The 288,358-nt window shown below is 43.6% G+C and overlaps 8 protein-coding genes and 1 pseudogene across 22 annotated transcripts; 2 read left to right on the top strand and 7 right to left on the bottom strand.

Annotated features, from left to right (window-relative positions):
- Positions 1-35,252: 35,252 nt before the first annotated feature.
- LOC139580936 (putative nuclease HARBI1) lies at positions 35,253-38,960 on the bottom strand. 6 transcript variants are annotated; one of them, XM_071410105.1, is made up of 11 exons: positions 38,580-38,960; positions 38,216-38,286; positions 37,952-38,128; positions 37,800-37,861; positions 37,631-37,717; positions 37,502-37,543; positions 37,260-37,433; positions 37,145-37,180; positions 36,492-37,046; positions 36,099-36,210; positions 35,253-36,004 (listed from the first exon to the last, which is right to left on the bottom strand). In XM_071410105.1, the coding sequence occupies exons 1-8, from the start codon at positions 38,735-38,737 to the stop codon at positions 37,145-37,147; spliced, it is 807 nt and encodes a 268-aa protein (XP_071266206.1). In that variant the 5' UTR covers positions 38,738-38,960; the 3' UTR covers positions 35,253-36,004; positions 36,099-36,210; positions 36,492-37,046. The 6 variants fall into 6 exon arrangements, with proteins under 6 accessions (XP_071266206.1, XP_071266204.1, XP_071266203.1 ...); XM_071410103.1 differs by adding an exon at positions 36,307-36,422 and having other exon boundaries at positions 37,631-37,861; positions 38,216-38,960; XM_071410102.1 differs by adding an exon at positions 36,307-36,422 and having other exon boundaries at positions 37,260-37,543; positions 38,216-38,960.
- Positions 38,961-77,422: 38,462 nt separating this feature from the next.
- On the bottom strand, positions 77,423-173,740 carry LOC139580935 (serine-rich coiled-coil domain-containing protein 2-like). 3 transcript variants are annotated; one of them, XM_071410098.1, is made up of 12 exons: positions 173,173-173,740; positions 144,082-145,611; positions 143,610-143,815; positions 129,289-129,391; positions 127,295-127,379; positions 126,465-126,627; positions 112,968-113,054; positions 111,353-111,439; positions 104,010-104,135; positions 92,896-92,983; positions 91,302-91,341; positions 83,247-83,453 (listed from the first exon to the last, which is right to left on the bottom strand). In XM_071410098.1, exons 2-12 carry the CDS (start codon positions 145,568-145,570, stop codon positions 83,384-83,386), a joined length of 2,544 nt encoding a protein of 847 aa, XP_071266199.1. In that variant the 5' UTR covers positions 145,571-145,611; positions 173,173-173,740; the 3' UTR covers positions 83,247-83,383. The 3 variants fall into 3 exon arrangements, with proteins under 3 accessions (XP_071266198.1, XP_071266200.1, XP_071266199.1); XM_071410099.1 differs by lacking the exon at positions 91,302-91,341 and having other exon boundaries at positions 83,207-83,453; XM_071410097.1 differs by lacking the exons at positions 91,302-91,341; positions 92,896-92,983 and having other exon boundaries at positions 77,423-83,453; positions 173,173-173,738.
- Positions 173,741-174,233: 493 nt separating this feature from the next.
- LOC139580934 (gastrula zinc finger protein XlCGF26.1-like) lies at positions 174,234-177,363 on the bottom strand. Of its 2 annotated transcripts, none has more exons than XM_071410094.1 (5): positions 176,985-177,363; positions 176,554-176,731; positions 176,392-176,450; positions 176,117-176,219; positions 174,234-176,032 (listed from the first exon to the last, which is right to left on the bottom strand). In XM_071410094.1, the coding sequence occupies exons 1-5, from the start codon at positions 177,174-177,176 to the stop codon at positions 174,984-174,986; spliced, it is 1,581 nt and encodes a 526-aa protein (XP_071266195.1). In that variant the 5' UTR covers positions 177,177-177,363; the 3' UTR covers positions 174,234-174,983. The 2 variants fall into 2 exon arrangements, with proteins under 2 accessions (XP_071266195.1, XP_071266196.1); XM_071410095.1 differs by having other exon boundaries at positions 176,392-176,447; positions 176,985-177,354.
- Positions 177,364-184,855: 7,492 nt separating this feature from the next.
- Positions 184,856-194,147, bottom strand: LOC139581872 (NAD(P)H pyrophosphatase NUDT13, mitochondrial-like; annotated as a pseudogene).
- Positions 194,148-198,584: 4,437 nt separating this feature from the next.
- LOC139580933 (myoferlin-like) lies at positions 198,585-221,586 on the bottom strand. The gene is made up of 53 exons (XM_071410093.1): positions 221,268-221,586; positions 220,813-220,868; positions 220,489-220,580; positions 217,376-217,484; positions 216,582-216,675; positions 216,083-216,249; positions 215,858-215,986; positions 215,654-215,716; positions 215,493-215,543; positions 215,331-215,361; positions 214,844-214,959; positions 214,490-214,616; positions 214,136-214,239; positions 213,973-214,041; positions 213,837-213,880; positions 213,208-213,290; positions 212,937-212,975; positions 212,066-212,190; positions 211,833-211,946; positions 211,458-211,635; positions 211,238-211,362; positions 210,936-211,045; positions 210,588-210,780; positions 209,724-210,011; positions 209,462-209,625; positions 209,026-209,140; positions 208,844-208,946; positions 208,572-208,708; positions 208,328-208,498; positions 208,099-208,192; positions 207,935-208,012; positions 207,648-207,829; positions 207,379-207,537; positions 207,181-207,282; positions 206,908-207,069; positions 206,613-206,775; positions 206,418-206,491; positions 205,675-205,686; positions 205,487-205,585; positions 205,241-205,369; positions 204,892-205,047; positions 203,476-203,567; positions 203,205-203,375; positions 202,906-203,054; positions 202,618-202,757; positions 202,443-202,531; positions 202,265-202,360; positions 200,206-200,347; positions 199,999-200,098; positions 199,668-199,861; positions 199,401-199,510; positions 199,135-199,282; positions 198,585-199,008 (listed from the first exon to the last, which is right to left on the bottom strand). Exons 1-53 carry the CDS (start codon positions 221,356-221,358, stop codon positions 198,970-198,972), a joined length of 6,168 nt encoding a protein of 2,055 aa, XP_071266194.1. The 5' UTR covers positions 221,359-221,586; the 3' UTR covers positions 198,585-198,969.
- A 993-nt stretch (positions 221,587-222,579) lies between these two features.
- On the top strand, positions 222,580-235,366 carry LOC139580931 (centrosomal protein of 55 kDa-like). Of its 3 annotated transcripts, none has more exons than XM_071410086.1 (9): positions 222,580-222,695; positions 223,257-223,456; positions 223,819-224,091; positions 229,300-229,353; positions 229,469-229,619; positions 230,340-230,662; positions 233,427-233,498; positions 233,629-233,760; positions 233,894-235,366. In XM_071410086.1, exons 2-9 carry the CDS (start codon positions 223,271-223,273, stop codon positions 234,095-234,097), a joined length of 1,395 nt encoding a protein of 464 aa, XP_071266187.1. In that variant the 5' UTR covers positions 222,580-222,695; positions 223,257-223,270; the 3' UTR covers positions 234,098-235,366. The 3 variants fall into 3 exon arrangements, with proteins under 3 accessions (XP_071266187.1, XP_071266190.1, XP_071266189.1); XM_071410089.1 differs by having other exon boundaries at positions 222,581-222,695; positions 230,346-230,662; positions 233,894-234,316; XM_071410088.1 differs by lacking the exon at positions 222,580-222,695 and adding an exon at positions 222,794-222,908.
- Positions 235,367-235,514: 148 nt separating this feature from the next.
- On the bottom strand, positions 235,515-237,875 carry LOC139580932 (retinol-binding protein 4-A). Of its 3 annotated transcripts, none has more exons than XM_071410091.1 (6): positions 237,552-237,875; positions 236,927-237,046; positions 236,626-236,762; positions 236,425-236,531; positions 236,004-236,216; positions 235,515-235,807 (listed from the first exon to the last, which is right to left on the bottom strand). In XM_071410091.1, the coding sequence occupies exons 2-6, from the start codon at positions 237,026-237,028 to the stop codon at positions 235,788-235,790; spliced, it is 579 nt and encodes a 192-aa protein (XP_071266192.1). In that variant the 5' UTR covers positions 237,029-237,046; positions 237,552-237,875; the 3' UTR covers positions 235,515-235,787. The 3 variants fall into 3 exon arrangements, with proteins under 3 accessions (XP_071266192.1, XP_071266193.1, XP_071266191.1); XM_071410092.1 differs by having other exon boundaries at positions 237,566-237,855; XM_071410090.1 differs by lacking the exon at positions 237,552-237,875 and adding an exon at positions 237,283-237,394.
- A 10,561-nt stretch (positions 237,876-248,436) lies between these two features.
- LOC139580929 (cone cGMP-specific 3',5'-cyclic phosphodiesterase subunit alpha'-like) lies at positions 248,437-269,094 on the top strand. Of its 2 annotated transcripts, none has more exons than XM_071410083.1 (22): positions 248,437-249,212; positions 250,601-250,753; positions 255,965-256,054; positions 256,291-256,431; positions 256,576-256,650; positions 256,763-256,830; positions 256,965-257,031; positions 257,157-257,204; positions 257,407-257,556; positions 257,656-257,799; positions 258,039-258,104; positions 258,225-258,371; positions 258,830-258,937; positions 261,451-261,560; positions 261,693-261,780; positions 262,561-262,661; positions 262,774-262,881; positions 263,032-263,095; positions 263,252-263,326; positions 263,449-263,532; positions 263,903-264,047; positions 267,089-269,094. In XM_071410083.1, the coding sequence occupies exons 1-22, from the start codon at positions 248,745-248,747 to the stop codon at positions 267,133-267,135; spliced, it is 2,547 nt and encodes an 848-aa protein (XP_071266184.1). In that variant the 5' UTR covers positions 248,437-248,744; the 3' UTR covers positions 267,136-269,094. The 2 variants fall into 2 exon arrangements, with proteins under 2 accessions (XP_071266184.1, XP_071266183.1); XM_071410082.1 differs by having other exon boundaries at positions 267,086-269,094.
- A 480-nt stretch (positions 269,095-269,574) lies between these two features.
- On the bottom strand, positions 269,575-284,369 carry fra10ac1 (FRA10A associated CGG repeat 1). 2 transcript variants are annotated; one of them, XM_071410084.1, is made up of 14 exons: positions 284,237-284,369; positions 283,242-283,321; positions 283,036-283,128; positions 282,896-282,941; positions 282,549-282,625; positions 282,347-282,430; positions 282,183-282,267; positions 281,120-281,165; positions 273,221-273,334; positions 272,899-272,941; positions 272,625-272,752; positions 271,026-271,076; positions 270,382-270,469; positions 269,575-270,274 (listed from the first exon to the last, which is right to left on the bottom strand). In XM_071410084.1, the coding sequence occupies exons 1-14, from the start codon at positions 284,252-284,254 to the stop codon at positions 270,232-270,234; spliced, it is 996 nt and encodes a 331-aa protein (XP_071266185.1). In that variant the 5' UTR covers positions 284,255-284,369; the 3' UTR covers positions 269,575-270,231. The 2 variants fall into 2 exon arrangements, with proteins under 2 accessions (XP_071266185.1, XP_071266186.1); XM_071410085.1 differs by lacking the exon at positions 273,221-273,334.
- Positions 284,370-288,358: the final 3,989 nt, after the last annotated feature.

Below are 288,358 nucleotides of genomic sequence, written 5' to 3'. Positions count from 1 at the left end.
TTTGGAGGAAAACAGGATTAATATTTTAGGATTTCATGTTTTTTGTATAACTTCCTGTCTTTGCACATGATGTACTGGCGGGCATCAGTGATTACCTTTGATTACAATGATAGTTTCTAAACTAAACCAAATTACTCAACTGAGGCTGTGAGACTGCTTGTATGGTGCTTTTATATTTTCAGTCCAGGGGGGGCAAGAAGAAAAACTGAATTTGTCCATTCGGGAGAAATATTTCACAATGTACAAACGCTCTCTCTGGACTGAATCCAATGTGTATTATCCCAATCCTTATGATCTAACTGCCAAGCCACTTTCTTTGGTAACCATTTGCCACTTTGTTGAGCAGTTTCTTTGGATGATAATGGCCTTTGTTGATAGCAGCGAATGTAAATGGTCAAAATCAGATTTCAAATGCTAGTTGGGAGGATCAGACTTATTGTTCCTGTTTTTCTCTGAGGACAAAGGTACATTCTGCACCTGTTTTCATCCATCATTAATAAACGTTCCGTAATAGTTAGCATTTTCATCTAATGGTAAGTTACATCTAGATTTTAAAGCGAAAAAAATGTCTGTCACTGATGAAGCCATCTCTCAGAGGTGGATAGGAGTTATTTAATCCTCCCTCCTTTCAGGCCTGCCATTATTCCAATTCCCTCTCTCTGGTCCTTCAACCCTCCTCTCCTGGGGACCCAGAAGGCGAGCAATCTCTAATCCATTTTGAAATGCTGTTTTTCTCCCTCCACGGCCAAATGAATGGTACAATGACGTACAAAAAGCGTTGTGACTAAGATTTGACTGCAGCGTTCTCAATTTGCAAATCTCAGTAGCATAATGACAATAGGGCTCTTGAAATCCCTCTTGCCTCCCTTGGGGAATCTAGCAGGCAAAAGCCAAAATACCCTATTCAGAGGCAGGTTGGCGTCTATGGTCCATATGAATCACCTCGAGGCCGATCTGAGCGATTTCCGCGAGATGGGCCAGCTGCAAAGTCAAAATTGTCTATATTGTAAAAATTAATGAAAACAAAAATGGCCTTTTTTTGTCTTAATTTAAGGCTATGGTTAGGCATTAGGGTTAGCAGTGGGGTTAAGGTTAGGTTTAAAATCAGATTGTATTACTTTGTGGCTGTGCCAGCTAGTGACCACTCTGCAGAGCTGCCTCCAGAACAAGATTCATGACAAAAAACATTAACCTGCTATTCAAGGGTAATACCTTACTTGTCAACAGGGCTTCTGTTTCTTGAAAGGGGTAGTGTTGCCGTCAATGCCCAAATCCAGTGACGTAATGCAGTCACAGTGTCACGCCCTGGCCATAGAGAGGTTTTTATTCTCTATTTTGGTTAGGCCAGGGTGTGATTCGGGTGGGCATTCTATGTGGTCTATTTCTTTGTTTTTGGCCGAGTGTGGTTCCCAATCAGAGGCAGCTGTCTATCGTTGTCTCTGATTGGGAATCATACTTAGGCAGCCTTTTTCCCACCTGTGTTTTGTAGGTAGTTAGTTTCTGTTTAGTGTCTGCACCTGACAGAACTGTTTCGGTTTTTCACTTTGTTATTTTGTTCGAGTGTTTTTTGAGAAATAAAATATCATGAACCCTTACCACGCTGCGCTTTGGTCCATGCCTTCCGAGAGAGACGTGCCTTCCGAGAGAGACGTTACACACAGGGAGCAGGGAGTGGAGCTGCCCGGTTTGAATTTGCATTATTGGACAGACTTCCTGCACTGTATCAGGCTACAATATAAACCACAATAGCAGGCTTGTCACACACATAAGCTTGGTAATAACAACATTTCCAATTTAATTGGGTATTTAACTGTATGATAAATGCGTAATAACTATATTACCACATTTGATGTGCGTGTTTAACCACTACATGCTTCTACATGGGGTAATTTCTAATAAAACAATCAAACCAGTCAGTTTTACATGAACGCACCATATTACACGACACCAGAAAAAAACTTTCCTTTCATGAAATAAGAACAAAGCGATGAACAGTAGTTGACGCCAGAGTACGTGCCTTGGTAGATCACTAAGATGTCAAAATACAATATTCGACGTTTTTTGTTGTTGTTGATGTGCCAGCTGTTTACATTTGAGAGAGAGTACAATTAATGAGGCCTATTTTAAGAACGTATTTAATATTTGTAACTTCATAAGCAGAGATATTTTAAGTATGCAGGGATAAAGGGATAAAAACACAAGGGTGCCCTATCACATTCATGATCATGGGACCTGCTTCCAGTAACTGCTCCATGGTACACTCAGACAGTTGGAGAGGTAAGTGGGACACAGACAGTAGGGGATGAGTAGAAAGATGCACAGCAGGTATTCCAACCCCCGTCGCAGAGGGTCATATGTGATCCAGAGGTGGCTGGGTAGAAAACAACACCAAACTCTGGCACAGATGTTGGTTATATATTTAAGCAATAAGGCCCGAGGGGGTGTGGTATATGGCCAATATACAACGGCTAAGGAATATTCTTTAGTACGATGCAACACCATAATACCACAAACACCCAAGGTGCCTTATTGCTATTATAAGCTGCTTACCAACGTAATTCGAGAAGTAAAAATAAATGTTTTGTCATACCCGTGGTATACGGTCTGATACACCACAGCTGTCAGCCAATCAGCATTCTGGGCTCGAACCACACAGTTTATAATAAAATATATATTATAGTCTAAATTTTCTCCAGGAACCTGAATTATTCAACCTATGGTGAATATATTGAAAATACAGAAAAATAACAATTCTCACACCCATAAACTTCAGCAAAATAACCCTGAAGTAACGCTTAGAGCCTTTGTTAAATGTCACTGGCGTCAGGAGTCTGAGTTATAGGCTCTCTGCTCGCCTCCCATCACCATCTGTTCCAGTTAACTCCTCCAACGCTGTCATGAATACAGGAGAGATTCAATTCTGGAAGTTTTTTGATAAACAGTAGTTAAAGTTCAGAGAAAATACAATAAAGACTAAAGTAAGGCTGTACAATTAGCCCACCTCAGATGAGGAAGTAGCTCTGCCCTGCACGGTTCTGTAACTGGGTGGGCGTCAGCAACTTGCATAAATCAATTTATGATTACGGTTTGGTAGTCATGGCTGCAACGAAATTGTAAAGTCTGTCCCCGACGGTGATGTGACTGCATAGTGCAAGCTTGAATGGACAGAGAAAGGCACAAGGATAAAATGTTTTTCATGACAACGATAGCACCCTGGATGAATACAGAAGCCGTGTCTGTGTGTCTCAAACAGTGTGTTGACTGTTTATCGGAACTGAACTCAAAATCCTTTGAAATGACCTTAGAGATGTGTATGTCTGATACAGATCACAAAGCCTGGCAGATCAAACCGAAGGATGTAGCTGAGATCTCTCCATTGCTTATGGCACCAACCCAACCACCTCAGGAATACTTATTCCAATAATAATTGACATTCAGGAATGGTGACACGTTAAGAAATGACAATGAACAGAGCGAGACATATTCATTGTGGGGGATCAGGGTCTCTGTCTAAAACTCGCTGGCAACACCAGGTATTTGCATGATGCCTCTCGGGGGATGTTTGTCAGATGTCTCTCTATTAGCTTACCCAACTCGCTCTGCATAATCAGGTTGTCACTTTGACTGCTTTTCAGTGTGTCCTATAAACATGATTTGGCACCGAACGGAGGTAGGCATCAGGAGTGAGCCAAACAGTCCTCAGGAACGGGCAGGCTGACAGACAGAGAGTAAGTGAGCACTTCATCCTAGGAGAAGAGCGCCACATGCTAATATGTCTTTCACCACCCGCATCCTGTCCAACATGGCAACATCTTGTAGAAGTGTTTTCCCGAAATTGTCCACATCATAGAGATACAATACACAAGTTCTGTAATTCTGTGGTCCATACAAAATTGTAATTATATAGCCATTTTTTTCTCTCCATTCTGTCCTCTAGGATCGAGTCAGTCACTGCACTCATAGATATTTCTAGGTTGTTAAAAGTTGTCCAAGAACTCAGATATTGGAAACTCAGTAGACCCCATTGGACGATAAAGAGAATTGAGTGTACCCTGGTCCTATCACAGGTCGTGTCACGTTGACCGCCTTTCTAATGTACTGAATGAGCAGAGAACACAACGGAAAAAGGTAATTGCACTGCAAATTAAAAGCAAGATCTACTGCCGCTAATGATGTTTGAAAAAAAAGGAGAAGGAAAAGGGCAAGGGGAGGAAAACCTGGTTCTGAATGCTCCTGGAACCACAGGACCGTGTTGTGAGTGTAGCGTAAATCAAACTTCAGCCTCCCAGATCAATGAAGAGCAAGCTACTCTAAAGCTTTTTGGCAGCAGGTCAACATTCGGGTCATAAACTCTGCAGGGTAGGTGGACAGAGAGATATTACCATTTCAGGAGTCATAAAGCCTTTGCAAACGGGCTCAGATCTATAACGCCATTTAAACAGGAAAATGTGTGCCACTTATTAGGCTGTTTAGAATTCTTCCTGTATGAGCTATTCATTTTGAAACAGTCTGTACATGACATAGATCTACAGGTGATTTGAAGTCTGTATTTCACTTGGCCAGTGAATGTTTTTACATGAATCATTTGTTTACGGTATTGTTTGGTGATACATTGATTATAGCTGATTAAAACAGAAATGCATAAATAATTGCTTAGCTCGTTTTCTTGCCAAATGATGGTTCTTTGTGCAAATATTTCAGTCTGAAACACTTTAATCTTTGTCTGTTTGTTCTATAAATATTGTGGATTAAAAATTAGCAGCATCCTGTTTCCAGGAGAAGGGACACATCACAGCTTGCTTTCACAGTAAATGGCATGAAGTTGCCGCAGATGGCGAGACAGACTTTCTTACATACTGAATTTACCTCAGAATGATCCATGACTCCTATTTTTAGTTATCCATTTCTAAACACAAGTTGTTTTGATCGATTGTTTATGTCCCATGGCGTGGAGAGACGAGGCAAAAAGAGACACCATTGGCTGCACTCATGATATAATTTTACATCCAAGTAAGTCACAACTGTGACAATCCCTCAACACGCCACAGCAGCTGCTGTCTTCTGTGCACTGCCATGATGCTGGTCTCTCTCTCGCTCTCTGCAGAAGGAGGCTTATACAGTAACATGCTAACTTTCAGGCCACTTCAGGATCCACAAAAATGAACCCGGGTGTAATGACCTGTACTTTTTAGTTAGCTGTGAATACAGTCTTCATTAACAACTTGGACATAGTCTGCCTTCTTTAAGATGGCTGCTTCCACAGGCACATTGACTAGCCTTCTAAAGCAATATACAGCACAGCTAAAGTGCTTGCCATGTCCCTCACCGGACAATACAAACTCCAAGTGTCAAGCAACAAATCTTTCAAAGAGGGTCTGAGTTTCAGCTCCATGCACTGTGGTTTTTTAGGTAGTGTTTCATTTTCAATGTTGCAGTGTTTTACAGGATTTTTGGTACATCTTGAACGGTAGAATTGGGGTTTTATCTTGTTTCAAAGAAGAGAGAGGGCTACCACTCAAGGCATCTAACGTTTCTCTGTTTAGATAACATTGGAGTTCTGTATGCCTCATAGGAAGAGAGAGATAGAGAGAGGAAAAAACCTAGGTAAAAAGCTCCAATAGTGGATTTGTCAATCCAGTTAGCTACTCAGGCCTGATTGGAATGGATATGAGCTTCACCAGCTCTGTATGGTCACTGAAGGCTGAACACTCAAGCTGAAATGGAGAAACCTAATGTAATATGGATTGTTTGCGCTCATTGAGGGAGAAAGGAACCGACCTTTAGCATGTAAAAAATGAGAGCTTAGTGACCTTGGTGAACTCAAACACCCAATGTTCTACTTGACACGCTGATGTGTGACCCTCGCAGCCAATTCAGAAAACTGTACACCTACAGTTGCTCAAAAGCATGATTTGAATGGCCTCTTTCCTTCTCTCTTAATAAGATTAAACCACACTATGATTCAAATTCCAGACAGTTATTCCACTTGAATGCCGTCTGTTTTTTCCACTGCAGTCTTTCTGACAGATTCGTGATGATCTGTGTGGAGGGATAAGAGAATGAAGCCAAAACCCTGATCAGGCAGGTTGCCCTGTGTAATTGCCATCTATCCCCTCAATGCACAGTGTCATCTGAGAAGTGTAGCCTCTGCACATTAGGTGCTGGATTTAATCGAGCCAGACAGACAGGGAGGCTAGCCACTAACACCCAGGGGCCTCCAGGGGCCATGTAGCGCTCCAGGGGGACAGCAGGTCAACAGGAAGGCTTGGACATGGAGCTGAGCTGACCTCCAGTAAGCAGTATGGACAGGGCCATTAATGAAGATGCGTTGGAGATATGCACCACTGTCACGCTGCTCTTGTTACCGTGTAAACCTGGGGAGACAGCTAGGGTCAGCATCAGGTACCCCTCGCGGTGACAGTTTGTCCCCGAGAACTGGCTGGACCTCATCTGTGTTTTACATTTTTGGGGTTAAGGTTTTTTCTCAAAATAGTAACAGTATATCAATGCTGTGGGTGTCAGGGGGGAGAACAGAACACAAAAAAGCAGAACTTCTTGTTTTCTCGTGACGGGTGGCTCCTGGTATGGCAACTGCTCAGCCTCTGACCGCAAGGCACTACAGAGGGTAGTGCGTACGGCCCAGTACATCACTGGGGCTAAGCTTCCTGCCAACCAGGACCTCTATATCAGGCGGTGTCAGAGGAAGGCCCTAAAAAGGTTCAAAGATTCCAGTCACCCTAGTTATAGACTGTTTTCTCTGCTACCGTACAGCATGCAGTACCGTAGTGCCAAGTCGAGGTCCAAAAGGCTTCTTAACAGCTTCTACCCCCAAGCCATAAGACTCCAGAACAGCTAATCAAAGGGCTACCCAGACCCCTCTTTTACGCTGCTGCTACTCTCTGTTTATAATCTGTGCATAGTCACTTTAACTCTACCTACATGTACATAATACCTCAACTGCCTCAACTAACGCACATTGACTCTGTACCGGTACCCCTTGTATATAGCCTTGCTTGTTACTTTACTGCTGCTGTTTAATTCTTTGCTTCTTTTACCTTACTTCTTAAAGCATTGTTGTATTCGGCACATGTGACAGATAAAATTAGATTCGATTTTTTTCAGACACTGTTTTGCTAGATTGCTCCCAGCACACATTCATTTAATCAAGGCTTTCCAGGCCAATTTCAATAGCATTCCCACTATTCCAAAGCTTGTACTCAGGCTCATCAAACCATCCTCCATTCCAGCTCTCCCTTTGATACTCTCTGCTGCTGACATTTAAACACATTCCTACATTCTCTGTTTCGCCATATCCAGCACCGATACAGAAGTTAAGATTTCACATCCTGAAGCAAAAAATTTATGACTTTTTTTTATTTTTTTAAACAACTTTTGGAACAGTGTGGAGAAAACTACAGACATGGTAGCTGTATAAGCAAGGGTTTTCCCTCTCTTGGTAAGTTGTGATCATTCGTTTGGCTTAAGCACAATATTGGACATTCATTCAACCAAAACCAATCTGAAATTATGCCTGGCGCACACAACTACTGTGTTACACCTCAAAAAGTTCAGCAATCACGAAGAAAGTGAAGGACATAGCAGCTGCAGTTGGATTGAATTTACAATTAATTTAAAGCCACTGCTACTTTTATTGTCAATCACACAACATAATTAGTTTTTCGCTGTGCCTTCCACTAATTGAAAATATGACAAAGACCAAATATGATCACTTACTCTAATTCATGAGCTGTGGTATTAGCCTCATAAATGCATTGACTTTCAAAAACGGAATTATTTCCTAGGTCTCATTTTTCAGATAATGGTGGAGAAAACATTAAAGGCCCCATGCAGTTAAATGTGGTTTTCCTGTGTTTTATATATATTTCCACACTATGAGGTTGGAATAATACTGTGAAATTGCGAAAATGATACTAATGCCCTTTTAGTGTAAGAACTTTTTGAAACAACTGACTGAAATTTCAACCTGTTTTGGTGGGATGGAGTTTTGGCCTACCTGGTGACTTCGCCAAGTGGTAAATTACTTAATAGACCAATAAGAAAAAGTTCCAGACCTTGATGCCAGTGCTCACCAAACTTTTTTGAGTCAAGATCACTTTCTGAGTCAAAATGCAAGCCGAGATCTACCGTTCAGCGCACAGGGGATTTGAATCGGGTGCAGCTATCGCTAACAGCTCGAGAATACATTTTTAAAATAGGATCGCAAAGGCTTATCGTGGGGTATTTTACAGAAATGTTCGGCAATCGACTAGGAATGCCTTGGAGATCAACCAGTCAATCGCAATCGACTGGTTGGTGACCACTGCTCTCGGTCTATGCCAATAACAGCAAATGTTTTGTTTTCCCTTCCCCACACAGACCACTCCCAGACAGTCGTAGCAAAATTCCTGCTTGAGAAAGAAGCTATTTTTGTTTCTTTTTGACCATTTTAATGGACCACAATCACTGTAAGGTACTTCATTGTTACCCAGAAATTGTTACCCATAAAAACAGCTATTTGGACCACACAATTCAATTGTTTGCAGAAACTAAATGAAAACACTGTGCATATCTAATTAAGAAGTTGTCGACCATTTGTCAACCCCACTGAAAACTATTTTTCTGTGCTATTTCAGCAAGAGCTTGCATAAACATTACTCTGAAGTCTTGTCAACTGCTGGCTTTCCTCTTTTGAGCATTATTTATGAAGCTGTTTTGAAGTATGTACAGTACCTGTAGAAGATGAATAGATACATGTCTGCAAGTGTATTCTGTTCTTTCTGAAATCGTATACATATGGTGTTCCTGCTTTAGTCAGCTTCCCTGAGCATTCATTTCTGAGTGAGCGTTTCTTCTCCTTCATCCTTTATGCATTACTAAACAGAACAGATAGGTATGAGTGGAAACCATAGCGAATGGGTGTTTTCTAACTATACCGTATGTGACTGTTATGTTAAGAAAGCACATATTTGCCCTTGGGAGGAAATGCTTGTGTTATAAAAAATTCATACCATGGGAAAGAAAGCAGAAAGTTCATGAATATCATTCTCACCACATTCTATTCTTCTCTTTTTTTATTAAACAGTATTTACTCACCGTTGTATGATAAACTAAATGACCACCGAATGTAGCATACAGTGAATTGCCTACCATTTTCTAACCTGAGCCGACCTCTGACCTATACCAGTTAAGTGTGGGAAAGTGATGACAGTCGATGCAACAGGAGAGAAATCACTGGGCTGATGGGTGCTGGCCGTGGTGCTGAATTAGACAAAGTACAGTTGGTGAAGGTTGTGAGTACCTGGCTTTAAAGTACGATTCCACAGAATCAAACCTGATTGGTGTGTTGCTGTTCCACTCCCAGACTTCTCATCCACATTAATTAGATAGTCCCTTGACTGGGGTTTAGGTGAAGAGTTAATCAGTGGGAAACTGAAGAGGTCTTAATCTGTGTGGGTATGTTCTGTGTGGAGGTCGGGTTGGGTGGGGCAGGGAGCAGGGTGTACAATTTGGTGCTCAAACCCATGGCTAAACTGGGATAAAATGATCCCGCTCTCATTGCTGCTCAAGGAGTACCTTTGAAGACATGCAGCTTGAGAGAGAGAGAAATAGAGAGGGGGGAACGAAAGAACAGAAAGAGAATGCTGCTTGCATTGTCAGTCTTTCAATTAAACAAACCATCTCAAGCGAAACAAAACTCAGATAATAGTAATGACTTCATTGGGAAAAAACGATTTCCTAAATTGACTCCTCTGTGGAGTTTTAAATCGAAGGCAAGTTAGCCAAAGCACTATCACCAGTGAGAAGGGTTCTTGTTTTTTTGCTATCCTTCAGCACATGGACATGATGAACCTCTGTTGCCACTCTTGCTGTTGCTGTTCTTTGCTTGGTGTGAATGTTTATTTTTTAAAATTTTATTTAACCTTTATTTAACTAGGCAATTCAGTTAAGAACAAATTCTTGTTTACAATGATGGCCTACCAAAAGGCAAAATGCCTTCTGCGGGGACGGGGGCTGGGACTAAAATAAAATAAAAAGCTAGGACAAAACACAAATCACGACAAAAGAGAGACCTAAGACAACAACACAGCATGGTAGCAACACCACATGACAACAACATGGTAGCAACACAACATGGCAACAGCACAACATGGTAGCAGCACAAAACATGGTACAAACATTATTGGGCACAGACAACAGCACAACAGGCAAGAAAGTAGAGACAACAATACATTACGCAAAGCAGCCACAACTGTCAGTAAGAGTGTCCATGATTGAGTCTTTGAATGAAGAGATTGAGATAAAACTGTCCAGTTTGAGTGTTTGTTGCTGCTCGTTCCAGTCGCTAGCTGCAGCGAACTGAAAAGACGAGCGACCAGGGATGTGTGTGCTTTGGGGACCTTTAACAGAATGTGACTGGCAGAAAGGGTGTTGTATGTGGAGGATGAGGGCTGCAGTAGATATCTCAGATAGGGGGGAGTGAGGCCTAAGAGGGTTTTATAAATAAGCATCAACCAGTGGGCCTTGCAACGTTTATACAGAGATGACCAGTTGACAGAGGAGTAGAGATTGCAGTGATGTGTCATATAAGGAGCATTGGTAGCAAATCTGATGGCCGAATGGTAAAGAACATTTAGCCGCTTGAGAGCACCCTTACCTGCCGTAATCTAGCATGGGTAGGATGGTCATCTGAATCAGGGTTAGTTTGGCAGTTGAAGTGAAAGAGGAGTGATTACGGTAGAGGAAACTAAGTCTAGATTTGACTTTAGCCTGCAGCTCAAATAAAATAAAATAACATGTTATTTGTCACATACACATGGTTAGCAGATGTTAATGCGAGTGTAGTGAAATGCTTGTGCTTCTAGTTCCGACAATGCAGTAATAACCAACGAGTAATCTAACCTAACAATTCCACAACTACTACCTTATACACACAAGTGTAAAGGGATAAAGAATATGTACATAAAGATATATGAATGAGTGATGGTACAGAATGGCATAGGCAAGATGCAGTAGATGGTATCGAGTACAGTATATACATATACATTATATTAAGTGGCATTTTTATCAATTTCCATTATTAAAGTGAGCTGGAGTTGAGTCAGTATGTTGGCAGCAGCCACTCAATGTTAGTGGTGGCTGTTTAACAGTCTGATGGCCTTGAGATAGAAGCTGTTTTTCAGTCTCTCGGTCCCTGCTTTGATGCACCTGTACTGACCTCGCCTTCTGGATGATAGCGGGGTGAACAGGCAGTGGCTCGGGTGGTTGTTGTCCTTGATTATCTTTATGGCCTTCCTGTGACATCGGGTGGTGTAGGTGTCCTGGAGGGCAGGTAGTTTGCCCCCAGTGATGCGTTGTGCAGACCTACCCTCTGGAGAGCCTTACGGTTGTGGGCGGAGCAGTTGCCGTACCAGGCGGCGATACAGCCCGACAGGATGCTCTCAATTGTGCATCTGTAGAAGTTTGTGAGTGCTTTTGGTGACAAGCCGAATTTCTTCAGCCTCCTGAGGTTCAAGAGGCGCTGCTGCGCCTTCTTCACAACGCTGTCTGTGTGGGTGGACCAATTCAGTTTGTCCGTGATGTGTACGCCGAGGAACTTAAAACTTACTACCCTCTCCACTACTGTCCCGTCGATGTGGATAGGGGGGGTGCTTCCAGCTTTGATATGTGCTGAGCGAAGGACAGTGTACCATCGAGCCATACTCCCAGGTACTTGTATGAGGTGACTACCTCAAGCTCTAAACCCTCAGAGGTAGTAATCAGACCTGTGGGGAGAGAGGCATTATGCTTACCAAACAACAATACCTTTGTTTTGGATGTGTTCAGAAATAGGTTAAGGGCAGAGACAGCTTGTTGGACACTAAGAAAGCTTTGTTGTAGAGCGTTTAACACAAAATCCATGGAGGGGCCAGCTAAGTATAAGACTGTATCATCTGCATATAAATGGATGAGAGAGCTTCCTACTGCCTGAGCTATGTTGTTGATGTAAATTGAGAAGAGCGTGGGGTCTACGATCAAGCCATGGGGTACTCCCTTGGTGACAGGCAGTGGCTGAAACAACAGATGTTCTGACTTTATACACTGCACTCTTTGAGAGAGGTAGTTAGCAAACCTCAGAGAGACCAATACTCCTTAGCCAGCCCAGCAGCACAACATTGCTTAGAATCAAGGGCAATGGTGACATCATTGAGGACCTTTAAGGTTGTAGTGACATATCCATAACCTAAGGGGAAACCAGATTGCATACCAGAGAGAATACTATAGACATCAAGAAAGCCAGTCAGTTGATTATTGACAAGTTTTTCCAACACTTTGGATAAACAGGGCAAAATAAAAATAGGCCTATAACAGTTAGGATCAGCTTGTTCTCCCCCTTTAAATAAAGGATGAACCGTGGCTGCCTTCCAAGCAATGGGAACCTCCCCCAGAGAGGAGACAGGTTAAAAAGGTCAGAGATAGGCTTGGCGATGATAAGGGCAGCAACCTTAAAGAAAGGGTCTAAACCATCTGACTAAGATGTTTTTTGGGGTCAAGTTTAAGGAGCTCTTTTAGCACCTCTGACTCAGTGACCACCTGCAGGGAGAAACTTTCTAGCGGAGCAGGGGACAAAGGTGGAGGAGCATCAGGGCTAGTTGCATTAGAAGGAGTAGGAGATGAGGAAATGTTGGACGAACAAGTAGGCATGGCTGAGTCAAATGGGAATTTAGTTCCCATGTTTCTGCACTCAAAGCAAGCAAATGTTTTTGGCATCATTAGCCAGATCAAAAGGATAGTTAAAGATGTGTGATATAGAGAATCAGAATGGCGTTGTTGGCACATCTTCAATGTAGGAAGCACATGAGGCCCAAGCACTGGGCAACACTGCTCTCATTCAAGCAGCGTGATCTCCTCTCTACAAACACAAATTAACCCGTCTGATTACATACAAATCCATACAAACTAAATAGGAAATAAATCTGATTAAAGTCACAGTTGAGGAAAACTGTTTATAGTAAACCTCAAGCTATGTGCTCTGTCTCCGCCTGTTCCAACATGTTCCTATATTCCTAAACACACAAAGTCGCAGACAGCCACTCATGAGTGTCTTGATTGCACTGAAGAATTCCAAAGTCATGGATGGGGCTAGGCTAGTTGTACTAAATCAGTGGTGAATGGTGACGACCAGCATCGTGATGAACAGAGCGCTGGGGAGACATATGAGAAATAATTTAGCATTTGTCACATTACCAAAACAGGAAGACCATGTTAATGACAGATCTATGGTATGTCACAGTATTGCGGACAGGATGTGTGCACAACCCTCATGTCTGAACATCAACGACATTAGCGGTCATATCTGAGCGATATCAAGTCTTAGAGCTGTCTCACATCATATCAACTTGGTAAATGTCGGACTGAAAATGTCCACTCTTCAGTGTGGCCCCAAATATTTTTCACGTGATGTTGTTTTAAACTCCTTCCTGATGTTGACGAGGTGACCCATTTATCAATAATCCTATGCAGATTTGTTCCCAAAACATAAAGTGCTCACTCATTATTAATTATGCCTATTGCTTTAATTGCAATGATTAAGCAATTGGTATAATCGAATCTCTCTCCAGACAATTAATATATCTTCCCACAACCCTTGTCTTGACTTGGGGCATATAGCATTGTGCTAGTACTTTCATCATAACACAATCAGGGAGTGTGTGATGATACACATTCAGTGGGATGATAGCCCTTACTTTGGCTCTGTGCCCATCCCATTCCAAACATCTCCTCTGGTGATGTGAGTTAGAGAGGCCCCCCTAGAACCAGAGATTTGGCGACTTTCCCCTATCTTTTCCTCTCTTCCCTCTCCTGTTGTAGCCAGATTCATTAGGCTACCTATTCTGTCTCATTAGTTCCTGATTAGCACTGGCTTATTGTCCTTTTATGTCCAGCAAGAGGCCTTGGGGGGGTGGGGGGGGGGGGGTGTATGGGCAGCACATTTGACAGTGGGCCATTGTAGTAAATGGAATAGACTGGCTGGAAACAACCTGATGATAAACAAATCTATGAAATGTATACTTCACTGTCAAAAAATGGCTGATGAAAAAGGTTATTCAGTAGCAACTGCTGCCATTTCCCCATCTGATTCCCTTTCTCTGAAACTGGCAATTATTTGACACACACATCCTATGTCATATCAATGACATTCTATGACTCATATTCTTTACCATTACGACCTGCGGTTCGGAACAAACAGTAGAACATACCTCTGCCGCCAGGACAACTTGTCTTCCTATTAGCTTTCCACCCTGATTCTTCCTTCTCTTCCTTTTGATCATAAGCTGGGTTCCAACATGACACTAAAATATAATTAGTGGGAGATCAACAGCTGTGAATCACTTCTGCACTCATCAACCGGCATAGGATTAGTAGAGGGAGTGGAGGGAGAGCCCAGCTTTAGGGCTACAGAGAAGGGGCTACAGCTTATTTATTACCACACAAATTATGCTTAACACTGACTGTGTCTGCTGTGTTTCTTTCTCAGAAAGTTCAGAGTCAATGGATTTAATACAGAAATCCCATTATAGGTTAACAGAGAGAGAGAAAACAGCAGATTAGCCTTATGCATGACAGCAGATTAGCCTTTTCCGTCACAAAGTAAACGATGCTGCTGATTAAGGAGAGGCCCTGCTGTTTAAATCACTCGTGGGGTAATACCATTTTTCACTTTAATATTACAGGATTTCCTATGGAATTGTACAGTTGGAATCTGATGACTATTATTTAATTCTATCAACTAACTATGTTTAATTGTTACTCAATTTAAATTAATCATGTAACGATTAACTCATTAGGAATTTGTGGCACCACGGGAAAAGTTGTTTAACGAGTTTAACATCTCCCGAAGTAAACTCGAAAAATATATACAGTGGGGAGAACAAGTATTTGATACACTGCCAATTTTGCAGGTTTTCCTACTTACAAAGCATGTAGAGGTCTGTCATTTGTATCATAGGTACACTTCAACTGTGAGAGACGGAATCTAAAACAAAAATCCAGAAAATCACATTGTATGATTTTTAAATAATTCATTTGCATTTTATTGCATGACATAAGTATTTGATCACCTACCAACCAGTAAGAATTCCGGCTCTCACAGACCTGTTAGTTTTTCTTTAAGAAGCCCTCCTGTTCTCCACTCATTACCTGTATTAACTGCACCTGTTTGAACTCGTTACCTGTATAAAAGACACCTGTCCACACACTCAATCAAACAGATTCCAACCTCTCCACAATGGCCAAGACCAGAGAGCTGTGTAAGGACATCAGGGATAAAATTGTAGACCTGCACAAGGCTGGGATGGGCTACAGGACAATAGGCAAGCAGCTTGGTGAGAAGGAAACAACTGTTGGCGCAATTATTAGAAAATGGAAGAAGTTCAAGATGACGGTCAATCACCCTCGGTCTGGGGCTCCATGCAAGATTTCACCTCGTGGGGCATCAATGATCATGAGGAAGGTGAGGGATCAGCCCAGAACTACACGGCAGGACCTGGTCAATGACCTGAAGAGAGCTGGGACCACAGTCTCAAAGAAAACCATTAGTAACACACTACGCCGTCATGGATTAAAATCCTGCAGCGCACGCAAGGTCCCCCTGCTTAAGCCAGTGCATGTCCAGGGCCGTCTGAAGTTTGCCAATGACCATCTGGATGATCCAGAGGAGGAATGGGAGAAGGTCATGTGGTCTGATGAGACAAAAATAGAGCTTTTTGGTCTAACTCCACTCGCCGTGTTTGGAGGAAGAAGAAGTATGAGTACAACCCCAAGAACACCATCCCAACCGTGAAGCATGGAGGTGGAAACATCATTCTTTGGGGATGCTTTTCTGCAAAGGGGACAGGACGACTGCACCGTATTGAGGGGAGGATGGATGGGGCCATGTATCGCGAGATCTTGGCCAACAACCTCCTTCCCTCAGTAAGAGCATTGAAGATGGGTCGTGGCTGGGTCTTCCAGCATGACAACGACACGAAGCACACAGCCATGGCAACTAAGGAGTGGCTCCGTAAGAAGCATCTCAAGGTCCTGGAGTGGCCTAGCCAGTCTCCAGACCTGAACCCAATAGAAAATCTTTGGAGGGAGCTGAAAGTCCGTATTGCCCAGCGACAGCCCCGAAACCTGAAGGATCTGGAGAAGATCTGTAGGGAGGAGTGGGCCAAAATCCCTGCTGCAGTGTGTGCAAACCTAGTCAAGAACTACAGGAAACGTATGATCTCTGTAATTGCAAACAAAGGTTTCTGTACCAAATATTAAGTTCTGCTTTTCTGATGTATAAAATACTTATGTCATGCAATAAAATGCAAATTAATTACTTAAAAATCATACAATGTGATTTTCTGGATTTTTGTTTTAGATTCCGTCTCTCATAGTTGAAGTGTACCTATGATAAAAATTACAGACCTCTACATGCTTTGTAAGTAGGAAAACCTGCAAAATCGGCAGTGTATCAAATACTTGTTCTCCCCACTGTAGATCTCTTACATCAATAACAGTCACTTATTAATCATTACCTCATATCAGTCTCATTATGAACGTTGTAGACATCTTGAAACCGCAAGAACCCTAACCTTACTTATGAATCAGCAATACACAAATTGTCTTAATTATTTACTAACTAACCAAATAATAACACAGAATACATGAACACACACACGGTATAGATGATTTATTAGAAACATTATATAATGAAACAGGTCCCTAGTGGACTAACAACTGCATGACTACTTGGTTATAAAAAGGGGAGGGGTCAGAAAGAGAAGGAAAGGGAGATAAAGAGATTCAAACTATCATTGTTATGTTTGGAAACTACGCTCACGGAAAGAGGAATACTTAGCATCAACAACACCGCTCATTCGGATAAGAAATCCAATGTATATATTTGCGCATAGCTGTCCTTGATTGTCGTCTCTCCACTTTCTCAAAAAGGGTTTGAGTGTCCTATCCCACTTTGGTGTGAGACTCGGCTGGTCTTGGAGTGTTCGTTAGAATAGATACTTCAGATGAACCAACGGTTGTCTGAGAGGGGATTCCTCTTCCCACCTAATGTTCTAGACTACTTTACATACCAGCTGCAGACTGATATGATAAGGTCTAGTGAGTTCATCTTCTTGTGTAGAGGTTGAGAGCTTCAGAGTTTCTAACCATTTCAACGTGTGGACCACTGTCTCACTTATTTTGGTCTCAATGGTTATTCAGGGTTCAGCCGTGTAGTAACCCGGCAATGTACTGGTCTCACCATTTTCAGCCGTGTAGCCACCGCTCCACTCTCTCTGGTCTTTAATTTCTCTAGGATAGGGGGCAGCATTTTCACGTTTGGATGAAAAGTGTGCCCAGAGTAAACTGCCTCCTACTCAGTCCCAGATGCTAATATATGCATACTATTATTAGTATTGGATAGAAAACACTGAAGTTTCTAAAACTGTTTGAATCATGTCTGTGACTATAACAGAACTTATTTGGCAGGCAAAACTCAGAGGACAAACCATTCAGATTTCTTTTTTTGAGGTCACTCTCTTTTCAATGGGTTTTCATTGGGAATCCAGATTTCTAAGGGACCTTCCTGCAGTTCCTATCGCTTCCACTGGATGTCAAAAGTCTTTAGAAATTGGTTGAGGTTTTTCCTTTGAGGAATGAAGAAGTAGCCATGTTCAGAATGAGGTTCCAGTGAAGTGTACTGTTTGTTAGAGGCGCGTGACCAGAAAGCATGCTACACATTGTTTTCCTCCGGTATTGAACACAGATCATTCCGTCTTCAATTTTATCGATTATTTACGTTAAAAAATACCTAAAGGTGTATTTCAAAAGTAGTTTGAAATGTTTGGACAAAGCTTACAGGTAACTTTTGAAATATTTTGTAGTCACGTTGTGCAAGTTGGAACCGGTGTTTTTCTGGATGAAACGCACCAAATAAATTGACATTTTGGATATATATCGACCGAATTAATCGAACAAAAGGACCATTTGTGATGTTTATGGGACATATTGGAGTGCCAACAGAAGAAGCTCGTCAAAGGTAAGGCATGAATTAGAACTTTATTTCTGTATTTTGTGTCGCGCCGGGAGGGTTGAAATATGATGGTCTGTGATTGTTAGCTGGGTGGCTATCCTCAGATAATAGCATTGTTTGCTTTCGCCGTAAAGCATTTTTGAAATCTGACATGTTGGCTGGATTCACAACAAGTGTAGCTTTAATTTGGTATATTGAATGTGTGATTTCATGAAAGTTACATTTTTATAGTAATTTATTTGAATTTGGCGCTCTGCATTTTCACTGGATGTTGGCCAGGTGGGACGCTACCGTCCCACATATCCCAGAGAGGTTAACCATTCGTAAAGTCCGGCTCATACCGTACGTCTGCTTGGTGTAATGTACATTTCGTTACCAAGACTTTTATCCTCGGGTAAAAAGAGGGCGTTCCATCACACCGACACAATGTATGTGCTCACTTGGGCACGATTACTTGGGCACAGTTATCTCATTTAGAAGGCTAAAATCCCGTTGCTAACTTCACAAAAATATTCTCATAAACTGACAACTATGTCTCATAAAAAGTTCTCTCACTGTTAACTGCGTTTATTTTCAGCAAACTTACAACAGGCCTACAAGCCCTCAGTCCATCCTCTCTCAGCCTATTGCGGACAGTCTGAGCACTGATGGAGGGATTGTGCATTCCTGGTGTAACTCGGGCAGTTGTTGTTGCCATCCTGTACCTGTCCCGCAGGTGTGATGTTCGGATGTACTAATCCTGTGCAGGTGTTGTTACACGTGGTCTGCCACTGTGAGGATGATCATCTGTCCGTCCTGTCTAACCTGTAGTGCTCTCTTAGAGGTCTCACAATACAGACATTGCAATATATTGCCCTGGCCACATCTGCAGTCCTCATGTCTCCTTGCAGCATGCCTAAGGCACATTCACGCAGATGGGCATCTTGCTTTTGGTGTTTTTCAGAGTCAGTAGAAAGGCCTCTTTCGTGTCCTATGTTTTCATAACTGTGACCTTAATTGCATGTAAGCTGTTAGTGTCTTAAAGACCGTTCCACAGGTGAATGTTCATTAATTGTTTATGGTTCATTGAACAAGCATGGGAAACAGTGTTAAAAACCTTTACAATGAACATCTGTGAAGTTATTTGGATTTTTACAAATTATCTTTGAAAGACAGGGTCCTGAAAAAGGGACGTTTCTTTTTTTGCTGAGTTTATTTAATCATATATTTTACACAACATTTAGATGTGAACCTGATACATAGAATACGTACACTTTCAGAGTTACAGTTACTTTGTTGTACCATCCTTAATGACATCACAAAATAATAAAAAATGACACGATTATTCTTTAGAACCCCACCAACCATTCCAAATAATGTTCCAATGTCTGCTCTTTTGACGTTAGAGTTTTTAGGTGGGCCACACTCGCTCTAGACAAAGGCATTCCTTTGGTGGATACTGAAAGGCAGAGAGGGAAAGTTCCCTCCTGCTTAAATATACAATCCAGTGTTAAGGTGTCTTCTGTGGGAGAGAGGGGGTCTGGCTATCTTCAAACCATTCACCTAGCTGATGGGTCCTTTCCTCCACAGTCATGACAAAGACAATTCTAGGAACAGCTGTCGTCATACTGACTTCTCATGTCTTAATGTCTTCCTCCATGAGAGGAGGAATGAATATAAGGCCAGCCAGTAAACTGGAACAGAGGATTCATAATTGACGTTGGTTATTCCAGGGAAACTTTTGAACAGGAAACAAATATAATCTTCCAATTCAGAGACCGATTGAGCGAAGCTCCTCATGCGACAGCGGCCCCTACACAGCTGCAGACTGGAGCGCCTGCAGAGGAATCCAAGACAAAAGGCTGTAAAATTGTCACTGCAAATCTCTTAAAAGTGTCAGCCCCCTTTATTGCCACCACAAATTTTATGATGACAGTGATGACAGCAGTGCAGCGGATTGAGATTCCCCTTCCGTTCTGCGTCCCACCCATGCCCCTTCTCTACTGCCTAGGCTGAGATCCCCATCCCCACCCCCTCTCCTTTGAAAGGCCTCATCATGTCATCCAACACTCTCGAGTGTCTCTCCATTTCCACCCTCTGCATTCTAATACGCTCGCCTGCGGCTGCTGCTACACTGCTCGGCTGGGGCCACGGCTATGCTGTAGATATACTGTAACTAGCCACCTCACAGCTCTCCACAAAGCCTGTTGTGACAGGAGAATCTGGTTGTATTTTCTCTCCCTGTCTGCCTGCCGCGGCACCCGGGGGGTGTGTGTAGAAGCCCTGTCTCCTTGGCTGGGACTGGGCACAATCGATACAGATGTCTTTAATCTACTATCAAGCTTGATTACTTTTGTTTTGGCATCTAAATTAACAACCCTGTGGAGTGTCCACTGTTTTCGTCCCCCTCCTCGGAATACTCATGCCAATGGGTAGCGCCTCTGAATATTAAACCGATTCTACCAGTCTGTTGCGTTTTAAGTCTTGCACACCATGACTCGGTCCCCTGTGGTTCTGTACATCTACAGTGACAGTGTGTCACATAGGGCATGACAATGCATCATGGTATGAAAGCCTGGCTAAATAGTGTCATTCATTAGAAAGAAAACAATGTTAAGTATGTCCTTACACTATGTATGCTAATACATTGTACAATGTGATGATTCAATCTTGATCTTAGGCATGCTGAAACAAAGAAAACATTATTGTGCAAAGGCAAACACACACACAAGAATGCATGCACAGACACACACACACCATCCTAGGAATCTCTTCATAAGAGCACGCTCCCTGTGCGTGAACAAACGGTGGCCATTTTTCTGACCATGCCCCTTGAGCTGCATCCCTAGCTCTCTCAGCGATGCAGCTCCGCCAGAGGGCCTCCTGTCTCCCAGTTAGAGCTGAGATCAATGGGAGACTCAGAGACACTGTCAGGATGATGGAACTACAGAGGCCCAAGCGGCCGCACTTATCGCCTTTTGACAAACTCACTCACTAGCCCCCCTAATCCCCCAGACTTCGCAGTGTCTGTGGGGAGAGTGGAGCGGGTGCCATGATCAGAGGTGCTGATGAACCCTTCTGAGGCTGTGCACCCGATGACATATTGGTTTAAAGGAAAAGGGAACTTGGAGCACCGTGCTTCACTTATTTCTTTGGTCGTCTTTTTTACAATGTGAGCTGGAATAACATGGGGATGTACAGCATGTTTTGAGTCAATGGAATAGGCTAGATGACGCAGCCTACACTAGATGAAGGAAGAACATGAAAGGTTTTCCATTATGTACGTTTCATGCATATACAGTACAAGTCAAAAGTTTGGACATTCCAGGGTTTAATTTATTTTTTAATATTTTCTACATTGTAGAATAATAGGGAAGACATCAAAACTATGAAAAAACACTTATGGAATCATGTAGTAACAAAAAAGTGTTAAATATATTATATATTTGAGATTCTTCAAAGTAGCCACCCTTTGTCTTGATGACAGCTTTGCACACTCTTGGCATTCTCTCAACCAGCTTCATGAGATAGTCACCTGGAATGCATTTCAATTAACAGGGGTGCCTTTTTAAATGTTAATTTGTGGAATTTCTTTCCTTAATGTGTTTGAGCCAATAAGTTGTGTTGTAACAAGGTAGGGGTGGTATACAGAAGATAGCCCTATTTGGTAAAATACCAAGTCCATATTATGGCAAGAACATCTCAAATAAGCAAAGAGAAACGACATTCTCACATTACTGTAAGACATAGTTGTCAATGCGGAAAATGTCAATACATTTGAATGTTTCTTCAAGTGCAGTCGCAAAAACCATCAAGCGCTATGATGAAACTGGCTCTCATGAGGACAGCCACAGGAAAGGAAGACCCAGAGTTACCTCTGCTGCAAAGGATACGTTCATTAGAGTTAACTGCACCTCAGATTGCAGCCCAAATAAATGATTTACAGAGTTCAAGTAACAGACACATCTCAACAACCACTGTTCAGAGGGGACTGCGTGAATCAGGCCTTCATGGTCGAATTGCTGCAAAGAAACCACTATTAAAAGGAAACCAATAATAAGAAGAGAATTGCTTGGGCCAAGAAACATGAGCAATGGACATTATACAGGTGGAAATCTGTCCTTTGGTCTGAGTCCAAATTTGAGAATTTTTGGTTCCAACCGCCGTGTCTTTGTAAGATGCAGAGTAGGTGAACGGATGATCTCTGCATGTGTGGTTCCCACCGTGAAGCATTTTCCAATGCTTTTCTATGGGGAAGCCGAATTATTAGGACCCAGATTGCAGTTCCAATGGCTTCCACTAGATGTCAACAGTCTTTAGAAATTGTTCAATGTTTTTATTTTTTTATTAAGAAGTAGTCGTATAGGGCCTCCCGGGTGGCGCAGTGGTCTAGAGCACTGCATCGCAGTGCTATGCTGCGCCACCAGAGTCTGGGTTCGCGCCCAGGCTCTGTCGCAGCCGGCCGCGACCGGGAGGTCCGTGGGGCGACGCACAATTGGCTTAGCGTCGTCCGGGCTAGGGAGGGTTTAGCCGGTAGGGATATCCTTGTCTCATCGCGCTCCAGCGACTCCTGTGGCGGGCCGGGCGCAGTGCGCGCTAACCGAGGGGGGCGGGTGCACGGTGTTTCCTCCGACACATTGGTGCGGCTGGCTTCCGGGTTGGAGGCGCGCTGTGTTAAGAAGCAGTGCGGCTTGGTTGGGTTGTGCTTCGGAGGACGCATGACTTTCGACCTTCGTCTCTCCCGAGCCCGTACGGGAGTTGTAGCGATGAGACAAGATAGTAATTACTAGCGATTGGATACCACGAAAATTGGGGAGAAAAGGGGATAAAAAAAAAAATAAAAAAAATTTACAATTTTTTTTTTTGAAAGAGCTGTTGCGCAGCAAATCACTCCCTTCCTGAAGACAAACAATGTATACGAAACGCTTCAGTCTGGTTTTAGACCCCATCATAGCACTGAGACTGCACTTGTGAAGGTGGTAAATTACCTTTTAATGGCGTCAGACCGAGGCTCTGCATCTGTCCTCGTGCTCCTAGACCTTAGTGCTGCTTTTGATACCATCGATCACCACATTCTTTTGGAGAGATTGGAAACCCAAATTGGTCTACACGGACAAGTTCTGGCCTGGTTTAGATCTTATCTGTCGGAAAGATATGTTTGTCTCTGTGGATGGTTTGTCCTCTGACAAATCAACTGTACATTTTGGTGTTCCTCAAGGTTCCGTTTTAGGACCACCAAAAAAATGGATCATATTACTCCAGTGCTAGCCTCTCTACAATGGCTTCCTGTTAAGGCAAGGGCTGATTTCAAGGTTTTACTGCTAACCTACAAAGCATTACATGGGCTTGCTCCTTCCTATCTTTCCAATTTGGTCCTGCCGTACATACCTACACATACGCTACGGTCACAAGACGCAGGCCTCCTTACTGTCCCTAGAATTTCTAAGCATTCAGCTGGAGGCAGGGCTTTCTCCTATAGAGCTCCATTTTTATGGAATGGTCTGTCTACCCATGTGAGAGACGCAGACTCGGTCTCAACCTTTAAGTCTTTATTGAAGACTCATCTCTTCAGTAGGTCCTATGATTGAGTGTAGTCTGGCCCAGGATTGTGAAGGTGAATGGAAAGGCACTGGAGCAACGAACTGTCCTTGCTGTCTCTGCTTGGCCGGTTCCCCTCTCTCCAGTGGAGAGACCCTATTACAGGGGCTGAGTCACTGGCTTACTGGTGCTCTTCCATGCCGTCCCTAGGAGGGGTGCATCACTTGAGGTGGTTGAGTCACTGACGTGATCTTCCTGTCCGGGTTGGCGCCCCCCCCCCCCCCCGGGTTGTGCCGTGGCAGAGATTTTGTGGGCTATACTCGGCCTTGTCTCAGGATGGTAAGTTGGTGGTTGAAGATATCCCTCTAGTGGTGTGTGCTTGGGCAAAGTGGGTGGGGTTATATCCTGCCTGTTTGGCCCTGTCCGGGGGTATCGTTCAGATGGGGCCACAGTGTCTCCCGACCCCTCCTGTTTCAGCCTCCAGTATTTATGCTGCAGTAGTTTGTGTCGGGGGGCTAGGGTCAGTCTGTTATATCTGGAGTACTTCTCCTGTCTTATCCGGTGTCCTTTGTGAATTTAAGTATGCTCTCTCTAATTCTCTCTCTCTTTCTCTCTCTCGGAGGACCTGAGCCCTAGGACTATGCCTCAGAACTACCTGGCCTGATGACTCCTTGCTGTCCCCAGTCCACCTGGTCGTGCTGTTGCTCCAGTTTCAACTGTTCTGCCTGCGGCTATGGAACCCTGACCTGTTCACCGGACATGCTACCTGTCCCAGACCTGCTGTTTTCAACTCTCTAGAGACAGCAGGAGGCGTAGAGATACTCTCAATGATCAGCTATGAAAAGCCACCTGACATTTGCTCCTGAGGTGCTGACTTGTTGCACCCTCGACAACTACTGTGATTATTATTACATTTGAACATCTTGGCCATGTTCTGTTATAATCTCCACCCGGCACAGCCAGAAGAGGACTGGCCAACCCTCATAGCCTGGTTCCTCTCTAGGTTTCTTCCTAGGTTCTGGCCTTTCTAGGGAGTTTTTCCTAGCCACCGTGCTTCTACACCTGCATTGCTTGATGTTTGGGGTTTTAGGCTAGGTTTCTGAACAGCACTTTGTGACATCAGCTGATGTAAGAAGGGCTTTATAAATCAATTTGATTGATGAAGGGTCGCATGCAGGAGTTCCCAATTGGAAAGAAGTCAAACATTGAACCCCTCTGCTTGCCCCTCCTATCTTCAATATCTAGGGTTAGTGTGTAGGGGTTACTGACCGACCATTATAAACAACATTGATGAATTCAGAGTCAAGGAATGAACGAAGGAGGCAGTGCGAGTAAGTGAAGGTAATATTGTCTAGGCTATTCAAATCAAATGTTATTTGTCACATGCACCGATTGCAACAAGTGTAGACCTTACTGTGAAATGCTTACTTACAAGCCCTTAACCAACAGTGTAGTTCAAGAAGAGTTAAGAAAATGTTTACCAAATAAACAAAAAATAATGAAAAGTAACAATAAAATCACAATAACGAGGCTATATACAGGGGGTACCGGTAACGAGTCAATGTGCGGGGGTACAGGTTAGTGGAGGTAATTTGTACATGTAGGTACAGTAGGGGTGAAGTGACTATGCATAGATAATAAACAGCGAGTAGCTGCAGTGTACAAAACAGATGGAGGGGTGTCAATGTAAATAGTCCGGTGGCCATTTGATTCATTGTTCAGCAGACTCATTGCATGAGGGTAGAAGCTGTTAAAACTTCTCTGAGCTACGGATCCCTTTTACGGGATCACTTTCCTAAACAACCGCTAGAATTGCAGGGCGCCAAATGCAAAAATATTACAAAAAATATTTATAATCATGCAATCACAAGTGAAATATACCAAAACACAGTTTAGCTTGTTGTTAATCCACCTATCGTGTCAGATTTTGAAAATATATTTTACAGCGAAAGAAATCCAAGCTTTTGTGAGTGTAGCTTTCAATGCTACAACAGCTAGCCCCAGATTAGCATGGTCACGAAAGTCAGAAAAGCAATCAAATTAATCGCTTACCTTAGATAATCTTCGGATGTTTGCACTCACGAGACTCCCAGTTACACAATAAATGTTATTTTTGTTCGATAAATATTACTTTTATAACAAAAAAACGCCATTTGGGTTGCGCGTTATGTTGAGAAAACTACAGCCTCGTTCCGGTCCTGAAAGGCAGAAGAAAATTCCCAAAAGTATCAGATTCAAAAATATTACTAAAAATATTTATAATCATGCAATCACAAGTGAAATATATCAAAACACATCTTAGCTTGTTGTTAATCCACCTATCGTGTCAGATTTTGAAAATATATTTTACAGCGAAAGAAATCCAAGCTTTTGTGAGTGTAGCTTTCAATGCTACAACAGCTAGCCCCAGATTAGCATGGTCACGAAAGTCAGAAAAGCAATCAAATTAATCGCTTACCTTAGATCATCTTTGGATGTTTGCACTCATGAGACTCCCAGTTACACAATAAATGTTATTTTTGTTCGATAAATATTACTTTTATTTAAAAAAAACGCCATTTGGGTTGCGCGTTATGTTGAGAAAACTACAGCCTCGTTCCGGTCCTGAAAGGCAGAAGAAAATTCCCAAAAGTATCAGATTCAAAAATATTACTAAAAATATTTATAATCATGCAATCACAAGTGAAATATACCAAAACACAGCTTAGCTTGTTGTTAATCCACCTATCGTGTCAGATTTTGAAAATATATTTTACAGCGAAAGAAATCCAAGCTTTTGTGAGTGTAGCTTTCAATGCTATAACAGCTTAGCCTTATTTTAGCTTGGTTAGCTTGGTCACGAAAGTAAGAAAAGCAATAAAATTAATCGCTTACTTTTGATAATCTTTGGGTGTTTCCACTCACGAGACTCCCAGTTACACAACAAATCTTCTTTTTGTTCGATAAATATTACTTTTATCATTTGGGTTGCGCATTATTTTGAGAAAACAAAAGCCGTGTTCCGTTCGACAAATCCCAAAAAGTATCCGAAATGGTCGTAGAAACATTTCAAATGTTTTTTATAATCAATCCTCAGGTTGTCTTTAACAAACATAATCGATAATATTTAAACCGGAGCATAACCTATTCATTAAGAGACAAAAGGAAAATGGGGTGCCCCTCTCTCGCGCGCAGGAAATATTCAGAGGACACCTGACCTCTTTTGAAACATCTCGCTCATTTTTCAAAATAAAAGCCTGAAACTATGTCTAAAGCCTGGTCACAGCCTGAGGAAGCCATTGGGAAAGGAATCTGGTTGATACCTCTTTAAATGGAGGTTAGTAGGGCCAGGAAACACAGATTAAAAAATATATATATCACTTCCAGGTTACTTTTTCTCAGGTTTTTGCTTGCAGAATAAGTATTATTTTTCTCACAGACAATATTTTGACAGTTTTGGAAACTTTGGAGTGTTTTCTATCCTAATCTGTAAATTATATGCATATTCTACGATCTGGGCCAGAGAAAATATCCGTTTACGTTGGGCACGTTATTAAAAAAATAATAATAATCTGACCCCTAGCGCTAAGAGGTTGGAGCCTTTTGGTCCTAGACTTGGCGCTCCGGTACCGCTTGCCGTGTGGTAGCAGAGAAAATGGTCTATAACTTGAGTGACTGGAATCTCTGACACCGCCTATTATATAATAGTCCTGGATGGAAGGAAGCTTGGCCCCAGGGATGTACTGGGCCACACACACTTTGCCAATTGGACTGGACCTTTTTTTGCCGACACAGAGCCCTGCCAATCCATCACAACTGGTCTAAATCAGCTACAAGCTAATTTAGCCATTTTTTGCCGCTGCTAGCAGCTTTTACCTTCTGCACAGACACCAGCCCTGTTATTAGCCTGGATATTACTCACCAATTTACCAGCATCGGACTGTCTCTCGACAACAACGCCGGATTCCTGCCGTAATCCCTGAGCCACTACTTCTGATCCTCACAGCTAGCTTGCAGCTAGCGCAGCTAGCGCAGCTAGCGCCACTGCCACGAAGCTAGCACCAGTTAGCAAACACAATTCTACAATTCACAACCTCTCTTTCGCCATCGCCATCCGGCTTGGATTCTCTGTCGACACGACCATGTCTGAGCAGACCCCCTCCGTCTGAGCAGACCACCCCCCGGGCTACTAACTTTAAACACCGCGTGCTAGCTTAGTGGAGGCCTCCCTGCTCCATCTACGGCTGCCCCCTGGACACTATGATCACTTGGCTACATAGCTGATGCCTGCTTGACTGTCCATTAATTCACGGTACTCCATTCTGTTTATTTGTGTTTTATCTGTCGGCTCTGTGCTTTAACTCAGGATCTGTGTGTAGTTAATCCGACCCTCTCTGCCTAGTCGTCGCCATTTTTACCTGTTGTTGCTCTGTTAGACTAGCACCCTGTTATTGCTGCTGTTATCTTACCTGTTGTTTTAGCTAGCTCTCCCAATCAAGACCTGCAATCACTTTATGCCTTATTGTATGTCTCTCTCAAATATCAATATGCCTTGCATACTGTTGTTCAGGCTAGTTATCATTATCATTGTTTTGGTTTGCAATGGACCCTGTAGTTCCACTCTCCGTACCTCTGATACCTCCTTTGTCCCACCCCCCACACATGCGGTGACCTCACCCATTGAGACCAGCATGTCCAGAGATACAACCTCTCTTATCATCACCCAGTGCCTGGGCTTGCCTCCGCTGTACCCGTGCCCCACCATACCCCTGTCTGCACATTATGCCCAGAATCTATTCTACCACGCCCATAAATCTGCTCCTTTTATTCTTTGTCCCCAACGCTCTAGGCGACCAGTTTTGATAGCCTTTAGCCGCATCCTCATCCTACTACTCCTCTGTTCCTCGGGTGATGTGGAGGTAAACCCAGGCCCTGCATGTCCCCAGTCACCCTCATTTGTTGACTTCTGTGATCGAAAAAGCCTTGGCCTCATGCATGTCAACATCAGAAGCCTCCTCCCTAAGTTTGCCTTACTCACCGCTTTAGCACACTCTGCCAACCCTGATGTCCTTGCCGTGTCCGAATCCTGGCTTAGGAAGGCCACCAAAAATTCTGGGATTTCCATACCCAACTATAACACTTTCCGTCAAGATAGAACTGCCAAAGGGGGAGGAGTTGCAATCTACTGCAGAGATAGCCTGCAAAGTTCTGTCATACTTTCCAGGTCTATGCCCAAACAGTTCGAACTTCTAATTTTAAAAATTAATCTCTCCAGAAATAAGTCTCTCACTGTTGCCGCCTGCTACCGACCCCCCTCAGCTCCCAGCTGTGCCCTGGACACCATCTGTGAATTGATCGCTCCCCATCTAGCTTCAGAGTTTGTTCTGTTAGGTGACCTAAACTGGGATATGCTTAACACCCCGGCAGTCCTACAATCCAAGCTTGATGCCCTCAATCTCACACAAATCATCAAGGAACCCACCAGGTACAACCCTAAATCCGTAAACATGGGCACCCTAATAGACATTATCCTGACCAACCTGCCCTCCAAATACACCTCTGCTGTCTTCAATCAAGATCTCAGCGATCACTGCCTCATTGCCTGTATCCGCCACGGGTCCGCGGTCAAACGACCACCCCTCATCACTGTCAAACGCTCCCTAAAACACTTCTGCGAGCAGGCCTTTCTAATCGACCTGGAATCACTTTATGTACCCTGGAAGGATATTGACCTCATCCCGTCAGTTGAGGATGCCTGGTCATTCTTTAAAAGTTACTTCCTCACCATATTAGACAAGCATGCTCCGTTCAAAAAATGCAGAACCAAGAACAGATATAGCCCTTGGTTCACTCCAGACCTGACTGCCCTCGACCAGCACAAAAACATCCTGTGGCGAACTGCAATAGCATCGAAGAGCCCCCGCGATATGCAACTGTTCAGGGAAGTCAGGAACCAATACACGCAGTCAGTCAGGAAAGCAAAGGCCAGCTTTTTCAAGCAGAAATTTGCATCCTGTAGCTCTAACTCCAAAAAGTTCTGGGATACTGTAAAGTCCATGGAAAACAAGAGCACCTCCTCCCAGCTGCCCACTCCACTGAGGCTAGGTAACACGGTCACCACTGATAAGTCAGTGATAATCGAAAACTTCAACAAACATTTCTCAATGGCTGGCCATGCCTTCCTCCTGGCGACTCCAACCTTGGCCAACAGCCCCGCCCCCCCCGCTGCTACTCGCCCAAGCCTCCCCAGCTTCTCCTTTACCCATATCCAGATAGCAGATGTTCTGAAAGAGCTGGAAAACCTGGACCCATACAAATCAGCTGGGCTTGACAATCTGGACCCCCTATTTCTGAAACTGTCCGCCGCCATTGTCGCACCCCCTATTACCAGCCTGTTCAACCTCTCCTTCGTATCATCTGAGATCCCCAAGGATTGGAAAGCTGCCGCGGTCATCCCCCTCTTCAAAGGGGGAGACACCCTGGACCCAAACTGTTACAGACCTATATCCATCCTGCCCTGCCTATCTAAGGTCTTCGAAAGCCAAGTCAACAAACAGATCACTGACCATCTCGAATCCCACCGTACCTTCTCCGCTGTGCAATCCGGTTTCCGAGCCGGTCACGGGTGCACCTCAGCCACGCTCAAGGTACTAAACGATATCATAACCGCCATCGATAAAAGACATTACTGTGCAGCCGTCTTCATCGACCTGGCCAAGGCTTTCGACTCTGTCAATCACCATATTCTTATCGGCAGACTCAGTAGCCTCGGTTTTTCTAATGACTGCCTTGCCTGGTTCACCAACTACTTTGCAGACAGAGTTCAGTGTGTCAAATCGGAGGGCATGTTGTCCGGTCCTCTGGCAGTCTCTATGGGGGTACCACAGGGTTCAATTCTCGGGCCGACTCTTTTCTCTGTATACATCAATGATGTTGCTCTTGCTGCGGGCGATTCCCTGATCCACCTCTACGCAGACGACACCATTCTATATACTTCCGGCCCTTCCTTGGACACTGTGCTATCTAACCTCCAAACGAGCTTCAATGCCATACAACACTCCTTCCGTGGCCTCCAACTGCTCTTAAACGCTAGTAAAACCAAATGCATGCTTTTCAACCGTTCGCTGCCTGCACCCGCACGCCCGACTAGCATCACCACCCTGGACGGTTCCGACCTAGAATATGTGGACATCTATAAGTACCTAGGTGTCTGGCTAGACTGCAAACTCTCCTTCCAGACTCATATCAAACATCTCCAATCCAAAATCAAATCAAGAATCGGCTTTCTATTCCGCAACAAAGCCTCCTTCACTCACGCCGCCAAACTTACCCTAGTAAAACTGACTATCCTACCGATCCTCGACTTCGGCGATGTCATCTACAAAATAGCTTCCAATACTCTACTCAGCAAACTGGATGCAGTTTATCACAGTGCCATTCGTTTTGTTACTAAAGCACCTTATACGACCCACCACTGCGACCTGTATGCCCTAGTCGGCTGGCCCTCGCTACATGTTCGTCGTCAGACCCACTGGCTCCAGGTCATCTACAAGGCTATGCTAGGTAAAGTGCCGCCTTATCTCAGTTCACTGGTCACGATGGCTACACCCACCCGCAGCACGCGCTCCAGCAGGTGTATCTCACTGATCATCCCTAAAGCCAAAACCTCATTTGGACGCCTTTCCTTCCAGTTCTCTGCTGCCTGCGACTGGAACGAATTGCAAAAATCTCTGAAGTTGGAGACTTTTATCTCCCTCAACAACTTTAAAAATCTGCTATCCGAGCAGCTAACCGATCGCTGCAGCTGTACATAGTCCATCTGTAAACTACCCACCCAATTTACCTACCTCACCCCCCATACTGCTTTTATTTATTTACTTTTCTGCTCTTTTGCACACCAGTATCTCTTCTTGCACATGATCATCTGATGATTTATCACTCCAGTGTTAATCTGCTAAATTGTAATTATTCGATTTATTGCCTACCTCATGCCTTTTGCACACATTGTATATAGATTCTCTTTTTTTTCTACCATGTTATTGACTTGTTTATTGTTTACTCCATGTGTAACTCTGTGTTGTCTGTTCACACTGCTATGCTTTATCTTGGCCAGGTCGCAGTTGCAAATGAGAACTTGTTCTCAACTAGCCTACCTGGTTAAATAAAGGTGAAATAAAAAATAAAAAATAAAAAATAAAAAAAACACTACCCTCTGTAGCGCCTTACGGATGCCGAGCAGTTGCCATACCAGGCGGTGATGCAACCGGTCAGGATGCCGAGCAGTTGCCATACCAGGCGGTGATGCAACCGGTCAGGATGCTCTCGATGGTGCAGCTGTAGAGCTTTTTGAGGATCTGGGGACACATGCCAAATCTTTTCAGTCTCCTGCAGGGGGAAAGGTGTTGTCGTGTCCTCTTCACGACTGTCTTGGTGTGTTTGGACCATGATAGTTCTTTGGCGATGTGGACACCAAGGAACTTGAAACTCTCGACCCGCTCCCCTACAGCCCCATCGATGTTAATGTGGGCCTGTTCGGCCCGCCTTTTCCTGTAGTCTACGATCATCTCCTTTGTCTTGCTCAAGAGAGGTTGTTGTACTGGCACCACACTGACAGGTCTCTGACCTACTCCCTATAGGCTGTCTCATCATTGTCGGTGATCAGGCCTACCGCTAGCGTTACACAGGGTGACTTTCTTGCAACTCAGTTGAAGGAAACTAAATTGCGTCTCAAGTCCTTTGTGTAACTAACACCCACAGCAACTAATGTTAGCAAGCAAATCAACAGCATCTAAGTTGCTCTGTGTTAACCTGTTATAAGCTAGCTTGATTCCACTTCAGATAGCTAGCTAACTAGTCAACTAGCTAATTATGCTGACACAGGTTTGTTTTGGCCTGCTGCAGCTAGCTAGCTGCCGTTAGCTGTCAAGAAGTTTTGCTAGCTAGCTAGCTACCTGGCTTTGTTAGCTCCACCTCAGATAGCTAGACTGAGGGTAACAATGTTTGCTGAAGGATAAATGTCGCTCCCTGTGTTTGCTCTGCTGTGAGGTGTGCGCGTAACACATTTGCAACCAAGTCAACGCCAACTGATATATTTGGGTTGACGTAACAAAACTTGTTTTCAGGATAACACCGTTATCACTGAAAAGATTTTCATCCTAGAGGAGACCATGGAGAATGTGCTGTAGGAGCCGAAGGTGGTACACGTAAACCCCATGTAAGTGTGAGGCTATATTTCATTTCAAGCCCCAATCTGTCATTCCTGAGGCCATTTTGAATATAAAATGTACACTATATATGCAGTGATTGTTGAAGAAAATAGCTATAGCCTAATATATAGATGCCTCATCGTGAGCTTAGTACTACTGCCTTCATTTGTTTTCTATCAGGAGGAAAAAAGGGTTAATACTGCCTGCCAAACTGACCCCTGTGTGCCAGTGTCCTTGTGCTTTAGTTGAGAAGAGGACCACCAGGACCATCACTAAAGAGCTGAAGGCCTAGCTAGACTGAGCTCACGTCCATCTGTAAACGACCAAGTCCGGCCCCTTTCCACCACAGATCATTGAGGAGCTGACTGAGAGCGAGAGTAAGGACCAGGACTCACAGTATGAGTCTGCGAGAAGCACACCATTGGGTTAGATATGCTTGATGCTGTGCCAGAATAAATAACCTGAAAGGCTCACTTTCCCGTTGAACTCATCTTTGTTCTCGAATCCGCAGGACATAAAACAATATAGAGGTAAGATAGATATCGATTTTTCAGAAACCATATGTAGTATTTTCAGATTTTAGTATACACTTTTCATTTTAATGCGAAATTCCTGTTCTTTTTTTGAAGATTTCTCACAAAAACAAGGGACTTTTATTTTGAAAGCCTCTCACAAAACACACATTCATCCTCCCTGGTCATTATCTGAGCTGTTACAGGCAGATCTATGTTTCTATTCTAGCCACAAACACAAACTCTTCAAAAAGGGGAAATGATCAGCTCAAACAAGAAAGGTTTATTGGCTCCTTAACTATTTCCTAACTATTAATACATTTTCAGAGCTACTGCTGCTCTCTGTAAATTCAGGAAATTTTGGGGAATTCCAATACTCTCTCATACCAATGACGCGACAATAGCAATATGGTGATTTAGTTACAGTTAGCTGGCTTTCTAAATAAAGCCTAGTGTTTCCCTTCCTCTTTAACATACCAGGTTGCTCAGGGAGGCTAAGGAGAAGCTAAGCAGAGTTGGACAGAAAATCTGGGGATTAGCGACAAAGCTAACATGAGGTAGAGTTATGGCTAGCTTCACACAGAGATGACTGAAAGTCTTCTGTGATTAGCTTGTTATGTCAACCAAATTTGAGATGCAAAAACTTTGTATTGATGTCAATTGGAGATTTGTGTTAAATCACAAGCTGATTTATGTGGAGTTATGCAGGCGAATGTCAGTAGAAACTCAATTGGATTTCCTTGATTCCTCACGTCTTCTTCTCTGTCCACCGTGCATTTGTTTAGAAGAAATGTGGAAACAAATGTGCTTGTATGAAATGACTAGCGCTCATCAGGAAAATGACTTTTACAGATGTGGAAACCCAAAATACATCTGTAAATTGGTCAAAATAAATGTAGCTAGTTGTGTTAGAAAAGTTATGGATAAGTAGCATATTGTTATATAAATGTGTACATGCTTTTCTTATCCCAAAATACAACAGCTGTTTCAAAGGGGGTGTGGCAGATTTCAAAACTCTTCCATGGTAGGATACACCTGAGCATCTTTCATTCGCCTATAAACAAATCGACACTCTCTGACATATGCGGGGTCATACTTGTGAACTTTTGTTTAAACCGTGGTTTATTGCTCATAGCATTGTGGCTAATTTGGCCAAGTTGGCCTGAGGACAACCAGCTGAACAGATAATCATATCTGGCAACAAATCAACCTATCAGTATGACGTGGTGAGGTTGGACCCAGGTGCAGAGAAGAGACCAGGGGCCTGTTGCACAAAACTAGGATAAGGGATTAAGCCAGGATATCTTGGTGATCCTGGCTCAATTGATCCGTAATCCGGTTGCACTAAAGATGGATAGGGGGCAGGAGGATATGTTATGGTATAAATTACCATGGAGATTTATTCTGTGGAGCTAGCCTGCTCCAGACCAGGCTAAATTCCAGGATCTATTTAATCTCATCCCTAATGTCAGTCAGCAGTCACCACAAATGGAAACCAATAGTTATTTCACTGCTCACTATACATTGTTATCACATATAACTAGACCCACTGTTATTATTTAAACGTTTGTGATCATTAATTTCAATGATTTTGGATAAAAAATGATTTTTAGATGATGTTGCTATCATTAGATAATTTACAGTTTCCCATAGACTATAAGGCTATATATAAAATGATAGAATATTAGGGCCACAGAGGGGAAAAAAACACAAGTCATAATATTGTAACCAGTTGTTTTAAAGGAGGACAGTTGTTAAAATGACAGATGTGGGGCATTTCGTGAAATTGTACTTCAGTATGGTTTCATAAACAAAGACATGCTGATGTGCCAGAATATTAAGTATCACATTGTCATAAGTATCAAAACAATATGTAGCTTTTCTGCAGAAAGAACCAGCCTCATAAATTTATGACTTTATCCTTTTTCTTCAGTGTGGCCCTAGTACTCTGTCATATAAACAAATACACATTCCATATGAATATAAAAACAGAATGTGTAACATTATGTTCCTTTATTGAATAAGGACAAAACAAAGCAGGTAAACCATCAGCTCCTTTCGAAACTGAAGTCACAGTGACTCTACAAGATGGAAAGCACAGAATCCAAGCATATTATACAAAATGATACATACACATTCAAAGGTCTGTATATAACACACCCTGCATGTCTGCACACTAAAATAAATGCAGGACAAATCCATACACATCAACTGAACAGACAAATGAATGGATGCAGTAGCCTCCCTGCAGCCTTGTATTACACACAGTATACCGCACAAACATCATAAGAGGCCAAATTCGTCAAAAAACGAACCCAAAAAAACCCAAATTCCTCTGCCACCGCAGGACATATTTAACCAAAATTGAAAGCACACATACTAACTAAAATAATTCAACACATATTGGTCCCTCAGCAGCCGACCACTGTCGTCATCAGGGAAGATTGCCGGATTGTCCCAGTCCATGGCTGGTGGCACTCTGGGGGCCCTCTCCTTCCTCAGGCAGGCCACATTGTGGAGGACAGCACAAGCCACAGTAATATCACATGCCCTAACAGGGCTGACCCTTAATTTGTGAAGGCAGTGAAAGCGTGCCTTCAGGAGGCCAAAGGTCATTTCAACTCTGGCCCTGGTCCTGGCATGGGCATGGTTGTAGGCCTGCTGTGCTTCCTGGGGGTCTGTGAAAGGTGTCAGGAGAAAAGGCTGGCAGCCATACCCCCTGTCTCCCAGCAACACACCAGAGAATTCACCTGTCAACACAAAATCTCATCATTACTACCTCATAAACACAGTGATATTCTTGACACAGCCATGATGGTTATAAATAGGGGTTGTGTGGCTTACCTTGTGATAGGCACTGATAGATTTCAGAGGCCCGAAAGATTCTGGAGTCATGGACTGAGCCAGGCCATTTTGCCACAACATTGCTGATCACACAGTCAGCATTGCAGACCATCTGAAATCATAAGATGAGGAATATTACACCAATCAATGCACATCACTGGCAATGCAGAGTGTTCGTCAATGGACAATATCAAAAAGTTATGTTCACCTGAACATTAATGCTGTGAAAGGATTTCCTATTCACAAAATCGACCTCATGGGCACCTGAGGGGGCTTTTATCCTTATGTGTGTGCAGTCCACTGCACCAATGACATTGGGGAAACCTGTCACACAAAGTAATGAGTATCCTACTATGTGTTAACAGTTGTCCTGTAATTTGTAGATCCTCTTACCTGCAATCCTATAGAACTCCTCTTTGATGTCACAGAGTCTTCTGTGGCCAGGGAAGGAGATGAAGACATCTGCTAATGCTTTGATAGCCAGACACACACTCCTTATTGTGCGGCAAATTGTGGCCTTGTTCAGCTGTTCTGCATCCCCCACTGAGTACAGGAAGGCTCCACTAGCAAAAAAGCACAAGGCCACACAAACCATTTGCTCCACACTCAGTGCATGGCTCCGTGCAGTGCGGTGCTTAATCCTGGGACCCAGTAGTCTGCATAGATACCTGATGCCATCTGCAGAAAACCTGTATCTTTCATATAGATGGTCATCAGGGAAGGCCAGTGGGTCCAACCGGTCCCTGAAGACCCTTTCTCGCCTGAAGGCTCTCCTCAGCACAAGTGCTTCTTCATCCACCACATCTCGCACGAATGGGCATGCCATTGTCAGAGCAGAAAGGAACACACAATTTTGGGCCTTCATATAGGCTAGTGGCCACACCTGGTGCTGGGGGGGTGGGCAAAAGAGGGCGATGCCTTATAACGATGACTTGGTTGTACTGATTGCTGGGAAAATAAAAAAAACCTTAGAAAGATGCCACCGTCCTGTGTGCTCACAATAAGAGCTCATATGTCATGGCTCACTTGACTTTACGAGAATATACCTAATTTTTATTTTGAGCTGTGTCATCTTCTTGGAGCTGGGGGAGGAAAGAAAAATAATGATTAATACATTTGTGTTACAGTTAGCATACAGTGTACATTGAAGGCATATCTCACCTCCCTTTCAAGTTTTTTTATTTCAAGGTCCAGTTTCCTAATTGTCCTCTTTTTTATTTCGGACTCCAGTGCAAGATTTTCCATCTTTTTCTTCTTGTACTGAATGTCTATGTCTGCCAGTTCTATTTGGCGCCGGAGGTGGTTGCCATACAACTTTCTGATAGCTTGTGAGCTCTGTGAACACAATACAATTAGCGCAGCTGGAATTTGGCAGGATGTGGTGTCCTTTTATTAATACGCACTATGTTGCCAGGCTGGTTTTCCCACTGTATAGCATCTGGGTCCTGTAAAAGAAATTAGATTTTTTGATTTTGATGAGGACTCCTCACCATTGTAGAGTAAATAGTACTTTCACAGTCTTAACATGATACCTCATGCCTTCTGGAATCCAGAGAGATGGTCTCCTCCTCATCATCGTCTCCATCATGTGCTGTTGATGCTGCACTGGGGCCTTCACCCTATCACATTTAATCGGATTCATATTGAAGCTAGTAGACAAGACATGCCAGGCCTACAGTATGCCTTTGATGGAGTACTCACTGGATCAGCATCGTCTGGTGCTTGTGCTGGTGGCTCTAACAGGAACACAGTGCTGCCAGACACTGCAAGGCAATAGGTAAACCAAAGTCAGACAGTCCAAATTGATTCAATATGAATGTGGTTGTATCCCATGTAGAGATGGAAGGACATACCTTGAATGAAGCGGGTGGCATCTTGGGAGGAACCTATGCTCGTCTCTTTCCCCCCAGGGATCCCCTCTAAGACGGGCCTGCCTTTATTTAGCTCCAAGGCCATGTCCTCTGCTGGGGTAAGGTCAGCCTTTGGTGACCCACCACCCGTGCCTTGTCTGTGGGTATTCTTTTTCACTGCTAAAACAGTACAGACAATGTGTGAGCAGGCACCTTCTGGGTACAATATATGCTTGTGCTTTGTTAAATATTAGTCAGGGACCATACCATTCTGCAGAATGTTCTTGTATTTGATTTTGACCTGCTGCCATGTCCGTTTTGGCCCGTTCATGTTTAATCTACACACACACACACACACACACACACACATTTAATGGAGTCACACTGCAAAAAATTACTTGGTATTTTTGTCTTGTTTTCAGTAAAAATATCAAAAAATTTATCATAGCTTTATACAGTGTGATGGAGTTACTTTACACAATTTCACTCATATCTGCAGTGCATTTCAATTAAAAATTTAACCGTTTCATAATTACAGTACAACTGCATTTTTGGAGATGTGAATTAAATATTTGAATTGTAATTGTGATGTTTCAGCGGAGCGGTGAGTGTGTAATTGTGCACTACTTACGCATTCAGGCGGTCTGCAATACTTTGCCACGCTTTTTCTCTTTGCTTTATCACTGTGGCGGTGTTGCCTTTCTTCTTAATTATATCTTTTACCTCCTCGTATGCCTCCATGAGGATTTGTGCTTCCGACGGGGAAAAGTACGCGGCTCTAGTTGCCATGGTAAATCAGTTAATCTGTGATCTGTGGCGGGGTCTATTTGAGTGAGCCGTGAGCGCGCACCTATCCAGGATTGGTTTCACCTGGCTTAATGAATCCGTGTCTGCTCATCCTGGCTTGGTCTTTGTGCAACCAATTAAGCCTGGACGCACATGTTTTGGCTTCATTGAGCTCAGCTGAGTCATTTATCCCGGATGTCTTAATTCTACTTTTGTGCAACAGGCCCCTGAAGAGGAATCAGTGGTTAAGGATAAACATAAATACTTTACTGAGAACCGGTAGCCGCAGGATCACAGTACACTAGAAAAATAACCACTAAGTCTCGAAAACTCAATCGGAAAACAACCGCGTGCACCATAAACAATTCAAGCTTCTGCAAAGGACAACAGAAAACACAGGGAAAATTATAACAGGTAAATAGGACACACCTGAGTGTCGTTAATGTCTCGAGGACAGTCTGTGCAGCCATCTGGTGAACCATGACAATCAGACCTTAAAGGTCAACTATCCCTTTAGAACCAACTTCTCTGGTTTTAAACGGCCTGTGTGGCATCGATATGAGTCAAAAAACATGTATTCCAATGTTAAAATTGACAACAAAGTATATCTAGGATAAAGTCTGTCTCGTCCAAAACACAGCTTGCCATGACTTAATGGAGGGTTGGGTATGGATTACTTACTTTTGCCAATGATTCCCAATTGCCCAGAGACACACGTTGTGGTACGCTTCCATGTGGACATTTGTTTTCAAGTCTGCATATGGATGCAACCAAAGCATGCACATTTCGCTCAGCAAATAGGAGTGAAAATGGGCTTCCATGAAGTTGGTGCAAACTCCCATTGCGTTTCAACAATATTGCCAGTTGGCCAGTAATAGATTACATCCAACACCCGTCAAACCACTGTTGTTGGTGAGTACGTTAGCTAAGTAGATAGCTGGTACTAGCTAGCAAGAAGCTACTTTTTGTTATAGAACATTATTTGATCATCCTAGCAGGCCAGGCTAGCTATGATACCACAGATGAAAGGGGAATGATACTGTAGCTAGATAAATACATCAATCTAATGTGTGATGTAGCATGTCAGTGAAAGATGTGCATAGCTCAACTTTTTAAACCAATGTTAGGCTATTGTGTCCAAAAATGGTGTTGATATACGCTAGCCCGGCTAATAACACATCCAACACAATGAAGATGGCTCTATTGTTGATCTGAATGTTTATTGGTTAGGCCAGTCAGTCAAAAGCATGTGTTACAAAATCGTCAGGAAACAGTTAGATTTAGTGTATTTTACTGCATCGGCTTAATAACTTGTGAAGCCAGGAGGAGGCTAGGCTTCACCTCAGTGGATTCCTGGAGTAGCTGCACCCTCTATTGGACAGTTGGTGAACCTAGCCTGACCAGTCAATTTAAACGTTGTTACACACGTGACAAGGTAGGCTAGACAATGATTATATGAAACTCTGTAGGCGTAAACTATATCTAGGCAAGCACACATCCAAGATATTATTAGGACCTAGCAGTTTATTTGTGAAGAAGGGTTAAGAAAGTCATAGGCCTATCTCCTTAGGAAATGCTTTCTTAATCTTCATTTTTAAAGGTGATGACTGCTCTTTCCCTCTCAACACAATGCCACAATGAAACGATGACCCTACCGGGATTCAAAGTTATGTTGCAAAGTGGTGAAGTGTCATGAACTAGGCATTGTATACTCTGAGCTAATTTTCCAGACACATTTTTGCATGTAATGCATTTAATTTAATTGTCAGAGTAAGGATGCTTTAAAAAAGTGTTGGATCACATCCAACTATGTGGACTATTTTAATAAGCTGAGATGGAATTTGTTAACAAATATAAGTATATGCTTAACTGCTCATCCTTGGCATCCTGGCTAATTTGGTCAGGTTGGCCTATGAGAAAAGCTAGCATCTAGCTATTTTAGACCAATGTTGTTGTTTTTTTAACCGTAAGTTTGGTCCCATTTAGACCACCTATCGGTTTCCGGAAGAGAGGAGAGGATGGACTCTCAAGTTAGGAGAGAATATCCCCTCAAGTTAGGATTTATCCCATAATGCCCATTCATTCTGCACATATTTTTGCACTACTCAAGTGTTGGATTGTATTTACAAATCTTTACAGAACCAGCCTTTTCTCCAGCATTGTTACATACGTTTGACAGCTCCAGCAGAAGGTCATGTGGGGGTGGATAAGTCTCCACATCGCAAACGCCTAATTTAGATATCTCTAAAGTCTTACATTTCCACTTTGCTTCCCTTGGCAGACCAGCCCTCAGACGTTAGCCACAGGGGTTGCCTGGCAACAGCACACAGCACTGGGGGAAAATAGCGGTTTGTGTGCCATGAGCCTCGGAGATCGAGTTAGAGAGTTAAACTTGAATCTCACTAACCCACCGTTGGCTCCACAGAGCTCCTATCCAATCAGTGACCACGGTGGGGACTTGGAACATCACCCCACTGACACTACCACTAACCCTGGTCTTCGGAGTGTATTGGCTTTAAAACAACCTTGTGCTAATGCACAATGAATTGATATTGCAGTAATGTGATACTGTTTGCTAATGTATTGCTACTGAAAGGGCAGTTCAAATACTGGTTGTACATCCCATCCCTGTTGTACTGTACAGCCCATCCTTATGACAAAATCCCAAGAAAGTCACATGCAGGCCAAGTTGCAATTTGAATATGTGTACATACTGAACGTGTGATTTCCTGACAGGACCACGTCAGCATTAAGAGGCTCAAAGTCATAATGCTCTCCCGTATCTTTGAAGCCTCCTATGGATCGCTGAGTACTGAGTGGCACTGTCACTGTATTTAAGACCTGTCTGTCTGTCTGTGTCCGTCAGCTGTACCTACCTCATTGCTATGGAGGACGCAGAGACAGTTATTCTGCCGGACAGTCGTATAATCACCTGTTGTTGATTGTCCCTCATGCTTCCCAACCCCACACACCAGGATGATCAAGCCACACAGTTCTTCTGTCACACTACATACAATTATTTGTCTTTAAAGCACAGAGCAAGGACATGACATTCCAAATAGTAAGGAGGGAAAGGAGGCACTGATGGGATGTCTGTGACACACTCCTGCTTAGAATACTGATACTGGCAAATAGTATTTTTACTCACGCAAATTAATAACTGATTAGCATTGTCTCTAATTTCTGAGCCCTCCTGAGATATGAGAACATTTTAGCTAGCTAGCATTATACATTAGTGGTGGCTAACTAGCCAACTGGTGAGAACACTTGCTAGCCAGCTTAGGTTAGTTTAGTCATCTAAATATCTAGCTAAAAACGTTGTGTGTAACCAAGTCAGGTCAAATGTGTTAAATCATTTATTCTTAAGTGAGTATGGCCGGGATTCAGTCCGATCGCACTTTGTCAGCTATGTGCCATTTTAAAGGTAATTTCTGATTGAGCCAATGTATGCAGCGTTTACCGTGAACGTAGTCTCAATGAACGCAGGAGCATTGTCAACAAAAGCACTAGCTAATTGAATCCCGACTTAAATCACCTTCACAAACAGGTTTCTACTTCTGGTTCCTCAGTTGACCAATCTATGGCGCCAAAATCTAAATGAGCTGCCAATGTTCCATTATTTGCCAGTTAGCGATATGTGATTTCGCTAAATTGCGCTAATTGTATTATTTTGTGACATTTGTAGGGTGTAGTTAACAAAAACTAAGAATTGCCTATGTCTGTTTCACAATATTTTGCAGTTTGACTTTATTATCAAGAGCTGGTTCCTTCTTCTTTCTCATTTTAGTCAAACTGTTACCATGCACCTGCAAAAAAGATAGCTCAGATGTGCGAGTGCCTTTTGAATTTTGAATTGCAGTTTGAATTTAAAAAATTACTTTGTTTATTCATCAACATTGTTCACAAAAGTTTGAATTTGAATGTCCACCATGCACTTCCTGTACATTTTAGCTTAGGAATGATGTGCTTTCTGTGTGCCAACCGTAAATGTACAGTTCAACGTTCCTCACCTTCAATGTAATTTAAATTCAAATAACGATACATCTGTTTTTATATTGACAATCTCTGTTATTGTTCTTTTACAAGGTAGGCTACATTTGAATGTGTAAGATTTAATGCATTGTTATGGGAGCTGTAACTATGGTGCCAATGTGATAGAGACCCAGTCCCAAGCTGCACAGCTGGCAGCTGAAACATCTAGCTCTAACCCGAACAGACACATCATTACAGAAACAGACAGGAGTGGAGAGCACATCAGTAGGGCAAAGGCTGACATTCTAGATAGAACCCTCCCTGGTCATCATGTCCAGGATTGTCAGGCTTTGGAAGAGCAACATTCTACAACTGGAACAGACATCTGTCCTCCTCCCTGACAATCACGCAGATGGCAGGGTCTCCATTGAAAACTCAGACTGGGGGACACTTTAGTGGTTCCAGACAATGTCACAGGAGGGCTGAAATCTGTACATTTGCATGTTGCTACATCTCCCCGGTGACTCACAGGCTTGTTGAAGGAAATGGTGGACACCTCAGTGATTCACTGTTTATGCTGCTAGAAATAATGACAAGGTTCCTCTCTAGTTATCTTCAACAAAAATCTTCAACTGTGGAAAAACATTCAATTGTGGGCCGAGCTACTTCGAATAATTCACATTTCTTGACACATTGCTTAAGGATTAGATTGCAGGATACACCGACATCCAATTGCAGTGTCTTCTACAAATCAGCCATATGTCATTTCATTTAGGATTGTTGAATAGAGAGATTGTCAGTTCAACTGTAACACATTTTTGTTAAAGTTTCATGGGGTAATTAATGCAATAAGGCCTATCAAAGGAAATAAATTATGTATTGTCAAACCTCTTTACACTCAAGAAAGCAATCCATATATAATTACTGTTTGCAGTCATAGGATTGGCAATTGAAAAGCAGTAGATTACACATAAACACATAATTAAGCATAGAATGGTGTTTGAGATGTGACATACTGTGCATGATGGATGATCAGGGTGAGAGGGAGCAATATGAAATGTTAAGCTGAGCTCCTTCCAAAAGACACAAGGGTGGGGTTGCAAAGGGAGGTCATACAGTGCCTTTGGAAAGTATTCAGACCCTTTATTTTTTCCACATTTTGTTACGTTACAGCCTTATTCTAAAATTGATTAAATAAAATGTTTTCCTCGGCAAACTACACACAATGCCCCATAATGACAAAACAAAAACAGTTTAGACACTTTTACAAATGTATTAAAAATAAAAAACAGAAAACAACTTATTTACATAAGTATCCAGACCGTTTGCTATGAGACTCGAAATTGAGCTCAGGTGCATCCTGTTTCCATTGATTGTCCCTCGAGATGTTTCTACAACTTGGAGTGCACCTGTGGTAAATTCGACTGATTGGACATGATTTGGAAAGGCACACACTGTCCCACAGTTGACAGTACATGTCAGATCAAAAACCAAGCCAAGAGGTCAAATTAATTGTGTCGAGGCACAGATCTGGGGAAGTGTACCAAAAAATGTATGCAGCATTGATGGTCCCCAAGAACACAGTGGCCTCCATCATTCTTCAATGGAAGAAGTTGGAAACCACCAATACTCTTCCTAGAGCCTGGACAAACTGAGCAATCGGAGGAGAAAGGCCTTAGTCAGGGAGGTGATCAAGAGCTCCTCTGTGGAGATGGGAGAACCTTCCAGATCAAATCAAATCAAATCAAATTTTATTAGTCACATACACATGGTTAGCAGATGTTAATGCGAGTGTAGCGAAATGCTTGTGCTTCTAGTTCCGACAATGCAGTAATAACCAACAAGTAATCTAACCTAACAATTCCACAACTACTACCTTATACACACACAAGTGTAAAGGGATAAAGAATATGTACATAAAGATATATGAATGAGTGGTGGTACAGAACGGCATAGGCAAGATGCAGTAGATGGTATAGAGTACGGTATATACATATGAGATGAGTACTGTAGGGTATGTAAACATAAAGTGGCATAGTTTAAAGTGGCTAGTGGTACATGTATTACATAAAGATGGCAAGATGCAGTAGATGATATAGAGTACAGTATATACATATGAGATGGGTAATGTAGGGTATGTAAACATTATATTAAGTGGCATTGTTTAAAGTGGCTAGTGGTACATTTTTACATAATTTCCATCAATTCCCATTTTTAAAGTGGCTGGAGTTGAGTCAGTATGTTGGCAGCGGCCGCTAAATGTTAGTGGTGGCTGTTTAACAGTCTGATGGCCTTGAGATAGAAGCTGTTTTTCAGTCTCTCGGTCCCTGCTTTGATGCACCTGTACTGACCACGCCTTCTGGATGATAGCGGGGTGAACAGGCAGTGGCTTGGGTGGTTGTTGTCCTTGATGATCTTTATGGCCTTCCTGTGACATCGGGTGGTGTAGGTGTCCTGGAGGGCAGGTAGTTTGCCCCCGGTGATGCGTTCTGCAGACCTCACTACCCTCTGGAGAGCCTTACGGTTGTGGGCGGAGCAGTTGCCGTACCAGGCGGTGATACAGCCCGACAGGATGCTCTCGATTGTGCATCTGTAGAAGTTTGTGAGTGCTTTTGGTGACAAGCCGAATTTCTTCAGCCTCCTGAGGTTGAAGAGGCGCTGCTGCGCCTTCTTCACGACGCTGTCTGTGTGGGTGGACCAATTCAGTTTGTCCATGATGTGTACACCGAGGAACTTAAAACTTTCCACCTTCTCCACTACTGACCCGTCGATGTGGATAGGGGGGTGCTCCCTCTGCTGTTTCCTGAAGTCCACAATCATCTCCTTTGTTTTGTTGACGTTGAGTGTGAGGTTATTTTCCTGACACCACACTCCGAGGGCCCTCACCTCCTCCCTGTAGGCCGTCTCGTCGTTGTTGGTAATCAAGCCTACCACTGTAGTGTCATCCGCAAACTTGATGATTGAGTTGGAGGCGTGCATGGCCACGCAGTCGTGGGTGAACAGGGAGTACAGGAGAGGGCTCAGAACGCACCCTTGTGGGGCCCCAGTGTTGAGGATCAGCGGGGTGGAGATGTTGTTACCTACCCTCACCACCTGGGGGCGGCCCGTCAGGAAGTCCAGGACCCAGTTGCACAGGGCGGGGTCGAGACCCAGGGTCTCGAGCTTGATGACGAGTTTGGAGGGTACTATGGTGTTAAATGCTGAGCTGTAATCGATGAACAGCATTCTCACATGGGTATTCCTCTTGTCCAGATGGGTTAGGGCAGTGTGCAGTGTGGTTGCGATTGCGTCGTCTGTGGACCTATTGGGTCAGTAAGCAAATTGGAGTGGGTCTAGGGTGTCCGGTAGGGTGGAGGTGATATGGTCCTTGACTAGTCTCTCAAAGCACTTCATGATGACGGAAGTGAGTGCTACGGGGCGGTAGTCGTTTAGCTCAGTTACCTTAGCTTTCTTGGGAACAGGAACAATGGTGGCCCTCTTGAAGCATGTGGGAACAGCAGACTGGGATAAGGATTGATTGATTATGTCCGTAAACACACCAGCCAGCTGGTCTGCGCATGCTCTGAGGACGCGGCTGGGAATGCCGTCTGGGCCTGCAGCCTTGCGAGGGTTAACACGTTTAAATGTTTTACTCACCTCGGCTGCAGTGAAGGAGAGCCCGCAGGTTTTGGTAGGGGGCCGTGTCAGTGGCACTGTATTGTCCTCAAAGCGGGCAAAAAAGTTGTTTAGCCTGTCTGGGAGCAAGACATCCTGGTCCGCGACGGGGCTGGTTTTCTTTTTGTAATCCGTGATTGACTGTAGACCCTGCCACATACCTCTTGTGTCTGAGCTGTTGAATTGCGACTCGATTTTGTCTCTGTACTGGGACTTAGCCTGTTTGATTGCCTTGCGGAGAGAATAGCTACACTGTTTGTATTCGGTCATGCTTCCGGTCACCTTGCCCTGGTTAAAAGCAGTGGTTCGCGCTTTCAGTTTCACGCGAATGCTGCCGTCAATCCACGGTTTCTGGTTTGGGAATGTTTTAATCGTTGCTGTGGGTACGACATCGTCAATGCACTTCCTAATGAACTCGCTCACCGAATCAGCATATTCGTCAATATTGTTGTTGGACGCAATGCGGAACATATTCCAATCCGCGTGATCGAAGCAGTCTTGAAGCGTGGAATCAGATTGGTCGGACCAGCGTTGAACAGACCTGAGCGCGGGAGCTTGTTGTTTTAGTTTCTGTTTGTAGGCTGGAATCAACAAAATGGAGTCGTGGTCAGCTTTTCCGAAAGGGGGGCGGGGGAGGGCCTTATATGCGTCGCGGAAATTAGTATAACAATGATCTAGGGTTTTTCCAGCCCTGGTAGCACAATCGATATGCTGATAGAATTTAGGGAGTTTTGTTTTTAGATTAGCCTTGTTAAAATCCCCAGCTACGATGAATGCAGCCTCAGGGTGTGTGGTTTCCAGTTTACAAAGAGTCAGATAAAGTTCGTTCAGGGCCATCGATGTGTCTGCTTGGGGGGTGGACAACCACCCAACCAGATGGACAACCATCTCTGCAGCACTCCACCAATCAACTTTTATGGTAGAGTGGCCCCAGCCTTTATGGTAGAGTGGCCTGACAGAAGCCACTCCTCAGTAAAAGGCACATGGCAGCACACTTGGAGTTTGCCAAAAGGCACCTAAAGACTCTCAGACCATGAGAAACAAGATTCTCTGGTCTGATGAAACCAAGATTGAACTCTTTAGCCTAAATGCCAAGCATCCTTACGGTGAAGGATGGTAGTGGCAGCATCATGCTGTGGGGATGTTTTTCCCCGGCAGGGACTGGGAGACTAGTCAGGATCAAGGCAAAATGAACAGCACAAAGTACAGAGAGATCCTTGATGAAAACCTGCTCCTGAGCACTCAGGACCTCAGATTGGGGCGAAGGTTTACCTTCCAACAGGACAACGACCCTAAGCACACAGCCAAGACAATGCAGGAGTGGCTTTGGGACAAGTCTCTGAATGTCCTTGAGTGGCCCAGCCAGAGCCTGGACTTGAACCTGTTCGAACATCTCTGGAAAGACCTGACAATAGCTGTGCAGCAACGCTCCCCATCCAACCTGACAGAGCTTGAGAGGATATACAAAGAAGAATGGGAGAAACTCCTCAAATACTGGTTTGCCAAGCTTGTAGTGTCATACCGAAGACTCGATGCTGTAATCGCAGCCAAAGGTGCTTCAACAAAGTACTGAGTAAAGGGTCTGAATACTTATGTAAATGTAATATTTCTGTTCTTAAATTAGCAAACATTTCTAAAAAACTGTTTTTGCTTTGTCATTATGGGGTATTGTGTATAGATTGATGAAGGGGGAAAAAACGATTTAATCAATTTTAACAAAATGTGGGAAAGTTAAGGGGTCTGAAAACTTTCAGAATGCACTGTATTACTGGAAATGTTTACCAGTAAACTACCCAAATTTTGTTAACTTTCAAGGAATATATGGAATTTTCAGATGACACCTAGGGGCCTTTTTGGGTACTTCAGATTACTACAGGTTTCTGTAATTATCTCTAGCCCTCTGTGTGACTTTATCACATTATAATCATTATAAGCACAGAAAGGGAGAGGGGATGTTGACTCACTTGATTGAGAAGAGGAGGGTGAAGACATTTGGGAGCTGGCCAGTCATTATTATCACGCTCTGTGAACCTAGACACCCAAGGTGGCGGAGCAGATGTATGTTTGAAAGGCAGAGAGCAAGCCAGTCAGGATGTAAAGCCATGAGCGAGCCAACCAACCTAGCTGGGTAGGTACATTACATACCTGGACTTCTGAATTACGTTGGGCAGGTGGAGGATGCTGGAAGTTGGGCAGAGCAACAGTAACCTGTGGTCTCTGATAACTGGGCCAGCTGCCGCCCAAACGATTAACTGTGGCGGGAGAATGAAGAACCTGTGGAGGCTTGTGTTTTTACGAGTCTCTTGTCCTGTCACCAGTGTTAACTGGCTAATGACTGGGGGAGTAATCTTCCTGTTATGTGCTGCTTGGTTCCGGTAATGAGATGATGAATAAGTAGGAAAGCCAGGTGAAGTGATGTGTAAGGTTTTGTTACAGAAAGTAAAATTGCACACCTTAACTACTGTTAAATGTAAATGTCAAAATGTAGATTTCTGCCAAAAGACATACCCAAAAGTAGTGATTTATGATGAGACGACCGTAAACAATACCTAGTAATTCTTATACTGCTAGAAATATTATAATCTCAGCTTTCTGGAAAAAAGTGTTGTCACTTTCGAGGACACAAGCTCAAGAACACAGTACAAATATGATATTGAATAAAGGTGGGGGAATAGGGCTTGAAATGATTTAAATGCTTTCTAAATATAGTAACAATCAAGTTATAAACGATTATAAGCCTGCTGACGGCTTACAACTTCCGCTTTAAGCACAACGTGATTTCGTCCCTCTGAACAACAGGAAATGTTCTGGTTTCTACGAAATGATTTTATATTGTTTCATGTTGACAACTCTAAATCCAGCTGAGAACATCACTGCGAGATAAAACTGCTTTTCTGCAATCGCTAGGGTCTCCTGTTTCATATGTCGTATTGTAAGCGGAGCTGGGAGGTTCACAAATGTATCCTTTTGTCTGGATAGGCCAGAACATGAGACTTGGCGCTCTCTGTGCAAATATGGTGTCTGATTTCACAAACTGCATCTCCGATGAGTGGAGAGCGACGTGAAGCGGGACAACCAGAGCGTTCACGGAGTGCACAGCAATTGATGTTGTTCACCGAGCATTCTTTACACAAAAATGTTGGTCAGAACTAGTCCGTCCCACTGCATGAAAAGGCAAATTTACGGGTCGAACACTCCAGTGCACAATTCTAAAAACATATCGTTTCTGGGAATTTGCGGTCAAGTGTCCAGCTGTGTTCGGGCCTACGCACGTCCCGTATATCTCCAATAATGGACCACTGTTGCGCATGAACGTGCACGGCGTGTATACGCTAACGTTCAAAAGTTTGGGGTCAGACATTTTTGGTGCATTAAAATAACATCAAATTGATCAGAAATACAGTGTAGACATTGTTAATGTTGTAAATTACTATTGTAGCTGGAAACGGCAGATTTTTTTAATGGAATATCTACATAGGCGTACAGAGGTACATTATCAGCAACCATCACTCCTGTGTTCCAATGGCACGTTGTGTTAGCTAATCCAAATTTATCATTTTAAAAGGCTATTTGATCATTAGAAAACCCTTTTGCAAATATGTTAGCACAGCTGAAAACTGTTGTTCTGATTAAAGAAGCAATAAAACTGTTCTTCTTTAGACTAGTTGAGTATCTGGAGCATCAGCATTTGTGGGTTCGATTACAGGCTCAAAATGGGCAGAAACAAAGACCTTTCTTCTGAAACTCATCAGTCTATTCTTGTTCTGAGAAATGAAGGCCATTCCATGTGAGAAATTGCCAAGAAACTGAAGATCTCGTACAACGCTGTGTACTACTCCCTTCACAGACCAGCGCAAACTGGCCCTAACCAGAATAGAAAGAGTGGGATGCACCGGTGCACAACTGAGCAAGAGGACAAGTACATTAGAGGGTCTAGTTTGAGAAGCAGATGCCTCACAAGTCCTCAACTGGCAGCTTCATTAAACAATACCAGCAAAACACTAGTCTCAACATCAACAGGGAAGAGGCGACTCCGGGATGCAGGCCTTCTATGCAGAGTTGCAAAGAAAAAGCCATATCTCAGACTGGCCAATAAAAATAAAAGATTAAGATGGGCAAAAAAAACACAGACACTGGACAGAGGAATATTGGAAAAAAGTGTTATGGACAGACAAATCGAAGTTTGAGGATCACAAAGAAGAACATTCGTGAGATGCAAAAAAAATGAAAAGATGCTGGAGGAGTGCTTGACGCCATCTGTCAAGCATGTTGGAGGCAATGTGATGGTCTGGGGGTGCTCTGGTGGCAGTAAAGTGGGAGATTTGTACAGGGTAAAAGAGGTCTTGAAGAATGAAGGCTATCACTCCATTTTGCAACGCCATGCCATACCCTGTGGACGACGCTTAATTGTAGCCAATTTCCTCCTACAACAGGACAATGACCCAAAGCACAGCTCCAAACTATGCAATAACTATTTAGGGAAGAAGCAGTCAGCTGGTATTCTTTCTATAATGGAGTGGCCAGCACAGTCACTGGATCTCAACCCTATTGCGCTGTTGTGGGAGAAGCTTGTCAGTGTGGTACGTAAGAAGTGCCCATCAAGCCAATCCAATTTGTGGGAGGTGCTTCAGGAAGCATGGGGTGAAATGTCTTCAGATTACCTCAACAAATGGACAACTAGAATGCCAAAGGTCTGCAAGGCTGTAATTGCTACAAATGGAGGATTCTTTGACGAAAGCGAAGTTTGAAGGACACAATTATTATTTGAATTAAAAATCATTATTTATAACCTTGTCAACGTCTTGACTATATTTCCTATTCTTTTTTGCAACTCATTTCATGTATGTTTTCATGGAAAACATGGACATTTCTAAGTGACCCCAAACTTTTGAACTGTAGAGTATGTCTGGAAACGGTTCAGTGAATCCCCATAAATGACCACACAAGTCCACCTACGTACCAGGACACAAATTGATATTCCATTGCACGTTCGACATCAGTTACATCACATCTCCGTCCACGTCTCTTCCATAAATGTCAGTAAATGACCATGCACTTGCTCAAGGCTGCTCATACTTATTCACCTCACTGAATGCTAGTGATTGCTAGCTTACCTTAGTGGCTGTCACTGGCATATTACAAACACAATTAATTACTGAATGATTGAACTACAGTGAATTATGAATTGATTAATTCATTATTGAATACTTTTCTATTATTAATAATATCACACATTAGATTTCCTACACCGTTTCCGAATTTTTTTTCCCCTCACCTATCAAGATTTTCCCATCACCTCACGACATTGCTATAGTATACTATACTATCGCTAAACATCTCTTAGTTCCTTGAATAAAGCACACAAATCCACTTAATCACTTATTGAAGGATTATAATTCATTTCAGTAGAGCAGGAGAAAGTGAGTAATACTATCTGTATTTAGGCTAAGCAGGGCCTGAAACTAAAGTAACCCCCATGGAGGCTCGCCCTGGGCCAAGCTGGATGACTCCTGCCAGTACTCTGCTTGATTTTCTTTTGAAACAATGTTAATTAATCTTTGAATTTTGAAGGTGCTTACCTGCTTACATGGGTGTGAAGGAGCGTATTCAAAATTTGAAAAGGTTTTCAAAAGAATCAAGCACAGTACTGACAGGAGTCATCCAGCTTGGCCCAGGGCGAGCCTCCATTGGGGTTACTTCAGTACTATAGTGTTGAGGTTTGAGGGGTCCATGGGATCTAGGTTGCTTTGACGAAAACTCCTCAGACATGATCCGTGTGGTGTGGCTCGCCGAGTAGCTCTGGTCCCTCTCCAAGCGGCACTGTAGTTCTTGACTAAGGGAATTGAGCACCCCACTCCGGAAGTAAGGGGGCTTGACAAACCGCACTGGTTTGCCATTTTGCCAAACTCCTCGTCACTCATCAGGTCAACATCTTCCGCAAGCACTCTCTAAGAAAACAATAGAAAAAAGTAAACAAATGCATCAGTCTCAAGTCATGCATATTAATATAATTAAAGTCTGAACTTTACTTTAAAGTCCCACTAACCCCAGATTGAGAGATATTAAAGGGGAATTCCAACCTTTGACATATAGCATTCTGACCTTGATGGTAGTTCCCCAAAACAATTTTTGATATTTTGTGAAATTAGTGAGATTATTGGACTAAACACAATAATACAGTAAATACAATATTTGAATAACATCGACCTGATTGAAAGGGGCTTCACAGGCCTTTTGGCTCCTTGCGTAATCCCCCTGCTCACCTCTTTGCTGAGAGCTACTTTACTGAGGAAAAGTGTACTTACTACGCCTGTGATATGTGGTTGTCCCACCTAGCTATCTTAAGATGAATGCACTAACTGTAAATCTACTAAATTATTAAAATATAACATTTTATTTTCAGTTAAACAGTCAATGCAGATCTGATACAGAGACAATTTGTGTTCAAACAAAGTACAGCAATTTGGTGATTAATAATGGAACTACGGGGGCTATAGCAGCCACTCTAGACCAGGTGGGTGGAATTCAACATCATTTCATTCTACTCTTCTAGACTCAAATATATAACTTGAAACATTGAATAGGGCCATGTTTGCACTTTGTATTCCAAAGACCCGGAGTAATATAGGAGTAATGAACCTAGTGTTACACAGAAGCTACTTGTACAAAAAGGCTTATCCGCTTTCTCCTCTGGTGACCCTTCTTTGCATGTTCCTCCAAGATTGTGTCCCCTTTGTGCTCAGGTAAACCTGAGAGAAACGCCCACTTCACAATCTCGTAATAGGTGGCACAAGAACCTGCCATGGATATAAGCAAAATGTTAATTTGATGTTGTTTTGGTGGCCAGGAAACCAGTGAATCGCCTTGCTATCGTATGTAAAAAGGGCATTAAACATACCTTTGTGAGTTTCACTCTTTTTCTCCAGTGTAAACAAAGCCTTGTCTCACTAGATGTGTATGTAGTTACTGTATGGCACCCATGCATTGTATGGACAACAACAGTACATCTCATTCACTCTATTTATACAGTGCTAATTGTACAAGCAAATGATAGAAGAGGCCTGTGTATTAAATGTAAAAATAAAACATGAACAGCTAGCTAACAATATAAGCTATATTCACTCGTGGTCACTCGTTTTGACCATTCTAGCGTTCAATCAAACAGTAGCTAAATGCTTCGATGCCTGTCTGTGTACTTTATGTAGCAAGACACAGCCACGTGTAGGAGCAAATCATTTTCGTGAACAGGGTGGTGTACCTAATAAACCACAGGGTGCAATAAATGCCAATGCTTTATCTTAACATTTTATTTATTTTATTTAACCTTTTTATTTAACTAGGCAAGTCAGTTAAGAACACATTCTTATTTACAATGACGGCTTACCAAAAGGCAAAATGTCTCTCGCGGGGACGGGAGCTGAGATTAAAAATATAGGACAAAACACACATCACGACAAGAGAGACAACACAACACTACATTAGGGCTCCAGAGTGGCGCAGTGGTTTAAGACACTGCATCTCCGTGCAAGAGGTGTCACTGCAATACCTTGTTTGAATCCAGGCTGCATCGTGATTGGGAGTCCCATAGGGCGGCGCACAATTGGTCCAGGGTAGGCCGTCATTGTAAATAAGAATTAGTTCTTAACTGACTTGCCTAGTTAAATGAAAACATAAAGGGAGACCTAAGACGACAACATAGCATGGCAACAACACATGACCGCATGGTAGCAACACAACTTTGGATTTAGGGATCCAGCATTTTGGATTTAGGGATTTAGCGAACTGAGCCAGGGGGATGAAAGATTAAAAGGACTGGCTGTGGTGTCGTAGCAGATGAAACCTCCTTTGAAGGTAGCACTTACTGTAACGTCTCTGCAGATGGATCCATATGCATGCTCTGCATGCACTGTGCTGTGGTTTAAGGTTTAACCAAAGAAAAGAGACCCTGACAATGTAAGTTTTTGTAAACAAGCCAAAAGGAATTTATACACTCTATACTCTTAATCTAGCACTCCAGTGAAGTGTTATTTTTATTTTTCAGGTTTTTCTGCTATATTAATGAAGTAATATACTAAATCAAACATAGATCAAACAAACTCCATGCCCTTTTGATCACTGGTCTCTCTTTCTCGTTTAACTTGGAGCCGACAAAAACTGATGACTAGTCCCCTCTGTGATCCTCTGGGCTCTTTTTACGACAGCGCTCTGAGGAGGTTTGGGCCTCTCTTTTATGGTTCTCAGAAGTACTGAGTAGTTCTTCAGTCTGTCTTCTTTATGGGGGTAAAATACGGCATTTGAAGATAATAGAGCCACACAGTGGTGATATGTCCTCAAATTACAAGCCAGAGTTTTGTTTTTGTCATTGTTTTTGGACAAATTCTAGGGACAAACATACAGATCCAAGCCATATCTTTCTTTTCAGACAAGCCAATCAAATAATCTGCTAGCCTCTTCCCTATAAAAGACCAATAGATAGTGCCCAAGAGAAACACAGACAGCTGAGGAGTTTAATATATATACAGGTTTTAAATATATTACCTTATATTAAATATTTATAGACTACATATTTTCTATTGAATTCTATCCATGGGTGATAATATGGGGAACACATAATTTTGTGAGTTGGAAAGTGATACAGAATATTACAGTGAACTTCATAGACTACTATATAGTCTGTAGACATAAAAAGGCATATCTAAGTGGAATATAACCATGAAATCATGTTCTGGTTTGGGGAATATTATTGCTACCTAAATATAATGATATAAAGAGTCTCCCACAATTGTAAAATTCAGTTTTTTTCACAATAAATAGCCTAACCATTTTCAAATGGTTTCTCATCTCGGTCATGGCTTTGATTTTCTGGAGCATTGTTCCTCTCTTATCTCCGGATCCTTTTATTTAGCTGAACTGAAGTGTGGCATAACTTGATTAGAATTTCAGATAAAGGTGCAGCAGGCAACACTCCTCCGTAAATTTGGGACAGTGAACGCCCCATTTCATGCACAGGCAGTGAGCAGCTTGGATTGTAAAAGCTTTGAGGGCTCTGCTATTTAACAGCAAACCTGAGTTTTCTTCAGCCCAAATAAATACACTCTGTTATAAAAATGTATAACCACCAGATACTCATTTACATATTATTTCTACCTTATAACCTTTGACATGTGACTGTCATTGTAAAAAAAGGCTACCATAATGCAGGGTAAAGTTAAGGTTAGCTGCAGTATGTCAGTACAGTTGGCTACAGTATGATAATGAGTTACATGGGTAAATAAGTGGACAGTTTGTTTGTACAGGTATTTACAGTCTGCACAATCTTCCTCTGAATATACAACAATGAATGTAGTGCAGTTGGTCTTATTACCATCACCATGCAGCTCATACAGGTAAACATCTGATACATTGCTTTTTTTCTTTTATGAAGTGCCCCCTTTCTAACCATCCACTCCCGTGATTAATCCCATTCTGTCCCACTTCCTTGACAATTTGTGTGATGAATCCTGACATCCTCATAAGGAAATCACTTTGGAATTCAGCGATACATTTCATACCGTTTTGATTTCTCCTTTTATAATCATGCAAATGGAGAGGAAGGAAGGAAGGAAGGAAGGAAGGAAGGAAGGAAGGAAGGAAGGAAGGAAGGAAGGAAGGAAGGAAGGAAGGAAGGAAGGAAGGAAGGAAGGAAGGCGGGCAACGCTGAAATGTGTGGGACAGGTTTGGCTTTTGATGTCAGCTCCTGTTCATAGCAGACTACAACAAGTGATTCTCTTGGCCTGAACATGTACAGTGACTTCAGAAACCATTCACACCACATGACTTTTTCCACATGTTGTTGTGTTGCAGCCTGAAATCAAAATTGATTAAATTGAGTGTTGTCACCGGCCTACACACAATACCCCATAATGTCAAAGTGGAATTATGTTTCTCAAAATATTTACAAATTATTTAAAAATAAGTATTCAACTCCTTTGTTATGGCAAGACTAAATAAGTTCAGGAGGTTCTGTAAGGTCCGTTAGTCGAGCAGTGAATTTCAAACACAGATTCTATCACCGTCACGTTCCTGACCTGTTTTCTGTTAGTTTTTGTATGTGTTAGTTGGTCAGGACGTGAGTTTGGGTGGGCAGTCTATGTTTTCTGTTTCTATGTTGGTTAATGGGTACCTAATATGGTTCTCAATTAGAGGCAGGTGGTTTTCATCTCCTCTGATTGAGAATCATATTAAGGTAGGTGTTGTCACATTGTTTGTCGTGGGTGGTTGTCTCCTGTGTCTGTGTCTATGTTGCACCATACGGGACTGTTTCGTTCGTTCGTCATTTTGTGTAGTCATTTTCCTGTTCGTGAGTTCTTCGTGTTTCATGTAAGTTCGTCGTCCAGGTCTGTCTACTCCGTTTGTTGTTTTGTTAGTTTCAAGTGAAGTGTTTTTGTGTTTTCTTTAATAAATAATGTCATATCAAGACGCTGCATTTTGGTTCAATCCCTGCTCCTCCTCTTCGGATGAAGAGGAGGAGGAACGCCGTTACAATCACAAAGACCAGGAAGGTTTTCCAATGCCTCGCAAAGAAGAGCACTTATTGGTAGATGGGTAAAAAATAAAAAAGCAGACATTGAATATCCCTTTGAGTGTGGTAATTACACTTTGGATAATGTATCAATACACCCAGTCACTACAAAGATACCGGCGTCCTTCTTAACTCAGTTGCCTGAGAGGAAGGAAACAGCTCAGGGATTTCACCATGAGAACAATGGTGACTAGCAAGATGGCGCCGACAGAGATGGTCCCCTCGCTTCGAGTCCTTTGGAACCTATGCAGTATTTTTTATTTATTTTATGTATTATATCTTACATTGTTAGCCCAGAAAATCTTAAGCGTTATTACATACAGACTGGAAGAACTATTGGATATAAGAGCGACGTCAACTTACCAACATTACGACCAGGAATACGACTTTCCCAAAGCGGATACTTTGTTCAGACCACCACCCAGGACATTGGATCTAATCCCAGAGGCCGACCCAAAACAACGTCACCGCAGGAGAGGTAGACGGAGCGGCCTCCTGGTCAGACTTCGAAGGCTCAAGGAACTTCACTGGACTCTGTGTAAACTGGAAACCATATATCCTGAAGCTGCATTTATTGTAGCTAAGGATTTTAACAAAGCTAATTTGAGAACAAGGCTACCTATATTCTATTAGCACATTGACTGTAGCATTCGCGCGGGCAATAAACTGAACCACTGCTACTCTAACTTCCGCGATGCATCAAATCAAATGTTATTGGTCACATACACATGGCTAGCAGATGTTAATGTGAGTGTAGCGAAATGCTTGTGCTTCTAGTTCCGACAGTGCAGTAATATCTAACAATTTCACAACAACTACCTTATACACACAAGTGTAAAGGAATGAATAAGAATATGTACATATAAATATATGGATGAGCGATGGCCGTGCGGCATAGGCAAGATGCAGTAGATGGTACAGAGTACAGTATATACATATGAGATGAGTAATGTAGGGTATGATAACATTATATAAAGTGGCATTGTTTAAAGTGACTAGTGATACATTTATTGCATCCAATTTTTTATTATTAAAGTGGCTAGAGATTTGAGCCAGTATGTTGGCAGCAGCCACACACACACAGCAGCCACAATGTTAGTGATGACTGTTTAACAGTCTGATGGCCTTGAGATAGAAGCTGTTTTTCTGTCTCTCGGTCCCAGCTTTGATGCACCTGTACTGACCTCGCCTTCTAGATGATTGCGGGGTGAACAGGCAGTGGCTCGGGTGGTGGTTGTCCTTGATGATCTTTTGGCCTTCCTGTGACATCAGGTGGTGTAGGTGTCCTGGAGGGCAGGTAGTTTACCCCTGGTGATGCGTTGTGCAGACCTCACTACCCTCTGGAAAGTCTTACGGTTGTGGGCGGAGCAGTTCCCGTACCAGGCCATGATACAGCCCGACAGGTTGCTCTCGATTGTGGATCTGTAAATGTTTGAGTGTTTTCGATGACAAGCCAAATTTCTTCAGCCTCCTGAGGTTGAAGAGGCGCTGTTGCACCTTCTTCACCACGCTGTCTGTGTGGGTGGACCATTTCAGTTTGTCCGTGCTGTGTACGCCGAGGAACTTAAAACTTTCCACCTTCTCCACTTCTGTCCTGTCGATGTGGATAGGGGGGTGCTCCCTCTGCTGTTTCCTGAAGTCCATGATCATCTCCTTTGTTTTGTTGACATTGAGTGTGAGGTTATTTACCTGACACCACACTCCGAGGTCCCTCACCTCCTCCCTGTAGGCCGTCTTGTCATGACTGGTAATCAAGCCCACCATTGTAGTGTCGTCTGCAAACTTGATGATTGAGTTGGAGATGGGTGAACAGGGAGTCATGGGTGAACAGGGAGTACAGGAGAGGGCTGATAACGCACCCTTGTGGGGCCCCAGTTTTGAGGATCAGCGGGGTGGAGATGTTGTTTCCTACCCTCACCACCTGGGGGCGGCCCGTCAAAGTCCAGGACCCAGTTCCACAGGGCTGGGTCGAGACCCAGGGTCTCAAGCTTAATGAGGAGTTTGAAGGGTACTATGGTGTTAAACGCTGAGCTGTAATCGATGAACAGCTTTCTTACATAGGTATTCCTCTTATCCAGATGGGTTAGGGCAGTGTGCAGTGTGATTGCGTCATCTGTGGACCTATTGGGGCGGTAAGCAAATTGGAGTGGGTCTAGGGTGTCAGGTAGGGTGGAGGTGATATGATCCTTGACTAGTCTCTCAAAGCACTTCATAGTCATTTAGCTCAGTTACCTTAGCTTTCTTGGGAACAGGAACAATGGTGGCCCTCTTGAAGCATGTGTGAACAGGGATTGATTGAATATGTCCGTAAACACACCAGCCAGCTGGTCTGCGCATGCTCTGAGGACGCGTCTAGGGATGCTGTCTGGGCCGGCAGCCTTGCGAGGGTTAACACGTTTAAATGTTTTACTCACGTTGGCTGCGGTGATGGAGAGCCCGCAGGTTTTGGTAGCGGGCAGTGTCAGTGGCACTGTATTGTCCTCAAAGCGAGCAAAGAAGTTGTTAAGTTTGTCTGGGAGCAAGACGTCCGTGTCCGCGATGGGGCTGGTTTTCTTTTTGTAATCCGTGATTGACTGTAGACCCTGCCACATACGTCTCGTGTCTGAGCCGTTGTATTGCGACTCTACTTTGTCTCTATACTGACGCTTAGCTTGTTTGATTGCCTTGCGGAGGGAATAGCTACACTGTTTGTATTCGGTCATGTTTCCGGTCGCTTTGCCATGATTAAAAGCAGTATTTCGCACTTTCAGTTTTGCGTGAATGCTGTCATCAATCCACGGTTTCTGGTTGGGGAATGTTTTAATAGTCACCGTGGGTACAACATCACCGATGCACTTGCTAATAAACTCGCTCACTGAATCAGCGTATACAACAATGTTGTTGTCTGAGGCGATCCGGAACATATCCCAGTCCACGTGATCAAAGCAATCTTGAAGCGTGGAATCAGATTAGTCGGACCAGCGTTGAACAGACCTGAGCACGGGCGTTTCCTGTTTTAGTTTCTGTCTATAGTCTAGGAGCAACTAAATGGAGTTGTGGTCAGATTTGCCGAAAGGAGGGCGAGGGAGGGCTTTGTATGCGTTGCGGAAGTTAGAGTAGCAGTGATCCAGAATGCTGCCAGCCTGGGTCGCGCATTTGATATGCTGATCAAATTTAGGGATCCTCGTTTTCAGATTAGCTTTGTTAAAATCCCCAGCTCCAATAAATGCAGCCTCAGGATATGTGGTTTCCAGTTTACATAGAGTCCAATGAAGTTCTTTCAGGGCTGTCGAGGTGTCTGCTTGGGGGGGATATACACGGCTGTGATTATAATCGAAGAGAATTCTCTTGGTAGATAATGTGGTCGGCAATTGATTGTAAGGAATTCTAGGTCAGGTTAACACAAGGACTTGAGTTCCTGTATGTTGTTATAATCACACCACGACTCGTTAATCATAAGGCATACACCCCCGCCCTTCTTCTTACCAGAGAGATGTTTGTTTCTGTCGGCGCAGTGCGTGAAGAAACCGGGTGGCTGTACCGACTCTGATAACGTATCCCGAGTGAGCCATGCCCTCGCCCGCCCTCCCTTCGACTATTAAAACCTACCCTAACCAGGAACCGTGGATAGATTGCGGCATTCGCGCAAAACACCGCATTCAACCATGGAAAGATGTCTGGGAATATGGCTGAATATGAACAGTATAGTTATTCCCTCCGCAAGGCAATCAAACAAGCGAAATGTTGGCATAGGAACAAAGTGGAGTCGCAATTGAACGGCTTAGACACGAGACATATGGCAGGGTCTACAGTCAATTACGGACTACGAAAAGAAAACCAGGCACGTCACGGACACCGACATCTTGCCTCCAGACAAACTAAACACCTTCTTTGCCCGCTTTGAGGATAATACTGTGCCACCGACACGGCCCACTGCCAAGGACTGTGGGACCCCCCCTCCTTCTCCGTGGCCAACGTGAGTAAGACATTTAAACGTGTTAACCCTCGCAAGGCTGCTGGCCCAGACGGACTTGCCTAGTTAAATAAAGGTTAAATAAAGGTTAAATAAAACCCTCACAAAGCTGCTGGCTCAGACTGCATCCCCTGTCGCATCCTCATAGCATGCGCAGACCAGCTGGCTGGTGTGTTTACGGACATATTCAATCGCTCCCTATCCCAGTCTGCTGTCCCCACATGCTCAAAGATGGCCACCATTGTTCCTGTACCCAAGAAGGCAAAGATAACTGAACTAAATGACTATTGCCCTGTAGCACTCACTTCTGTCATCATGAAGTGCTTTGGGAGACTAGTCAAGCATCATATCACCTCCAACTTACCTGCCACCCTAGACCCACAAATACAACAGTCAATAGAACTTACAGGTAGTTTGAAAGAAGAGTGAACACTTGATGGCAGTAGGCTATAGCAGTTATTCAGACCTATGACCTTTCAATCTTCGTGAAGAGAAGTGAAAGCCTTCTGCATCTAATTCTAGTCCTACATTATTCAAGGATGTCATTAGAATGATTAAGATAAATGAAATATGTTTTGTTGTCCTTAACTGTTGAAAGCGAGAAAGGAATGAACAACAATAGAGAGAGAAAGAGGTATGCTAATAACATTAGGTGAATTATTATGAAAGGTGTATATACAGTTGAAGTCGGAAGTTTGCATACCGCCCCAACAGGTTTATAGACGATGCAATCGCTATCACTCTGCCCTATCCCATATGGACAAGAGGAATACCTATGTAAGAATACAGTTCATTGACTACAGCTCAGCATTCACAATCATAGTACCCTCCAAGCTCATCATTAAGCTTGGGCCCTGGGTCTCAACCCCTTCCTGTGCAATTGGGTCCTGGACATTCTGACAGGCCGCCCCCAGGTGGTGAAAGTAGGAAACAACAGCTCCACTTATCTGATCTTCAACACTGGGGTCCAACAAGGGTGCGTGCTCAGCCCCCTCCTGTACTCCCTGTTCACCCATGACTGCGTGGCCAACTCAATAATCAAGTTTGCAGACGACACAACAGTAGTGGGCTTGATTACCAACAACGAAGAGACAGCCTACAGGGAGGTGGTGAGGGCACTCGGAGTGTGGTGTCAGGAAAACAAGCTCTCACTCAACATCAACAAAACAAAGGAGATGATCTTGGACTTCAGGAAACAGCAGAAGGAGAACCCCCCCCCTTATCCACATCGACGGGACAGCAGTGGAGAACGTGTAAAAGTGTGGTGAAGGCACAACAGCGCCACTTCAACCTCGGGAGGCTGAAGAAATTTGGCTTGTCACCTAAAACCCTGACAAACTTTTACAGATTCACAATTGAGAGCATCTTGTCGGGCTGTATCACCACCTGGTGATACAGATGCACAACTTCACCACCAACAACTGCTAGGCTCTCCAGAGGGTGGTGCGGACTACACAACGCATCACCAGGGGGCGAACTACCTGCCCTCCAGGACACCTACAGCACCCAACATCACAGGAAGGCCAAAAATATCATCAAGGACAACAACCACCCGAGCCACTGCCTGTTCCCTCCGCTACCATCCAGAAGGCGAGGTCAGGTGCATCAAAGCTGGGACCGAGAGACTGAAAAACAGCTTCTATCTCAAGGCCATAAGACTGTTAAACAGCTATCACTAACACAGAGAGGCTGCTGCCTACATACAGACTCAAATCATTAGCCACTTTAATAAATGGATCACTAGTCACTTTAAATAATGCATACATATCTTACATTAAGAATCTCATATGTATATACCATCTATTGCATCTTGCCTATGCCGCTCGGCCATCGCTCATCCATATTTATATGTACATATTCTTATTCCAGTGTATAAGGTAGTTGTGGAATTGTTAGATTACTTGTTAGATATTACTGCACTGTTGGAACTAGAAGCACAAGCATTTCGCTACATTCGCATTAACATCTGCTAACCATGTGGATGTAACGAATAACATTTGATTTGAAGAAGACTTGAGGCTGTAATCGCTGCCAAAGGTCCTTCAACAAAGTACTGAGTAAAGGGTCTGAATACTTATGTAAATATGATATTTCCATTTTTTTGTTATGTTTTTTATCAAAAGTGTCTAAACCTGTTTTTGCTTTCTCATTATGGGGTATTGTGTGTAGATTGAAGAGGGAAAAAAACAATTGAATACCTATGTAAATTAGATATTTCTATATTTAATTTTCAATAAATGTGCAAACATTTCTAAAAACATGTTTTCACTTTGTAATTATGGGGTATTGTGTGTAGATGGGTGAAGAAAAAAAACGATTTAATCAGTTTTGAATTCAGGCTGTAACACAACAACATGTGGAATAAGTCAAGAGGTACTGTATGAATACTTTATGAAGGCACTGTATCTGCTACAGCGTTTCAAAGGGAATAGGTGACATGCCTCACCAACCTCTATGTATTTTTACCACACCTCCAAGACCTACAATGATTGAAAGAAGCCTACAGTAGGCAATACATCCTAATTTGTTACACTGCTTGTGTAATGCAAGAACGACGCAACCCCACGACGAGTCCCCAAAAATATAACCTCTCCCTTACGCCTACAGTTTTGCAGTATAGAGATGGGTTGAAAATCAAGAGGCATAATATGACATATTCAACCACCCAAGGACAATTTCAGCACTCCTCTCCAAAGGGAATCGTGCTGAGCCTGTCACCTGGCGATTAGTGGGTGGGGTAGAATTTTTATTAAATCCCAGAGTTCCCCTGCCTGTCCAGCACTACTGTCAGACTGGAGTGTGTCGACATTGAAGACATTTTCCAATTTTAAACTTTACAGAACCTTGTGAACCACTGATTGAAGTGTATTGAAGTGTTTCTAGCAGCCAGGAATAAGAAGCACTTGAGTTTACTTCACGGCCTGAGAGGCTTTAAACAAGATTCGTTTTGTGTGAAGCTGAATTATTTCCGGTTTCGGCAAATGGGGATGGAAATATTTTCAGAATCTAGGTCTTTAGGGGAAGTTTTATGTCGACCACCATCTAGTACATTGTCAGTCCAGTGGAGGCTCCTCAGAGGAGGACGGGGAGGACCGTCCCCCTAAGTGAATTTCATGTTTTTTAAATTGTAAAACATTATAAAACACTGATAAAACTATAACAAATATATTCAAATGTCACCAAAGAATTGATTAAAACACACTGTTTTGCAATGCAGGTCTACAGTAGCCTCAACAGCACTTTGTAGGGTAGCACCATGGTGTAGCCGGTGGACAGCTGGCTTCCTTTAGCTGATATGGGGACAACGATGTTGGCTGTGTGTAGCGGTTATGACCTGGTTTGGCTTGGAAAGGTTTTTGCGCCTGGTCACATACAGCTGATGTGTTGTTCATTGAAGTCCACAAACGAAGGGAAAAGGTGAGAGGAGGAGAGTGCATAGAGGTGAGAAGGAATACAATGTGGCTGATATGAAATTGAACTGTGTCTATGCGTGATCGTGGGTGAATTCATTCCACCGATTATGTTGAAAAACATTTCTTAAGAGGAAGCAAACGAAACAGGGAGAAAACCTGCATTTTTCCAATAGAAACTCTCGTTTGCAACTGTTGTAAAAATGATTACACCCCAGATAAGCTAGATGCAGGCAAGTGTGTGCAAGGCAGAATTGAATGTGTCACTGTCTCTCCATGTGTCACTGTCTGTCATCTCACATTTTTCTCTCGACCTGTGTGCACCTACGTTGTAAACTTTCATTCATAAGCTAGGTTGCAGCAACCTCATGATAGGTATATGGAAAATTTTAGTATCATGTAGTAGCCTAAACCTACATTTAGCTGGGTGAATGGAATATGAATGACAGTCATCCAACATGCTGTGATAGAATAAGGCCATGCTCATAAAATAATCGTCCTCCCTCATCATAAACGGCACTGACCGCCACTGTGTGAGTCACATCATTAAACTCGTATCAGTAAGAGGCACCAGTAAATGAAGCTCCGTGGCATTTGCCGGGATCACAGTGAATGGTGTCTGTGTGGAGACTATTTTGGAGGCAGAAAAAGGTTAGCCAACAAAGAAGTTGAGAAACCAGAGTGAACATTGCTAAGTATCCTCAAGCTGTTGAGGTGAAATTAGGTTTCCACTTCCATATAAACCCTCCCTTTTACCCTTCCCCCAACCCCTACAAATGAGCGCGAGTGCGTGGAACCCTTATGATGTAGCCACCATAACAAGGCATCTGTGCAGCTAGAGAACTCTCCTATAATAGAGTGAATCTCCTCATCCCCCTCCTCCACAGTACAGTAGAGTAATTAGTGCTACACGCAGTGCCGTGTGTTCCAGTTTATGAGCCTTTGAATGTTCCTTTTGATTCCTTACGGCTTGATTCCCTCGATCTCAATCCGGCTCTCATTAGCGCTCGTCGCAGTTACACACTGCTTCATCAGATCATACAGAACTGCGGGCTGTGTAATTACACGGCATAATTACATTTCATTGTGCATCGACGACTTCCACCTGAACAATGCACACGGCCACGTCACCCCACCCCCAAATTAGGGATGTGAGGCGCTTGGTATCCACATGGAGGCTTCTTGATGAGCTCGGAAGGAGACCGAGTTTGTGTGAGCGGTGTATCATACGCGTTTGGTACTTGGTGTTACGGTTGGTTTTCCTTTGGGAATGCTGGCTGTCAGAAGCATCGGAAGCATGGCTCGTCTGTCGCTGCTTGTTCAATCAGAGAGTCAGGGAGGGGGAAAAAAGAGTGTTTGTACCAGAAGAGCTCCCAGGGCATTATTTGTTTTCCCCAAATAAACAAGTGGATTATCCATTCGATAAGCAGGGAAAGAAGAGCGAATTGGCACTCAGGGCGCTGATTACAGCAGAATTACAAGAGTTGGGACCTGTTTCCGCAGTGGGTTCCAAAAGTCTCTGGAACTGACTGTGAGGCTCACTCACGGAGATGCATTCATTCCATACATAACATCAAACATGAGGTGTGATTGCGAACATCATCATATGAGGAGCTGTTTTCGCATCAATCGCGTTAATCTAACCAAGACTGTAATGGGTTTTGCCCTATGGTACACAACACCCACCACCCAGCCGATCCAGACATCCGCACTCATAACATCCTAGCTATATTCTCTGACGCTCCAGGGGTCAGCATACAGCAGTTCCCAGGAGGCCACAATGACACTGTACTGTGTGAAGGTGATCAATTATTTAAACCCACTAGATAAAAGCCACAGCCTACAAACAATAATAAGCTCTTTAAAACATGTATTGAAACTATTTTCTATTCAGAGATACTCCAGGGGAAGAAAATTACTCATTAGAAAAACACAGACAGGAGGGAACGATTTCTAGTCCAGGCTTCATGCGTTTGTAATACAGATATGGACTTGAATATTAAGGGTCCATTAACGACTTGGAGAGAGTCCCCTATTTGGATCACTGCTCCTACGTCCCTTCCCCACATTGTGCCTGTGATATCAAACTCCGGAATATTTATCCCTTACAGTTTTTACTATCGTCATATTTTACCTTTCGTTTTATTGCCGGATCTGGGGTGTTAATGCTATTCCCGCTGAGGTGAGGCCAATTATACCCAATCAAGCTTATGAGATGAGAATAGAAAGCATCATTAACAGGGTTCTTCATTAGTGCAGGGTGCAGCCGGGAGAGAGGCGCATGGACACTGGGTATGAATCAGGGTGATGCTGAACAGAGGAGTGTAGGTGTCTCTGTAGATGATTTACAGTGGTCTGTGGTATAGGCTTGCAGTGTGTGGCAGAGGCTGTAAAGGTTGTGCGTGTGTGTGTGATTTCAGTCCAGCAGGATACCATCGCAGCCTGGGGGAAGGTGAGCATGTAACCTGCCTCACTCCCTGGGCGCTTCAGAGGCCACAACGGCTACCAAGACACAGTGGAAAGCAGAGTGGGCCTGCCTGTCTGTCTGTTCGCCAGGCACGGATGGAATACCTCAAAATAACTTATTTTGACAAGACCATCCGTGCACTTCTGAAATGGTATGGGCCTGGCCACTAACCACTAAGCCTACCAACACATGGAGGTACATGCCGACTAGATCAGGGTTTCCCAAACTCGGTCCTTGGACTCCAAGGGGTGCATGTTTTAGTTTTTACCCGAGCACTACACAACTGATTTAAATAAGTCAACTAATCATCAAGCTGTGTAGTGTTAGGGGGAAAAACTAAACGTGCACCTCTTAGGGTCCAGGGACCGAGTTTGGGAAACACTGGATTAGATCCACAGCCCAGGGGACTGATTCTGGGTGAATGAGTGAATGCAGGGGGGGAAATGGGGAACATCTATCTTACCTCATGTGCCGCTGCTCTATGGAAAACATCTCAATGAGGTCGATGGATTGATGAGGTCGATGGATTGTCTCAGGGTTTCACTGGGTAAATGAGCACTCTTCCAAAATGGGGAAAGGGGGGGATACCTAGTCAGTTGTCCAACTGAATGTATTCAACTGAAATGTCTTCCGCATTTAACCCAACCCCTATGAATCAGTGCGGGGGGCTGCCTTAATCGACATCCACGTCTTCAGCGCCCGGGGAACAATGGGTTAACTGCCTTGATCAGGGGCAGAAAGACAGATTTTTACCTTGTTAGCTCGGGGATTCGATCCAGCAACCTTCTGATTACTGGCCCAACGCTCTAACCACTAGGCTGCCCAAATGCTACATATACCAATCAATGCTATTTATACAATGGGTGGGTCTAATCCTGAATGCTGATTGGTTAAAACCGCATTCCGGTGTCTATTCCATAAGTTACCATCAGCTCCAGTATATCTATGACGTTAAAATGCCTATTTACTCTGTTCCACCTGACTGCGCAATCCACTGTCTCATCAGCCCAGCCAGGCAATTTATAAACTTGATCTCCACTATAAAAAGCATCTAGACATTATCTCACATTTCTTTTAGACTAACATTTAGTTTTCAACAGTGGAGATTTGTATAAACCTTGCTGTCTGTCTCTCTGACATTTGCAAAATTGTTTCAGGCATAATTTCTCAGCCAGTCGAAATCATGAATCAGCTTGCATGATTTTTATGGATATATACAAAGAGATGTAAATTGAAGAAAGGTCCAACGAAACGAAGTGCAGCTAGTTTGCAGTCTTTCCAGATTAAGTTTGAAGAGATTGTGTTATGTGTTGTTTGGACACATCCATTATCATTATTTGAATATGTTGGTAACCCGTTGTATAAAAGTGATAATTCCCTCGAAGCCGGTGTCCGGAGGATATATATCCAAACACCGGCTTCGAGGGCATTATCACTTAAGTTTGCACTGCCAATTAAGCTCATGTGATGGACACTTTACAATTACCTTTTGTTTCATGTTCAAACTAGAGACATTTTACATATGCTTTAGATTCACATAATATATGTTCTCCCTGTGTGGATGACAGCTCGCCAAGACGCAAAACAGATGCAATTAAAACACATTCGCTCATTGTGTCAACCACATTCGCTCCTGTGTACAGTAGCACTAGGCTATCTCATGGTTCTGCGGGGATCAGGGGAGCTGTTATACGCGACATCATTGTATAGAGAAATAGCCAGACAAGGATTAATCTGTGTAATATTGTGTTGTGATTGTCTCTGCCCCGGTATGCTTACTTGATGGAAAGTTTCCACTGCCAGTACTTTTCTTATCTCCCTCACACAACACTGCCTCCCTAAACAGCATCTACCAACTAAGCACCCCCTCCCTTCACCTTCCACAGGATAGATAGGTCAATGTGCAAAAGTTGCAGAACAAGCAAACGAGGGAAATGTTGAAATAATAAGGAGGGAAGGAAGGAGAGGCCTGGCAGTTGTATCTTGGGAGATGATTATAGACGTGTTGTTCTGCTCAGCGCTACTTGTGGAAGCAGTTCGCCTGCAGCCGCCTGAATATTTGAAAGTACAGCCAGAAGGTAGTATTGGAGATCTGGGGGTCTATTCCAACGGTGCAGAATTATACAATACACGCTGCAGGTGATGAGGATATTCACAGAGAATAGCCAAAACAGAGGCAGTTGCTAAGGTGTGTGTGTGTGTGTGTGTGTGTGTGTGCGTAAATGAACAGCTGTGATGTTGGGGAAGTGGTTCAAAACATTTGAAGATTAAGCTCTAGCGAGATGAACGTTTTTGCACTCAACATTGTCAAGGGCGCCAGCAAGATGGAGCGCCAGGACACAGAACCGTTACTTTTTGTCATCCTCAACCCGTCACAGCAAAATTGAGGCATTTTTCAGAATTTGGTGAGATATTAGGTACATCATGAGATGTAGGGCTACCTTGTTGTTGTTGGATGACCAGCATGTCTAGACAGAGGCTCAGTCACAGTGAATAAGCATCTTGTCTGAGTTTCTAACCTCTCTCTCCAGTTCCACACTGAATGCATAATTGCTTTAACTACCGTGTGTGTGTGTGTGTTTGTGTGTGTGTGTGTGTGTGTGTGTGTGTGTGTGTAAATGAACGGCTGTAAAAATGGCAGTAGAATAGCTACTTCAGTAACCAGAACCTCCTATTTCCTGTTGTTCCATCTTATTATCTTCTCTTCTACCACAAATGAGAAATGAACTCCAGGATCTTTCTGTAACTGTACTTCCCAAGGGGCGCTACTGATTAGCCTAAACACAATAATTACAGCTTCATCACAGTTCTATTGGAGTCCTACCCTCCTCTTGATAGCCTCCTAGACACACTGTGGAGCGGGAGATAGGCGGAGGGGCACAGGCAGGCCCTGAACTCAATCTGTCAGTGCCTGCACCGTCAGCCCCAGAACATCTCAATCTCTTCAGCTTGTCTCCTCTGGTATCTCGGAGGGGCATTAAAGTTATTAAAGTGGATGTGGGGCCGTGCGGCGGTGGCGATCGATAGCCAGCCCAGCCCTAATGGGAAGGGGAAATGTATGGAAGGGTGAGGATTAAGGAGGGGGGTTTTAAGTGCTCATGTCACAAGCGTTGAGAACAAAGGGAGACTGATCGACAGATGGCTGACGAATGCTTCATATAAACTTGTGGTAGATGACACGGTTATGATTGTTTGTTGGTGTTATATGATGGTACTGTATATGTGCGGTATATGGAGTGGACTATGGGGAATCATTTGATATTTGCACTGGATTCACCAAAAATGGAGACTTGCTAATTGAGTACATCATGCATCCCCTAACGGAGACAAATCTTTAAAATCCATTTTAGCCTTCTTGGAAATGGCACAGTGCTTTAATACATGCCATTGTTAGTCTGAGTTAATGATAATTATGTGTGTTTGTATCTCAAGTCTCCCTCTCATGCTGCTGAGAGGAGGGAGCTACACGCCTTGGCCTCTTTGAAACATGATTTGCTGCAATCATGGAAATTGTTTGGTTTAATTGCCCAAAAATCCATTCAAGTTCTGGATTAAGAAGTGGCTTATTCTGGGACTTGAGATTTTCTATTTCCAGACTGGATGTGAAGCATTCCAGAACATCCTCTTTCAGGTTTGTGATTTACTCCAAACAACCTGCTTTGCCTTCTGTAAAGACATAGATATATTCATGGTTTATCTGCCGATTTATTTTTGGTGTGTGTGTGTGTGACTGTCTTGTTACATGTCAGTAACCTAGGCGTTATATAAACTGACTTTACCAGTGAATGACTGGGCTGCAGGGGTGAATTCCCATGTCTGCTCACAGTGCTTGCTCTTCTGAAATTTACAGCAAAACGAAAAGTGGGCCCTCATACAGTAGCACTCACTCATGACTCTTTCAACACTACTGTGCCACAGTAACCTATCAAAAATATCGCTGACTTCTCAACTAAATCTCCAATCCACTGAAACTTTAAAAGCATATAATTCAACTGAAACTCTCGGGACACGGATTCTCTCTGGGATCGAGCAGGGAATACGAAATGTGGTTTCTCATGTCAATCTATTTAATATATCTGAGGAGCCCAGACCAGATCAATCTTTAAAGGCCCAGTGCAGTCAAAAACGTGGTTTTTCTGTGTTTTATATACATTTCCACACTATGAGGTTGGAATAATACTGTGAAATTGTGAAAATTATGATAATGCTCTTTTAGTGTAAGAGCTGTTTTGAAAATATCATCATCAGAAAATGTTAACCTCAAAGTCTAAGCCGGGGGGACCCCTTTAGGTATTCATTTTTTTATTATTATTTGATAAAATATAGAATTTGGTCTTCACTACTATAGCCCATAGAAACACATTGAATAACACATTTAATAAATGGCAAAAAAAGACAGTCAAAAAATACATCATAAGGAATAAGGTTTTGAAGTGTCTGTCCTATATCTTGGAGATATACACTGCTCAAAAAAATAAAGGGAACACTTAAACAACACAATGTAACTCCAAGTCAATCACACTTCTGTGAAATCAAACTGTCCACTTAGGAAGCAACACTGATTGACAATAAATGTCACATGCTGTTGTGCAAATGGAATAGACAAAAGGTGGAAATTATAGGCAATTAGCAAGACACCCCCAAAAAAGGAGTGATTCTGCAGGTGGTGACCACAGACCACTTCTCAGTTCCTATGCTTCCTGGCTGATGTTTTGGTCACTTTTGAATGCTGGCGGTGCTCTCACTCTAGTGGTAGCATGAGACGGAGTCTACAACCCACACAAGTGGCTCAGGTAGTGCAGTTCATCCAGGATGGCACATCAATGCGAGCTGTGGCAAAAAGGTTTGCTGTGTCTGTCAGCGTAGTGTCCAGAGCATGGAGGCGCTACCAGGAGACAGGCCAGTACATCAGGAGACGTGGAGGAGGCCGTAGGAGGGCAACAACCCAGCAGCAGGACCGCTACCTCCGCCTTTGTGCAAGGAGGAGCACTGCCAGCGCCCTGCAAAATGACCTCCAGCAGGCCACAAATGTGCATGTGTCTGCTCAAACGGTCATAAACAGACTCCATGAGGGTGGTATGAGGGCCCGACGTCCACAGGTGGGGGTTGTGCTTACAGCCCAACACCGTGCAGGACGTTTGGCATTTGCCAGAGAACACCAAGATTGGCAAATTCGCCACTGGCGCCCTGTGCTCTTCACAGATGAAAGCAGGTTCACACTGAGCACATGAGCACATGTGACAGACGTGACAGAGTCTGGAGACGCCGTGGAGAACGTTCTGCTGCCTGCAACATCCTCCAGCATGACCGGTTTGGTGATGGGTCAGTCATGGTGTGGGGTGGCATTTCTTTGTGGGGCCGCACAGCCCTCCATGTGCTCGCCAGAGGTAGCCTGACTGCCATTAGGTACCGAGATGAGATCCTCAGACCCCTTGTGAGACCATATGCTGACACATGCACATTTGTGGCCTGCTGGAGGTCATTTTGCAGGGCTCTGGCAGTGCACCTCCTTGCACAAAGGCGGAGGTAGCGGTCCTGCTGCTGGGTTGTTGCCCTCCTACGGCCTCCTCCACGTCTCCTGATGTACTGGCCTGTCTCCTGGTAGCGCCTCCATGCTCTGGACACTACGCTGACAGACACAGCAAACCTTTTTGCCACAGCTCGCATTGATGTGCCATCCTGGATGAACTGCACTACCTGAGCCACTTGTGTGGGTTGTAGACTCCGTGTCATGCTACCACTAGAGTGAGAGCACCGCCAGCATTCAAAAGTGACCAAAACATCAGCCAGGAAGCATAGGAACTGAGAAGTGGTCTGTGGTCACCACCTGCAGAATCACTCCTTTTTTGGGGGTGTCTTGCTAATTGCCTATAATTTCCACCTTTTGTCTATTCCATTTGCACAACAGCATGTGAAATGTATTGTCAATCAGTGTTGCTTCCTAAGTGGACAGTTTGATTTCACAGAAGTGTGATTGACTTGGAGTTACATTGTGTTGTTTAAGTGTTCCCTTTATTTTTTTGAGCAGTGTATTACGTTGAGGAATTATTTTAGTTCTTTAACCCCTTATTTTTGTTGACATACTTCTATTTGTTTGTAGGGGTTACCTTCAGATGAGTCCTGTGACACTTGTGGGGGTCGTAGACCAAACAGAGAACACCATCGTTTTTATGAGTCTCCCTTTCCATAGAGTGGTCGTAATAGTTTGAATGCTACAGACGTTTTCATGATAAGACAGATTTTCGAGATGACTCATGGTCTGACAAATACCGCTGTAGCTCGGCCACCTTCCACCGCAGATGCGGAAGGCCGACATAGGCGGATGTGGTGGATTGAGACGCAGCCCATAGGCATATTGAGACGCGGCCCATGCAACAAATATCTGATATCTCTAGCTTAAACTGAAGGATTTTGATGGAGATTGTTTTATGTTACTTAGATTGACCAATAAGAAATAGTTCCAAACCTCTGCCAATAGCAGCTAATTTTGAGTTTTCCCTCCCCACTTAGACCACCTGTCCTAGCAAAATTCTCGCTTGAGAAATTGCTCTTTATTAAGAAGCTATTTTTGTTTCTTTTTGACCATTTTCATTTAAAACAATCACAGTTGTTATCCAGAAATGATTGCTATAGAGATAAAGACGGCTGCATTGGCCCTTTAAGGCCCATAGTACATCTGCTATGCTGTGGCCAATGGTGAGAAAGATAAAGCTAGTGAGTAATGGGAGCACTATGTGGGTTTTATTGCTCAGAGGTCTCCATTTAGCTTGGCCTCTTGTAAATCACCTGTACTGCTGAGTGTGGTGCCTGGGTGGCTGATGGCTTTGCTCTGTTAAACCAGATTTACACTGAACAAAAAAAAAATTATCGACATGTAACGTGTTGGTCCCATGTTTCATAAGCTGAAATAAGATCCCAGCAATGTTCCATACGCACAAAGTTTATAATTATTTTCACATTCCTGTTTGAGCATTTCTCCTTAGTCAAGATAATCCATGCACCTGACAGGTGTGGCATATCAATAAGCTTATTAAACAGCAGGATCATTATACAGGTGCACTTTATGCTGGGGGCAATAAAAGGTCACTCTAAAATGTGCAGTTTTGTCACAACACAAAGCCACAGACGTCTCAAGTTGAGGGAGCACGCAATTGACATGCTGACTGGAGGAATGTCCACCAGAGCATTGAATGTTCCTTTCTCTGCCATAAGCCACCTCCAACATCGTTTTAAAGAGTTTGGCAGTACGTCCAACCGGCCTCACAACCGCAGACCACGTGTATGGCGTCATGTGGACGAGCGGTTTGCCGATGTCAATATTGTGAACAGAGTGTCCCATGGTGGAATTGGGGTTAGGGTATGTTTAGGCATAAGCTACGGACAATAAACACTTCCATTTTTTCGATGGCAATTTGAATGCACAAAGATACCGTGACGAGATCCTGGGGCCCATTGTCGTGCCATTCATCTGCCGCCATCACCTCATGTTTCAGCATGATAATCCACAGCCCCATGTCACAAGGATTTGTACACAATTCCGGGACGCTGAAAATGTCCCAGTTGTTCCATGGCCTGCATACTCAGACATGTCACCCATTGAGCATGTTTGGGATGCTCTGGATCGACGTGTACGACAACGTGTTCCAGTGCCCGTCAATATCCAGCAACTTCGCACAGCCATTGAAGAGGAGTGGGACAACATTCCAGTCTACTTTTTTTTAAGGTATCTGTGACCAACAGCTGCATATCTGGATTCCCAGTGATGTGAAATCCATAGATTACGGCCTCATTCATTTATTTCAATTGACTTATATCAATTGTAACTCAGTAAAATCGTAGAAATTGTTGCGTTTATATTTTTGTTCAGTATAATTCCTTTTCCCATCACACCTAGGTATTGGTTTACTTCCAGAGGTGGTGGCGTGGTGAAAATAGATCTCCACTGGCACACCACACTCATGGGAACTTCTGGGAACAGAGAAAGTTAAAAAGAGGACTGTATATAACCTGTGGGAAATGAAGCTGCCACAACCCTACAGCACTCTATTGAAAGAGAGGGTTTTCAATGACAACTTCCCCTCTTATGCCGAGATAAATATGCAACAGCTGAGTCCCCCTTGAAACTTTGCCCTCTTCCCGACATAGTAAAGAATTGACCTGAATGCAAAACGACTATATAAACTTCTTATGCCTGTGGCAGTCAGCACGCCATTTCATTAGAGCTGACAGATAGAGCTGCAGAGAGAGGAGAGCGTCACTGTGTGTGAGTAGTTTTGCTGCTCTTTGGGCTGTGTGCAGGCCTCGTGCAGTTGTTGTATTTTCAAATCAAAGTAAATTTTGTGTGCGCCGAATACAACAGGTTACAACAGGTTACAGTGAAATGCTTACTTACAGACTCTAACCAATAGTGCAAAAAAGGTATTAGGTGAACAATAGGTAAGTAAAGAAGTAAAAATACTGAAAGATAACAGTAGCGAGGCTATAAAAGTAACGAGCCCACATACAGACACTGGTTAGTCAGGCTGATTGAGGTAGTATGTACATGTAGATATGGTTAAAGTGACTATGCATATATGATGAACAGAGTAGCAGTAGCGTAAAAGAGGGGGTGGCGGGAAACAACGCAGATAGCCCGGTTAGCCAATGTGCCAGAGCACTGGTTGGTCGGGCCAATTGAGGTAGTATGTGCAGTGGGCTCCAAAATTACTAGCACCCCTAACTGGCAATGCACAAACAATACTTAAAAAAATATAAACAATATAATTATAGAGAAACTACTTTCTCTATAATTATATTGTTTATATTTGTTTAAGCATTGTTTGTGCATTGCCAGTCAGGGGTGCCAGTAATTTTGGAGCACACTGTACATGCATGTATAGATAAAGTGACTATGCATATATGATAAACAGAGCAGCAGCAGCGTAAAAGAGGGGTTGGGGGGGTTCAGGAGTCTTATGGCTTGGGGGTAAAAACTGTTGAGAAGCCTTTTCGTCCTGGACTCCGGTACCGCTTGCCATGTGGTAGTAAAGAGAACAGTCTATGACTGAGGTGGCTGGGGTCTTTGACAATATTTAGGGCCTTCCTCTGACACCGCCTGGTGTAGAGGTCCTGGACGGCAGGCAGCTTAGCCCCAGTGATGTACTGGGCCGTACGCACTACCCTCTGTAGTGCCTTGCGGTCAGAGGCCGAGCAATTGCCGTACCAGGCAGTGATGCAACCAGTCAGGACGCTCTCGATGGTGCAGCTGTAGAACCTTTTGAGGATCTCAGGACCCATGCCAAATCTTTTTAGTTTCTGAGGGGGAATAGGCTTTGTCGTGCCCTCTTCACGACTGTCTTGGTGTGTTTGGACCATTCTAGTTTGTTGTGGACACCAAGGAACTTGAATCTCTCAACCGGCTCCACTACAGCCCCATCGATGAGAATGGGGGCGTACTCGGTCCTCCTCTTCCTGTAGTCCACAATCATCTCCTTAGTCTTGGTTACGTTGACGGATAGGTTGTTATTCTGGCACCACCCGGCCAGGTCTCTGACCTCCCTATAGGCCGTCTCGTCATTGTCGGTGATCAAGCCTACCACTGTTGTGTTGCAGTCGTTCCTGGCCATGCAGTCGTTCCTGGCCATGCAGTCGTGGGTGAACGGGGAGTACAGGAGGGGACTGAGCACGCACCCCCAGAGGATCAGCGTGGTAGATGTATTGCTACCCTCACCACCTGGGGGCGGCCCGTCAGGAAGTCCAGGATCCAGTTGCAGAGGGAGGTATTTAGTCCCAGGATCCTTAGCTTAGTGATGAGCTTTGAGGGTACTATGGTGTTAAACACTGAGCTGTAGTCAATGAATAGCATTCTCACATAAGTGTTCCTTTTGTCCAGGTGGGAAAGGGCAGTGTGGAGTGCAATAGAGATAGCATCATCTGTGGATCTGTGTGGGCGGTATGCAAATTGGAGTGGGTCTAGGGTTTCTGGGATAAAGGAGTTGATGTGAGCCATTACCAGCCTTTCAAAGTGCTTCATGGCTACGGACGTGAGTGCTACGGGTCTGTAGTCATTTAGGCAGGTTGCCTTTGTGTTCTCGGGCACAGGGACTATGGTGGTCTGCTTGAAACATGTTGGTATTACAGACCTAATCAGGGAGATGTTGAAAATGTCAGTGAAGACACCTGCCAGTTGGTCAGCACATGCCCGAAGCACACGTCCTGGTAAGCAGTCTGGCCCCGTAGCCTTGTTTTTGTATGTTGACCTGTTTAAAGGTCTTACTCACGTCGGCTACGGAGAGCGTGATCACAGTCGTCCGGGACAGCTGAGGCTCTCATGCTTGCCTCAAAGCGATTTAGCTCACCTGGTAGGCTCATGTCACTGGACAGCTCACGGCTGTACTTCCCTTTGAGTGAATGAACACAGTCATCTCACCCTAGCCCGTCGATCCCTACACTCTTACCACCCTCACCCAAAACCCCATCCAAACCACTCATGTCCCACCACTTCTCTTACTGTACAAACCACTCATGTCTCTCTTTTCCAAGCGTCTCGTCCCCTTATCCCCATCCCAAACCACCACTGACTGCATCTCTCCTTGGTTCCTACCCTCTCATGCCAACCCCAGACCTAACCACTTCCTTTTCCCACCACATTATCACTGTGTACACACACACACACACACACACACACACACAGTAGATTGGGTGCAGTCTTTATTTGAGCGCTCAGCCACTCCGTAGCCTCAGAGACATCACAGCAAATAGGGTGGGGAGCAGAATCAAAACAAAAAGTAGTTCAACACGTTTAAGTTCATTCATTCATATTCAGTCTCAACACAACCATTTAAAGTGCATTTCAGATTGAGATGTTTCTTTTTTGACAAGCTCACAAGAATTCAGTGACAATTACACAGATATAGATATTGGATATCATAGACATAAATAATTAGTATTGTGTACAACAGTATGCTCTCAATCGTTAATCGTATTGCACATATTAAATAACAGTATAGCAAACATGGAATTAAAACAGAAGTGGCAGGAAGATAAACACAAATACATGAGGAAACACAACCGATCCTCTGAGCAGAGTCCCTCCGTTTTAATTTCCTGTCATAGGTGAGGAAAATAAGTTATACAGTACAATGTACAGTCAATGTGATGCTAGCGAGGTGAAAGAAACAGGACAGTAGTCATACAGTACATCTGCCATATTGATTAGTATATTCAAAACAGACTCATGTTATGGAGTTTAAGTTCAGAGCAGTGATATCAGACGACAACAAAGCAGAAGATTATGGACCTGAACCCAGTCCTCACTGTCCATAAGATAAGTGGCCAGGACTTTCTAATTACCAAGTGACCTGACCAGAAGAATAAAATACATTTTAAAAAACTCGGGTAGTGATAGCCCAATTTTTCTTTGGCAGGTCACAAGGTCTGGAAAAACTCTAGACAGACAGACAACTGCGTTCCAAATAGCCCCCTATTCCCTATATAGTGCACTACTTTTGACAAGGGCTCATAAGGCTCTGGTAAAATTTAGTGCACTATAAAAGGGAACGGGGTGCCATTTGAGATAATGAGGAACATTAAACATGAATTGAACAGATCGTAATGAGCAGCAAACACATGCCGCTGTTTACAATGTAATTTCATGAATTAAACTACTGTTTAAAAAAAAACGGAGGAAAAAAAAGTTAAGAGCCTAAAACTGAGATTTGTTCTAAATTCGGAAAGAGACGAGCAGCACAGCGGCAGATCTACTTATGACTGCTCACAAGGACAAGGGGGCACACCAGAGTGCATTGAGACGGCAGCAAAGCAAATCTGAACACTTGAAATTCAAAACGTCAGGGCTGAGACAACACTGGAAGCATAGCTTGGCCTGCTTTTTGAATACAGAGGATGCTTCTGTAGTGAGACAGACACAAACAGGTTTGCCCTTCCCAGTCAGAACGGGTTGTCTGTGTGAGTCTGGGACAGTGAATACTAAGTGAGGTCGGCATGCTAACATCTGATAGCCTGGGAGAGCATAATACATCCCTGTGTTGAACCCTGTAGAGGGGCGGAGGGAGCCCCACTGGCAGCCAGATGCCGCAAGGAGTGGGATTCACCTGTGAACCCAAGGCAGACCTCCTTCCTCTTTCAGCAACACAGCCGGGCAGTGGGACCAAGCTCCAGAACCACACTCATCTACATAACAAAATGTTATGTTCAGGACTGCGGGAAAGGAAGTCACAAAAGCAGGCACTTCTGTAATACACAACAACAGCAAGAGTGCTTTACGGTGAATACTGCTACGTGATGCTATCCCATGCAGTCATTTTGAGGGCGAGTTATTTATTTGACATTTGTTTAATCTACATACCATAATATGGTAAGCCAAGCAAAGCTAGACAACCAAAAAATAATAATGCATGACTAACAAATCACAACCCTTCTCAATAACTTTAATTCACTCCTATTTTGGGGGTTTTGGGTGAGAATTTCTCAGAGACAAACATGTTAGGGCTTCTGATCTCGTTAATATTTTTTTTTAAATATTCCTTCCCCCTGAACATTCTAAATCCTTTAAGTCAAGGACTCTGACTGTCAAACAGGAATTGATTAAATTAATCTCTTCCTCATCCCGACAAACCTCAAATAGTTTGTTTGTTCATCATTGAAGAGATTAAATGTATAAAAAGTATTTGGTTCTTATCTGGGTGGGATTGGAAGCAGCCGTGCATTCCAAATAGCAGAGTTGATGTTTTTCAGGTCCTGAGGCAGATTCAGAACAAGGTGATGTTGTACGCATGCGTTGTAGGGTTGGTGCAGAAAGCACTTCAAAACGCTTGACCTAAACCTATAAGGTGAGTCCTCGTGATGGCCATTAGGGGGCATGGCTTCCAATCATTTAGGAATGGGAAGACAAATACTTGGTGGCAGCAAAACAAGTGCTTCAGATATCAAGTACACTTACATCTGGCTTTTCATACGCCCATAACGAGAAGGGTTCATGGAGGCAACCAGCTCATTGCCCATGACTATGTACCACTGTGACTTATCTTCCATGACTAGAGCATAACTGTGTTGCATAGAAAAACATGTTAAAGCTTTAGTTGGGGAAGAAGAAATGCCAAATTAAGTTACAGAAATAGGCATTTTTATTCTCGTCTTTGAGACCGTTTTGACTGGGTGACGTTCCGCTCATTCTACAACGTACACGCAGCCAACTGAATTGGGATCAAAAGATCAGTTATGACATCAAGGAAATAAGGACCTGATAGGTCAAGGGTACAAATGGTGCCCGTTGGCTACTACTTAAAGCTCTCAAGGACTAAACATAGTAACAGACCAGGAAGTAGTTAGACATGATGGCTTTGAAGAAAAGCAAATGAGTCATTGTGTCCCTCTCCACCCTCCTTGACACTCAGACTTACAATGAGTGCATCACGGTGGGTCAATCACCTTTTGAGGAAGGAGTGAGAGAAGTAGTAGTGGGGGAAAAAAAATGGAGGGTTAAGTCTCAGCGGATGTCAAAGGAGCATGCCTGGCCCTGCTATCGACAGGGACACACTGAGCGTGTGCGTAACCCACTCGACATCCTCACACCCCTCCACCGTGCCACTCAGCCGTGTTACCATGCCAACTGGATCCGACTCAGAATCATTACGGATTCACGTGGACGTTGCCACCAGCCTCTGCATTACACCAGCAACATTGTTTCATGCTAGGAAATTATTTATCTTTCTTTCTGTCCCCTTCCATTCAGGGACCTGGCCTGAAGCACGTCTGCTGTGTAGTTGGGCTGAGAGGCTGAGCTCTTCTCTGGTGCAGCCTCATTAAGGTAGCATGTGGGTGACCCTCTACCCACAGACCAAACTAGACCTGCTCATGATGGAAGCACGGGGGGAACAAAGAAGGCTCAGAGAGCACCAATTGCACAAGATGGCTCCTCTGATCTCTTTGTTGTCCCCGTGTCGCAATCAAACTGCACCACCACACAGACAAAGACAGATACAGACGCTCGGTAGACAGAAGGGTACAGTGCAACATACAGCTACTTTTGAGAGTGCACTTAAAAGCGTAAGGCATTCTCAGGGTACAAGGCAGAAATAATAAAGGTGTTTCAAAACCAGAGAACACAGGAGGCTGCTGAGGGGAGAACGGCACATAAACCATTTGTTTGATGTATTTGATACCATTCCACTGATTCCGCTCCAGTCATTACCACGAGCCCTTCCCCTCCAAATGAAGGTGCCACCAACCTCCTGTGAGAGGGACATACTACTGGCTGTGTAGCAAGGGGAACTTTAGAACATCACTCAGCAAGTAGAATCCCCCCCCAGTTTAGCCAGAGGGACAACATCTGATGTAACTAACTATATTGTCTAGTCTATACAACCAAATGTTCCCCTTCAAGTCAAAAGGGATTCTCTGTTCCTGTAACCGTTCCACTGTGTTATATTGTCTTAATCCCTCTACCACACTGTTACACAGAGATTATATCAGGTAAATTAAAGTTCCTGTCTACAGAGAAATCAAAGTTATACTAAGCCCAACCACTACATACAGGCAGTAAGTAAAGCTTGGCTTGACATGAACTTTCTAAGCCACGTGTCCTTCAGACAAGTAAGACTGATTTTTATACTTGTCCGAAAATTCAAGTCACTTGTTTATCTATTTGTAAGGTTAAAATATTCAGTGTTCATGGAAAATCTTGACAGCATAGGAATTACTTGTCAATTAAGCTATTAAAAAATATATTTTCTTAAGACTTTGGCAGAATTACATGGCCAGTATTGAATAGGAGAGGATTTTAGCGCTTGCGAGACGGTTTTACAACCGGAGTATGCAGCATTTGTTTCATCAACTGCGCGCCCGTATCAACTGCGTGTCCGACATTTGCGGTTATACACGAGCGCAGGTGGAAATATATTTTAGGCCATCACATTAATACATGCTAATAGCTAAATAGTTAAGTAGTGAGAACAAGCCAATCTACACAATATGGCTGTTGTATGATATTACTTTACCTGCTATCTCCTCTGACAAGGTAATGCAAACTTTTCCAGCATTTTCATTCTCGACCAAAAATGAGCTATAACTGGGCAAATAACTCACTAACTAGCAATGAATATCAACATGTGCACATGCGGCTTGCTTTGATCTCAAAAACGCATCTCGTGACTGCATGATTGAAAGATCGCTTGTGCCTGTCAATGCAGGCCTACAATAATTATACTTTAAAGCGCTCTGCAGAGACACTGGTCCAATTCTGATCGGATTCGCCTAATTGTTTCAGTGATTTTTTTTATTTGTCCATTCGGACAACTTAAATCTGTATTCTTCATAACCATTTTTTTTTTCTTACTTGCCCCGGGAAAGCGGACAAGCATTAATGTCGAGCCCTGTAAAGTTCAACCCAATTGAGTATGTATATGTAACCCTAAATGCTATATTGAGGCCAGATAATGATAATAATGTGTTCCTACGCATGTTCATTATCTTGGGAAAAGTTTGGGCCAGAAAGTAAAGTTGCAATTGTAGCTTGTTGGGGCTGGAGGGAATAGAAAGTTAAGCATCCTGCCAGTTCCCACTTTGAAACAGAACTTCACAAAAACAATCTATTTATCTGCGCACAGACAGATAGTGTTGAAGCAAGTTTGAGGGGATAAACAATAAGCTGTTATGCTTGACTTCTTCGTCTCAGGCGATATCAAATGTGTGCATGGGACAATTTTTTTTGACCTCGAATGATTCTTATTGGAAGAGGTTAGATAAAATATTATTTTGGGTTATCTATTAAAGGACATAACCTATAAGTCTGCATGTCATCCTTTCTCACAGGGTAGACATGGTAACCTTACTAAGGGGAGGTCGGAAGCCTCTAGAAGAAGTCTGATCTTTTGGGTCTGAGTGGGTAGAGGGTGGTGCTGAATGGCCTTACTAGAGGGCACTGTTTGAGAATTTTGAGAGAGCAATCAGTGGCCCTTTGGCTTGGGGAGTCGTAAGAGGCTGGGAGGGCCTAGACCTCTGGCCTTGAGCCCACCACTCTCTGGTTCTCTGAGGCCTGGAGTCTGTCTGGGTGCTCTGGTCCGGGGGAAGGCGGGCAGGGCAGGGCCCAGAAAGGAGGCAGAGGACTGGGGTGCGGAGCTGTAGCAGGGTTGACCTCTGGAGGCAGGTGGGAGCAGACTCAGCCGTAACTGTGGAGCTATGTGGCCCGGCCTGAGACCACCCCCACCCTGGATTCCTCTCACCACCCTGGGGAAGCCTGCCATGGACGTCTGGGTGGTGGTGGTTGTGGTGGTGGTGGGGCCTTCATGTGGCCTCTCAGGGATGGAGGCTTTCTTCAGAGAGCCGGGGGACTGCGGGAGACAAGGGGGAGGGATCCTTTTGGCTGAGTCCAGCCTGAGTCTTGATCCAGGGTGGGGAGGAGAACATGTCCGTCCCTCCGGACCCTCGGAGTCACTGATCTTCAGCTGGGTGCTGAGCAAAAGGCTGAGATCTTCTGGGCCAGGGACACAGCCAGCAGGAGGGGTGGAAGCAGGGCTAGGGCAAGCCAGGCCAGAGCGGGAGCTGTGCTGGGCCTTGCTGGCCAGACTGTCCCCCCAGCCACAGCCAGGGTTAAAGGAGGCTGGCTCACTGGGGGCCTCGGTGTGGGCTGAGTTTGTTAATCTTTCCTGGGAGTGGGGTTGGTGCTGCCTGTTGGGCCATGGCCTGGAAGGCTGTAGTATTTGAGGCTGGGGGAGGAGAGAAACATACGTTAAGCATCTAAAACGGTATATAAACAAAACTATAGCTAGAACCATTGTACTCCATCATAACAAAAATAATCAACTCTAAATCATTTCTGTTCTTTGGCTTTTGAAACAAATATTTTGTACAGTCTATTATGCCTAAGCAATGTTTTTCCCAAAACAGCAGTGTCAGTCTCTTGACAGTTGCACAACAAGCCCACAATTCCCACGAGGCTGTACAATGTGTACCGTAACACCTCTCCCTTTTCTTATGAAGGTAGAGAAAGAAACAAACTGCGCCACATTCAACACATGAAACGCCGTCGGAGATGGCGCTTTTGATTCCGGGGACTCTTTGGAGTCTGCAGCCAGGCTTGTCACAGTGCTGCTGCGTGCTCCAGTACAGTAGTCGCAGTCTCTCTGCACTTATTAGCCATGATGTACCGCTGCAGAGGCTGGGTAGGAGAGGTCACCAGCACCATCAAAAGAGCCCTCCTCCTGCCTGCAGACTCGCTCGCCTGACTACACGTTGCTTCCTCCAATGACAAATAAGGCTGACATAGGATGGCAGTAGCTCTCCCGGGCTGTGTCTGGCCACCAGTCACCAGCGTACCAAGGTGCCCTGGCGTGCCGCCATGCCAGCACATCCTTAATTAGTGTAAAGGTTAGCGTGCACGCCGGGGCATCAGGGGCCTACTTCAGCCCGCTCATTAACATTTAACGCTGCTTTTTGGGTGGGGAAGATGGCGGCTGCCCGGCCTCATACACACCTACCTGTCAGTCAAACCATCACACAATATATATATATAAATAAAAGAGAGAGAAGCAGTAGACAGGCTAGCTGACTCAAAGGGAATTATCCTGTCAGATGACTCGTCTGTTTGGAGGGTGGGAGTTGGAGGCTGGCCAGGGCAAGAGGAAGTTGTTTATTTATCACAGCTGAAAACACGACAACAAATCCCCATGGAGAGGAAAGGTGAGGACTTAACTGCCTTTTTTGGGGCGTTTATCGCCATGGCCGATTAATTAAGGCCGATTTCAAGTTTTCATATTCGGTAATTTTTGAACGCCGATTATGGCCGATTACATTGCAATCCACGAGGAGACTGCGTCGCAGGCTGATCACCTGTTACGCGAGTGCAGCAAGAAGCCAAGGTAAGTTTCTAGCGAGCATTAAACTTATAAAAAACAAAATCAATCTTAACATAATCACTAGTTAACTACACATGGTTAATGATATTACTAGTTAACTTGCTTGTCCTGTGTTGCAATCAATCACAGCCCACTTCGCCAAAAGGGTGATGATTTAACTAAAGCACATTCGCCGGAAAAAAGCACCATCGTTGCACCAATGAACCTAACCATGAACATCAATGCCTTTCTTAAAATCAATACATAAGTATATTTTTTTAAACCTGCATATTTAGTTAAAATAAATTCATGTTAGCAGGCAATATTAATTAGGGAAATTGTCACTTCTCTTTTGCGTTCAGGGCAAGCAGAGTCAGGGTATATGCAGCAGTTTGGGCCGCCTGGCTCGTTGCGAACTGTGTGAAGACCATTTCTTCCTAAAAAAGACCGTAATTAAAATTGCCAGAATTTTACATAATTATGACATAACATTGAAGGTTGTGCAATGTAACAGCAATATTTAGACTTTAGTTACGGCCGATAAAATATGGAACGCCTCCGTACTTCTCTGAAAGAAACAACGTTTTGTTTTCGATATGATAGGTCATTAATATGGTCAAATCCAGAAACTAAGACTCGTATTTCTGTGTGTTTATTATATTATAATTAAGTCTATGATTTGATAATTGATAGAGCAGTCTGACTGAACGGTGGTAGGCATTCAAACTTTACTGCGTTTGCCAGCAGCTCTTCGCAATGCTTGAAGCACAGCGCTGTCTATAACTTCAAGCCTATCAACTTTTGCATTATTTAAACCAAATTCAACAGGTTTCCTTATTTATTTGAGACTAATTTTATTTTATTTATGTGCTATATTAAGTTAAAATAAGTGTTAATTCAGTATTGTTGTAATTGTCATTATTAAATATATATATATAAAAAAAAAAGCAATTTTTATTTTATTTTATTTATTTTTAAATCATCCGATTAATCGGTATCAGCTTTTTTGGTCCTCCAATAATCGGTATCGGCGTTGAAAAATCATAATCGGTCGACCTCAAATACTAACCTAATTGACAGAGTGAATAGAAGGAAGCCTGAACGTAATGAAAATATTCCAAAACATGCATCCTGTTTGCAACAAGGCACTAAAGTAATACTGCCAAAATGTTCCTGAATAAAAAGGGTTGTTTGGGGCAAATCAAATACAACACATTACTGAGTACCATACTATCCATACTTTCAAGCATAGTAGTGGCTGCATCATGTTATGGGTATGCTTGTAATCATTAAGGAGTGGGGAGTTTTTAGGGTAAAAAATAAACATATTTACATTTTAGTCATTTAGCAGACGCTCTTATCCAGAGCGACTTACAGTAGAGTGCATACATTTTATAACATTTTTTTTTTTTTTTTTTTTTTACATACTGAGACAAGGATAACCCTACCGGCCAAGAGCAGACCCTCTTATCCAGAGCGACTTACAGTAGAGTGCATACATTTTATTACATTTTTCTTTTTTTTGACATACTGAGACAAGGATATCCCTACCGGCCAAACCCTCCCTACCGGCCAAACCCTCCCTAACCCGGACGACGCTATGCCAATTGTGCGTCGCCCCACGGATCTCCCGGTTGCGGCCGGCTGCGACAGAGCCTGGGCGCGAATCCAGCCCAGCCTGGGCGCGAACCCAGAGACTCTGGTGGCGCAGCTAGTACTGCGATGCAGTGCCCTAGACCACTGCGCCACCCGGGAAGACACGTAATGGAGCTAAGCACTGGCAAAAACCTGGCTCAGTCTGCTTTCCACCAGACACTGGGAGATGAATTCGCCTTTCAGCAGGACATTAACCTAAAACACAAGGCCAAATCTACACTGGAGTTGCTTACCAAGAAGGCAGTGAATGTTCCTGAGTGGCTGAGTTACAGTTTTGACTTAAATCGAAAATTGAAAATCTATGGCAAGACTTGAGTGGTTGTCTAGCAATGATCAACAACCAATTTGACAGAGCTTGAAGAATTTAGAAAATAATAAAAATGGGCAAATACTGTACAATCCAGGAGTGGGAAGCTCTTAGACTTACCCAGAAAGACTCACATTATGTTGGGTACAATAAAAGGCCACTAAAATGTGCAATTTTGTCACAACAAAATTACACCGATGTCTCAAGTCCTGAGGGAGCTTGCAATTTGCATGCTGACTGCAGGAATGTTCACCAGAGCGATTGCCAGATAATTGAATGTTAATTTCTCTGCCATAAGCCGCCTCCAACTTCTTTTTAGAGATTTTGGCAGTACGTATAATCGGCCACACAACCGCAGAGCACGTGTATGGCGTCGTGTGGGCGAGCGGTTTGCTGATGTCAATGTTGTGAAAAGAGTGCCACAAGCTACGGACAACAAACAAGTTTGCCTTTTATCTATGACAATTTGAATGCACAGAGATACCATGATGAGATCCTGAGGCCCATTGTCGTGATAATGCAGGCCCCATGTCACAATCTGTTCACACTTCCTGGAAGTGTCCCATTTCTTCCACGGCCTGCATACTCACCAGACATGTCACCCATTGAGCATGTTGGGGATGTTCTGGATCGTCGTGTACGACAGCGTGTTCCAGTTCCCGACAACATCCAGAAACTTCGCACAGCCATTGAAGAGTTGGACAGTCCACAATCAACAGCCTGATCAACTCTATGCGAAGGAGATGTGTCACGCTGCATGATGCGAAGGAGCTGTCACGCTGCATGAGGCAAATAGTGGTCTGATCCACACGTCTACTTTTTTTTTTTAAGGTATCTGTGACCAACAGATGCATATCTGTATTTCCAGTCATGTGAAATCCATAGATTAGGGCCTAATGAATGTATTTCAATTGACTGATTTCCGTATATTTCAACTAAGTCAGTAAAATCTTTGAAATTGTTGCATTTCTATTTTTGTTAAGTGTAAATATCTATTTAATTTTCGATAAATGTGCAAAAATGTCTAAACATTTTATTATGGTGTATTGTGTGTAGAGGGGTGAGAGAAACAATTCAATCAATTTTGAATTCAGGCTGTAACAAAATGTGGAATAAGAATAACTGTAAATGCAGTTCTTCTTTTGATCCGTTGCACAGTGATCTGTGTACATAAATGTTCACATGTATAGCTTTGAGCTTCGACATCTCAGCAGATCAGACGCCTCAAAGTTTAGCCTTACCAGTCCTCAATTTATCACCACCATTCATTGACTATGGAGATGAATTCAGTAGTCCACACTGCCATCCGCTGGCCGCCGCTTTGCACTACACCACCGTGCCCAGTTTATATTTAAGTAACTTAGCAGACCATTTTATCCAGAGCGATTTACAGGAGAAATTGAGATTAAGTGCCTTGCTCAAGGGCACAGACAGATTCGCACAGGGATTTGAACAGGCGACCTTTCTGTTACTGGCTCAACACTCTTAAAACGCTAGGCTAACTGCCACTGGACCTAGCCCATCCTCTGGCACTGTGCTTAGAATCATTTACACACCACACTCCCCCTTATGTATTGGGCCGATCTCTGGCTTTAATGTCAATGCTGCTTTGATGGTCCTGGGGCTATTTCAACAGGAAAAACATTTTCCCCTAGAGTCCAGATAGTCAGGTACAGCAGGGACAGGTTCAGTCAGCAGGGTCCAGGACCTGAGAGTAGAGTAAGAGAGAAGAGGGGCCCCTGGCCCCTTTAGTAGTCTGCAGACTGACTGAAGGGGAGGAGGGGGGGGGGGGTCTGGCCTCTGGACGAGGCTTCATAAATAATGGATGACAACTCAAGGGGATTAGGGAGTGGCAGCTAACGACAGGTGACACAGCTTTCTTGAGCCCATCGTAGCAATGGAGAGGAGGAGAGAAGGGGAGCCTGGTTTATAAAGCCCAGCAGGTGCTTCAAGGAGGGATTCACCTTGCCTTCCCCTCAAAGCCAGAGAGGGACACAAGTGCATGCATGGGTGGGTGGGGGGATGGATAGTACCGCTCTACTGCCAAAACAGAGCTTTCCACTAGTCAACTCCCACCCACCCACTGTCTCTCTCTCTGCATTCATCACCTCGCCACCCGATCACTGATGTTCCAAAAACTGCTCAGCTCCGCTAATTTTATTTTAAATTCTTGCACGTCTGAATTGACTCCAAACACATTCGAATAATGACAATGGATACCCACAAGCAATTTCCAACGAGCACACAGGATTTCAATACTAATTAAAATTATTATAAAAAGGAGAGGGGGAAAAAGACCATAATGGAGTCTGCCGGATGACGAGACATGGGGGAAAGAATATACATTTGTAGACCAGTTCCATCTATCAACGTCCCCCATGCATTCACCACAAAAATAACATATGGAACCATGCAAAGAATTTCATTGCCAATGAAGGCCATAGAGATATGTTCAATTAATTTGTTTATGCGGACAAGTTCTTGCCTGGTTTAGATCTTATCTGTCGCAAATATATCAGTTTGTCTCTGTGGATGGTTTGTTCTCTGACAAGTCAATGCAAAGTTTCGGTGTTCCTCAAGGTTCCATTTTAGGACCACTATTGTTTTCAATATATATGCTAGCTTGGAATGCTAGCTTGGAATGTCATTTGGAAACACAATGTCAACTTTCACTGCTGTGCAGATGACACACAACTGTACATTTCGATGAAACATGGTGTTTCAGACACATGGATGGCGGCACATTTTACTTTTAAATTCGGACAAAAGAGATGTTTGATCTGACAACCTCGTTGGTTGTACAGTCTTATTTTATTTTTTTTATAAACCCTGAAGGATCTCAGTGTTACTCTGCACCCTGATCTCGCTTTTGACGAACACATCACAAATATTTCAAGAGTAGCTTCCCCCCCATCTTTATAACATTGCAAAAAACAAACTTGGACTAAAAATTACGCAGAAAAGCTCACCCATGATGTTCTCTCTTCAAGATTAGACAACTGCAATGCTCTACTTTCCAGCTACCCAGATAAAGCACTAAATAAACTTCAGTTAGTGCTAAATACAGACGGTAGAATCTTGATTAGAACCCCCCAAAAGGTATCCTATTGCTCCAGTGCTAGCCTGGCATCATGTTAAGGCTAGGGCTGATTAAGGTCTTACTCTGTCTCAACCTTTAAGTTTGTACTGAAGACTCATCTCTTCAGTAGGTCCTATGATTGAGTGTATTCTAGCCCAGGGGTGCGAAGGTGAACGGGCAGGGCACTGGAGTGATGAACCACCCTTGCCGTCTTTGCCTGCCCTGCTCCCCTCTCTCCACTTGGATTCTCTGCCTCTGACACTACTACGGGGGCTGAGTCACTGGCTTGCTGGTGCTCTCCCATGCCTTCCCTAGGCAGGATACATCACGTCTTGCCAGGCTTTTTACGCTATACTCCACTTAAGTGGGTTGAGTCACTGATGTTGTCTCCCTATCCGGTCTTGCGCCCCCATCCGGCTCGTGTGGTGGGGGAGATCTTCATGGGCTATACTCCGCCTTTTCTCAGGGTAGTAAGTTGGTGGTCTGTTGATATCCCTCTAGTGGTGTGGGGGCTGTGCTTTGGAAAAATGGGTGGAGTTTTATCCTGCCTGGTTGGCCCTGTCTGGTGTATTTCGCCTGTCTTATCTGGTGTCCTGTGTGATTTTAAGTATGCTCCCTCTCTCCCCTTCCAGTGAACTTGAGCCCTAGGACAATGCCTCAGGACTACCTGGCCTCAAGGCACCTGGCTGTCCCCATCCCTAGTCCATCTGGTCGTGTTGCTGATCCAGTTTCTTCTGTTCTGCCTGCGGCTATGGAACCCTGACCTTTTCACCGGACCTGCTGTTGAGAGAGTCTCTCTCTGCCTCTCTCTCTCTCACACACACAGCACCTGCTGTCTCGACCGCTGAATGATCGGCTTTGAAAAGCCAACTGACATTTACTCCTGAGGTGCTGACCTGTTGCACCCTCTATAACCACTGATTATTATTTGACCCTGCTGGTCATCTATAAAACGGTTGAACATCTTGAAGAATGATCTAGCCTTAATGGCCATGTACTGTTATAATCTTCACCGGCACAGCCAGAAGAGGACTGGCCACCCCTCAGCGCCTGGTTCCTCTAGGTTTCTTCCTAGGTTCCTGCCTTTCTAATGAGATTTTTCCTAGCCAACGTGCTTCTACATCTGCATTGCTTGCTCTTTGGGGTTTTAGGCTTGGTTTCTGTATAAGCACTTTGTGACATCTGCTGATGTAAAAAGGGCTTTACAAATACATTTGACTGATTGATTCAAATCAGTTGCTGTAGGTAGTCTGCTTTTCTGGCAAAAAACTATCCAACTAATCTGACTGGATTATAAATCGCTCTGGAAAGAAGCAGCTGCTAAATAACTACAAAGTCAAATATAGAAAGGTGGTCGATGCAAAACCAGACCTGTAGGGGGAAAGGGGGAGAGACAGAGAACATAGGAGGAGGTGGAGGGTGAAGAATGGAGGAAGGAAGAAGATGTGAATTGTTGTCCGAGTGCGGGCGATGCAGGATGACCCGATAGAAACACGTCAAACACAGATGAACTGTTCAGTCAAACTGCACCAGGGAGGGAACAACACCAGACAAAGGATAGATACGGGCATCATCAGACCAGGACCAGGCATTCCTCGTCATGCAGATGGGATAGACGGACGGAACAGAGGAAAGGAAGGAGGGATGGTTTTGAGAGAAATATGAAAGGGTACTGTACCACGCTGTATCGCTGATGTAATGCACAAGCTGTTCCACTCCTTGCCAAGGTCAGTGTGGGAGAGGCAGAGGGAGAGAAACAACAAGGAAGAAGGGAGAGAAATAGGAGGAGAGCGATTTAGGTTAGGTTGATGGAGGAGTCCAGAATGGACGGAGGGTCATCAGTCCAGTCTTCATTAATTGGTTGATCACACACGGGTATGTTTTACTACACAAAGAGACTGAGGCATGTTTGGTACATGTGTACCACACACACACACACACACACACACACAAGCATGTTCATTAAGAAATAGACGTGTTCTGTGCCGTTCAATGACACACTAATCTCTCGTGGACAGAGGCAGGTATTGTAGCGTCTTTCAACAGACTGTGGGATACGAAGACTAACAAGGAACTTTGTCACTGATCATTTGGGCAAATCACAATTTCGGAAGGGGTGGTTGAATCTTTCAAAGTTCTGAGGGTGAGTTGACATTTGGCCCATGCCATGGCTGACAGTTTACTTTAAGGGGGGGTGGAGACTTCGTTAGTCTCGTTTCTCATGCATCTCCCCCCCCCCCCCAGAACCGAATCAAGCATCTGACTCAATTACTCCAGATTTTAGTTCTGTGTTTCCGAGACTAATGACACACTGACAGCCTTCAATTACTCACAGCGCAAACACCTGGAACACTCACACCATGCATAGAACACACAGTCACCGGCAGTTATCCTCTTCAGTTACTCCCTCTAGTTCCCGGTTGCTCCTAAAAAGAGCTATGGCATCACTCAACCAATGGAGGGTGAATAAAATTCATTAAAAAAATTAGTTCAGTAACAGAGGGAACTATTCACTCATTAGCAGATGCGCGTGGAATGTCTCTTGACTGAAATGTGTGGGATCAAAGCACCACCGCTCTGTCGAGCATGACGGAGAGAACGGCTGATTCGGGGCAGGGATGAAGAGAGGGATGAGGGGATGGAGGGGAGGGAGAGAAACAAAGGCTGGGGAAGTTTTGGGCCTGAGGTGATACGGCCCCATAGTCCTTGGCGACAGGCGTCTACCAAGTCCCACAGATAGAGATCAAAGGGCAAAACGGAATGAATTAGCGGAGAGTTTCGCTCTCGCTCTCCATTTCGTCGTCATTTTCTCTCTTCTACTGAGGAGACTGGAGCACTTAGACTTTTCAGAGAGTTCTTACAATGAAAACGCCAAGGCTACACAATAACAGTGGGTGCTAGAGAAATTACTACCGAGGCAGATTGTGGGTCTCAAGTCTGCTCTACAGGTCAAGTATTGGAATGGAAGAGCCTTTCAACATGTCAGCCAGTTTGAAAACTAGAAAAGTGGGTTGCGATGCCGACATGTAGCGAGCAACAGAGAAAACAAATCCGTGACCAATTGAGGCAGCAAAAAGAGAGCTAACTGGAGAGGATATAAGATGATAACTAGAAGGGAAAAAGAGAATTTGCACTTGCTTGATGCTCTAAGACTCTAGGGACTGAAGCAGGGTGGCAGGGTAATGGCATGGGGACACAGATGCGAGGCTCTATAGGGTATGGGTGGCGAGGGGTAGGGATGGGGGGGGGGGGGGGCACTGTTAGGGACTCACTCTGTCTGCTGTGGTGGGGCATGCATGCCCGCAGGGTCCCCTGGTGAGAGCGCTGCCAGGGAGAGAGGAAAGGAGCAGGCAGAACACCCTGTGCAGAGAGAAGACAAACACCAGAGGAAATGACACACACCAGAGAACAGAGAGATAGACAGAGAGGATCGAACTCAGCCATCCCTCCGTGGAGTTGGTAAGTGAGTGATTGGTCTCCAGTCACACACAGGGATGGCATCTTAAGAGGAACAGAGGTGTCCTGGCATCTAAGGATCATGGATTGGTGTGTGTGTGTGTGTGTGTGTGCGCGTGCGTGCTCGCGCGCAAGTGTGTCAGTAAAGTGTCTTCAGAAAGGTATTTATACCCTTTGGCTTATTCCATTGTTGTGTTACAGTCTGAATTCAAAATGGATTCATAATTAAATGGACAAATAACCTATAAAATGACAAAGTAAAAAATATATTGAAAATGAAATATACACTGAACAAAAATAAAATGCAACGAGATTTTACTGCGTTACAGTTCATAAGGAAATCAGTCAATTGAAATGAATTCATTAGGCCCTAATCTATGGATTTGACATGACTGGGAATACAGAATTGCATCTGTTGGTCACACATACCTTTAAAAATAAAAAATAAATAAAAAGGGTAGGGGTGTGGATCAGAAAACCAGTCAGTATCTGGTATGACCACCATTTGCCTCATGCAGCGCGACAAATCTCATTCGCATACAGTTGATCAGGCTGTTGATTGTGGTCTGTGGAATTTTGTCCCACTCCTCTTCAATGGCTGTGTGAAGTTGCTGGATATTGGCGGGAACTGGAACACGCTGCCGTACACGTTGATTCAGAGCATTCCAAACATGCTCAATGGTTGACCTGCAGTCAGGGCCTTTCAACCAGACTGCGCCTGTACAGATTCATTTTGTATCGCTCAGAAAGATGGCAGGAATATGAGCATTCGTGATTTCAGACTTTTTTGTTATGATACCTGCAGTCAGGTCAAGCCCCTGGTGAGGACGACGAGCACGCAGATGAGCTTTCACTCAAGTTCTGACAGTTCGTGCAGAAATTCTTTGGATGTGCAAACTGTTTCATCAGCTGTCCGAGTGGCTTGTCTCAGACGATCCCGCAGGTGAAGAAGCCGGATGTGGAGGTCCTGAGCTGGCGTGGTTACATATGGTCTGCAGTTGTGAGGCTGGTTGGATATACTGCCAAATTCTCTAAAACGACATTGGAGCGGTTTATGGTAAAGAAATTAACATGCAATTATCTGGCAACAGCTCTGGTGGATATTCCTGCAGTCAGCATGCCAATTGCACACTCCCTCAAAACTTTAGACATCTGTGGCTTTGTGTTGTGTGGAAAAACTACACATTTTAGAGTGGCCTTTTGTCCCGAGCACAAACTGCACCTGTGTAATGATCATGCTGTTTAATCAGCTTCTTGATATGCCACACCTGTCAATTGGATGGATTATCTTGGCATCAGAGAAATGCTCACTAACAGGGATGTAACTAAATTTGTGCCCAACATTATTGAGAAATACGCTTTTTGTGATTATGGAACATTTCTGGGATCTTTTATTTCAGCTCATGAAACATGGGACAAACACTTTACATGTTGCGTTTCTATTTTATCTTTTGCATTTTGTGAATACTAATTTGCATAAGTATTCACACCCCAGAGTCAATACTTTGTATAAGCCCCTTTGGCGGCGATTACAGCTTTGAGTCGTCTTGGGTATGTCTGTGTCAGCTTTGCACATCTGAATTGGGGATATTCTCCTTTCTTCCTTTTCTCAAGCTCTATTAAGGTAGATGGGGAGCAGCGGTGAATAGCAGTCGTTCCACAGATTTCTTATGGAATTCAAGTCTGGGCTTTGGCTGGGTCACTCAAGGTCTTTCACATTCTTGTTCTGAAGCCATTCCAGCATTGCTTTCGCTGTATGCTTGGGTTCATTGTCCTATTGGAACGCAAATCTTTGCCCCAGTTTAAGGTAATTTGCACTCAAGCACATTCTCAATGATTTGCCTTCATTTGGCTCAATTCATTGTTCCCTCTATCCTTACCAGTCTCCCAGTCCATGCCGCTGCAAAGCACCCCCATAGCATGCTGCTACCACCACCATGCTTCACGGTAGGGATGGTGTTAGACAGGGGATGAGCTGTGCATTGTTTTCTCAAAACATAGCGCTTTGCATTCTGGCTAAAGAGTAAAATCTGTGTCTCATCAGACCCCATAATCTTTTGCCTTTATGCTCTCAGAGTCTTTCACATGCCTTTTTGCAAACTCCAAGCATGCTGTCATATGCCTTTTTCTCAGGAGTGGCATCCATCTGGCATTTCCTATAGAGCCCAGATTGGTGAAGTGCTGTAGAGACTGTTGTCCTTCTGGCAGGTTCTCCCATCTCAGCCTAGGAACTCTAATTCTGTCAGAGTGATCATTGTGCGGACCTGGCATCCTTTCACTCCCTCCTCTCTACATTTTCCTCTTCTGTCTCTGCTGCTAAAGCCACTTTCTACCACTCTAAATTCCAAGCATCTGCCTCTAACCCTAGGAAGCTCTTTGCCACCTTCTCCTCCCTCCTGAATCCTCCTCCCCCCCCCCCCCTCCTCCTCCCTCTCTGCAGATGACTTCGTCAACCATTTTGAAAAGAAGGTCGACGACATCCGATCCTCGTTTGCTAAGTCAAACGACACCGCTGGTTCTGCTCACACTGCCCTACCCTGTGCTCTGACCTCTTTCTCCCCTCTCTCTCCAGATGAAATCTCGCGTCTTGTGACGGCCGGCCGCCCAACAACCTGCCCGCTTGACCCTATCCCCTCCTCTCTTCTCCAGACCATTTCCGGAGACCTTCTCCCTTACCTCACCTCGCTCATCAACTCATCCCTGACCGCTGGCTACGTCCCTTCCGTCTTCAAGAGAGCGAGAGTTGCACCCCTTCTGAAAAAACCTACACTCGATCCCTCCGATGTCAACAACTACAGACCAGTATCCCTTCTTTCTTTTCTCTCCAAAACTCTTGAACGTGCCGTCCTTGGCCAGCTCTCCCGCTATCTCTCTCAGAATGACCTTCTTGATCCAAATCAGTCAGGTTTCAAGACTAGTCATTCAACTGAGACTGCTCTTCTCTGTATCACGGAGGCGCTCCGCACTGCTAAAGCTAACTCTCTCTCCTCTGCTCTCATCCTTCTAGACCTATCGGCTGCCTTCGATACTGTGAACCATCAGATCCTCCTCTCCACCCTCTCCGAGTTGGGCATCTCCGACGCGGCCCACGCTTGGATTGCGTCCTACCTGACAGGTCGCTCCTACCAGGTGGCGTGGCGAGAATCTGTCTCCTCACCACGTGCTCTCACCACTGGTGTCCCCCAGGGCTCTGTTCTAGGCCCTCTCCTATTCTCGCTATACACCAAGTCACTTGGCTCTGTCATAACCTCACATGGTCTCTCCTATCATTGCTATGCAGACGACACACAATTAATCTTCTCCTTTCCCCCTTCTGATGACCAGGTGGCGAATCGCATCTCTGCATGTCTGGCAGACATATCAGTGTGGATGACGGATCACCACCTCAAGCTGAACCTCGGCAAGACGGAGCTGCTCTTCCTCCCGGGGAAGGACTGCCCGTTCCATGATCTCGCCATCACGGTTGACAACTCCATTGTGTCCTCCTCCCAGAGCGCTAAGAACCTTGGCGTGATCCTGGACAACACCCTGTCGTTCTCAACTCACATCAAGGCGGTGACCCGTTCCTGTAGGTTCATGCTCTACAACATCCGCAGAGTACGACCCTGCCTCACACAGGAAGCGGCGCAGGTCCTAATCCAGGCACTTGTCATCTCCCGTCTGGATTACTGCAACTCGCTGTTGGCTGGGCTCCCTGCCTGTGCCATTAAACCCCTACAACTCATCCAGAACGCCGCAGCCCGTCTGGTGTTCAACCTTCCCAAGTTCTCTCACGTCACCCCGCTCCTCCGCTCTCTCCACTGGCTTCCAGTTGAAGCTCGCATCCGCTACAAGACCATGGTGCTTGCCTACGGAGCTGTGAGGGGAACGGCACCTCAGTACCTTCAGGCTCTGATCAGGCCCTACACCCAAACAAGGGCACTGCGTTCATCCACCTCTGGCCTGCTCGCCTCCCTACCACTGAGGAAGTACAGTTCCCGCTCAGCCCAGTCAAAACTGTTCGCTGCTCTGGCCCCCCAAAGGTGGAACAAACTCCCTCACGACGCCAGGACAGCGGAGTCAATCACCACCTTCCGGAGACACCTGAAACCCCACCTCTTTAAGGAATACCTAGGATAGGATAAAGTAATCCTTCTGACCCCCCCTTAAAAGATTTAGATGCACTATTGTAAAGTGGCTGTTCCACTGGATGTCATAAGGTGAATGCACCAATTTGTAAGTCGCTCTGGATAAGAGCGTCTGCTAAATGACTTAAATGTAATGTAAATGTGTTCTTGGTCATCTCCCGGACCAAGGTCCTTCTTGCCCGGTTGCTCCAGTTCCTTGGACTTCATGGTCTAGTTTCTGCTCTGACATGCACTGTCAACTGTGGGAACTTCTATAGACAGGTGTTTCTTTCTAAATCATGTTCAAACAACTGAATTTGCCACAGGTGGACTACCATCAAGTTGTATTGACAAGGATGATCAAAGGTAATTAGATGCACCTGAGCTCAATTTGGAGCATATTAGCAGAGGTGTGTGAATATTTAGGTAAATGAGATTTCTGTATTTTATTTTCAAAACATGTGCACAAAATTCTAAAAACATGTATTCACTCTGTCATTACGGGGTCTTGTGGGTAGATGTGTGGGAAAATCTATATTTAATACATTTTGAATTTAGGCTGTAACAACAACATGTGGAATAAGTCAAGGGGTATGAATAATTTCTGAAGCTGCTGTAGATTAGAGCACCATACTCTCAAAACACAGGTCACTCAGACATGAGGACCAGGGAGACAGGGGGGGATTAGTTTAGATGGACATTTCTCTCCAGCGCCTCAAATTGAGAAAACATGCTGGGATGGGGTGCAGCCACTAGCCTATTCCCCCCTTGCTACACCCACACTAAATGTGGCGCCACTGTCTCTCAGTCCATTCCTAGACAAGGTGCCTGCGATGTCTCCCTGTACAATACAATCACACTCACCCTCCACCGGTTCAGACGCACCTGCCAGGGAGTGATTTGACATGGGGGAGGAAGATGAGAAATGTAGACGACTAGGGTCACCTCTAAACTCATAGCTACCTGACATGACAGTGACAGGTACTGTTATTGAAGCTGCAAGAGGCTCAGTGAGAGGGGATTGGTTGGGTGTTGGAGCTTACCTTTGCTTTGGGGGGGGGGGGGATGCGTTATTTGTGTACTGCCACTACAGATCAATTGTGCTCATTATGGTTGATGCCAGTTTCTCTGCAGTCTGGATAGACAGCATCATTTCACGAGCTCATTACAATGTCGCCTCTCTCAACCCTCCCCCCTCTCATCACTCTTTCTCTCTAACACACCATCAGTATTTCTCCAAGACACTGTTGCCTGTTCCATTTATCAGTATTGATTAGTAGGACTATGACTAATCCGCTAGGGATCAGCTTTTTCTTCGAGAGAAAAAAACTTTTTGCTCTAGAAACCGTTGCCATGGTAAACAGGTGTAGCTGTGACAATGAGGAACATTGTCCCTTGAGCTTCTGAATACATACAGCCTGATACGCAGTATACCGACTTGACTTTGTGACATCACACAGACCGCAAAGACAATCTTGTCGTTTCCCATTGGTCCGTCAAGCCTGTCGCGCGGGGATGCCAAAGAGGGAACCAAAGACACATTTTTTAGAATGTGGCTGAAATGGATAGCCGCCGTTTTACGGGCTCTCCTGGCCAATTCCGCTATATTGTGTGTTTGTTTGCACTGATCTGAACTTTTCTGTACATAATGTTTATGCCATTGTTTCCGGTAATGAAAATAGCTTCTGGACTTCAGAACAGCGATCACTAACCTCCATTTGAATAAAGATTGCTACTTCCAACGAGTCGGTGGCGCAGGACATACTGCTAATCCCAGTCCAGGCCCTAATCCCAGAGACTCGGAAGAGACAGCGCAAGATTGGCTGACACTCATCTAGTACCCACCCCCCTTTTGCCTCCAGAACAGCCTGAATTCTTTGGGGAATGGAAACATTAGGTCCCTTGATATCAATTGAGCAAAGTGTGCCAGGAAAACATTACCCACACCATTACACCACTACCAGCAGCCTATACCGTTAACACCAGAAAGAATGGGGCCATGGACTCATGCTGCTCACGGCAAATCCTGACTCTGCCATCATCCTGACACAACAGGAACCGGATTCGTCGGACCAGGCAATGTTTTTCCAGGACTCATTTGTACAGGTTTGGTGATCATGTGCCCACTTGAGTCGCTTTCTTGTTTTTAGTTGATAGGAGTGGAACCCGGTGTGGTCGTCTGCAGCAATAGCCCATCCGTGACAAGGACCGACGAGTTGTGCATTCTGAGATACTGTTCTGCACAACACTGTCGTACTGCGCCGTTATTTGTCTGTTTGTGGCCCGCCTGTTAGCTTGCACGATTCATGCCATTCTCCTTTGACTTATCAACAAGCTGTTTTCGCCCCAAGGACTGCCACAGACTGGATGTTTTTTGTTTGTCGCACCATTCCCCGTAAACCCTAGACACTGTCGTGTGAAAAGCCCAGGAGTGCCCGGACGTTTCTGAGACACTGGAACCGGTGCGCCTGGCACAGGACGATCATACCACACTCAAGTCACTCGTTTTCCCATTCTAACGTTCAGTCGAACAGTAACCGAATACCTCAATGCCTGTCCAATCAGAGACGACGCACCGAGTGGACGGCGATTTTAATGAAGGAAAACTGAAATCTGTCTTACCAAATTTCTACAAGCATGTCACCTGTGCAGCTAGAGGCAAAACAACTCTAGATCTCCTTTACTCCACACACAGAGACACAGACAAAGCTCTCCCTCCATCGAGCAAATCTGACAATAACTCTGTCCTCTGGATTCCTGATTCCAAGCAAAAACTCAAACAGGAAGTACCCAATACGGAAGTGGTGGTGGGCCTGACCACCGGCGACGATCAGAGACCTGGCAGTGAGTGGGGTGCCAGGATGACAACCTCTCCCTCAACGTTAGCAAGACAAAAAGGAGCTGATCGTTGACTACAGGAAACGGAGGGCCGAGCACACCCCCATTCAAATTGACAGAGCTGTAGTGGGACGGTTTGAGGAGCTTCAAGTTCCTCGGTGTCCACATCACTAAGGATCTATCATGGTCCACACACACCAACACAGTCGTCAAGAGGGAACGACACCTCTTCCCCTTAAGAAGGCTGAAAAGATTTGGCATGGGGCCCTCAGATCCTCCAAAAGTTCGACAGCTGCAACATTGGGAGCATCTTGACTGGCTGCATCACCACTTGGTACGGCAACTGCTTGGCATCCGACCGCAAGGCGCTACAGAGGGTAGTGCATCACTGGGGCCGAGCTCCCTGCCATCCAGGACCTCTATACCAAGCAGTGACAGAGGATGATCCTAAAAAAGTCTGGAACCAACAGGACCTTGAACAGCTTCTACCCCCGAGCCATAAGACTGCTAAACAGTTTACCTAATCTTCATTGACTCTTTTTACACAAACATTTTTTTTTTACTCATCACATACGCTGCTACAACGGTCGATCCTGTTGCCTCGTCACTATATTCCTAGTTATATGTACTTATCTAACTCAATTGCCTCGTACCCCTGCACATCGACTCGCTACTGGTAACCATGTATATAGCCAAGTTATTAGTCGGTATTTATAATTATTTTTACGTGTTATTACTATTTTCTCACTCTGCATTGTTGGGAAGGGCCCGCATTTCACTGTTAGTCTACACCGGTTGTCTACGAAGCATGTGACAAATACAATTAGATGGATTTGAGCTAAAAATACTAACTATGATTGGAGTTCTGCACTAAGAGACAGCATGGTGTGATGAATCCCGTGCCTTTGAGACAGAGATACTCTCAAGCCACTGTCATTATGCCGCTGTCGGCTTGTGTGCTGACGCTCACGCGCTACACTTTCCTTATCTCGAGACAGCGGGGAGAACATTGTCACCGTTTCCCTCATAACTGAAAAATGAAATGTCAGAGCTATCACGTTTCCTCTTCAAACAAAAAACTGCAGCGGTTACATACAAAAGGAGAAACAATTAAAGAAGACGGGAAAGGCTTTCATTTCGGTGGCACCTGACTTATCTGTGTGCTGATGGGCACTTGTGTGTCTGACCATCTGAACGCTGGCGAATTCAATTAGAGTGGCGCAAGGTATGTGCCTTGGTGAACGCAACTACATCCTCGCCCCGTACTCTTATCTCCTCTTGCACCCCGGAAACACATGTTTCCAGCCCTAGTCCCAGCACCAAAGCCCCCCCCCCCCGCCCTGTATCACCCCACTCGCTGCACACAACCAGGAACAACTTGTCCATTACCTTCTTCAGGTGAAGTACAAACCCAAGCTGTAAATCTGAACCAAACCAGTTTCCCTACAGTTTCCCATCCACACCTTATTCCAAAACGGCAAAGCAGGAGGGTGAATAAATCCAAATCATGGCGGGATACAAAAGTGACCAGAAGTGCGCCGCCACCGGGTGTGGGTGTCTATGATTGAGCACCATGTCTCCCCGCCGCCCACCTCATGGCGCCTCTCACCGGTATATGCTGGTGTCCTTTGGCCAGGTGTAAAAATGAGACCCCTGTGCTGCGTTACTGGAGCGCATATTTCAAGCGGAGCCTTCTTTTTAAAATCTAAATCGCTGCCTAACCCAACAAGCATAACATAAAACAATAACATAACGGAGCGGCTAGCGGCGTGCAAAAGCGACTTCCACGTTATTGCCGGTGCTACTTTGTTCTACGCTGGGCTTAGAGGTGCCCTTATTTGGGCCAGGCAAACAAAAGGGCAGCTAACCCCCTGGATATGCATTATTGTTTGTCATTAGTGATAGTCCTGTGATTTACGCTGCCCAGGGAGGGCTGAGGCCCTGTTTCATCAGAGAACACAGAAAGATAGCAGTAGTGTACCAGACAGGCAGGCGGCTAAACAGCCAAATGCTCCGGTCTCCTAAGCAGGCTGCCAGTGTAAGGGGGGGCCCAGTCATCCCTCTAAACTGGCATTGTTCAGCCCACGCAACATCCTGCTCCAACAGGCTCCCAGGCTGCCTTACTGGTGGAACGTGCTGTCTGTCCAAGTGGCAGAGGCCAGAGACTCCTGGCTGCTTGGCTTGACCAGAGCGCTGGATGTCAGTGTGGAAAGATGACACCTACCTAGCTAAGTCACTATTAGGTGTCCTCCAGCAGTTACAGTATAAAGTTATAGTGCCGTAGGGAAAGTATTCAGACCCCTTGACTTTTTCCACATTTTGTTACATTACAGCCTTATTCTAAAATGTATTAAATAAAAATTAATCCTCAGCAATCTACACACAATAGCCCTTAACGACAACGTGGAAACAGGTTTTGGGATTTTTATTCAGACCCTTTGATATGAGACTCGAAATTGAGCTCAGCTGCATCCTGTTTCCATTGATCATCCTTGAGATGTTTCTACGACTTGATTGGAGTCCACTTGAGGTAAATTCAATTGATTGGACATGATTTGGAAAGGCACACACCTGCCTATATAAGGTCTCAGAGTTGACAGTGCATGTCAGAGCAAAAATCAAGCCATGAGGTCAAAAGGAATTGTCCTTAGAGCTCAGAGACAGGATTCGGTTCAGGCACATATCTGAGAATGGGTACCAAAAAATGTCTGCAGCATTGTAGGTCAAAGAACAGTGGCCTCCATCATTCTTAAAATGGAAGAAGTTTAAAACCACCAAGACTCTCACCAGAGCTGGCCGCCCGGCCAAACTGAGCAATCGGAGGAGAAGGGCCTTGGTCAGGGAGGTGACCAAGAAACCGATGGTCAATCTGACAGAGCTCCAGAGTTCCTCTGTGGAGATGGGAGAACCTTCCAGAAGGACAACCATTTCTGCAGCACTCCACCAATCAGGCCTTTATGGTAGGGCCAGACGGAAGCCACTCCTCAGTAAAAGGCACGACAGCCCGCTTGGAGCTGGCCAAAAGGCACCAAAAAAACTCAGACCAAGAGAAACAAGTCTGATGAAACCAAGATTGAACTCTTTGACCTCAATGCCAAGCGTTACGTCTGGAGGAAACCTGGCATCATCCCTACGGTGAAGCAAGGTGGTGGCAGCATCATGCTGTGGGGATGTTTTTCAGCGGCAGGGACTGGGAGACAAGTCCGGATCAAAGCAATGATGAACATAGCCAAATAAAGGCAAATCCTTGATGAAAACCCGCTCCAGAGAGCTCAGGACCTCAGACTGGGCCGAAGGTTCACCTTCCAACAGGACAACAACCCTAAGCACACAGCCAAGACCACGCAGAGCGGCTTCGGGACAAGTCTCTGAATGTCCTTGAGTGGCCCAGCCAGAGCCCGGACTTGCACCCAATCGAACATCTCTAGAGAGACCTGAAAAAAGCTGTGCAGCAATGCTCCCCATCCAACCTGACAGAGCTTGAGAGGATCTGCAGAGAGAAATGGGAGAAACTCCCCAAATACAGGTGTGCCAAGCTTTTAGCGTCATGTCCAATTGCTAACAAAGGTGCGTCAACAAAGTACTAAGTAAAGGGTCTGAATACTAATGTAAATGTGATATTTCAGTTTAAGATATTTTTTAATAAATTGGCAAAAACTTCTAAAAACGAGTTTTTGCTTTGTCATTATGGGGCATTGTGTGTAGACTGAGGGGAAAAACAATACATTTTTAAATAAGGTTTTTACAAAATGTGGAAAAGGTCAATGAGTCTGAATACTGCCGAAGGTGCTGTATATGTTATAGAACAGCTATAAACGTTTCACAGCTCCTACAGAGATTATGACTTGGAATAGAGAACACTTGCACGGTGAGAATCCAAAAAAAAAAATGTCAAAAGTCGAGTGCCCAACAGTAAATATGATCAGGACATGACAGTGGGATGGACACTCACTCTCTCTCTGAGACATACAGGAAGCAGCACTCACAGCATGTCCCCTCCATGGTGGAGTCTGTGTGGCCTTGTCATGGTAGGTCACCGTCACTCTTTCCACATCTCTTCCAGGTGGACTGTACTGCTGGCATTGGCATCTCGTGGCCTCGACAGGAACAGCCTAATCAAGAGAGCGACACACACGTCATTCAGTTGAAACGTCACAGACACTAACACACTGTCATTCAGTTCAATCATGTTGTTTGTTAGTTCCAAATGGAGTTTCAGGGATCGCCTATTCAAGAGAGTCATTCAGTTGAAACTACACACAGATACCAATACAATATCATTCAGTTCAATCATGTAGGCCTATTGGTTAGTTGCGAAATGAACTGCGTTGCCAAGAAGAGTTGCTGGTGCAGTGTGCGTTTTGAGTTGGTTGCATGTGTGTAAATAAACATTTTTAATTACAACTACTCAGTTTAAGATTCCTAAATCTTAATTATCTGTTGGAGTACTTCTTTAATGACCAGGGTGTTGGGGACACGATGACAAACAAACACCCAATCGGGGCTAAAATAAAATATGAGCGATCATATAAGATATCATAAAAACAAAATGTGAGAGGACAGAACCTTTTAGAACATTTATAGTAGAAGTGTAACAAGTCCATAAACTGCAATAAAGCAATTAGTGTGTCTGCTCATACTATGCCGGTCTCTAGCCCTCTGTTTAGGCCAGGGACACTCAGGAGCAATGAATGGTATGAACACTTCTGCAATGGCCACTGGCCCCACTCGAAACAAGCCTGCAACAGCAGCCCTTTTATTACCCAAAGAAAACACCCCACAGCCCAGAAGACAAATTAAACCCTGCAAGGTTCTCCATCTCACAACCTCAGAGGAGAGCAAGGGTGGCCTTTGGCTGTGGCCCCGAGTATGATACACACACAGAAAAGCACAGATGCAGACTATCACGCAGACGCACACACAGAGGACAGTTGAGACACCTAAGCCACAGCCACTCTAAATCATCATGTACCGGTACGGTAGCAGTGTTCTCTCTTAGGACTCCCTCATCTTCCATTACCTATTCTAGGACCAGACAGACCAGCTTTGTGTTTGTACTCTTTCAAGCATTCTTCAAAACCCCAGGGCTCTTTTTAAAAACACACGCACACAACCTTTCATCCCCATACTTCACTCTCATCGTTCTGATTACACACGCATACAATTACCTGCACAAACAATTATCGGCCTCTTAAGGGCTTATAGATTCCAGGAAACGCAAGCAGAGACTGACGGATGCTCCACTCTTACAACTAGTGGGAGGACTGAAAGCACCATACAACACGGCCATCTTAAAACAGAAATATGCTTTCACAAAAGGCAAAAGAGTACAAAGACAGGTATCCAACTCATTCCGTGGAGGGCCAAGTGCGTGCAGGTTTTCACTTGTACTTGATTGATCAATTAAAAGGGCATTGATTAGTTAGGAACTCCTCTCACCTGGTCGTGTAGGTCTTAATTGGACACAAATAATAATAAAAAACCACTGAGGACAATAGGCACTCCATGGAATGAGTTTGACTCCTCTGCCCTACAGTATCAGGCGCAAGTGTTTGAATGCTCCCACAGTGAATAGCAACATTTCAATCACTGTGGCTCTTAGCATAGAGGGTGGAAACTCTAACCAGAAATGATTGAACTATTAAAACAGTGTACATGTTATTGTAAAGGAGAGGAATACAAGCCCTACCAAATCAGGGTCTGTCCAGGCTCTAACGCCCCGTTGTGTCTGCATACTACCAACAGGAGGATGAGTCCCTGAAATAAAACATTGCTCTATTTTGATCGATACGCTAGTTCAACTTCAAATGTGATATTAGCAGGAGAGAGAGAGAGGTGTGTTCCTGTGGTGAAGAAATAATAATGAATCCCCCTGTTGCCTCCACAGCTCCTCTGGACCTGAAATCATGCATCCAGGCTGATTCCAGTCATAAAGAATATCAGCTATGGCATGCTGAAATAAACCAATAGGATTCCAACATGATTCCCTGAAATAAAAACAGTGCTCTGTTGTTTGATATGCTAGTTCAACTTCAAAGGTGAAATTAGCAGGAAAGACAGAGCTGTTTAATGAATCTCAACTGCTGCCTACACAGCTCCTCTGGGCCTGAATCATGCATCCAGGCTGATTCTAGTAATAAAGAGTATTAGTCTTAAATCATGTATCAATAAATGGTCTATGGAATGGGAAGAGGTTGCTAAGAATGCATGGCTTTCTTAAAGTATAACTTACTTTTTTTAGACATAATATACAGTGCATTCGTAAAGTATTCAGTCCCCTTGATATTTTCCACATTTTGTTACGTTACAACCTTATTGTAAAATTGATTAAATAGTTTGTTCCCCCCTCAATCTACACACAATACCCTATAATGACAGTCATTTTTGCAAATGTATTAAAATTTAAAAAACGTAAACATAAGTATTCAGACCCTTTACTCAGTTCTTTGTTGAAGCACCTTCGGCAGCGATTACAGCTTTGAGTCTTCTTGGGCATGATGCTACAAGCTTGGCACACCTGTATGAGGAGTTTCTCCCATTCTTCTCTGCAGATCATCTCAAGCTCTGTCAGGTTGGATGGGGAGCATCGCTGCGCAGCTATTTTCAGGTCTCTCCAGAGATGTTCGATCGGGTTAAAGTCCGGGCTCTGGCTGGGCCACTCAAGGACATTGAGACTTGTTCCGAAGCAACTCATGAGTTGTCTTGACTGTGTACTTAAGGTCATTGTCCTGTTGGAAGGTGAACCTTCGCACCAGTCTGAGGTCCTGAGCGGTCAGGAGCAGGTTTTCATCAAGGATCGCTGTACTTTGCGCTGTTCATCTTCGCCTCGATCCTGACTAGTCTCCCAGTCCCTGCCGCTGAAAAACATCCCCACAGCATGATGCTGCCACCACCATGCTTCACCGTAGGGATGGTGCCAGGTTTCCTCCAGATGTGATGCTTGGCATTCAGGCAAAAGACTCAAATGGTTTCATCACACCAGAAAGTCTTGATTCTCATGGTCTGAGAGTCCTTTAAGTGCCTTTTGGCAAACTCCAAGCGGGTGTCATTTACTGAGGAGTAGCTTCCATCTGTTCACTATCATAAAGGCATGATTGTTGGAATGCTGCAGAGATGGTCGTCCTTCTGGACGGTTCTCCCATCTCCACAGAGGAACTCTGGAACTCTGTCAGAGTGACCATTAGGTTCTTGGTCACCTCCTCGACCAAGGCCCTTCTCCTCAGATTGCTCAGTTTGGCCAGGCGGCCAGCTCTAGGAAGAGTTTTGGTGATTCCAAACTTCTTCTATTTAAGAATGGAAGAAGGCGACTGTGTTCTTGGGGACCTTCAATGCTGCAGACATCTTTTGAAACGCTTCTCCAGATCTGTGCCTCAACACAATCCTGTCTCAGAGCTCTACAGACAATTCCTTCAACCTCATGGCTTGGTTTTTGCTCTGACATGCACCGTCAACTCAGGGACCTTATTTAGAAGGGTGTGTGCCTTTCCAAATAATTTCATATCAATTGAATGTACCACAGGTGGACTCCAATCAAGTTGTAGAAACATCTCAAGGATGATCAATGTTAACAGGATGCAGCTGACCTTCATTTTGAGTCTCATAGCAAAGGTGTCTCATAAGCACAGCCATGACCACGCAGGAATGGCTTCGGGACAAGTCTCTGAATGTCCTTGAGGGGCCCAGCCAGAGCCCGGATTTGAACATCTCTGGAGAGACCTGAAAATAGCTGTGCAGCAACACTCCCCATCCAACCTGACAGAGCGTGAGATGATCTGCAGAGAAGAATGGGAGAAACTCCCCAAATACAGGTGTGCCAAGCTTATTGCTTTGCATTGTCATTATGGTGTATTGTGTTTAGATTTATCAGGGGGGGGAAACTATTTCATACATTTTAGAATAAGGCTGCAACCTAACAAAATGTGAAGAAACTCAAGGGGTCTTAATACTTTCCAAAGGCACTGTGTTTATGGGGAATACAATCATCCCAGCTCTGAAGATTTTGCTGTGAGGAGACAGAATCGTTAGATCATTTGTTTTGGTACTGTCCATACGTAACTTGTTTTTGGTCGCAGGTTCAGGAATGGCTTAAGAATTGCAACATTTACCTGGAGCCAACTCTGCAATATAGCACTGCTGGGTGATTTAAAAAGTCATGGTCAAATCGATTAATAATACAATAACTCTTGGCAAAAATGTGTCTTTAATTTACAATATGTTGAATAGAAATGTGCAGAACTTTGTGAAACATCCCAGCTGAAAAATATATGGCAAATAGAAATCAAAACTGGATGGTGTTCTGAGATAGATGGGAGGGGTTGAGTGGAGTTGAAGGACTAAAAACAAACAAAAGATAACTAATTGTAAACTGTGTCCATAAAATGTACATAGTATGTTAAAGCAAGAAGTAGAAGCCTAAAAGTTGTCGCAATTTGTGGATTATATTCGATTAGACAGATTGAAATTATACATTAAACATCACAGAATAGTTGAAAGATATATATGTTGATTAGAATTCAGAAGAGGGTGGCCAGCAGAGATAGGTGGGATGGCCTTAGGATGTGCAATTGGAGACAAGTGGGAGTGGTGTTGCTGTGCGGGAGATTGACCTTCATTCTAAGATAAGTCAAAAATAAAGTCAAAATAAAACATAAGAAAAAGTTTGAATGACACAGAAGTAGTGTTTTTTTCAGCTAATGCCGGTTTGCCTGAGGCTGATGCCGTCCGGTGTTTGTACACAGGCATATACACACACACACACTCTCATTCAAATACACACATACACACACGTATGCAATAGTGCCAGACATGCACTCAAACATATACAGTTGGCATTGCTGTTATGATTTTAGTTGTCCTTGATGTCTTTTTTTTCTTGCATTGTCATTTGCTGTTTTCTTTTTTCTCTTTAGTTCATTTTCTTGGTTGTTGATGCATTGGGGGGGGGGGGGGGGGTTCTTGGGGGTGGGGAATGGAATTCATTGCATTTATTTTTTTCTTGGGGAGGGGTCTCGAATGGTTGAGGGACAGCTATTGGGGAACTGTGGGGGGTCTTGGAGAGTTCGGGTCCCTGTTTTTTTGGCCTTGTGGGAGTTCTGTCGAGGTGCCCTTGAGCAGGGCGTTGCCCCTAGATACTTCTGTGTGTCGCTCTGAATGGGAGTCTGTTGGATGACTGGTGTGGTGTAGTTGTTGAGCGGCTTCACTGCAAGTATATTGTGTGTTTCGGATATTCAATCAAATAAAAAGTTGTCCATTAGTTTACTCCAATTAGGGGAGGTATGGTAGGGATAGGGGAAAATAAAGGAAAATACATATTTTATACATTTAAAAAAAAAAATACAATAAAAGAAAAAGGGGGATTGGAAATGATGCAGACAATTATATTGATGGAAGCCACAATCCATCTTCAAAATTAAAGCTGATCCACCCCCTAACAATAAGAATGCATGGCTTGAAGTAGGGTTGTAGAGAGAAGATAATATCAAAACAGAAGGTAGATAATTCAACTTAAATAGCATATCTGTGATATGGTCATGTAAAAGGTAGATTTCAGGGTATTTGAAATGCTGCTGGTAAATAACTGGATGATACAGAGTCTGGAGTCACATTATGCAGTAGTTACTTCGGGACGCAACAGAAGGAAATTACAGAACACTAGAAAAACCAATATTTCCAAATGTTTCTTTCAATGTTAATCACAAGGCGTGAAAAACAGTTTAACAAATAACATGTAAACAGCATCGAAACAGCACCATGAAATTAACAAAGTGTTGAAAAATCTATAAATAAAAAAAGTCTAATTAAAGCAGTAAGTCTCAATCAATAAGACATTTACAGAAGCTCAACGTTCTCATTTTCATTCAGTTTGATCAGGCATGGGAGCTGGAAAAGATCCCAGAGAGATAGAGACGAGAGAAAGATACTCAGTGCATGCCAAACGGTAGGAACACCTTCCTAATATTGAGTTGCACAAGTGTTGCATGGTCAGGGGCAGACTATTCAAGCGTGTCGTTCAGTTGAAACTTGACACAGACAACAATACAAAAAGCATTACACAGGGATGCTGGCCCACGTCGACTCCAATGCTTCCCACAGTTGTGTCATGTTGGCTGGACGTCCTTTTGGGTGGCGGGCCATTCTTGATACACACGGGAAACTGTTTCGCGGGTAAAAACCCAGCAGCGTTGCAGTTGACACCTACTACCACAGCCCGTTCAAAAGCACTTAAATATTTTGTCTTGCCCATTCACCCTCTGAATGGCAAACATACACAATCCATGCCTGAACGCTTAAAAATCGATCGTCTCCTCCCCTTCATCTACCCTGATTGACGTGGGTTTATCAAGTGACATCAATAAGGAATCATAGCTTTCACCTGGTCAGTCTACATACAGTATGTCATGGAACGAGCCGTTCTCAATGTTTTGTATACTCTCAGTGTAGAGAGAGACAGAGAAAATGACAACAGCGAGAGAGAGAGAGAGAGAGAGGATAAGAGAGCCACAATGAGAGACATTACTCCACGCAAGGTGAAGTCTAATTTCACAGATCTACCCACAGAGTAAGAACCACACTACCCACACAGGACAGGTCCGATAATGACAGCCCTCTTCCCACTCTACCTCCGGGGCAGTAGCAGTTAGCTGGAGTGGCTCAGGCCCTGGAAGACACAGAGGCATGGAAACAAGTACAGCTCTCTCCCACACTAGGCCCAAAGTAACATGAGAAGCTGCTCCTGCAGTTGTCAAGTCTTCACCCAGACCCAGTTGGTCCCTATGGAGCCCATAGTTACTTCATGATCCCCACAGTGAGTTGATGGCAGAGGAGAGCCTTATAGACTAATAGGAGCTGACATGTCACTAAGTAGCTGGATCTATAAGTGCTCTCACAAGCTCTCACAGTCTCACGTCAGAATTAGATGTTCATCCATGTTTCTCAAACGTCAAATTTCAAAGTGATTAAGATTAAGTTTAGGCATCAACTCCGAATGGTTAAGGGAAAGGTTAAGGTTTGGGATAGGCTTAAAACAAACGGTTGCCCCTAGTGACCGGTTCCCTAGTCATCTCCAGACCTCCTCAGACATAGATGGACGTCGAATACGGACTTGTATAATGGGTGACCTGGCTGAAGGGGCTGTGGGTTTGGAAGAGGCTGGTAAAATCCTGGGGTTTGACAACACTCACTGTGCATGGGTCACAGTGGTAGCGACTAGCTAGAAGAGTAACATGAAAATGGGGTGAGAAAGGTTGGAAGTCTGAGCCGTTGAAGTGCATTGCGATGAAATAGAGTTTGCACTTACGGCGTCAACACGTGAACAATAATAAGCACATACCATCTGCTGGGTCAGCTGAGAAATGGTCCGGTCTTTACTCCTCAGCTCCTCTCTCAGCTCCTGCACCTCCTCCAACAGCTCCTCCACCTAGAACACAAACCAAGACAGTTCAGTACAGCCGGTACGGATTTATTTGACCCCTAACGGCCTTAAACACACATTTCTATTCCTGACTCATCTCCACCCGTCCACCGCAGGGCTGCCAAGATCTGAGCCAGAATCCAATTTGTGAATTCATCCAGAGGATGGCACGGAATAAGGGGGAGGTCGATCAGCCGATCACGGGCCAGAGTCACAAACCATGAACCCGGCTGTGATGTCTCCCTGCAGGAGGGAGAGGTGGAGGGAGCCAGTGAATGCGAGAGCGAGAGCGCATGTTTGGAAAGCTAGAAGACGACAGAGAGAGGCACATGCCCTCGAATGAGAATCCAAAACACCTGTCGGGATGGGAGAGAGAGATGATAAGCTCGGTCCGTGGGCAAAGGCAGCACATCAGAGGCTCAGCGCCACGGAGGTACCCTGCATCTTTAATGGGCCTCAGCCAAACACAGAGCGGGAACCCTAGGACCAGGCAGACACGCTGCATTCTGATGCGCTCCCAGCCCAGCAGGGCTCCTTCTGGCCCGGCCGCTACCCACACCCTTCCCCGGTCCCTAAACTCCATACACTCCGGCCCAGACAATCACACACAGTCCCTGCGTGACCGAAAAATGTGTGTATAAATGGCTATACAATTTAATGCAGAAATGCATTGCAAATGCCTGCTGGCGCCAATGCCCCCTTCTCTGTCACTGTGTGACAGTGGACGCTAGAGAATATGGACAGCACTCAGGGTGAGCCCGTTTTGGAGCCTTCACCATCCATGTCAATGCTATCGTTCAGCAGGGCTCTGCTCGCTTCCAGGGATAGGGATGAGAGGTGTGGGTTTGGGCTCCGCCAGGTTGTTAGGGTCCTTAATGTCTTTGTGGTTCAGGGTGGTTAATCCCCCCCCCCCCCCTCCCCCTCCACTGCCCCAGACAGACATGCTGGGAGGGCAAGGTTAAGCTGGAAGAGCCAGAGAACATTGGTCCAGCTGTACACAGGTTTGCAGTGTTTACAGGTTAGGTCAGTAGGAGGTTGAGACATGGCCATTGTGATGTCAAGAGGAGAAGGAACAGAACAGACTACCCTTTGCTTGACTCCTTCAAGAGAGATTCAAGGTAAAAAAAGAAGAAATGTGCCCCCAAACACGCAGGCAATTGCAAACACGCACAATAAAACACACACAATAACAGGAAATTGGATTCCAGGTTCAAAAACGTAATATGCCTGGCAAACAAGCATACACACACACAAACAGACCTAGAGCTGACACGGCAACAAAGATAACCTGAGAATGGAGAACATACAGCGGAAAAAAACAGGGTATGCACACAAACAACAAGAAGGAAAACAGACCAAAGCGCTCAGGCCATGTGAACACAAACAGAAGATGGGCACTGGAAACACGAGGACAAACAGGGCCTTGGACAAACATCTATAACATGGGCATAATCCACTGTCTACACGGGGTTTGTTTGACAGTACACTTCCTACTACTGTGTGTGTGTGTGTGGTGTTAAACAGTGAGTCTTACCTGTCGAGCTTGAATTGGGTCCCGTCTGGATTCTGGACTCAAGGTATCCAGAATCAGAGTGTCGTCCATATCACTACCATCCTCCATCTATACAAGGACACCAAAACATACACGGCTCATATTAGGCTTGTGAATTGCTGGCTAACTCAGATTTCAGATATATATATATATATATATATAAATATAAATATAAATATGAGAGAGAGAGAGAGAGAGAGAGAGAGAGAGAGAGAGAGAGAGAGAGAGAGAGAGAGAGAGAGAGAGAGAGAGAGAGAGAGAGAGAGAGAGAGAGAGAGAGAGAGAGAGAGAGAGAGAGAGAGAGAGAGAGAGAGAGAGAGAGAGAGAGAGAGAGAGAGAGAGAGAGAGAGAGAGAGAGAGAGAGAGAGCGAGAGAGAGCGAGAGAGAGAGAGAGAGAGAGAGAGAGAGAGAGAGAGAGAGAGAGCGAGAGAGCGAGAGAGCGAGAGAGCGAGAGAGCGAGAGAGCGAGAGAGCGAGAGAGCGAGAGAGCGAGAGAGAGAGAGAGAGAGAGAGAGAGAGAGAGAGAGAGAGAGAGAGAGAGAGAGAGAGAGAGAGAGAGAGAGCGTGTCTGTTAAAAATGACTAAAATGTCAAATGTAATATTCATGTTGGACAACTACCATATACTTTTGAGCTCTCTTTTCTTCGGTATAAAGAGCCAGTGTTTGGCTGTGGCAGGGCTTATAACAGAAGGCTAAAAGCTGGCTCGCCAACAACAGGAACTGTAACCCAACATTATGATAGCTGCGTATGTATCTTCGTGACTCTTACACACTGAACTGAATTAACTCTCCAAATCTCCTACCGCCTTCAATCCACCCCCTGGTCGGGCCAAACGATGCCAGGAGTGGTTTTAGCGCGTCAAGCTAACAAAAGCACTCAGAGTGCTCACACACTGCTCAGTGAGCAAGCGAGGGCCGGCAGTTTGAAGGCATCAAGTGCAATTTAACACAGTGACAGGGGCCAATTTTAGAGAACACCCTCAGTTTGATAGAGCCTTGGAGATGAAGAGTGATGTCAGTTGATCACTGAGATTTCCGTATGTTCCTACCACGACAATGGCCTTTTTCGATAACCCTCTTCTCTTTTAATAGCGGCTCGAGCAAAAAGAAAATATTCCTGCCTCACAAATCGACAGTTAATAGCAGTTCACAGGACTTCATTTAATTTTTTTTATCCCTTATATTTCTATGAAGAAACCAATGATGAGCCAGCCGTAAGCTCTTTTACATGACTTACAAAATCGGCCTATTGCCTACACTAAACCGTTCCTCGCTTTCAATTGTTCTTTTAAGACGTCTTGATGTCTAGGGACGCGAGTTTATCGTTCCTCTTAGCATTAACATAGAGATTGTGCCATTTCCATGGCAACGTTTCAAACAACAGAGAGGTCAAGAAAAAAAATTGTGCATGAGTAATGACATGGCCTACAGCCGCTACATTCAAAGTGCTCTTTATGTCAAATCAGGCTTTCAATAACGCTATTCTGACACAAATTGTCACGCGATCCACATTTCAACAACCCACTAGAGCTACTAAACGTGTGACGGAGCTGTGGAGAAGAGGATGAATTCGCATCATGAGAGGGATCAGTGTCAAAAAAGTCTACATGGGGTTGTGTCATCCCAGCGCATAGACGGGAGGGAGTCTCTAAGCTGCTTTTCAGTTGGACTTCACTGCCCAGCGTCCACGAACGGAGCTCAGCTCTGAGGGTTTTTGGATCAGAGTTCTGATGAACATTAGATTTGCAATCGTGACATGGAACCCTTAGACAAGGGGTTTATTCGTTACAGACATGTAGATACAGACACCACCCATATCATGCTATTTCTATAATTGGGAGACATATGTCGAGAAGGGAGAAATGTTAGAAGAATACAATAAGAAGAATAAAATCTACAGACAAGGGCCTGTAGAAATAAAGGATCAATGAAATCCACATCAATATTTGTCCAGTGAGTGTGTCCAGTCCAGCTCCCATCAGAGTCAGGCCGTTTCAAATGGCACCCTTTTCCCTATATAGTGCCCTACTTTTGACCAGGGGTCATAGGGCCCAGGTCAAAAGTAGTGCACTACGTAGGGAATAGGGTGCCATTTGGAATGTACTCAGTGTCTCCTCTTCTGGCTCCCCGTTGCTCGTCACAGGCGGTTTTAACGGTAGGCCAGAAAACAAGCCGCGCGTCAACCAATAACAGCCTCGCGCAAATCAGACGCCTCCAATTGCCACCACATGTATCTCCCATCCCTCGCAGACAGAGACCCATTAGCCTTTAGTGGCATCCGAAATCTCACCACAGCCTTGGATATCATGGCTGGAGCGTTGGGGAAATCGGCTGCTTTCATCATTGATTCTGTCAGATTGTCACACCGAGATAATAATTATCTGTGGGACATGGATGGGGCCGTGTAAATCTATGACGCGAGTGTTGACAATAGCCCTACGGGACTGCAGTGGGACAAGAACAACAATCACTGTTTTGATGCAAACATATATCAATGATAGGAGAGCAGTAGCCCTGCTATCAGGCTGTGATCCTTGGAATAGTCTCAAATGGCACCCTATTCCCTATATAGTGCACTACTTTTGACCAGTCGTTACTGTAGTGAGCCTACTGTTATACACAGCGTAGGGACAAGATCCCCAAATGTCACGGAAGATGTTGGTGGCCAGTCACTCTCCTTCTAAACTCACTGGCTGAGATACTATGTCCCAACTTAACACCGCAGATATGTACAAAACAGTGTCTGCATCCTAAATGGAAACCCTAAACCCTATTTTCAACAGTGCCTTCAGAAATTATTCACACCCCTCGACTAAAAAATGGATTAAATTGAGATTGTGGGGTATTGCGTGTAGGCCAGTGACACAATGTCAAAGTCATTGGTTTAGTACATTTTTACAAATTAATAAAAAATGAAAAGCTGAAATGTCTTGAGTCAGTAACCCTTTGTTATGGCAAACCTAAATACGTTTAGGAGCATAAATTTGCTTAACAAGTCACATACGTTGCATGGACTCTATGTGCAATAATAGTGTTTAACGTGATTTTTTGAACGACTACCTCGTCTCTGTACCTCACACATACAGATAATTGTAAGGTCCCTCAGTCGAGCAGTGAATTTCAAACAGAGTCAACCACAAAGACGAGGGACGTTTTCCAATTCCTCGCAAAGAAGGGCACCTAAAACCTGTTAGAGTTAAAATGGCTGTCAAAGGAGAAAACCGAGGATGGATCAACAACATTGTAGTTACTCCAAAATACTAACCTAATTGACAGAGTGAAAAGGAAGGAAGCCTGTACAGAATAAAATATTTCAAAACATGCATCCTGTTTACAATAAGGCACTAAAGTAAAACCGCAAAAAATGCGGCAAAGAAATTAACTTCATGCCCTAAACACAGTGTTATGTTTGGGGAAAATCCAACAACACATCACTGAGTTCAACTCTTTATATTTTCAAGCATGGTGGTGGCTGCATCATGTTATGGGTATGTTTGTTATTGGCAATGATTTTTTTGGGGACAAAAAAACAACAGAATAGAGCTAAGCACAGGCAAAATTTTACCTGGTTCAGTCTGCTTTCCAACAGACACTGGGAGACAAATTCACGTTTCAGCAGGACAATAACCTAGAATACAAGGCCAAATATACATTGGAGTTTCTTACCAAGAGGATGTTGAATGTTCCTGAGTGGCCTAGACACAGTTTTAAATGAAAGCGGTTTGAAAATCTATGGCAAGACTTGAAAAAGGCTGTCTCGCAATGATCAACAACAAACTCCACAGCGCTTTTAGAATTAAAAAAAATGATAAATGTGCAAATATTGTACAATCCAGGTGTGGAATACTTACCCAAAAACACTCACAGCTGTAAATCGCTGCAAAAGGTGATTCTAACATGTATTGACTCAGGGGTGTGCATACTTATGTAAATGAGATATTTCTGTATTTAATTTATCCCCAAAATAAGCAACCATTTCTAAAAACATGTTTTCACTGTCATTTAGGTATATTCTGTGTAGATGGGTGAGAGAATAAAAATCTATTTCATCCATTTTGAATTCAGGCTGTGACAAAATGTGGAATAAGTCAAGGATTATGAATACTTTCTGAAGACACTTTATATAGTGCACTGCTGGTCAAAGGTAGTGCACTACATATGGAATAGGGTTCCATTTGGGACGCATACAGTATTTGCCCCCCTGCTTTCTCTGGGTACTACGGGGGAGCGGGAGATAGATGACCAACCAATAGGAACACGGTTGATAATACACAGATGATAATAGTTACAGCCTGGAACTGTCTCATCAAAATACAGTGGGGTCTGAAATTGACAACCTTTTAGAATCTATGCCAAGAAGCATTGAAGCAGTTCTGGCTCGTGGTGCCCCAACGCCCTATTAATACACTTGGTATATTGTATGCTCAACATTTATTTTAAAGTATATTATTTTATACTAATACGATTACTCTTAAGACATAGATTTTGTTTAACAATATATACAGTACAAGTCAAAAGTTGACACCAACCTTTTTTCTCTCCATTTTTTAAAACTATTTTCTACATTGTAGAATAATAGTGAAGACATCAAAACTATGAAATAACACATGGAATCATGTAGTAACCAAAAAAAACTGTTAAATTAAATATATTTTATATCTCAAATTCTTCAAAGTAGCTACCCTTTGCCTTGATGACAGCTTTGCACACTATTGGCATTCTCTCAACTAGCTTCATTCAACCAACCAGCATTTCAATTAAACAGGTGTGCGGGGGGGGGACAAAATGGCGCCGTAGAGAGAACACTGTTTCAGCGAGCTCCCGTGGCATTCGTAAATGTATATTTTTTTCATTAATATCCTAACTTGAAAAAGTGGTAGAATTGGCTAAATAAGTTATCCTACAATGAGTCTTGACGGCTATTTCTCAAAAATCTCTGACAACATGCCCAACAGAACTACTAAGAACTCGACCAAAACCACCATCCCTGTAGATGTGCAGGAGGAGCTAGCTTACGTTAGCAAAGCTAACACCATTGCGGATTCAGGCACAATGGACCTGGTGATTCAAAAGATGACGGATAACATTACTAAAGTGATCGATGTTAAGATAAGAACGGTCTTGGAAGAAATAGCAGGCCATTCAGCTGAACTACAGAGGGTTGTCAAACGTGTTGATGAGGCGGAAGGAAGAATTGCTACAGTGGAAGCTTCAACTACATCTATGGACACTAAAAAAGCACTTGAGAAACAGGTGCGCAAAATGGCGGAGCACATTGACGACTTGGATAATCGAGGACGCAGATGCAATATTCGTGTTGTGGGACTCCCGGAAAATTCTGAAGGGACACGTTCAGTAAAACTTTTTGAGGAATGGATCCCTGACTACCTACAAATGGACACTAAGGCTGGTCGTGTGAAGCTGGACAGAGCCCATCGCTCTCAAGCACCGATACCCGGTCCCAACCAGCGCCCACGGCCAGTGGTTATAAAGTTCCACAACTTCACCGACAAGCAGCGCGTCATGGATGCGGCTAGAAACATCGGTTCTGACGGTAGTCAACGTAAAGGTCCAAAGGTCTCATTCTTCAATGATTACTCCACAGCGGTTGTACGAAGACGCAAAGGGTTTGATGAGGAGAAGGCTCGACTCAAGAGAATGAAGATGGACTACGCGCTGCTGTACCCGGCCACATTGAAGATTATGGTCAACGGATCGCCTAAGAAACTCTGCACACCTGAAGAGGCTGCTGCGTTTATTGACTCTCTCGGGTAAATAACTTTAAGCTGCACCTCCGCAGCATTGGATAACTTTTTTATTTTATTTGAATCTGATCATGAAACAGTGGTGTGAGTTCTCACGTGCTCCGGTTCAGTAATATTCGTATTTTTATTATTGCTAAAGTAACTGCCGCTATAGCTCAGGCTGAGATATGGGTGAATCTATATAGGTGCCCAGGCTTGGTTTTAGGTGGAAGAGCCTCAATCTCCTATTGATTTTCATTTCCATATATATATAAAGGATGAGGCTATTGAGTGGCAATGCAGACTTAAGAGTCTACATTGGAAAGTTGAAATCCCCTGCATGTTAGCTAGTGGGAAAACCCCCTTTTGGATCTTTACATGTTTAATTTTTGGGTTTAGTATAGTTCGAGTTCAGGGTTCATATCGTTTGTTTATGCTCGGTGAGATTGAAGAGAGTTCAACACATGGAAAAAGGTACCACCCCACTTTTACAGTAGGATTCAGTCTGGATATTGAATGGTCAAAGTGCAATGGCAGGTAACAGACTTCGTATATGTACATGGAACATTAGAGGGAGCCATAACCCCATTAAAAGGAAGAAGGTACTGTCTTTTTTGAAAAAAGAAAATATTGATATTGCCCTGTTGCAAGAAACTCATTTGGATGATAAGGAGCATCTGAAATTACAACAAGGGGGGTTTGGTCAAGTGTTTTTCTCATCATTTACATCCAGAAGTAGAGGTGTAGCAATTCTTGTGAAAAATAACTTACCACTTAAGGTCTTGAATTGTGTGAAAGATAAATTTGGTCGCTTTGTTATAATTAATGGTACTTTACAAGGGCAGAACATCTCCATAATGAATATTTACTTCCCCCCTGCCCACCCCCCTGATTTCCTCACTAAGGTATTTCTAGACTTTTCAGAATTAAACTCAGACACTGCAGTGGTTGGAGGAGATTTGAATTGTTTGTTGAACCCCCTTATTGATAAGTTTCCCAGCGGTATAGCTCCACTCTCTCCTCGAGCTAAGTCACTTAAAGCTATTTGTGATGATCTGGGGTATGCTGATGTTTGGAGAACTTTTCACCCCTCCAACAGAGAGTTCACTTTTTTCTCTGCACCTCATGGATGTCAGACTAGAATAGATTACTTTTTTATGCCCAGGACGTCTTTGCAGTCTGTTTTATCCGCTAGGATAGGAAGCATAGTCATATCTGATCATGCAGAGGTGATCCTGGACATAAAACTCAACGGGGCATTCAATCTGTCAAGACATTGGAGGTTGAATACAACCATCCTTAAAGACCATACATTCACATCATATTTTATTACAGAGTTTAAAGCATTTTTCTCTATTAACTCTCAATCAACAGATCACCCCTCGCTCCTTTGGGAAACCTGTAAAGCGTACGCCAGGGGTCTGATTATGTCATACACAGCCACTAAGAGGCGGAAAAAGCGTGAAAAGCAAAAAACGTTATAGGGTGAATTAGGAACTAAAGAGAAGGACTATATTAAAACTCCCACTCCTACCCTATTAAAAGGAAATATCAGTTCTTAGATCAACGTTGGACTCTCTCCTAACACAGGACGCTGAAAAGAAAATGAGATTTGTCAGGCAAAAGCTATATGAACATGGCGATAAGCCAGGAAAGTACTTGGCGTACCTAGCTAAAAAGAGAGCGGACTCAGTCAATTGCTACTATTACTGATTCTGATGGCAATCATTTATATGAAAATTTAAGAAATTGATAAATGACTAATTTAAGACATTTTATGCAAATCTTTATGCCTCAGAACTGCCAAATATTGCACCCAAATTAATGGAGAACTTCTTTTCTAAGATTGAGCTCCCTACTATCTCCGAAGAACAGAGGTCTCTCCTTAATGCCCCTATTACCGAGGAAGAGATAATGTTCGCAATTAAGAATCTGCAAAATGGTAAGGCCCCAGGACCAGACGGGTTTTGTAGGTAGTTCTATAAAGAGTTCCATGGCCTGATCCTTGAGCCATTGCGTGATATGTTTAACCACTCATTTTCAAATGACCAGCTCCCTCAAACGTTGAGGGAAGCCAACATATCACTTATTCTCAAAAAGGGAAAATGTCCAGAGTCTTGTTCCTCGTACAGACCAATTTCCCTTCTGAATGTGGATAGAAAATTGCTTTCTAAAATTCTAGCCACAAGATTAGAGGACTCACTGCCACTAATTGTGAAAGGAGACCAAACTGGCTTCATTAAGGGCCGTAAGTCATGCAACAATGTCAGGCGGCTTCTTAATGTAATTCAAGCCTACCAACAAAGTGCTAGGGATGGTCTTGTGCTCTCCCTAGATGCTGAGAAAGCATTTGATCGGGTGGAGTGGTCTTACCTACTCTTTGCTCTAAATAAATTTGGTCTAGGGGACAACTTTATAAAATGGGTGAAAGTTTTATATGATGATCCTCAGGCTGCTGTCCTTACTAATGGGCTACGGTCAAATAGCTTCTCTATATACAGAGGTACCAGACAGGGCTGTCTTTTGTCCCCTCTCCTATTTGCACTTGTTATGGAACCACTGGCCGAGGCCATCAGGGTAACGCCTGCTATACAGGGGCTGCTCATTGGTGATGTTCACCATGAAATAAGCTTGTATGCTGATGATGTCCTGATATTCATCTCTAGTCCCGAGACTTCAACTACATCTCTTATCAATATTATTGAATTATTCAGCAAATTCTCAGGCTACAAGATTAACTTAACTAAATCAGAGGCTATGCCACTTGGTAACCTTCACTCTGTACCTAATACTTCTCCCCCCTTCCCTTTTAAATGGTCTCCCTCAGGTTTTACGTATCTGGGTATATTTGTAACTCCTAAAATCCAGCAAATGTACAAAGCCAATTTTGTTCCCTTGTTTGATACAATAAGACAGGATCTGGAGCGCTGGAAATCTCTCCCGATTTCTTGGTTGGGTAGAATATCCCTCTTGAAAATGATTTTACCTAGACTACTTTACCCAATCCAAATGATCCCAGTATTACTCTGCAATAAGGTAATAAAGGATGTAAATGGATGGCTAAGTTCCTGTATATGGAGTAAACGCAAGCCAAGACTTAAGATGGCAATATTGCAGCTGCCAAGTTCTATGGGGGGCTTGGATCTGCCCAATATCAGGTTCTATCAGTGGTGTGCCCACCTATGTTATATTTCTAATTGGATCACAAATGATGACTCCTCTATTTGGTTAGACAATGAGACTTCTCTTTCAAAATAACCCTTACAGGATCTTTTATTTTTCAGAAGTTTCAAGTCTGTAGAAGATCACTGCAATAATCCTATTACACTTAACACACTCAAAGTATGGAGGTCAGTTCAGCGCAGCGCTTCCTGGGAAGGTCCAAACTAACCTCTGCTCTTACCCCAATTCTTAACAACCCAGATTTTGGTCCAGGATTGCTGGATGCTGGCTTTAACTTTTGGCTTAATAAGGGCATACGCAGACTAAATGACTTATTTGCTGATAAGATGTTATTGTCATTTGAGCAGATGGTGGAGAAATATCGACTCCCAAAGCAGGACTTTTTCCGCTTCCTGCAAGTAAGACATTATATTGTGAAGAGCACCACCTTAATTGGTAACCCTGATATGTCTGTCATTGAAAGAATGCTTTTTTTTCCCACAAAGGAAAATGTCTGTAAGTCTGTTTTATGATGCTTTAAGGTCCTTGTCTGCTGTCGACACACAGAGGGTGAAACAAGTGTGGGAGAAAGAATTGTCTGTTACTATTGACGAAGAGATGTGGGAGGACATTTGGAGATATGCAAAAACAATATCTATATGTAATCGTACTAGAGCAATTCAATTAAGAATAATACACAGATTGCATATATCCCCAAATCGCAGACATGCTTTTAGCCCCTCTTCCTCTTCTCCTCAGTGTCTTAAATGCAAAACTGATACAGGCACCCTAACACATTGTTTATGGTCATGTACCAAAATACAAAAATACTGGTCTGGTGTTCTGCAAGAAATTGAAAAGATCCTAGGGGTTGATCTAGAATTGGACCCAGTTTCTTTACTGTTGGGTCTCACTAGTAGGCATGTTACTTCTGTGGGTAAGAGGAGGCTTTACAACATCCTTACCTTTGCAGCGAGGAAAAACATCCTTTTACAGTGGATTAGTGATAAGGTTCCTTCTATTAAAGATTGGCATAAGACACTATTTGAATGGGTGCCTCTGGAATATTTGACATGTACATTGCATTCTAAAACAGATCAGTTCTACAAAGTTTGGGAACATTATCTAAATTACCTAGAACCTGAGGTATCAGCTATTATGCTGCAAGGATTCTCTTAGAATGGTGGTGATCTATGTATTTCAGAATTACACTGTACATTCCATGTGTCGAACCTAACTTCTTAGTTTAAACTGAGCTTTTTTGTTTAATTTCTGTTTGTAAGTTTGTTTAAAATGTATGTATTGAGAGACGCAATGATGGGGATGGGGTGAGAGAAGAGGGGAGAGGAACATGGTGTGCGTGTGTGTGGGTGTGTATGTGTGTGTATGTATGTGTATGTATATGTATATATATATGCGCAGGTATGTGTAAGTGAGTGCTGTTTTTTTTGCTTTGTCTCTGTTGTTGTATCTCTTAATATGGGTGAAAATTGTGAAATTCCAATAAAAAATACTGTAAAAAAATATATATATATTTTTACAGGTGTGCCTTGTGGAATTTATTTCCTTTTTAATGCGTTTGAGCCAATCAGTTGTGTTGGTATACAGAAGATATTTGGTAAAAGACCAAGTCCATATTATGGCAAGAAACGACAGTACGTCAATACTTCAAGACATGAAGGTCAGTGAATCCGGAAAATTTCAAGAACTTTGAAAGGTTCTTCAAGTGCAGTCGCAAAAACCATCAAGTGCTATGATGAAACTGGCTCTCATGAGGACCGCCAGAGGATAAATTCATTAGAGTTAGAAGCCTCAGAAATTGCAGCCCAAAGAAACGCTTCACAGAGTACGAGTAACTGACATCAACATCAACTGTTCAGAGGAGACTGCATGAAATCAGGCCTTCGTGGTCGAATTGCTACAAAGAAACCACTACTAAAGGACACCTATAAGATGAAGACTTGCTTGGGCAAAGAAACGAGCAATGGACATTAGACAGGTGGTGTCTTTGAGTGTCTTTGAGACGCAGAGTAGGTGAATGGATGATCTGCATGGAGGTGGTGGTGTGATGGTGCTTTGCTGGTGACACAGTCAGTGATTGATTTAGAATTCAAGGCACACTTAACCAGCATGGCTACCACAGCATTCTGCAGCGATACACCATCTCATCTGGTTTGCACTAACATTTGTTTTTCAACAGGACAATGCCCAACACACCACCAGGCTGTGTAAGGGCTATTTGACCAAGAAGGAGTGCTGCATCAGATGACCTGGCCTCCACAATCACCCGATTGCAGCCAACAAGTGCTCAACATATGTGGGAACTCCATCAAGACTGTTGGAAAAGCATTCCAGGTGAAGCTGGTTGAGAGAATGCCAAGCGTGTGTAAAGCTGTCATCAAGGCAAGGGGTGGCTAGTTTGAAGAATCTCAAATATGAAACACTTCATGATTCCATGTGTTATGTCATAGTTTGTGTCTTCACTATTATTCTACAACGTAGAAAATAGTCAAAATAAAGAGAAAACCCTTGAATGAATAGGTGTGTCTAAACTTTTGACTGGTACTGTATATATGTTAAATATATGTTTAGAAAGAAATAGCGCCCTTTGTGTGCACTGTTAGTAATACTGTATGTATGTATGTATGTATGTATGTATGTATGTATGTATGTATGTATGTATGTATGTATGTATATTTCTCTCAAAAAGGTAGGGGTCAAAATTATTGACAGCCCTGTTTCCAATACCTTTCAATGCCTCACCGTGCGAGGATAACGGCACAGAGCCCTTTTCTAAACGTTTTACAGTAGGTATGGGGTTCTTTTCTGCTCTGCACATTGACGCCAAACCCACCATTGGTGTGCGTGGCCAAAGAGCTCTATTTTCATGTAAACTGACCAAAGCCCCGGTTCCAATCAAGTGGCAATGCTGTTTAGCAAAGCGTTTACATTTGTTGGATGACGTGAAAATAGAGTTTGATGACGTGGACGTCAATCAAGGCAGCCCTCCACGCCTCTCCCCCACGAGTCAGAGGGGTTGGGTTAAATGCAGTAGAAACATTTTGGTTGAATGCATTCAGTTGTGCAAATGACTATTAGACGACTTTCTATTCCCATAGATAGACAGGCTAGAAATGTGTTTTTTATTTATATAATTTTTTGCCCCTTATTCTACATAATTTGTAGTTACAGTCTTCGCCCATCGCTGCAACTCCCGTACGGACTCGGGAGAGGCGAAGGTCAAGAGCCATGCGTCCTCTGAAACACGACCCCGCCAAGCTGCACTGCTTATTGACACACTGCTCACTTAATAACCTGGAAGCCAGCTGCAACAATGTGTCGGCGGAAACACAGTACAACACGCACCCGGCCCGCGACAAGGACATTTGGGGGGCTGCGACACAGCCCGGGATCGAACCCGGGTCTGCAGTCACGCTTCAACCACTACCATGCAGTGCCTTAGACCGCTGTGCCATTCAGTAGGACCTGGCTAGAAATGTTTTAACAGTTTATATTTCTTTGTGAAGCTTGCATTCAATTGCCACTCCCTGTTGCACACAAGTAGCTTCCATTCCCCCTGTCACAAGGGGATTTCTGCCTGATTTAAGATGAAATCGTCAACCCTATTACTTCATATCGTACTTCTTTTTTTTTTAACCTCAAAATCCGAAAACATGCTTTTTTATGAAGTTGAACACGTTCTCTTTACGACACAAAGAAAAAGTGTGGTTATATCAAAAGTTCCACCAAGTCGCTGCCTTTTGAGTGTAACGATCCATCAAAGTACACTACATGACCAAAAGTACTGCTCGTCAAACATCTCATTTCAAAATCATGGGCATTAATATGGAGTTGGTCCCCCCTTTGCTGCTATAACAGCCTCCACTCTTCTGCACGCACTCACTCACGAGGGCATTAGTGAGGTCGGGCACTGACGTTGGGCGATTAGGCCTGGCTCGCAGTCGGAGCTCCAAATAATCCCAAAGGTGTTCGATGGAGTTGAGGTCAGGGCTCTGTGCAGGCCAGTCAAGGTCTTCCACGCTGATCTCGACAAACTATTTCTGTATGGACCGCGCTTGTTGCATGGGGGCATTGTCATGCTGAAACAGGAAAGGACCTTCCCCAAACTGTTGCCACAAAGTTGAAAGCACAGAATCGTCTAGAATGTCATTGTATGGTGTAGCATTAAGATTTCCCTTCACTGGAACTAAGGGGCCAGAACCATTAAAAACAGCCCCAGAACATTATTCTTCCTCCACCAAACTTTTGCTCGATTTTATACACCTGTCAGCACCAGGTGTGGCTGAAATAGCCAAATCCACTAATTTGAAGGGGTGTCCACATACTTTTGTTTATATAGTGTAGATCGCAGTATGAGTCAACTCTAGTACAGACACAAATAGACAGGAATAGTATAATCAGTGAGTAAGTGTGTTTGAATCCTAACAATTCATGGAAATAGTGTGATTGTTTGCATTCAAGTGTATTGTCCATCGTGTAGTGTGTGTTCTATCTACACAGAATGAGTGGAGCAGAAGCAGAGTTATGGTGTGTGTGTGTGTGTGTGACCGACCTGCAGCAGTAGCTTCAGGTGTTCTAGCTGGGCCTTTACAGAGCAGCAGTCCTCTGCCATGTGTTTCAGTGTCAGCTCATCCAGCTCCACAGCCTGGTGAGGGGCTGCCAAGCCTGTGCCCTGACTCTGGTACCCATCATAGGTCTGGAACACACAGTCACTACTGGAGAGGTAGAGGGACAAAGACAGAGACAAATAGAGAGAGAGACAGGCAGAGGGCGAGAGCGAGCTAGTCACTGCACGTGACACGGGGGTGAATGGGAGTGCCCACGGGAGGAAGCCTGGGACAGGTGAGTGGCAGGTAGGAGGACGAGACATGTTACGCGGTTACCAGGGGACGAGTGGCTGTCTCCCACATCAGTAGTGCACACATACACAACTCACATTGACGTAGGTCTCTCAATTGGGGATGGTGGGGGGAAAAAATGATAAACAGTAGAGTATTGTGATTTTTGCTTGGATGTTAACATTAGCTAGCACTAGTCGGTGTGTACCTGCGTCAAAACTCGGGTATTTATCATCCTATAGCTAGTTCTCCAACATGCTTTGAGCACTTTTACCACCCAAAATAATTTCTGCAGCAGAGGAGCAATATGTTTGGAACATCTATTCGCAATAAAAACACAGTACCAAATCACAGTACATATAGAATCATGCTGTATATGGAATCGCAATACATATCGCAGCGGCACATAAGTATCATGACAATATCGAATTGTGAGGTCCCTGGAAATTCCCAGCCTGACTCTCAATAACCAGAGGGCAAAAGGCAGAGAGGGTCAGGATGTGTGTGACAAAGAAATGTAACCCGAGAGCCCCCAGCAGCTCACATGTTGTCGCTGTGGAGTTGGTCGTCTACAGTCCAACAGAGCTGCCGTCTCCTCCACAGGGCCAGATGGGACATCCCATCAGCATCTACAACAGGAGACAAGGCCACAGAGACAAAGGCATGGAGTCAAAATGAGGCCCATAACACGAGAACTTCTACAACTTGTCATGTATTTGAGTTTTTTATTTTTTTAAAGGTCTTCTGAAGTTTGTAATTTCCACTTTGACATTTCAGACATGATTTTCCCTTGCGAAAAGGTTTCTCAACCCCTACAAAAATGTCCATTAATTATAATCCATGTAAAAATGCATATTTCCTGTTGCTGCAGGATTATTTTCCTGCTATAGAAAACTGGCTCAAATTAAGATCCTACACCTCTAAGCACACTCACACACAATCTCCAAGCCACACACACTAAAGAAATGATGCTATCTTTTCTTCCTCAGTTCCTCCCCATGCTCAAAGTACTAAGAGCGAGTGGTGCAGTGGTCTAAGGCACTGCATCACAGTGCTAGAGGCGTCACTACAGATGCGGGTTCAATCCCGGGCTGTGTCACAGCCAGCCGCAACCGGGAGACCCATGAGGCGGTGCACAATTAGACCAGCATCGTCCGGGTTAGGGGAGGGTTTGTCCGGCTGGGATGTCCTTGTCCCATCGCGTTCTTGCGACTCCTGTGGTGGGCCCAGTGCACGCTGACTTCGGTCCCCAGCTGTAAGATGTTTCCTCCGACACATTGGGGCGGCTGGCTTCCGGGTTAAGCAAGCAGTGTGTCAAGAAGCAGGTCCGTGTTTCGGAGGACATTTGGCTCTCGACCTTCGCCTCTCCCGAGTCCATACGGGAGTTACAGTGATGGGACGAGACTAACTACCAATTGGATATCACAACATTGGGCAGAAAAAGGGGTTATAAAGTATAAAAAACATAAAAGGTACTAATGTATGTACTATATAACTAGTGTTTTCAGATTGCTGGGAGCAGTCGAGAGCAGGGCCGAGAAAGCTATCTGAACTAAGAGCACATCACCAAATCTGATGCCTGAGACACAGTATCTGCTCATCTATCTGGAGGTGTCTAACTAACACAACTATAACTCCGCAAACAACAGAACACTTAAGGTGAAACCTTATGGAAGTGATCTGATTTCCTCTTTTACCACCCCAGAACAGTCTCTCAGCACAGCTTCCCAAGCAAATCTGAGTGGGATGAAAACAGAGCAAGAGAGAGACTGCGGTAGAGAACAAATTGATCCTCCCAAGCTTGACATGCTGCTACCAGAGATAGATAGATGGTTAGTACTGAGGAAACTACGAACACAGCCCTCTCTGCATTCCTTAAGCATCTGTTGTTTCTGGGTTCTCTGAAAATATGCATTCTTCTTCCACCCACGATTAAGGTTCAAAACAAGGCTGCTACGGACAAGGAATAAAATAGAAAAAACAGACCTTGAAAGAAGTAACCTGAGAGAGCCTGAATTTGTTGCTTTGAAAACTTCAACTCCCTAGTCTGGCTGTGTGTACTCAGATACGACTGAAGAGGCAAAGGCTACGAGGTGAAGAGTGAAAGTGCCTTTGACGTTTTTCCTGTCAAGAGAGTGTAGAAAGCTAAGGCCTTCCCTTTTCCATACGGGTTTCGTGCCTCTGAAGGAAGCTGTTATAGGACCCCTCCCCAGTTATCGGGGTTATGACCTCCTTACTCCAACTATGGTCAAACAGGGAGGGAGGGCACCTTGGGCAGATTGACATGGCCTTATGCTAACTTTAACTACATGCTTCAACACATGATGCTGAGCTTGTGAGGTGCATTCCCATGCAGTCTTTCTGACCGAACAGCGCTCTCCTTGTTCAGGCCCCTTATCCCCACACTCGATCCCGTTAGAACTACGTTGCCCATCGGCACAGCACTAGGATGAGCGTACTCTCCACCAAACCTAATCTTGATCATTAAAAAGGGAAAACTGCGCTGAGATCCCGTGTCTAGACAAAAACCACACTCACCACCATGCAAGGAGCCATCCTCGGGGAGGTCATCGTCCAGCATGAGGTCATCGTCGTCCAGGTCACACCCAGACTCGAGGTTGTCCAGGTTGTTGAGTATGTCCTAGCATGAGAGAGCGAGAGAGACAGCGATTAGTCAGTTTGAAGCCTCATTTTTACAATAACAGAAGCAGAGACAGAAACGATTTTGAAAGGGCTGTTCATCTCCTTCGAGGGAAATATTTCCTTGAAGAACGAGATTGAAAGACAGAATTGCATGGTAAATTATTGCAAAAAAATAAATGACAGCTCTCGAGGAGATAATAATGTATGGGGTAAAACTTTTAATGTCTTATTGACCCCTCAAGACATAGGTTGAAAATGGTTACTTGTTTTATGCAAAACTACAATAGATCTGCTGGAGAGAAAATATATATATATATATTGAAGAGAAAACAATTTTAGACAAATAGTAGGATGAAAGTGTGGCGGTAGTGAAACAACAACCAATCCTTGGCCGTAAGAGAACCGGTCTGTCTCCATATCGAGTATCGTTATCTTCAGGCCCATTCCCCTTTTGCTCTGGCCCCCTGCCTTCGCTTAGAGTGGGCTTAGTCACAGCACAGCGCTCCTGGGGAAATGACATTTCCCCATGGCACGCGCCCATCCATCCGTAGCATGACATTACAGCCTAATCTCCTGCAAGAAAAAACAACAACACAGGCGTTCCGAGGAGAGATCAATGGCCAAGGTCTTACGTTAGCTACATTTTTAGGGATCTCAGATCCCCTAAGCAGCCTTGTCGCTGTCGGCTTGCTACAGACAGACACTCAGCCTCTATGTGGAACTGCCTGGAACTAGGGGCATCTCCCTCAAATCTCTCCATTGGTGCTTTTCGACTAACGCCAGTGTTTTACTGGTGTATACACCTGATGTTATACTAGAGAAATTGTGTTTCCATAGAGGCTGAGTTGCGAGGACTTGCGAAGAGCATTATCAACAACCTCTACATAATCAAAAAAGTTGCTTTGTGAGGGGTGTTAACCGCCGAGTGTGTTCACAGTTAGCCATTGTTATGTAAATGCTCCCAAAAAGCCCTAGCGGCCTCGCCTTGGCCCCAAGTTAAAGCAGGTCCATTGGCGACATGGCCCAGTGAAACATGGATGCCGGCCTACGTAGATGGAAACAGAAAAGTCTGAGCCTTTTACGTAAAACAGTGGGGAATATTCTAAGTGGAAATGCACCGAAAGTAACTCATAAAGTATTGGCTGCACTTTAAAATCATTTTCTATGGGCCTCAGTGGCGCAGCAGTTTAAGGCATCGCCGTGCTTGAGGCGTCACTAGAGACCCAGGTTCGATCCCAGGGTGTCACACAGCCGGCCGTGAACGGGAGTCCCATTGGGCGGCGCACAATTGGCCAAGCGTCGTCCGGGTTAAGTCGGGATTGGCCGTCATTGTAAATAAGAATTTGTTCTTAAGACTTGGCCTTGTTAAATAATGGTTAAATAAAAATAAAATAAGCAAGCCCTGCCACAGCCAAACACTGGCTCTTTATACCCATACCCATGAGTCCGGGTTAGGGGAGGGTTTGGCCCCCCTTACCTTGTCCCATCGCGCTCTAGCGACTCCTTGTGGAGGGCTGTGTGCCTACAAGCTGACTTCGGTTGCCAACTGGATAGTGTTTCCTCCGGGTTATGCGAGCAGTGTGTCAAGAAGCAGTGCGGCTTGGCAGGGTCGTGTTTAGGAGGATGCATGGCTATCGACCTTGGCCTCTCCCAAGTCCGTAGGGGAGTTTCAGCGATAGGAAAAGTCTAACTACCAATTGGATATCACCAAATTGGGGAGAATAATTCTAAGTACGAAAGGTTCACCAAAGTCTGAAAAAGTCGGGTGGCCAGATAAGCTATGTGGCGTGGGTTCTTTGTTCTGGATCCTGTCCTTTCCAGTTCTGCTTTTTCCGTCCTCAACGGTCCTTCCTCAAAAGGACGCAAGACAGCTGGGCTGGCACACTGAGCATTGCACTGACCTCGCTATCGCTAACATTGGAGGACAACATCAGATGCCTCTACTTTATACCACCTCTACTAGGCCTGACCCCCCCCCCCTCCCATGTTTTCATTACAGCATCCTATTCAAAAGAAGTCTAAGGCCTGGTTTAGAGTAGCCTTGTTATTTCCTCTTCAATGGTTTGTATCTTTTATCTGTTTTCAGACTGCACTATTTTCCTCTCTCTCTGTGTCGTGGGATTTTTACAAAACATTTTCATATTGCAGGGTTAATTTTTATCCTCACAATGGAGTGGCTTTTCAAACCGGCGGGCAGAGTACAATGGCAGAGCTCCACACATGCAATCTGTGAAAACCTTGTAACCGAGGCCTTCTCTTTCATACCGCGACACTTCTATGAGAATGCAAATATGAGCTTGCTTATTTTCTCCACATAAATGTCTAACTTTTCTACTAAAATCGATAAGTGGATGGTATTTAACCAATACTATGCTGGACTATATAGTACATACACTCAAAACCTGACCCAACCTTGTCTAAGTCCTGACATAGACGAGTCCGGCAAAAGATGGTCACTCCATCTAGGTTTTCCCGGAGGACACAGGAGATTGTTGTTTTTTTGGCTATTTGTGGTCAACAACAAAAAACAAGAAAGAAACTCACTCATTCACTTACAAAAATGTATTTGATGCAGCAAAGTTCTTGGCAAATTTGCTGCAAACAAAATATTGTGCCACAAAATGTTGCCAGGAGTGAATCTGTGAATTATATTGCCATTAGTGGCAAACAGCTTGCCAGAGGCGTTTTTGGGCAAACAAATTCTCTCAACAATCCATTTCAATTTTGGCAAACCTGTGGCTCATGTAATATCAATTGCCATATTAAGCATAACTCAAGTCTGTTAACTTTTCTTCAACCCAAGCCTTATACACCGGTCAGGAAGAGAGACAACTCGCTAGATTGAAGTCCCCAGTCTCGATTAAAAACAATTAGTTGATTAGTTTGAATCAATTGTGTTGAGGCATGGCCGGAGAAAAATCTTATATACTGTGGCTCTCTAGGAACAGTTGGCCACACATCATTATTTTTTTTTTTTTTAGATTTAGTAGACCTTGGTCCCAGTTTGTGAGCTAAATTGTTTCTGCCTTGTATAAATGCAATATGAACATTGTTAACTTGATGAAAAATATTGAATGCCAGTTTCAATGAGAAGCATACTGTAGCAACATCAAGACAACTTTAACAGCTGACCCCGTTTTTCCACAGCAAAACCCACCCTTGAGCTGCGGAACCTACCTTTTAAGATGGCAAAATAAAAATAAAAGGTTCTTAGTAATTGTTTTCGGTATACTAATGTTGTTTTGGTGTGTTCTGATTGTTTCAGTGCATCCATTGAACAAACGTTGGACTAAAGGACTTCCACGGAGCCACCACGTGCAAAGTTCACTCAAAAAGGCAATAGTTTTGAACTGGGTTTGATTTTGTTTTAATTAGTTACATTTCGTTCATTCTCTTTTAAACCTTTATTGGTTGAAACCTATTGCTCAGTCATCACTTGGCTCATGTAAATTCTGTAGTTACTCCATTAAACAGCCTAAGGTCAACATCCCCAATGTGTTCACATTTCTCTCATGTAAATGTTATTTGGGAAATATTCAAGGTCTTTAGTCTTTTCTTCATTGGCATGCTGATGCTTTCAAGTTGTATTGGATTTCATTTGTATCTGTTTAGACATCGAATGCATGTTGTTCAGTATATTTAGTTCAGTGCTCTGTGAGAAGCAAGTTCATTTAAAGTTGTGATTTGGTTCATGTAGATTCATTTCAATGTTAATAAACAAAGTAACGTGAAACCTGATCTAATTTGCATACATAATGAGTTTGAAGCTAATTTGAAGCAAAGAATAGAAAGTTCCCCACAAGTTTCCCAGAAGTTCACAAGTCGCTCATTTGTATGTGAAAACACAAAATTGGCCAAAGATTTGCCTCAACTGTTTGCCAGAACCTCAGTGAGGTTTATCTCTTCCCAATCTCATTTTGTGACACTCCACTTGTTATATAGCTGCCCAGCCAGGAGAAAATCCCACAGGGGCATTGCACCACAGATGCTGATGGGAGTTGAAGTCCAAAGCAAGTTTAAATCTATTTCATGCCTCCCCAATCTGGACTTAATTTACCAGCAGCCTGTGAAAGCTGCTTTCATGTTTCACTTGACGAACACAGCTGTCGGAGTGAAACCACCCTCAAAATCTGACCCAACTGTTGGGAGTCACACACACTCACGCGCAAACAAAGCACCCTCAGCTGAGTCGGCAGCAACTGGATGCATCCGGTTTTCAGGGGAAATAGAAAGAGCCTGTGACATGACTTCCACTTTCGGACGTTAACAAGGCGACACTCCATTTTAATTTACTGGATTGGTTGAACTGGGCATATTTGTCTTCTCACCAGTTAGGTTTGGGCGGTATCCAGACTTTCATACCGTTTCTGTACGATCCCAGGGTGCACGGTATTACCAACAGTGCACACAAAGGGCGCCATTTCTTTCTAAACATATATTTAACATATATACAGTACCAGTCAAAAGTTTAGACACACCTATTCATTCAAGGGTTTTTCTTAATTTTTTACTATTTCCTACATTGTAGAATAAGTGAAGACATCAAAACTATGAAATAACACATATGGAATCATGTAGTAACCCCAAAAAAGTGTTATATCAAAATATATTTGAGATTTGAAAATTCTTCAAAGTAGCCACCTTTTGCCTTGACAGCTTTGTACTCTTGGCATTCTCTCAACCAGCTTCACCTGGAATGCATTTCAATTAAAAGTTGTTAATTTCATTTGTGTAATTTCTTTCCTTCTTAATGCGTTTCAGCCAATCAGTTATGTTGTGACAAGGTAGGGGTGGTATACAAAATATAGCCCTATTTGGTAAAAGACCAAGTCCATATTATTGCAACAGCTGAAATAAGCAAAGAGAAATGACAGTCCACAATTACTTCAAGACATGAAGGTCAGTCAATTTGGAAAATCTCAAGAACTTTTAAATTTTCTTCCAAGTGCAGTCACAAAAACCATCAAGCGCTATGATGAAACTGGCTTTCATGAGGTCCGCCACAGGAAAGAAAGACCCAGAGTTACCTCTGCTGCAGAGGATAAGTTCATTCGAGTTACCAGCCTCAGTTTGCAGCCCAGTTCAAGTAACAGACACAACAACAACTGTTCAGAGGGGACTGCATGAAATCAGGCCTTCATGGTCGAATTACTGCAAAGAAACCACTACTAAAAGGACACCAATAAGAAGAGAAACACGAGCAATGGACATTAGACCAGTGGAAATCTGTCCTTTGGTCTGATGAGTCCAAATTTGAAATTTTTGGTTCCAACCGCTATGTCTTTGTGAGATGCAGAGTAGGTGAACGGATGATCTCTGCATGTGTGGTTCCCACCGTGAAGCATGGAGCAGGGGGTGTGATGGAGTTGGGGTGCTTTGCTGGTGACACCGTCATTCTGCAGCGATACGCCATCCCATCTGGCTTAGTGGGACTATCATTTGTTTTTCAACAGGACAATGACCCAACACACCTCCAGGCTGTGTAAGGGCTATTTGACCAAGGAGGAGAGTGATGGAGTGCTGCATCAGATGACCTGGCCTCCACAATCACCCGACCTCGACCCAATTGAGATGGTTTGGCATGAGTCGGACTGCAGAGTGAAGGAAAAGCAGCCAACAAGTGCTCAGCATATGTGGGAACTCCTCATGAAGCTGGTTGAGAGAATGCCAAGAGTATGCAAAGCTGTCATCAATGCAAAGGGCGGCTATTTGTTTAACACTTTTTTGGCTACTACTGTACATGATCCCATGTGTTATTTCATAGTTTTGATGTCTTCACTATCAATCTACAAAGTAAAAAATAGTAAAAATAAAGAAAAACCCTTGAATGAACTGGTGTGTTCAAACTTTCAACTGGTACTGTATATACCTTTCATAATATTTCCCCTAATGTTATTACCATACCTCTCTATTGATGCTTCATTCCTTCCTCGCTTTCAACAGTTAAAGGAAATCCATTTCAACTAGTACTGTATATAAAAACGAATAAATAATGTTTTTTTGGGGACGGTGTTGAAAATTATACTGTCGGCATTTCTAAATAATACAGTATACCTCCCAAGTCTATCATCAGGACCTGAAAGAAATAAACTCTATGCCTTCTACATTAGGTTACCAACGCACACGCACTGGACTGTTCGAGGGAAAGCACACGCTTCTCCTTCTCTCGCATCAATATTTGTGGACACAGCTGTCGGATTGAAGCCACCCTCAAAATGTGACCCTATTCTGGGAGACGCACACAAACAGCCTTAAATATGGTTACTGGACTGAGGGAGAGAGCACGCTTCTCCCTCTCGCTCATCAATATTTCTGGACGGTCACCTAGACAATGGCGTGACAGCTTCTAAATAGGCAGGAAATACAGAGAGAGTACAAGACTACACAAAGCCTTCTTTAGTGATGCGAGAGAGAGCGCAAGAGAGAGAGAGGAAGAAGACGAGAGAAGAGAGTCCACTTTGAGGATTGATGTTTGGTGGAGTCGTCACATTAACATTCAGATTACCTCTCCTGGTCGTGAGCCAAAGTGACAACTTAATGAGCAATGTAACCTCGAGGCTCAGCGAACCTTTCTTTTGGTGACGGAGTTGTTCTGTTTAAGTCCGTTGGGCTATAGTGTGGAGGCAAATTGAACTGCAAGAGGACGCAGGGAAATAAAAGAGAGTCCGACAGAGCGGCGTTGGCCCTGTCAACATCATTGACTCATCTGGGCCCTTTTCAGAGGCGTTGGGGGTTCTCTCTCACTACACTGACGTCTCTGGAGGCTACACAAGATGCTGACCCGGGCCATGTTTGTGGCACAATCGCTAATATACGGAGATCTGCGACACGGACAGCCACTCACCAACAGTCAGAACTTTTTACTCACCCGTCCATCCTGGCTCAGGGTGGATAATAAGAGGAGAAGGAGACTAATCCAGTTAAGAGAACCTTCCTCAATGTTTACGCCACACATTCCATATAATAAAACATTTAAAAAATGTTCAACAAACAGAGTTTGTAGAATTTTGTATGGGCCGTCCTAGTCCGTTCAAGCCTAACCCAGACCCTACTATAGGCCGACCGCACTAAAGGAGACGAGATCTGTCGCTTAGCGGTGTGGCAGTGAGTGTGGGAGGGGGAGCTTAGGAGGGAGGGAGAGCGTTGAAGGGTAATGAAATTGTCAAGCAGCATCAGTAAAGTGGAGGAAGAAGGTCAGGACCATCGCGCGCGTGATTAGAAATTGGCGCTACACTCGCGCAGTGAGTAAATCCTGCCTGTGTCAGAGCACTGACTACCAGCGTATGCTTTTAAAGCCCGCATGGAGGAGGCGGTGGGTTGCAAATACACAGGAGAAGCTTTGACGAGAGAATATCTGTGATGATCTGGGAGGAATGGAGCGAGAAAGAAAGACAGAGTTGGGGGGAGAGCGAGCAAGCTGGGGAGAGCGAGAGAGCGAGCAAGCTGGGGAGAGCGAGAGAGCGAGCAAGCTGGGGAGAGCGAGAGAGCGAGCAAGCTGGGGAGAGCGAGCAAGCTGGGGAGAGCGAGCAAGCTGGGGAGAGCGAGCAAGCTGGGGAGAGCGAGCAAGCTGGGGAGAGCGAGCAAGCTGGGGAGAGCGAGCAAGCTGGGGAGAGCGAGCAAGCTGGGGAGAGCGAGCAAGCTGGGGAGAGCGAGAGAGCGAGCAAGCTGGGGAGAGCGAGCAAGCTGGGGAGAGCGAGAGAGCGAGCAAGCTGGGGAGAGAGAGAGAGCTGGGGAGAGCGAGAGAGCGAGCAAGCTGGGGAGAGCGAGAGAGCGAGCAAGCTGGGGAGAGCGAGAGAGCGAGCAAGCTGGGGAGAGCGAGAGAGCGAGCAAGCTGGGGAGAGCGAGAGAGCGAACAAGCTGGGGAGAGCGAGAGAGCGAACAAGCTGGGGAGAGCGAGAGAGCGAGCAAGCTGGGGAGAGCGAGAGAGCGAGCAAGCTGGGGAGAGCGAGAGAGCGAGCAAGCTGGGGAGAGCGAGAGAGCGAGCAAGCTGGGGAGAGCGAGAGAGCTAGAGCGACAGAGAGCGAGAGCTAGAGCGACAGAGAGAGAGAGCTAGAGCGACAGAGAGAGAGAGCTAGAGCGACAGAGAGAGAGAGCTAGAGCGACAGAGAGAGAGAGAGCGAGCGAGCAGAGAGAGAGAGCGAGCGAGCGACAGAGAGAGAGAGCGACAGAGAGAGAGAGCGACAGAGAGAGAGAGCGACAGAGAGAGAGAGCGACAGAGAGAGAGAGCGACAGAGAGAGAGAGCGACAGAGAGAGAGAGCGACAGAGAGAGCGAGCGACAGAGAGAGAGAGCGAGCGACAGAGAGAGAGAGCGAGCGACAGAGAGAGCGAGCGAGCGACAGAGAGAGCGAGCGAGCGACAGAGAGAGCGAGCGAGCGACAGAGAGAGAGAGCGAGCGACAGAGAGAGAGAGCGAGCGACAGAGAGAGAGAGCGAGCGACAGAGAGAGAGAGAGCGACAGAGAGAGAGCGACAGAGAGAGAGCGAGCGAGAGAGAGAGAGAGAGAGAGCGAGAGAGAGAGAGAGAGCGAGCGACAGAGAGAGAGAGCGACAGAGAGAGAGAGCGAGCGACAGAGAGAGAGAGCGAGCGACAGAGAGAGAGAGCGAGCGACAGAGAGAGAGAGAGAGCGACAGAGAGAGAGAGCGAGCGACAGAGAGAGAGAGCGAGCGAGCGACAGAGAGAGAGAGCGAGCGAGCGACAGAGAGAGAGAGCGAGCGAGCGACAGAGAGAGAGAGCGAGCGAGCGACAGAGAGAGAGAGCGAGCGAGCGACAGAGAGAGAGAGCGAGCGAGCGACAGAGAGAGAGCGAGCGACAGAGAGAGAGAGAGCGAGCGAGCGACAGAGAGAGAGAGAGAGCGAGCGAGCGACAGAGAGAGCGACGGAGAGAGCGACGGAGAGAGCGACGGAGAGAGCGACGGAGAGAGCGACGGAGAGAGCGACGGAGAGAGCGACGGAGAGCGAGCGACGGAGAGCGCGCGACGGAGAGCGCGACGGAGAGAGCGCGACGGAGAGAGCGCGACGGAGAGAGCGCGACGGAGAGAGCGCTCAGCGCGACGGAGAGAGCGCTCAGCGCGACGGAGAGAGCGCGACGGAGAGAGCGCGAAGAGCGAGAGAGCGAGAGAGCGAGAGAGAGAGCGAGCGAGCGAGCGACAGAGAGAGAGAGCGAGAGAGTTGGAGGAGGAGGAAGAGAGGATCTGGGGCATCAGCACACTGCAAGAAGAGGGAAATATTTGGGGGCTTGAGAACAGGTTGAAGACCTTGGATGGATCAAAAACAACAAATGTCTGCTGCTACTGTGCTTGGTATCCTTTACTAGACGTGGTCTGTAGTCTTTTACAAAACCTCAAGGGCAGATGAATACGACTCTGGCTACAGTGGCTGTTGAAATACAGGAGTATACTGCAGAGGAAACACATTTGTGATCATATTTTCAGTTAGTTTTCCTCAGCAGCATTTCCGAGCATTGGCAATACTATCCAACTTCGTGGCTATATTTATTCAGATTGAAAAAAAATCCAAGGAACTCCAGATAGTGTGAAGCAATGCGGAGAACAACAAAGGGTCTCCCCAGGTACACTCGTTCTTCTGGCCATAACGTGCTCCGTCTGCACATCCTCTGCTCTAGCAGTGGGGATGATTATGGCGGAGCGAGGTGGTGTGTGTGAGAGAGACAGAAAGAGAGCGAGAGAGGATGGGTGGGTGGTGGGGGGGGGGGTCTGAGCTGTGAGGGGAAGCATGAATGAGGGGGATGGTGACGGCCCTACAGGCCTAACCGGGCCTTCAGGCCTATAGACCTTCACCAGCCGTCACATCCAGCTTGGACCAACACTGCCACCCGGTGGCCTGTCTGCACACTGGTTGATTTACAGCACCCTTGTACGAACACGCTCTGCATCTTCCGCTAGCGTCATACATGGCAACAAGACCTACTGGCAACAAGACCAAAAGAGCCAAATCAATAGTTGCCATCTCCGATAAGCATTTAGTGTGTCTAGTGTTCAGTGATCATGCGACGTCATTGTCAACATCTAAAATTGGCTTTCAACGCATACCGACATGTTGCTGCCTGATTTGAGCTGTGAACCCGTATGCTATATGTCCCAATTAATCTACTGTAACACACCCACGTAAATGGAGCATCACAGCCTTGTGCACTGAAACATTCAGCCGAAAGCAAGATGTGGCCTGTCCTTCTGTGAGGAGACGAGTGCAGGCAGACAGGACGGCTAGGCTTAGCAGGGCTGACGTAGCTGCTCAAAATGAGGGTTGAGGTGATGCCTGAGCATAACGGACGCTCCCACGCGAAGAGGGACAGCAGGAGAGGGGACTGACGCCAGCATGGGGACAGTAGTTCCAAGAGCCCAGCACACTGTCACTTCCCGGTCTTAACACTCCACTGGCTCCTGAAGTGAATGAGCATCCAGTCCTCCGGCCTCCGTGTGTGTGTGTGTGTGTGTGTGTGTGTGTGTGTGTGTGTGTGTGTGTGTGTGTGAGACACTATATACCTGTTCCCTACTCTTGTGGGGACTTACAAACAAACATTTGACCAACTGGGGACATTTTTGTTACAGTTTCATCCCCACAAAGTAAAATACTATATCTAGGGGGGGGTTTAGGGATAAGGTTAGAGGTTGTGTTAGGGTTAGAATTAGGTTTAGGAGCTAGGTTTAAGGTTAGGGAAAATAGGATTTTTGAAGGGGACTGAATTGTGTGTCCCCCCACAAGGTTAGTTATACAAGACCGTGTGTGTGTGTGCGTGTCTCTGGCGTGCGTGCGTCAAAATCACCATTGGCCAGCAGATGGTCGTGTGAATGATGTTGGGTGGATAGCCGTTGCCCCACACCGATGTAATAATCAAAAACCTAATCAAATGCCTCAGCCTTGCTCTCACATAAGGCAGCATGGTTCAAAGTTATTTAAAAAGGGCAGTCACTGTATTATGACAGCAGGCTTCCTGCACTGTCTGCTGGAGCGAGAGAGGCAATCAAATAGCTCCGGCTGAATTAGTCACGCCTCCGGGCTGGCGCTCTAACACGCAGTCCCACACACTCCTCGCTCTGTCCCGAGCGAAGCAGCACTACTCTCTCAGTCCCGAGCGAAGCAGCACTCCTCTCTCTCAGTCCCGAGCGAAGCAGCACTCCTCTCTCTCAGTCCCGAGCGAAGCAGCACTCCTCTCTCTCAGTCCCGAGCGAAGCAGCACTCCTCTCTCTCAGTCCCGAGCGAAGCAGCACTCCTCTCTCTCAGTCCCGAGCGAAGCAGCACTCCTCTCTCTCAGTCCCGAGCGAAGCAGCACTCCTCTCTCTCAGTCCCGAGAGAAGCAGCACTCCTCTCTCTCAGTCCCGAGAGAAGCAGCACTCCTCTCTCTCAGTCCCGAGCGAAGCAGCACTCCTCTCTCAGTCCCGAGCGAAGCAGCACTGCTTGCTCTCTGTCCTCTTTAAAAAGAGAGTAGCACAGTGGGCCTTCATTTTTCAAAGCTAATCTGAAGACACCGCTGAGGGAGCTGGGCCTGATCATGTCACAATCGCAGACCAAATGAAAGTTATTTGACTTTAATCATACCCCCGCAGATATTCATAATACATTTAATTTCCTTCAGGAAAGGCAATTCCCTCAGCGTGACGGGGAGCTGCAGACACGACAGTTTTAGAGCTGGGCAGCGTTGGCGTGGTTCTGTGTTAGTGCATTAGCACCTCTCCCCGACAGCAGGAGTCCTGCGGCTCCAACACTCACCAGGGGGACGGGCTGCCTATCTGCCTGTCTGTCTGTTAGCTAGCATCCCACATCTCTACAGTCTCACACACACACACACTCTCTCCTTTCTCTCACCACTCACTCTATTCACCCTCCCTCGCTCACTTGTGCTCACTCCCTTTCCCAGTCTCCCCCTCGTCTCTCTAACACACAGTCTTGTTCGCTGCCTCTCTCCCCATCTCCATCGCTCTCTCGTTCATGCCCTCCATTTCTCTAATAATGAGCTCACTGCGATCTTCGAAGTCCGTTTCCGTAAATGTGGCTGGAGGCATGCAGAGGCCGTATCGCAGTAAGTACTCCACGGCCGCCGCAGACGTCGGATTGACTATGCAGCGCCTTTTAGGGTGGAGACACCTTTTGTGGAAAACTATCCCTGACCGTTCAAGTTCAGACGGCGGGGAAATTAACTCCACTTGATGTTCCTGAATATTGAAGGAATCTCCTATATTGGATTTATTTCAGTTTAATTCTCTGAATTAAGTTTCGGAGCTTTCAACCACTGCCTCCGGTGTCGAGTTCAGTACAGCATTTCCAATCAATAAAAACTAATAACGTCGCTCATCCTTCCGACATATTTACTAACAGTAATAGCCTACTGTGTGTGGATACACTTGCTGATCAATGCTGCCCTCTAGCTTGATTCTTCTGCACTGCACAGAGACAGCATAAATGTAAAAGCCTACTGTGCAACCGTTGCAGTACTTACAGTCTCCTGTAGAGGTCGCTCAAATACCACTTTAAAACGTAGGCTACCAAACGATTTGCACCCAGTGTGTTTATGGCTCTGATTATTAGCTGCGGTCAGACATGAAAAGATTATGAGATCCCAATCCATGAGATGATTATAGGCTAATGTTTTTAGATTATATGGGTCACACAACTCGTTGACTCAAATGATTACAACTGTGGACAACGTCATAATAATATGTCTGCGGAGTCCAAAGGTGCGCTCCCTGGAAAATCCCCACATTATCAGACTAAATACAGCCTAACCCGGATCACAGTAAGAGGTGGATTAGCTGTGCTGAAAAAAAACACAGTATTGAGAAAAAGGAAATAGGCGAGAGCAGTGAACTAAGAACCCAAAAACAGCTTTTAGAGGTGCTGGCCCGTAAGGAGTTCATTTCCAACGGAGAAACAAAAGCGAAGGAGCAAATCAAGGGCTTTTGCGTGACCAAGCTAAAACAAATGCCTGGAAACGAGAGTTGCAATGTGTACTGGAGCTTGTCTTCCAACAATGCCCTAACCAGGGAGAGATGATTCAGCACTTTTCAGAGAAGTGCTTTGTGTCCTGTACTTGGGTGGCTTCAGAGATGGAACACCCACTGTCTGAGTCACTGACTTATTATGAGCCTCCAGGAATACAAAATGAGCTCATTCAAAATGTACTTTTTGTCCCCATATTTTCTCCATATAAAAAGGAGTGCCTCTGTTATTGATGAGAGGAGAAGGGTAATACGCTGCTCCTGTAGGCCACGTCATACAGGAATAACCACACTGTCATCCTTCCGCTTGCCTCTGGTCCTGAGGCTGCGTCCTCCTCTCTGGCCAAGTGATAGGCTGCTGTGAAACAGCAGGGAAATCACATGGGGCAACAGCCAATGAGTTCCCTCAAGGAGAGATCATTGAACTGATTCTTTGGCTGGAATCCAGGAAATTGGGTTCTTACAGTCGGGAGGCAGAACAAGGCCCTGACTCCTTCCTTCAGTAATGACTGATCTGACACGCTGAGATTGGTGAAAGCAATAGGCTGGAGACCATGCGATCACTTTCAGATCAATGATTAGCGAGGAAGGAAGGGTGGGTATTTTAAAAGCATTCAATCAGATTAGAGGAAACTAGACAACTACGCAGCTGTGCTGTACAGGAGCAGAGTGGTACAGCGCAAGGCAAAAGCCCTGACAGCATACAGTACACTGGGCAGAGAAATAGCAGCACCGTTGAAGACCTGTCTTGTAGCTCAATGTCCTGAGTATTGACGTCAGATTGGGGACAGTGATACCATGGGCAGAGAACCCACACAGAAACAGTGCCCGGCAGTGAGCTCATTTAGGTCAAAGCCAGCAGGACAACCCTCGCCCCTCTAGAATACAAATCACCCAGGAAATTCCACAGAATGGAAGTACTTGCCAGCAACGGGGAAAGTGAAACGCTGACTATTAAAAAAGGTGTGTAAATTAAAGTAAAAGTTCATTTGGCAAAGGTTAAACACATTATGACGGTCAGCGGGGATAAGGCCATCAGTAAAAAAGAAACTTGTTTTTTTACTTGTTTTCCAACACACGTGCAGTGGAGACGAAAATCCCTATTGGTCAATTTCGCACAAGGTCCAACCGAAATTTGCCTACCATTCCAACGACGAATTAAATCTTAATCCATTCCGTTGAGAGCTGTCAATTCCATAGAATGACATTCTCTGTGGTCAACTCACTAGAAATGTTGAATCCATTGTATTCTAGCCAGACTTACCATGCTGTTGAGGTCTGAGTTGTAGCTCCCACAGGGCTGTGTGGTGGTCCCCAAGGGCTCCAGACCCTCCTCGTCCCACATGTAGGTCCCCCCCGAGCCGGAGTCTGAGGGAGACAGGTCGAGGGAAGAGCCGAGGGGGTAGTCTGCACCCCCGGACAGGGCCTGACTAGCACGCCGAGACAACGCCCCTAAGCCCCCTCTACCCCCTATAACAGAGAGGAGAAAGAAGAGGTTTTACTCACCTGCTACCTCGTCACTGAGGGAGATCTGGTTCATTTGTTTTGGTTAGTATTGTATGTCATTTAGGGACGACTTCCCAGACACAGATAAAGCCTAGTCCTGGATTAAAGCGCATCGTCGATGTTCTCCATTGACAGTGTTTTCTAGTCCAGGACTAGGCCTAATCTGTGTCTGGGAAACCGACACAGATTAGACTTTAAAGTCAATTATTTGGATTAATGTGAAATCTTACCAGTGAGTCCCATTCCGGCCCAGTCTACACTGTCAGACATGAAGCTGTTTAGGCCCGCCATGGAGGTGCCACCGTGACGGTGGATGACGTCGGCGTTGTCATCATCTGCCAAGACAGAGTGTGATTGGTCGAGCCCTCCATCACGGGCAGGGAGCAGCAGAATGCCGTCTCCTCCGTTCCCCAGGTTGTCAAAGTCGTCCATGTACTCCTCGCTGGTATCGTTGCGCTCCAGGGAGGAGGTGGAGGAGAGGGACATGTCCTCCAGGCCTTCCCCCAGGGGACGCACCTCGCTGGGGGCCGCAGGCTCCTCTTGCAGGCCTTCCGTTAGGCACTCCGGGGTGCTCCCTGGGCTGTCAGTGTTGCTGGATGGGTCTGGGGTGACAGGGGGCGTCTCCACCGAGTTCTTCCTCCCCTCGCTTTCCTCTGTGTTGCCCTGGATCTTCTTGGTGGAGGTGGCCAAGATGGGGCGAGGCTGCTTGATGAGGGAGGGCCGTGTGAGCCTGTAGCTGAGGGCCGAGGGCCTGGTGTTGCAGGAGGCTGAACTGGGTAGTAAGGAATTCCTCAGTGTGTTGGGGGGCAAGATGCAGCTAGCTGTTCCCACCACAGCCCTGCCTGGTGCTAGTCCATGTCCACCCTTACTGAGGTGTAGGCCGTTCCCTCTCCCCGCACTACTCAGCACAGGTGTCGGTCTGGCCAGGGGAGATGTCTTGACCAGTCGGGACTTGGCTAGAGGCCTGGGCAGCTCCTTGGCCAGCTCCGAGGCCCTGTTGAAGGAGTAGGAGCGGATGATGGGCGGCTGGGTGGGGGAGGGGATCCTCTTGACGTGGGTGAGGCTCCGGGAACGCACCATGTTCTCCTCCGAGGCGGTGTCCAGGCTGTCGCTGGACTGGGAGTGGGACAGGCTGCTGGTCAGGTTGCTGTGGGGGGAACCACAGCTCTGGCCCCGCCTGAGGGAGCCATTCCCAGACCCAAACCGTTCATCACCACCCGCCTGGCCGTTGAGGCCCGCTTTGCCGTTGCAGATACTCTGTCCAGACAAAGCCTGTTTGGGGATGGCCTTGTGTGGCCCAGTTTTGGAGGGTATAGTTCTAGGGCAGGTGGAGGATACCACAGAAGCACACCCCCGTACCTTAGCCGTGGCAGGCATGGTGGACGGCTTCTTAATCTCCCGTACCGCCGCTGGTGAGGGCTGCAGTTGTCGGAGGTGATGCCCAGCTCCAGTTCCGCCCTCCTCCCCCTCCTCCACCCCCTTCTCCACAGCTTCTCCTCCTTTCCCTTTCTTCCACTTCAGTGAGAAGGAGGGGGGCATCCGTATTGTCCCGTTCTGCCTGGTGGTGGCAGTGGGTAACCCTTTGCCAGTGGTGCTGGGGACGGGTTGGTGGTGGGACCCATTGGTCAGTGGGGCGGTGCAAGCCACAGCCGCGGGGCGTGAGCCAAACTTGGGCAGCCTGGAGACCATGGTGGGCACGTTGGGAACCGGATCTTCCATCAGCTGCCTGCTGGACCATGGGTGTGCTGGGCTGGCTTGAGCTGTAGAGAGATGGAGGACAACAGAAGGACAGAGAGAGGAATGGGAGTGAGACGGGAGAGAGGAAAAGCGAGAACAAGAGGAAAAAGAATGAGAAAGGGGAAGAGAGAAACGAAGCTGTGAGAACATGTCGTGCGAAGATTAAACACCCCCAAACATGTTATTTCTAAACACAAATTGACATTTACAGAGGTAGATGTGAAAGTAACTGTCCAATGTTTCCAGATTTCTATGAAATATGACCTATAATTAATTACAATTACGAGTGAAATAGTTTTCCTTCCAAATTGTATGTCAAAAATATGCTTTACTGTGTTGGCAAGGTGTGGGTGTACCCAACAGAATGGTGTTGGCGTATAAATCAAAATGTTATGTCACATGCACCGAATACAACTGGTGTAGACCTTACAGTGAAATCCTTACTAACAAGCCCTTAACCAACAATGCAGAGTAAGAAAATGCTAAGTAAAAAAAGTTACAAAATAATAGCGAGGCTATATACACGGGGTTCCAGTACCAAGTCAATGCGCGGGGGTACGGGCTAGTCGAGGTGATTGAGGTCAAATGTACATGTAGGTAGAAGTAAAATGACTATGCATAGATAATAAACAGCGCGTAGCAGCATCGTAAAAAAGGGGGTCAATGCAAATAGTCCGGGTAGCCATTTGATTAATTGTTCAGCAGTCTTATGGCTTGGGGGTAGAAGCTGTTAAGGAGCCTTTTGGACGTAGACTTGCAGCTTGCTGTCCGGTAGCAGAGAGAACAGTCTATGACTTGGGTGGCTGAACTCTTCTGACAATTTTTTAGGGCCATTCTGACACCGCCTGGTATAGAAGTCCTGGATGGCAGGAAGCTTAGCCCAAGTGATGTACTGGGCCGTACGCACTACTGGGGCTGTTTAGGAGACCATATTACCGCCAACCTGGCAGTCATGAACGCAGTAAGATTCTACATGACTGTCGAGTCATGGTAATCTCCTTTAACACACTCTGGTACGCAGGGCTCTATTGTCCCTCTAGCCACTCTGACACCAATGCATTAATGCAAATACAATGGAAAACTCACCACGCTGTGATTGATCAATTTGAAGAAAGAAGTTCAACAATAGGTTGAAAGAGTGGAAAACATGGTTGTTGTGGGCTAACAACGAAATGGACAGCGATTTCTAAGTGGATGATTCATTCACAACACACATATGCATATTAGCGCTCGCGCATAAACATAGGCCTATACATGAGCCAGAAAAAACTAACTATTAAAATAATGATTGTGCCGTTGTAACATAGCCAACAGTATATTACACTTGGAAGAACTTTATTTATTTATTTTTTAAATACTGATTTAAGATCTTTGGTACATAATTTGTCTAGCCCAAATGAAACAAAAATCAGATTTAACATACAATTGGGGAATTTGTTTTAGATTTTGAATAGCCTAGTAATAGGGCTTTTTCCCCCATAATTAATAGACGGACATTACTTTTAGCTAGAGCAACTCTCACCGTGTTTCCATATCCGCCCCTCTCGCCTTCATTCCCTTCTCCAGCTCGCAGAGAGGGGCTGTCAACAGTTTGGTGAAATACGTAGCGTTGTGAAAACATGTTACTATCGACGTTCCCGAACAGATTTCACTTGGTTTCCCAAGTGAAGCACCGGGTAGCTAAAGGAACAGGTTTGGAGAGCCCATGGCATACACAGTTTGGGCAAAATATAATCTGTGGCACAACAAAATAAATCGTCGAAGCCTACCTTTTCAAACATTGTCATACGAAGATAAACAGAGAAATTACAGATTAAAAAAACGTATCGCGCTCATCGGCTATAAAACATTACACAAGTTGGAAATCGCAAATTCAACAATGAGTGGTTTGGAAGGAAGTGAGCACAACAAGGTGAGTCCAAAAATGTATTGTATGCTGCTGCATAAATTATGTAATATGCCAGGGAGATATGTATATTGCCGCTAAAAAAGTAATACGTTTGGTAGTAACCTGTTAGTAGCCCATGTGCCTCATGCTAATAATTTGGTCCCTTTACCCCTCTTTCATCTAGTGTTCTGACTTGGTGGTGCACATGTAGCCTATAGCCTGTTTTAGAGAAATGTAACCAAATATTGTAAGAGCTTTCATTGTCTGCTTATATGGCCTAGTTATTTATCCTACAGTTCTGACTTGGTGTTCAGGGAGAACACTGAGAACGGCCCATGTTCTGAATTCTGTCGCTGTACATTTCAACGATTGCCTCTTATCCGCTCGTCGTTCCCTTATGCCATAGTTTGTACATCTCAAATTGTCAGTAGAAACTACATTTGTTAAAGCTAGTCAGCCATGTTTTTTTGTTTTTTTATAAAGGCAGTAAATGAGGCTGAATGAACTGTAGCAATGGTAAGGTGTTGGGACAGTTTTATGTAGGCCCTGACAGTTTCTGGGCACAGTTTGTCACCGTTATAGAGCAATTAATGTATTGTTTAGTGTAGTGTAGTGGCTTTGCTGGTAAGCATACATTTTTTATTTTCTTGCCCCACCAAGATTATTATGCTAAAAATCGCCACAGCAATAGCCAATAGTCGCATCATGCAGCCCATATATCTTTTGATTTCTAAGGCATTCTAAGGTTTGTATCATTCACAAATAAAAGTTGTCAAATAACTCAAAATCTAGCATATAAAACCTGTTTCAAATGATCACTTTTACGCTCAACATTGCCAGTTCACATGCGCGCACTCTCGCTCTGGAATGGGAAAAATATCCTAAATATTTTATTTCAGCTCATTTCAATTATATTCTTCTTACTATAAAAGGCATGTATTTATAAGCATATCTTGTCTGCTAAATGAACAAAACTTACAGCCTAAGGCATGGCGCATAGCCAGAGAACAAAATATGAGTTGGCTTACTCTGAAATAAAAAAAAAATCATATCATGTTTCTTTAAACCTGACTAAAATAAATACTGCATTTATTGTGCTTATGTACATTCAATTTCTTTACTCAACTTTTTAAAATGTAGATGTTCCAAAAGGCACACTTCAGAGGCTTGTATGCTGCTTGTATGAGTGGAGCATGGAGATGCTAAACATGTTAACTTCTTTGTGGTAGGGGGCAGTATTTTCACGTCAGGATGAAAAGCATGCCCAGAGTAAACTGCCTGCTACTCAGCCATAAAAGCTAGAATATGCATATAATTAGTAGATTTGGATAGAAAACACTCTGAAGTTTCTAAAACTGAATGATGTCTGTGAGTATAGCAGAACTCATATGGCAGGCAAAAACCTGAGAAAAAATCCAACCAGGAAGTGGGAAATCTGAGGTTTGTAGTTTTTCAACTCATTGCCTATTGAATACAGTGTCTATGGGGTCATATTGCACTTCCTACGGCTTACACTAGATGTCAACAGTCTTTAGAACCTTGTTTGAGGCTTCTACTGTGAGGTGGGGGCGAATGAGAGGGGATTGAGTCAGAGGTCTGCCAGAGAGGCATGAGCTGACCCCGCGTGTTCACGTGATAGTTAGCTTGTGTTCCATTGCAATTCTACAGACAAAGGCATTCTCCGGTTGGAACATTGAAGATTTATGTTAGAAACATCCTAAAGATTGATTCTATACATCGTTTGACATGTTTCTACGGCCTGTAACGGAACCTTTTGACTTTGTCTGCACCTAGTGATCGCGCCTCATGAATTTGGATTACTAGGCTAAAAGCGCGAACAAAAAGGAGGTATTTGGACATAAATTATGAACATTATCGAACAAAACAAACATTTATTGTGGAACTGGGATTCCTGGGAGTGCATTCTGATGAAGATCAAAGGTAAGTGAATATTTATAATGCTATTTCTGACTTCTGTTGACTACACAACATGGCGGATATCTGTTTGGCCTGTTTTGGTCTCTGAGCGCCGTACTCAGATTATTGCATGGTGTGCTTTTTCCGTAAAGTTTTTTTGAAATCTGACACAGCGGTTGCATTAAGGAGAAGTGGATCTAAAATTCCATGCATAACTTTTAGTATCTTTTAGCAATGTTATTATGAGTATTTCTCTAAATTGATGTGGCTCTCTGCAAAATCACCGGATGTTTTGGAACTACTGAACATAACGCGCCAATGTAAACAGTTTGGATATAAATATGAACTTTACTTTACAAAACATACATGTATTGTGTAACATGAAGTCCTATGAGTGTCATCTGATAAAGATCAAAGGTTAGCGATTAATTTTCTCTATTTCTGCTTTTTGTGACTCCTCTCTCTGGCTGGAAAAATGGATGTGTTTTTCTGTGACTTGGCTCTGACCTAACAATCGTTTGGTGTGCTTTCGTCGTAAAGCCTTTTTGAAAATCTGATACTGTGGCTGGATTTACAACAAGTGTATATTTAAAATGCTGTAAAATACTTCTATGTTTGAGGAAATTTAATTATGGGATTTCTGTTGTTTTGAATTTGGCGCCCTGCAGGTTCACTGGCTGTTGACGAGGTACCGTCCCACATACCCTAGTGAGGTTAATAGCTTACAAACGGTAGGCAATTAAGGTCACAGTTTGGACACTAAAGAGGCCTTTCTACTGACTCACCAAAAGTAAGATGCCCAGGGTCCCTGCTCATCTGCGTGAACGTGTCTTAGACAAGGAGGCATGAGGACTGCGGATTTGGCAAGGGCAATAAATTGCAATGTCCGTACTATGAGACGCCTAAGACAGCAGGGACATCTGATCGTCTTCGCATTGGCAGACCACGTGTAACACCTGCACAGGATCGGTACATCCGAACATCACACCTGCGGGACAGGTACAGGATGGCAACAACTGCCCGAGTTACACCAGGAACGCACAATCCCTCCATCAGTGCTCAGACTGTGTGCAATAGGCTGAGAGAGGCTGGACTGAGGGCTTGTAAGCCTGTTGTAAGGCAGGTCCTCACCAGACATCGCCGGCAACAACGTCGCCTATGGGCACAAACCCACCGTCGCTGGACCAGACAGGACTGGCAAAAAGTGCTCTTCACTGATGAGTCACAGATTTGTCTCACCAGGGGTGATGGTCGGATTTGCGTTCATAGTCGAAGGAATGAGCATTACACCGAGGTCTGTACTCTGGAGCGGGATCGATTTGGAGGTGGAGGGTCCGTCATGGTCTGGGGCGGTGTGACACAGCATCATCGGACTGAGCTTGTTGTCATTGCAGGCAATCTCCACGCTGTGCGTTACAGGGAAGACATCCTCCTCCCTCATGTGGTACCCCTCCTGCAGGCTCACCCTGACATGACCCTCCAGCATGGCAATGCCACCAGCCATACTGCTCGTTCTGTGCATGATTTCCTGCAAGACAGGAATGTCAGTGTTCTGCCATGGCCAGCGAAGAGCCTGGATCTCACTCCCGTTGAGCACGTCTGGGACCTGTTGGATCAGAGGGTGAGGGCTAGGGACATTCCCCCAAAAAATGTCTGGGAACTTGCAGGTGCCTTGGTGGAAAAGTGGGGTAACATCTCACAGCAAGAACTGGCAAATCTGGTGCAGTCCATGAGGAGGAGATGCACTGCAGTACTTAATGCAGCTGGTGGCCACACCAGATACTGACTGTTACTTTTGATTGACCCCCCTTTATTCAGGGACAAATTATTCCATTTCTTTCAGTCACATGTCTGTGGAACTTGTTCAGTTTATGTCTTAGTTGTTTAATCTTGTTATGTTCATACAAATATTTACACATGTTAAGTTTGCTGGAAATAAAACGCAGTTGACAGAGAGGATTTTTTTTTTTTTGCTGAGTTTATGTACCATCACCGTGGGGACGACATCGTCGATGCACTTATTGGTGATGCTGGTGAATGATGTGGTACTCCTCAATGTAAATCGTATGAATCCCGAAACATATTCCAGTCTGTGGTAGAAAAACAGTCCTGTAGCTTAGCATCTCCATCATCTGACCACTTTCATATTGAGTGAGTCACTGGTACTTCCTGCTTTAGTTTTTGCTTCAAAGTAGGAATCAGGAGGATAGAATTATGGTCAGATTTGCCAAATGGAGGGCGAGGGAAAGCTTTATATGTGTCGCTGTGTGTGGCGTAAAGGTGGTCTAGGTTTTTTCCCTGCTCTGGTTGCACATGTGACATGCTGGTAGAAATTAGGTGAAAAGGATTTACGTTTTCCTGCATTAAAGTCCCCGGCCACTAGGAGTGCCACTTCTGGATGAGCATTTTCTTGTTGGCTTTATACAGCTCTGAGTGCGGTCTTAGTGCCAGCATCGGTTTGTGGTAGTAAATAGACCACTATGAAAAATATAGATGAAACTTAAAATAGTTTAGTCTACAGCTTATCATGACGTACTCTACCTCAGGCGAGCAAAACCTTGAGACTTCCTTCATATTAGAGATCGCGCACCAGCTGTTATTTCGGTCATAAGAGACGGCAGCAGAAATATTATCTACAAAAGAAGCAACAAACAGGAACACACACAAAATAACACAATTAGTTAGGAGCCCGTAAAAACGGCAGCCACCCCCTAAAGAGCCATTATAAAAGGTTCATTACAAATATTAATGTGAGTAGACCGCTGGAAAAAGCAAGCATTTTTTAAATGGTCTGTTTGAGATACAAGTTTGAGTTTTTTTTTTTTAAAGTGTTTTTTCAATAATTTATGCTTTGGCAACAAATAGAAGTATAGGACAAGTCAACAACATAATTTGCCCATTAAAGTGCCCTGCTGTTCAAAAGACTAGGATGTGAGCAGACTTGGGATGGGCAGGAACAGACTCAGGGCTTGTCAGAGCACAACCACATCTCCACATACACATGCATACCAGATACCACACCCTTAATTATCCCAATGCTACTCACCCAATGCTACTCAGCCAACAGGAGCCTAGTTCCCGAGTGTATTTACCTTAACCTTTAGGCTAAATCCTTCCGTCACCCTCGCATGCAATGTCAAAGTTACAGTATAAAAATTTAAAAAAACACAGAAAGAGATTCAGTGTACTAACACGCATGAAAGTTCAGTGATGGATGTGGTTGAACAGGATTTGCTACTCTGAGGACAAGTTGAGCGCAGCCTGAAGCTGTGGGGAGACATACAGTGAAGACAGAGGAGAGGAGTAAAGTCTACGGTCACGTCCCAAATGCCACCCTCTTCCCCATCGGCTCTGGTCAAAAGTAGTGCACTACATAGTATATGCGTCCCAAATAGCACCATATTCCCTATGTCTACGGGAGACTGATAATAGGCTAACGCTTACCTGCCGATGACAACTACCACCATGTGGATGATGCCCGGTGGGCATGGAGGATGATAGGCAGGCGGGTAGGGGCTGGCATGTGTTCACAGGGGTACCACCAAACAGGGGTCTTTATTATTTAAAAAGGTACATGTGCCAGGGGCAAGAGGGGCATGCGGTCCTCCCCCCTAAAACCACGAGATGACAACGTGGCCATGGATGTGCCAGACACCGTATGACGACGGTAAATCATTCCCAAGGGGTTCGAAGCACAAAGTATCGATTCAGTAGAGAATGAAGATTAGGCCATCGGGCCCCTCAGAAGGTGGTTCTCCAAAACATCCATAGGCCTATGTGCAGTCGCGTATTTCGAGTCTTATTGCGAAATACCACAGCAATGAGAAACTCAAACTGTCTCTGTGCATCGTTTACCTTGATTTTCGTAGCAATGACTCTGCAATGAGCTCTGTTTACAAAGAGAGGCGATAGGGATTCAGTAACGAGAACTTGTACCACTGATATCAAAACATCTCCCTATCACTGCTTCCTACACAAGACCTACACAATCCATTTTCAGTTGCATTTGTGAGGTCCTTAATAATATGCACAAGTAGTAACTATATAGCACATTTGATTAGCTACTAGTGCTGCTGAGGCACTACGACCTATATATAACACGGCAGAGGAGATGTGCTCACTGACTGGGGAAATCCATTAGGGGGCCACTCAGCAATCAGTGTAGGCTAGCACTGGCTCAAAGCCATCAGCCCCTTCTCATCAAGAGTAATGGCAGTGGGCAGGGGTGAATGACAGCGACAGACAGAGACAGAGGAAATGTGTGTGTGTTTGTGGCAGTAAACTAAGTAAGCTATGCTGCATACTGCAGGGGAAAGTTGCTGCAAGGTTGGCCAAGGACAGGGATTGCTTGCAGATGAATGGGTTTGCACAGGGTGCCAATGAGCTTAAGCCTCCATATACACTCTACACTGGGCACCTGGCTGCAACCAACACTCTCCACCTCAGGGGTTCCCAACCTTTTTGCCCCCAGGGGCCACTTGTTGTTTATTGAGATGGCCTATATTAAAATACACCACCAGCTTGACATTTGTTTAATTTGGGGAACAACTTTTAGGTAGGCTAATATATAAATAATAAGAAATTATTATTATTATGAAATCAATTCTTGACCCGATTTTCCCAAATGTTATTCTGCTACCAAATGTTTTATTAAAACGTATATCAACTTAATTATACATACTCTTTTACAGAAAGTGAAAAGATAAATTGAGAGCGACAGTCAAACATTGTGTAAGATAACTTCCCGAGCAAAGTCCAGTTTCTATGACTCCTTGAATTTAGAAGCTTCTGAACGTCAGAGCCAAACCTAATATATTCCCGTGTGCATCAGCCGCGTATTCCTCGGGCATTTTACAGCTCGTTTCTAGCTTAAAGCATTGCGGATATACGCATCGTTTAAGAATGGTAGAAAAAATATTTTTTACCCCTCAACTCAAGGAAGGTTGTAGTGACCTCCAGGCTGCAGTGACCTCCAGGCTGCAGTGACCTCCAGGCTGCAGTGACCTCCAGGCTGCAGTGACCTCCAGGCTGCAGTGACCTCCAGGCTGCAGTGACCTCCAGGCTGCAGGCAGCCCACGAGCACAGGATTGCATGAGCAGTGAGATCTTCTGCAGCCATCTATAACACTGTCACAGGTCCAGGCTTCACTTTTCCACTGCTTGCAACATGAGTACATGTGGAGCTTAAAGATCAGCTTGATTCTCCTTCCATCACCTTGGCTGTTAGAAATATAATAAATAGTGATTCTATGGACTACGGTTACAGTATTCACTTCTCTCATATGACAAGGCTGCAGGAGTTCAGCCAGTATCGTTAGTTTGCGACCGACCCCAACCTGGCTTGTGACCAATGAGGCCAACTCTAGTGGCACACAATGACCCACTTCTCTCCCACTCCTTCTCCCCGCTTAAATTGACGGCCCAACGTACGATACCCCACCACCTCCTACTAGCCAGCAAAGTTTAACCCCACTTCAACAGTAGGTCAGACTAAACCGGGTCACAGGCAGGCCAGCCAAAGCCTCATTAACAGAAATTCCAGGGGACATCACTCTTTCACAGGAATCAATATCAAAATCTCTGTGACAAATCACCTTAAAAAAATAAATGTGAAACAGCACACACAGTACAGCAGGAGAAACGGCTCCACCAGCACACACACGGCATAGAATGGGCCAGAACGCCACACAGAAAGCCCTTGAGAAGTCTAGGCAGTTGGGCAGCGGTACTATTGAGCAGTGTGAGATCTATTACAACTGTGGGACATACTGAAAGCTTTAGTAACACAGGAAGATGTGATGCTTTATGCTCATACATTCCTCGGAACCCTGTTTAGCCAATGAACCCTCCCCAGTGACGACTTCCAGTGGTACGGCAACAAGAATCACGTGGTGGATGAATCCATACATGGGTTAATGGATGAATGGGCACGGGGGGAGGAGAAATGCAGGCCTACAGTCTCTCGGCCTATAGATTTGCACTTTTGAGGCAGCCTGGCGTCTTACGTTTTTATCCCTGAACTATTGTTTCACCACAAACAGCCTACTGAATTGGGAATGGTGTGTATGCCCACCAATGCTTGCCCTCTACTTCATTCTCATTTCAGAGACAGTCATGCCATCACGTCTTTAGACAGCAAGGTGTAGGCTACCTGCGGCCAAACCACAGGGAAACGAAGCCCACTAAGACCATTCATCTGTCCCTATCAGGAGGTAGACAATATTCTGATGGGAGTTAGGCCTAGATATCAGATAGAAAGTCTTGAGAAGTTTAAAGATGGATAGATAAGCACCGCATGGGCACAGAACAGTTGGCTCCATTCAGCCCTATGACTCCCACTGGTCACATTGTCAGCTTGAGCGCAGCAGCAGCAGACCAGCGGCAGCAGACCAGCAGCCTGGCTGGAGCCATCATTTTATCGACCAATGCCTTTTTATATGCCCAAGTGTCTGCTTTTCAGAGAGCATTTAAAGCATGCTTTTCCAGACTGTCTGTCTGACTCAACAGCGTTCACACACACACACGTCAACCAGAGACGTGAAACGAGTTGTCTTTTTAAAACCAGATCATTTTACTTCAGGGTTCAAGGTTAGAATTGTTAAGACATATTTATTTTTTACTTTGCGTATCACTTTCAGAGTTCAATCGACATATCAGCGGATGTGGTTCGCTCACGAAAAACTCAATGTATTGAGTGGCTGTGATTGAACATCCTGTCTACTAGACATGTACAAAAATGCAGTGGACACTTCTGAAGCCACAAAAACAGAAATCTACCTAAATGAGACTAATTATTGGCAATATAGAACTGAAACGGTACGGCTGCCTCCCTTTCTCCATGACCTACTACACTGTCTGGCCACAATAAGCAATCCATCACAGAAGTCTTATCCTTAGCTCGTGCATGACCATTAGGCTAACATCTATCTATAAGTGGCTCTCACCCCCAGGGCAAAGGGCCCTCTAGTCCTGAGGGAGAAGGTCACCCAGGGAGCACAAGCAGTTTTAAAAAAAGGGCCGCAGGGTTCACTGCAGCAGCACTCTTCTAGTCTGTAACTGAGGAGGACGGGAGAACAGACACACCACTCCCTTAAACCACAAACCACGATGGCCACAATGACCCGACATAACAGTACAGAGGATAGGCCCTGGTCAAAAAGGAGTGCAGAAAACAGGGAACAGGATGCCATCTGGGATCTAACCCAGGTCTTTGTTCAATAAATAGATCAAAAAGACCTCTTCATCATCCTCTGCATTGTAACAGAGTCATTGTGTCTAATACTAGACATTGCACTGTGCCGCCGTGAATGTCATGTTATTTTAGGGAACCTTTCTTTCTGGGACTGTGTGACAATGTGGGATTGTGAAGTGCCTCTGATGTTCAGGGCTCCCGAGTGGAGCATCGGTCTAAGGCACTGCATCTCAGTGAATGAGGCGTCACTACAGTCCCTGGCTCGATTCGAGGCTGTATCACAACCGGCTGTGATTGGGAGTCCCATAGGGCGGCGCACAATTGGCCCAGTGTCGTCCGGGTTAGGCCGTCATTGTAAATAAGAATTTGTTCTTGACTGACTTGCCTCGTTAATTAAAAGTTAATTAAAAAAGGTAATATATATATATATATTTTATTTTTTTAATCAGGCAAGCTAAAATACCCAGCAAACTAACCCCTGCCCTGAGCGCACACACACGCATCGTGCATTCCCTGCCCACTTAGTTTGAAGGGTGCAAAATCCACTTGTCACATAAATCGCACTAGATTGATTGCTTTAATTTTACTCCTGTGACTCTTCCATACTCTTGCTTGTGCGTGACGTTTTTTCCGTGAACGTTACGGCCGCGGAAATGTTTGTAATGACCTGTCAAACACACCCGGTTGAAATGGCCTCAATGGAATACATCGTCTTACTTTGCATCTATAAGCACGCTGAAGCCTTGTCTGGAAATTAACGCATCGTCGACACTTACATCACAAGAAAGAGATGGATAACGATTTTGATGGGGGTTCATTTTTTGTGGAATTTAACAAAGTAATCATTTAATGCTGCTCCACCCCTTTATGTTAGAGAGGATCTCATGTTAAATACTGTATGGCTACAAGTTCATCTGCCTCACCTAAAGCCCATTCTGGTGGGAAGCTGCTATAGACCACCAAGTGCTAACAGTCAGTATCTGGATAAGGTGTGAAATGCTTGATCAATGTATGTGATATCAACAGAGAGATATATTTTCTGGGTGATTTAAATATTGACTGGCTTTCATCAGGCTGCCCACTGAAGAGAAGTCTTCAAACTGTAACTAGTGCCTGCAACCTGGTTCAGGTTATCAGTCAACCTACCTGGGTAGTTAAACAGCCCAGGAATGAAATCACCAACTACAAAGGCTCAAGCCATAGAAAGAGCTCGGTCTAAGAGAGGAAGATCGTCATATGAGAATGATAAGACACCCAGCTGCTATCCAGACGAGGAAGAGCCTGATAACGACGTTAGGAAAGACTTACTCTAACCATTCTCAGTAAAAAAAAGGGGCCTTAGCAGCTCTACAGCTGCCAAGACAGACACAGCCTCCCACTCTCCTTCACCCAATAGACAACGTCCTGGATGATGTACCACGGATCCACACAGGCCCACTAGTTGTACTGTTGTCCCACTAGAACTCCATATGGCTTCTGACTTCAGTGCGACTACTGCTGAAGCTGTGACTTTTGATAAATCGTCTTTATCTGTAATTCAATAAGAGCAGGAATCACCGATAGGGTTCCACTTGATGCATCAGTTCATTAGTCTGCTTCCAGTGGAAATGAGGCTATAATGAGAATCTTTCCCCTCTGAATTCTCAAGACTGTCGTCTTGTCGCTTACAAACTTGAACACTGGTTTGGGCGAGTTAGAGAAGCATTACCTTGCCTGTCCTTTTTCCTTCAGAAATAGAAACGTGACTGTGTGGCAAACTCTGGAAAAACAAGTCTGACTGACCACCTCAGTTCAGAGATGTTGGTTTGACTTTAAAAGGTTATGAATGATGGATGTCTTGTCCCAGTCAGACTCCCCAGTTGGCCAGACTGTCTGGGAGAATGGGCTCCCAGCATGAGGCTGAGGAAAACAGGTGCTTTAATATTTGATGATGGAGCTTGTCTGTCGGGCAGAATTGGACAGGGAGAGGTTTCTGACTAGTCGGGCTGACAGGATCATAAGCAGTGGGATGTAAGGATCTAAAGCAAGGCTACCTATGGACCTGCCCTGATGTATTAGGGGTCTACAGACATAGCCTAGGCCTGCGTGCACGTCGTGTCCATCCAAGCAGACACCGATATGAATCTGTAACGTTGGTTAGCCGATTAAAACACAGCGTAGGCAAGTCCTTCTCAGCATTCTGTATACCCCACCCCGTCACCACCCTACATCCTTTGAGGAAGACAATTTATCATGCTCTAATTCACAGCAGTGACGTAAATGTAACAGAAGTCCCCTCCCTTAGGAGGAATTGAACCATGTACAATTTGTATAATCTTTTTTGGAAAGGATGGGGTTAATGACGACAATATGGTCTATAATTTATGCTCGACTTCATCTTTGAACTGATATGGTACGGTCACGGTGTAAAGACGGCCTTTTCCAAGCCATTTGATTATTGATGACGTTGACCGTACAGCTAAACAATGAAAGAAAGCAAGGCCTTTTACAGTAAACAGAACTTGAGTCCAGGCCACCGCTGAGGCAAGCACAGATGGTTGTGTGGCTGGTCTGAGGAGCAGATGGAAAGAACCCCAGGCTGTGTCCGGCCAGCCGGCAGACAAGTGACCAGTGAGCCAGGTTCTGAGGTCAGTGTTGTGTATCTTTCACCTCTAATAGGGCTGGAGGAAGGGGGGGGGGGTCTGAATCCATACCACAGCTAGCAGCTCTAGGTGGTAGAAGGATGCTTCCACCTCTTAGGTTGACAAAGCAAAATGCATCAATATAAATCAACAGTAAATATAAACAAGCACAGAATGACATTACATCCTCATCTATTGATCAATAGCATAACACAGCAAACAGAAATTAAGTTATTGATCCACTCATTGACCTGCTCATGATGCCTGCTGTTCCTAGTTTCTCATGGCCAATTGGCCAAAGCCATTATGTAGTAGAAGAGTCCAGTTGTGCGCACCATGAAGTAAACATTCAACAACTGGAGTGGGATACAGCTAGGCCCTTGTTGCATAACATTGTTTGTTTATTGTGTCTGAGAGAAAGAAATGGTCATTGACCCATGAAAAAGTTTCTTTGAGTCAGAAGTCAAAGCACAACAAAGATGTAACCAGGCTACTACTGTTGGTCGCCTACACAGTTTAGCAGATGTTATAGCGGGTGCAGCGAAATGCTTACGTTACTAACTCCTAACGATGCAGTAAAAGGGTCAAACAAGTGCACAAATAAATAAAATTAAAATATATTTTTAAACAGGCTACTGTGTTATGCACTACCATGTGTTGGTGTTAAGCTATTTACACAAGTCCCATGTTGAAAATGAGACGAGTAGGGCAGGGGTCAGCAAGAGGCGGTCCGAGGGCCAAAACTTTTTATAAATAAAAGATTGTAGTTTTAAAAAATATATATTAAAGATTACAATCACCAAGAATATAGCTAAAAGGAGTTTAATTTAGGAAGTCTGTTCCCAGGTATTCACACGCATAGAAGAAAAAGAAACATGTGATCGTATCTCAATGTCATCAAGGTATGAAATGATTGTATTTGAAAATAATCTATTTTTGGGCTTAAAATGTGGTCAATTTGCAGTGTACAAACTATTATCATTATATGTTTCTGCACCCCGGCCATCCGATCAGACAAAAATCGTCCCGGGGCTGAATCTGGTTGCCTACCCCTGGAGTAAGTTATATAGTGTAGTTGTGGGGTTAAATCAGCATACACAGTGCAGAGAGAATAATGTTAATTTATTTAACCTGACGGCCTACGAAAAGGTCTCATGCGGGGACAGGGGCTGGGACTAAAAATTTAAATATAGGACAACACACACATCACGACAAGGGAGACAACACAACACTGTATAAAGAGACACCTAAGACAAGATGAGGAAAGAGATGTGTTGGGAGAATTATCTTCTACCTCAGAGACGCAGGATTATGGTAAATCAATAACCTGTCCACACTTTCATCCCTTCTCTCCTCTGTGCCATGGAAAGAGGAGTACACTGCTATTCGTAACAAGAGGACACAGGATGCCTTGTGGTGGATCTACATGTTCTGTACACATTCGGAAAACACAGTAAATTGATCCCTGCATCCCTATTCTAGTTCACATTCCATATCACCTCAAAGGAGTAACATGTTAATAATACTATGACGGATTTACCCTAAATAGCCACTGAGACAGAAAAGGTAACACACACATGTACCACGTTGTATGCTCCCATCAGGAGAGAGAGAGGGAGGAGAATAGGATACATCAGTGCCCTCTTTCAGATGGTCTGTCTGCTTGCAAGCCTCCCCTTTTTCCTCCAAACATAACAATGGTAATTATGGCCAAACAGTTCTATTTCTGTTTCATCCGACCCGAGGACATTTCTCCAAAAAGTACAATCTTTGTCCTCATGTGCAGTTGCAAACCGTAGTCTGGCTATTTTATGGCGGTTTTGGAGCAGTGGCGTCTTCCTTGCTGAGCGGCCTTTCAGGTTATGTCGATATAGGACTTGTTTGACTGTGGATATACAGTCGTGGCCAAAAGTTGAGAATGACACAAATATAAATTTTCACAAAGTTTGCTGCTTCAGTGTCTTTAGTTATTTGTCAATGTTACTATGGAATATTGAAGTATAATTACAATCATTTCATAAGTGTCAAATGATTTTATTGACAATTACATGAAGTTGATGCAAAGAGTCAATATTTGCAGTGTAGACCCTTCTTTTTCAAGACCTCTGCAGTCCGCCCTGACATGCTGTCAATTAACTTCTGGGCCACATCCTGACTGATGGCAGCCCATTCTTGCATAATCAATGCTTGGAGTTTGTCAGAATTTGTGTTTGTTTTTTTGTCCACCCACCACTTGAGGATTGACCACAAGTTCTCAATGGGATTAAGGTCTGGGGAGTTTCCTGGCCATGGACCCAAAATATCTATGTTTTGTTCCCCAAGCCACTTAGTTATCACTTTTGCCTTATGGCAAAGTGCTCCATGGACGACATTAATCAGAGGCAACAAAGAAAGCAAAGATAAACCTGAAGGTGCTGCAAAGGTCCACAAAAGAGATTGGGATTATCTGTCCACAGGACCACTTTAAGCCATACACTCCACAGAGCTGGGCTTTACAGAAGAGTGGCCAGAAAAAAAAGCCATTGTTTAAAGAAACAAAAAATGCAAACACACATTTGGTGTTACCCAAAAGGCATGTGGGAGACTCCCCAAACATATGTAAGAAGGTACTCTGGTACTAAAATTGAGCTTTTTGGCCATCAAGGAAAATGCTATGTCTGGCGCAAACCCAACACCTTCCCCACAGTGAAACATGGTGGTGGCAGCATCATGATGTGGGGATGTTTTACCCATCGGCAGGGACTGGGAAACTTGTCAGAATTTAAGGAATGATGGATGGTGGTAAATACAGGGAAATTCTTGAGGGAAACCTGAGATTTGAGACTGGGACGGAGGTTCACCTTCCAACAGGACAATGACCTGAAGCATACTGCTAAATCAACTCGAGTGGTTTAAGGGGAAACATTTAAATGTCTTGGAATGGCCTAGTCAAAGCCCAGACCTCAATCCAATTGAGAATCTGTCATATGACTTAAAAATTGCTGTACACCAGCAGGATCCCATCTAACTTGAAGGAGCATTGAAGAATGGGCAAAAATCCCAGTGGCTAGATGTGCCAAGCTTATAGAGACATATCCCAAGAGACTTGCAGCTGTAATTGCTGCAAAAGGTGGCTCTACAAAGTATTGACTTTGGAGGGGTGAATAGGTATGCATGCTCAAGTTCTGTTTTTGTCGTATTTCTTTCACCCCAAAAATGATTTTGCATCTTCAAAGTGGTACGCATGTTATGTAAATCAAATGATACAAAGCCTCCAAAAATCGATTTTAATTCCAGGTTGTAAGGCAACAAAATAGTAAAAATACCAAGGGGGATGAATACTTTCGCAAGCCACTGTAATTGTCACTAAGGACCCGTACACAGAGACCCCGATCCAGACAGACTGAATGCTCTTTCTTGTTAGACACATCATGAACCCACACACACACAGATGCACGCATGTCGCATGCACAAACAGCCACACACTAATTCAGTCTCTAGTCTCCAAACTACTGAGATCCTTCATCACTTCCATTGGAACAGAACCACAAGTAACAGGACACTTAGCATTCAAAATGGACTACAAATCTCATTTAAAAAAAAAAATAATAATAATAATAAATACAAAATAAAAAATGTATAAAACAAAAATAAAAAGGTAGCAGCCTATATCTTAGCCATTGATCTCCAAATGGCACTCATATTCCTTTACTACCCACAGCTTCTCTGTCGTCAAAGGCACAGCTGGACAAAGTCCCTCGTGTTGGGGCTGTGTTCACTCGGCTCCGCGCTCTAGCGAATGAACTCCCCTTCACTGGACACAAACAAAGGAGGCCAGTCTTTGTTCTCTCAGCCACCACTCAAGGGCTCTCACTAGAGTTCCACAACAGCGATAGGCCTAACGTTTGCTGCTAGACATGTGCCGCTGCACTTTTACGAGAATGGCGTGCCAAACTAAGAATGTGTTAGGTGGTAGCCTACTCGTGTGTTCAAAACGTGTGTTCTTGTTGAGAGATTAATTAAAAAATAGGCCTGCCTGTGAAACAATGACACAATGTATACAAATAGACAATGACTTCATTCTGTGGAGATGACTAACATGTACAGAACAATGAATAATGTCTAGAGAGAGGGATTTATTTCAGTTGGGTCTACTGTATGCATTCCAGTGCCTCAGACAGGTGTCAGTAATGTGGGTGAAACGAGAAAGGCGATATGCTGAATTACGGAGGCAGAAAATCTTGGGGGTTAAGCCAGGCAGGGTTGTAATTGATTGTAATCAATGTGCGGGCCGCCTAAGTGTTTTTTCTGGTCGTCTTTGTCCAAACAGTGTAAACAAATATTATAATTTTCCGGATGGTAGAACGCTTTAAATGTAAACTTAAACGATTAAAACCAGATATAAAGTATGTAGAAAAGATAATGGACCTATACAATTTTTTATAATATATTTTGAGAACTAACAATCACCAAAATAAATACTTAGCAGTATTCATTTTGTTATTATGTTTGAGAAAAAGAATACAGCATTATCCACGGCATTTAAACTGAAACATGTCCTCTCAGCTGCATGGCAAAATGTGTATAATTGCAGGAAATTAGCTTTAAAACTGCAAAACAAAATCTGTGTGGAACTGCAGGAAATTGGCTTTGAAATGCTAAAATGTCTCTACAGGGCCAAGACAGGTGCCTCTAAAATGCCACACCAACCACCTAAGCCCCTTTTTGATCTATTAAAAACCCTGCCAGGCCCTAACCAGGGTTAAGCCAAGGACAGCGAGTTACCATGGATTATCACTACTAGCATCATCCCAGCCCCAACTCAAACTTAGTTTTCACCATCTTCAGTACTCTTTCACAGCACCATACGAACTGGTAGACACTACCCACAAAACCAATGCCCTCACTCAATAGCGGTACAGCTGCCCGTGCCGTAAACAAACGCATGACAATGCACTCATCAGTGTTCACACAATACACAAGGCTCTAGAGCACCAGCTGGGACAACACAGACAGAGAACAACTAAAAAGACACAGTCAAACGAGTTTGAGAGAGCTCAGGTACAGGTTCATGAACCCTTAACATAGAAACACCAGCTTAAAAGATGACTTCATCTCTGACTCTACTAAATAATGAAAGAACAAGGTGTCTCATAATTTGCGTGTGTGCATTCCCATTATCACTCCTATTTTATCAGATTGTGACTCAACCTATGAGGTTCACACCTCAGATAAACACACAGGTGCAACAAACTTATGAATGGACCCTGATCTGTGAGTGTTGTGAAAAACATGGCAATACATACCCCAGGGTGCTGATGATAACATTGCCTTAAATGTCTTACAGTGCATTCGGAAAGTATTCAGATTCCTTGACTTTCTCCAGTTTGTTACGTTACAGGCTTATTCTAAAATGTATACATACATTTTTTTCCTCAATCTACACAGAATTCCCCATAATGACAAAACTAATCCAGGTTTTTAGAAAGTTTGGCAAATTTATAAAAAAAAACAGAAATACCTTATTTACTTAAGTATTCAGACCCTTCGCTATGTGACTCGAAATGGAGCTCAGGTACATCCTGTTTCCATTGATCATCCTTGAGATGTTTCTACAAATTGGTTGGAGTCCACCTGTTGTAAGTTCAATTGATTGGACATGATTTGGAAAGGCACACATCTGTCTATTTAAGGTCTAACAGTTGAAAGTGTATGTCAGAGCAAAAACCAAGCCACAAGGTCGAAGGAATTGTCCGTAGAGCTCTGAGACAGGATTGTGTTGAGGCACAGATATGGGGAAGGGTAGCAAAAAATGTATACACCATTGAAGGTCCCCAAGAACACAGTGGCCTCGAATATTCTTCAATTGAAGAAGTTTGGAACAGACCAAGACTCTTCCTAGAGCTGGCCGCCCGGCCAAACTGAGCAATCGGGGGAGAAGGGCCATGGTCAGGGACCAAGAACCCGATTGTCTCTCTGACAGAGCTCCACAGTCGCTCTGTGGAGATGGGAGTTAACTAAAAGGTTTAATACAAAAGATTTACAAAAAGATTGAGAATCTTCTAGAAGAACAACCATCTCTACAGCTCTCCACCAATCAGGCCTTTATGGTAGCCACTCCCTAGTAAAAGGCACATGACTCCGCTTGGAGCTTGCCAAAAGACACCTAAAGGACTCTCAAACCATGAAAAACAAGACTCTCTGGTCTGATGAAACCAAGATTGAACTCTTTGGCCTGAATGCCAAGCGTCACGTCTGGAGGAAACCTGGCACCATCCCTACGGTGAAGCATGGTGGTGGCAGCATCATGCTGTGGGGATGTTTTTCAGTTGCAGGGACTGGGAGACTATTCAGGAATCAGGATAAGACAAAGATGAACGGTGCAAAGTACAGAGATATCCTTGATAACCTGCTCCTGAGCGCTCAGGACTTTAGACTGGGGTGAAGTATCACCTTCCAACAGGACAACGACTCTAAGCACAGAGCCAAGACAAGGCAGGAGCGGCTTCAGGACAGGTCTCTGAATGTCCTTGAGTGGCCCAGCCAGAGCCCGGACTTGAACCAGATCCAACATCTCTGGAGAGACCTGAGAATATCTGTGCAGCGACGCTCCCCATCCAACCTGGCAGTGCTTGAGAGGATCTGCAGAGAAGAATGGGAGAAACTCCCCAAACGCAGGTGTGCCAAGCTTGTAGTGTCATACCCAAGAAAACTTGAGGCTGTAATCGCTGCCAAAGGTGCTTCAACAAGGTAATGAGTAAAGGGTCTGAATACTTATGTGAATGTGATAGTTTATTTTTTTAGCTAACAATTCTAAAAACCTGTTTTTGCTTTTAATCCATTTTAGAATAAGACTAAGGTTACAAAATGTGGAAAAAGTAACTCCGCCATTTCCTGGTTGCAAAAATCCTAATAGTTTGCCTAATTTCAGTTTGTGACAAAACAAGCTAGAGTAGAGAATCATTGTATCATCTAAACCGCTGAGAAATATATTTTCCATAACCAAAAATATTGTATTTTCAGCTGGTGTACAAAACTGAAAAGTAAAATCCTCAAAGATGAAACTTAAGGAAAGCATAGAAATACCGCATAGAACAGATCTACCGCTTCACAGATTTGCTTTCAATGAGAATGACAGACCTATAACACATTTCTGTGAATTTGGTCAGGTGCCCAAAAAGTTACATATGGCAGCTTTAAAAAATAAAATAATTTAAAAACGCAAACAAGTCACTGGCCAAACTGCTGAGGGGGCATTTATTTTAAGATGTATTTTCTCAATTTCCTCTGATCACAGCTGGGTAGGTAATATGCCAGGCTGTGTTACTCAGACAGACAGCCCTACCTAGCTAAAGGAGGCCATGCAGAGTTGGCAGCACACAGAGACTGCCAAACCCCAGCAGGAACAGAGGCCCGGGCCATTAATTATCTATGGATATCAGATAGGCTAGGCTGGTCCACAGGGAAGAGCCTGGAGGAGAAAAGAGACAGAATGGGGAGTGCCAGGCCAGGGGGCAGGGAGGGAAGGCCTGCCCTTTGTGTTCTTCTTTCCCTGCTCCAGGACTTCATGCTGCCATTCTTAAACCAAATCACAAACAAAACCAGAGGACAAGTTTGAATGCTATTTTCAAGAGGATTAGCCTACCCTGCTCTCCAAGTAGAGCTGCTGGAGAAGAGCTGAGAGCATTTAAGCTCATGTACTAATCCAGCTTCAACGATTCTGGGCAAGATATACAGTGGATGTCCAGTTGTTCATCAGGCTCGTGTCCACTCTCTCAACTCTGGTGGGACATTTTAAAGCAGAATCAGCAGTGGCTAATTGTTAATCTTGTTAATGAGCACTGGGGGAGCTTTAATCCCTTCCTCTGAGTGATTAAGAGAGACACCAGAGAGCTCAGAGTTCAGGAGCTTATGCAAGAGGGTGCAACATTATAGAATTTTCACATTGAAACAGCCTATATATCATGTTCAACAGACATTCTTCTTTGTCATGGAGAATAAGCAAGCACTCATGTGAGCTCTAGCCCTAACACATTAGGATTAGGGCTGACCCCATTTAGTCCACTGGTTGATTGTTTGATCGGTAGGCTCTTGGTCAACTGAGATTTTTTTGTTGTTGAGCAGTGGCAAATATATATTTTAAATTGTCACGAGGCACCTGCCTGATTCACGCCTGTCTCAGTGGATTAATCCATTGCGAAGCACACCAGTGGTACATTTACAGTTAATTCCCATAATTTCTAAATCTACAATGTTTCTTTGGTTACGGTCATTTCTGTTAATGCAATCAATATATTATTATTACAGTTTTACCGTTGAAATTGTAGGAGTGGACACGTTGTTTGCAGGGCGCACGACCTAGGCTACACTTGTGAGTATTACATTCGTCAATTTATTCATTGTCTTGTGCTCCTGTCAAGCTTGAGTAACGACACGCACCTCATTACGCATAGAACTAGGCCTAGGCTACCAGGCCTGCACGAAATGTGCTGTAGGCCTATATAATGTTTCCATTTGGAGATCTGATACCATCACTGTACCTTCTAAAACTACATTTTTTTCTCAAAACAGCAAGTAAACAGTGTGTTTTCACATATATTGAGAATTAAAATAGTTCCTCAATGTAGTTTTTTTTTTTTTTTTTATCTTTCCAGCTCTCTCCCTTTCGATAACCAATCAGCATGAAGGGGGGGTGGGGGGGATGTTATGCTCTGATCCGGTGGAAACATACCTGATTACTTCTTATCCCTTGCACAAACAGCTGTGTCTGTCTGTCCCAGAGCTCACTGGCACAGGAAACAGAGGGCCCAGAATATTTTATAGAATGTTGCAAGTTTGCTAGCACCAGCTTCAGGACAGACCAAGTTAATACAATGTTTTAAGTTCCTTGAAGACAGGCCATGCATAGCCAATGTGATTTATAAGATATAGATTTTTTATCAGGACATTTTCTACATTCAGGCTGCAATGTTTTTATTTGTTGGCTTTATGTATGTAGGCTATTTTTACATAGTTAGCAATAGCAATAGTAGTTACTTTTAGATTGTATCATTTTCATTTAGAAAGAATTTTGATTAACCACATGAGATTGACTGAGATACGAAGACTTTATTATAAATTAAATGAAACTGTTCCACGAAAATGTGCATATGAAAATCATAACTGGCTTGCAGATCAGTCGAAATGGAACGATAACGTGTCACTCCAAATGGAGAACGTTGCCGACCGCTGGTATGGACCATTACCGGCAACTTCAGGAGCTTAATGGCAGAATCTGCGAAGGCCAGCAGCAGCGGGAAGATGGAACAGATGTTTTGCTTCTGGTTAAGCAATATTGATCTGGCTCCCTCTTTTTTTACTTCATTTTTAAATCGCAGCGCTTAATAAAAAGCATCAGACATGCTCATTAGCCAACATATAGTTCATTTTATTCAAACATAGCGTGTCTATATATGATTTTTTTTGTTGAAAATTTCGACCAATGGATTGGTTGAAAGAACAGACGATTGTCGACAAAGTTTTTTTTTTTTTGTCGGGAGAGCCCTAATTAGCCTACACATTTTAGGTCTACAGCGTTTCACCATTCTTAACATGTTACACCCTTCTCAACACAACCCAGATACACCTCAACCTCAGAGGAAAGAAAACACCATGGCTAAACTATTTAACAGCTAGGACGGTAGTATAGCCGACTGTAAAGGGCGACTGTAAATCATGCACAAACAAATGACAAGCATACATGTCAGAAACACTGACGAACATTGTTGTAATCACCTAACATCAAGAGAACACCAACGAGTCAACATACCTAAACTTGACTGACAAATATCCACTAACAACTTAGGATACAGTAGCCTAACTAGGACAGGCTTGAGGGCTAATGGTTCTCTGCGTCAGTGCATGCAGATATCCCTCGTCTGTATTCTGTGCTCTGGCATGCAAGTCTCCCGGGAGACTCACATTACCCCCAGGCTGCGTGGCTCCACTGGGGCTCACTGACCTCCATAACGCCATGCAAGGCCTTCCATCTCCCTCTGTAATGGTTGAATTTATCATGAGAGTGAGAATGTACCTCTGGGAATCAAGGTTCTTCATGTCTTTTTAACCATTATGGAGCCAAATCCATACATGAAATCCAACATTGTGTTTCGTTGCATAGACCTTGACACAGTGTCCAGTGTGGCTGTCCTCTGATGACCACCACACAGACAATTAAATCCAACCGGTCAGAGACTGTGGGATTTTACAATGACAAGGCCACAACAATGACACTACCATCAGTCAGTGTTTTACAAGTTGCAGATAGACTCACTTCCAATTGAAGTATGCATGGCATGCTGGTTTAGAGAGGAATGTGCAGAGGTAAAACAAGGGATTCTTTACCTCTGGGCCAATGTGGCTGGAGCCTTTAAGCCCATGACTGTATAGACGAATGGACAAAGCCATCACGACACCATTCCTTCCTATGTCAAGATTCAATAACGCATTGACGCCAAATTCAGTCGGTTAAGATGTCTTTTCGTGGAGACGTAACATGCGCAGTTTGAGCTACTCCAGGAAGTGACGTTGCAGGCTAGCTCAGCGCTCTCATTAGCACATGCATGGCCAGAAAGGGTCCATTTGTCCCTGATGCTGATTGCTCATTTACGTTTTTGACATGTGTCATTACATGTTAGTACATGCTTACAGTAGCCAGCAGATTCCGAGTTTCAATGGCGTCGGAACGCAGTCATGGTTAGATTAAGATAACTAGAAAAATGTACCTTAATGCAAGGATGGGATATGCCACTGTACTCCAAATTCGACCGACAGAACAAGTAAAAAGTTTGGACACCTACTCATTCAAGGGTTTTTCTTTATTTTAACTATTTTTTACATTGTAGAATAATAGTAAAGACTTAAACTATGAAATAACCTATATGGAATCATGTAGTAACCAAAAAAGTGTTTCATATGAGATTCTTCAAAGTAGCCAACCTCTGCCTTGATGACAGCTTTGCCTTCTCTCAACCAGCTTCATGAGGTAGTTACCTGGAATGCATTTCAATTAACAGGTGTGCCTTGTTAAGTTAATTTGTGGAATTTATTTTCTTCTTAATGCGTTTTTGCAAGTCAGTTGTGTTGTGACACGGTAGGGGTGGTATACAGAAGATGGCCCTATTTGGTAAAAGACCAAGTCCATATTATAGCAAGAACAGCTCAAATAAGCAAAGAGAAACGACAGTCCACCATTACTTTAAGTCATGAAGATCAGCCAATCCGGAAAATTTCAATTACTTTGAAAGTTTCTTCAAGTGCAGTCGCAAAAACCATCAAGCGCTATGAAACTGGCTCTCATGAGGTCCGCCACAGGAAAGGAAGCCCCAGAGTTACCTCTGCTGCAGAGGATAAGTTCAGTAGAGATAAATGCACCTCAGATTGCAGCCCAAATAAATGCTTCAGAGTTCAAGTAACAGACACATCTCAACATCAACTGTTCAGAGGGGACTGCGTGAATCAGGCCTTCATGGTCGAATTACTGCAAAGAAACCACTACTAAGGGACAGCAATAAGAAGAAGAGACTTGCTAGAGCCAAGAAAGTCAAGGAATGGTCATTAGACCAGTGGAAATCTGTCCTTTGGTCTGATGAGTCAATGAGATTTTTGGTTCCAACCGCCGTGTCTTTGTGAGATGCAGAGTAGGTGAACGGATGATCTCTGCATGTGTGGTTCCCACCGTGAAGCATGGAAGTGGCGTGATGGTGCTTTGCTGGTGACACTGTCAGTGATTTATTTAGAATTCAAGGCACACTTAACCAGCATGGCTACCACAGCATTCTGCAGCGATACACCATCCCATCTGGTTTACGCTTAGTGGGACTATCATTTGTTTTTCCAACAGGACAATGACCCAACACACCTCCAGGCTGTGTAGGGGCTATTTGACCAAGAAGGAGAGTGATGGAGTGCTGCATCAGATGACCTGGCCTCCACAATCCCCCGACCTCAACCCAATTGAGATGGTTTGGGATGAGTTGGACAGCAGAGTGAAGGAAAAGCAGCCAACAAGTGCTCAGCATATGTGGGAACTCCTTCAAGACTGTTGGAAAAGCATTTCTCATGAAGCTGGTTGAGAGAATGCCAAGAGTGTGCAAAGCTGTCATCAAAGCAAAAGGTGGCTACTTTGAAGAATCTCAAATATGAAATACTTCTTTGGTTACTACATGATTCCATATGTTATTTCATAGTTTTGATGTCTTCACTTTTATTCTACAATGTAGAAAAAAGTCAAAATAAAGAAAAACCCTTGAATGAGTGTGTGTGCTAACTTTAGACTGGTAATGTATATCCAAACTGATACATCAAGAAGATTGAAATGCTGCTCGTTTTTTAGCAATCGTTCTATCTATTCTGTGTAACAGTTGGTATAATGGGAGAATTCGGTGTACAACGCAATTTCTCATCCCTGGATTGAGGTACGTTTTCCGAGCCATATCTCACGCTGGCTCCGTAGTGTCTTAACCATGATGGCGTTCCGACCCCAGTGCAGCTCAGTATAAACTAGCCCTTGATAATGACTCTCAGTTCCATTACATGACACATAAGTGTCATTGGATGAAGGCATCTTCTGCACGGTGTATTTTGTTAAGCGCCCCCAACGCTTGGTCTGAACATTAACACGCCGCATCACTTTCGGTACGGTTTTGGAAGCATAAGGACCTTCTCTTTCATATCAGCAAGAAATCATTTTCAAAAAACAAATATGGTTAAATTGCTACACACCTTTACAGGGTTAGTGTTCCCACCCGGCCATATTTCCATATTACAGCACTTGTTCACGGAAAACAGACGGAAGACAGTCAGAAATAGTGTGCAACTGCAGCCTGCAATTTTGAGCATTGCTGCAAGTGGGTATGCCTGCATCTGCAGGAACGCCCCTCCTCGAGCATCCCACTGGTTACTTCATGAACACCCCTCCTCGAGTATCCCATTGGTTCGTTCATGAACACCCCAACCCCTGAGAAAATGTTCATGCTTGTGTGACACTTTTATACATGTCAAAAGGGAAATTAAAAGTTATGAGTTTTCCCGCCAGTAGACAGTGTCCTTTGCTCCAGCCTGCCGAACACTTGCCTTCACCGTCGTAACCAAAACTGCAGAAAAAAAACAGTGCCGACAGTACAGTAGGATGAAGCTACACTGTGTGCTTGCTAGCACATGGTGTCGCACCCCGCCTCCCACCTGCTGTGTACCGAAGTCATCCCTATAAGGACACTAGCACAGTGTCCTTCGCGCCCGCCTACCGAACACCTGCCCTTGCCGTCATTAACAGAACTGTGGAAAAACAGTGCCCAACAGGAGGGGGCGAAGGACACTCTACAGGTGTGTACTAGCTACAGCTAGCTACCATTGTCGGCCCCGCCTCTTCCTCCTGTGGGGTTTATCGGCAGTTGTCATCGAACGTTATAGTGCATTACCGCCATCTACTGTATTGGAGTCATAGCTTTAAAAAATGGACCAATAGAAGTATTAAGAGGGGGAACACCCCAAATTACGGGCTGCAGTTGCACCCTTCTCTTTGCTAATTAGCCATCTGCGTCGCTTTACACCTATGTGTAAATGGCAGATGGACGCCATAAAGTGTAGTCACTGAAATATACTAATGGCTGCAACGGCTAATTAAAATTTTGCAGTTATGAAATAATTATTTGATATTAAAGTAGAGGGATTTGTTTCTAGAACCGTACCGCAATTGAGAATCGATTCACGTTTAGATTGAGTATTTGACCGTTTTGGCTTTCAGAACAACGTTAGACCATTATTGGGCGACGTGTAAACAAGCGTAAGGGTAGGGTCTGAATCTGCTGGCTAATGACTCAGAGTACTGTAAATTAGGCATTGCTGGAACTTAGCTGCTGGAACAGGCCTGCGAAGGGATAGTTAGTCATGACAAGACAGGACTTCGACTGAAAAAACTGACACACACAGGTGATCAAACTCGTACTTACCTATTGAAGCAGACGACGCATCAGCTTGCGCTACCGCAAATTCATGAATTGAAAAGTGAAGAGGCAGGATGATTGAATATGAAGTGCTGGTCCAATTGCTAACGCTGGCTAGTAAGTTAGCTAACTAGCAAGTTCAAGGCAGTACTCAGGCTAGCTCGCTAAATTATTAATGTTCAGTTAAATAGCCTTACACTGCTTGCTGAACGAAGCCCATCCATTAAATATAAAACGTACGACCATATGACTGAGAAAGTCAAATCCACATTAGCTAACTAACGTTAGAGTGCGTTCTCTGAAGCAGGCGTTTTTTTCTTCAGCCAGGCGTATGGTCCACCAATTCATCCAGATTTTCTCGTCGCCTCCCTCCTGGTGTTCGTTTCCATGTCTTGTCAAAGTAACATTGTCTGGAAAAACGTTTGTTTCCGCTTGTTTATTAGCTAGCTAGCTAAAGGGCTCCTTGTGGTGTTGCTAAGCTCGGCGCTGTCAGGACTGTGCTCTCGGTTGCTCACTCGAATCTCTGAATCATCCACACGCTCACCGCTTCAAGCACAGCTGACCCTGACGTCAGAAATATAAACATACCCTCCCCTTGACCCCAAAATTTGAATTTTATGTCAACCTGAGAAATAGCACACTTTTCTTGATAGCATTTCTGTGATACTGATGATTCACAGTGAAACAATTTACTTTCCATTTATCAAATGTTATTGAATAAAATTATTTCGGCCAGACCACCAGGTGGCAATATAATCATTTTTTTTTTTATCAATAAAGGCTTTCTTTGAACGTATAGATTGAACAGATCAAGTTACCAGTTTTGCAACAGCAACACTAGATAAACAGAGTTCTCACGTCCTTAAATAATAGTAACAAAATAAACAATGAGGCAAACAAAGTCAGTCAAATTAATCACTACAATGAGCCTCAAAGTGCTGCAACAGCAAATGTCAACCTTTCAACTGAGTTTAGCAGTGAATTGGGCAATAATAAAGCAACATGGTAGCAATGTTTCCATTTGAATGTGAATCCATAACAAACAAAGTTCACACAGAAGAAATGGCCAAAATTGCATGTCTTTAATGATTACATTCCTGTAATTTTCTGTGATCTGTTTTAACCAATTTGTTCCATCCCACTAAATACAGCCATGTGTTGATTTGTCTCTTTTACATAAAGTATATAAAAACAACAAATGCTATAAAATAACAAATGTGTGAATTTTAAATTAAAGTCTGTGGGAAACAAACCTTCAGAAACAAGTACATGTGGTAAGCAATAAATACAAATGGACTGATGTTTTGGAAGTACAGACTAGCCAGCCAAGCAATTCTGTTAGAACAAGACAATCTACAGCTTTTTTTGTATCCCAAACACCAGTTTCTGTTTTATTGGCTTTTTACAAATGATATCAATACATATCAGGCTGCAAAATGTTAGCTATACTTTTAGTTATGCTAAATAACATTTGACATATTTACAAAAGTGGCATTATTATATACAGTACAGAATAACATGAAAACATTATTTAACTTAAATATATTTTGTTTCTGCATTTTACTTATCATAATTGCTTAAATGGGAACAAAAACTAAAATACCTAGCCCCTGACAGCAAGTCCTATTCCATAATAAACTATACATTTTTGCTCAGGCTAAAATCAAGTTGAAAGGGGTTTCCCTAGATTCGCCTGCCAGGCTTCAAGGCTCTTTCATCAGAGACACATCTGATGATTCAACCAACAGGCATACAAACAGCAAAGCAAAGGACAACAAAAGCCTGTCAGAGATTGAAACCGTTTGCCCATCACAATGTTAGATTGAGGCATAAACACATTTGTGCATTTTAAGATTCCGTTTGTCTGAATACCTCTTCCCACATTTATCACAGATGTACTGTTTCCCTCCTGCGTGGACATGCTTCTTGTGAGTTCGGAGATGACTGCCCTGACTGAAGGTCTTCCCACAGATTTCACAGCTGTACGGCTTCTCCCCTGTATGGATTCTCTGGTGCAACTTCAGACTGTTGGTGTTGTTAAATCTTTTCTCACAGAAGCTACACTCGAAAGGCTTCTCGCTAGAGTGGGTGCGTCCATGAGAGATAAGACTACTCTGCTGACTGAAGGTCTTGCCGCATTCTGTGCAGCCGAATGGCCTCTCTCCAGTGTGGATGCGCTTGTGTATTTTCAGATTCACTGATTGACGGAATGTCTTGCCACACAAGTCACAGCTAAATGGCCTGACGCCTGTATGAATGCGCTGGTGGTTCTTCAGATTGACAGAATGACGGAAACTCTTGTCACACTGATTACACTGGAAGGGCTTTTGTCCAGTGTGAATGAGTTGATGGGTCTTCAGTGTTACAGCTCGTGTGAAGCCTTTCCCACACAGCAAACAGGTGAAGATTTTCTCTCCTGTGTGAATTTGCTGATGTCTAGACAGATTTTGAGCCAGGTTGAAGCTCTTGCCACACACGCTGCAGCTGTAAGGCTTTTCTCCAGTGTGTATTATCGAATGGGTCTTGAGGTGTGCCTGCTTGCCGAAACATTTCCCACAGACGCCACATATAAAAGGCTTCTCACCAGTGTGGGTGCGGATGTGATCATTACAACTCTGTTTGTGGGCAAAGGCTTTGTTGCAGAACATGCACACAAACGGTTTCTCGCCTGTGTGAAGTCGCTGGTGGGATTTGAGGTTACTCTGCGTAGAGAAACTTTTCCCACACTCTGTGCAAATAAAGAGCTTCTTTTGGGCAAACAAAGACTCCAATAGGATATCTGTGGGGTTCACCGGTGGGTCATCGCTAATCATACAATAACGGTTCTCTGAGGAAGAGTTAGCTGCAAAAGCACCATCAGCAGCTCCTGTAAGACATGTATAAAACATCACATTTTAGGTGGCAGGAGATCATTTGATATAGGCCGTCAAAATACTGGCTTTATACTTACTCTCTGCAATGGCCCCCAGGTGTATTTGTCCATGCTCGTCTTTGACAGAGACAGCCAAGACGAGGGGAGATTCTGGTGTGTCCACTTCCTCCACATCTGCAGACTACCGGCACAAACAGATTGATTAGGTGTGAACTTTTGGAACATAATTGGATCATGTTATACAAATGGCACAGAATGGGCAAAGACTACAAACATTTCACGTTTTGCCTATTGAAACCAGCAAAAGTGTTTGCAGAAACAATGGCTCTTGAAGCAATCTGCAAAGTGCTTACCTGCATTGAAACGGTTTGCTCCACAGTTTTACAAGTTCCGCCATAAGAATGTTCCTCTGCTACACCAAAGAAAGAAGTGAGGCATTAGAAAGATAAATAGGTCATTCTTCTTGTAGCTTGTAGTGCAACAGATAAAGCAATATAAACATCTATGCTACTTACCCATTCCTCCAACTGACAGAATATTCAAGATGCTTGCTTGTGATTCAGCTTTTTTCCCTCCATGTCCTTTGAAGGTCTTGGATTCAAATTCCATCAAAAACTTAGTATCATCCACAATTTTCATTATTTTACCCAATGCCTCACTGCCCAGTACCTCCATGAGTGTTGCGAAGTGTGTCTGTAAATGAAGAAGAAAAAAAAGATGAGCAATGCTTATTTCAACAACAAAAAACGAATATTGAGAGGGTGGCTTTTCTATTCATGTATGGTATCCGTCACCTGTATCTGTTTATAAACATGGTAGGGCCAACAGGTCAGCTGATCTGTGAATGTGATATGGGCAAAACGCTAACGTGAATAGCTACCTCGGTTCAGTATCCTAACCAGCTGCTAGGCAGGGCCTTTCCTCTCTCGCACTCATGGTGACTTACCATCTTATTCTGACTCTCAGTCTGTAGTTTCGCAGATAATTTGTCATCCTCGCAATGCCCCTGGGTCCGTTCCAGGCTGAACACGAAGACAGAGCTGTCTTCTATAAATTTACCCAGTTCGGCGACCGCCGCACGAACAAGGGTATCCATGACGGAGGCCAGCTGTGTCTGCAGCGCGATGAAATTTGACATTGTTTGTTGGTATTTATCACGACTTTGGCTAATTGACAACTCTTTCAGATTTGCATTGATGAAATATTGAGCTAGTAGCTACATCAATACTTTTGATGAATTAGGACTACACAGACTTCTTCACACTATCGCAACGTAAATAGTGTCTGTGCCCAGTCGGAAGTATTACTTGAAACTCCCAAATCGTAGTTCCGGTTTAGAAATGAAGTGGGTTTATTAAAGAGACAGCTACTTTATCTTTATGGGAAACACTCTTCACTCCACTTCGATAACGAAGTGACTTTTCGTAGTAGGTTAGGTGAGCATTTTCGCTAACCCCAACCTCAGTCTTCTAACCTGCTACGTTAATTGTCTTAACCTGCTGCGTAGGTTCGCTTAACCTGCTACGAAAAAGCACTCATATAAATTGAGTGAAAATAATATTTATACCAACTGGTTCCCAACCACAGGGGGTAACGTTACTTGGCTTATCCACAGGAGGTACATGAGAAGACTCATGCAACCATATGCTACTGGTGAAATGCACATGAGTGGGTATTCAGAGGTACTCCCGGCAGAGCAAAATTCAGTTTGTGGTACAGTAACCGAAAAATGTGTGTATCAAATTGTATTTGTCACATGCGTCGAATACAACAAGTGCAGTAGACCTTACCGTAAAATGCTTACTTTACAAGCCCTTAACCAACAATGCAGTTCAATAAATACAGTTACGAAAATATTTACTAAATAAACAAAAGTCAAAAATTTAATCAAAAGTAATACAATAAAATAACAATAACGAGGCTAAATACAGGGGTTCCGTTACCGAGTCAATGTGCGGGGATAAAGGTTAGTCGAGGTAATGTGTACATGTAGGTAGGGGTAAAGTGACTGCATAGGTAATAAATAGCGAGTGACAGCAGTGTAAAAACAAAAAAAGGGGGGTCAATGTAAATGGACATTTTATTAATTGTTCAGCAGACTTATGGCTTGGGGGGTAGAAGCTGTTAAGGATCCTTTTGAACCTAGACTTGGGAGCTTAGAGAACAGTCTATGATTTGTGTGACTGGAGTCTTTGACAATTTTTGGGGCCTTTCTCTGAATTGATACAAACCAATGACTGTAGATACAAACACACCGTAGCTAATGTGGTATTTTCAGAATACTTTACATTATAGCAAACCCCACACGTTTATTTACTTTGGCATTTAAAAATTGAACTTTTTAAATTACTCTGGTAATCATGATTGTCACTAGTTAAAATAGCAACAAAGTCATAACCCCACCTATTTGTACCTTTATTTAACTATGCAAGTCAGTTAAGAACAAATTCTTATTTACAATGATGGCCTACCCCAGACAATGCTGGACCAATTGTGCACCACCCTATGGGACTCCCATTCACAGCCGTTTGTGATACAGTCAGGAATTCTGATTTTAAACCTAACCCTAACCTTAAACATAACCTAACATAACCACACTGCTAACATTACTCCAAATCCTGACTTTAAATTAAGACCAAAAAGCACATTTTTGTTTTCATGTATTTTTAGGATTATAACCAATTTTGACTTTGTGACTGTGAGAACAAGTGACAAATCAGGGGCATTGAGAATATTTGATGATAAGGCCACAGAGTTTCTAAACCCAGAGTCGCAACATCGCAAGACTTCTGGGAACGCTTGCAAAACAAACCAACAGGCCAGGGTTTGGGGTTTGAGAAGTCAATGAGAGAAATGAAAGATTCTTCATTAGATGTTGATTTTCTCAAAATCTAAATGCGCAACCTAGATTCAAGCCAATGTCTTAAGTAGCTGAACATGTTATTTTTATGGATTTTTACATTTTGTATTTCACCTTTATTTAACCAGGGAGGCCAGCTGAGAACAAGTTCACATTTACATCTGCGACCTGGCCAAGATAAAGCAAAGCAGTGCGTCAAAAACAACAACACAGAGTTACACATGGGATACAGTCAATAACACAATATAAAAATCTATGTACAGTGTGTGCAGATGTAGTAAGGTTAGGGAGGTAAGGCAATAAAATAGGCCATAGTGGCAAAATAATTCTAATTTAGCATTAACACTGGAGTGATAGATGTGTAGATGATGATGTGCAAGTAGAGATACTGGGGTGCAAAGGAGCAACAAAATAAATAACAGTATGGGGATGAGGTAGTTGGGTGTGCTATTTACAGAAGGGCTGTGTACAGGTACAGTGATCGGTAAGCTGCTCTGACAGCTGATGCTTAAAGTTAGTGAGGGAGATATAAGTCTCCAGCTTCAGTAATTTTTGCAATTCGTTCCAGTCATTGGCAGCAGAGAACTGGAAGGAAAGACGGCCAAAGAAGGTGTTGGCTTTGGGGATGACCAGTGAGATATACCTGCTGGTGCGTGTGCTATGGGTGGGTGTTGCTATGGTGACCTGCGAGCTGAGATAAGGCGGGGCTTTACCTAGCAAAGACTTATAGATGACCTGGAGCCAGTTGGTTTGGCGACGAATATGTACCGAGGGCCAGCCAACGAGACCATGCAGGTCGCAGTGGTGGGTAGTATATGGGGCTTTAGTGACAAAACAGATAGCACTGTGATAGACTGCATCCAATTTGCTGAGTATAGCAAATTATAGTTGGAGGCTATTTTGTCAATGACATCGCCGAAGTCAAGGATCGGTAAAATAGTCCGTTTTACGAGGGTATGTTTGGCAGCATGAGTGAAGTAGGATTTCTTGCGAAATTGGAAGCCGATTCTAGATTTAATTTTGGATTGGAGATGCTTAATGTGAGTCTGGAAGGAGAGTTTACAGTCTAACCAGACACCTAGATATTTGTAGTTGTCCACATATTCTAAGTCAGAACCGTCCAGAGTAGTGATTCTAGGCGGGCGGGCAGGAGCGGGCAGCGATCGGTTGAAGAGCATACATTTAGTTTTACTAGCATTTAAGAGCAGTTGGAGGCCACGGAAGGAGTGGTGTATGGCATTGAAGCTTGTTTGGAGGTTTGTTAACACAGTGTCCAAGGAAGGGCCAGAAGTATACAGAATGGTGTCGTCTGCGTGGAGGTGGATCAGAGAATCACCAGCAGCAAGAGCAACATCATTGATATATACAGAGAAAGGAGTCAGCCCGAGAATTGTGGCACCCCCATAGAGACTGCCAGAGTTCCGGACAACATGCCCTCTGAATTTACACACTGAACTCTATCTGAGAAGTAGTTGATGAACCAGGCGAGGCAGTCATTTGGGAAATCAAGGCTATTGAGTCTGCCGATAAGAATGCGGTGATTGACAGAGTCGAAAGCCTTGGCCAGGTCGATGAAGACGGCTGCACAGTACTGTATTCTATCTATGGCGGTTATGATATCGTTTAGGGCCTTGAGTGTGGCTGAGGTGCACCCATGACCAGCTCGGAAACCAGATTGCATAGTGAAGAAGGTACGGTGGGATTCGAAATGGTCAGTGATCTGTTTGTTAACCTGGCTTTCGAAGACTTTAGAAAGGCAGGGCAGGATGGATAGCGTCCAGATTGTCTAGCCCAGCTGATTTGTAGGGTTCCAGATTTTGCAGCTCTTTCAGAACATCAGCTATCTGGATTTGGGTGAAGGAGAAGCGGGGGGCCTTGGGCAAGTTGCTGCAGGGGGTGCAGTGCTGTTGGCCGGGGTAGGGGAAGCCAGGTGAAAAGCATGGCCAGCCTTGAAAAATGCTTATTGAAATTCTCGATTATCGTAGATTTATCGGTGGTGACAGTATTTCCTAGCCTCAGTGCCGTGGGCAGCTGGGAGGAGGTGCTCTTATTCTCCATGAACTTTACGGTGTACGAAAACTTTTTGGAGTTAATGCTACAGGATACAAATTTCTGTTTGAAAAAGCTAGCCTTAGCTTTCCTGACTGACTGTGTATATTGGTTCCTGACCTCCCTGAAAAGTTGCATATCGCGGGGGCTATTCGATGCTAATGCAGTACGCCCCTGGATGTTTTTGTGCTGTTCAAGGGCAGTCAAGTCTGGAGTGAACCAAGGGCTATATCTGTTCTTAGTTCGAAATTCTTTTGAATGGGGCATGCTTATTTAAGATGGTGAGGAAAGCACTTTTAAAGAACAAACAGGCATCCTCTACTGACGGGATAAGGTCAATATCCTTCCAGGATACCCGGGCCAGGTCGATTAGAAAGGCCTGCTCGCTGAAGTGTTTTAGGGAGTGTTTGACAGTGATGAGGCGTGGTCGTTTGACCGCGGGCCCATTGCGGACGCAGGCAAAGAGGCAGTGATCTCTGAGATCCTGGTTGAAGACAGCAGGGGTGTAGTATTTAGAGGGCAAGTTGGTCAGGATGATATCTATGAGGGTGCCCGTGTTTACAGATTTAGGGTTGTTCCTTGATAACTTGTGTGAGATTGAGGCCATCTAGCTTAGATTGTCATTTTCACGAGGTTGGAGTAATAACAATCTGTCATGTTTTCATTTTCATCAAAAATGACTTTATATCAAGGAGTGCCTTTGACTTGACGGACTACACATGCGCATTTTGGCGCGAGACGCCCGTTAGACCCGATTACGTGTTTCTACACATGCCTTAGCTAACCAACATCGCCATGACATGCCTACACACTGTACTGTTATACTGTACTGTCTTTAAGGCTCTATTTGGAAAACCTGTGGCGCGCTCATATGAATTTACATGGGGATGCAAAAAGCTACCAGGCCAAATTTGGAGAAAGATGCTTTTACTTGTCGACAACTAGGTGCTTGAAAGCTACATATACACTGAATGTACAAAACATTAAGGACACCTGCTCTTTCCATGACATAGACTGACCAGCTGGCTCCATGTGAACTACAATCCAGACACTGTTTAATCCCAATGCTCTAAACGCAAAAATGCCTTACTTGCAATACGGTTTTGTAACCCTTTCGAACTTAACTTTCATATAAGCCAGAAATAATATTTTAAATACAAAATATACTTAATGTGTGCAGTTTAGCAAAGTTGCACCTGGCTGTATTAACGCACCGCCTAGGCTACAACACATCCTCTTACCTTGCGCTCGCATTTCCATAGGACCATTCCATTCCACATTTCTGGTGTTTCTCAAAATATAGCCGGGTGTAACTTTCCTAAACTGCGTACAGTAAGTTTATTGGTTGTATTTGAAAAAATGTTTCTCACTTATATGAAAGTTAAGTTCCAAATGTTTCCAGAACTGTATCGCATGCTAGGCGTATTTGCGTTTAGACGGAGGATTTGGGCAGTATCTGAGCATCAGGGCTTTCCCACACATTGTTGACATGCTAGGGGAAGCAGATATGGGTTTAATGGATCAGTGTGAGGAGCTGTACAAGACGTCAAACCCTTAGGCTCTGTTTTAGGACCACTATTGTTTTCACTATATATTTTACCTCTTGGTGATGTCATTCGGAAGCATAATGTTGACTTTCACTGCTATGCGGACGACACATAGCTGTACATTTTTATGAAACATGGTGAAGCCCCAAATTGTCCTCCCTGGAAGCCTGTGTTTCAGACATAAGGAACTGGATGGCGGCAAATGTTCTACTTTTAAACATGGACAAAACAGAGATGCTAGTTCTAGGTCCCAAGAAACAAAGAGATATTCTGTTGAATCTGAAAATTAATCTTGTTGGTTATACAGTCGTCTCAAACAAAACTGTGAAGGACCTCGGCGTTACTCTGGACCCTGATCTCTCTTTTGACGAAAATATCAAGACTGTTTCAAGGACAGCTTTTTTCCATCTACGTAACATTGCAAAAATCTGAAACTTTCTGTCCAAAAATTATGCTGAAAAATGTATCCATGCTTTTGTCACTTCTAGGTTAGACTACTGCAATGCTCTCTGCAATCGGCTACCCGGATAAAGCACTAAATAAACTTCAGTTAGTGCTAAATACGGCTGCTAGAATCTTGACTAGAACTAAAAAATGTATCATATTACTCCAGTGTTATCCTCTCTACACTGGCTCCTGTTAAGGCTAGGGGTGATTTCAAGGTTTTACTGCTAACCTACAAAGCATTACATGGGCTTACTCCTACCTATCTTTCCGATTTGGTCCTGCCGTACATACCTACACGTTATGGAACCCTGATCTGTTCACCGGACGTGCTACCTGTCCCGGACCTGCTGTTTTCAACTCTCTAGAAACAGCAGGAAGGGTAGAGATACTCTGAAAGATCAGCTATGAAAAGCCAACTGACATTTACTCCTGAGTTGCTGACCTGTTGCACCCTCTACAACCACTGTGATTATTATTATTTGACCCTGCTGGTCATCTATGAACATTTGAACATCTTGGCCATGTTCTGTTACAATCTCTACCCGGCACAGCCAGAAGAGGATTGGCCACCCCTCATAGCCTGGTTCCTCTCTAGGTTTCTTCCTAGGTTCCAGCTTTTCTAGGGAGTTTTTCCTAGCCACCGTGCTTCTACACCTACATTGCTTGCTGTTTGGGGTTTTAGGCTGGGTTTCTGTACAGCACTTTGTGACATCAGCTGTTGTAAGAAGGGCTTTAAAAATACATTTGATTGATTGATACATTCAGGTTTCAGGCCTGGACATGATTACAGTTATGTCATAGGAGACTGTGCTTTCTCTTTGCAAATCACACTGCAAGACATCCTGAACTTTGAGAAGTCCTACAAGAACTGTGAGGATGAGAAGCATGATCTGATGCGGGTCTATGTGGAGCACAAGGGCGACATGGACAGGATCATGGAGAACGTGCTGTGTGCCACCCTGGAGGATGAGACACGGATCAGAGCCATCCTCAAGAGTGCCATCTGCTCCAAGGGGCTGCAGGCTCACAAGGCTTTCACCAACGCAAGGTGTGTGAACTAATCTACTACTCTAAATGTATTTTTAGTTAGTTTTATCTCATGCTCTTATCACAGACAAACAGTAGCTAGCTGATACATGTGAACATCTTTATGTTCACCAAATGCATATATCACCATTAAGCTGGTAATGTTTTGGTGTTGTCACGCCCTGACCTGAGATATCTCTGTTTTCTTTATATTTTGGTTAGGTCAGGGTGTGACTAGGGTGGGTACGTTAGTTTTTGTATTGTCTATGGTTTTTGTATGTCAAGGGTTGTTGTAGGTCTAGGTGATTTATATGTCTATGGTGGCCTGATATGGTTCCCAATCAGAGGCAGCTGTTTATCGTTGTCTCTGATTGGGGATCATATTTAGGTAGCCATTTACCTTTTGGTGTTGGTGGGTTCTTGTCTATGTGTAGTTGCCTGTCAGCACTCATTTGTCTAGCTTCACGGTTTGTTTTGTTATTGTGTTAGTTTTGTACAGTGTTCATTCTTATAACAAAGAAGAATGTACGCATACCCCGCTGCGCCTTGGTCTCCTCCTTACAACGGCCGTGACAGGTGTCAATGTGTTTCCAGGTCGATAAAGAGCATAAAAAGGCAGATTTACAAACGCTCAACATGCGTTGAATATGGCCGGTGTCAGTAAACGTTGTCCAGTTTTTTATTAAATTGTTGCTAGCAGCACATTTACAGTCACCAATGCTCTAGACAATATGAAAATAGCCTAACCAGCTCTGCTAGGGCAAGTAAAATGGTCAGAGTGAGGTGTTCTCTCATTTTTGTCTGGAAGTAGATAGCAAGCTAGCTAACTTTAGCCGGTTAGCTTGTGTGCTTGACTGCCATTGTGAGGTCAGAACGCTCAGGTCAACCCTACTCGTTGGACAGTGCGTCCAGTGTGCGCTCTGAACGCTCCGAGAGTGAAACGCTCTGAATTTACAAATGGACAATCTGACAACGCTCTGAATTTATGAACGCTCAGAGCGCACTCTAAACACACTCTGGCACTCCAGTTTGAATTTATGAACACAACCTTAATAAAGGCACTTTTAGAACAATTACAAGTGATGAAACAATTAAAACATGCTCCGGAACTTTCACGAATAGTAAGTATTTTTTAAACCTCCCGCTTTGGGCTGGATATGTCATTGTGTAGTTCATACATGCATAATGTCAGCAGCATACCACCCTGCATACCACTGCTGGCTTGCTTCTGAAGCTAAGCAGGGTTGGTCCTGGTCAGTCCCTGGATGGGAGACCAGATGCTGCTGGAAGTGGTGTTGGAGGGCCAGTAGGAGGCACTCTTTCCTCTGGTCTAAAAAATATCCCAATGCCCCAGGGCAGTGATTGGGGACACTGCCCTGTGTAGGGTGCCGTCTTTCGGATGGGATGTTAAACGGGTGTCCTGACTCTCTGAGGTCATTAAAGATCCCATGGCACTTATCGTAAGAGTAGGGGTGTTAACCCCGGTGTCCTGGCTAAATTCCCAATCTGGCCCTCAAACCATCATGGTCACCTAATAATCCCCAGTTTACAATTGGCTCATTCATCCCCCTCCTCTCCCCTGTAACTATTCCCCAGGTCGTTGCTGCAAATGAGAACGTGTTCTCAGTCAACTTACCTGGTAAAATAACGGTAAAATAAAATAAAAAAAAAATAAAATAAATAAAAATAATCTATGAGCAGAATTACTGTTTTACCTCAATTAGCCACAAGCTGTGTGGCAACATTTTCCGCCACATGGGCCAGCTATTAGCCACTTGAGTTTCAACCAATGAGCTTCAGCCCCTCACCATTGTAGTGACAGCTAGTAAGATGCACACACAGCAGAGCGAGAGTGTCACACCCTGGCCTTAGTTATCTTTGTTTTCATTATTATTTTAGTTAGGTCAGGGTGTGACATGGTGTAGTATGTGTTTTTGTATTGTCTAGGGTGTTGTATGGTTTAGGGGGTTAAGTAGAGTAGATGGTTTAGTGTTCAGTGTAGGTGTCTAGGAAAGTCTATGGTTGCCTGAATTGGTTCTCAATTAGAGACAGCTGGTTATTGTTGTCTCTGATTGGGAGCCATATTTAAGGCAGCCATAGGCTTTAGCTGGTTGTGGGTATTGTCTATGTGTAGTGTTTGTGTCAGCACTATTTATATGTATAGCTTCACGGTCGTCAGTTTGTTATTTTGTTAGTTTGTGTATAGTTGTTCGTTTCTTGGTTTTTCTCTCTTCTTTAATAAAAGAAGATGTATTTTGCACACGCTGCGCCTTGGTCCAATCTCTCTCAAGAAGACGATCGTGACAGAATTACCCACCAATCTAGGACCAAGCGGCGTGTCAAGTGGCAACAGGACCCACCTACACAGGATTCATGGACATGGGAGGAGATACTGGATGGTAAGGGACCTTGGGCACAACCGGGAGAATATCGCCTCCCTCGTGAAGAGCTGGAGGCAGCTAAAGCCGAGAGGAGGCGATATGAGGAGGCAGCACGGAAGCAAGGCTGGAAGCCCGTGAGTACAACCCAAAAATGTCTTGGGGGGGGCCTTAAAGGGAGTGTGGCGAAGTCAGGTAGGAGACCTGCGCCTACTCCCTGTACTTACCGTGGAGAGCGAGAGTACGGGCAGACACCGTGTTACGCAGTAGAGCGCATGGTGTCTCCTGTACGCGTGCATAGCCCGGTTCGGTACATTCCAGCTCCACGTATCGGCTGGGCTAGATTGAGCGTTGAGCCGGATGTCATGAAGCCGGCCCAACGCATCTGGTCACCAGTGCGTCTCCTCGGGCCGGCTTACATGGCACCAGCCTTACGCATGGTGTCCCCGGTTCGCCTACATAGCCCGGTGCAGGTTATTCCACCTCCCCGCACTGGTCGGGCGACGGGGAGCATACAACCAGGTAAGGTTGGGCAGGCTCGGTGCTCAAGGGAGCCAGTACGCCTGCACGGTCCGGTATTTCCGGCGCCACCTCCTTGCCCTAACCCAGTACCACCAGTGCCTCCTCCACGCACTAGCCCTATGGTGCGTGTCTCCAGCCCTTTACCACCAGTGCCTACACCACGCACCAAGCCTCCTGTGTGTCCCCAGAGTCCTGTGCGTCCTGTTGCTGCTCCCCGCACTAGCCCTGAGATGCGTGTCCCCAGTCCGGTACCACCAGTTCCGGCACCACGCACTAGGCCTAATGTGCGCTCCCAGGGTCCAGCATGCCCTGTTCCTTCTCCCCGCACTAGCCTAAAGGTGCGTGTCTTTAGCCCGGTACCTCCAGTTCCGGCACCACGCACCAGGCCTACAGTGCGTCTCAGCCGGCCAGAGTCTGCCGTCTGCCCAACGGCGCTTGAACTGCCCGTCTGCCCAACGGCGCTTGAACTGCCCGTCTGCCCGACGGCGCTTGAACTGCCCGTCTGCCCGACGGCGCTTGAACTGCCCGTCTGCCCGACGGCGCTTGAACTGCCCGTCTGCCCAAAGGCGCCTGAACTGCCCGTCTGCCCAACGCTGTCTGAACTGTCCGTCTGCCAAGCGCCGAATGAACTGCCCGTCTGTACTGAGTCTTCAAAGCCGCCCGTCTGTACTGAGCCTGCAAAGCCGCCCGTCTGCCATGAGCCTTCAGAGCCGTCCGCCAGACAGGAGCCGCCAGAGCCTTCCGCCAGACAGGAGCCGCCAGAGCCTTCCGCCAGACAGGAGCCGCCAGAGCCTTCCGCCAGACAGGAGCCGCCAGAGCCTTCCGCCAGACAGGATCAGCCAGAGCCTTCCGCCAGACAGGATCAGCCAGAGCCTTCCGCCAGACAGGATCAGCCAGAGCCTTCCGCCAGACAGGATCAGCCAGAGCCTTCCGCCAGACAGGATCAGCCAGAGCCTTCCGCCAGACAGGAGCAGCCAGAGCCTTCCGCCAGACAGGATCAGCCAGAGCCTTCCGCCAGACAGGATCAGCCAGAGCCTTCCGCCAGACAGGATCAGCCAGATCCGTCAGCCAGCCATGAGCAGCCAGATCCGTCAGCCAGCCATGAGCAGCCAGATCCGTCAGCCAGCCATGAGCAGCCAGATCCGTCAGCCAGCCATGAGCAGCCAGATCCGTCAGCCAGCCATGAGCAGCCAGATCCGTCAGCCAGCCATGAGCAGCCAGATCCGTCAGCCAGCCATGAGCAGCCAGATCCGTCAGCCAGCCATGAGCAGCCAGATCCGTCAGCCAGCCATGAGCAGCCAGATCAGTCAGCCAGCCATGAGCAGCCAGATCCGTCAGCCAGCCATGAGCCGTCCAGCCAGGATCCGCCAGAGCCGTCCAGCCAGGATCCGCCAGAGCCGTCCAGCCAGGATCCGCCAGAGCCGTCCAACCAGGATCCGCCAGAGCCGTCCAGCCAGGATCCGCCAGAGCCGTCCAGCCAGGATCCGCCATTCAGTCCGGTGCTGCCCCTTAGTCCGGTGCTGCCCCTTAGTCCGGTGCTGCCCCTTAGTCCGGTGCTGCCCCTTATCCCGGTGCTGCCCCTTAGTCCGGTGCTGCCCCTTAGTCCGGTGCTGCCCCTTAGTCCGGTGCTGCCACTTAGTCCGGTGCTGCCCCTTAATCCAGTGGGGTTAAGTTGGAGGGTGGTCATTTGGAGGAGGCTACGAAAGCGGGTAGTGACTATGGTGGGGTGGGGACCACGACCAGTACCAGAGCCGCCACCGTGGACAGACGCCCACCCAGACCCTCCCCTAGACTTTATGCTGGTGCGTCCGGAGTTCGCACCTTAAGGGGGGGGTTATGTCACACCCTGGCCTTAGTTATCTTTGTTTTCATTATTATTTTAGTTAGGTCAGGGTGTGACATGGTGTAGTATGTGTTTTTGTATTGTCTAGGGTGTTGTATGGTTTAGGGGGTTATGTAGAGTAGATGGTTTAGTGTTCAGTGTAGGTGTCTAGGAAAGTCTATGGTTGCCTGAATTGGTTCTCAATTAGAGACAGCTGGTTATTGTTGTCTCTGATTGGGAGCCATATTTAAGGCAGCCATAGGCTTTAGCTGGTTGTGGGTATTGTCTATGTGTAGTGTTTGTGTCAGCACTATTTATATGTATAGCTTCACGGTCGTCAGTTTGTTATTTTGTTAGTTTGTGTATAGTTGTTTGTTTCTTGGTTTTTCTCTCTTCTTTAATAAAAGAAGATGTATTTTGCACACGCTGCGCCTTGGTCCAATCTCTCTCAAGAAGACGATCGTGACAGAGAGAGAAAGAGCAATGCAATTCACATGGTGCACATACAGTGGGAAGAAAAAGTATGTGAACCCTTTAGAATTACCTGGATTTCTGCATTAATTGGTCATAACATTTAGACAAACACAGTCTGCTTAAACTAATAACACACATTTATAATTGTTCATGTCTTGAACACACCGTGTAAACATTCACAGTGCAGGTTGGGGAAAGTATGTTAACCCTTGGATTTAATGACAGGTTGACCCTCCTTTGGCAGCAATAACCTCAACCAAACGTTCTCTGTAATGGCGGATCAGACCCGCACAACGGTCAGGAGGAATTTTGGACCATTCCTCTTTACAAAACTGTTTCAGTTCCACAATATTCTTGGGATGTCTGATGTGAACCGCTCTCTTGAGGTCATGCCACAGCATCTCAATCGGGTTGAGGTCAGGACTGACTGGGCCACTCCAGAAGGCATATTTTCTTCTGTTCAAGCCATTCTGTTGTTGATTTACTTCTGTCTTTTGGGTTGTTGTCCTGTTGCATCACCTAACTTCTGTTGAGCTTCAATTGGCGTACTGATAGCCTCACATTCTCCTGCAAAATGTATTGATAAACTTGGGAATTCATTTTTCCGTCGATGATAGCAAGCTGTTCAGGCCCTGTGACAGCAAAGCAGCCCCAAACCATGATGCTCCGTCCACCATAGTTTACAGTTGAGATGAGGTTTTGATGTTGGTGTGCTGTGACTTTTTTTCTTCACACATAGTGTTGTGTGTTCCTTCCAAACAACACAACTTTAGTTTCATCTGTCCACAGAATATGTTGCCAGTAGCGCTATGGAACATCCAGCTGCACTTTTGCGAACTTCAGACGTGCAGCAATGGGTTTTTTTTGACAGCAGTGGCTTTTTCCTTGGTGTCATCCCATGAACACCATTCTTGTTTAGTGTTTTACATATTGTAGACTCGTCAACAGAGATGTTAGCATCTTCCATTCTTGTTTTGCCGGAAGAAACTTACTTGTTTTAAACACCAAGAAAACCAAAGTTATGTTGGTCTGTTCCACCAGGAAAAGGCCAACACAGGATGAGATACAATTAAGTATGTACATTTGTGGCCTGCTGGACGTCATTTTGCAGGGCTCTGGCAGTGCTCCTCCTTGCACAAAGGCGGAGGTAGCGGTCCTGCTGCTGGGTTGTTGCCCTCCTACGGCCTCCACGTCTCCTGATGTACTGGCCTGTCTCCTGGTAGCGCCTCCATGCTCTGGACACTACGCCGACAGACACAGCAAACCTTCTTGCCACAGCTCGCATTGATGTGCCATCCTGGATGAGCTGCACTACCTGAGCCACTTGTGTGGGTTGTAGACTGCGTCTCATGCTACCACTAGAGTGAAAGCACCGCCAGCATTCAAAAGTGACCAAAACATCAGCCAGGAAGCTGAACTGAGAAGTGGTCTGTGGTCACCACCTGCAGAACCACTCCTTTATTGGGGGTGTCTTGCTAATTGACTATAATTTCCACCTTTAGTCTATTCCATTTGCACAACAGCATGTGAAATTTATTGTCAATCAGTGTTGCTTCCTAAGTGGACAGTTTGATTTCACAGAAGTGTGATTGACTTGGAGTTACATTGTGTTGTTTAAGTGTTCCCTTTATTTTTTTGAGCAGTGTATAATATCCTGTTTCGATATACACTGTGTATTGGCATAGGAACATTTTAATAATAATAAATAATAAAATATTTATTTTATATAGAGCTTTTCATTACAAGTAGAATCTCAAATTCGCTTTAAAAATGAAATGAACAAAAAATGATTGAAAACAAATAGGGATCTAGCAGTTCTTGGACACAAAATCTACAACCATGGATAAGCAGAGCTGGGTTACCAACCTGATTTTGTTATGTTTGTGTCACTCAGATACTGTAGCATATACCTGCATTAACCATGGCGAAATGTGTAGAATTGCAGGAAAATATCTTTAGAACTCTAAAATGTTATCTCCACCGGCCTAAAAAAAAAACAGATTTAAATTAGTCCGGCCCTGTGGAAAAGGCTTCGTCCAGATGTCTTGCACACACTCAAGCGACATGAATGTATTAAACACAGAGAGGGCTAGCGTAGAGAGGCAGCCACTGACTTACCTGTGTCTTTTCTGGGTTGACGGTGGCGTGACAGGCCATCATGAAGGAGCTCTGTGGGAAGGGCCAGTGCTGAGAGTCTGAGTACTGGATAGACTCCAACGCCACATCCTCAGCTATCTCCTTGCGGAGTGTCTCCTCTGTGGGCTCACCTGTTGCGGGAAACACATTCAGGAACCTACACCAGCGCTTACGCTAACAGTAATATAATAGTCTTAACGAGTACAGTTATGGATAAGTAAGTTACATCTCTCATGCTGTTTACAGCTGGGACGCATATTTGTAATAACTGGATTATAGCCTATGTAATAGACATGTTATAAATAGTCAGTACACATGCTTCATTAGTTTAAAATGTGTGACATGTGAGACTCACCCGTGTCACAGAAGCCTGCCAGTGCAGTGTACATGCTGCAGTGTACTGCCTCCCCAGGAAACCCAGGAAACACCTTTTCCCATCAGACACTAGTACGATCACCACCGGAAACATCTGTAAAAGAAAACAAAATAGACTACGGAATTACTTTTCTCTCAGCTTGGGTAATGTACTAACTACATATTTCATGACCAAAGCCCATTGTACTGCATTTATTATGGATCCCCATTAGCTGCCGCCAAGGCAGAAGCTACTCCTCCTAGGGTCCAGCAAAATTAAGACAGTTACAATTTTTTTTAAACATTACAATACATTCACAACAGATTCTGGACTTGGCATTTATTGTGGGTTATGCATGGGTGTCCGAGCTGTGTGCCAGTAGTTCAAACTACAGGTTGACCGATTAATCGGAATGGCCGATTAATTAGGGCCGATTTCAAGTTTTCATAACAATCTGAATTTTTCGGGGTTTTTTTACACCTTTATTTAATCTTTAAGCTTTCTGTTGAGTGGGCATCCTGATGAAAGCCGGTCAATATTTAAACCGCCCAGAAAATATACCTCTCTATTAATATCATATAAATGATCAAACACTTGGTGGTCTATAGCAGCTTCCCACCAGAATGGGCTTTAGGTGAGTCAGATGAACCTGTAGCCATGTTACTTCAACAGTATTTAACATGAGATCCTCTCTAATCTTAACAGGAACGTGGTTCTGAATATAAACAGCCACACCTCCACCTTTGGCATTTCTGTCTTTTCTGTAGATCTTATAACCATGTATTTCTACCACTGTATCATCAAAGGTATTATCTCAGTGAGTTTCAGAGATTGTCAGAAAATGTCATCTGTTACTAGCAAATTATTGACTTCATGAACCTTGTTTCTTAAGCTACATATGTTAACGTGGGCTATTTTTAACACTTTTCTGGGATGCTTGATTGTTTTTCTTGCTTTACTGGGAAGCAACGATTTAGGGAGGGCAGAGGGCCAGATATTATGGGGCGTTTGTTGGTGTCAAGTAGTAACCCAATCAGTTCTTTAAAATCCATCTTCAGCTGTTCTGAGCTGCCCTTCATAATGTCATTCGACCCCACATGAACCATGACAGTATCAGCCCCCGGTGACTGACGCACAGCCTCGGGAAGTAACCTGGTGATATCCTGAACTTTTGCCCCAGGTACAGATATATGCCTCACCATGGAACTCCCTATCACAATAGCCGGAATGATCCGGCCTCTGCCGTGTCTCGAAGCTGATTGCGAGGTCAGAGCCTCAGAACTCACCTGAGAAGAGGGCTGCTGAGACCCCGGCTGCGTGCAGGCCACGTCAGCCAAAGGGACAGAGCTCTGATCCAGACAACGCAGAAGTGTGACGTTTTCCCATCGTATTATGAGATCTACTGAATAGCTAATTGAACATGGAGTAATAAGTGATCCCACTGCTGTGACACACACTGACTGCCAGACTGGTTCCTATGGGCGGGCAGCCAAGTGGAGCTGCAGAAGCCCCTGACGATCAAAACACACACCCAGGTATAAGAGCAAACACACAGAGAGACACACACGGTACAGTACAATACTAGAAATACAGTAAAACACTAGATTGGAGAGACTTGACTCAAATATCCACTCTGGCTACAAGCGGTGCCTCAGGCCCTCTCAGTAGGAAGAAGGCTTTCCTCAGGTCTGTGAAGGTTCCTCCACACAGCCTCTCCACATAAACCTGCTCTATAGACCCTACAACAACACAGAGAGACAGTCAGTCAACCTGAACTCTGACCCATGAGACACAGAGGACAATTTAATTGGAGAATGAGATGGATTATTATTCCAAATGGGAATTTACTGTTCGAACAGTGATGCCATGAAGTAATTTGTCATATGTATTGATGTTCTCTTACCAACATCAATCAAATTTAATAAAATTTATTTATAAAACCCTTCTTACATCAGCTGATGTACAGAAACCCAGCCTAAAACCCCAAACAGCAAGCAATGCAGGTGTAGAAGCACGGTGGCTAGGAAAAACTCCCTAGAAAGGCTGGAACCTAGGAAGAAACCTAGAGAGGAACCAGGCTATGAGGGGTGGCCAATCCTCTTCTGGCTGTGCCGGGTAGAGATTGTAACAGAACATGGCCAAGATGTTCAAATGCTCATAGATGACCAGCAGGGTCAAATAATAATAATCAAAGGAGAAATGTGCTTCGTTCTGTTCAGTGCAGTTGAGGAGAATAGATTAATTCACAATCTCCTTGTCCTCTCCAAGCTTTTCCAGGATTTCCTTCTACATCTGAGAGGAACAAACATATTCCCATGACGTGCAACCTACAAGTTCGTGTTGCTATATAAATCTCTGTTGAAAGTTGTTCATGTCAAGAAATACCCGTTTCTTTTATATCATTACAATAATGTCACTCTCAAATGAGAAATTCTGAAGTGGGAGTGGGCTGTCCTTGTTGTATAACGTCTTCGTCTCAATTCTAACCTCCATGCCACAGGGAAAATGTTCCCAGACTGCAACGCTGCTCGACATGCGTCATCATCCTCTATCTTATTCAGGAGCCTAAATCAGACATGCCATAACTTTAGCATGAATGTAATTAATATAACAAATCCCATTCAACTGTTATTTAACTTGTGGTATGCTTATTAAATTGGTGTGGTATATCTGAGAGTGAACTGAACTGACCTCATCCTATGTTGACAAATGATTCTACATTATACAATCTAATTAAAAAAAGGATCAAAGTGAAAGACAAAGTTGATGATAGTCGAAACTGTCTTTGTAGCACTGTCCTGGCTTGACCAGAGAGGGCTGGTTCCAATCAGAGTATGTGAGCGGAGCTGGAGCAGAGCCTGACCAATTTGACAGGTGGGTGGAGCGAGATTCCCAAAGGCTGGAGCATTGGCTTTCTCACTGGCTCCAATTTCGCTCCAGTAGCGCTCCAGTAGCACTCACTTCACGAGCTCAGGGCATGCCTGCCCCAGCATGCATTTGTAGTCTACTTGTGTGCTGATACAGCCCCTTGTTTTAGCTACTGTCATGAGTTCGCTTTATATTTTCATTAACTTGTTATGGCTGGGGGAAGTATTGAGTAGCTTGGATGAATAAGGTGCCCAGAGTAAACTGTCTGCTACTCAGGCCCAGTTGCTAATATATGCATATTATTAGTAGATTTGGATGGAAAACACTCTGAAGTTTCTAAAACTGTTTGAATGATATCTGTGATATAACAGAACTCATATGGCAGGCAAAAACCTGAGAAAAAATCCAACCAGGAAGTGGGAAATCTGAGGTTTGTAGTTTTTCAACTCATTGCCTATCGAATACACTGTAACTGATATTTTTTCTATGGGGTCATATTGCACTTCCTAAGGCTTCCACTAGATGTCAACAGTCTTTAGAACCTTGTTTGAGGGTTCTACTGTGAAGGAGGGGGGAATGGGAGCTGAATGAGTCAGAGGTCTGCCAGAGTGGCATGAGCTGGTCATGCGCGTTCACGTGAGAGGTAGCTTGCATTCCATTGCATTTCTACAGACAAAGGAATTCTCCAGTTGGAACATTATTGAAGATTTATGATAAAAACATCCTAAAGATTGATTCTATACTTCATTTGACATGTTTCTACGGACTGTAACGGAACTTTTTGACTTTTCGTCTGCTCGCGCCTCATGAATTTGGATTACTGGGCTAAAAGCGCGAACAAAAAGGAGGTATTTGGACATAAATGATGGACTTTATCGAACAAATCAAACATTTATTGTCGAACTGGGATTCCTGGGAGTGCATTCTGATGAAGATCATCAAAGGTAAGTGAATATTTATAATGCTATTTCTGACTTCTGTTGACTACACAACATGGCGGAAATCTGTTTGGCTTGTTTTGTTGTCTAAGCGCTATACTCAGATTATTGCATGGTGTGCTTTTTCGGTAAAGCTTTTTTGAAATCTGACACAGCGGTTGCATTAAGGAGAAGTTTATCTAAGGTTCCATGCATAACACTTGTATTTTCATCAACATTTATGATGAGTATTTCTGTAAATATATGTGGCTCTCTGCAAAATCACCGGATGTTTTGGAACTACTAAACATAACGCGCCAATGTAAACTCTGATTTTTGGATATAAATATGAACTTTATCGAACAAAACATACATGTATTGTGTAACATGAAGTCCTATGAGTGTCATCTGATGAAGATCATCAAAGGTTAGTGATACATTTTATCTCTATTTTATCTCTATTTCTGCTTTTTGTGACTACTCTCTTTGGCTGGAAAAATGGCTGTGTTTTTCTGTGACTAGGTGCAGACCTAACATAATCGTTTGGTGTGTTTTCGTCGTAAAGCCTTTTTGAAATCGGACACTGTGGTGGGATTATCTTTAAAATGGTGTAAAATACTTCTATGTTTGAGGAATTCTAATTATAAGATTTCTGTTGTTTTGAATTTGGCACCCTGCACTTTCACTGGCTGTTGTCATATCGATCCCGTTAGCGGGATCTAAGCCATAAGAAGTTGTATCTGATAAAACACACAGGTGCTAAATCAAGGTGACTTATAAAGATGAGGACCAATATCAAGAAAGGGAGTGCGGTGATGTAGAGTGCACAACTAAAGAATCATTGTGGAATCCGAAAAGAAGAGTATGCCAAAAGCATGACATGCTAAAAGAAAGGAATGAGGTGGGTAGATAACTAAGTGTGTCATTGTAGCAAAGTATTTATAAACAAAAAAATTGGATCTCTTAAACGTTCCTTAATATTCGTTCTATCATCTATACAACAGGCCATAATTGATTTTGGCCCAATAAGCCTGGCATATTCCCATGTTCAAGGAGCTTTCTGTTTTGATTGGGTTATTTTGCCTATAAACCTTTAGGCCTACCTATAGAAAAATAAAAATACCACTCTGCAACTCTGCCTAGCCTGGCAAGAGTGTCCAAAAGGGTGTTTAGCATCCCCAGTTGCTCTTCACGTGTGGAGAGGATATTATCTGCTGCTGGCAGGTGTTGTGCCGAAAATCTCCCCCCTGCCAGAATTCTCCCCACATTCGCGTTCTTCATTGCTGCGACTTGCTTGCTAGTTGAGATTTATGCTCCGTTGTCAGTTTAGCCTACATTTCACTGATCTTAGTAGCAGAAAGCATTTTTCGGTTTGGCTATTTGTTTCAAGCGTATGTGGCGGTTCTAGCTTGTATGGCGCCCTGGGCAAACCCCCTCCCTTCAGCTCTCCCAGGCCCATGTCGCTCGTACATAAATCCACTACTGATTTGTAGTGGATCTCTTTGCCAAAAATCGTTATCTCTCCTAGGTCTTATTCGACTAGTATTTTTGAAAGTGTAAGGATAATAATTCAGCCATAGTTGTTCTGACATGTTTATTGCTTGCCAACATTTTACTCCCGCTATGTTTAATAAACACACACACATTAATTATTAATTTCGGTTGCCTATCCTGACGTGAAGTTTGTTCTATAGAAAGTATTTGACTCTGGCCACAAAATTAAGGAAATTAGAAGGGGGGGAGAATTCTGGCAGGGGGGACCCTGAAGCCACAGACAGGCCGAAATTAATTCTAAAAATGAATTCAAAGGCAGTAATAGGTCATTTTTCTCTTAATTTATATTTAATTCTAAGTCAGTCACAGCCCATATAGGCAATTTATATACTATAATGATTTAATACAAAATGTTTAAATGCTGAGCGCTTTATGCCCTTACCAGCCTAATGTGTCGCAATCGCAAATACTTCACAATGTAATTATTTGTAGGCTATAGCCTTGAAATAATTTAAATATAGCCTAAATCATTTTCGTTTTTTCTTAGGCTCCCTGTCTGGCTCCTGCCCTATTTAGATGGTTTATATGCTGTTTAATATAACATGTCGCCTATTTGAAATGATATTCACCTTTTCATGTTTATTCAAATCCATATGGATTGGTTTCAATACTTAAAAACCAATTGGTAAGGTAGTCACAAAAATAGATGGGTGTTTGTTAAACTTTAATGAATGGAACGAATTTGGAGTGCAGTTATTTTCCCATGTGAGCCTGAAAACAGGAGACGTAGGAAAGGGCATGGAGCGCCAGACCAGTGCTTGTCCATGATCGAGATTTCCAACCGCTCAACTCTGCTCACATGCCATGGTTCCAATGGAGCAGAGCCTGCAAAGGCGTTCATAGCGTCTTGAGTTCAACTAGGAAACATTTAGTTTGGAACATAATTAAAATCAATGCCGTAAAACCACATCACAATCAATTTACCTAAAAGTATGTTATTGCAGTGATATTCTATGCGTTTGCCCTTCACGTCTATGTTCATGAATACTCGCATGTAGGTATATCAGTGCTCACAGTACACTTTGTACTGCCTCGTTGACTTTAAAATTGGAAGTTGTTTCGTAATTTATATTATGCGTCTCCACAAGTTCTTATCAAATCATTACTAGCCTAAACTAAATTAAACTGCAAAAGTGATACCCGTAAGACAAGACCAACTTGCAGTTCTAATTCACCCGAAAATATTAAGGGAACAAATTGCGTCAAGGTACACCAATCATGTTTGAGACAGATACTGTTGATCAAGAGCACAGCGACCTCTGCCACTGACAGAGGGTATGGCCAAAGGCAGTACTTCTGTTGTATGGTTTTGGTGGAGTCGAAGATTATTTTTGCACCATTCAACTGTAGTTGTTTTAACTTTTGGATTACATTTTACTGATGGAAAACCAAGATCAAATTACTAAAAACTTTACAAAACATGCATTTGCTTTTAATTGACATTGGTCTCTCTATCCACATTTTGGCAGTTGTATTTTAAGCTTGGTTGGAGTTAGGGTTACACAACCTGCAGGCCTGTCCTTACCGTTGACATGGGTTTTCACCTGAACTAAGAATATTAATATTAAAAAAAGACACCGAAGACCAACAATTTCATTTGCATACTAATTATCATTTATTATGACCTTTAAAAACAAACATTTTTGTGCAAATATATTTATTTTTTCAAACAATACAAAAACAGATTTGAACATTGTGTGTACATAAGCAAAATATATGAATTGCAAAGCACAGAACATCCATTTAAAAAATAAAGAGTGAAAAAGTGCATAACGTTTAAGGAATTCTGACTAACTTCTGAAAAGAGAACATATGGCAGAAGTTGGTTTGAACAATACCAATTGTGCATTGTGGACAAACAGTTAATTTTTTAATACATTTGAAATATTACACATAGTTTGGAATACATAAAAATAGTCATGATCTTTTTGGTTGAAAAATACATCGGACAACTTTGGTCTCTGCTCCTCTGGAGTTTATTCGAATGGCTTCACAATTTTCATTGAAATGTAGTTCTAGAATAAAGAATAGCAATTAGGCAAACAATAATATCAAAATGTAGGTTATCGGTTTGTTATTTCCTTAATGTGAATTTTACTTTAACACAATCTGACCATCTCTCCCCTCTTGCTTGTTCTTACCGGTAAAGAGTACAACAGGATTCCGATGAAGAGCAGCACTAGGGTCAGCAGGATCAGTCCAATGAACATCCACTTGAATCTGTGACACAAAATTAACTTCACGGTCTTACAGGGGTTCGTGAACCAGAAGAAGGATGTGTCGGGACGGCTGTTGATGTTGGAAGAGGAGGAAACAGAGTTTAATATGGTATATAGAGTATTGGAGGTAAACATTTCTGATATGCCTATGAAATGGTGAATCTACACAGACCAGTGGACATCCTTACTTAGGGAAGTCAAGCTTTGGGTTCATGTTGGGTTCATCCCTGCCCTTCCCAGCAGGCTTCCCATCCACCTCATTCTCAGCCACAATTTCAAGAGTCATCTCGACCTTCCCCTACACAAGATGTTAATTCAGATTTATTCCACACAATGTTTCACATACGCCTCTGTGATTCGCAATTTAGTAATCTACTGCAGAGACCCTAAAACCAAGTTGATTTATAGTCTTAGTTTTGTCATTGTTAAATTGATGACCACTAAGCTGTACTCACACCAAGGACTTTCTTCCCATCCTGTTCAATGACACAGGGCCACCAGCCTCTGACAGACTGCTGAGCGAACAGCGAGTTGGCCAGGTCTGATTTGTGTGGCCCTGCATCCAACATCACCTCCATCATACCCAGACTGCACTTCTCTGGAGTCTTGGCAGGAGGGGTTAGGTTACGCAGATCCAGCTCTACTGTGCCTATAAAATGAGCAGAACAACATCACAGAACTGTGTGTTAATAGCAGAATTGATCAGCTGAAGCAACATTAACATATGAACATTTTTGGTTGAAAGAAAGTATTGTATGGTAATTCATAGTGCTAGAGGTGTCTCACCCAGGTAATCATCCAATGAGAACTTGTCATTATCCCAAACTTGAACAATCAACTTGGGGGGTATCCTGAACTCTGTTTTGTCTAGACTCCAGAAGTGCTCCTGTTTAAGGAAAGCAAAACAGGCAAAATTGTTGCCAATGAAATGCATCTCAATTTTATCTTACTACACTACTCCATTTGTAATATTTTGGTCAAGCCTCAACACACCTTCTTGGAGACCAGACATAGCTGTTCAGCGGGCAGGTATTCAAAGCCAAAGATGAACCTCCAGTTGAAGTTGCCATCTCCGTCCAGAGACCTGTAGTGGACGTCAGTCTTCTGCTTGTCCTCTTCCATACCTGGCATCCAACTGGAAAGACAAACTGACTGGTTAAATCATTTAGGTTGTAATGTGCCATTTTAGTAGTTAGATCCTAATATATTTTCAACAGATAATTGTTCAACACTAAACTCTATCCTCCCGATTCCTGCTTACAAGCAAAAACAGGAAATACCAGTGACGAGCTCAATACGGAAGTGGTCCGATGAAGCGGATGCCAAACTACAGCACTGTTGTTTCGCTAGCACAGACTGGAATATGTTCCGGAAATCATCGGATAACATTGAGAAGTTTACCACAGTCACTGGCTTCATTAATAAGTGCATTGACGACATCGTCACTACACTGACCGTACGTACATAACCCAACCAGAAATCATGGGTTACAGGCAACATCCACACTAAGCTAAAGGCTGGAGCTGCCGCATTCAAGGAGTGGGACACTAATCCGAACGCTTATAAGAAATCCCGCTACAACCTTCAACGAGCCATCAAACAAGCAAAGCATCAATACAGGACTAAGATCGAATCCTACTACTCCAGCTCTGATGCTGGTCGGATGTGGCAGGGCTTGCAGACTAATCACAGATTACAAAGGGAAATCCAGCCACGAGCTGCCCAGTGACGCAAGCAACACTGAACCATGCATGAGAGCACCAGCTGTTCCGGACGACTGATCTCACTCTTCGTAGCCAATGTGAGTAAGACCTTTAAACAGCTTTACATTTACAAGGCTGCAGGGCCAGAAGGATTACCAGGATGCATACTCTGAGCATGCACTGACCAGCTGGCAAGCGTCTTCACTGACATTTTCAACTTCTCCCTGACCCAGTCTGTAATACCTACAGGTTTCAAGCAGACCACCATAGTAAATAAATGACTACCGCCCTGTAGCACTCACATCTGTCGCCATTAAATGCTTTGAATGGCTGGTCATGGCTCACATCAACACCATCATTCCAGAAACTCTGGACCCACAAGAATTGGCATACTGCCCCAACAGATCTACAGGTGTCACAATCTCTACTGCACTCAACACTGCCCTCTCCCACGTGGACAAAAGGAAAACCTATGTGAGAATGCTGTTCATTGACTACAGTTCAGCGTTCAACACTATAGTGCCCTCCACACTCATCACTAAGCTCAGTACCCTGGGACTGAACATCTTCCTCTGCAACTAGATCCTGGACTTCCTGACGGACCTCCCTTAGGTGGTGAGAGTAGGCAACACCACATCTGCCATGTTGACCCTCAACACAGGGGGTGCATCCTGTATTCCCCATTCACACACAACTGCGTGGCAGCGCATGACTCAAACACCATCATTAGGTTTGCGGTGGAAGGCCTGATCACCAATGACGATGAGCCAGCCTATAGGGAGATCAGTGACATGGCAACAACCTTTCCCTCAACAACACAAAAGGAGCTGAACGTGGACTACAAGAAACGGAGCTCCGAGAACACCCCCATTCACATCGACGGGGCTGTAGTGGAGTGGGTCGAGAGCTTCAAGTCCCTCGCTGTCCACATCACTAAGGAATTATCACGATCCACACACCAACAGTTTTGAAGGCACAACACCTCTTCCCTACTCAGGAGGCTGAAAAGACTTGGCATGGAGCCCTCAACTCTTCCAAAACTTCTACAGCTGCATCATTGAGAACTTTGACAGGCTGCATCACCGCTTGGTATGGCAACTGTTTGGCACTCGAACTGGGGCCGTACTCCCTGCCATCCAGGTCCTCTATACCAGGTGGTGTCAGAGGAAGGGCCTAAAAATTGTCAGACTCCAGCCACCTCGTACCCCTGCACATCGACTCGGTACTGGTACCCCGGGTATATAGCCAATTTATCATTACTCATTGTGCATTTATTCCTCATGTTATTATTTTTCTCTGCATTTTTTGGTAAGCATTTCAATGTTAATCTACATTTGATTGATTGATACCCTTTGACATAGATGTCACTCATGTGCTCCCCAGTGATGCTGGTTTCGTCCAGAATGACATCAGTGGTGTTCCAAACAACAGCTCGAAGGAAATACCTAAAATGGAGACATGGTATTCATTAATAGACGTTTATAGACAAGATTACTTTAAAATACCAAATTGAGAAACGATTCTTACTTTTTGGCCTTGCGTGGTGCAATGTCAAAGGGTGGTCCGGGAAGGCCCATGCTTTTGGGGTAAACATCCACCCACATTTGAAGGCGGCCCTATACAGTGAGTAAAAATAGTTAGTCTCAGATACATGGAAGCAGTGGTAGACATATTAAAAGAGGAAGACAACATGGACAGTGACCTGAGAGAGATGGGGCTGGAAGCTGCTGAACAGTGTCCTGGTCTCCACATGCTCCGGCACCAATCCTTGAGTTCTGAGCACATGCAGAGGGAGCCGTTCGTTGGCAGGGCCCAAGTGCTGGTGGACCTCATTGTTAGCCTCTAAATGTAGATGGTAAAAGTGGGTTACCTCAAGTCACATAAAAAAGGCTCTACTCAGGTCACACAAAACAATCTTGTCCTCAGATCGCTAAAATGAACATTAAACGTTAAGAAAAACGGCATTTAAAAAAAACTGGTTATGAATTACCAAATTGATCCAGGGTGTACTGTTCCCCATTGAATGACAGTGTGTTGCCATTGTCTTCTGTCATGGGTGGAGGGACACCTTTGAGGCGGGCCAGGTTCTGAAGGATCTGAGAGGGCTTCAGCTGGTCACGCCATTGGTTGATTCCCGAGCTGTTTCAGGGAGATCAACACAACAAATAAGTTCTTAATTGACCTGCCTGGTAAAATATAAATACTATCTGGAGCTATACAACAGAAGGCAAGGGGCATTTTGTAGTGAACTATCACATTAAGATTTACAGTAGGAAAAAGTATCCTCACATGCAGTATGTCTGAGGTAGGCCACTGTAGGAGCCGAAGCGTGACAAGAAACGGTTCTCCAGGTCAATCACCGTCTCTCCCACTTTCTCATCGCGACTCAGCAGATCATAGTCATACACAGAGATCTTCAGGTCTTTGTCTTGAGGCAAGAAACATGTCATCTCAAACATTCTGCAAAAAAGGAGATTTAGTATAAGTGTAATGTACAATATTATCCATAACAAGATCTTGAGGGTAAGTAAATATCTAAATTAAAATGTGCGATTTTTACCTTCCAAACACAGGGTTGGTGGTATTTGGTAAGTAGTTATCTCGGTCCTCAATTGACTTTTTCCCCAGGGCAATCTTCATATAAGGATCACACTGTAAAGGAAAGGCAAATTGAGAAGACATGTTGCAACATTTAAAATCGATTCAATGTAGTATGCGTAAAATTGAAGGCAGCAGCAACACGGCAATGGACAATGCAAGAGCTTAGAATTCTAAGGTTATATCTTCATTTTGGGAAAAACAGTCAGACATAACAAGGTTCACTACCTATAGTGCCTTCAGAAAGTATTCACACCTTTACTTTTTCCACATTTTGTTGTGTTACTGCCTGAATTGTCTCTGGCCTACACACACACTACCCCATAACATCAAAGTGGTATGTCTTGAGAAATTTTTACAAATGAATTACAAAAAATTCAAGCTAAAATGTCTTGTCAGTAAATTAACACCTTTATGGCAAGCCTAAATAAGTTCAGGAGTAAATACTTGCTTATTTAACAAGTTGCAGAGACTCACTGTGCAAGAAGTGTTGAACATGATTTTTGAATGACTACCTCATCTCTGTACCCCAACATACAGATAATTGTAAGTTCCCTCAGTCGAGCAGTGAATTTCAAACACAGATTTAAGGGCACCTATTGGTAGATGGGTAAAACTTTTTTTTTTAAAGACACTTAATATCCCTTTGAGCATGGTGAAGTTATGAATTCCATTTTGGATGGTGTATCAATACACCCAGTCACTACAAAGATACAGGCGTCCTTCCTAACTCAGTTGCCGAAGAGGCAAGAAACCACTCAAGGATTTCATAATGACTGACTTTAAACAGTTAGAGTTTACTGGCTGTGATAGGAGAAAACTGAGGATGGATCAAGAACATTGTAGTTACTCCACAATACTAATCAAAATGAGTGAAAAGGAAGCCTGTAAAAAAAAAAAAACATGCATTCTGTTTTCAAAAAGTTAAACTTTAAAAGTGGCAAAGAAATTAACTTTGTCGAATACAAGCCGTTATGTTTGGACCCAATACAACACAATGAGTACCACTCTTCATATTGTCAAGCATGGTGGTGGCTGCATCATGTTATGAGTATGCTGGTCATCAGCAAGGACTACAAATTATATTTCTGCATTTAATTTAATACATTTGCACACATTTCTAAAAACGTGTTTTCATTAAGGGGTAGTGTGTGAAGTGTGTAATTGTTTTAATCCATTTTGAATTCAGGCTGCAACAACAAAATGTGGAATAAGTCAAAAATACCCCAATTCATAAAGTTAAAAATAATATGAGATGAATATTGCTCACACCATTCAATGTCAAACCAATATGGGTTTAGAACTTTAAAGCCAATCATCTCAGAATCACATTTTTACAGATAGAATCTTATAACTCCAAGGTCACATCAGGACTCGCCTGGCCATTGTTATCCTTGGGCTGCAGGTCGATGCCTCTGACCACATAGATCCTGACCAGGCACTCCTGAGGCCCGCTTTCAGGCAGCTCACGGAACTGGCGAGGAGGAAGAGCAACACCCGGGTCGTCTGATAGAGGGTACACCTTAAAAGAGCCCTGAAAAAAAAAAACAGTCAGCCATCACTGACAGGTAGCAATGCATCAACTCTACCACTAGAACGCAGCAATAGCCTGATTTATGACTGATGCATTCCATCCATTTGTATAACTGAGCCAATGTGGCATGTTATGCATGAGACATGTAAGTGTAGGGATTTTGTGAAACAACGGAAAGCAACTGCTGTTCCACCTTAAATTCTCCAACGACAGATGGATCATCATCCCCATCTTCATTCTTGCCTCTTTGCAGTTTGAAGGTGCTGCAGAAATCGGTGAGTTGTTTGAACTCAGGAACCTCTTCCAGTTCGTTATCATACACCTGAAAACAGAGATGATATAAAAATGATATTTGAGTCTAGGGGGGGGGGGGGACTATATTCCAATTAATCAGTGCAGCTACTTCAGATGTATTCTGTGTGAGATGTCAAGGCTTCACCTTCAAAGTGTCATATCCTTTCTGAAGGTAAGGACGGCACTTCTCCTGATCGCCAATGGAAGCGTAGAATTTACTCCACCAATCAACGGTCTCCTTCTCCTAATGTGAAAAAGCAAAGATAATATATCAAATTCAAGTCTGTACATCAGTGTGATAGAGAGCTGTGCGTAGAAGTTTTCATATCTTACCTTCTCTGCATGCTTTAAGGAAGGAGAATGGGATGAAAGGAAAGATAAGTAAACAAGGTGTCAAGTCAATATCACAGACAGTCATTCGTATGCCAGCTAGTGAATCAGTGTCACATGAATGTGTCACATGCATGATCAATCTGGTAGATGTTATAAGATCTGCTGAATCCCTTCACGGGATTGGCCCGTGAAGGGGGGGGGAAAAACTGCTTATTTATTTGATTCAATGATCCCAAAATGTGATCCAATGTCACAATTGGACATTGTTTGAATGCACGAGCTAAGATTGTCTAGAAGGTTGATCATTGATTACAATAGAAGTGGTATAATTTGCAGTTCTGTCATTTTAAATAATTGTAAATGCATACAATTATAAAACACAATTTAATATGTTCTCCTGATCAGCAATATCAATTGGATTATAGGAATGAGTAGACAAGATGTGAGAATGCAAAATCACAAGAATAGTTTCAATAAGGGTTTCTTTTTTGTTGTTGTTCTGTTCTAAATATGGGACACAGACATCCTGTTTTATTAGATTAAACTTTAATACATAAAGGATGAGAAGTAGGTGGCGGCCATTTTGTTGACTGCTGCTGACATACTCTACAAACTGCACGTCAAAGCGTCGACGTGAAATTCAGACACTTATTAGATAGAATATATCTTAAAAGCTCCGAGTGTAATGTCCAACAAACTATGGTGAATGAGAGGGGATTTCCCATTCAAATGCCAGAGTATACCTGAGCTTCAAGCAGAGGCCTCCTGTCTTCCATGTCAATTCTGATGTCCCGAGGAGAAGCGGCCATCAGAGCCACTAACAAAGACAAGTCGAGACAATTTCTTATGTACATCTCATATGTTGGAGAAAAAAAAAAAAATCTCAACATAGGGTGGTAGTATGCACGTGTAGGAAGTGTACGATAGAGACAAGTTACCTTTGGATGACATGGATGACTTCTGGATGATGTAAGGGTCGCAGCGAAACTCCTCCAGAGTGTCTATGGTACACTGTCCAACCACTGGCTTCCTGCCAAATGGCCTGTGGTCGATCACCTTCAGCACGATGGGAGGGGTGTACATCTCCTCTTTGGGAAGGAACTGAGGATAAAGACGAGACAACTTTGACATCGATCCCCTGAGTGAGGGAATGAGAGGATGCCTACACTGTCAACATTTTACAAAAAAAAAGAAAAACAACAATGCCTGAGATCCAAAGCAAGCAGCTCTTACCACTTTGAGGAAGAGGACAGAGCCAGGAAAGTTGGGGCTCTTCTTCATGTTCTTGATAACAGCAGACTGAACCACCTCTCCTCCACACTCCACCACCAGGCTAGGGGAGGACACAGTGGCCAACTGGTAGGTCTTCATGTTGCGCAAGCCCCAGGCTAGAATCTGGAACACACACACAGGGTAACAAAATATATATATATATAGTGGGAAATTGCAGGTAAACTAGCCATTTCTATGGGATGTTATGACATTACTTAAGTATAGTAGTTTTACCTCAATGGCCATCAGTTGCACCACAGGCCGTATCCCCTGAGGCACCATGTACAGATTCTCTGCCCTCTTGGGAGGAACCAGAGGGAGGTCCATCCCAATACCCTGGAGACAGAGAGTTTACACAAAACATATAACCCTCTTCCTATAAGCCTGGCCCACTAACCAATACTGCTCCACATCCTCCTCCTGGTACTACACCTTATCCTTCAGGATGAGCTCAGCAGCCACAAGCACCTCCCCAGCCCACTCGCCCTTGTGTGTGATGGGGGACCACAGCAGTTGGGGTGTCTGGTCCATGCCTGGGTTCAGTTTCACCAGGGGGACACACGTGCTCCGACCCAGCAGCTCATGTTTCCCCTGGGGCAGAGAGCAACATGTTAACCAACTACAGCCAGGATGAAAATCACAGTCAATAAGGGGACTGTGTTGATAACCTGAGTAACTGACGGGACTTTGATCACACTCACCACTTGGTCATTGTCATAGAACTCCAGCACCACATCGGGGGGATAGTGGGCGATGTTCTGGGGGTCCCCGTAGATCTCCATGTTATGGAAGATCAGGGTCTGGTCCCACGTGGGGTTCAGCGTAGCCTTCATGGTCTCGGTGGTTTGACTCATGTGCAGGAAAGACACATGGACATATGGATCTAGGAGGAGATGAAACACATTGTGTTAGATAATAAGTCCACAATATCTCACGTGTCAACTGTCACCAAATTTTAAGAGGATTTTTGACAGGGAGATACGCAGACCCGAGAAGCTGTCTTTGTCCATGGCAACAAGGTTCCTGGCCTGGTAAACGTAGATGCGGAGGTGGTAGACGTGCGACCCTGCAGAAAGAAAAAAACACCCAAGGTTAAGGCCAGTATCAGACAGAGAGAAATCCATGCCAACTATGTATAATTAAAGCACTCACTGTCAAATGAACAGGAAACAGTTGGAGTATTGGCACCAAAGGGCTTGGATGCATCAACCTTATCATCTTTTCTCTTCTCATCTGTATCAACCCCCTGCAAAGACAATCAAGAATCCCTCAGAATGAATCACTCAACAGGGATGGACAACTGTTGGGCAAGAGCGTCGTCATGCCAGGGAAAAGAGAACACCAACAGAAGCTGCAGGCCGTGAGGACCAGAGTTGCTCACCAGTGCACCCTCCAGTTTGAAAATGGCGGATGCCCCTAGGCGGTCGGCGGGGGCCATCTTCCTCCTCCAGCGTCTGCGTCGGATTGTGTCGGTGGAACGTGCCTTCCTGTGGAACTTCCAGCCAATCAGAGAGGAGAACTCCCAGCCCTCCGGGTCTCCTTGGTCTCGCTTCTGAAAAGGCAGGGGAATATATTTGACACCAACAACATTTAATTACAGTTTCCTATTGGCAGTGTGCACTGACCTCAGCGGTTGTATCAGCAGCTGATCTCTTCCTGGGCCTGACCACTCTCCTCCGTCGGAGGATGTGGTACATCTTCTCTGCTGGCACCCACGACTTGGGTTTTTCATCTGGAGGGATGGTGATTCCATACTCCCAGCCTGCATTCAGATAAACACCTTAGAAATTCATACACAATGCTTGAAAATACTACAGGTCATTTCTACAGTAGTAGACATTACAAATCCCAACTTCAAGTCCTCCACTGCAAGGTCAAGCAGTGTGTGAAAGCAGACCTTTCTCATCCACAGCCCTGTTGTCATCCACAGTCCACTCAGTCGCCCAGCTCCAGCCTGCAGGACACTCCATCTCCCCTGGGCTCGGGGTCTTCTCCCCATTCTGCAAACACAACCAACAACACCTCAGTTACCTGATCACCGTTGTGTGTTCTTGTGTGTGTTGTTGTGTGTTCCCTAACCACGTCAGCGTAGGGCTCGGCAGCAGCCTTCCACTCTCCGCCAGGGAAGCGAGTCTCGGTCTGGAAGACTTCATCTATGAATTCAGTGTGTCCCGCATCTGCCTCTGTCAACAGACTTGTACAGACACACACAAAGAGATATTATAACAGACTTAAAACCTGCTCAAAAAGACCTGGTACAACAACACTCCTCACTAATGGGTGGTTGATGGAATGAGAAAATGAAAACAACCAAAGAACTGGCAGCTGGGTTATGTTCATTAGGCACTAAAGGGAAGAAAAGAGACAGAAACAGGGAGGGCCCACCTAGACTTATCCAATAACGTTTCAAAATGATGTGCCCTGTCTGCTGAACATGACTGATTACGTTTGATTGTGATAAAGGAGGGCAGATTACGAATATTCTACCATTGTAAAAAACAAACACGCGTCTTACCCCTTCTCTGGGTCGATGAACCATTCTCCCTCCCACTCCCAGCCTCGCGGGGGCATGAAGTACTCCTGTTTCAGCTTCAGTTTGCCAGTCACATCAGTGTACTTGTGGCGTAAACCCAGACCCGTAGTTCCCCACTTTCCCAGCATGTAGGCCTGATTCTCATACTGCCAAAGGGGGAGAAAAAAAAAACTCTTATACAACACTCTCCTCCATTTCTATTAGGTTCAACACTCAAAAGGGAGTCATTTTCATAGAACCATACCGATTCAGCAAACACACTGAACGTCCCCTCAGAGAAAGTGTTGAACTTCTTCTCGTGTGCAGACAGGCCCAGCCACACGTTGACTCTGATCTGGACTGGAACCTTCAGCCCCTTGTTTTTATCCATAGGGTACTGCATGAGGATAGTCCTGGTCCTGCCGCAGAACTGTCCACAGGCCTGTTCGCTGTAGGTGGAGTAGAGGAGCTGGTGGGCTGGGATGCGGCTGTACGCCACTCGCTTCTCCCCCCTCAGCATCCAGATGATCACGTCAGGCATGCTGTTCTGGGGCTGGAGAGGGACACATGTAAACACACAACGTCAATTACTGTACAGTCCCAGTTAATACAACCCTACACAACTGTATCACTACCTTCAAGGGTCATTTAGAGGGAATTGTACATGGAAACATGCAGTACAAGTCAAACGTTTGGACACACCTACTCATTCAAGGGTTTTTCTTTATTTTTTACAAGTTTCTACATTATAGAAAAGACATCAAAACTATGAAATAAAACATATGGAATCATGTAGTAACCAAAAAACAGAATCTGTGCAAAGAGTGTGCAAAGTTGTCATCAAGGCAAAGGGTGGCTACTTTGAAGAATCTAAAATAAACAAATCAATCTAACACTGTTGGTTACTACCTGATTCCATAGTTTGTCTTCACTACTATTCTACAATGTAGAAAATAGTCAAAATAAAGAAAAACCCTTGAATGAGTAGGTGTCCAAACTTTTGACTTGTACTGTACTTAAATGTGAAGAGCCTATAGACCCAATTTTCAGCCATTATAACCTCAGATTATTGATAGCATTTTACCAAAAGCATATCATGCCCAGACAAACAGCTTGACCTCTGACCTACCTCATCAGCAAGCTGCTTCAGTTTGTCCAGCCAGCCCTCGATGTCCACCAGGGTGTCCTTGATTTCGGTGGACTCTTCTCTCATACGGTCGGCCGCCTCCATGATGGTCTGCAGGGCGCCGTCACGCAGCTTCTTGATCTGGATGTCCAGTGCAGTCAGGTTGGATTGGCCCTCCAGGTCTGGAACTTTGAAACTGGTATGATGGGGATTGGGTTAGATACAAATACTGGGTTAAGAGTTATCGTCGCTGTGTTTGAGCTAGATCAGCATGGAGTTATTCTTTGAAACCCAAAAGATTATCCCAGTGTTTACTAACTAAACCCCATTTAAAAACAAGGAAGCATTTACCTGTCAAGATCGTCGATCACCTGATTCACCAGTCTCAGCCAGATCTCTGCCAGACGGTTGTCAGAAGCTTTAGCCAAGATGGCCGTCTTCATTGCAGTGATGTTAGATTGCTGAAAGGAGCAATAGTCTAAAATGTTACATTGTATTCATACATTCTATGAATAATATTAGAATACCATTTACATTTTAGTCATTTAGCAGACGCTCTTATCCAGAGCGACTTACAGTAGTGTGCATACATTTTTATACTATGAATAAAATATGCCATGGCAACAAAAAAAACAATTAACACATTATCTTACCAGGCGTTCAGATATGTACAGAATGATGTTGACTGCATCCAAACGGTGACTGATGTCCTCCCAGAATGATGTGATGACAACCACTGGCTTTGTGTCAGCCCAGGGCAGGTAATAGTAGTGGTTACCTGTTGAAAATAAACAAATTAGTCCAATTCACATACTCTTGTAGAGGTACCAATTACCAGATGAGCTTAATTTCTAAGGTGGCTTGGTCCTTTACCATCAAACACAGCACAGCTGTACTGGGTAGTGGAGGCCAGTGGTTTACAGGTGGTGTCCAGTTTGTTGCCATAGTTGCCGATGCTGACCTCAAACTGGATTGGTTCGCCAGGCTCCTGGAGCATGCTGGCACTGTGGAACACGGCACACAGACAGTACTTCCTCCTACGCTGGTATTTCTGATCAGAAAATAAAACGTGTTTGGTTTAGATGAAAAAAATATTTTTTGATTTACATTTCAAATAACTTTATTATTCAAAGACGTAGCATGTATTTTGTTTTTCTTTGGCCATAACCACCAAAACAGGACATACCTATAGGAGAAAAGGGTAAGGTAAAATTGATTAAGATCCAATGGGAGGACAGGTTAGAGTACCTGGGCCACCAAGATGTCATCACTAGGGATCGCATCCACAGTCTTGTCAGGTTTGCCTTCCAGTTTAGTCGAGAGCTCAACCAGGATTCTTCCTCGATAGGCCACCCCTTCACCCTGTCAAAAAGAAAAGTATAGATCATTTGAGTGTCAACATTAGTTTATAAAGTCCATATGTAGAGAACTGTCAACATCGCCAAGCTTAGAGATGTATTCAATTCCCTTGTAGGACCTACCTTGCCATAGTTCAGCTCTTCATAAGGGTCAGGAAGTCCAGTAAACTCTCTGGGACTCCCATACAGGTTAACATAGCAAGGCCCAAAGGCTGGCAGAAAACCCACCTCAGACTCCCCAGTCTTCCCTGTGGAGGAAAAAGCATTTATTTTTTTACTAATGTGTCTAAATGATGAGCTGCACAAAGCTGTGGAGTTAGTTCTGCATGTCAGAAGCTGATGTCTTGGATGGAGAATGGCTAACACAGCAGTAGCAAATCTAGGGCATCTACCCAGGTAAACTCACAGGGGTAATATGCTGTGTTTCCCCCCCCCCCCCCCCCCCCCTTATTGGAGTGTTAGGTTACACAAAGAATCTCAGCCTCACACAGCAACTTAGAAATGCAACACACACATGCTTTGGCAAACAAAAGGAGCGCAGGCAACTCTGACAGCACAAACAGAGCATGCAAATGATATTAAAGTCACAAAATTCCACAACTGAATATGAAGAGTTAGACAGGAAATCAAAATTGTTTGCTGTAACCTTTTGAGTACCAAGGACGGACAACTTTGAAATTATATATGTGTTCACTACACTCAAATATCATGCTATTGTACTCAAAGGGCTACAGAAATGAATTGACCGGGCACAACTCTTAGCAGTCACACATTCACAAAGTAACTTCAGTGCAGTAATCATTTTCTGGGGTCAAATTCAATCCATTCTAAATTCTTTGAAACGTCATGCTGGGCTATAATCTGAGGAATTGACTAATGTGATGTATACAGCACTGCAAATTGCAGTATCCTTGACATGACTTGTTAGTGGTACTGGGCCAAATAAGATTATTGCACTGGATGGTACTTTAATAATTCATCACATCTACTGAACCTTCACGTGATTGAGAGAACCCATATCCCGCATGTTCGTCTAGACAAAGAGAAAAAGAAAAAGCATGTTCTGTATATTAGACAATTACAATAGAATATAGAGATAAATAGAGTAGACCTATTCATTTAACAACCAAAGTGAATGGACATATTGTAATTAGACAATACTGTTATACTAGAAGCTACAATGGCATATAAATCATATACTTGAGCTATAGATGGTGACAGAGAAATAGTGGGGCGTAGTGTAATAGACCTCAATCGAACCATACCTTCAATTTTACCACCAGAGGACGCTATTTTGCCCAGATTCAAGTACGTGGTGCCAATTGAGTCATTCCGAGTCAAGCGATCCCTGCATAAGAAGTGCAATATCACAATATGACATTATTCACCGTCAACTTCACTTTCATCACATTTAGAGGACACACGGTTTTCCTAACCTTTGACTTGCACTGATTCTCCACCATTCCCACTAGCAACAGACTGAGGCTACAGTGGTGTTTCCCTGCCAACAGAATCCCAGCCTGGAACAGGGAGTGGCGGTTGACTCACTCATACTATAGTACAGCCAAGTTCCTCCCAGGCCAAATAACAACTGACTGACCACACTCTGGAGACACCATTACACAGCATACAGGCAGGGAGCAGAGTGAGCACTAGGGAGGCACTCTAAGGGGGCTGCCTATACACTACTTACATATGGGGTTTTCCTGAGGTATTTTTGACCCATGTGACCAGGAAGAATTCCTGGCCCTATTTGTGCAGAAACTCAGAAAGTATGCATCTGAATACTGTTCTAAAACAGTGAGGTAGGGTGGAGCAAAACTGACAGAGAGCAAATGAAGTGCTTTAAAAATGGATACATTGGTGTTCAGTAGAGGAGATACTGTTGACTTACCAATCAAATATGGTCAGTTTGATTTGTTCACACATGGAAGGGAACTGCAGAAAGATTTTGTAAAATCGTTGTTTTGAATCACAATTTACCAAAGCAGAAATCCAGTGCTTTTGTGTTTTTTTTTGTTGTTTTTTACCTTAACCTGAAGATTCAGCATTTGGTTCCATTCTGGGTTGGCATTCTTCTCAATGACTTGGGTGCACAGCTACAACAAACATTCACATATCAACTTCACAACCATTTCCATAATAAACAAATCCTCCCCTTGATTTGAGTTGTGTGGAGAGGAATGGGAATACCTTTTTGCCAGCGAAGCGGGCCTCTACAAAAGGGTCCACTAGATTCTTCTTGTTCCCGTCCCCTCCAAACATATCCTTCACTGACTGGGCAAAGGCATCATCCACTATGAAAAAAACCAAATACATACTGGTTAAGTTTGTTTTGAGAGGCAAGTATATACCACATCAATCTGAATCTCACAGTTTCAAGAGATAGACACTTTTCTAAATGAATAGCTAGCACAGATGCACACCCATCTTAAGCGTAGAGCAAGCACTTAAAAAGTCAATGCTGAAGAACCTTAAAGCATAACAAATCAACCACAACAGCAGCAGAACGTGATAGCTACGACATTAGATATAGGAGTGGTGTACTCTGGGGAATGTCCTCGGCCCGGAACACTTTGAGAGACAGGGTGACCCATCGCAGAGTGACCCCCGCTGGCATCAGCAGGTTACTCTCTATGTCATCCTGGTCATCGCTGACGTCCCTCTTCTCTACCTGCAGAAGTCACAAACACACACACTGGTGTCACACTTTGCTATGGTAGGAACAGACGTTATTTTCATGTAAATCTGACCGGGGGGGGGGGGCATATACATCCATCCATTATTTATTTTTAATTGCAGTGCTGACCACGATTTAGCAGTAGCAGTGCGCCAATGTTAAATGCATATAGGGGAAACACTGAGGGAGGTAACTCCAAACTAAAGGTTGTATTACTGTACCGGTGGTTCATCTCCCATCCCAACTATGAACATGCTGACTTTAAGGTATCCCCTGGCCCCCGAGCTGTTGTCATCAGGGTCATTCAGAAGGAGCCACTTCCTCATCACGGAGTGAGCTGAGAGACAGACGGGCACAACATTTACCTCCATGGACGGGTTGTCTGATAACATCACAGAAATGACGCGCGTATCGATGAGTTTTTAATGATTCTTAACGTTCGGACAGCTAGCAACAATGACAAGCTTATGCCATGTGGGGAATCATAGATGGCTCATTTCAGCAAGTTGTATCTTGTTATTGATACCATGTCTTGTTTAGAGGTGTTTTGACTGATGTCTATACTAATATGGCGCAAATTTGCTAGCTAGACAACCAAACAACTGTAACAATGCATTTAAGATTTTTTTTTTATTGCACAATGAGCACTTCTGTTTCCAATAAACATTGAGACTGCAAATACAGAGAAAGTCACCTCTACAAACTTACCCGGTCCATCATAGATAAAGCCGATATCAACCTGTGGGAGGCAAAGAAAGATGGGAAATAACTCACACTCAAAATACATAAATCGAGTAATGGATTGTAAAGTTGGGACTCCTTTGTGTCCTTAAATGTTTTAATAAGAGGTGGGGGGGAAAGGAGGAGTACCTTGAACTCCCCCATGAGACTGTCAGCTCTCAGAGAGAAGGAGTCGTACACCTACAGAAGGAGAGTAGTGTTAATTCAAGCGAGAATGAAATGCTATACAATACATAGTAACTGAATGTTCATCAGTTAGTGCCAAATTACCAACATCGAGTTCAACTTACCCGAAAGCTGATATATTGATCAAATAGGTCTAATGGTAACATGTTGACGTTGTAAAAGAACATCTGTAAAGAGAAATGAATCTGCGTGGTTTAATGAGAAAAGCAAAGCCACGTAAACCTTCAGGACAAATGTACTGCAGTCATTTCTCAATTTGATAAGCACCCATGTACTTAGTCAAGTTTAATCAATATGGCTGCCTTTACCTCATCAAAGAAGGGATTGTTTCCCCTCTTTATCCTTGTTCTGTGAGTCTGTCCACAAAAATTCACCTTCACAACAGGTTTGATGTTATTCCCAGGGAGCTGTCGCCCCTCTATGATCCTGACACGGATCTGAGGGTAAGAGATGAGAATAGGGAGTGAAAACAATGTTACGCAGTATGACAGTTGTGTTTAGAGAGATGTTAGAACTGCTTTGGGAGAATTCACCTGAAAGTCCTGGGGTTTATTGGCCAGGGGACGGTTCCGTTTCCTGGTACTCCTGACCAGTCTTTGGTTAGGGTTCCCAGGCTGACCATTGGAAGAGACTCCCCCTGCACAGCCACTCTGTCCTCCTTCAATAAAGTCCTCATCCCGCTCTTCACCTCCACCTTCCACTGCAGACACATACACACACCACAACCAGTCACCAGATGTTATTAAAGTATATTCAACTGCACAAAGATGTTTTGCTGAAGTAACAGCTAATACAAGGATCCAAATAAACACATTGGCCTTTCATAATGCTGCCACTTCATGGTTGACAGGAAAACAAAGCAAAAATACTAATATCTCCGTGATGTTTCTTTCTTATTTCGATGATTAAGACAAGCATACCAGACAGCTCTTTTTTGCAATCAAAGTATTCATCCACAGAGCTGAGCAAACAAAAGTCCTCCATGATCCCAAAGACAAATGCTACTGTGGCACTTCAGACGACATGACGTACCAGAATCACCAGCTGTAGCTCCTTCCTGTGGGTAATTTGGCTTTGGAGCGGCATTGGCTGGAGGGTCATAGCCAATCAAAAGGCTTACTGTGGCCTGGAAGGTGAATAATTGGTGGAATCAATCAATCATCTCATTAAAACATGCTGGTATCAAAATTCAGATTGGAAAATTGCACCAGATTTTTTTATGCTCATGTGGTTATTGTAGTTAAGATAATAACTGTTGAATTAAAATTGGGTAATAGGGATTGAAAGGATTGCAGGGAAAACAGGTGTTTCAAGTTGAGCTGATTGCATGATTGTTTTCCCCATATCCTTGGTAGCTGGTGAGTGGCTGCACTACCCATTATTAACTAGTGAGGGGATTGCATTAATCTGGCCCATCGCTTGGGTAGGCGTAGTTTGCACTGGGTGGGGAGTGATTGCGTTTGTTTTGGAACCGGGCTGCCTCCGGGGCATAAGCTGGCTGCCCCGTTCTGGCCGCCGGTGAAGTCTGCTCAAAACAAAAGTGACATAGGTTAAGCACGTAGAGTAATGAGTAGGATTCTGTGTTCACACGCAGAAGTGATTGTTTTAGATTTTTTTTTTGTTAACCGCTTTATCTGCCTTCCAAATTGAAACTAATTAGAGCATATATTTTATGAAACAGAGATGTTGTATGTTTCTGAACGATGGATCATGCTGCCTTGTTGACAACATAACCGAGCGGCACAGATTGCTGTTCGATTTGAGCAGGGCCATAGACCGGTGTACCCAGGGCCAGTTTAATAGAATCCCCTCAGTGAAAAACATACCCCAATAGCCTGTCCCTTTTCATTGACAAGAGCCACATCTTTAGATGGAGAGGATTTGACTTGACCAGTTGCAAGGTCTTTCAGTGAGATTTTTGCAGAGCCTAGAAACCTACAAAACAAGGGCAAACGTCAGATTCGGCTAGGTGTAAAAACAAATACAGCTTTCATACTATACAAAGGTGAGGGTTGAAATTACTTTTGATAATGAATAGTTCAATCTTTGATTAAACATCAGGTGCCTGTAAGAAATGGACAAGGTAGTCCAGAAAATAAAAATCCATTGCGGGGGAAAATGACATCATACAAAATAGACACATCAACAAACAAAACCCATCCCACTTATTCAATCACAGTCCCTTCCAAAATACATCCCTACAAAGGCTGAGGTGCCTGTGAGGGCGAAACATTCACAGACAGGATTTCTCGCAAGGCCTCGGCTGTGAAATCACGAAGACCCAAGAAACGTTCACCTGCATTCACAATGATTTCAATTTTCTCTGAATTTTTCTCCACTCGCGATGTACAGTTTATGACCATTGCAATAAATTATACAAAGTCCACCTTTTTAACATGTAACATTTCACGATCCCTCGCTTGATGAGAACCCTTAACTGGTCGTGGTGCCTCTACTACTATTGTTTTCTTCCCCGCCACTTGTTCCTTCCACTCTTCTCACCGCCTCCAGATAGGAGACACGCTGGACACACCTTGCTCTTGCCACCTCGGTCTCCTTCACCCTAACAGGGCACTCCAGGATTTTGGGCGCATGTTCGCCTCCACAATTGCAGCCTTTCACTTCATCTGGCATACGATACTCTTCCCTTCCGCACACACGTGACCACATATTTTGCATTCATGACACTTAAGGGGTTTATGCACAAAAGCTCTTGCAGGGTATCTCATGAATCCTAACTGTATATGAGATGAGAGAGACTCTTCGTCAAAGAACAGTAGTATGGATAAAGTCAATTTCTTTTCTCCATCCATCATACAGGCCAGTCAACGTGCACCAACCACTCCATCGATGTCTTCAGTTATATCAGACCTTCACTTCTTGTGCCACCCCAGAAATAACCCCCTTGACATTCCACTCCTATATCGTTTTGAGGCTTAAAACATGCTTCTTCTGCTCCGCAGATACACAAACAAAATCGAAATAAGACAACTTCTTGTGACACTTTCCTCCAACACATTCCAGATTTTCCTCGTGATGTTAAACGGATTGCCCAGGTAGCATAGATCCAACACCCTCACTAATCTAGGGGTTTCCTAGTTTCCACCACAACTTTCCTTCTCTTGATTGACTTCTTCACCACTGTAACCCACTCATTTTCACTCTCTGTGCTATTATCGTCACCCGACTCACTAGCAGTTTCAAACAAAACCTCAGTTTACGCCATCTTCAAAGTATATTACTTGCTAGCTTTCGCTGTGATCTGTGGGAATGAGTGGGCACTCGTGCGCTAAGTGATGACACCATGATAAAATACTATGACATGACTTGCTGCACCACATCACCTACTGTATGTATGAACAAATTGTTACAACTCTTTCAAGGATCTGAACTTGTACCCTCCAATCATGATTCATGTCTTTACAGACAGGATACTATTAAACATCCGAGTGGCTATTGTTAATAATGTCATTGATCTTTTAACACTTTGCAATTTATCTTTACTGGTCACTCTGCTTATGGGGAATATTACATTTCCTATGCAGTGTTCAGACTGATCTCTTCTACATCTGGGAGGCTGAAACTTGAATTCTCTGGAGATTGATACTCTTCTGGAATGCAGGATAATAAACCTGGGGATGTTGGGTTTTTTGGGTAATTTGAGGAATTCCTGCCCAAATCTAATAAGTCCAGAATCACAAGCTTAAACATTTCTCTCCCAAGTTGCTAGGGTTACAAAGTACCATAACAGACCCTGGAAAACTATGTGAGAGAAGAGTCCCTATACTCCCCCACATCGTCAGAGTGTGTGTCAGATTAGGCTAACTCAATGGAGAGCTTTACTCACATCACATGGCCTGCACTGATGCATGCATATAACTGACAAAACTGGAAAATCAGACATCCAATTTCAAATGTGCTGAGCTGCAGAATACTGTAGCTAATCTACATTACATACACAGGATTCACAGACATGATCATTCTACTGAATTAATCTCACCAAAACATTTACATTCTGTAAAGTATGTGTTTTCTTCATAACATACAAAGCTTTCATGATTTTAATTGGCAAACCGTGGAAACTCTTTCTGTGGTTACATCTCCAGATCATTACCATATGTCTTTTCCTCTGTGAATGGAAAATACTAGACAGACACCACAACATTTTAACTTTGGTCTATACTTAGTGGCCTGAACTCTCCCAACTTTTTCATCCTACATGAATACAATCTTTCCCTATCAGCAAGTGCCATCCAGCTCATCCCAACAGAACAAACAGGGATTCATTCATTGTTGCCTAAGATGGATCACCTCTCCCACTCACTGCAAGGAAGTCTGAGCATGGCAAGTAGGGTGTGGGAGCTACATGTTGAGCCAACAATGAGGTTTCCTGAAACAGTGGCTATGCTAACTTACTTTACCATGAACATTATCTCTCGAACGCATTGTAGTACTCTCAGTAGATATTGGGAATTGAATTGTATGCCATGCTACAAGCCCTGATCTGTTTATGTCATTATGTAGCTCTTGTCGAACCGTTTCAAGACTGCAGTTGACCCTTTCCTTTTGGGGGTTAATTTGCAGTTGGTTGGTCTAATCTACAGTATACCTTCATTAAAATTGAACAGATGAAGAGATATTGTAGTAGTTGTAGAAGTCCTACCACCTCCTGTAATCACATTGCAGACTAGGCAGCTCTTTACAACTTCATTTAGAGTATGGCTCTGCTCTGTTTTAATGAGGTGGAGCAAACTGGGTTTCTCTCTCTCTCCTAACCCTCCTATTACGGCAGGGTTGTATTCATTACACCTATTCTGTTGCAAAACATTTCTTAAATGGAAGCAAATGGAACGGTGAGGGACCTACCTGAATTTGTCCAATAGAAACTCTTGTTTTAGTTGCAAAAAGGAACGTTGAGGTGTATGTGTGGGCCACTTACTTATCTTTCCCAATAGTTTCGTAGTCTTTCACAATCACATCAATGTAAGATGAGGAATCAAGCGCAGAGCCCTTCAAATCAAACTGAAGGACCTGTAATCAAACATGACATGTATTACTTATCAAATCAGGGGCACTGCCAAGGTGTTTGAGGTACACACAAATTATATTATTAAGCCTATTAGAGAGCAGGCAATGACAATATTATACAGAAGCCTACAATAGTATACGGTCAGAGTTGTAGCTATTTTGAGCATATCTAGTCTTGCTTTGGCAATACAACTTTCCCAAGGACAAATACTCTGTTTGAACAGAAAGTACTTACTTCATTCCAAACTGGGTTTACTTCACTGTCAATTGATTTGGTTTTCTTCTTTTCATCTGAAAGTAACATTTGTTTTTTTTCACTTATTTCAGTCACATTTTACAGTTGCTAAGAAAGTATTCCATTCTTAGCAACTTGTACTGAGTAAAAGAATGCCAGTGCAGTCAATATAACTCGGGTAATATTGAATTGATACATTCATCAGTTTAGGTCCAATGAAAAGTTATTGCCTACTTTAAAGGACTACATCCTGATTTAACCAATCAATAAGTTACACCATCATCATTCTTCCTCTCACAACCTTTGTTTTTCTCAATGAATGCAACAAAAGAAAACGTTATGACATTTCTATTTGTAAGGTGATGGAGTAGCCCAATAAAGCAGCCCATCAGATTTGTGGATCAAAATACAGAAATATAATCTCTGGGACATAAAAAGTAAGAGCACTTCCTTACCTTTAAAAATAATAGATGCTACGGGATCCGGTGTACTTCCAAGTTTAGTTTTAGGCAGACCGTTAGCAGATTCTACCACAACCCGCAACATTATGATACTCACTAATAGGAATCAGTATTGTTCTGGAATTACTTTAAAAACCGAATAGCGCGCAGCATCATCATCACCACCACCACCCCATCACTAAAGCTAACAGCACCAATTTGAACCCGTGTTTAATTTAGGTAAATAACAAGGGTGGGTCAGAGAGGAATAGGGTAAGCGAGAGGTTTCACTCTCTCCAAAATTGAGCCCAATGCGTTTCTGAACTTGTTGCCTGCCTTCCCGCCTTTGAGGCAACGACTCCCATTGTTAGGACGGAGACATGAGCATCTCGTCATTATACAGATCTTTGGGTGGGTGGGGATTTTGGGGGGAAGGGCAGTGTGCTGGCATCCTGTGTAAAGTGTTGACAGAGGAAAATATTGGCTCAGTGAAATAAGTAGGAAAATACTGTATAAAAAAGTGCTAGTACTTGCATGGCGCTATTAAAACAGGATATATAGGACAAAAATAAATCTCGACTGAGCAAATCGTATTTTTCCATTCATATTTGTCCGTTAATTTCTGTCCCATGACAAGTTAATTGGTGCTCTATTGTTATTGGACTGGTCAATAAAAGTACTCTGTCTCTATCTAGTGTTTTTTTTAAATTAACATATCAACAAACAAAAGAGGAATAGTCACATGTAAACAAGCATACATACAACCTATTTACATTGCCAGGAATCCTAAACAAACAAATCATATTCATTAATAATACAATTTTTAATTGCCTTTTTGTTTTTCATTTTAGTTAAAGTAGTGCCATATTGTTTAAATTCATTTATAAAGTGGAAAAAGTTAGGTTTTGAATTAGACCATTTGCATTTGTGAATATGAAATGTACCTAATATTATTAGCAGTTGAATTAAATATACTACATCTTTATCAATGTCATAATTTCTTAAATAAATCATCATATTAAAACCATTACATTGTACAACCGGTCCTATTCTTTTGTAATTCTGTATGTCAATCCAAAAAATGTGACTATAAATACAGGCAAAAAACAAATGCAAAAATGGTCTCCTTCTCCATTCCACAGAAATCACATTTATAGTCAATATTCAGCTTGAATCTTTCCAAAACATGTTTCACAGGATAAATTCTATGTAACATTTTAAATGAAACTTCCTTTACTTTGTTACTGATACAATATTTGTTAGCAATTTTCCGTCTAGTGGTGGTTGATAAAAAAAGGAGTGCCAGAGTCATGATCTGACTCCCGGATATGACGCCCAGACGCGCTGTATTCAAACTGTTCAACTAGGAAGCTAGAAAGTGGCCATTTCATTCTCAAAAGTCAAGCGTCCTAGAATGTTATTTTGGAAACAGTGGTCTATATTGTGAGTTATATTTTATAAATATTTAAAGATAGATACATGTTTTCTTAACACTAGAAAACAGTTTGGGTTGAACGATCAAACGCTTAGCTGTGTTGTTAGCCAGACCAGATACTTTTGACAGGCACATAACGTAACGTCACTAGCTAGCATTAGTCACCAACTCAAGAAAAATATATAGCCGACAAAATCTAGCAAATTATCTCTATCCTTTTGGTAAGATTATGTTCTGTAGTTTGTTAGCCAGATAACTAGCTATAACATTCAGTTGTGAAGTTATAGTACCTATTCAACTTTTTTTCCGGTTAGGCATGTTCTTCAGTTGGTTTGTGCTTGAGTGTCTGTTTTGTCTGGCATGCTAATTTCAATAACTAGGCCTCACTGCAGGTGCAAAATGAATTTAATTTAGGCCTAATGAAATAAACAAACTTTAGTATTGCCTGTTCTATTGCCTACCTAACTAGATATATTTAGACTTGATTGGAAATGTGCCATTGAATGAAATGTGAGTGATTTAATTGTTAACGTTAGTATAAACATTAAACTTCAAAGTCGTTTTTCTAGGTAACACTCCAGACATGGCATCAAAAGGCACCAGGGAGACCATTGTCAACAAGTTAGGCTTTAAATCCAGTGGCTCCAAACAGGCAGAAGCAGAAATGGACAGACTCAGGAAGGAGAATGCTCATCTGAAGCAGAAGATGGATGAAATATCAAAACGAACAGCGAGGCCACCAGACTCCGACAAAAGCAAACTGTTGGAGGTAGCTAAAGCGTAGTAGTTTGTGCAGACGTTTGGGCTAAGCAGTATTGCCAGCCTAATGATTATTATAAAGTTATAGAGTCCAAATTTAATAGGATTGATATAGTAGTGCTGATGTAGCCTACATTTATAAACAGCAAATATTTTAAACCAAAACAACCTTTTCACTAAATATATTCATAAACTTGACCATATGACATTGTGGAAGTCTGGGTTTAGCATTTTGCGCATCATGGGTGTGTCATTTTGTAAACCGTTGCTTTTGAAATTATGTCTTGATGGAGTTGTGATAGTGCACAAAAATGCTTAAAATGAGCATATCACATTTCATTCAATTCATTAAAATGTTACAATTGATTGCAGAGGATTCTGTCTCTGGAGACGTTGAGTGAGAGGAACACTCAGCAGCTGCTGGCTAAGGACAAGGAGCTGGAGACTCTGAGACAACATCTGCATTCCAATGGGGGAGAGGTGGTGGCCTCGCTCCAGGCTCAGCTGGACCAGGGGAGGAGAGAGGCCGAGTACAGAGAGAAACTGTTCCAGTCCCTCTCGGAGGAGACAGGGCATCTGAAGAACAAATTGGTGGCAGTGTCGGCAAGGTGTCAGGCACTGGAGAAACAGGGTCCTGATTTACAGGTGGGTGAGAGGAATTTTCAGTCTGCTGAGGGTGCCTAGACTTTGATCCATTTTGTTAGCCAAGGCTGAGTTATGGAGAGAATGTACACTATATATACAAAAGTATGTGGACATCCCTTCAAATGAGTGGATTTGGCAATTTCAGCCACACCTGTTGCTGACAGGTGTATATAATCGAGCACACAGCCATGTGATCTCCATAGACAAATATTGTCAGTAGAATGGCCTTACCGAAGAGCTCAGTGACTTTCAATGTGGCACCTTTCCATCAAGTCAGTTTGTCAAATTTCTGCCCTGCTAGAGCTGCCCTGGTGAACTGTAAGTGCTGTTATTGTGAAGTGGGGCCTCCCGAGTGGTCGGCGGTCAAAAGCACTGCATCGCAGTGCTAGAGGCATCACTACAGATCCGGGTCAATCCCAGGCTGTCGCAACCGGGAGACCCATGGGGCGGCGCACAATTGGCCCAGCGTTGTTAGGGGAGGGTTTGGCCGGCTGGGATGTCATTGTCGCATTGCGCTCTAGCGACTCGTTGTGGCGGCCTGAGGGCAAGCAAGCTGACTTCGGTCGTCAGCTGTACGGTGTTTCCTCCGACACATTGGTGCTGCTGGCTTCCAGGTTAAGCGGGCAGTGTGTCAAGAAGCAGTGTGGCTTGGCGAGGTCGTGTTTCGCCTCTCCCGAGTCCATACGGGAGTTGCAGCAATGGAACAAGACTGTAACTACCAATTGAATATCAAGAAATTGGGGAGAAAAAATAGGCAAAAAGTACCCAAAAAATAGATGTTATTGAAGTGTAAATTAATTGGTAGACCACACAAGCTCACAGAACGTGACTGCCAAGTGCTGTAGCGCGTACAAATAGTCTGTCCTCGGTTGCGAGACACACCACCGAGTTCCAAACTGCCTCTGGAAGCAACGTCTGCACAATAAATGTTAATCGGGAGCTTCATTAAATGGGTTTCCATGGCCGAGCAGCTGCACACAAGCCTAAGATCACCATGCACAATGCCAACAGTCTGCTGGAGTGGTGTAAAGCTCGCCATCATTGGACTCTGGAGCAGTTGATACGCATCACTCTCTGGAGTGATGAATCACGCTTGAATGATGAATGAATATGGGTTTGGCGGATGCCAAGAGAACGCTACTGTCCCCAATGCATAGTGGCAACTGTAAAGAAATGGTTTGTCAAGATCGGTGTGGATGAACTTGACTTACCTGCACAGAGCCCTGACCTCAACCCCATCGAACACCTATGGGATGAATTGGAACGCCGACTGCCGGCCTAATCGGCCAACATCAGTGCCCGACCTTACTAATGCTCTTGTGACTGAATGGAAGCAAGTCCCCGCAGCAATGTTCCAATATCTAGTGGAAAGCCTTCCCAGAAGAGTGGAGGCTGTTATAGCAGTGAAGAGGGGACCAACTCCATATTAATGCCCATGGTTTTGGAATGAGATGTTCGACGAGCACATGGCCACATACTTTTGATCATGTAGTGTGTGTGTGTAACAAGAAGACACTGTAGTTCACACCCCTCCATATTAAGATGTGTTACAGTTTCCTGTATGAATGTTGTGGGCATTCCAAATCTCAAGGTGAAATTCTCTTTTTACACTCTAGATGTCAGCAGTTGCTTTCTGAATGTCATGTCGTCTGACATAATTCTTGTTTACTCTCAGATCAGGTGGCTCTGTGATATGAGGAAAGCCAGTAGTCTTATTCATCGAGAGAGAGCTCGTTTTACATCTCTCCGTCTTCAACTTTTGAATATCCATGAGGTCATGATCAAGGAAATCCGCCTCCTGACAAGCCCTCCTCACCCATGGCATTACCATACTGTATTTAATCCCCCCCCCCCCCTCCCCCCATATGATCAGCCAGTCTCGGTATTACAGGATGGGATTACCTTCTGGAAGAAGTTCATGAGCTTATGAACCCATGACTACTCCTCTCGAAGTGTAGTTAAGGCCTGAGCCAGGGGAGAACGACTGCCCTGTTAGCAGAAGACAGGACCTCCCATTACTGTGAATGGAAAAGTGGTCAATCATCGTGTAAACATATATAAAAAAATATATATATGACAATTATGGTACTAATAATTGCTTCTTATACACTAGATGTATTAGTTTGGACACACCTGATTCAAGGGGTTTTCTTTCTTTACTATTTTCAACATTGTAGAATAATAGTGAAGACATCAACTATGAAATAACACATATGGAATCATGTAGTAACCAAAAAAGTGTTAAACAAATCAAAATATAATTTCGATTCATCAAGGTAGCCACCCATTGCCTTGATGATAGCTTTGCACACTCTTGGCATTCTCTCAACCAGCTTCACCTGGAATGCTTTTCCAACAGTTCCCACATATGCCAAGCACTTGTTGGCTGCTTTTCCTTCACTCTGGTCCAACTCACCCCAAACCATCTCAATTGGGTTGAGGTCGGGTGATTGTGGAGGTGTCTTTAGCTTTTGACTGGTACTGTATGTCTTTGAACCGATTTATTTAAAAAATCCCACAACAGAAGTTACAAGGATAATTTAGTTACTAATGGCAGCCTGCAGTACTCTGAGAGGGGGCAGGACTGAGCTAGCCTGCAATGTCACTTCGTGGAATAGTCCAAACTGCGCATGTTATGTCTCCATGAGAAGCCATTATAACCGACTTCATTTGGCTTCAATGCACTATTGAGTCTTCACATAGGAATGAATGGTGTCACGTGATCAATGGCTTTGTCCATTCCTATAGCAGACCAATACAGCGGCCCAACCTGTAGACATCCTGCCTCGTTAGGCCGTGGTTATCAGTTTGCTGGGTCTTACGAGAGGATCCGACGTCAACCTTGGGGTCATCTGTAACATTAATATAATATGGCTCTGGTGCCCCTCCAGGAATGAATACATATGTATTTGGACATTTAAGCTACAATTTAACATTTGTCTCTATACTCCAGCATTTTGGATTTTATATAGAATGCTTCATATAAAGCGACAGTACAGACTGTCACCTTTATGTTTGAATATTTTCATATCTGTTTTACTGTTTAGAAAATGAAAGCACTTTATGTATCTAGGCCCCCCCCCGCCCTCCATTTGAAGAAGTCATAAATATTTTTGACTAATTCACTTAGTGTATTAAAGTATTAAAATGTTTATTATTTGGTCACACATTCCTTGCACTCAAATCAACCCCCCCCCCCCCCCCCAAAAAAAAAGTATGAGATAAGAATAACAAATAATTAAAGAGCAGCAGTAAATAACAGTAGCAGGGCTATATACAGGGGGTACAGAGTCAATGTCAATGTGCGGAAGCACCTGTGTCAAGGTAATTGAGGTAATATGTACATGTAGGTAGAGGTATTAAAGTGACGATGCATATATAATAACAGAGTAGCAGCAGCGTTCCAGAGGTGGTGGGGGGGCCAATGCAAATAGTCTGGGTAGCCATTTGATTAGCTGTTCAGTCTTATGGCTTGGGAGTAGAAGCTATTTAGGAGCCTCTTGGACCTAGACTTAGCTCTCCGGTACTGCTTGCAGTGCGGTAGCAGAGAGAACAGTCTATGACCATTTTTAGGGCCTTCCCCTGACACCGCCTGGTATAGAGGTCCTGGATGGCGGGAAGCTTGGCCCCGGTGACTACATCAAGCTTGTGACTTTGGATGGAAAACTTTTTCAGTGTGAACTTAAACGATGAAAACCAGATATATAGTATGTAGAAAAGATAATGGACCTAATATTTTTAAATAAGATCATCTTTGAGAACTATCAATCACCAAAATAAAAGCTAGACAGTCGGAGAATTAAAAATTCCATAAATTCAGGATTATTTTTGTCATGGCATGGGGCCCCCATTCATTTTGTTATGTTTGAGTCACTCAGGTAGCATAAGCCACATCCAAATGGGTAAAATTGCAGGAAATTTGCTTTAAACTACATTTTGTCACTGGTCAACAGTAGGGCCTTTAAACATTTTTGGATCGATGACTGTTATTCCATGGAGGGCCAAGTGTCTGTGTATTTTCACTCCTCTCTTGTACTTGATTGATTAAATAAGGTCACTAATTAGTGAGGAACTCCTCTCACCTGGTTGTCTGTCTTAATTGTAAGGAAAAAACTAAAACCTGCAGACACTAGCAGTGGTGGAAAAAGTACCCGATGTTGTCATACTTGAGTAAAAGTGACTCAAGTGAAAGTCACCCAGTAAAACACTACTTGAGTAAAATTATTTGTTTTTAAATATACTTAAGTATCAAAAGTAAATGTAATTGCAAAAATATACTTAAGTATCAAAAGAAAAAGTATGAATAATTTCAAATGGCTTATTATTCAAACCAGACAGCACAATGTTTTTATTATTTACGGATAGCCAGGGGCACACTAAAACACGCCTTCATCATTTACAAATTAAGCTTTTGTGTTTGAGTCCACTAAATCAGAGGCAGTAGAGTTTCCCAGGGATGTTCTGTTGATAAGTGCGTGAATTGGGTCATTTTCCTGTCCCGTTAAGCATTCAAAATGTAACGAGTACTTTTGAGTGTCAGGGAAAATCTATACATTATTTTCTTTAGGAATGTAGTGAAAATATAAATAGTGAAGTACAGATACTACTTCAAAGTATTTTTACTTAAGTACTTTACACCACTGGACACGAGGCCCACGACGGAATGAATTTTGACACTCCTGTAAGTGAATTTGTCCAAATACCTATAACTTCAAATGGGGGGACGAGATACATAAAGTGTTTTAATTTTTAAAAGGTGAAACGCATATGTGTGAAATACCCTCTAATAAAAGGTGACATTATGTCCTGTACTGTCGCCTCATATGAAACATTTAAACATCTCAAATCCAAAATGCTGGAGTATAGCGCCACATATATATTTTGAAAATGCTTCACTGTCCAAATGCATACGGAGGTAAGTGTATATAGCCAGCCTTACTACTGCCGCTGCTAAGAGGTGGCTGGCTGGTCACTGACTGGTTAGAGGACACCCAAGGCATTAGATTATTGTATGCAGTACATACTGTCACTAGAAGATGCTTTGGGTTAAGCTTTCTTCCCTTTTTATGTTTTGATTATAAGGGTCTCTTAGCAACCAATAATAGTATCCCACAGACTCACATAGTCTTCATGTAGAAAGAGGTTGTTTACACCTATGTCCTCGTTTTGATATAGGCTAATACCTGTGTTTTCTTTACGATTTGATAGAATGGCCAGGGACCCACCGGTGAGGTTCCAGTAGTTGAGGATCACTTGAGAGATGTGAGTTGAACAACTTGTCCAGATTAAAAATGCCATTGTCTTTGAGTGCTAAGGAAAATTGTATAATCTAACCCTAACTCCCCCAAGTATGTGTTTTTCCTCGGTTTACAAAAAGGCTTTGGAGAAGAACCAACAGTGGCTGGTTTATGATCAGCAGCGAGAGGTCTATGTCAAGGCAGTCCTGGCCAGGACCCTTGAGTTGGAGCAGCAACTAAATCAAGCCAACCAAGCACTCCAACAACAACACAAAGAAGGCTGTTCGGACGGTAAAAAAAGGGGCCTGTGAGCCTTCAGTGTGGATTTGGCACGCGTTTGCTGTCGAGTAAATCCACTGTTAAATCGGCAGATCCGAAAAGGCATTATAAAGGCTGATTCAACACTAGACATTTATTCCCATGTGGTTAAAATAATTATCCTTTAGGGCCCTCAAACTCAACCGTGGACCTCAAAGACAGTTCCACTGCGTTTTTTTCCATTGTTCCCCCTCTAATCAGGGACTGATTTTAGTTCTGGGACACCAGTTAGGTGCAATTAATTATCAGGTAGAACAGAACCAGCATGCTTCGGACCTCGTAAGGTCAGAGTTGAATAACCCTACTCTAGGGGCTAATGCTTATTAACCTGTGTTTAGACTAGAAAGTTACTTAATTTTCTGTTATCAACTAGCTATTAATTAAGCATTACTAATTAGCTATTGCTTTGGTAAAGCACAGTCTACTTGAAAATAGTATTTCCTAGTGGCCGTTTTATAAGTGTTGCTTAGAGCCCTCTAACTCAACTCTGGACCTCAAAGCCAGTTCCACTGCTTTTTTTCATCGTTCCCCTCTAGTCACGGACTGATTTAGACCTGGGACACCAGGCGGGTGAAATGTTAAGTTTCAGGCTGAACAGAAAACCAGCATGCTCCGGACCTCGTAGGGTAAGAGTTGAATACCCCTGGCATAGAGGAGCATGTAAGACTCTAACCCTGCTTCCTTTTCCCCCAGCACCAGAGAAGTCTTCGTCCCAGCTGCAGGAGTACTACGACAAGCTGCTGCTGCAGGCCAAGCGGGACGTGGAGGCCCAGAAGGAGGCGGCGGCGCGGGCCCAGGGGGAGCTGGGCGAGCTCCAGAGACGGTACGAGGAGCGGTCCATGGAGTTGGTCGAGGCCCGGGAGCAGCTCCAGTCCGAGCGCCTCAGCAGCAGACACACAGTCGGCGAGGAGAGGAAGTGCTCGGAAGACCGCGCCGACAGAATGCGGTCCGAGCTGGACAGCATGGACACCAGGCTGGAGGAGGAGAGGAAGAGGTCTGCTGAGCTGCTGCTGCAGGTATAGTTATACGCCAGGGAGATGTGGTCTTGGTGTGTTTATTATGCAACGTTGTTTGACCAGGTGAGTTGATTATAAAGCATTCTCTTTTGCAACTACGGCCTGTGGAAAAGTTACCGGGTAGAGGTTGGAGTTTAATTTAGCAGTTCAATATGGTTGGGGATTTAATGACAGTTTTCTGTGCCAGACCACATACACTACATAAACGCCTGCTCGTCAAACATCTCATTCCAAAATCATGTGCATTAATGTGGAGTTGATTCCCCCCCCCCCCCCCCCTTTGCTGCTATAACAGCCTCCACTCTTCTGGGAAGGCTTTCCACTAGATGTTGGAAATTGCTGCGGGGACTTGCTTCCATTCAGCCAGAAGAGCATTTATGAGGTCGGGCACTGATGTTGGCCGATTAGGTGGCTCGCAGTCGGCGTTCAAATTCATCCCAAAGTTGTTTGATGGGGTTGAGGTCAGGGCTCTGTGCAGGCCAGTCAAGCTCTTCCACACCAATCTTGACAAACCATTTATGTATGGACCTTGCTTTGTGCACGGGGGCATTGTCATGCTGAAACAGGAAAGGACCTTCCCCAAACTGTTGCCACAAAGTTGGAATCACCGAATCGTCTAAAATGTGATTGTATGGTGTAGCATTAAGATTTCCCTTCACTGGAACTAAGGGGCCCGAACCATTAAAAACAGCCCCAGACCATTATTCCTCCTCCACCAAACTTTACAGTTGACACTATACATTGGGGCAGGTAGTGATCTCCTGGCATCCGCCATTCACAGATTTGTCCGTTGGACTACCAGATGGTGAAGCTTGATTCATCCATCGAGAGAACGCGTTAACACTTCCCCAAAGTCAAATGGCGGCGAGCTTTACACCACTCCAGCCGGAAGTTTGCATTGCGCATGGTGATCTTAGCATTGTGTGCGGCTGCTCGGCCATGGAAACCTATTTCATGAAGCTCCCGACAAACTGTTCTTGTGCTGACGTTGCTTCCAGAAGCAGTTTAGAACTCGGTAATGAGTGTTGCAACCGAGGATAGATGATTTATTACATGCTTCAGCACACAGCGGTCCCGTTCTGTGAGCTTGTGTGGCCTACCACTTTGCGGTTGAGCCGTTGTTGCTTCCATTTCACAATAAGCACTTACAGTTGACTGGTGCAGCTCTAGCAGGGCAGTAATTTGATGAACTGACTTGTTAGAAAGGTGGCATCCTATGACAGTGCCACTTTGAAAGTCTCTGAGCTCTTCAGTAAGGACATTCTACTGCCAATGTTTGTCTATGGAGATTGCATGGCAGTGTGCTCGATTTTATACACCTGCCAGCAACGGTGTGGCTGAAATAGCCAAATCCATTCATTTGAAGGGGTGTCCACATTTTTTTGTGTGTGTGTATATATATATACACACACACACACACACACACACACACACACACACACACACACAGTTGAAGTCGGAAGTTTACACCTCAACCAAATACATTTAAAATTAGTACTTTCACAATTCCTGACATCTATTCCTAGTAAATATTCCCTGTCTTAGGTCAGTTAGGATCACCACTTTATTTTGAGAATGTGAAATGTCAGAATAATAGTAGAGAATGATTTATTTCAGCTTTTATTTCTTTCATCACATTCCCAGTGGGTCAGAAGTTTACATACACTCAATTAGTATTTGCTAGCATTGCCTTTAAATTGTTTAACTTGGGTCAAACATTTCAGGTAGCCTTCCACAAGCTTCCCACAATAAGTTGGGTGAGTTTTAGCCCATTCCTCATAACAGAGCTGGTGTAACTGAGTCAGGTTTGTAGGCCTCCTTGCTCGCTCACGCTTTTTCAGTTCTACCCACAAATGTTCTTTAGGATTGAGGTCTTGGGGACATTGTCCATTTGGAAGACCCATTTGCGACCAAGCTTTAACTTCCTGATTGATGTCTTGAGATGTTGCTTCAATATATCCACATAATTTTCCTCCTCATGATGCCATATATTCTGTGAAGTGCACCAGTCCCTCCTGCAGCAAGCACCCCCACAACATGATGCTGCCACCCCCGTGCTTCAGGGTTGGGATGGTATTCTTTGGCTTGCAAGCCTCCCCCTTTTTTCCTCCAAACATAACGATGGTCATTATGGCCAAACAGTTATATTTTTGTTTCATCAGACCAGAGGACATTTCTCCTAAAAGTATGATCTTTGTCCCAATGTGCAGTTGCAAACCTTAGTCTTGTCAAGCAAAGAGGCACTGAGTTTGAAGGTAGACCTTGAAATACATCCACAGGTACACCTCCAATTGACTCAAATGATGTCAATTAGCCTATCAGAAGCTTCTAAAGCCATGACATCATTTTCTGGAATTTTCCAAGCTGTTTAAAGGCACAGTCAACTTAGTGTATGCAAACTTCTGACCCACTGGAATCGTGATACAGTAAATTATAAGTGAAATAATCTGTCTGTAAACAATTCTTGGAAAAATGACTTGTCATGCACAAAGTAGATGTCCTAACCGACTTGCCAAAACTATAGTTTGTTAACTAGAAATTTGTGGAGTGGTTGAAAAATGAGTTTTAATAACTCCAACCTAAGTGTGTGTAAACTTCCGACTTCAACTGATTTATATATATCGTATACCCTCTGGAGAAGGGAGTGATCCCTTTCTCTCTGCCACTTTCCCGTCTGTGACCTTCTACCTTCTTCGCCCCCCTGTACACTTTCCCACTGTTCCAATCTCCTTATTTTATTTTTAAGACATACTTTTCTCTTCAGGTGAATCTACTCCAGAAAACTCTGCTAAACCAAAAGGAGGAGCAGAGGAGAGTTGCTATACTGGAGCAACATGTATGTATTGTCAACGTAAACCATTCCTGACTCTAGATGGTGAAATAATCAGTTATATAACATCTCTTATGCAATGGAACATCCAAGATCTGCTGTGCTCTCTTGATTTTCTTTTGTCTATTCCCCCCAGATCCAGCTGTCTGCCAAAGACTTTGAGAACGAGAAGCTTGATCGACTGAGTTTACAGCATCAGCTGCACAAGGTCCTGAAAGAGCTGCGCAAGGCTCGGGACCAAATCACAAGACTAGAATCTAGCAATAAAGTAAGCGTTGTGTACTGTTGCTTTACGCATCAATTCTTTTGACATTTCTGCTTTTCAAATGAGTCGTCATGAGTACATTTACTATCTTCAGATAAGCAACTGTCGACGAATGTTTTTTTATTTTTTATTATAGAAACAGCAGAGCGAGTCTCGTTTCTCTGAGCCAAGTTCTTACAAGCCTGAGTTTGAGAGGCTGTCCATTGAGGATCCCATCCCCACCTCAACCTCCAAAAGCCTCCTGGATGAGAGTTTCCTGGAGTGTCCAAAGTGCAGAGCTCCATACGCCACCAGTCAGCACAGAGAACTGCTGGCCCACCTGGACTACTGTTTCACTTGAACAGCCTATAGGGAATTTAAAAGGGAGCACATCTGTCCAGTCTGTCTTGCTTTTGTCTTTAAGATATTATTTTTACATATTTCTTTTCATGTCGTGTTTTTAAAGTGAAACGTCAGGGATCTGCTGTAAGATCCTGAAGATTTGTTTACCAGTCTTTTGTTTCAATAGAAATCAGTGACTTTTTGACAAGAATAAACTATTTTCAGAAATCTTTTTTTAGATGGAAAATGTTGTGTGGATTGTTTTGATAGGACGCCTGTATCTTTGTAGTGACTGGGTGTATTGATACACCATCCAAAGTGTAGTTCATAATTTCACCATGCTCAAAGGGATTTTTCCCAACTTTTTTTACCTCTTTACCAATAGGTGCCCTTCTTTGCGAGGCATTGGAAAACCTTCCTGGTCTATGTGGTTGAATCTGTGTTTGAAATTCACTGGTCGACTGAGGGACTTTACAGATAATTGTTTGTGGGGTACAGAGATGAGGTAGTCATTCAAAAATTATGCTGAACGCTATTATTGCATAGAGAGTCCGTGCAACTGATTACGTGACTTGTTAAGCAAATTTTTACTCCTGAACTTATTTAGGCTTGCCATAACAACAGGGTTGAAAGCTTATTGACTCAAGACATTTCAGCCTTACATTTTTAATACATTTTAAACCATGTCTAAAAACATAATTCCACTTTCACATTATGGGGTATTGTGTGTAGGCCAGTGACACAAAAACATTTAAAATTTAGGCTGTAACAAAACTACATTTGGAAAAAGTCAAGGGGTGTGCTTGCTTTCTGAAGGTACTGTAAATGTGTGAACAAGGCCCACATCCGCCTCAGTTCTTACTTTGCAAACCAGCAGAACTAAAGCTCGAATGAGATTGCATGAGCAAATCCTATAACCCAGACTGAAACGATTTAAGGCCAAGGACTAGCGAGGCTTCTCTGGGTAGTGGAAAAGAGGTTGAGGTGTCTCTATTCAAGGAATGTGACAACATGGTCTTAGCTGTAAGGTTACTGCTGCAGAATATTCATCTGGTTGGTTCCAAGCACTGTGTTATGAATAATTCTGTCAGTTTGATGCCAATTTTTGACAACTTGCAACAGAGTCAGAGAAACATATATCATTTACCTTTTTTTCAGACAATTGGGTAGCTTTGATTCTATTTTTGTTTTGGCCTGTGTACAAAAGCTCTCTTTGCTCTTTATTTGTTATGCACATTACAAACATTTGCAATAAAGATCATAGCCATTGTCCTGTATCGGCACAATCGTTGAGTATTCGTTGTCTGTTTGTCACAGTCGAATGGAAACCACGCGGGACAATGCAGTCGTATGGATAGCAAGCAAACCTGATGACATCAGAGCACCAAGTATGACTGAAACCATTGATACTTAATAATACAAAATAAACACTGAACTAGTACATGTGTGTTTTTTTTTATTTCAAAAAGACGTTCAAGACTACATCATACAATGACAATCAGTGAAGGATCCCATTCCCTTGTACATTCAGACACACATCCTTTGCTTTGGTTGATTGGTTTCATCTTTGGTAATGGAAAAGTTTCCCAACTGCTAGAAGGGGCTGGCCCGTGACGGTCGGTTTGCTTTTGTCGTTGTTGTGGAACATGGTTTACATTTACAGTCTTGTGGAATTCTACTCCCGCGACATCCCTCTGAGTAGTTAAAGATCAACTGCTTTCACAGAAACCTGCGACGGAGGAATAGAACGTGTATACACATGCTGCATATAATGAACTTATAACTGATATTTGGATTCAATAAGAGTTCGTCATACACACTAGCTTCCAAAAGTTAGACCAAATGTCGCACAATTGCTTGCTACGCGATCGTTTGTTTGGAAAGTATTACTTTTCATTTTTAAATGTAGTTATTGCAACTCTTACCAGTGTGTCCAACGCGTCTGTATTTGCCGAGGAAGCAGATCTCCTTTTTCTTGTTTGTGACAATCTTCTGGTCCTCGGGCCTCAGGCCGGTGGGGTGACGGGAGAAGATGAAGGAGTATCCGTCCAGGCAGGTGCCGTCCAGGTCAACCTCTCTGCAGGAGTAGTGGATGGCGTAGTTGTCGTAGTCGGTGTCAATGACCCAGTGGTCATCGTCTATGTGGAGGAGAGAGGAGACAGAATCATAGCAATGGTTGGTTTAACAGCAGGCTTTGACAGCAGGCAGCTTCATCAATGGCATGCTATTAAATACTAATGAGGAAGAGTTAAGTTATCCTCAACGTGTGGTGGAGTAACTCAATGGAATATTGTGCACAACAATAGGAGACGTTAGTCTTGAGTTTGAGCCTGTAGTCTTTCTTACTTCCAGTCTGGAGGTACGAAGCAGCGCCCCAATATCTCATCTTGAACTTGGCAGGGTCTGGAGTGTCCTCGAAGGTGCCGAACATGTTGGCACACATTTCCCAGTTGCTAAAGGGGAGGATAAATGAGGAAGTTCGGTGGAAGTGAAAGCATAATGAAGTTCAGGAACAATTTTTATCATTTGTAAGTAAACAGAACTCACTTCAGGATGATAACTCTGCCGTGGGCAGTTGCAGTCATTTTGCCACTTTCATCTACTGAGAACTGAGCGACGACATTGTCCAAGAGGAACAGACCAACAGGATCTTTCTTGGCCACAGCATACCACCTACCAGTATACTTCAAGATGAAATGAGAGCTCTATCAATCCCGGCATACCATACAATGACATTCCAGTTCCATTCTACAACGTTTAACATTCCAAGGCTGATAGATCAAATTGGACAAGAGCAGAGATACTTTATGAGAAGTTACATTTCCCGAAATTAGAATTGTGTTCTTACCCTGCTCCTGTCGAAGTTCTGCATGACCTGAATGTTTGAAACTTGACAGTCCTGTGCCCAGCATGTCGCCAGGACACAGAGGGCCACACAGATCCTCAGCATGTTGCCTTGTTGATGGATCTGTGGAAGACAGAGCCCAGAGTCATGAGAAAAATATCACAACATTACCACCAGTACATCGCATCAGGTCAATAGAAGAGCCATATCCCGTTCCATTACAGCTTCACTCTAAAAAGCGTGCCTACTAATCCAAAAGATGAAAAGTTATTTTGAAAAGTACGTTTTTAGTTTTTTTTTAACTCAACCACAAGCGGAATAGATGTAGAACCTACTATCCATTTCCATGTAGTACATACCTTGTCCAAAAAAAAGGGCAGAGGTACTTTGCCTCTCCAGACAGGGTTTTTTATAGTGTAGGGTCTCGCCACAGCCAGAGTTGCGTAAGAACAACTGCAGATGTGAGACAGCCCCCAAGCAGGAGCCTCCCCTCAAATTGGGCAAACATTACATAACTCCAAACAAGACTCCCATTTGACCCTAGCCCCACACATGTGTTTTTGCTGCCTTATGAAAGAGCTGTTGTGGGTAAAGCCAAGAGCACATCTGAAATGCTATACATACTCACTATCAATCACTAACCGTGAAATGTTTCGCTTCAGCAGTACGAGCCCCACGTTAATGTCCAGATCCAGACTTTTAAAAGGCATGTTTCAGCTCACTTTTATCCCCCCTGGAACAGCTACACAATGTTCTTTCTGGTTAGTCATGTCTCCACTTTTCTTGAAATGTTTCACTTTTCACTGGAAAACCCTGTTAGGCAATCATGTACAATGTTTATTGCTGTATGTCCAAGACATCTCTAATGGTTAGGATAGGATAGGATAGGATAGGATAGGATAGGATAGGATAGCATAGCCTCCTATAGGATAGCCTGTGGAGAAAAAAAAACATTGACTTCTGGTTTGCTATACAACCAATATCAAAGAGAAATACCTTGTAGTTCAACCCAAAGTCCAGGTCCTTTTGGATTCACGCCACTCAATCAATGCTGATCTGATTACGGGGAAGGGCCTGACTGTTTGTGTTGTGTGTTTTCACCTGAAATCTCAACTAATCATTCGGAACTTGGAACAGAGAATGCCGTGAGTGATCAAACAGAATGAATAAATTGTTGTATCCCATTGATCATACCACGCCAGCAAATTCCATAAGATATTATAAAGGCTCATACATGCTAACAAGTTATAAAGCATTATACCTGCAGGCTTTATGTAAAGTGTTATGAAATGTTATTTTTATTTATTTCAACTTTATTTAACCAGGTAGGCCAGTTGAGAACAAGTTCTCATTTACAATTGTGACCTGGCCAAGATAAAGCAAAGCAGTGCGACAAAAACAACAACACAGAGTTACACATGGGATAAACAAACGTACAGTCAATAACACAATAGAAATGTACAGTGTGTGCAAATGTAGTAAGATTAGGGAGGTGAGGCAATAAATAGGCCATAGAGGCGAAATAATTACAGTTTAGCATTCACACTGGAGTGATAGATGTGCAATAAAAATAAACAATATGGGGATGAGGTAGTTGGGTGTGCTATTTACAGATGGGCTGTGTACAGGTACGGTGGGCATATACAGTAAATGGGGGTGTGTGCACATACTTTTTTGGCCTCAAAACCTTGATTGTGGCATAAAGCTACGAGTAAGCTTCCAAGTGGACATTTGTTTTTCTTTCTAGGATCGTATAACCGCGACTCAGGGGCCCAGTTATGTAACTTGGCACGGCTAACCGCAAAAAGCCTAATTTGTTGCTCCAAAGAATGGCTGAACCAGTGCCAGAGTCATTAAAAAGTAATCATTTTTATCTGCTGGATATGTAATATAGTATTCCAAACTAGATATATACCGTATGTGTAGGGGGCAAGACAAAGTATATTGGGAATGTTTAGTAACTTTATGAGGTGTTTTGTAACTTTACAATTCATCAGGTTGGTTACAGTCACCTGTGAAGCTTTTTTGCAACCAACCAAAACGATCACTGCCAAGCAGCATCAGATCAGATATCTACAGTGTGGGAATGTGATGATAGGAGAGGGCGGATTAATCAGACATAACTCCACCCCTTCAATGCAGGTTTTCAGTTCTGTCACGTATAGATGGAGGATCTTAATTTGAGCAAGTTTGCTACAGCAGGAAAACAGTTCTGCAGCAACAGGACATGTGAATTATTAGATGGATTATGGCTGTTTTTGTAGGGGTTGATGCATTTTTCGTGAGGGCAAATCAAGTTTGAAATGTCAAAATAGAAATGACAAACTTTAGAAGCCTTTTTAAAACTAAAATACACTAAAAGTTTGCAGTTCCTGCTGTGCAAGAACATTATCAGCAACAAAAGAGTGATTAAAGGAAGTTCCTACATGTCTACTATACTGCAGGTAGCAGATAGTGGTTTTTATTCAACACAAGTCACCTGGCTGGTGGGGTGGGGCACCCCAGTGTGACAGCACAGGGCATACAGTGTGGCCTTTCTGGACACAGTGCCACTTGTTTTCCACGTGGAGGCTGGTGACCATAAAATAACTGATAAGCAGCGGCCGGTTCACACACTACTGCAATGAGAGGTTTTGAAGGAATGGGGGAGTTTCTTGAACGCATCCAATCCAAATTGATTGCAGACTTTAGTTATCAAGTCTATGAGTGTCTCATGTTGTCTAACGTCTTTCCACAGTGTCTGTTTTTCTTCTTCTTGCCTATATGTAAACTAGGCAAGTCAGTTAAAGAACAAATTCTTATTTACAATGACGGCCTAGCAAAAGACAAAAGGCCTCCTGCGGAGACGGGGGCTGCGATAAAAAATACAAATGTAGGACAAAACATAACGACAAGAGAGACAACACAACACTATATTAAGAGAAACATAAGATACAGCACTGTGGCAACACATGACAACACAGCATGGTAGCAACTCAACATGGCAGCAGCACAACATGGTAACAGCACAAAACATAGTACAAACATTCTTGGGCAAAGACAACAGCACAAAGGGCAAGAAGGTAGAGATAACAATGCATCACGCGAAGCAGCCACACGTGTCAGTAAGAGTGTCCATGATTGAGTCTTTGAATGGAGAGATGCAGCTCGTTACAGTCGCTAGCTGCAGCGAACTGAAAAGTGGAGCGACCCAGGCATCTGTGTGCTTTGGCGACCTTTAACAGAATGTGACTGGCAGAACCGGTGTTGTACTTGGAGGATGAGGGCTGCAGTAGGTTTCTCAGATAGGGGGGAATGAGGCCTAAGAGGGTTTTATAGATAAGCATCAACCAATGGGTCTTGCGACGGGTATACAGAAATGACCAGTTTACAGAGGAGTATAGAGTGCAGTGATGTGTCCTATAAGAAGCATTGGTGGCAAATCTGATGGCCCAATGGTAAAGAACATCTAGCCATGAGGGCACCCTTACCTGCCGATCTATAAATTACGTTGCCGTAATCTAGACTGGGTAGGATGGTCATCTGAATCAGGGTTCGTTTGGCAGCTGGTGTGAACGAGGAGCGATTACGATAGAGGAAACCAAGTCTAGAGTTAACCTTAGCCTGCAGCTTGGATATGTGCTGAGAGAAGGACAGTGTACCGTCTAGCCATACTCCCAAGTACTTGTATGAGGTGACTACCTCAAACTCTAAACCCTCAATCACACCGGTGGAGAGAGGTGCATTCTTCTTACCGAACCACATGACCATTGTTTTGGAGGTGTTCAGAACAAGGTTAAGGGCAGAGAAAGCTTGTTGGACACTAAGAAAGCTTCCTCAGCGTGATAACATTGAACGTTTGCTTATTTGTCTCATTGCAGCCAGCGACACTATTACCATATGGCTTTCTCCATAAGATTAACTCCTAGGTACGGTGTCCATGTGACTAATCCATTCCATTGTGCCAGGCCAGCCCCGTCTCTCTCTCTCTCTCTCTCTCTCTCTCTCTCGCTCTCTTTCAGAGAGGACATCCCACAAATCACTTTTACTTAATCTGGGATTAAATGATGCAGCTATTTTTGTTGGCCTGTTGTCTGACTTTGATTCAGTGCCATGCTGTGTTGGCTGGGAGAGAGAAAGACCCTTTGTACACCGTACCAGGGGTAGGCAGCTAGATTCAGCCGTGGGATGATTTTTGTCCAAGGGGATTGTCGGGGGGCCAGAACATAACTATAATAATTTGTACACTGCAAATTGACCACAAGTAAACACAAAAAGAGATTGAATTTGAAAATAACAATAATTTCATACCTTGATTACATTGAGACACGATCACATATTTGTATTTGTATTTATTAAGGATCCCCATGGCAGCAACTCCTGGGGTCTAGCAACATTAAGACAGTTACAGTATATCACAAAAGTGAGTACACCCCCCACATTTTTGTAAATATTTGAGTATATCTTTACATGTGACAACACTGAAGAAATGACACTTTGCTACAATGTAAAGTAGTGAGTGTAGAGCTTGTATAACAGTGTAAATTTGCTGTCCCCTCAAAATAACTCAACACACAGCCATTAATGTCTAAACCGCTGGCAACAAAAGTGAGTACACCCCTAAGTGAAAATGTCCAAATTGGGCCCAAAGTGTCAATATTTTGTGTGGCCACCATCATTTTCCAGCACTGCCTTAACCCTCTTGGGCATGGAGTTCACTAGAGCTTCACAGGTTGCCACTGGAGTCCTCTTCCACTTCTCCATGACGACATCACGGAGCTGGTGGATGTTAGAGACCTTGCACTCCTCCACCTTCCGTTTGAGGATGCCCCACAGATGCTCAATAGGGTTTAGGTCTGGAGACATGCTTGGCCAGTCCATCACCTTTACCCTCAGCTTCTTTAGCAAGGCAGTGGTCATCTTGGAGGTGTGTTTGGGGTCATTATCATGTTGGAATACTGCCCTGCGGCCCAGTCTCCGAAGGGAGGGGATCATGCTCTGCTTCAGTATGTCACAGTACATGTTGGCATTCATGGTTCCCTCAATGAACTGTAGCTCCCCAGTGCCGGCAGCACTCATGCAGCCCCAGACCATGACACTCCCACCACCATGCTTGACTGTAGGCAAGACACACTTGTCTTTGTACTCCTCACCTGGTTGCCGCCACACACGCTTGACACCATCTGAACCAAATAAGTTTATCTTGGTCTCATCAGACCACAGGACATGGTTCCAGTAATCCATGTCCTTAGTCTGCTTGTCTTCAGCAAACTGTTTGCGGGCTTTCTTGTGCATCATCTTTAGAAGAGGCTTCCTTCTGGGACGACAGCCATGCAGACCAATTTGATGCCGTGTACGGCGTATGGTCTGAGCACTGACTTGCTGACCCCCCACCCCTTCAACCTCTGCAGCAATGCTGGCAGCACTCATACGTCTATTTCCCAAAGACAACCTCTGGATATGACGTCGAGCACGTGCATTCAACTTCTTTGGTCGACCATGGCGAGGCCCATTCTGAGTGGAACCTGTCCAGTTAAACCGCTGTATGGTCTTGGCCACTGTGCTGCAGCTCAGTTTCAGGGTCTTGGCAATCTTCTTATAGCCCAGGCCATCTTTATGTAGAGGAACAATTATTTTTTTCAGATCCTCAGAGATTTCTTTGCCATGAGGTGCCATGTTGAACTTCCAGTGACCAGTCAGTATGAGGGAGTGTGAGAGCGATGACACCAAATTTAACACACCTGCTCCCCATTCACACCTGAGACCTTGTAACACTAACAAGTCACATGACACCGGGGAGGGAAAATGGCTAATTGGGCCCAATTTGGACATTTTCACTTAGGGGTGTACTCACTTTTGTTGCCAGCGGTTTAGACATTAATGGCTGTGTGTTGAGTTATTTTGAGGGGACAGCAAATTTACACTATTATACAAGCTCTACACTCACTACTTTACATTGTAGCAAAGTGTCATTTCTTCAGTGTTGTCACATGAAAAGATATACTCAAATATTTACAAAAATGTGAGGGGTGTACTCACTTTTGTGATATACTGTATATACAGTTTAAAATATGACATGATATTACATTTCATAACACTTTCCCCAATACATTTAGTGTGTTCCCTCAGGCCACAATTCCACTATCACATATTTACAACACAACATCCATGTGTACGCGTGTGTAGAGTGTGTGTCTTATCATGTGTATGTATGTCTGTGCCTGTGTCTGTCTCTTCACGGTCCCTGCTGTTCCATAAGGTGTATTTTAAGCTGTTTTTTAAATTCTACTGATTGCATCACTTACCTGATGTGGAATAGAGTTTCATGTAGCCATGGCTCTATGTAGTTTATCTTGCCAATGAAAAAATAATTGAAGTAATTGGCAATATTAGTGGGTTTTTTGATGAGTGAGCCATCTGATTCAATGAATGATGGAGCTGAGTTTGCCTTTTTGCCCAAAATGTAATTTAAGGTGCTCCAAAGCTTTTTACTATCATTCTTTATGTCATGTATCTTTGTTTCATAGTGTAGTTTCTTCTTCTTTTTATTCAGTTTTGTCACATGATTTCTCAATTTGCAGTACATTAGCAAATCGGTTGTGCAGCCAGACTTATTTGCTATTCCTTTTACCTCATCCGTTTCAACCAAACAATTTTTCAATTCCTCATCAATCCACAGAGATTTGATCGTTTTTACAGTCATTTTGTTAATGGATGCATGCTTATTAGTAACTGGAATAAGCAATTTCATAAATGAGTCAAGAGCAGCATTTGGTTTCTCCTCATTACACACCACAGACCGACAAATATGATTTACATCATCAACATAGTACTCACTACAAAACTTATTGTATGACCTCTTATACACTATATAAGGCCCAGCCTTTGGAACGTTGGTTTTCCTTGATATGGCTACTATATTGTGATCACTACATCCGATGGATTTGGATACTGCTTTAAAGCAAATTTCTGCAGCATTAGTAAAGATGTGATCAATACATGCTGTTTGTAACTACCCTGGCAGGTTGACTGATAACCTGAACCAGGTTGTAGGCACTAGTTACAGTTTGAAGACTTCTCTTGAGTGGGCAGCCTGATGAAAGCCAGTCAATATTTAAATCACCCAGAAAATATATCTCTCTGTTGATATCACATACATTATCAAGCATTTCACACATGTTATCCAGATACTGACTGTTGGCACTTGGTGTGCTATAGCAGCTTCCCACCAGAATGGGCTTTAGGTGGGCCTCCCGGGTGGCGCAGTGGTCTAGGGCACTGCATCGCTAGCTGCCCCACCAGAGACTCTGGGTTCGGACAATTGGCCTAGCGTCGTCCGGGTTAGGGAGGGTTTGGCCGGTAGGGATATCCTTGTCTCATCGCGCACCAGCGACTCCTGTGGCGGGCCGGGCGCAGTGCGCGCTAACCAAGGGAGCCAGGTGCACGGTGTTTCCTCCGACACATTGGTGCGGCTGGCTTCCGGGTTGGAGGCGCGCTGTGTTAAGAAGCAGTGCGGCTTGGTTGGGTTGTGTTTTGGAGGACGCATGGCTTTCGACCTTCGTCTCTCCCGAGCCCGTACGGGAGTTGTAGCGATGAGACAAGATAGTAATTACTAGCATTTGGATACCACGAAAATTGGGGAGAAAAGGGGGTAAAATAAAAAGAAAAAAAAGAATGGGCTTTAGGTGAGGCAGATTACTAGCCATATTACTTCAACAGTATTTAACATGAGATCCTCTCTAAGCTTAACAGGAATGTGGTTCTGAATATAAACAGCCACACCTCCTCCTTTGTCATTTCTGTCTTTTCTGTAGATATTATAATCATGTATTTCTACCACTGTATCATCAAAGGTATTATCTAAATCAGTTTCAGAGATTGTCAGAATATGAATATCATCTGTTACTAGCAAATTATTGATTTCATGAACCTTGCATCTTAAGCTAAATCTGTTAACTTAGGCTATTTTTAGCACTTTTATGGGTTGCTTGATTGTTTTCATTGCTTTACTGGGAAGCTTAGCAGAAGTAGATCAAAAATGTATCACTAGCCACTTTAAACAATGCCACTTAATATAATGTATATGTATATACTGTACTCTATATCATCTACTGCATCTTGCCATCTTTATGTAATACATGTATCACTAGCCACTTTAAACTATGCACTTTTATGTTTACATACCCTACATTACTCATCTCATATGTATATACTGTACTCGATACCATCTACTGCATCTTGCCTATGCCGTTCTGTTCCATCACTCATTCATATATCTTTATGTACATATTCTTCATCCCTTTACACTTGTGTGTATAAGGTAGTAGTTGTGGAATTGTTAGGTTAGATTACTCGTTGGTTATTACTGCATTGTCGGAACTAGAAGCACAAGCATTTCGCTACACTCGCATTAACATCTGCTAACCATGTGTATGTGAGAAATTAAATTTTGATTTGATTTGACATGCTCATGTTATTTATGTTAGTGCAGGGTACGCTGCACACAGTGGACTTCCTACTACAGGGCCTTGCGAAAGTATTCACCCACTTGGCATTTTGCCTATTTTGTTGCCTTACAACATGGAATTAAAATAGTTTTTGGGGGGTGGGTTCCTGCGTTCCTGCTGGTGTACAGCAATCTTTAAGTCACACTACAGATACCACAGATTCTCAATTGGATTGAGGTCTGTGCTTTGACTAGGCCATTCCAAGATATTTAAATGTTTCCCCTTATGCTTAGGGTCTGTCACATCTGCTCCTGCCACGCCCTCTAGTGTTCATCCGGTGTCTCCTTGACCTGCAGCCACTCACCCCGTACTCTCTCTCTCTGTGTGTGATAGTGTGGGTGGAGACAGGTGTGCCGGAGTCAGAGCAGATCCCCACCAGATGCAACCCGTTCAATAATCAATGCCTCTACAAATACTCAGTCCTGCCACTTCCACTCTGCCAGATCGTAATCTCTGCTCAGTCAGTTTATGCTTCTAGCTATTTGTTATTATTCAAGATCCTGTTACCCTGACTGACGCTGTTTATCCTCTCCACTGCAGTTTCGCCACTCTGGTCCCTGTCTCTTGTTCCATGTCTCGCTACAATGTTCTGTATTCGGCACACTACTACTCCCTTGGATTCACCTGCTTACCCTGTCTCAATCCCGTTCACTCCAGCCTCCGCATCTGGTTTCCTACAACCCACCCGAGCTTCCCCTGGCCTGCACTCCATCTCTCCCTGTTTTGCAATAAATACCTTGGTTAATTCATCCCAGTTTCCTTGTCTGAGTCTGCTCTTGGGTTCCCCTGTGCCGCTCCACCTAACAGGGTCATTGTCCTGCTGGAAGGTGAACATCCGTCCCAGTCTCAAATCTCTGGATGACAAACAGGTTTCCCTCAAGAATTTCCCTGTATTTAGCACCATCCATCATTCCTTCAATTCTGACCAGTTTTCCAGTCCTTGCCGATGGAAAACAAACTGTGTTCTCGGGGTGATGAGAGGTGTTGGGTTTGCGCCAGACATGGCGTTTTCCTTGATGGCCAAAAAGCTACATTTTAGTCTCATCTTTACAGAGTACCTTCTATATGTTTGGGGAGTCTCCCACATGCCTTTTGGCAAACACCAAACGTGTTTGCTTATTTTCCATAAGCAATAAAAAAAAATCTGGACACTTCTGTAAAGCCCAGCTCTGTGGAGTGTACGGCTTAAAGTGGTCCTATGGACAGATACTCCAATCTCCGCTGGGGAGCTTTGCAGCTCCTTCAGGGTTATCTTTGGTCTCTTTGTTGCCTCTCTGATTAATGCCCTCCTTGCCTGGTCTGTGAGATTTGGTGGGCGGCCCTCTCTTGGCAGGTTTGTTGTGGTGTCATATTCTTTACATTTTTTAATAATGGATTTAATGGTGCTCAGTGGGATGTTCAAAGTTTTGGATATTTTTTTATAACCCAACCCTGATCTGTACTTCTCCACAACTTTGTCCCTGACCTGTTTGGCGAGCTCCTTGGTCTTCATAGTGCTGCTTAGTGGTTGCAGACTCTGGGGCCTTTCAGAACAGGTGTATATATACTGACATCATGTGACACTTAGATTGCACACAGGTGGACTTTATTTAATTAATTATGTGACTTCTGAAGGTAATTGGTTGCACCAGATCTTATTCAGGGGCTTCATAGCAAAGGGGGTGAATACATATGCACGCACCACTTTTAAACAAGTTTTTTCATTTCACTTCACCAATTTGGACTATTTTGTGAATGTCCATTACATGAAATCCAAATAAAAATATATTTAAATTACAGGTTGTAATGCAACAAAATAGGAAAAATGGCAAGGGGGTGAATACTTTTGCAAGGCACTGTAGGGCACGCTGCCTTAGTGCTAACAGTATAACGCTGGTTCATTGGCACATGATTACCACATACAATAGCTGTAGGATCTGTAGAGGCATTCAGGGCAGTTAGAGGGACATGAATTAGGTTACTTACATTGTGTCTTCCAACACCCCTGAAGTATTATGACAACTCAGCGAGACAATGGTAGGGATTAACTGAGCTGGGCTTGGGTGATTGATAAGTCATTGTCTCAACGCAGCCTTATAATGCTGTGAAAGGATCCAGGAACCCAAATGATTTACATGGATCCCATCCTCCTTATAAAACAAGCTTTGTTTCCAGAAGGTATCAACATTGTCAATACATGTTACACCCACAGAGCTACACATCTTTTTATTTGTAGGAATACTTGGGGTCAGATTTCCTGAAGTAAAATTATTTTTAGCTGATTGCTGGTGATTTGAGTCTTTTTTGACTATAAACTAAAATCCATTTACTAAAATCTTTGGCGGGAGGGCAGGGGGGGGCAAAAAACACAATCACAGGCCGGATTTGAGGACCGCCTGTTGCCGCCCCTGCCGTAAATGCATCATGAGCCAGTCTTAATCCCACATGTGAAATTAGACAGGGGAACTTTGTCCGTCCTGTCTTGCCAGACAGTGTAGTAGGGTAATAAAAGCACACATTTGTTTGCACCATCTTTCACAGATCTCTGATTGCCCTCACTTAGCAAGGCTTCCAGATTGCCCTATGAGGACAGTGAGATTAAGATAATTAAGATAAAATACTTCTACCAACATTGTGGACATCATGTCTAGGTGTCTTTTGTTCAGCAGTATGTTTATCACACTTGAACAGTACCAAGACTAAAATTAGCTGGTTAAATACATTATAGAGGGAACTGATTTAATTGAGCTCTTTTTTGAATTGCTTCACTGATGCTACTACTCACTTGGCTTCACTTTGACTGTAAATATAGCGTAGGGATTTCTTATAAACACACAACACTGTGAGAGAGTTCTGCGGCTGGAATATTTGCTTGGAACTATAGTGGGGAACTGCAGCATTGTTCTTCAAGGTGAACTGTCCAACTATTTCCTACTCAGTGGGCCTATTGGGTAAATAATCTATTGATGAGTCAACCATTTTGTCCCAAAATGAACTTTCTATACCACAGCTGCAGTAGGAGATAGAGCTCCAACAACCTGCCTCCCTTGCCTCAGATTGGATTGTCCAATATAAAATGATCTGTGTTCGGATTTGCAGGTTAAGAAAGCTTAGGGCTTTAATTTCATGACGTCACATTAATTAGCGGACACTTTGATCCTTTCAGCCTGTAAGCCACTACATTCAGTCAGCTTGTAGCGTAGTACAGGACGTGTTGGTGATTTGTAACGGACCACAGCAGAGAATGCACGTCGGCGCAAACGGAGGCCTCTAACTAAGCACCTTTTACACTTCCCTTTCGACTTTCCCGGGTGATGCGTCTGTAAGAGAAGGGAGGGAAAAGCAAACAATTCAAAATGGGAGACAAGGATAGTGTGGAGAAGTACCTGGAGAACAATCCCCAGTTCGCTAAAGAGTACTTTGATAAAAAGTTGCGCCCCGAATTAATCACGACAGCGTTCACAGAAAATCTTGAGATCAAAGATCCGACTTCGTTCAAAGATGTCTCCCAAATTCAGGAGGCCAACATCATCTTTGACCTTGTCAAAGAAATGCAATCGGAAATCGTTATGGAAAAAGCATTGCACAAGGTCCTGCAGAGAGTTTGCATGATTTTGAACGCCGACCGGTGCAGTTACTTTGATCTTCGATCTAGAAACGGAATACCTGAACTTACAACGATGCTCTTCAATGTCACTCCTAGCACCAAATTTGAGGAGAACCTCGTCAACCCCACTGGTGAGATTGTGTTTCCAATCGATATGGGTGTAGTTGGATACACAGCACACTCCAAAAAGATGCTAAACATTCCGGATGTTACCAAGGTGAGTGCCTTTGTCAGCAGGTGCCCAACCGCCAAAGTGCGCGTAAAATTTGTACATGCGCCACCAAAGCACCCATAAAATGTCCAAAAGCAGTCGTAATTTACACACAATTTTTCGTGTCAGATCTAAATTCTTAAAAATGTCATTTGTTGCTCACATAAGTTAGACATTTTAATTGATGCAGATTTGAGAAGATACTTAAAGAAATATAAAGTGTTAATGCATGTCTCTGAAGGCCTAAGCCCATGAAGTTTAATGATTGTTGTCCGTCTGCTATTTTTGTTCAGTTCAATTGATGAATTTCTTGAAGGGGTTGCCTAATAGTTTTGATTATCCAGAAGTCTGACCAAGGAAAACGTCATAGTCTGATTAGGTCTACAGCAAAGTCAGCTTCAACAAGTATGAGTGAAATTACAAGTATGATGGAATGAGTAATTCATTCTAAATGTTAATGTTAACCACTTAGTTTCTACAATAAAATTATGATTTGAATGACTGTTATTCTCCTGTGTAGTGCAGAATTACAATTTTTGTTTGCCATACAACTGTCATTATCTGGTTGATTTGCTAATTGAATACATTAATTGATTATATATATTTGTATTATTTAATTCAAGTCATCATGATAATATATTGTATCATATTCAAAACAAAAATGTCCAGTTGTATGATTGCAAAGCTGTTGATGTTAAAGTATGGACGACTGAAGAGAAAGCAGGTTGACATTTATTGTCATGAATCTTGCCCCGGAGGTAGAACTGAGCGAGTTCTGCTCGATGGGCCAGCTGCAAAGTAAAAATTGGCTATATCGTAAAAATGTATGAAACAAAAATGTGCTTTTTGGACTTCATTTACAGTAAGGTTAGGGTTAGGCATTGGTGTAAGTCGTGTGGTTAAGGTTGGGGTAAGGTTTACGTGCCTACAGGACAAGATTCATGACAATAAATGCCAACCTGCTAAAACAAATCTGTAATTGCAATTGGTTAACATACTGTAGATTACTGGATGAACACCCTATTACATGTATAAGTTAACTACAGAATTCAAGCAGGGGTTCAGTCTATGCTTTTTTTTAGCCAGCGTATGTCCATAGTTTTTCTCGTTTGATTAGCCCATGATATTTTCATCGATTGAAAATCATCTTTATTACTTTTGAGACAATGGTTATAGAATTGGGCCATTTACATGACATCCATTATGTGCAGGCTGCAAAAACCATAGCCAGCAGGGGTCGTTTTTTGCCTAGCGACTGTTAATTGTACTCAATAGGCCTTTTCACATGGCATTATCTTAGCCCAGGGCTAAGGAGGCTGTTAGCCCTGGGTTTATTGCAGTGTGAACGCAGCTAATGTCTTGATCCAATATACTCTTTTCTTTTTCACTTCCAGAATAACCGCTTCAGTGACTTTGTGGACAAGCAGACAGGATACAAAACCAAAAACATGCTCACGTACCCCATCATGGCTGATAAAGAATGCCTTGGTGTTGTAATGGCACTTAACAAAATTGGGGCCGAAGAATTCTCAAAAGCCGACGAGGAAGTAAGTCCTGAGCTCTCAAAAGAAAAATACCAGTCTTAGAAAGGTTTCTCAGTGTTAGTAATTATGGGAATAACTTTATTTATTTTTTACAATGAATACATAATAGCACAATTCACACAGCACATGACATATACAGATACTGTATAGCCTACATTACCCCAGTAATCAATATTCATGATGTTAAGGCCCTATTTGGGTGGTTCTGGACCGGTTCCGACTGACATTTTGGTGGACAAATCGCTCTGTGAACGTCGTAGGGTCCCGTGTCTTATAGTGTCAGAAAGCCCCATATCTCCTTAGTCAAACAATCCTGTAGGATTCCAATAAAAAAATCAAATTATAAATAAAATCCTACAGGATTTTATCCAATAGGACTAGTTCCAAAATCAGATAGGATTTTTCTATTTACATTTTAGTCATTTAGCAGATAATCTTATCCAGAGAGACTAACGGTAGTGAGTGCATATATTTTCCGTGGGAATCAAACCCAAAACCCTGGCATTGGAAGTGTCATGCTCTATCAAGTGAGCCACACAGGATTCTAATTAGATTCTAATTGGATCCTTGTATTGGAATCCTGTAGAATTTCAATGTTTTTTCTCCTATACAATTTCTATTGATTTTGTTGACGGGATTTGTATAGATAATAACATTACATTCTAAAGGATTTATCCTCAAAACTTGTTAATACACTATAGTTAACTTGGCAGCACCCTCCAAACCTCTTAGACAATTACCTATGAAGGCGGACAGTGAACACGTGAACTATAATAACATCATGCAACCAATATTGAACTGCCACCCTTGCCACTCGAGATGTTGACCCTATAGTGGGGAACCGCCGGCAGTGTCGCCTCTACCCAGTAGCTACTGTATCTCGTGCAGCCTCAGCCACCCAAGGTCCAAGGGACACAACGTGAGTAAACATTTGCATCTGGAGCATCTGCATCACACATTGTCAAATTTGTCCACAAGGACAAATCTCTGCACCCCCATCCCCAAATATCTTCCCATGGGGAGTGTGGGAGGGAAGGAGTTGGAGGTTCAATTATCTTCAGTTTTTTATTTCCCTATCCCAACATAAAGAGGACAAAGGGAGCGTTCCCTTTTTTGTATGCATAGCTGACAAATATACAGTTGAAGTTGGAAGATTACATAGACTTAGGTTGGAGTCATTAAAACTCGTTTTTCAACCACTCCACAAATTTCTTGTTATCAAACAATACTTTTGGTAAGTCGGTTAGGACATCTACTGTGTGCATGACACAAGTAATTTTTCCAACAATTGTTTACAGACAGATTATTTCACTTATTGTATCACAATTCCAGTGGGTCAGAAGTTTGCATACACTAAGTTGACTGTGTCTTTAAACAGCTTGGAAAATTCCAGAAATGATGTCATGGCTTTAGAAGCTTCTGATAGGCTAATTGACATCATTTGAGTCAATTGGAGGTGTACCTGTGGATGTATTTCAAGGACTACCTTCAAACTCAGTGCCTCTCTGCTTGACATCATGGGAAAATCTAAAGAAATCAGTCAAGACCTCCACAAGTCTGGTTCATCCTTGGGAGCAATTTCCAAACGCCTGAAGGTACCACGTTCATCTGCACAAACAATAGTACGCAAGTATAAACACCATGGGACCACGCAGCCGTCATACCGCTCAGGAAGGAGACGCGTTCTGTCTCCTAGAGATGAATGTACTTTGGTGCGAAAAGTGCAAATCAATCCCAGAACAACAGCAAAGGACCTTGTGAAGATGCTGGAGGAAACAGGTACAAAAGTATCTATATCCACAGTAAACCAAGTCCTATATCGACATAACCTGAAAGGCCGCTCAGCAAGGAAGAAGCCACTGCTCTAAAACCGCCATAAAAAAGCCAGACTACGGTTTGCAACTGCACATGGGGACAAAGATCGTACTTTTTGGAGAAATGTCCGCTGGTCTGATGAAACAAAAATAGAACTGTTCGGCCATGACCATCGTTATGTTTGGAGGAAAAAGGCGGAGGCTTGCAAGCCGAAGAACACCATCCCAACCATGAAGCACGGGGGTGGCAGCATCATGTTGTGGGTGTGCTTTGCTGCAGGAGGGACTGGTGCACTTCACAAAATAGATGGCATCATGAGGAAGGAACATTATGTGGATGGAACATTATGTGGATATATTGAAGCAACATCTCAAAACATCAGTCAGGAAGTGAAAGCTTGGTCGCTAATTGGTCTTCCAAATGGACAATGACCCCAAGGATACTTCCAAAGTTGTGGCAAAATGGCTTAAGGTCAACAAAGTCAAGGTATTTGAATGTCCATCACAAAGCCCTGACCTCAATCATATAGAACATTTGTGGGCAGAAATGAAAAAGCGTGAGCGAGCAAGGAGGCCTACAAACCTGACTCAGTTACACCAGCTCTGTCAGGAGGAATGGGCCAAAATTCACCCAACTTATTGTGGGAAGCTTGTGGAAGGCTACCCGAAACGTTTGACCCAAGTTAAACAATTTAAAGGCAATGCTACCAAATACTAATTGAGTGTATGTAAACTTCTGACCCACTGGGAATGTGATGAAATAAATAAAAGCTGAAATAAATCATTCTCTACTATTATTCTGACATTTCACATTCTTAAAATAAAGTGGTGATCCTAACTGACCTAAGACAGGGAATTTTTACTAGAATTAAATGTCAGGAATTGTGAAACTGAGTTTAAATGTATTTGGCTAAGGTGTATGTAAACTTCCAACTTCAACTGTATATAAAATGAACTAAATGCTTATCTTTGTGCTACTGTACCTAAACATTTATTTTCCTTCTACTTTTTTTGCATATAAGGAATGTAAAGATTCTGTACATTCTAAGGGGACCCCCCCCCCCAAACATCTTGTGTTATTGTAACTTTGTCTATAGTATTGTATGTCATATTGTAATGTCTAATTCAAAGACAAGAAGTTGCATGAATAAGCATCATATCAAATAACTCAAAGGTGTACTGTATTGGTGGTCAGACTGTAAATGAACTTGCAGCCTTGAATACCTCCCATATTGTGGTGGTGAATAAAACTGAAATTAATATAAAACAGTTGTTTTTTAGTACTGGAACAAATGACAACAAACTATCATTTAATGGGTTCAATTAAGAAAATATGTTCTAGTAGGATTCTGATTGGGGTGACAAGATCCTACAATCCTATAAGAATGTTTGGTATCGATAATTCCCCATAGGAATCAATGGAGAAACACATTTTTGATATCAATAATTCCATTGTTTATGTAAATAAGTCAGGATGCTCTCGATGGTGCAGCTGTAGAACCTTTTGAGGATCTGAAGACCCATGCCAAATCTTTTCAGTCTCCTGAGGGGGAATAGGTTTTGTTGTGCCCTCTTCACGACTGTCTGGGTGTGCTTGGACCATGTTAGTTTGTTGGTGATGTGGACGCCAAGGAACTTGAGGCTCTCAACCTGCTCCACTACAGCCCCGTCGATGAGAATGGGGGCGTGCTCGGTCCTCCTTTTTCTTTGTCTTGATTACGTTGAGGGAGAGGTTGTTGTCCTGGCACCACACGGCCAGGTCTATGACCTCCTCCCTATAGACTCATTGTTGTCGGTGATCAGGCCTAACACTGCTGTGTCATCGGCAAACTTGATGATGGTGTTGGAGTCGTGCCTGGCCAAGCAGTCATGAGTGAACAGGGAGTACAGGAGGGGACTGAGCATGCACCCCTGAGGGGCCCCCGTGTTGAGGATCAGCGTGGCTAATGTGTTGTTCCCTACCCTTACCATCTGGGGGCGGCCCGTCAGGAAGTCCAGGATCCAGTTGCAGAGGGAGGTTTTTAGTCCCAGGGTCCTTAGCTTAGTGATGAGCTATGTGAGGGCACAATGGTGTTGAATGCTGAGCTGTAGTCAATGAATAGCATTATCACATAGGTGTTCCTTTTGTCCAGGTGGGAATGGGCAGTGTTGAGTGCAATAGAGATTGCATCATCTGTGGATCTGTTGGGGCGGTATGCAAATTGGAGTGGGTCTAGGGTTTCTGGGATGATGGTGTTGATATGAGCCTTTACCAGCCTTTCAAAGCACTTCATGGCTACAGATGTGAGTACTACGGGTCGGTAATCATTTAGGCAGGTTACCTTAGTGTTCTTGGAAACAGGGACTATGGTGGTCTGCTTGAAACATGTTGGTATTATAGACTCAGTCAGGGACAGGTTGAAATTGTCAGTGAAGACACTGTTGGTCAGCGCATGCTCGGAGTACATGTCCTGGTAATCCGTCTGGCCCTGCGGCCTTGTGAATGTTGACCTGTTTAAAGGTCTTACTCACATCGGCTACGGAGAGTGTGATCACATAGTAATCCGGAAACAGCTGGTGCTCTCATGCATGTTTCAGTGTTACTTGCCTCGAAGCGACCGTATAAGTAATTTAGCTCTTCTGGTAGGTTTGTGTCACTGGGCAGCTCGTAGTCTGTAATAGTTTGCAAGCCCTGCCACATCCGACGAGCGTCAGAGCCGGTGTAGTACGATTCAATCTTAGAGTTACGGCCGCCGTTTTACGATCCCATCTCCATCGGCGCCATTATCAAATTATTATTGAATTATTCCTGGTATAGAAACTTGATCAATTTTCTGGAAAATAGTAATCCCTTAACTGTCACTAATTATGATCATATTTATTTTACAGTTATAAGAAACATGAAATCTTATATTAAGTCATTTATAATGTGAGTGTTGCTATATTTAGAAAGCATTTCAGTCATTTCAAGCCCTAATGCCCCATGTTTTCTAAATAGGAAGAAAATCATATACTGTATGATTTTTCATATTTTCATCGTATTTGTACTACGTACTTGAGCTTGTGTCCTAAAAAGCTAGTACACCACAGCAATTAATAACTCTTTTTACTAGAAAGGTGAGTTCCAAACCTTTATAAAACTATACAGCATTACCAGTTGTTGTTTATGACCAACTCATGAAAAATAATTACGTTTTGGTATGTCTATTTAGGCGGAAATAATTGTTTTGCCATATAATTCAACTGTTTAAAAGCCACAAAGATACTGCCACAAAACTATTAGGGGTTCTCTAGATCATGAGAGGTGGCGATACTGCATATTCAATGTTAGCACGGTGTGAGGGATGTATGACATCAGTAGTCTGGACGTCACATCAGATGAATGCCTGTCTGCTGTACTGATGATTGATTTGGTTTTCAGCTCTGGAACAAGTACATGGTCTTTGCACACGTCATTGCCCTGCAGCATCACACTGCATACATGTTCAACGTGGAATCCAGGAGGAGTCAGGTAAGAACCCAGTGAACCCCATCATTCAACATGAGCTGTCCGTCAACTGTGTCAATCATGCTGGCCCTTGAATACAAAGACACAGTTCACCAAGGTAATTTTCTATTAGTGTCTGACACAAGAATAAGATGATAAGATAAAATATAATTTAAAGTTTCCTGTAAAGCCATGTTATTCCATTATAACAGTTTCCCTAAAAAAAACGAATATCCATTTTTCTCCATTTGTTTCACTAGGTACTTCTGTGGTCTGCCAGCAAAGTGTTTGAAGAGTTGACAGACATTGAGAGACAGTTTCACAAAGCTCTGTACACTGTGAGAATCTACCTCAATTGTGAAAGATACTCCGTGGGCCTCTTGGACATGACCAAAGAGAAGGTTTGTTACTAGTGTATAATATGCTGAAGCATATTGCTGTTTTGTCACTGGCTTGATATGGGTGCCATTTTGGATCTGCCCCCTCTGTGGTTGCTAAATGGATCCACTGAAGTCCTGACTGCTGTCTTCCCTCGCTTCATACAGGAGTTCTACGATGAGTGGCCAGTGAAGCTGGGAGACGTACCGCCATACAGCGGACCAAAGACCCCCGACGGAAGGGTAAACATCAATTTTCCTATGATATGATTTTCGCCAAACATTCTGCTCTTTCCTCTACTGCCTTGTCTATGGCACAATCAGAGCCGGTGAATGTTGTTCTGTGCGTCTGCAGGAAGTCATCTTCTACAAGATTATTGACTATCTCTTAGAAGGACCCAAAGAGGAAATCAAAGTCATACCGTAAATACCAGTAGCTTCTTGGTAGAAATCATTAATTATTATTATTATTATGCTCTCTGAATGAACAAAAAAAAAGTCTCAAAGTACCAAAACCTATCACTCACTCTCTTACTCCCTCCCTCTGTTCCATGCAGGGGACCTCCTATTGACCACTGGGCCCTGGTCAGTGGACTCCCCACCTATGTTTCTGAGAACGGCTTTGTAAGTTGATGTGAAAGAGTGCATGTAGTCCATACAGTAACCACAGACAATATACTATCCACAAGCATGTAGGGCCTACTGTAGACAGGGATTTTACTGAAATATGTCTTCTTCTTCCCCTGCAGATTTGTAACATGATGAATGTTGCCGCTGATGACTACTTCACCTTCCAGGTGAGGAGTCTGGGCCCCAATTGGATGGATGGTATTAAGTATAGGATGACCTTGGTGTTACAATATATCGAGTCCTCAGCAACACGTGCTATTTGAAGAGGACCACCAGCCCTCAGATTGGTGTTGTATTGCTAAAATGCAATATTCTAGGGATAATTCTCAAAGTGTTTACTAATCGACTTCATGCCGTTTTGTCTTTCAGAAAGAGGCTGTGGATGAGTCAGGTTTCGTCATCAAGAACGTCTTGTCCCTTCCCATCGTCAACAAAAAGGAAGAAATTGTGGGTATTGCCACTTTCTTCAACAGGAAAGATGGGAAACCATTCGATGAGCACGACGAACAGATCACTGAGGTGAGTGCATAGACATCAGTCATATCAACCACTCATACATCCTGTCATGGGTTACATGTGAATGCAAGAGGTGGTAAATACCTGTCTGCATTGTTCCAGGCCCTCACTCAGTTCCTGGGATGGTCGGTGCTCAACTGCGACACGTACGACAGACTGAACAGGATGGAGTGGAGAAAGGACATCGCCCAGGAGATGCTCATGTGTCAGAGCAGATGCACCAACACTGAAATGCAGAGTATCCTGGTGAGACCTGAGACATGTTAGACCGTAGACCTTATAGACAGCGGAGATTCACAGAGGAAACTAGCCTCATGGGACAAACCTTTGATACTCTTTTCTCTTTCAGCTATAAAAATAAATATAATTAGTGTGCGACTCTCTTTATTTTTTATAGCTTATTGTTTATCCGCCGTTAGTCAGTACCTTTCTCTGGGTGTGCGCCAGCTCATGTTTTTTTATTTGACTCTTTTCTCTTTCCACAGAACACAAAGGAGAAGTTTGATGCCGACCCAGAGGACTGTGATCAGAAGGAGATGTACAAACTCTTGGTAAGACCACGTATAAGACTGTCAGTGAAAGTGGGTAGAGACACAATGATAATGTGGCCCAGAGTGGTGTTTGAATGATCAATCAATAAATATATGGTTATTATTTTTGCCCTTCTGTAGAGATCAAACTGCCCTGTGGCCATAGATGTCGACCTGCTGCTGTTCTCCTTCAGCGACTTCCCTGTGACAGAGCACGGCCTCATCATGTGTGGAATTCGCTGCTTCTTTGAGCTGAACGTGGTGGAGAAGTTCAAAGTGCCCGCAGAGGTCAGTCATGAAGCCCCTGGCTAGTAAAACAATCATGTTCATTTAGATGTCTTTATTTTTGTTGTAACCTCAGCATTATACATTACATGTCCCCAGAATGCATGCAATGTATGTACTGTACATGACTCAATATATTAACAAAGCTTTTGCCTTTTCGGTATCTAATTTATTTTGTTGAGCCTAATGTTTTCCAAATACAAGGGCATGTCCTACTGGTTTGGTCATATAGAGCAGTGGTTCCCAACCAGGGGCACTAGGACCATCCACATGGGATACTTGTGAAGACTCATGAGACCATAGGCCTACTGGTAAAATGCACATGAGGGGGTACTTCAAAGGTACTCTGGGCAGAGAAAAAAGTCTGTTGGTGGTACAGTAACTGAAAAAGGTTGGGAACCACTGATATAGATCATTAGTAAAGTCATGTCTAATTGTTTCCTCTCCACATGTACAACCAGACCCTGACCCGATGGATGTACACTGTCCGGAAAGGTTACCGTGACATCACCTACCACAACTGGAGACACGGCTTCAATGTGGGCCAGACCATGTTCTGTCTTCTACAGGTGAGTCCTCTGCTCCTTCAGTACCAATCATATCACCTGATACCTACAGTGCCATGAACAATTATTTTCCCCCTTTCTGATTTTCTCAATTTTTTCATATTTTTGATACTGTTATCAGATCTTCAACCAAAATGTAATATTAAATAAAGGGAACCTGAGTTTACAAAAAAAGTTTGATTTTACATTTTTTTAACCCAATTCCCCTGTGTGAAAAAAATTATTGCCCCCTTACACTCAATAACTGTTTGTGCCATCTTTAGCTGCAATGACTGCAACCAAATGCATCTGGTGGTTGTTGATCAGTCTCTCACATCGCTGTGGAGGAATTTTGACCCACTCTTCCATGCAGAACTGCTTTAACTCAGCGACGTTTGTGGGTTTTCAAGCATGAACTGCTCGTTTCAAGTCCTGCCACAACATCTCAATTGGGATTAGGTCTGGACTTTCACTAGGCCATTGCAAAACTTCACATTTGTTACTTTTTAACCATTTTCATGTGGACTTGATTGTGTGTTTTGGATCATTGTCTTGCTGTATGACCCAGCTGCTCTTCAGCTTCAGCTCACAGACAGATGGCCTGACATTCTCCTGTCGAATTCTCTGACACAGAGCAGAATTCATGGTTCCTTCTATTAAGGCAAGTCATCCAGGTCCTGAGGCAGCAAAGCATCCCCAAACCATCACACTACCACCACCATGCTTGACCGTTGGTATAAGGTTCTTACTGTGGAATGCAGTGTTTGGTTTTCGCCAGACGTAATGGGACCCATCTCGTCCAAAACGTTGACTCAAGTTTGTCAAAAAGCACCTGGAAGCACCTGGGATGATCATCAAGATCAAATCAAATCAAGTTTATTTTATATAGCCCTTCGTACATCAGCTAATATCTCGAAGTGCTGTACAGAAACCCAGCCTAAAACCCCAAGCAATGCAGGTGTAGAAGCACGGTGGCTAGGAAAAACTCCCTAGAAAGGCCAAAACCTAGGAAGAAACCTAGAGAGGAACCAGGCTATGAGAGGTGGCCAGTCCTCTTCTGGCTGTGCCGGGTGGAGATTATAACTGGAACAGCAGCAAGGCCAGATGGACTGGGGACAGCAAGGAGTCATCATGCCCGGTAGTCCTGACGTATGGTCCTAGGGCTCAGGTCCTCCGAGAGAGAGAAAGAAAGAGAGAAGGAGAGAATTAGAGAGAGCCAAGATTTTCAAAATGTTCATAAATGACAAGCATGGTCAAATAATAATCAGGAATAAATGTCAGTTGGCTTTTCATAGCCGATCATTAAGAGTTGAAAGCAGCAGGTCTGGGACAGGTAGGGGTTCCATAACCGCAGGCAGAACAGTTGAAACTGGAACAGCAGCAAGGCCAGGTGGACTGGGGACAGCAAGGAGTCATCATGCCCGGTAGTCCTGACGTATGGTCCTAGGGCTCAGGTTCTCCGAGAGAGAGAAAGAAAGAGAGAAGGAGAGAATTAGAGAGAGCATACTTAAATTCACACAGGACACTGGATAAGACAGGAGAAGTACTCCAGATATAACCAACTGACCCTAGCCCCCCGACACATAAACTACTGCAGCATAAATACTGGAGGCTGAGACAGGAGGGGTCAGGAGACACTGTGGCCCCATCCGATGATACCCCCGGACAGGGCCAAACAGGAAGGATATAACCCCACCCACTTTGCCAAAGCACAGCCCCCGCACCACTAGAGGGATATCTTCAACCACCAACTTACAATCCTGAGACAAGGCCGAGTATAGCCCACAAAGATCTCCACCACAGCACAAACCAAGGGGGGGCGCCAACCCAGACAGAAAGATCACGTCAGTAACTCAACCCACTCAAGTGACGCACCCCTCCTAGGGACGGCATGAAAGAGCACCAGTAAGCCAGTGACTCAGCCCCTGTAATAGGGTTAGAGGCAGAGAATCCCAGTGGAGAGAGGGGAACCGGCCAGGCAGAGACAGCAAGACTCTTTCAAGACTCTTGAAAGGTTGTTCTATGGACAGATGAGTCAAAAATATCACTTTTTGGACGACATGGGCACCACTATGCCTTTGGTTGGAGTCATTGCAGCTAAAGGTGGCACAACCAGTGTAAGGGGGCAATTACTTTTTCCCACAGGGGCATTGGGTGTTGCATAACTTTGTTTCTGAAATAAATATGTAATTGTTGTGTTATTTGTTCACTCGGGTTCCCTTTATCTAATATTACGTTTTGGTTGAAGATCTGATAACATTCACTATCAAAAATATCAAAAGTAGAGAAAATTAGAAAGGGGGCAAATACTTTTTCACAGCACTGTACATGGCTAAGTGTAGATTGTGCAGAATAACTGGGCATTAAATCACCGATAGAAGAGTAGTTCAAACTTCCTATTTATTTAGAGAAACATTGATGCTGCCCACTAATGATAATGGATCTATCACCTGACACATCCATTTTGTTCGATAGTGGATCACCCCACCCCTCCCGTGTTGTTTGATAATGAATCAGCCCACCCTTTTGCTTCACAGACTGGCAGGCTGAGGAAATATTACTCTGACCTGGATGCCTTTGCCATGGTGGCTGCTGCATTCTGCCACGATATTGACCACAGGGGGACCAACAACTTATACCAGACAAAGTAAGGCCCCCTCTGTTTACCTATGAGCACTCAAACCACTCCCTAAATAATCACTGTTTAGTTGTCTGTTCTTGGTTTGGAAGGTGTTGTTCGGGGTCTAACGATTGTGTTACCCCTCTCTCTGACCTGCAGGAGTGGATCGCCTTTAGCCAAACTGCACGGATCCTCCATCATGGAGAGGCACCATCTGGAATATAGCAAGACGCTCATGGCTGAGGAGGTTTGAGACCCCGACTCCTGTTACGTCTGTGGCCAAAATGGCACCCTGTTCCCTATTACATTTGAGTAATTTAGCAAACGCTCTTATCCAGAGCGACTTACAGTAGTGAGTGCATACAATTTTGCCAGTTATCAGTTGCCGCCTTCATCCACCTTTCCAGACGTTTGGGAGATAGGACTCCTGTATCCACCTTGTCAGACGTTTGGGAGATAGGACTCCTGTATCCACCTTGTCAGACGTTTGGGAGATAGGACTCCTGTATCCGCCTTGTCAGACGTTTGGGAGATAGGACTCCTGTATCCACCTTGTCAGACGTTTGGGAGATAGGACTCCTGTATCCGCCTTGTCAGACGTTTGGGAGATAGGACTCCTGTATCCACCTTGTCAGACGTTTGGGAGATAGGACTCCTGTATCCACCTTGTCAGCCGTTGAGGACTTGTGGTTTTGTAATTGGAGTTGTCCATCTCCTAGACTGGCTGCACACCAGGGTTTGAGAGCCCAGTCTACCCTATATTTTCCTGTAACCCTGGGTGGGGGCCCTAACCGGGTGCTGTCAGCCGGAGCCAGCTGAGCCCGAGATTCGCGTGGGGCAGGGGCGTCACTCCCTGAGGTAGCATGCAAGGCAGAGCAGAGCAAAATAAGGGAAGTCAGAGCAAAGCAAGCATGGCAAAGCTATGCTACCCGCTACCCCTACATAGTGCACTACTTTTGGCCAGCGTTTGCATACAAGGTAATTGTGGGAGTTGAATTCTTACCTTTTTTCTCTACTCCCCCTTTAGAGCCTGAACATTTTTGTGAATCTCCAGAAGCGGCAGTTTGAGACTGTACAGCACTTGTTTGACGTCTGCATCATTGCCACTGATCTGGCGTTGTACTTCAAGTGGGTTTTTACAATTGTTATGGTCTCTGATACAGCTGCTTTTAAACATACTGAATCAGTATCACTTGTCATGTGTGCAATGTTCTAACTTGACTGTTGGTCTGGCCCCCAGAAAAAGAACAATGTTCCAGAATATTGTGAACGCCACTGAGCCAATGGAAACCGAGAAGGACAAAATCGAGCATATTTCCAACAACGCCATCAGGAAGGAAATTATCATGTGAGTAGGAATGTTCTTCTTTCCTCCATCTCGGGGATTTGCTACACTTGAGGCAGTTGTTCACTTTTCTTCAAGTGCACATTGTCGCAGTTCTCGGTTTCTTACATAATATGAATTAATATAACAATACTGTCCCTTCTTGCGTATCAGGGCCATGATGATGACAGGTTGTGACTTGTCTGCCATCACCAAACCATGGGAGGTCCAGAGCAAGGTGGATACTATATCTGTCCACCATGTCATGAAACAAAACAACACAGCAAAGAAAATATATATATCCCAATTCCCTCAAGACAATATAGACCACAGGATGCTCTGATGTTTAAATTAGTACTGATACAATCTTTTCTATGAATTATCTTCCTCCTAGGTGGCTCTAATGGTCGCAGCTGAGTTCTGGGAGCAAGGTGACTTGGAAAGGACCGTTCTCGATCAGCAACCCATTGTGAGTTTGTGAAAAAACCCGCTGTTTCTTTACAATATACTGTATGTTTATAGAGTAATCACACATTTTTGTTAGTTCTCTGTTTGAGTTGATCTTTCCCATTTCATTTCATTGATCCTCAGCCCATGATGGACAGAAACTGTGCAGCGGAGTTACCCAAGATGCAGTGCGGTTTCATTCAGTTTGTGTGTGCGTTCGTATACAAGGTAACTGCCTGGCTGGTTGAAGCTCAACCAAACCCTGTTTTGTGTCTTAATTCATTGGAATCAGTTGATTTAGAAAGAATTCAGCTTGTGTTATTTGTCATTAGGTATAATGTTCTATCAATTGTTTTCGGAAACGGAATCAAACTTTGAAAAATAGATGAGATCAATTTCTCTGTGAACCATCAATGTCATCTAAGTGAGGAAGTCATCCAGTTTAGACCACCATGAGTGACCAGTAGGCCTATCCATCTCCAAGTTTGCATCCGCTGAACTCCACAGCAGGAATGTTTGCACCGTGAGGAATATGTCAGGTTGAGTGACTGTCCCGGGCACGAGAATGCTTGCAATAATGGGGCCTACTTGTGTGCAGGAATTCTCGAGGTTCCACGTAGAGATCACCCCAATGTTTGATGGGCTGAACAACAACCTAAAGAACTGGAAAGAGCTGGCCGACATTCACGCCGCCAAGATGGCGGCCATTGAAGAAGAGAAAAAGAAGCTTGAAGCACCAGCAGGTAACATTTGAAATACAGTCAGAACTCAGCCAAGAAATCAGGGTTGGAGTGAATTTTGAATGAAAGTCAATTCAACCCATGAATTGAAATTCTATTTTGATTTGAATTTAACAAGAGTGTACACAAAATATTAGGAACACCTTCCTAATATTGAGTTGCAACCCCATTTGCCCTAAGAACAGCCTCAATTCATCGGGGCATGCACTCTACAAGGTGTCGAAAGCGTTCCACAGGGATGCTGGCCCACGTTGACTCCAATGCTTCCCACAGTTGTGTCATGTTGGCTGGATGTCCATTGGGTGGGGGACCATTCTTGATACACACGGGAAACTGTTGAGCATGAAAAACTCAGCATAATTGCAGTTCTTGACACACTCAAAACAGTGCACCTGACACCTACTACCCCTTAAATCTTTATCTTGCCCATTTTTTTTTATTTTAGTAGGCAAGTCAGTTAATAAAAACAAATTCCTATTTACAATGACGGCCTACCAGGAAACAGTGGGTTAACTGCCGGGTTCATGGGCAGAACAACATATTTTGACATTGTCAGCTTAGCGATTCGATCCAGTAACTGAAGTTGACAATGTCAAAATATGTTGTTCTGCCCATGAACCCGGCAGTTAACCCACTGTTTCCTGGTAGGCCGTCATTGTAAATAGGAATTTGCTCTAACCACTAGGCTACCTGCCGCCCCATTCACCCTCTGAATGGCACACGTGCACAATCCATGTCTCAATTGTCTCAAGGCTTAAAAAACCTTCTTTAACCTGTCTCCTTCCCTTCATCTACACTGATTTGAAGTGGATTTAACAAGTGACATCAATAGGATTCAAAGATTTCACCTGGATTCACTTGGTTAGTCTACGTCATGGAAAGAGCACATGTTCCTAATGTTTTGTGCACTCACATTTTTTACATTTGTATAAGATAAGATACACTATATCTACAAAAGTATGTGGACACCCCTTCAAATTAGTGGATTTGGCTATTTCAACCACACCCGTTGCTGACAGGTGTAAAAAATCTAGCACACAGCCATGCAATCTCCATAGACAAACTTTTGCCGTAGAATGGACTTATTGAAGAGCTCAGTGACTTTCAACGAGGCACCGTCATAGGATACCACATTTCCTACAAGTCAGTTCGTCAAATTTATGGCCTTGCTAGAGCTGCCGAGGTCAACTGTAAGTGCTGTTATTGTGAAGTGGAAACGTCTAGAAGCAGCAATGGCTCAGGCGCAAAGTGGTAGGCCACACAAGCTCACAGAACGGGATCGCCGAGTGCTGAAGCGTGGAGCGTGTAAAAATCGTCTGTCCTCAGTTCCAAACTGCCTCTGGAAGCAACTTCAACACAAGAACTGTTCGCCGGGAGCTTTATGAAATGCGTTTCCATGGCATAGCAGCCACACGCATGCCTACGATCACAATGCCAAGCTGTTGGCTGGAGTGGTGTAAAGCTCGTCGCCATTGGACTGGAGCAGTGGAAACGCGGTCTCTGGGGTGATGAATCAAGCTTCACCATCTGGCAGTCCGACGGACAAATCTGGCTTTGGTGGATGCCAGGAGAATGCTACTTGCCCAAATGCACACTGCCAACAGTAAAGTTTGATGGAGGAGGAATAATGGTCTGGGGCTGTTTTTAAGGGTTCGGGCCCCTTAGTTCCAGTGAAGGGAAATCTTAACGCGACAGCATACATTCTAGACAATTCTGTGCTTCCAACTTTGTGGCAACAGTTTGGGGAAGGCCCTTTCCTGTTTCAGCATGACAATGCCCCAGTGCACAAAGCAAAGTCCATACAGAAATGGTTTGTCGAGATCGGTGTGGAAGAACTTGACTGGCCTGCACAGAGCCCTGACCTCAACCCCATCGAACACCTTTGGGATGAATTGGTATGCCGACTGCGAGCCAGGCCTAATCGCCCCAAAATCAGTGCCGACCTCACTAATGCTCTTGTGGCTGAATAGAAGCAAGTCTCAGCAGCAATGTTCCAACATCTAGTGGAAAGCCTTCCCAGAAGAGTGGAAGCTGTTATAGCAGCAACGGGGGGACCAGCTCCATATTAATGACCATGATTTTGGAATGAGATGTTCGAAGAGCAGGTGTCCACCTACTTTTGATCATGTGGTATAGTACTTTTTTAATCACCCAATGGGTGCTTAATAAAGTGATATAGTGACGTATAGAAGACATTAACCATAACATTTTTATTGAATTAAATGTGCAGTTGCTACAACCATTTGTGGACTTATACATTTATATTCTTGAAGAATATAACTTATAAATGCCTTATGAGCTTAGTTCAACTGTCCGAAACCAAAATATAAGCTTGCTTTACTCCAATGTCTGTAAACAAAGTAAATGTAACAAACACTGCATCGCCTCAAAACATGGTTAAAAGTATATTTGTGATATCATAGATGGTCAGTCCTTGCATCCATAGCTCTGTTAATGAATTTCAGAGTGGTAACATTTCTCCAGGCCCATCCCTCAGCTTTTTACCATAACAGGGGCAGGGTGTACGCTTTGCTATTGTTTCAAGTGCTGATTGCCACTTTGATATACATTATATTCTATTGTGGCCAATTCAAATTCAACAATTGAATTAGAATTAAAGGGCTATTTGCAGAATGGACCCAACCCTGCAAGATATACTATTGTACAATCTCCCAAGAAATAGCAACAATGGTAAATAGCCTACCATTCTTTTAGACACAGTGCCTAAGGCTTGTCCATGCACACAGATGCCAAGCCACCAGTGGCACAGCAGGCCACCGGACCATTGTTTTTAGACAGGCCTGGGCTAAACATGTCAGACAGGGCTGAAAATGGACCAGCCCATCTGGCATTTGCCCAAAATGCCAGATGGCCAGTCCGCCCCTGAGGTTACCTTGGTTTTTATCAACAAACTAAGACCACCTTCTTACTCTTTATCTTGCTGCTTGCTGTCTTGCTATGAACTCAAATCAATCTAAACATTTGATTTGTCTTGCTATGTATGTTGTTGCTGCTTGCTGTCTTGCTTTCTGTTTGAGCAGTAGAGGAGGCAGCAGAGGTTGGAAAGTCCAAGACCTGCACCATCGCCTAACCTCCTGGATTGTGCCCCAGTCCTGGCCGTGTGGCAGAGGATCCCTGGGCGCAGCAAGCAGTCAGTGGGGAGACCGTGTGAAGATGTGTCCCTGTGTGGACTGACTTAATCACTTCCCCTCATTCTCAGGACTTGATAAGCCAATCCTGATGGATCAACACACTCATCGCAGATGTACCAGCAGCTGACGCATTACCATATCTTGACAGCGCACTTAAAGTAGAGCTCATCTTTCACAGATAACTATAGGTACGACTTTATCGACAACTAACATAATCCAAGTAATGAAACAAACATTACATCTTAACATCTGTCAAATGGCATATAATGTATTTAATTTATTTAGACATGTATTCTGCTTTGGGAAATATCTACCTGTACATGTTTATCCATACTCTGATGATCCATAAAGATATTAGGGGGACAGTTCAGTGGACAAACTTTTATAACTGAGCTGTTTTATTAGAACAGGAAAACTCATTTCAGGAATTTTAAGAACAAATATGAGTATGAAATAACACAAACAAATTCTGTTGAAAGTCACTGTTCATTTAGAATGATTTACTGTAAGAGCACAAGCCTCTTCCCAAAACTCAAACTTTTAACTTGTTTTAGCAAATGACAATTGACTTTACCGAGGGCTAATATAATAGCAATGCTCAAAGTGTACACACTCCTGAGCCTTGTGAGGTTACATTCATGTTAATATGCAAAGTATATATTTTTTTGATTGTCAGAGATTTTCTACTTCATGTATTTTAAGAGTGGAGGTGAGTCAGTCCAAAGCCTAAGTCTTTAGATTGTATGGACTGATATGGTGCGAAGTCACATTTGAGCATCAGGTATCCATTGTGTTCAATTTTAAACTGCACATTTCCCCAATAACTTGAAAATGTAATATATATGCCGATAATATATTTGTGTATCATAAATTACAATTCAATAACCTTAAAAAAAATGGAGATTATGCTACTGTATCATGTATGTTTATGCTCCAAAGAAATGTAGTTCATCACATAAATGTAAAATATGTGAAATTGAAACCTACAATCCCCCCCAAATTGTTTTGCTTGCTATTAGGAGGCAATCCTTGGAAAGACTCCATCGGCGTCGTAAATATCTTCAGGTACCCGACCATAAGATGATTTGATGGGATTGAGTTTACTTGTCAGTCGGCTTTCGAGATCTGCACAGCTTGAAACTTTAAATACCCTACTTACTGTAGATAAAGCAGGCTACCGAAGTCTTATATCTACTCTGTGTGAAAGGCACCATGTTTGTTTGATGGGGACAAGCCTGCAATGTGGCCTCAGTCAGGCCAAAGTTCCTCTTCTCTTTGTTTGACCATTTGAGGACCGGTGTAAAATGAACTTAAGCAACAATGAGAAAGTGAATTGATGAAGCCAACTGAATTGCAACAGGATTTACATAAAGAAAAACTCCTTTAGAAATCCTGCCAAGCAATCTCCTTTTGACCTACTGTAACAGGTGGCCAAGACATCTGTGGAGACATCCATGAGTAGCCCTAAGCAGGAAACACAGGGCAGGCAAAGTTTGACTTCCTTGTTTATGCAACGTGCCCTCACTAAATCAATGGAAAATCAATCAAGAGCAGTAATCCAATGAGGGTGGCTTTGACAGCCACTCTACATCTTAAATGGATTCTCTGAATTTCTGTTCCTAGAGGTGATAGGCAGGGCAGGCTGCTTGGATTTGGGCTCCACAATGGGATAAGGCGAACAGTATGAGAAGCAGTGTGGGAAAGTGACAATCTATTCTGCGCGTACGTTTAAAGGACACAAAATGTATATCTACTAATTCTATTGCGTTATCATTGAGAGATTAGAATTTGACATTTGTCAGATGTCTGATGAAATGATGTCTGATGAAATGAATTCTACTGTATGTACGTGTCATAAGATGTAACATGTTAACAAAATAAAGGCATTCATCAAAGTCTGTGGGATTCTTGTCACATTCTTTAAACTTGCCCACTGAATTTAACAATTTTACCCACTACCCTTGAAATGGAATAGCACATTGATATACAGTAGACTAACTTGAAACACTTTGGGGTAGACAGTCCTCATGACTCCTGTATCGTGCATGGAGATTACCCTATAAAGCTGGATTAGCCCTGGGAAAAGATCAGCCAATTGCGTTGCTGTCAAGACCAATGCACTTTGACGCAATTTGAGTAAGCACCTTGAGCGATGTCTGCATGAGGTGTTTCCTGATCCTTATCATCCCGTATCATCATATACAGCTTTTTTATTTTTTTACAGTATACTGCATTAACTACACGACACATAGTATGTAAGACAGTGTACATTTTTCAATCAAGGACAATTCAGAGCAAAATGTTATTCAATCAATGCAATCTTATTTCTGTGACAACATAGGCCTACAGTATTGTAATATGAGATCCAAACGCTTTGATTGGGTAGTAGGGCATATTTATTAGCACAGAGAAACACCGATCAAAGTAGAATAGGTACTATGGTTAACTTCCTCTTTAACCTGCATGAACAGTTATCATGCGTTGACTCAGTGTATCTGTGGACTCCTTTAGAACGAAAGGTAATTACTGAAGATTAAAGCCGTTGTGTCTAATCCCCGGGCAAGGGGCACGCAACTGAACTTCCTGACGAAAAGAACACACGAGCCACTCCAGGCATAATTCACAGCTTCCTAATCGTGGCGCTACACCATCGAACATTGGTTCATATGGTTTGGACATCTATAACCCTACAGACAGAACATTGGTTAACTATAACCCTACAGAAAGAACATTAACGATGTGTTAATACATGCACTTTCCAATGCATTGGCTTTTATTTGGTCTCTCTACTACCATGGTTGAATGTTTTGCTTCCTCTAGTTCTCTTCGGATATTGATCTTTCTTGGGAGTTCTTCGTGGTTTTACATGGCACTCTATGCATATTGTAGTCTTTATTTCAGTTATAAAAAAAAGAGATTTTATTTAGCTTCAGATAAACTAAAATATTCAACGAGGACAACTTCGAACACCAAATCAATTACATCAATGTCTGGACATGTAGACTCTTGCTGGCAGAAATCCAAGGCCAGGGTGGTCAAAGAAACATGTCCTCAAAGTACTCGTCAAACTTCTCCTCACTGGAAGACAGAAAATAGTCACGTCAGACTTTAAATGGCTGGTATTAGTGGCCAAAGGCCTAACAGGACATTGTAAAGGTGAGCTAATGTGAGAGTACTAAGCTCACCTGGACTTCTCCTCCATGGTGGGGGCTGGGCCTTTCCAGTGGTCTGCCTCCGACAGGCTATCTGGCTCCTCACTGTGTTCTCCCTCTGCTACAGGGCAGGAAGGAGACCATACAAATCAGAACATTTTTATTCATCAAGAGATTTTCATGTACTACATTCAATCATAATGCTTTCATAAACAAACACGTGTAACAAGCTTCAACTGAGGGATTGCTGCAGCACATGAAAAAATAGGTACAGCGCTTAAGGTTTGAAGAGGGTCTGAAGAGTCAAGTCCCGACTTAAACTTATAAGAGTAGATGGCCCTTGGTCTGCACCGTGGCTTTAGAGTTTGGCCTTCGTGTGCAACGACTGCTTTTATTTATGTTAAACCAACAACCAAGGGTAAGCAGGCCCATACTTCAAGTGCAGCTGACAGTGTGAACGGACCGAAGCCGCAATAATAGCATGACCGTTGTCGGACTTTGCAGGGAAGACTCCCCTGAGGCTTAAGGGCCAAGCTTGCACACATGTTTTAAAAGGTATTTAAAGGCACCTGTAATGGATGTGGACACTAGGGCCAGTCTGTTCTGCTTGCTCTGAAGGTGTAAGATAATAAACTGCTTGACTTGGTAGGGAGGTGGAGAGTGAGAAGGAACGGTACCTTTGTCTGACTCTTGGGAGTCGTCCTCAGAGTTACTGGGGGAGGAGTGGTCTGCAAGGGGAGAGAGGAACACAGGAAGGGATCAGTCAGTTTAACTTGGACAGCCAACTATGCGCAGTTGACATTGAGTAACAAAAAAAAAAAAGCAACATGACCGTTGAAGGGTCATTAATAAGCTAAAAGTGTTCAGCCAGCTATTATGTAATATCTCAGCTATTATGTAATATCTCAGCTATTATGTAATGAACAATTCCACAGTAAGAGTAACAGTCTGATTTTTCACTTTAAAATATCAAACAAAAACCAATGATTGCAAAGTTAAACAAACCATACAACTCTGTGTATAAGGGCTACTTTTCACAATTTCCACAGAAAACTTCACAAAAACAAAATGCACTTCAAGAATAGCGCAGATGAAAACTTTGGTAACAGAATGATGGTACAAACAGCACAAACCATCATTCTGTTTTTGCATCTGCACAATTCTTCAAGTAAATGTGTTTTTGTAAGGTTTTCAGTGGACATTTTAAAAAAAGTAGCCCTTGTGCATAAAGTTGTATGGTTTGTTTAACTTTGCAATCATTGGTTTTTGTTTGACATGCATTTTAAAAGTGAAAAATCTGAGTCTCAGTGTCACTGTTCACGTGAAATTGCCCTAATATCTCAACACTGTAGTAGGCCTATTTTTTATTTATTTTGAACCTTTATTTAACTATGCAAGTCAGTTAAGAACAAATTCTTATTTACAATGACGGCCTACACCCATCCAAACCCAGACTACGCTGGGCCAATTGTGCGCCAGCCTATGGGACTCCCAATCACGTCCGGTTGTGATACAGCCTGGAATCGAACCAGGGTCTGTAGTGATGCCTCTATCACAGATGCCTTGCCTTAGACCGCTGCGCCACTCAGGAGCCCAGAGTGTACAAAACAATAACACCTGCTCTTTCCATGACATAAACTGACCAGGTGAATCCAGGTGAAAGCTATAATCCCATATTGATGTAACTTGTTAAATCCACTAAAATCAGTGTAGATGAAGGGGAGGAGACAGGTTAAAGGATTTTTAAGCCTCAAGAAGATTCAGACATGGATTGTGTATAAGTGTCATTCTGAGGGTGAACGGGCAAGACAAAATATATAAGTGCCTTTGAACGGGTTATGGTAGTAGGTGCCAGGCATACCGATTTGTGCCAAGAACTGCAATGTTGCTGGGTTTTTCACGCTCAACAGTTTCCCATGTGTATCAAGAATAGTCCATCACCCAAATGAAATCCAGCCAACTTGACAACTGTGGGAAGCGATGGAGTCAACATGGGCCAGCATTCCTGTGGAACGCTTTCAACACTTTGTAGAGTCGATGCCCTGACAAATTGAGGCTGTTATGTGGGGAAACTCAATATTAGGAAGGTGTTCCTAATGTTTGGTATACTCACTGCAAGTTATTCATGGGTGTGAGTCGGCAAATCCTAATTACTTTCACGCCATCAAGACATTAGTACAAACACCTTCTGCACTTTTAATGTCATCACCATGGCCTGTTATTTCTGTTTACCTATAGCCATAGCTGTACAAAGATATGAAACGGTGGAGTCTTGCCTTTTTGCCTCTTTTTATGTTTGTTTTTGTGTTTCTTGGAGCCTTTCTTGGCTCTCTTTGACTGTGGCTCAACTTCATTTTCCTCAGACGACTTTGGTCTTTTTCTCTTGGCGATCACCTCCTTTCTCCTGAAAAAAAAAGGTCATTTGTTTCAATTTTGCCAATCGTCAAACATTAACTGTGACATCTTGACAGCACAAAAAAGGGGCCAGAGACCCCACGTGTTCAATAGATGATGATAAACTGACAAGGAATAATTAGAGATTGAACTTACTTGTGATGATAGTTGAGTTTGAAGGAGCACTCTGGGCAGAGTCCTAGAAAACACCATCTCTGTCAGTACGGCAAACAATTGGAATCGAGGATATGACCTAGGAAATGATTATTGTGACAGACTGCTTGATATCGCTACATTTACTTTTGCTTTTAAGTAAACTAAGTTTATTTCGCATGTCGGAGTTTCCTCAGGGATCACAATGAGAGAAGGGAGTTATTCTCCTGGCTTTACGAATGCGATTTGCTTCAACATGATACTGGAGCGAGGATTTAAAGTCCCAGCCCTAGCTTAGACGGCCAGTAAACAACAGAGCTCTTACGGAGTTTGACCAGTGCGTTTCTCTTCTCTCCCTGCTCCACATAGGCAAAGTTCACCTCCCAGCTCTTCAGGCCATCCTCCTTCTCACAGCGCTTGTTCCCACACAGAAACTGGCCTACAGTGTCAATACAACAGAAACAGGATTCAACTGCATTTCCATACCACACAGAGCAGAGCAATAGAGAGTGACTGAGTAATAATCCGTATAGTGTAAAAACAATGTACTCTCATGACGACCTGCATCTTGCAGGTTTTTTGCAAACCCTCGGAAACCTGCATCTGGGCAGGTTTCATTAAAGAGAACAGACTGAGGGGAAATATTTTCAAGTATATGAAGTCACCCAGTATTATACCTATTTTAAGGCAAATTCTGCACGTAGGATAGTCTGAATACAATGCGCGAAATGCCAATGTAAAGCTCAACAAGGGTGTGTTCCCCTGTGCACTTCATTATCACATATGTCACTACTAATCAAGTCAAATTAGCTCTCAATTGGAGGAAAGGTGCATAAACATGGCTGTATCTCTACGGTTCACACCTTGTTGTGTTACAGCCAGAACTTTAAATGGATTATATTGTTTTTTGTCACTGGCCTACACACAACACCCCATAATGTCAAAGTGAAATTATGTTTAATTTTTTTTACCCCTTTCTCTCCCCAATTTCGTGGTATCCAATTGGTAGTTACAGTCTTGTCTCATCGCTGCAACTCCCGTACGGACTCGGGAGAGGCGAAGGTCGAGAGCCGTGCGTCCTCCAAAACACAACCCAACCAAGCCGCGTTGCTTCTTGACACAATGCCCACTTCACCCGGAATCCAGCCGCACCAATGTGTCGGAGGAAACACCGTACACCTGGCGACCGTGTCAGCGTGGACTGCGGCCCGCCACAGGAGTCGCGAGTGCGCGATGGGACAAGGACATCCCTGCCGGCCAAACCCTCCCCTAACCCGGACGACGCTGGGCCAATTGTGCGCCGCCCCATGGGTCTCCCCGTCGCGGCCGGCTGCGACAGAGCCTGGACTCGAACCCAGAATCTCTAGTGGCACAGCTGCGCCACTCAGGAAGCAAAGTCGAATTCTGTTTGTTGACATTTTTACAAATTAATAAAAAATGAAAAGCTGAACTATATTGAGTCAGTAAGTATTCAACCCCTTTGTTATTGCAAGCCTAAATAAGTTCAGGAGTCACAATTTGCTTAACAAGGTCACATAATAAATTGCACGGACTCTGTGTGCAATAATAGAGTTTAAAATTACTTTTGAATGACTACCTCATCTCTATACCCCAACATACAATTATCTGTAAAGTTCCTCAGTCGGAGCAGGGAATTTCAAACACAGATTCAACCACAAAGATCAGGTTGGTTTTCCAATGCCTCACAAAGAAAGGCACCTATTGGTCGATGGGTAAAAAAAAACAGACATTGAATATCCCTTTGAGCATAGTGAAGTTATTAATACACCCATTCACTACAAAGATACAGGCTTCCTTCCTAACTCAGTTGCCAGAGAGGAAGGAAATCGCTCAGGGATTTCACCATGAGGCCAATGGTGACTTTAAAACAGTTACAGAGTTTAATGTATGTGATAGGACATTGTAGTTACTCCACAATACTAACATAAATTGACAGAGTGAAAAGAAGGAAGCCTGTACAGAATAAAAATATTCCAAAACATGCATCCTGTTTGCTGCAAACCACTAAAGTAAAACTGCAAAAAATATGGCAAAGCAATTCACTTTTTGTCCTGAATACAAAGTGTTGTTTGGGGAAAATCCAATACAACACATACTGAGTACCACTCTCCATATTTTCAAGCATAGTGGTGGCTGGATCATGTTATAGGTATGCTTCTAATCGTTACGTTTTTCAGGATAACAAATAAACGGAGCTAAGCACATGCAAAATCCTAGAGGAAAACCTGGTTCAGTCTGCTTTTCATCAGACACTGGAAGATTAATTCACCTTTCAGCAGGACAATAACCTAAAGCACAAGGCCAAATCTACACTGGAGTTGCTTACCATGAAGACAGTGAATGTTCCTGAGTGGCCTAGTTACAATTATGACTTAAAACGGCTTGAAAATCTATGGCAAGACCTGAAAATAGTTGTATAGCAATGTTCAACCACCAACTTGACAGAGCTTTAAGAATTTTTTTAATAATAATTGTACAATCCAGATGTGGAAAGACTCAAAACTGTAATCGCTACCAAAGGTGCTTCTACAAAGTATTGACTCAGGGATGTGAATATTTCTGTAAATTAGATATTTCTGTATTTCATTTTCAATCCATTTTTTTTTAAATTCGAAAAACATGTTTTCGCTTTGTCATTATGGGGTAGTGTGTGTAGACTGGTGAGAAAAAATATATGTAATCCATTTTGAATTCAGGCTGTAACACAACAAAATGTGTAATAAGTCAAGGGTATTTACTACTTCTGAAGGCCCTGTATATAGGATGTGACTAGTCAGAAGACACCTCCGTTCTGATCAACAGTCAAGAGCTGTGGTTGACCTACCGAGGTTCCTACTGCTGCGGTCTAATCTTATTTTGCACCACCAGGGCTCCTGTTAGTCCTCTTCTCCTGCAGCAGGAGACATGAAGCAGGAAGTGGCCAGTGGCCTTAACCCTGATTGGCTATCAACAACCTGGGTTTATCTTTAGCAGGCTTAATGATGGATCCTCCAGATTGCCCAGGAGGAAAAGTGTCATGAGCGGTCGGGACTGTTCGCCCCTTCTTTCTTGTCGTCCTGCTGTTTAGGAGTCCTTAGACCTCACCTGACCCCAGGCTGCTGGAGCTGGCAACATGCCACGAGCTGCCTTCTTGACATGCAGGCTAATTAACGCCTTATCTGCCAGAATAAAGACCATTCTCTCCGATGCTGACAGCTGTGATTATACTTACCAATGGAAAAGCATAAGCGACAAGAGTTAGAGGTCACTTCTAGAGAGACAGTGTCAACATGACTTTAGGCCGCTGGAGATGGCTACATGCCATGAGCTGCACGTGCAGGCTAATTATTAACACCTTATCTGCCAGATAAGGCTCCATTCTCCCGGATGTTGGCGAGTCGTTCTAACAATAGTAGAAATTGAAATTGTGCACTAATATTGACTTTTAAAAGCCTGTTATATTTAATGAAGTGACCTTTAATATAAACCACATGGAACATTTAATACATCATATTTTTTATATGAACAAAAAACAAAAAATTGGCAAAAAACTATCTGCATTCTGGCATGTTCCACGTCAAGTTTTTTCTGACTTCGTGGAAGATTTGAACCCACTTAACCCCAAAATGTCTCCCAAGTTTTCACCATCATTGTAAAACCCTAGTTTTAATTTAATTTGTGAAGATGAATGTTTATTTCATACGATAACGGATTCATTTATGTTTGTCCTTCATTTTAAGGTCGACCCTGTCACGTAAACTGAACTCTCGTTTTAATAGCAAAAACATTAAACGTCTAATAGTCAAATCATAGTGTAAAAGAAGGTGAGCTGATTCAAAAAGAAAACTTTTGTAATTTTCTTGGTGTTTTGTGGTAGAAAACTGAGAGTCGAGCATAACCCATCAACCCTGTTACCCATAAATAGATGGGCAAGAAACGTTTTTTTCCCCCCAACAAGTACATTTTTGTTACGCTTACTTTCAATTGCCCCTCCCTGTTGTACACAACATGCTTCCATTCCCCCTGTCACAGGGGAGTTATGTCTGATTTAAGATCAAATCATCAACCCTGTTACGGTCGACTGAATCTTTAATTGGCCCTTTTCCTGTTACTTAAATTTTTCTTATTTTGACCTTTTGAGATAGGAAAACATGTTTTTTTTATGAAGTGGAACATGTGCTCTTTATGTCAGAATATTCTAATTAGGTGAAATAAACTGTTTTTTAAAAAGAATTACACTACCAAAAAGGCACTCTTTCCGTGGAACGACTCTGGTAGCGGTGATTATAAAGCATGTTAAGCAATGAAAAGGGAGTTACTCTCTAGGGAGAGGCCCCGGTCTTAGAGATACAGCGTATGACCTCACTGGAATGGATCCATGGCTTGGGTCTCTGTGTCCTTTTAGTTTGGACACACTGTAGCTGGCTTCTATGCCGTGTGACTTTCCAAAACATGCTGTAAAGTTTCACCAACAACTGTTCCCAAAACTAGCCCTTGATCACGACTCTCAGTTCCATTACATTACCCCTAAGAATCATTGGACGAAGGCGTCTTCTGTACGGGGGAGTTTTGTTAAGAGCCTCGACGCTTGGCCTGAACATTAACACGCCGCATCACTTGCGGTACGGTTTTGGAAGCATAAGGCATATCAGCAAGAAATAATTTACAAAAAAACTAAAAAGGTTCAATTGAAACACACCTTTAGAGTTAGGGTTGCCACACGACATCTCCATGTTACAGCGCTTGTTTACGGAAGACAGACAGACGACAGAGGCGACCACCTGTGCTAACTAGCCATCTAGCATGTGCCAAACACCTGTGTATAAGCGTAACTCTGTGTAGAGGAAGTGTAGTTTCACCGGATGGAGGCACTCACAGCTGTATGGATCTGTGCAAAACTGCTACAGTAAGTATAGCTTTTTTATTTGAAGGATTCTTTCTCGCAGACAAAAGACAAGGGCCATATGTTTTGAAAGCTGCATCGCAAGCAATGATTAATGCCGTTTCTAAACGCTCAAACACAGCTTCTGGATTGTAGTTCACATGAGAGATTAACATAAAGAGTTCATGCACTCACAGCATCAGATGTGGATGGTTACAGCCTCCCGAGTAGCGCAGTGGTCTAAACATTCTCGCCATAATAGAGATAAATTATGATTATGTCATAAATAATTCACAAATATTGTTTATAAAAACCAACGCTGATGCTACTTGAGTCAACAGTGATTAAGTGGCCCAACACTCAAAATTGGGGGTCTGCCCGATAAAAAAAAGAAGCATATTTGTCATGTCTACTCCTGCTCCCCCACTCGACGTCGCCAGTTTACTAACCACCGGTCCTGGCAACCCATCACGATGCACACCTGGACTTCATCACTACCCTGATTACTTCCCCTTTATCTAGCACTCCCTAGCATCTCTCTTCAGGCAGTATTGGTTGAGTTTTTATGTCCGGATGCTTCTCTTGTTCTGTACTCTCCATGTTCGCTATTATTAAACTCACCATTTACACCGGTTTCCTGACTCCCTGCGTCTACGTTACGATATTGAAAGACATCTGCTGTTTCAAAGTGAGCAAAATAAACTAATTAGAATATTATATAAACGTACATGTTTTTATGTCTGGGACCTTTGAACAGAAAGTATCCAACTCATGGAATTACAAACTGATTGCAGACAGACATGTCGAAAGATGAACTACTGACCTTGCTTGATCAATACATCTTCACATGTGTACTAATCTCGGTTAATGCAGAACTAAAATCTTGCGTAATTGGGTCTATACTTGTTACAAATGGAGAGTTCTGGTTTGCGAAGTCTCCGCCCTTGCAAAAGGAACCTCTCAGCCAAACCCAATCCTGACACATCCAAACAACCCAGTGACCAAAACCCAAACACCGGAACTACTCGTTATCCCACGCATCCCATTCAGTCTCGACAGATTCTACGGTTTACACTCCAGTCTCATCATGACGTAGGCCCTACGTACTTCAGACTGGGGGATTCTCCAAACACCAGCTTGGTTGGCAACAGTGTTGATTTAGGACACACTTTATTGAATCGTGTCAACTAGGTTTCAAGGAGCACACATTGTCACATGCTAAAGTAGTTGGACACACCATTGCCATATGGGGATGGACAGACTTGGTCTTAGCTAAGACAGATGGCATATAAACAGTATGCTAAGGCTCAGACGGTAAGAGGGTTAGGGGCCCTAGCGCTCCAGCGGCAGACACGAGAACAAATCAAATGTTATGTCACATGTGCCTAATACAATGTGAAATGCTTACTTACAAGCTCTTAACCAACAATGCAGTTCAAAAAATGTAGTTAAGAAAATCATTTAAAAAGTACACAAAATAACAATAACGAGGCTATCTACATGGGGTACCAGTACTGAATCAATGTGCGGGGGTACAGGTTAGTTGAGGTAATTTGTACATGTAGGTACGGGTAAAGTGACTATGCATAGATAATAAACAGCGAGAAACAGCGGTGTAAAAACAAAGGGGGGGTAAATAATGTAAATAATCCAGGTGGCCATTTGATTAATTGTTCAACAGTCTTATAGCTTGGGGGTAGAAGCTGTTAAGGAGCCTTTTGGACCTAGACTTGGTGCTCCGGTACCGCTTGCCGTGCGGTAGCAGAGAGAACAGTCTAGGTCTTGGGTGACTGGAGTCTTTGACCATTTCTGGGGCCTTCCTCTGACACCGCCACCAGTGAGGAGAAGACACAAACTTAAGGCTGAGGAGAGACGGTCCTTCTAACAAAAGCATCGGGTCCTTTTCTTATCAAATGAATGCCGTGCTGTATAGAGGGTGAAAAAAGGTTTATGACCCCTTTGGCAAAACAACAGCTGTAAAAGGCTTGCTATAAAACCTTGTGTATAGTAAGAAAGTGCTGTTGCTGAATCTTTCCTGGTGTGGCCAAATGGGTAACTAACGTTCATTACACATGTTTAGATCAATACTTGACCTAACCCAAAGCAACATGACCTGTGACACAGAGATAGCATGAAACTAAAGTATGACTAGCATTGGCCAGAGAGAGAACATGCCTGGCCTCTTACACATGTAGATGATCGGATTCGAGGTCATGGATTGGTCATTGCATCCCATTGAAGAGGGAATGATAGTACAGAGCATCGGCTGTGAACTTTGATGTTCTGAGTCAGCCTTTTAATCCCGTGGCACTGCCTACAGAATAGCAGTAAACGAAAATACAAGGGCGGGATTAGCTAGAGTGACTTAATCTGGTACAGCATATTGGCTTATTCAGCTTTCTCGGAGTGGCAAGAATAGATCATTCTGTTCAATGCATTACTTAAAGTGTCTCAGTGCACTCACCTTGTAGCATTTCCCAATAACCTGTTCTATTTATGCTTTCTATCACCCACAAAGCTTTTTAAAATAATTCACAAGTGGATAATTGAATGGCTACTATATTTGTGTAGTTACTTCCTAAGTACCAGGGAAGAAGGAGATTTATTTGGAAGCATCAATGGCAGACATCACACATCTATTTGTTTTGGGGAAATACATTTATCTGGTGATTATTTTCCACATAATGGGATGCAATGACCAATCCATGCTCTGGCTGAGAGTTTCCATTTAGGGGAGTGGAGACTTTGCTAGTTTAGTTAGTATCTAGTATCTTTTCTCATACATCTCCCCCAGAACCTAATCGAGCGTCTGACACAATTACGGTAGATTATATTTCTGGGTTTCCGAGATTAATGTTAACCAAAAGTGGTTAACTTTGATCCTGGAGCGCCGCAGGTACCATCGAGTTTTGTTCCAACCAGATACCACACCTACTTCTAGAAATCAGCTCACCAACTAAGCTTACTGACTATTCTTAGTGGTTGGATACATTTCACCCTCCTCTCCCCAGTCGAAATCCAAAGAGGTAAACTAAACCTTATGTGTCTGCCATGTGGTATGACAAGAACAGGGTTGTCAACCCCTGAAAGCTGAGTCAAAGTAAGCACGCCTTGACCTTTATCGCCATCTAGTGGTAGAGTTCCGAATTACTTCTGACTAGAGCTATTGGTTGATAGGTACAAACGTATGTCCCCGACTCCAGGTATTGGCATTTTAATGGTGAACTGTATAAGCAATTAACTGAATAAACAACAAACGAATAAACAGAAAACAGAACTTTCATCAATGTATACATTCATAATGTATAAATGTCTCTGAATTTAAAATGTAATAAAGATTACCTTTGCCAGAGACGACTTCCTTTTCTACGCGCCATCGGAACCCAAACTGGAGGAAAAGTACAGTCATCCTCATTAATCATATAATACCAATAGAATACTATGTATTCACACTTACATAAACACTACCGTTCAAAAGTTTGGGGTCACTCAGAAATGTCCTTGTTTTGAAAGAAAAGCACGTTTTTTGTCCATTAAAATAACATAAAATTGACCAGAAATACAGTGTAGACATTGTTAATGTTGTAAATGACTATTGTCGATGGAAACCGCTGATTTTTAATGGCCAGCATCCCGGAGTCGCCTCTTCATTGTTGACGTTGAGACTGATGTTTTGCGGGTACTATTTCATGAAGCTGCCAGTTGAGGACTTGTGAGGCGAGGCGTCTGTTTCTCAAACTAGACACTCTAATGTACTAATGTCCTCTTGATCAGTTGTGTACCGGGGTCTCCCACTCTTCTTTCTATTCTGGTTAGAGACAGTTTGCGCTGTTCTGTGAATTGAGTAGTACACAGCGTTGTACGAGATCTTCAGTTTCTTGGCAATTTCTCACATTGAATAGCCTTCATTTCTCAGAACAAGAATAGACTCACGAGTTCCAGAAGAAAATGTTTGTTTCTAGCCATTTTGAGCCTGTAATCAAACCCACAATTGCTGATGCTCCAGATACGCAACTAGTCTAAAGAAGGCCAGGTTTACTGCTTCTTTAATCAGTACAACAGTTTTCAGCTGTGCTAACATAATTGCAAAATGGTTTTCTAACGATCAATTAGCCTTTTAAAATTAAAAACTTGGATTAGCTAACACAATGTGCCATTGGAACACAGGAGTGATGGTTGCTGATAATGGGCCTCTGTACGACTATGTAGATATTCCATTTAAAATCAGCCATTTCCAGCTACAATAGTAATTTACAACATTAACAATGTCTACACTGTATTTCTGATCAATTTGATGTTATTTTAATGGACAATTTTTTGGGCTTTTCTTTCAAAAACAAGGACATTTCTAAGTGACCCCAAACTTTTGAACGGTACTGTGTATATATATAAAAATACCACATACCTTGTTTTCTTTATATCTGCTTAGGTCAGCGATACAGTACTCTTTGAAGAGCTTGTCATAGTACTTCTTTGCTAGTTCTTTCTCCCTGATAATAAAAGAGCAGCTATTGGTGACCAATATTTCCAACAGTGGCAAAGAAAAGTATTTTGTTTAACAGTACTTACCATGTCATTTCTTCTTCATCCTCATCCCGCCACAGGAAGCGATGGTTTTCACGCACCACATCCAGGTCCGATTTATCATTGGCCCTTTGGTTTACAATGACAAATGACGTGTCAGCATTTTTTCATATCACACAGAGATGTATCATTATGAAGATCTCTACTCCACATATTAGGCAACATTAAAAACAAAAGCAAAACTTACGTGGAGCGTCTGAGATCCTCCACTTTCCCACCATAATACAATATGTAGTCACTGACAAACTTTTTATGTCTCTCAAACTGAAGGTAAATGGTTAGGGAATCAATGATAATAAAATCATGCATAAAAATAAGGAACTGAATTAATATTGCATCCTGGGGGGGAAAAACAACAGATATTGAACATTGTTGCTGGGTGAAGTACATTCAGGGGGAACTTTGCTGCTATTCTGGCAGGTACACACTCCCAAACATGAATCTTCAATCACAATGCACTCTAACTTGGGACGGGGGACCTTTTATCGTTTTCTTACTTGTGAAAGCTCTTCATCGTCAATTTTAGAAGGATACAGCATTCATTGATATCAGGTGATGACGTCGGTTTCTGGCTTCCTCCCTGTGTGGGAACACAAAACACTTGCAGTCACTAACAGAAAACATAATTGACGCCAGGCAACGATGCTTCATTATGAAAGAGACCGATACTGTACCTGTCATATTCATGAGTGGCAACATCCCTATGTGCCACCTTTGTGTGTCTTGCTTTCTGAAAAGGCTTCCGCAGTAGATCCTCCTCACGTTTCCTGCAAGTCAACATGAATGAAAAAAAAACAGAAGAAAATGTCATGTAGTATCTTGAAGTAGGCTAATTGTTTGGATTTGAGTTTAGATTGCTATATGATCATCTGGCCCTTACCTTTTCACTCCACGTTGAGACGTCTCCCCCTGGCCCTCGTCATCACTGAAGTCGGAGTCATACCCTCCGCCTCCATGGACCTGCAAGAAAGGTAATCTTTCTGTCATCATGCTATATAGCTTGTGAGAGCTTGTTAGGCCCTCGCGATAGTAGGCCTATAATCTATTGTTTAGCCATCAAGCACAGGCAGGCTAATTCTACAGAGATAGGAACGGTAGCTTTGGAAGCATGTGTAACTCAACATGGGAGGCAGGTAGCCTAGTGGTTAGAGCATTGGACTAGTAACCGAAAGGTTGCAGGATCGAACCCCCGAGCTGATAAGGTAAAACATCTGTTGTTCTGCCCCTGAACAAGGCACTGTTCCTATGTCATCATTGAAAATAAGAATTTCTTCTTCACTGACTGGCCTAGTTAAATAAAAATTATAAAATCAGCTTTATCAAATGGCCATCTCAGCAGACTGGATGAAACACCACACCGGGGCTGCATTGCAGTGATATCTGCAACGTGAAGGTCAGGATGTGAGACTGAATTGGTTAGGATGCTGTTTTGTCAACATCTGCAACGTGAAGGTCAGGATGTGGGACTGAATTGGTTAGGTAACTACATTTGACATATAGCAAGGAATTGATCATTTGGAGAGAAATTGGCACTCACTTTACTTTGACTCTGGCTAGAGTTAACGTTCGCCCAAATGTAAGTCAGGGAACTTGCTTGCTAGCTTTAGCTACTTGCTGCTGTTGACCATGGCCATTGCTGTCGACAATATGCATTTTTTTTAGGGCAAGGTACAGTATATAAGTAGCTAGCGTTCTCTCCTAAGTTGCACACAATGTGTAACATGTGCAGCTAGCCATAAAGCATTGAAGCTAGCGCGTTGACTAGGTCCAGATACAGCTAGATATGTGATATGGATGAAACAAATGGATCAAGTATAAATACACTATAAAGTAGTCCATTTTGTCTGACCTAAGATAAAGTCGAGATACAACTACCTTTACGAGACTGTCCATATTTCTTGCCAAGCTCACGATTAGCCTACGGTTTGTTTACATTGGAAAGTCTTCTTCTTCTTTGCGTTGGCAGATCGCATTCCACTTTTAAGGATCATACACCGCCACCTACTGTACTGGAGGCCAGTCACAGCCTACCTACATTAAATTATCTTCATTAGTCCTGTTCCTCTAAGAAAGTGAAATAGAGCCCTAGACACCACTTCCCTCCCCCCACTACACCACCAAAACTCCAACCCTGTCCAACTTCTCTAACCCTTTTACACAATATCTCCCTATCTATGTCATACAGTTCACAAAATATCAACACATGCTCACCGTATCCTCCACTAAACACTCATCACACAGCCCGGTTTCATGTCTCCCTATCATCCACAACGTGGCATTCAAACCTGTGTGCCCAAACCGTAGTCTACTCCACACAACTTCATCTCTCCTACACCCCATGCTCCCCACCTCTTCCTTAACTGACCAGTGCACGTAATAGAATTGCCTCCCCTTACTACTAGCATCCCACTCCCTTTGCCAAAGATCAAGCCCTTTTGCCCCGACCAAGGACTTGACATCCCTGCGGCCCAAACGGGACCTGCCCCCTCTCTCCTCACCACACTCTTAGCCACAACATCAAGCCTTCTCATTACCCTCCACAACCAAATGGGCGGGAACCCAGAAAAAGCTTACCACCACTCCCATCCTCTCCAATCCCATTAACAGCACTATCATCTCCACAAACAAGTCTCCCCTATCTGACCTGCCCGCCTTCACACTACTCAACACTGCAGCCGAATCAGAGCAAATCATCACTCAGTGGTTTTACCTCCTCCTCCACCCATCTCAAACCTATAATCATGTCCATCAACTCGGCTGCATACACCGACACATAATCAGTTAACCGCTTACATACTCTAACGTTGAAATCTGGGATATACACCCCTGCCCCCACCCTACCACTAACTGGATCCTTTGAACCATCTGTATATATCCTTAAAAACGAATAAAAACAATTATCTACAGTAGATATCTCTTCACACACCTTCTCACGTCCTCATCCCATTCTCTCCTACCCTCAATCATATCCACATCTACACTTGGTTTCGTAAACAGCCACAGAGGAACATTCCCCAATGCAATTGCTGGCCCCATCTCTCTCTCCCCAGTCCAAATTCTACCACTTTCTTTAAAAAATTTAATGGTATCCCTTTTTCTCCCCAATTTTGTGGTATCCAATTGTTAGTAGTTACTGTCTTGTCACTACAACTCCCGTATGGACTCTGGAGAGGCGAAGGTCGAGAGCCATGGGTCCTCCAAAACACAACCCAACCAAGCCGCACTGCTTCTTAACACAGCGCACATCCAACCCAGAAGCACCAATGTGTCGGAGGAAACACTGTGCCTGGCCCACCACAGGAGTTGCTAGTGCGCTGATATCCCTGCCGGCCAAACCCTCACGACGCTAGGCCAATTGAGCGTCGCCCCATGGCTGCGACCGTGAGGCACTGCGATGCAGTGAGGCACTGCGATGCTGCGCCTTAGACCACTGCGCCACCCGGGAGGCCCCCAAATTCTACCACTTTCTGCCCATTTGTCCACCTGTACACCCTCTGCTGACCCACTCCTCGCTCCCAGCAGTCCCCAGTTGCCGTGACCGCAGGATGTCCTTTTGAACTCTCTTTCAACCTTGCCCAGTACGCTAATGCAAGTTTGTCCTACCTTATCCTCAGTGGCAGGTGGCAGTTCCCCACTATAAAGCTGCAATGCCTCAACAGGTGTCGTATTGGCAAAGTCGCGTATTGATTACGTATAAGAGAACGTTTATGATTGGAGGGGCTGGAGCATAGAGATCCTATTCAATTCTAGCTCTAATTTCTAATTACATGGCCTGGAGAATGTGTGTCACACAAAAAGAACGGTGGATTAAATGTATTTCTAACAGTGAACTGTCACAAACAATGATATATATAAACACCATTGGCCACAACCAAAGTTGCAGGGCAGGTCCTATCCAAATCAAAGAATTTCCAACAAATGTGATGCTGGAATCAAACCATAGCCTAATACCGAATACACAAGATACATCAGATATTCAGGTGCTGATTTTAATAATAAAAACAAAGTTGTTTTTGAGAAGAAAAAAAGAAGCAGCAAATATGGAGGCAAATCTAAATACAGTAGGCCCCTAGTCTATTTTGAACATGCACACACAGAGAAATCCACAGAGTTGAGCACAGACTAGCATTTCTATGAAGTTCCGACTCGTTTGATTCGCAATGCAGTCGATACTTAAATGAAAATTCTTAAACCCTTATCGTGTACCAGAGTAGGCTGGTGGGAGAAACTATAGAAGGACGAGCTCATTGTAATGGCTGGAATGAAATGGAATGTGAGAATGCTATTCATTGACTACAGCTCGGCGTTCAACACCATAGTGCCCTCAAAGACAAAGGAGATGATCGTGGACTACAGGAAAAGGAGGACCGAGCACGCCCCCATTCTCATCGACGGGGCTGTGGTGGAGCAGGTTGAGAGCTTCAAGTTCCTTGGCGTCCACATCAACAACAAACTGGCATGGTCCAAGCACACCAAGACAGTCGTGAAGAGGACACGACAAACCTATTCCCCCTCAGGAGACTAAAAAAATTTGGCATGGGTCCTCAAATCTTTTACAGCTGTACCATAGAGTGCATCCTGACGGGTTGCGTCACTGCCTGGTATGGCAACTGCTGGGCCTCCGACCGCAAGGCACTACAGAGGGTAGTGCATACGGCCCAGTACATCACCGGGGCCAAGCTTCTTCCCATCCAGGACCTCTATACCAGGCGGTGTCAGAGGAAGGCCCTAAAAATGGTCAAAGACTCCAGCCACCCTAGTCATAGACTGTTCTCTCTGCTACCGCACGGCAAGCGGTACCGGGGCGCCAAGTCTAGGTCCAAGAGGCCTCTAAACAGCTTCTACCCCCAAGCCATATGACTCCTGAACGACTAATCAAATGGCAACCCTGACAGCATTGCCCCCACACCTTAAAATTGCATTGTTGGTTAAGGGCTTGAAAGTAAGCATTTCACTGTAATGTTTCGCATGTGACAAATAACATTTGATTTGATTTGAATGGTATCAAACTGTATATACAGTTGAAATCGGAAGTTTACATACACCTTAGCCAAATACATTTAAACTCAGTTTTTCACAATTCCTGACATTTAATCCTGTAAAAATTCCCTGTCTTAGGTCAGTTAGGATCACCACTTTATTTTAAGAATGTGAAATGTCAGAATAATAGAAGAGAGAATGATTTATTTCAGCTTTTATTTCTTTCATCACATTCCCAGTGGGTCAGAAGTTTACATACACTCAATTAGTATTTGGTAGCATTGCCTTTAAATTGTTTAACTTGGGTCAAACTTTTTGTGTAGCCTTCCACAAGCTTCCCACAATAAGTTGGGTGAATTTTGGCCCATTCCTCCTGACAGAGCTGGTGTAACTGAGTCAGGTTTGTAGACCTCCTTGCTCGCACACACTTTTTCAGTTCTGCCCACAAATTTTCTTTGGGATTGAGGTCAGGGCTTTGTGATGGCCACTCCAATACCTTGACTTTGTTGTCCTTAAGCCATTTTGCCACAACTTTGGAAGTATGCTTGGGGTCATTGTCCATTTGGAAGACCCATTTGCGACCAAGCTTTAACTTCCTGACTGATGTCGAGATGTTGCTTTAATATATCCACATAATGTTCCTGCCTCATGATGCCATCTATTTTGTCAAGTGCACCAGTCCCTCCTGCAGCAAAGCACCGCCACAACATGATGCTGCCACCCCCGTCCTTCACGGTTGGGATGGTGTTCTTCGGCTTGCAAGCCTCCCCCTTTTTCCTCCAAACATAATGATGGTCATTATGGCCAAACAGTTCTATTTTTGTTTCATCAGACCCGAGGACATTTCTCCAAAAAGTACGATCTTTGTCCCCATGTGCAGTTGCAAACCGTAGTCTGGCTTTTTTATGGCGGTTTTGGAGCAGTGGCTTCTTCCTTGCTGAGCGGCCTTTCAGTTTATGTCGATATCGGACTCATTTGACTGTGGATATAGATACTTTTGTGCTTGTTTCCTCCAGC

The sequence above is a fragment of the Salvelinus alpinus genome, chromosome 7, assembly GCF_045679555.1.
Source record: "Salvelinus alpinus chromosome 7, SLU_Salpinus.1, whole genome shotgun sequence".
Classification (NCBI taxonomy): domain Eukaryota; kingdom Metazoa; phylum Chordata; class Actinopteri; order Salmoniformes; family Salmonidae; genus Salvelinus; species Salvelinus alpinus.
The sequence above is the reverse complement of the archived record's forward strand: the minus strand, read 5'-3'. Positions and strand labels throughout refer to the sequence as shown.

Coding starts and splice junctions, on each gene's coding strand:
- LOC139580934 (XM_071410094.1), bottom strand. CDS start 177,176: ATGTCAAATTTCATCGCGCTGCAGACACAGCTGGCCTCCGTCATGGAT. Junction 176,732..176,984: donor CTGAGAGTCAGAATAAGATG/GTAAGTCACCAT, acceptor CTTCATTTACAG/ACACACTTCGCAACACTCAT. Junction 176,451..176,553: donor TCTGTCAGTTGGAGGAATGG/GTAAGTAGCATA, acceptor TCTTTGGTGTAG/CAGAGGAACATTCTTATGGC.
- LOC139580931 (XM_071410086.1), top strand. CDS start 223,271: ATGGCATCAAAAGGCACCAGGGAGACCATTGTCAACAAGTTAGGCTTT. Junction 230,663..233,426: donor CTGCTGAGCTGCTGCTGCAG/GTATAGTTATAC, acceptor TTTTCTCTTCAG/GTGAATCTACTCCAGAAAAC. Junction 233,499..233,628: donor TTGCTATACTGGAGCAACAT/GTATGTATTGTC, acceptor TATTCCCCCCAG/ATCCAGCTGTCTGCCAAAGA.
- LOC139580935 (XM_071410097.1), bottom strand. CDS start 145,570: ATGGAAGATCCGGTTCCCAACGTGCCCACCATGGTCTCCAGGCTGCCC. Junction 143,816..144,081: donor GGCCGGAATGGGACTCACTG/GTAAGATTTCAC, acceptor TCTCTGTTATAG/GGGGTAGAGGGGGCTTAGGG. Junction 104,136..111,352: donor CTCAGCTGACCCAGCAGATG/GTATGTGCTTAT, acceptor TCTCTTGATTAG/GCTGTTCCTGTCGAGGCCAC.
- LOC139580933 (XM_071410093.1), bottom strand. CDS start 221,358: ATGTTGCGGGTTGTGGTAGAATCTGCTAACGGTCTGCCTAAAACTAAA. Junction 203,376..203,475: donor ACCAACCCTGTGTTTGGAAG/GTAAAAATCGCA, acceptor CCTTTTTTGCAG/AATGTTTGAGATGACATGTT. Junction 203,055..203,204: donor CTACCTCAGACATACTGCAT/GTGAGGATACTT, acceptor TCCCTGAAACAG/CTCGGGAATCAACCAATGGC.
- LOC139580936 (XM_071410101.1), bottom strand. CDS start 36,963: ATGAAGGCCCAAAATTGTGTGTTCCTTTCTGCTCTGACAATGGCATGC. Junction 36,211..36,306: donor TTCACAGCATTAATGTTCAG/GTGAACATAACT, acceptor TTATGATTTCAG/ATGGTCTGCAATGCTGACTG. Junction 36,005..36,098: donor CTATCAGTGCCTATCACAAG/GTAAGCCACACA, acceptor TTGTGTTGACAG/GTGAATTCTCTGGTGTGTTG.
- LOC139580932 (XM_071410091.1), bottom strand. CDS start 237,028: ATGCTGAGGATCTGTGTGGCCCTCTGTGTCCTGGCGACATGCTGGGCA. Junction 236,217..236,424: donor TTCGTACCTCCAGACTGGAA/GTAAGAAAGACT, acceptor TCCTCCACATAG/ACGATGACCACTGGGTCATT. Junction 235,808..236,003: donor CAGACGCGTTGGACACACTG/GTAAGAGTTGCA, acceptor CCTCCGTCGCAG/GTTTCTGTGAAAGCAGTTGA.
- LOC139580929 (XM_071410082.1), top strand. CDS start 248,745: ATGGGAGACAAGGATAGTGTGGAGAAGTACCTGGAGAACAATCCCCAG. Junction 261,781..262,560: donor AGACGCTCATGGCTGAGGAG/GTTTGAGACCCC, acceptor CTCCCCCTTTAG/AGCCTGAACATTTTTGTGAA. Junction 262,882..263,031: donor ATCAGGAAGGAAATTATCAT/GTGAGTAGGAAT, acceptor CTTGCGTATCAG/GGCCATGATGATGACAGGTT.
- fra10ac1 (XM_071410084.1), bottom strand. Junction 282,626..282,895: donor ACCTGATATCAATGAATGCT/GTATCCTTCTAA, acceptor ATTTACCTTCAG/TTTGAGAGACATAAAAAGTT. Junction 282,268..282,346: donor GATGAAGAAGAAATGACATG/GTAAGTACTGTT, acceptor TTTTATTATCAG/GGAGAAAGAACTAGCAAAGA.